The 270,641-nt window shown below is 54.9% G+C and overlaps 14 protein-coding genes across 20 annotated transcripts; 5 read left to right on the forward strand and 9 right to left on the reverse strand.

Moving 5' to 3' along the window:
- The first annotated feature begins 1,252 nt into the window (after positions 1 to 1,252).
- Positions 1,253 to 38,311, forward strand: cicb (capicua transcriptional repressor b). The gene is made up of 21 exons (XM_088905368.1): positions 1,253 to 1,461; positions 6,351 to 10,111; positions 23,388 to 23,537; positions 24,532 to 24,697; positions 24,939 to 25,050; positions 25,347 to 25,529; positions 25,800 to 25,941; positions 26,385 to 26,572; positions 26,949 to 27,096; positions 27,297 to 27,394; positions 30,489 to 31,575; positions 31,694 to 31,836; positions 31,962 to 32,122; positions 32,512 to 32,699; positions 33,029 to 33,400; positions 33,642 to 33,907; positions 34,326 to 34,483; positions 34,571 to 34,722; positions 34,813 to 34,968; positions 35,501 to 35,632; positions 36,410 to 38,311. The coding sequence occupies exons 2-21, from the start codon at positions 6,517 to 6,519 to the stop codon at positions 36,733 to 36,735; spliced, it is 7,923 nt and encodes a 2,640-aa protein (XP_088761494.1). The 5' UTR covers positions 1,253 to 1,461; positions 6,351 to 6,516; the 3' UTR covers positions 36,736 to 38,311.
- A 1,502-nt stretch (positions 38,312 to 39,813) lies between these two features.
- grik5 (glutamate receptor, ionotropic, kainate 5) lies at positions 39,814 to 65,213 on the reverse strand. The gene is made up of 20 exons (XM_088905378.1): positions 64,874 to 65,213; positions 54,038 to 54,197; positions 51,197 to 51,361; positions 50,869 to 50,966; positions 50,366 to 50,531; positions 49,737 to 49,915; positions 48,971 to 49,024; positions 48,478 to 48,639; positions 47,879 to 48,031; positions 47,276 to 47,380; positions 47,023 to 47,130; positions 46,709 to 46,912; positions 45,738 to 45,851; positions 44,994 to 45,103; positions 44,406 to 44,579; positions 43,357 to 43,522; positions 42,868 to 43,093; positions 42,462 to 42,590; positions 41,983 to 42,140; positions 39,814 to 41,015 (listed from the first exon to the last, which is right to left on the reverse strand). Exons 2-20 carry the CDS (start codon positions 54,144 to 54,146, stop codon positions 40,434 to 40,436), a joined length of 3,162 nt encoding a protein of 1,053 aa, XP_088761504.1. The 5' UTR covers positions 54,147 to 54,197; positions 64,874 to 65,213; the 3' UTR covers positions 39,814 to 40,433.
- Positions 65,214 to 66,228: 1,015 nt separating this feature from the next.
- On the reverse strand, positions 66,229 to 71,171 carry LOC148815027 (uncharacterized). Its single transcript, XM_088905806.1, has 3 exons — positions 71,111 to 71,171; positions 68,071 to 68,496; positions 66,229 to 66,467 (listed from the first exon to the last, which is right to left on the reverse strand). Exons 1-3 carry the CDS (start codon positions 71,169 to 71,171, stop codon positions 66,361 to 66,363), a joined length of 594 nt encoding a protein of 197 aa, XP_088761932.1. The 3' UTR covers positions 66,229 to 66,360.
- A 431-nt stretch (positions 71,172 to 71,602) lies between these two features.
- znf574 (zinc finger protein 574) lies at positions 71,603 to 81,852 on the reverse strand. 2 transcript variants are annotated; one of them, XM_088905380.1, is made up of 7 exons: positions 81,802 to 81,852; positions 80,201 to 80,373; positions 79,111 to 80,101; positions 78,457 to 79,027; positions 76,801 to 76,898; positions 76,323 to 76,723; positions 71,603 to 73,586 (listed from the first exon to the last, which is right to left on the reverse strand). In XM_088905380.1, the coding sequence occupies exons 2-7, from the start codon at positions 80,366 to 80,368 to the stop codon at positions 73,008 to 73,010; spliced, it is 2,808 nt and encodes a 935-aa protein (XP_088761506.1). In that variant the 5' UTR covers positions 80,369 to 80,373; positions 81,802 to 81,852; the 3' UTR covers positions 71,603 to 73,007. The 2 variants fall into 2 exon arrangements, with proteins under 2 accessions (XP_088761506.1, XP_088761505.1); XM_088905379.1 differs by lacking the exon at positions 76,801 to 76,898.
- Positions 81,853 to 82,723: 871 nt separating this feature from the next.
- gsk3ab (glycogen synthase kinase 3 alpha b) lies at positions 82,724 to 96,644 on the reverse strand. Of its 3 annotated transcripts, none has more exons than XM_088905393.1 (11): positions 96,567 to 96,644; positions 95,581 to 96,313; positions 92,975 to 93,162; positions 92,392 to 92,475; positions 92,017 to 92,127; positions 91,693 to 91,823; positions 90,651 to 90,855; positions 90,469 to 90,564; positions 89,228 to 89,414; positions 88,678 to 88,755; positions 82,724 to 86,224 (listed from the first exon to the last, which is right to left on the reverse strand). In XM_088905393.1, the coding sequence occupies exons 2-11, from the start codon at positions 95,753 to 95,755 to the stop codon at positions 86,148 to 86,150; spliced, it is 1,332 nt and encodes a 443-aa protein (XP_088761519.1). In that variant the 5' UTR covers positions 95,756 to 96,313; positions 96,567 to 96,644; the 3' UTR covers positions 82,724 to 86,147. The 3 variants fall into 3 exon arrangements, with proteins under 3 accessions (XP_088761519.1, XP_088761520.1, XP_088761518.1); XM_088905394.1 differs by having other exon boundaries at positions 82,724 to 86,221; positions 96,563 to 96,641; XM_088905392.1 differs by having other exon boundaries at positions 96,563 to 96,641.
- Positions 96,645 to 96,693: 49 nt separating this feature from the next.
- znf526 (zinc finger protein 526) lies at positions 96,694 to 104,219 on the forward strand. Its single transcript, XM_088905402.1, has 8 exons — positions 96,694 to 96,962; positions 97,856 to 98,354; positions 98,939 to 99,141; positions 99,505 to 99,600; positions 99,707 to 100,701; positions 100,896 to 101,019; positions 101,229 to 102,809; positions 103,092 to 104,219. Exons 2-8 carry the CDS (start codon positions 98,021 to 98,023, stop codon positions 103,245 to 103,247), a joined length of 3,489 nt encoding a protein of 1,162 aa, XP_088761528.1. The 5' UTR covers positions 96,694 to 96,962; positions 97,856 to 98,020; the 3' UTR covers positions 103,248 to 104,219.
- LOC148815031 (uncharacterized) lies at positions 104,102 to 113,679 on the reverse strand. Its single transcript, XM_088905807.1, has 7 exons — positions 113,663 to 113,679; positions 113,470 to 113,476; positions 112,442 to 112,973; positions 107,409 to 107,759; positions 106,356 to 106,604; positions 105,731 to 105,845; positions 104,102 to 105,298 (listed from the first exon to the last, which is right to left on the reverse strand). The coding sequence occupies exons 1-7, from the start codon at positions 113,677 to 113,679 to the stop codon at positions 105,271 to 105,273; spliced, it is 1,299 nt and encodes a 432-aa protein (XP_088761933.1). The 3' UTR covers positions 104,102 to 105,270.
- Positions 112,977 to 135,580, reverse strand: LOC148815032 (nectin-2). 2 transcript variants are annotated; one of them, XM_088905387.1, is made up of 9 exons: positions 135,106 to 135,580; positions 129,820 to 130,173; positions 129,435 to 129,728; positions 127,445 to 127,562; positions 126,828 to 126,976; positions 118,129 to 118,264; positions 116,728 to 116,785; positions 116,499 to 116,582; positions 112,977 to 116,059 (listed from the first exon to the last, which is right to left on the reverse strand). In XM_088905387.1, the coding sequence occupies exons 1-9, from the start codon at positions 135,167 to 135,169 to the stop codon at positions 115,913 to 115,915; spliced, it is 1,404 nt and encodes a 467-aa protein (XP_088761513.1). In that variant the 5' UTR covers positions 135,170 to 135,580; the 3' UTR covers positions 112,977 to 115,912. The 2 variants fall into 2 exon arrangements, with proteins under 2 accessions (XP_088761513.1, XP_088761512.1); XM_088905386.1 differs by lacking the exons at positions 112,977 to 116,059; positions 116,499 to 116,582; positions 116,728 to 116,785; positions 118,129 to 118,264 and adding an exon at positions 123,183 to 125,855.
- A 3,233-nt stretch (positions 135,581 to 138,813) lies between these two features.
- On the forward strand, positions 138,814 to 147,310 carry g6fl (g6f-like). Its single transcript, XM_088905403.1, has 11 exons — positions 138,814 to 138,980; positions 139,923 to 140,261; positions 140,539 to 140,805; positions 141,181 to 141,216; positions 141,715 to 142,038; positions 143,299 to 143,544; positions 144,690 to 144,815; positions 145,207 to 145,274; positions 145,351 to 145,398; positions 145,690 to 145,733; positions 147,079 to 147,310. Exons 1-11 carry the CDS (start codon positions 138,869 to 138,871, stop codon positions 147,098 to 147,100), a joined length of 1,632 nt encoding a protein of 543 aa, XP_088761529.1. The 5' UTR covers positions 138,814 to 138,868; the 3' UTR covers positions 147,101 to 147,310.
- Positions 147,311 to 149,419: 2,109 nt separating this feature from the next.
- Positions 149,420 to 153,348, reverse strand: LOC148815034 (zona pellucida sperm-binding protein 3-like). The gene is made up of 9 exons (XM_088905390.1): positions 151,209 to 153,348; positions 151,007 to 151,122; positions 150,825 to 150,931; positions 150,575 to 150,749; positions 150,380 to 150,497; positions 150,102 to 150,194; positions 149,944 to 150,043; positions 149,668 to 149,784; positions 149,420 to 149,625 (listed from the first exon to the last, which is right to left on the reverse strand). Exons 1-9 carry the CDS (start codon positions 151,764 to 151,766, stop codon positions 149,531 to 149,533), a joined length of 1,479 nt encoding a protein of 492 aa, XP_088761516.1. The 5' UTR covers positions 151,767 to 153,348; the 3' UTR covers positions 149,420 to 149,530.
- Positions 153,349 to 155,806: 2,458 nt separating this feature from the next.
- dyrk1b (dual specificity tyrosine phosphorylation regulated kinase 1B) lies at positions 155,807 to 201,096 on the forward strand. Of its 3 annotated transcripts, none has more exons than XM_088905383.1 (11): positions 155,807 to 155,905; positions 191,250 to 191,395; positions 192,398 to 192,517; positions 192,969 to 193,157; positions 193,699 to 193,846; positions 194,868 to 195,154; positions 195,720 to 195,866; positions 196,530 to 196,691; positions 199,195 to 199,498; positions 199,777 to 199,880; positions 200,414 to 201,096. In XM_088905383.1, exons 2-11 carry the CDS (start codon positions 191,333 to 191,335, stop codon positions 201,071 to 201,073), a joined length of 2,184 nt encoding a protein of 727 aa, XP_088761509.1. In that variant the 5' UTR covers positions 155,807 to 155,905; positions 191,250 to 191,332; the 3' UTR covers positions 201,074 to 201,096. The 3 variants fall into 3 exon arrangements, with proteins under 3 accessions (XP_088761509.1, XP_088761507.1, XP_088761508.1); XM_088905381.1 differs by lacking the exon at positions 155,807 to 155,905 and adding an exon at positions 173,980 to 174,670; XM_088905382.1 differs by lacking the exon at positions 155,807 to 155,905 and adding an exon at positions 173,980 to 174,670 and having other exon boundaries at positions 196,530 to 196,670.
- A 21-nt stretch (positions 201,097 to 201,117) lies between these two features.
- LOC148815036 (zona pellucida sperm-binding protein 3-like) lies at positions 201,118 to 210,183 on the forward strand. Its single transcript, XM_088905395.1, has 9 exons — positions 201,118 to 208,502; positions 208,589 to 208,704; positions 208,780 to 208,886; positions 208,964 to 209,138; positions 209,216 to 209,333; positions 209,519 to 209,619; positions 209,697 to 209,770; positions 209,930 to 210,046; positions 210,089 to 210,183. Exons 1-9 carry the CDS (start codon positions 207,945 to 207,947, stop codon positions 210,181 to 210,183), a joined length of 1,461 nt encoding a protein of 486 aa, XP_088761521.1. The 5' UTR covers positions 201,118 to 207,944.
- A 2,009-nt stretch (positions 210,184 to 212,192) lies between these two features.
- fbl (fibrillarin rRNA 2'-O-methyltransferase) lies at positions 212,193 to 218,708 on the reverse strand. Its single transcript, XM_088905401.1, has 9 exons — positions 218,580 to 218,708; positions 216,542 to 216,694; positions 215,699 to 215,845; positions 215,212 to 215,306; positions 214,668 to 214,838; positions 213,937 to 214,069; positions 213,698 to 213,810; positions 213,031 to 213,176; positions 212,193 to 212,930 (listed from the first exon to the last, which is right to left on the reverse strand). Exons 1-9 carry the CDS (start codon positions 218,587 to 218,589, stop codon positions 212,906 to 212,908), a joined length of 993 nt encoding a protein of 330 aa, XP_088761527.1. The 5' UTR covers positions 218,590 to 218,708; the 3' UTR covers positions 212,193 to 212,905.
- Positions 218,709 to 220,999: 2,291 nt separating this feature from the next.
- kcnj21 (potassium inwardly rectifying channel subfamily J member 21) lies at positions 221,000 to 233,434 on the reverse strand. The gene is made up of 4 exons (XM_088905391.1): positions 233,324 to 233,434; positions 228,897 to 229,108; positions 227,184 to 228,027; positions 221,000 to 222,046 (listed from the first exon to the last, which is right to left on the reverse strand). Exons 2-4 carry the CDS (start codon positions 228,984 to 228,986, stop codon positions 221,643 to 221,645), a joined length of 1,338 nt encoding a protein of 445 aa, XP_088761517.1. The 5' UTR covers positions 228,987 to 229,108; positions 233,324 to 233,434; the 3' UTR covers positions 221,000 to 221,642.
- Between the last annotated feature and the right edge of the window lie 37,207 nt (positions 233,435 to 270,641).

The raw sequence follows: 270,641 nt of genomic DNA on the forward strand, positions 1-270,641 counted from the left end.
AGTTCCTCCAGCCTGTGTGTGACACTCCCTTCAGACTAAAGAGACTCAGTTCCTCCAGTGTGGGATATTCTCTTCAGACTGAAGTGTAGGACAGTGTAGGAAACTTCCTTGAGCCCAGGAGTGTGTTTAGTCGCTGTTCTCGGCACTGAATCCAGCAAATACAGACAGAAAACAGAGAAACATTTGTACCAGACGCAGGAAAAGGCAGAAGAGAGTTTTTTCCTCCCGGTGTCGGTCTCTGCACAATTAACACAGGGTGAGACAAGTTTACTCCAGACACGCCCCTCCTGTGCAGCTGGTGGCAACACGCGTGATGACATCACCGCCGCACCTCTCCATTGGCCGAGACCCCTTTTGCCTCTCGTCCAATGGGAGGGCGACTTGGTGACGTCAGGCCCGAGCGCCTGGATCGCTACAGAGCGAGGGGGCGGGGCCAGGGTCTAAATACGTCATTGCTAGTGTGAACGGGGCTCCGTGATTGGACGGGAGTGGCGAGGTGAGGGACTGTTGCTGAGTGAAGGGACGTCAGGGAGCACTGGAGAGTTTAGTTAAAAACAAGGGCAGCAAATATGCAGAATGAGATACGAGGAGGGAGGAGACAGAGCGCACGGGTGGGGAGCATTTCTGAAAGTTGAGATCAAGAAATCACACCGGCGTTCCGTCTTCCGCCTACTACAAGACAGCGACAACACCACAACTTTTTCAGAAAATACTTTTGCTTTCAAGTTTCTTCGTCGCCCATCCCCTCCCCCCCCCACCAGTCCTATTGACTGTAGCCGGGGCTGTAGTGGAATGATCTAGTTCTGGGAAGTGCAGGGGTGACTTTGTAGTTTTCCAGGAAGGGCCAAGACCGTTACCGTGAAGGGAGTCGCCGCTGCGGTGGGACTACAACTCCCGTGGTGCACTGCGGCACGGAGGGCGAGCCCTGCTTCCTCCAATGTGGGAAACCTGCACAGCGCCCGGGGGGGCTGGCAGGGGGGCGCTGGCCGCTGCCATTGGCGGCCGAGTTTGTAATCCCGCCCCTCTTCCCGCCTACTCGCTGTTCCTAAGCCTTCGCGTCTTCTGATTGGGTACTGTAAACTTGAGGCCGAGGCCGTGATGAAGCTTGTTCCCGCCTTCGATTGGTCAGCCCCGCCTGTCAGTCACGGCGACTTCGCCAATGGAACCCTCCCTCCTGTCCCCTTCCGCCTCTCCCATTGGGTACTGTACCTGTCAGTGAATTCTGATTGGCTAGTCGGGCCAGCTGTTCGAGGTTCATTCACCATTTTGTGACTGTAGTGTAAAAAGGGACTCCAGATAGTTTTTTGGGGGGTTGGTCGGTCGGATGGTGTTATTTTCCGTGTTTGCCGACTTGTTTGTTTTGGAGGACCATGTTCCGCGGAGGGGAGCTGCGGTAGCGGCGCAGGGATGTGCGGAGCGGCCCCAGCCGTGCCTGCGGACGAGACGCGACTCTGCGAGTGTGTAAGTGCGGACTGGGGTGTCAGCCTGGCAGCGCGGGGAGACGGTCTTCCCCGCGCCCTGTGCGCGAGGAGTCTGGGGGGCCCGGGGGTCAGGGCAGCGGAGGTGTGTGTGTGTGTGTGTGTGTCCCGGGGGGGTCACTCCCACAGCCTGAACTTTCAAGTGCCGGGGTCGGGATATGCCCCGACAAGGTCTGTGCAGTTAGCGCCGTGTTTGCACGTCTTGACGTCTTTTGCGCCGAGTTGCACTAATAATCATCATCATCATCATCATAACAGTCATAATTACAACTTTCGCCTGTCCGCCAGCTCGCACCTCTGCGCCGAGGGTGTCGGGCGACAGCACGCAGCGCCCCGCACACGTCACTGGAAATAATAATAATCATTAATAATGTCCCTCTGCTGTCAGTTAGTGCATTTGTTATTCTGCAAAGACTGACGTGCTTGCGATAAGATGTCACAGCCGGTACTGACGAAACTACTACAGTACTACTACCCCGCTATTTCGACTACTACGTCCCAGCCTCGGTCCGGCGCGCCGAGTTTCCACTGTCTCACTGGGTCTCACGCGTGTCCCCTCGTTCACTCCGTGATTCAATCACACTGTCAGATCGTGTGTCATCTGATCCTGCGTCTGAGACGGCTCTCCGACCTCCGAGAATATTTACCGGCCTCACTGAGGGACAGTGTTTTCACACAGGCCTGTCACTGACACTGCTGGAGCTGTTCCTGCAGTTAATACTGCACTGATCACAGTACTGTCACTGACACTGACACTGCTGGAGCTGTTCCTGCAGTAAATACAGTTAATACTGCACTGATCACAGTACTGACACTGACACTGCTGGAGCTGTTCCTGCAGTTAATACTGCACTGGTCACAGTACTGTCACTGATACTGACACTGCTGGAGCTGTTCCTGCAGTACATACAGTTAATACTGCACTGATCACAGTACTGTCACTGACACTGACACTGCTGGAGCTGTTCCTGCAGTAAATACAGTTAATACTGCACTGATCACAGTACTGTCACTGACACTGACACTGCTGGAGCTGTTCCTGCAGTAAATACAGTTAATACTGCACTGATCACAGTACTGTCACTGACACTGACACTGCTGGAGCTGTTCCTGCAGTAAATTCAGTTAATACTGCACTGATCACAGTACTGTCACTGACACTGACACTGCTGGAGCTGTTCCTGCAGTAAATACAGTTAATACTGCACCGATCACAGTACTGACACTGACACTGCTGGAGCTGTTCCTGCAGTTAATACTGCACTGATCACAGTACTGTCACTGACACTGACACTGCTGGAGCTGTTCCTGCAGTAAATACAGTTAATACTGCACTGATCACAGTACTGTCACTGACACTGACACTGCTGGAGCTGTTCCTGCAGTAAATTCAGTTAATACTGCACTGATCACAGTACTGACACTGACACTGCTGGAGCTGTTCCTGCAGTAAATACAGTTAATACTGCACCGATCACAGTACTGACACTGACACTGCTGGAGCTGTTCCTGCAGTTAATACTGCACTGATCACAGTACTGTCACTGACACTGACACTGCTGGAGCTGTTCCTGCAGTAAATACAGTTAATACTGCACTGATCACAGTACTGACACTGACACTGCTGGAGCTGTTCCTGCAGTAAATACAGTTAATACTGCACTGATCACAGTACTGTCACTGACACTGACACTGCTGGAGCTGTTCCTGCAGTAAATACAGTTAATACTGCACCGATCACAGTACTGACACTGACACTGCTGGAGCTGTTCCTGCAGTTAATACTGCACTGATCACAGTACTGTCACTGACACTGACACTGCTGGAGCTGTTCCTGCAGTAAATACAGTTAATACTGCACCGATCACAGTACTGTCACTGACACTGACACTGCTGGAGCTGTTCCTGCAGTAAATACAGTTAATACTGCACCGATCACAGTACTGACACTGACACTGCTGGAGCTGTTCCTGCAGTTAATACTGCACTGATCACAGTACTGTCACTGACACTGACACTGCTGGAGCTGTTCCTGCAGTAAATACAGTTAATACTGCACTGGTCACAGTACTGACACTGACACTGCTGGAGCTGTTCCTGCAGTAAATACAGTTAATACTGCACTGATCACAGTACTGACATTGACACTGCTGGAGCTGTTCCTGCAGTAAATACAGTTAATACTGCACTGATCACAGTACTGACACTGACACTGCTGGAGCTGTTCCTGCAGTAAATACTGTTAATACTGCACTGGTCACAGTACTGACACTGCTGGAGCTGTTCCTGCAGTAAATACAGTTAATACTGCACTGGTCACAGTACTGTCACTGACACTGACACTGCTGGAGCTGTTCCTGCAGTAAATACAGTTAATACTGCACTGATGACAGTACTGACACTGACACTGCTGGAGCTGTTCCTGCAGTAAATACAGTTAATACTGCACTGATCACAGTACTGACACTGACACTGCTGGAGCTGTTCCTGCAGTAAATTCAGTTAATTCTGCACTGGTCACAGTACTGACACTGACACTGCTGGAGCTGTTCCTGCAGTAAATACAGTTAATACTGCACTGATCACAGTACTGACACTGACACTGCTGGAGCTGTTCCTGCAGTAAATACAGTTAATACTGCACTGATGACAGTACTGACACTGACACTGCTGGAGCTGTTCCTGCAGTACATACAGTTAATACTGCACTGATCACAGTACTGTCACTGACACTGCTGGAGCTGTTTCTGCAGTAAATACAGTTAATACTGCACTGGTCACAGTACTGACACTGACACTGCTGGAGCTGTTCCTGCAGTAAATTCAGTTAATACTGCACTGGTCACAGTACTGACACTGACACTGCTGGAGCTGTTCCTGCAGTAAATACAGTTAATACTGCACTGATCACAGTACTGACACTGACACTGCTGGAGCTGTTCCTGCAGTAAATACAGTTAATACTGCACTGATGACAGTACTGACACTGCTGGAGCTGTTCCTGCAGTACATACAGTTAATACTGCACTGATCACAGTACTGACACTGACACTGCTGGAGCTGTTCCTGCAGTAAATACAGTTAATACTGCACTGATCACAGTACTGACACTGACACTGCTGGAGCTGTTCCTGCAGTAAATACAGTAATACTGCACTGATCACAGTACTGACACTGACACTGCTGGACCTGTTCCTGCAGTAAATACAGTTAATACTGCACTGATCACAGTACTGACACTGCTGGAGCTGTTCCTGCAGTAAATACAGTTAATACTGCACTGGTCACAGTACTGACACTGACACTGCTGGAGCTGTTCCTGCAGTAAATTCAGTTAATACTGCACTGATCACAGTACTGACACTGACACTGCTGGAGCTGTTCCTGCAGTACATACAGTTAATACTGCACTGGTCACAGTACTGACACTGACACTGCTGGAGCTGTTCCTGCAGTAAATACTGTTAATACTGCACTGATCACAGTACTGACACTGACACTGACACTGCTGGAGCTGTTCCTGCAGTAAATACAGTTAATACTGCACTGATCACAGTACTGTCACTGACACTGCTGGAGCTGTTCCTGCAGTAAATACAGTTAATACTGCACTGATCACAGTACTGACACTGACACTGCTGGAGCTGTTCCTGCAGTAAATACAGTTAATACTGCACTGGTCACAGTACTGACACTGACACTGCTGGAGCTGTTCCTGTAGTACATACAGTTAATACTGCACTGGTCACAGTACTGACACTGACACTACTGGAGCTGTTCCTGCAGTAAATACAGTTAATACTGCACTGATCACAGTACTGACACTGCTGGAGCTGTTCCTGCAGTAAATACAGGACGTACATGTACACTACGGTGCAGTGAGATGGTAGAACTTGCTGTCTCACACTGACGTACTGATTGATGTAGTGGCTGTGTGTAAGTGGGTCAGGCAGTTTGTCAAGTCATGATCAGGGTAACCGGCACTGTCGTTGACCCAGTGGTGTCCGTTTGGTCCTGATTCAGTTGGAGAGTTGTGTGAGCGGATTTGGGATGAAGGAGGAGCTGATTCAGTTTTATCGAGACGGAGGACTGGAGGGTCGAGACGCAGGGGAAGGGAGAGGAGGAAACGAAACAGAGACCCAGGGCCAGGTACAGAGGGAGCAGAGAGGCGCTGAGCAGACAGCAGCACACAGGAAGTGATGTCGCCCTAACCGACAGGAAGTGTGGGCTGTTGTGCGATTGCCACGGCAGCAAAACAGTTAATCAGAAGAAGAAAGAAAAACCCCAGAGCTCAGTTGTCAAGTACAGAATTTCCCCGCCTCTCCGGAGAGCTGTGGACACGACACACACATTCATGGGCATGTACTCACAAACAGGCACACACACATAGACAGACAGATAAACACATCAGCACAGAAACATACCCACAGACACAGGAACATACACACACTGACACACAGATCTTGACAGTGATGTTCATAGAGAGGCTCAGATACAAATAAGGCCCCTTATAAACACAGGGTAAGTTCAAGAGCAAACTGTATTCAGAGAATTAACACATTAAAACCTGAGCACAGACTATAGAACTCTTTAAATATTAGTATATACATTCATATCTGTAACCCCGTCTCTACCTGTAACACTGACACAGGTCACAGTGAGACTGGGGCTCCTTTAAAGCTCTCTGCTTCAGACTGCAGGGAGATGAGTATCCTGAATCTATAAGGGCTGTGTCTCTACCTGCAACACTGACACAGGTCACAGTGAGACTGGGGCTCCTTTAAAGCTCTCTGTTTGTGTGGTGGTGTGTAGGGTCTCAGCCATGTTGACTGCTGGATATTAATGGCGTTAATTGTTCTCTCTCTCCTTCAGAGTCTGTAAATCCCCCACAAGGACGAGCAGGAGAGACGAGAGGGAAGCCTGAGGAGGACAAACGGGGAAAAAGGACAGATCACACAGAAACGGAAACACAAATGAGATAAGAAACCAGGAGGAGGGAGGAGAAGAGTTTTCTAACACCAGCGAGGCGTTGGAGGCGATGAAGAGGATGAAGACGCAGGGCGGCCGCTCTCCCCCCTCCACCCGGGCGAAAGGCGGGAAGAGACGGGCGGCGGCGACGGACGTGGAGCCCGAGAGGAGGGACAGGACGAGAGACGGCGGCGAGGGGCGGGCAGAGACGCCGTCGCCGCGGAGACAGGCGGGGGCGAGCCCCGCCCACTCCCAGGGAGAGCCAATGAGGAGGGGCGGGGGCGGAGTCCCGGAGGGGGAGGGGCCTCTGGGGGGACACAGAGACCGGGCCGGGGAGGAAGCAGAGCGGCCAGCCGGGGAGGGGGACTGTGGGAAGGAGGAGGGCGGGAGGCGGGCCGCGGACAGCACCGCCGGCGCGGCCCCCAGCGGCGCGCACAGCAACAGCACCCCTCCGGCCAGCCGCAAGACGGCCACCTTCAAGGCCAAGGTGCCCAAGAAGAAGTACACGTCCGAGCACTGCGCCGGCGCCCCCGCGCCCGCCGCCGCCCCCGCCAGCAGCGACCCGGACAGCAACAGCGGCGGCGACAACGGCGGCGAGGCCCCAGGGGCCCCGGGGCCTTCGGGGGGGCAGGAGAGGGAGGCGGGGCCCGAGGGAGAGCGAGCCGGGGAGGGCGAGGGCGCCCCCAGCTCCGTCCGCTCCTCCTCCACCGACACGGCCAGCGAGCACTCGGCCGACCTGGAGCTGGCGGAGGCGACGGCGGCCCCCGCGGCCCCCCGGGAGCCCCCGAGCAGGGCCCCCCCGCCCCCGCCGGCCCGGCGCCCCGAGGCCCTGCTGCAGGAGCTGGCCGGCCAGCGCGTGCTGGTGCGCGGGAGCGAGGAGGGGCGCCCCCGCTCCCCCCCCGGCGCCGGCCTCTTCCGGGCGGGGCTGGTGCAGCAGGCGTGCGGGCAGAGCCGCCTGCTGGAGGTGCAGGTGTTCGGCGAGAGGAGACCCCGCTTCTACCCCTTCCCGGACGGGGGGCCCCAGGCGGCGGCGGCGGGGGGCGGCGGCGGGGAGGCAGAGCTGATCCTGGACGCCCCGCCTCCGGGGGCCGCGCCGGTCGCCGTGGGAACCAGGGTGTGCGTGCCCCTGGGGGGCGGGGGCGGGGCCGCGGAGGAGGGGGCGCAGCTGTACCGGGAGGGGGTGGTGTCGCAGTTCGACCCGCACCCCGCCGTGTCCTTCCCCTACCGGGTCACCTTCCGCGGCGCGGGCGCAGGGCCGGCGGACGGCGCCGACGGCGCCAGGGCCGAGTCCGTCTGGGTGTCCCGGCAGAGCCTGCGGCTCCTGCTGCCCGCCTGGGACGGGCTGCAGCGCGCGGGCGCCGGGGGCGTGCCGGGGGCGCGGGCGCGGGCGCGGCAGGAGCGCGAGCGCCGCGAGGACATGGAGGTGGAGAAGGAGGTCTGCGCCCTGAGCAGCGGGCTGGCGCTGGGGGCCGCGCCGCGGGGCTACGGGCTGCCCTCCGCCGCCGGGCGCCCCCTGGTGAAGGCCGAGGGGCCCGTGCTGAGCCTGGGCGCCGGCGGCAGGCGGGCCGCGGCGCCGGAGGAGGACGTGGAGGTGACGCGCCTCAGCATGGCCGCCCCGCTGGCGCTGGGCGGGGGCAAGGCGCCGCCGCCGCCCCGGCCCCTCCTCTCCAAGCCCCCCGGGTACCACGCCGCGCCCGGCTTCGGCCCCGGCGGCACCCCGGCCCTGACCCCGCTGGCCAGCATGGGGCCCTCGCCCGTCCTCGCCCGCGCCTTCCCGGACCACGAGGCGCTGGGCGCGGCCCAGCAGCCCCTCTCGCACCCGCAGCACGCGCCGCCGCCGCCGCCGCCGCCCGCCTCCGCCCCCGGCCCCGCCCCCGGCCCAGGCCCCGCCCCCAGCCCCGCCCCCGGCGCTGGGAGTGGGCGGGCCGGGGGCGGCGGCGGCGGCGGCGGCGGCCTCCTCCCGCTGGACAAGCACGCGGGCGGCTCGGGCTCAACCTCCTCCTCCTCCTCCTCGCCGCGCTCGCGGACGCCCCTGACGGCGGCGCAGCAGAAGTACAAGAAGGGCGACGTGGTGTGCACGCCCAACGGCATCCGCAAGAAGTTCAACGGCAAGCAGTGGCGGCGGCTGTGCTCGCGGGACGGCTGCATGAAGGAGTCGCAGCGCCGCGGGTACTGCTCGCGCCACCTGTCCATGCGCACCAAGGAGATGGAGGGCGGCGGCGGCGCGGCGGACCGCGAGCGCGGCGGGGGCGGCGGCGGCAGCAGCTCGGGCACCGTCACGCCCTCGGACCTGGGCCGCGGCCGGATGAGCGCCGACTTCGAGTGGGACGAGACGTCGCGGGAGAGCAGCGAGGCCAGCTCGCGCGGGGAGTCGCGCCCCCGCCTGGTGCTGCCCTCGCCCGCCGCTGCCGCCGCCGCCGCCGGCGCCGCCCTGCTGGCGCAGGACCTGTCGCGCTTCGACTTCGACGAGTGCGAGGCCGCCACCATGCTGGTGTCCCTGGGCAGCTCGCGCTCCGGCACCCCCTCCTTCTCGCCCGTGTCCACGCAGTCGCCCTTCTCGCCCGCCCCCTCGCCCTCGCCCTCGCCGCTCTTCGGCTTCCGGCCTGCCAACTTCAGCCCCATCACCGCCTCGCCGGTGCTGCCCCCCCCACGCCGCCACCGGCACCAGAGCGGCACGGGGGCCGGCACCCCCAAGCTGGGCACCCCGCAGACGCCCGGCGAGCGCGAGCGGCACCCCTCGGGCATCCTGCCCTCCTTCCAGACCAGCCTGACCTTCACCGTGCCCATGAGCCCCAGCAAGAGGAAGCCGGAGGGCCACGGGCCGGGCTCGAACCCGGCCGCCTGCGGGCCGCCCACGCCCGGCTCCGGCTCCGCCGCCGGCCTGGAGTACCCCAAGAGCGAGGCCCTGGACCCTGCGGGGGGCGACCCGGCCACGTTCAGGGTGCTGTCGCCCCCCTCGGCGCTGGGCGGCGCCCCCCTGCCCTTCCCCCGGCCGCGGGGGGGGCCGCTCAGCCTGCCCCCGTCCTCCTCCTCCTCCTCCTCCACGCCCTCCTCCTCGCCGCCCCCGCTGCTGGTGTCGCCCGTGACCTCCGACCCCGTGGTGCGCAGGGTGGTGGCCGTGCCGCCCTCCGCCTCCCAGCAGGCCCTGCGCGACTCGCCGGTCATCGTGCGGAACCCCGAGGTGCCGCTGGCCAAGTTCACCGAGAAGCCGCTGGCGCTGGGCGGGGGGGGCCGGGGCGCGGGCAGGCCCGGCGGCGCCGGGGGTGGGCCCGCCGGACCGGGCCGCCCCAAGGACCCCACCAGCCAGGCTGGCAAGCCAGGCATCCAGGTGCCCGTGCCCATCAACGCGGCGGCGGCGGCGGCCAACGGCGCCATCCTGATCGCCCACAGCGCGCCCGGCTCCGCCATCGTCCTGGTCTCTTCCTCGCCCACCTACTCCTCCTCCTCTTCCTCGGCGGACTCTGGGCCCGCCGGCCCGCTGGGCTCGGCCACGGCCGCCTCCTCCGGCCAGGGCTCGCGGGACAGGGGGGGCGCCGCGTTCGGGGCGCCCCTGCAGCCGGTGCCCTGCCACCCCGCCCCCACCGCCCTGCTGCCCGTCATCGTGCCCGCAGAGGCGCCGCACCCCACGCCCCGCAGGGACATCGTCATGGGCCGGCCCGGCACCGGTGAGTCCTGCGGGGGTCCGGTTCTGGAGCTGTGTGACTCTGCAGTCTGGGGGGTTGTGTAGCCGTGTGTGACTCTGCAGTCTGGGGGGGGTTGTGTAGCTGTGTGTGTCTGCAGTCTGGGGCGTTGTATATGTGTGTGTGTCTGCAGTCTGGGGCGTTGTGTATGTGTGTGTGTGAGTCTACAGTCTGGGGGGTTGTATAGCTGTGTGTGTCTGCAGTCTGGAGTGATTGTATAGCTGTATGTGTGTCTGCAGTCTGGGGGCGTTGTGTAGTTGTGTATGTGTGTGTGTCTGCAGTCTGGGGGGTTGTGTATGTGTGTGTGTCTGCAGTCTGGGGGGTTGTGTATATGTGTGTGTCTGCAGTCTGGGGGGTTGTGTTTGTGTGTGTGAGTCTGCAGTCTGGGGAGCTGTGTAGCTGTGTGTGTGAGTCTGCAGTCTGGGGTGTTGTGTATGTGTGTGTGTGAGTCTGTAGTCTGGGGGGGTTGTGTAGCTCTGTGTGTGTTGTGCTCCAGTGTATCTGGAGGGGAGAGGAGGAGAGGGAGGCAGAGAGAGGGGAGGTGAGAGGGCAGGAGGGAGAGGAGGCAGGGAGAGGAGAGGAAGGACAGCAGTTAACAGATGGGCACAGTCACTTCTCCTGCCACTCACAGTGAGTCACCTTCCACACACAAAGCTCAGCTCAGCTCAGCTCAGCTCAGCTCAGCCCAGTCAGTCCAGCCTGGAGAGTCTCAGACAGCTCTGTCGGTGTCAGTGAGTCTGATTATAATCCCAGTGAATCACTAATCCAGCTCCCAGTCCAGTCAGTCCAGTCCAGCCTGGAGAGTCTCAGACTGCTCTGTCAGTGTCAGTGTGAGTCTGATTATAATCCCAGTGAATCACTAATCCAGCTCCCAGTCCAGTCAGTCCAGTCCAGCCTGGAGACTCTCAGACTGCTCTGTCGGTGTCAGTGAGTCTGATTATAATCCCAGTGAATCACTAATCCAGCTCCCAGTCCAGTCAGTCCAGTCCAGCCTGGAGACTCTCAGACTGCTCTGTCAGTGTCAGTGAGTCTGATTATAATCCCAGTGAATCACTAATCCAGCTCCCAGTCCAGTCAGTCCAGTCCAGCCTGGAGACTCTCAGACTGCTCTGTCAGTGTAGTGAAAGGAGAGATACAGCAGAAAGAGGGAGGAGATGTGACAGAACATTTTGCTTGTATAAAAGAAACTGCTGGTGTAGGAGGGAGTGTGAGAAAAAGAGAGGGAGGGAGAGAGTGCGTCATTCACTCTGAACTCCGGAAAGAGTGCGTGAGGCTTTGCTATTGTGTGACTGTAGTTTCCATGGCAATCCCACAAACACTCACGCACACACACACACGTGTGCACACACTTGCCGATACACCATTTTCGAAAGATTTATGTCTTTCTATATGCAGATTTGTGTCTATATCAGTGCATTTCTCTCTATCTGTGTCTCTACCTGTAACACTGACACAGGTCACAGTGAGACTGGGGCTCCTTTAAAGCTCTCTGCTCCAGACTGCAGGGAGATGAGTATCCTGACTCTATAAGGGCTGTGTCTCTCCCTGTAGCACTGACACAGGTCACAGTGAGACTGGGGCTCCTTTAAAGCTCTCTGCTCCAGACTGCAGGGAGATGAGTATCCTGACTCTATAAGGGCTGTGTCTCTACCTGTAACACTGACACAGATCACAGTGAGACTGGGGCTCCTTTAAAGCTCTCTGCTCCAGACTGCAGGGAGATGAGTATCCTGACTCTGTAAGGGCTGTGTCTCTACCTGTAACACTGACACAGGTCACAGTGAGACTGGGGCTCCTTTAAAGCTCTCTGCTCCAGACTGTGGGGAGATGAGTCTCCTGACTCTATAAGGGCTGTGTCTCTACCTGTAACACTGACACAGGTCACAGTGAGACTGGGGCTCCTTTAAAGCTCTCTGCTCCAGACTGCAGGGAGATGAGTATCCTGACTCTATAAGGGCTGTGTCTCTACCTGTAACACTGACACAGATCACAGTGAGACTGGGGCTCCTTTAAAGCTCTCTGCTCCAGACTGCAGGGAGATGAGTATCCTGACTCTGTAAGGGCTGTGTCTCTACCTGTAACACTGACACAGGTCACAGTGAGACTGGGGCTCCTTTAAAGCTCTCTGCTCCAGACTGTGGGGAGATGAGTCTCCTGACTCTATAAGGGCTGTGTCTCTACCTGTAACACTGACACAGGTCACAGTGAGACTGGGGCTCCTTTAAAGCTCTCTGCTCCAGACTGCAGGGAGATGAGTATCCTGACTCTATAAGGGCTGTGTCTCTACCTGTAACACTGAAACAGATCACAGTGAGACTGGGGCTCCTTTAAAGCTCTCTGCTCCAGACTGTGGGGAGATGAGTATCCTGACTCTATAAGGGCTGTGTCTCTACCTGTAACACTGGGCAGGCAGAGTAGTTCTGGGGGCAGGGTGTTGTATACGAGGTTTCAAGGCTCTGCACACGTCTCTCTCGTTCAGTCCACGCTGTGGGGGGGGTGTTCTTGTGGACGATGCTCAGAATATTCCTCCAGCTGCGTCTCTCGCTCTCTCGTCTCCCCCCCCCCACCACAGCATGAGGCTGAGCCGCAGGGCGTGAGCGCCCTCTGGTGGGGGCGTGTGCAAAGTATGTCTCCTCAGGGGTGACTTGAACCCGGGACAGCATCACCTGCACAAGCTGACAGCGAGGTAATAGGACTCTCAGGCCCAGCAGCTCTGCTAGCTTGTAGTGATCTGATCCCCAGATCCTCTGGGACACATGCAGACTGACTCACTAACACAGACTGACCGACTGACTCACTGACACAGACAGACAGACTGACTGACTGACACAGACTGACCGACTGACTCACTAACACAAACTGACCGACTGACTCACTGACACAGACAGACCGACTGACTCACTGACACAGACAGACTGACTGACTCACTGACACAGACACAGGCTGACAGTCCGACACAGACAGATGGACACTTTGTCACTCTGACACAGTCAGACAGACTAACAGTCTGACACATACAGATGGACAGACAGACATTGCAGCTTGACAGCGGGTGGCTATCTGTTGCTATAGTGACATGAGAGCCCTCTGTGACACAAGTGGTCACAGACTGGTGTTGCCATGGCAACAGTGAAGCATGAGGACAAGACATGAGTGGGTGGTGTTTTAATTAGACAGAAACAGAAAGAGAGAGACATGGGAGAGAGTGAGTAAGACAGAGAGGAGCCACAGAGAGAGAGGGGTTAATACAGACACACTGACTGGACACTCCAGTACATTAACACTGCACTGAGAGAGAGAGGGGTTAATACAGACACACTGACTGGACACTCCAGTACATTAACACTGCACTGAGAGAGAGAGGGGTTAATACAGACACACTGACTGGACACTCCAGTACATTAACACTGCACTGAGAGAGAGGGGTTAATACAGACACACTGACTGGACACTCCAGTACATTAACACTGCACTGAGAGAGAGGGGTTAATACAGACACACTGACTGGACACTCCAGTACATTAACACTGCACTGAGAGAGAGGGGTTAATACAGACACACTGACTGGACACTCCAGTACATTAACACTGCACTGAGAGAGAGAGGGGGGTTAATACAGACACACTGACTGGACACTCCAGTACATTAACACTGCACTGAGAGAGAGGGGTTAATACAGACACACTGACTGGACACTCCAGTACATTAACACTGCACTGAGAGAGAGAGGGGTTAATAAAGACACACTGACTGGACACTCCAGTACATTAACACCGCACTGAGAGAGAGAGGGGTTAATAAAGACACACTGACTGGACACTCCAGTACATTAACACCGCACTGAGAGAGAGAGGGGTTAATACAGACACACTGACTGGACACTCCAGTACATTAACACCGCACTGAGAGAGAGAGGGGTTAATACAGACACACTGACTGGACACTCCAGTACATTAACACTGCACTGAGAGAGAGAGGGGGGTTAATACAGACACACTGACTGGACACTCCAGTACATTAACACTGCACTGAGAGAGAGAGGGGTTAATACAGACACACTGACTGGACACTCCAGTACATTAACACTGCACTGAGAGAGAGAGGGGTTAATACAGACACACTGACTGGACACTCCAGTACATTAACACTGCACTGAGAGAGAGGGGTTAATACAGACACACTGACTGGACACTCCAGTACATTAACACTGCACTGAGAGAGAGAGGGGTTAATACAGACACACTGACTGGACACTCCAGTACATTAACACTGCACTGAGAGAGAGAGGGGTTAATACAGACACACTGACTGGACACTCCAGTACATTAACACTGCACTGAGAGAGAGAGGGGTTAATACAGACACACTGACTGGACACTCCAGTACATTAACACTGCACTGAGAGAGAGAGGGGTTAATACAGACACACTGACTGGACACTCCAGTACATTAACACTGCCCTGAGAGAGAGAGGGGTTAATACAGACACACTGACTGGACACTCCAGTACATTAACACTGCACTGAGAGAGAGAGGGGTTAATACAGACACACTGACTGGACACTCCAGTACATTAACACTGCACTGAGAGAGAGGGGTTAATACAGACACACTGACTGGACACTCCAGTAATTCTGTTTCTCCCTCAGTACTGTCTGTGTGTTCCAGGTGCCCTCTGGTGGTTGATGAGGTTGTGACAGTCTGTGAGGTAGAGAGCAGAAAGTGGGAGAGAGGAGGGGAGGAGCAGCAGACACTTGCACTGAGTAACAGGGAGTGTGTGTGTGGAGTGAGAGTGTGTGGAGTGAGAGTGAGAGTGTGTGGAGTGAGAGAGTGGGTGTGTGGAGTGAGAGTGTGTGTGTGTGTGTGTGGAGTGTGTGTTTGGAGTGTGTGTGTGGAGTGAGAGTGTGTGTGTGTGTGTGGAGTGTGTGTGTGTGGAGTGAGAGAGTGGGTGTGTGGAGTGAGAGTGCGTGTGTGTGGAGTGTGTGTGTGGAGTGAGAGTGTGTGTGTGTGTGGAGTGAGAGTGTGTGGAGTGAGAGGGTGTGGAGTGAGAGTGAGAGTGTGTGGAGTGAGAGTGTGTGGAGTGAGAGAGTGTGTGTGTGTGGAGTGAGAGTGTGTGGAGTGAGAGTGTGTGGAGTGTGTGTGTGTGGAGTGAGAGGGTGTGGAGTGAGAGTGAGAGTGTGTGGAGTGAGAGTGTGTGGAGTGAGAGAGTGTGTGTGTGGAATGAGAGAGTGTGTGGAGTGAGAGTGTGTGTGTGGAGTGAGAGTGTGTGGAGTGAGAGTGTGTGTGTGTGGAGTGAGAGTGTGTGGAGTGAGAGTGTGTGTGTGGAGTGAGAGAGTGTGTGGAGTGAGAGTGTGTGTGTGGAGTGAGAGTGTGTGTGGAGTGAGAGTGTGTGTGTGGAGTGAGAGTGTGTGTGTGGAGTGAGAGTGTGTGTGTGGAGTGAGTGTGTGTGGAGTGAGAGTGTGTGGAGTGAGAGTGTGTGTGTGGAGTGAGAGAGTGTGTGGAGTGAGAGAGTGTGTGGAGTGAGAGTGTGTGTGTGGAGTGAGAGTGTGTGGAGTGAGAGTGTGTGTGTGTGGAGTGAGAGTGGGTGTGTGGAGTGAGAGTGTGTGGAGTGAGAGTGTGTGTGTGGAGTGAGAGTGTGTGTGTGGAGTGAGAGTGTGTGTGGAGTGAGAGTGTGTGTGTGGAGTGAGAGAGTGTGTGGAGTGAGAGTGTGTGTGTGGAGTGAGAGTGTGTGTGGAGTGAGAGTGTGTGTGTGGAGTGAGAGAGTGTGTGGAGTGAGAGGGTGGGTGTGTGGAGTGAGAGTGTGTGTGTGTGTGGAGTGAGTGTGTGGAGTGAGAGTGTGTGTGTGTGGAGTGAGAGTGTGTGTGTGGAGTGAGAGTGTGTGTGTGGAGTGAGTGTGTGGAGTGAGAGTGTGTGTGTGTGGAGTGAGAGAGTGTGTGGAATGAGAGTGAGAGTGTCTATGCTTTCTTTTCTCTCCATGTCTCTCTCCCTGTCTGTCCCTGTCTGTCTCTGTCCCTGTCTGTCTCTTTTTCTTTTGTTCTTCTCTGCTCTGTTGCTTGGCCCTGCTCCCCAGCAGACGTCTCCACCCTTCCTTCCCACAGAATCCCCGTTTCCCACCCCCTGCTCTCTCTTTCCATGGAATGACTCTCCATCTATTTTTATTCTCTCCTTCCCCCTCCGCTGTGCCTCTCTGCGCTGTGTGTGGTCAGGACTTGTGGTGGGACAGTGGCTCAGGACAGACAGTCTGTGCAGTGTGTGGTCAGTTCTTGTGGTGGGACAGTGGCTCAGGACAGAGACAGTCTGTGCAGTGTGTGGTTAGTTCTTGTGGTGGGACAGTGGCTCAGGACAGAGACAGTCTGTGCAGTGTGTGGTCAGTACTTGTGGTGGGACAGTGGCTCAGGACAGAGACAGTCTGTGCAGTGTGTGGTCAGGACTTGTGGTGGGACAGTGGCTCAGGACAGAGACAGTCTGTGCAGTGTGTGGTCAGGACTTGTGGTGGGACAGTGGCTCAGGACAGAGACAGTCTGCGCTGTGTGTGGTCAGGACTTGTGGTGGGACAGTGGCTCAGGACAGAGACAGTCTGTGCAGTGTGTGGTCAGGACTTGTGGTGGGACAGTGGCTCAGGACAGAGACAGTCTGTGCAGTGTGTGGTCAGGACTTGTGGTGGGACAGTGGCTCAGGACAGAGACAGTCTGTGCAGTGTGTGGTCAGTTCTTGTGGTGGGACAGTGGCTCAGGACAGAGACACAGTCTGTGCAGTGTGTGGTCAGTTCTTGTGGTGGGACAGTGGCTCAGGATAGAGACAGTCTGTGCAGTGTGTGGTCAGTACTTGTGGCGGTCAGTGGCTCAGGACAGAGACAGTCTGTGCAGTGTGTGGTCAGTACTTGTGGTGGGACAGTGGCTCAGGACAGAGACTGACTGGACAGTCTGCGCTGTGTGTGGTCAGGACTTGTGGCGGGTCAGTGGCTCAGGGCAGACAGTCTGCGCTGTGTTTGGTCAGGACTTGTGGTGGGACAGTGCCTCAGGACAGAGACAGTCTGTGCAGTGTGTGGTCAGTACTTGTGGTGGGACAGTGGCTCAGGACAGAGACAGTCTGCGCTGTGTGTGGTCAGGACTTGTGGTGGGACAGTGGCTCAGGACAGAGACAGTCTGTGCAGTGTGTGGTCAGGACTTGTGGTGGGACAGTGGCTCAGGACAGAGACAGTCTGTGCAGTGTGTGGTCAGTTCTTGTGGTGGGACAGTGGCTCAGGACAGAGACACAGTCTGTGCAGTGTGTGGTCAGTTCTTGTGGTGGGACAGTGGCTCAGGACAGAGACAGTCTGTGCAGTGTGTGGTCAGTACTTGTGGCGGTCAGTGGCTCAGGACAGAGACAGTCTGTGCAGTGTGTGGTCAGTACTTGTGGTGGGACAGTGGCTCAGGACAGAGACTGACTGGACAGTCTGCGCTGTGTGTGGTCAGGACTTGTGGCGGGTCAGTGGCTCAGGGCAGACAGTCTGCGCTGTGTTTGGTCAGTACTTGTGGTGGGACAGTGGCTCAGGACAGACAGTCTGTGCAGTGTGTGGTCAGTTCTTGTGGTGGGACAGTGGCTCAGGACAGAGACAGTCTGTGCAGTGTGTGGTCAGTACTTGTGGTGGTCAGTGGCTCAGGGCAGACAGTCTGTGTAGTGTGTGGTCAGTACTTGTGGTGGGACAGTGGCTCAGGACAGAGACAGCCTGTGCAGTGTGTGGTCAGTACTTGTGGTGGGACAGTGGCTCAGGACAGAGACAGTCTGTGCAGTGTGTGGTCAGGACTTGTGGTGGGACAGTGGCTCAGGACAGAGACTGACTGGACAGTCTGCGCTGTGTGTGGTCAGGACTTGTGGTGGGACAGTGGCTCAGGACAGACAGTCTGTGCAGTATGTGGTCAGGTCTTGTGGTGGGACAGTGGCTCAGGACAGAGACAGTCTGTGCAGTGTGTGGTCAGTTCTTGTGGTGGGACAGTGGCTCAGCTCCCTGTGTGTGTGTGTGGTGTGAGTGGGCAGTGGGATGGTGTTGGTGAACAGACTGTGAGTGTGGGAGTGTGTGGGGACACTGTGTAACACGATGATACTGCATCATCCTGTGCTTCTGTACAAACTGGCTGACCGCTCAGCTGTCATATACTGCAGTATAATGTGACACACTGCAGTAAACTCTGGTATATCTTGTAGTACACTATAGAAAATTGTACTAAACTGTGGTATATACTGTATTAGACTGTAACACACTGTAGTAAACTGTAGTATATTCTGTAATACACTGTAACATACTGTAGTAAACTGTAGTATGTTCTGTAATACACTGTAACACACTGTAGTAAACTGTAGTATAAACTGTAGTATGTTCTGTAATACATAATACACTGTGGTAAACTGTAGTATAAACTAGTATATTCTGTAATACACTAAAAAGACACTGTGGTGAACTGTTTTATAAACTAGTACACTATAACTGTAGTAAACTGTGGTATATACTGTAATACACTATAACACATTATAGTTAACTGAGGTACTCTATTACACACTGTGGTAAACTGCAGTATATACTGTAGTACACTATAACACACTGTAGTAAACTGTGCTACTCTATTACACACTGTGGTAAACCGCAGTATAGACTGTAGTGTACTATAACACACTGTAGTAAACTGAGGTATATAATGTACCACACAATACTAAACCGCAGTATATACTGTAGTACATTAACACAGTGTGGTAAACGGAGGTATATACTGTATTAAACTGTGATAAGGTGATGATGTACTGTAGTGCATCGCTATAGTAGCAGCAGCAAGGTTCATATTCAAATTCAGAGGACTTTATTGGCATGGCCATGTTGAAACAACTAAGACAGTACCGGTGACAATACATGACTGGACATTAATTTACATTGATAACGCTGGTTTGAATGTAATACTGAATTCGCGCAGACTAGGACAGAGCAGCGCGGGTGTGTCGGACTGTGGTGCAGAGACGAGCAGCACGGGTTAAGAGTGTACGTGCGTGGTAGTGGAGCCCAGCCCAGTCTGCCCAGTCTGTGCGCAGCGTCTCCCTAGCGCAGGGCTGTTTTCATGTGGGGACAGCGCCGCCCCTGCCCCCAGCGGTCCTTCCCTGTACTGCACCCCCCCGCCTTGCGACTGGATGCCCCGCCTCTCCTGTCCCTGTCCCGGTCGCTATTGGGCCACGGCCTTGTCAGTCTCCCTTGTGTTGGGTGCCGTGAGGCCCAATAGGGAGCCGCGGGGTGGGTGGGATTAGGAGGATTAGGAGCGTTAGCCGCCCCTCCTTTTCCCGTTTCCTGGTCAGATTGTCGCCTTGCGGGCCAATGGCCGGGCGCTGGCTGTGATGTCACAATGGGGCCCAGTAACACGTCAGCCAATGAGCGAGCCACACCCTTGGAGCGCTGTCCGATTGATTTGCATATTCCGAACCCCTGTCAGATTCCAACCCCCCACCCCCCCCCGCTCCGGCTTCGACCAATAGAAGCCCCAGAACCGCGCAGAATGGGATTTGCATATGACTGACATTCCACAGCCCCGCTTGTCCAATCGGCGGCAGCGGCGGCGGGTGACGTCGCGTTAAGGGCGCGGCCGTGAGCCAATGGGAGAGCCGGGCTTGTGCAGCGAAGGACGGCGGGGGCGGGGCCGGGCGAGGCCGCTGCCTCTGACTCAGGGAGAGAGAAGGGGGGGGGTTACACCGGGGGAGCGAGAGAGAGAGAGAGACAAGGATCTGGGGGAAGAATCGAGTCGAGTGAATGATGTTGTGATACAACGACTTTTTACTACGAAGACGCGGCGAGGTCTCTGTGCCAGGAACTGGGGAGCCCAGCTTCGTCGTTCGCAGTACCTGGATTGTGCGCCTCCCCTGCTGCCGGCCGGGCCTGCGCGGAGCTGAGCCGAGCCGAGCCGTGACCGGAGGCGCGTCGCGGTGCCGTGTTCGGGTGGAGGGGTGGGCTGGAGCGGTCGGCGGTCCCGACAAGCCTCTGCTCCCGGGGGCGCTCTTCCCCGCCGGGAGGGGCGGCCGAGGAGGAGTCCGGCGGAGGGAGGGAGGGGGACGGGCCGGCGGGTCCGAGCCGAGCTGAGCTGCGGGTCCGAGCCGGTGGCGGAGGCGGCGTGTGTGTGTGTGCACGGCGAGAGGAGGGCGGGGGTGGCGTTTCAGTCCTGTCCCCGGGCGAGTAGCGCGGTGAGTCGGCTTCGGGGAGCAGGCATGTGCGGCCGCCGGTGAAGGCTCTGCGGCCGGGGGCGGGCTGCCCATGGGGGCTGCGGTCGCTGCTCCGTAGGCAGGCGGGGGTGCCGAGCGAGCGCGGTAGCCCCGGCTGGCTGTCGCCGGGAAGGTGTGCGTGTGTGTGTGTGTGTGCACGCACCTGGCCGGGCGCAGGTGAGAGGTGTGCACGCACCTGGCGTGCGGGTGCGAAGCGTGAGGGCAGCTGACCCCGGTGCTGGTACTGCTCCTCCTCCTCCTCCTCCTCCTCCTCTCTCGCAGGGGCCGGCGGCGGTCTGACGCTTTTCGGCCTCGACAGACTGTTTCTCCGGTGCCTGTGACGGCCCGGCTGCCAGGCTAGCTAGAGAGCAGCCCGGCACGCAGAGGGCCAGGGCGGCGCGCCAGCTTCAGGGCTCGGCCCTGCCCTGGGTCTCTCCCGGGCCCCGGTGTCGGGTTTCCGGCCTCTTCCGTCAGCGGAGGGGTCTGTCCGGGGACCCCCCCCCCCGGCCGGCGGCGGCAGCAGCAGATCGGACCCTTGTTTGGACGCGACACCTCCAACGTCGTCGGGGAAGTCGTGCATTGGCCCAGCGTGTGTGTGTGGGTGTGGGGGTGTCGGTGGGCCGAGAGTCTTGGTCCTGGTCGTGTGTCGTGCAACTAAATTTCAGAACTCGGAAAACCAAAGCAAAACAAAGAAACAAAAAAAAAAAGAAGAAGAAAACAACTTATCCTTTGTCAGGGGTCCAGGCTGGTTGTAAGGGAGGTAGTCGCAGTGTCGAGGTGCCAGGCTTGTACCCAAGTCAGCCTCTTTACCGTGTGCAGGACAGGTAGGCAGGGGACACCTGCCACTGGGCTTCGGAGCCCAGAGGAAGGCAGGCAGGCTCGCCTGAACCCGGTGCCGCTGCCTGTCGGACGCGGGAGGCGTCCGGCTCGTTTTGTGGAAGCAAGTCTGTTTCTTTGCTGTCAGAAATGAGCCCCTCTCTCTCTTTTTTTTTTTCCACGGGCATGCTAGCTCTGTGACGGCTGCTGGCATGAAAAAACGTCACTGAGGGCCCCATACGTTGCAGTAGATGCTGAAAGACTGTGTTAAAAATACCCCTCCCTCTTAATCAAATAGACCGCTCTTTTGCGGGTGTTTTACGAAATTGAGCCCTTGCGGACAAGGACGCTGGCGCGGGTGATCAAATCTTTAATAAAATACGATATTTCAATTGGGGTGCTTTAATTCCCCCCCCCTCGGGAAGGTTGTGCAGCCCATCGTTTCCGTAGTGTGCGGTCGGAGCGGGCCGGGGGATGCGCAGGCGCCGCCCGGTGCGCGGCAGCAGGCGAAGCCGGGGATGAGGCAGAGGCCTACTTAACCCCTCCCGCCCCGCTGCGCTCTGGAGATGTAAACAAACAGGGGAAAGGGGGAACAGACCCTGAAAACTACCCGGGGGTTGAGGCAGTGAGACCGGTAAGGTGGTCCCGGATTCGGCCCGACCACCGAGGCCGACGGCATCGTGCAGTTCATGGCGCATTTAATCCGTTTTTCGGTGCGGTGCGGAGGGTGATTGACGGTTACCTAACTGCGCAGAGGCCCCGCAGTGACGACACCCGCTCGGCTTTCAGGAAGAGCCAACACATGGCCTTTTGGAGACCCTGGGAGCACGGGCGCCAGGAAAAGTGGATTTCTCGGAGAAGGAAATGTTGTATTTTAAGAATGTCGACCGGCGTTTGAGCGACCAGAGAGCAGTGCATCGCCTGTTTCTTTTGCCCCTGAAACAGATGTAAACCTCCGTGGCGGATAGCTGAGCGGTTCATTGCGGGTCGATAGCCGAGGATCGGATGCTGATGATCAATACCCAATAACGTGTTCCGCCCAGGGACTATTTTCCTCCTCCTAAAGGGACGTCTTAACGTTCGTTCTTGTTGATCGCTAAACGAAAAAGGACTGTATATCGTTGGACGCTCAACAATGTTTTCATCAGAAAGCCCACCGTTTGTGTGGCAGGGCTTGAGTATGTTCGGTTAGTATGTTGTTTATTATGTCTGTTAAGACAGTTCCAGACTTGACTGTGAGCGGGGTTAGATATTAACTGTAAGACTCCACTGACCCCGATGGAATCTGCCTTTTCTGATGGTGCTGCTGTGTCCTGTGAATGTCTCTCCTGGTTGATGTGGTCCGGAAATTGTCTGTTTGTAAGATGTGTTTTGAAAGCAGCAGAATCCACTGTAAATATTTCGCCCCTTTACCGTGGAATAAAACAGTTGTGTTCACACCATCACCATAAGATCAATAAAAAATGAAGACCCTTCACATTAACACTCCATCATCATCATCATCAGAGCTGTAGAGTAACTGTAGAGACACTCAGTCCAGCTCATCTGAATCTTCACACTAACACTCCTTCATCATCATCAGAGCTGTAGAGTAACTGTAGAGACACTCAGTCCAGCTCATCTGTATCTGCACACTAACACTCCTTCATCATCATCAGTGCTGTAGAGTAACTGTAGAGACACTCAGTCCAGCTCATCTGTATCTTCACACTAACACTCCTTCATCATCATCAGAGCTGTAGGGTAACTGTAGAGACACTCAGTCCAGCTCATCTGTATCTTCACACTAACACTCCTTCATCATCATCAGAGCTGTAGAGTAACTGTAGAGACACTCAGTCCAGCTCATCTGTATCTTCACACTAACACTCCTTCATCTTCATCAGAGCTGTAGAGTCACTGTAAAGACACTCAGTCCAGCTCATCTGTATCTTCACACTAACACTCCTTCATCATCATCAGAGCTGTAGGGTAACTGTAGAGACACTCAGTCCAGCTCATCTGTATCTTCACATTAACACTCCATGACGATTGTATTAAAATGCCCATCGTTGTATACTGTAGTGTTCAGTCAGTGTGTCTGTATTAATCCCTCTCTCTCTCAGTGGAGTGTTAATGTACTGGAGTGTCCAGTCAGTGTGTCTGTATTAACCCCTCTCTCTCTCAGTGCAGTGTTAATGTACTGGAGTGTCCAGTCAGTCAATGTGCCTATTAACCCCTCTCTCTTTTTTGGCAGTGTGGACGAATGTGGAGCCCAGGTCAGTGCCTGTTTTTCCTTGGCACTCATTGGTCCCTTTCCTGGCTCCTAGCCAATCAGATTCTACTGTCCAGTCTTCCGAGGGCCAACAGCCTGTCAGTCATGCCCAACCAGCCAATCAGAGCAGAGGTGAGAGTGGACAGGATACATGGATCAGTGACTCAAACAGCAGCAGCTATTAGCGAGTGTGTTTTCACAACTAACTGTATTTTCTTCTGCATGGAGTGCAGTCTTAATGCTGCATCTGGCTTATAAAATTAATATTAACTCTCGATGTACTGTAGTGTCCAGTCAGTGTGTCTGTATTAACTCCTCTCTCTCTCAGTGCAGTGTTAATGTACTGGAGTGTCCAGTCAGTGTGTCTGTATTAACCCCTCTCTCTCAGTGCAGTGTTAATGTACTGGAGTGTCCAGTCAGTGTGTCTGTATTAACCCCTCTCTCTCAGTGCAGTGTTAATGTACTGGAGTGTCCAGTCAGTGTGTCTGTATTAACCCCTCTCTCTCAGTGCAGTGTTAATGTACTGGAGTGTCCAGTCAGTGTGTCTGTATTAACCCCTCTCTCTCTCAGTGCAGTGTTAATGTACTGGAGTGTCCAGTCAGTGTGTCTGTATTAACCCCTCTCTCTCTCAGTGCAGTGTTAATGTACTGGAGTGTCCAGTCAGTGTGTCTGTATTAACCCCTCTCTCTCAGTGCAGTGTTAATGTACTGGAGTGTCCAGTCAGTGTGTCTGTATTAACCCCTCTCTCTCTCAGTGCAGTGTTAATGTACTGGAGTGTCCAGTCAGTGTGTCTGTATTAACCCCTCTCTCTCTCTCAGTGCAGTGTTAATGTACTGGAGTGTCCAGTCAGTGTGTCTGTATTAACCCCTCTCTCTCTCAGTGCAGTGTTAATGTACTGGAGTGTCCAGTCAGTGTGTCTGTATTAACCCCTCTCTCTCTCAGTGCAGTGTTAATGTACTGGAGTGTCCAGTCAGTGTGTCTGTATTAACCCCTCTCTCTCTCAGTGCAGTGTTAATGTACTGGAGTGTCCAGTCAGTGTGTCTGTATTAACCCCTCTCTCTCTCAGTGCAGTGTTCATGTACTGGAGTGTCCAGTCAGTGTCTGTATTAACCCCTCTCTCTCTCAGACTCCCAGTGCAGTGTGGTGTCCATGAGTGATGGAGGTGTTGGCCCCCCTACGCTGGAAAGGGTGTCGCCCACTCGCCCTCCACCCCCAGCTGAGGACCCGCCTCCAGAGAGGGAGCCGGAGAGGGAGAGGGTGGACAGTGAGACGGAGAGTGACGTCGATGACCCGTGAGTCTCCGTTTGTGTCTCTGACCACAGAGAGACCAGCCCCTGTCCCCCCACCTGGACAGGATAGTTTCTTGAGCCTGCCTGCCTGGGGTCTGTTGTCACCCTGTGTCAATGGCAAGAGAGCGAGGCTCAGAGGGACGTCCCACAGTGACAGGAGCACCAGTGTGTGTTATTGTGTCCCAGGAGTAAATATAAACACCCTTCTCTCTCCCTGCTCTACCCCTCCTATCTCTCTCTGCAGTTTCTTTCCCAGTGTCGCCCCAGAACCCCCTCTGTCTGTGTCTCCGGTGAAGAGGCGCACCCAGTCTCTCAGCGCTCTGCCCAAGGACAGTGACAAGAGCAGCCCAGGCAAGGTGAGAGAGTGCGGGGTGCACCAGTCCAACACTGATGCCGTCCTCCCAGACTGACCCCCGTCCCTCAACTTTGACCTTGTCCCCCCAGACTGACCCCCTGTCCCCCACTAACTGACTGCCTGTTGTCCCCCTGAGAGTGACCACCCTCTGTCCCCCGCCCCCCCCCGAGATTGACCGCCTGCTGTCCCCCCCCCCCCCCCAAGACTGACCATCCCCGTCCCCCCGAGGCTGACCGCCCTGCTGTCCCCCTGTCCCCCCGAGGCTGACCGCCCTGCTGTCCCCCTGTCCCCCTGCAGCGGGAGAAGGACCACATCCGCCGGCCCATGAACGCCTTCATGATCTTCAGCAAGCGGCACCGCGCCCTGGTGCACCAGCGGCACCCCAACCAGGACAACCGCACGGTCAGCAAGATCCTGGGCGAGTGGTGGTACGCGCTGGGCCACAAGGAGAAGCAGAAGTACCACGACCTCGCCTTCCAGGTGGGACTGGGGGCGCGCCCTGGGATAAAGCACACCCCGAGACAGGGGACTGGGGCCGCGCCCCGAGACAGGGGACTGAGGGCGAACCCCGAGATAAAGCACACCCCGAGACAGGGGACGGAGGACGTACCCCATTACAGGGGACTCCCCAGGATTGGGGAATGCTGACGCGCCCAGAGACAGGGCACACCCCAAGACAGGGGACTGCGGAAGGGATCTTCGCCCCGAGATCTTGAAGGTAACGTCTGGTGTCCCCGCTCTGCCCCTCAGGTGAAGGAGGCGCACTTCAAGGCGCACCCCGACTGGAAGTGGTGCAACAAGGACAGGAAGAAGTCCAGCTCGGAGGGGAAGGGGGGTCTGGGGGGACCGGGGGGCAAGGAGCCCCGAGAGAGGAGCATGTCTGAGACCACAGGTGAGGGGGCAGTGGGGGCTGCTGGGGAGTGTGGGGGTGTGGGGGTGTGGTGTGGGAGGGGCTGCTGGGGAGTGGGTGTGGGAGGATGGGGTGTGGTGGGGAGTGGGTGTGGGGTTTGGAGAGGGGGTGGGGAGTGGGTGTGGGGTTTGGAGAGGGGGTGGGGAGTGGGTTTGGTCGGGGGTGTGGATATTTGGAGAGGGGGTGGGGTGTGGGTGTGGTCGGGGGTGTGGGGGTTTGGAGCGAGGGGCTGCTGGGGAGTGGGTGTGGTGTGGGGTTTGATGGAGAGTGGGTGTGGGGGTTTGGAGAGGTGGTGGGGAGTGGGTGTGGTGTGGGGGTTTGGAGCGAGGGGGTGTGGTGTGGGTGTGGTCAGGAGTCTGGGGGCTGGGGAGTGGGTGTGGTGTGGGTCAAGGGGCGTGGCTGACTCTGTTTCTGTCTCCTCACAGAGCCCCAGTCAGTGACTCTGGGGGCGGAGCTGAAGGCGGGGCATGGGGTGGTGGGCGGGGGCGAGAGGGTTGTGGGCGACGGCCCCCCCAGTCAGCTGACCCGCCCCCGGGCTTTCTCCCAGAGTGCTGTGCACAGCCTGGAGCAGAGGGAGAGGGGCAACACACAGGCCCTCCAGGAGCTGGCCCAGGTACAGTGTCATCTGTGTCCCCGTCCCTCCCACTGTGTCTCTCTGTGTGCTGGACAGCTGCCCTGTCCCTCCCACTGTGTCTCTCTCTCTGTGTGCTGGACAGCTGCCCTGTCCCTCCCACTGTGTCTCTCTCTCTGTGTGCTGGACAGCTGCCCTGTCCCTCCCACTGTGTCTCTCTCTCTCTGTGTGCTGGACAGCTGCCCTGTCCCTCCCACTGTGTCTCTCTCTCTCTGTGTGCTGGACAGCTGCCCTGTCCCTCCCACTGTGTGTCTCTCTGTGTGCTGGACAGCTGGCCCACCAGGGGGCGCTACGCCCAGTGTTTCCACAGGGGCCAGTCTCTCTGCTCTGTTACTCACGCCTCCCCCTCTCTCTCCAGATGTGTTCTGGGGGTGCGGGTCAGTTCCCGGGCTCGGGGCGCCCCCCTCGGCGTCGCTCTCTCTCCCAGCGGGGGGCGAGTGAGGAGATGACCAGTGACGAGGAGCGAATGGTCATCTGTGAGGAGGAAGGTGACGACGACGTCATCGGTGAGCCCGGGGAGCGGGGGGGGGTCGTTTCCCACGCGGCACCGGCCCGCAGGTCCGGCCCGGTTTCAGCCTGTAGACTGGGGGGGGGGCTTTCGTTAACCGACCCCAGAACCTCACCCAGCCCATTCCCAAAAGAGCCCAGCTCGTCCCACACTCCCACCCCCTCTGTGTCCCCTCACACCCCTGTCTCTCTCTCTCAGAGGACTCCTACCCTGGCAGCTCCATTGACCTGAAGTGTAAGGAGAGAGTGACCGACAGTGACAGCGAGCCTGGCTCCGGGGACGAGGGCGATGGCAAGGTCTGTGTGTCTCGAAGTAAACTGGTAAATGGTCTATATGGTCTGTGTGCAGTGGGCAGTGGGCTGGTGTGGTGTGTGTGTGTGTGTGGTCTGTGTGCAGTGGGCAGTGGGCAGTGGGCTGGTGTGGTGTGTGTGTGGTCTGTGTGCAGTGGGCAGTGGGCTGGTGTGTTGTGTGTGTGGGCTGTGGGCAGTGGGCAGTGGGCTGGTGTGGTGTGTGTGTGGTCTGTGGGCAGTGGGCAGTGGGCTGGTGTGTTGTGTGTGTGGTCTGTGTGCAGTGGGCTGGTGTGTTGTGTGTGTGGTCTGTGTGCAGTGGGCTGGTGTGTTGTGTGTGTGGTCTGTGTGCAGTGGGCTGGTGTGTTGTGTGTGTGGTCTGTGGGCAGTGGGCAGTGAGCTGGTGTGTTGTGTGTGTGGTCTGTGGGCAGTGGGCAGTGAGCTGGTGTGTTGTGTGTGTGTGGTCTGTGGGCAGTGGGCAGTGAGCTGGTGTGTTGTGTGTGTGGTCTGTGGGCAGTGGGCAGTGAGCTGGTGTGGTGTGTGTGTGGTCTGTGGGCAGTGGGCAGTGGGCTGGTGTGTTGTGTGTGTGGTCTGTGTGCAGTGGGCAGTGGGCTGGTGTGGTGTGTGTGTGGTCTGTGGGCAGTGGGCTGGTGTGTTGTGTGTGTGGTCTGTGTGCAGTGGGCTGGTGTGTTGTGTGTGTGGTCTGTGTGCAGTGGGCTGGTGTGGTGTGTGTGTGGTCTGTGTGCAGTGGGCAGTGAGCTGGTGTGGTGTGTGTGTGGTCTGTGGTCTGTGTGCAGTGGGCTGGTGTGTTGTGTGTGTGGTCTGTGTGCAGTGGGCAGTGAGCTGGTGTGTTGTGTGTGTGGTCTGTGGGCAGTGGGCAGTGAGCTGGTGTGGTGTGTGTGTGGTCTGTGGGCAGTGGGCAGTGAGCTGGTGTGGTGTGTGTGTGGTCTGTGGGCAGTGGGCAGTGAGCTGGTGTGGTGTGTGTGTGGTCTGTGGGCAGTGGGCAGTGAGCTGGTGTGTTGTGTGTGTGGTCTGTGGGCAGTGGGCAGTGGGCTGGTGTGTTGTGTGTGTGGTCTGTGGGCAGTGGGCAGTGAGCTGGTGTGTTGTGTGTGTGGTCTGTGGGCAGTGGGCAGTGAGCTGGTGTGGTGTGTGTGTGGTCTGTGTGCAGTGGGCAGTGGGCTGGTGTGTTGTGTGTGTGGTCTGTGTGCAGTGGGCTGGTGTGTTGTGTGTGTGGTCTGTGTGCAGTGAGCTGGTGTGGTGTGTGTGTGGTCTGTGGGCAGTGGGCAGTGGGCAGTGGGCTGGTGTGTTGTGTGTGTGGTCTGTGGGCAGTGGGCAGTGAGCTGGTGTGTTGTGTGTGTGGTCTGTGTGCAGTGAGCTGGTGTGTTGTGTGTGTGGTCTGTGGGCAGTGGGCAGTGAGCTGGTGTGGTGTGTGTGTGTGTGGTCTGTGGGCAGTGGGCAGTGAGCTGGTGTGGTGTGTGTGTGGTCTGTGGGCAGTGGGCAGTGAGCTGGTGTGGTGTGTGTGTGGTCTGTGGGCAGTGGGCAGTGAGCTGGTGTGTTGTGTGTGTGGTCTGGGCAGTGGGCAGTGGGCTGGTGTGGTGTGTGTGTGGTCTGTGGGCAGTGGGCAGTGAGCTGGTGTGTTGTGTGTGTGGTCTGTGGGCAGTGGGCAGTGAGCTGGTGTGGTGTGTGTGTGGTCTGTGGGCAGTGGGCAGTGAGCTGGTGTGGTGTGTGTGTGGTCTGTGGTCTGTGTGCAGTGGGCTGGTGTGGTGTGTGTGTGGTCTGTGGGCAGTGGGCAGTGAGCTGGTGTGGTGTGTGTGTGGTCTGTGGTCTGTGTGCAGTGGGCTGGTGTGTTGTGTGTGTGGTCTGTGTGCAGTGGGCTGGTGTGTTGTGTGTGTGGTCTGTGTGCAGTGAGCTGGTGTGGTGTGTGTGTGGTCTGTGGGCAGTGGGCAGTGAGCTGGTGTGTTGTGTGTGTGTGGTCTGTGGGCAGTGGGCAGTGAGCTGGTGTGTTGTGTGTGTGGTCTGTGGGCAGTGGGCAGTGAGCTGGTGTGTTGTGTGTGTGGTCTGTGGGCAGTGAGCTGGTGTGTTGTGTGTGTGGTCTGTGGGCAGTGGGCAGTGAGCTGGTGTGGTGTGTGTGTGGTCTGTGGGCAGTGGGCAGTGAGCTGGTGTGGTGTGTGTGTGGTCTGTGGGCAGTGGGCAGTGAGCTGGTGTGTTGTGTGTGTGGTCTGTGGGCAGTGGGCAGTGAGCTGGTGTGTTGTGTGTGTGGTCTGTGGGCAGTGGGCAGTGAGCTGGTGTGTTGTGTGTGTGGTCTGTGGGCAGTGGGCAGTGGGCTGGTGTGTTGTGTGTGTGGTCTGTGGGCAGTGGGCAGTGGGCTGGTGTGGTGTGTGTGTGGTCTGTGGGCAGTGGGCAGTGGGCTGGTGTGGTGTGTGTGTGGTCTGTGGGCAGTGGGCAGTGAGCTGGTGTGTTGTGTGTGTGGTCTGTGGGCAGTGGGCAGTGGGCTGGTGTGTTGTGTGTGTGGTCTGTGGGCAGTGGGCAGTGGGCTGGTGTGTGTGTGGTCTGTGGGCAGTGGGCAGTGGGCTGGTGTGGTGTGTGTGTGGTCTGTGTGCAGTGGGCTGGTGTGTTGTGTGTGTGGTCTGTGTGCAGTGGGCTGGTGTGTTGTGTGTGTGGTCTGTGGGCAGTGGGCAGTGAGCTGGTGTGTTGTGTGTGTGGTCTGTGGGCAGTGGGCAGTGAGCTGGTGTGTTGTGTGTGTGGTCTGGGCAGTGGGCAGTGGGCTGGTGTGGTGTGTGTGTGGTCTGTGGGCAGTGGGCAGTGAGCTGGTGTGTTGTGTGTGTGGTCTGTGGGCAGTGGGCAGTGAGCTGGTGTGTTGTGTGTTGTGTGTGTGGTGTGTGGTCTGTGGGCAGTGGGCAGTGAGCTGGTGTGGTGTGTGTGTGGTCTGTGGGCAGTGGGCAGTGGGCTGGTGTGGTGTGTGTGTGTGTGTGGTCTGTGTGCAGTGGGCAGTGGGCAGTGGGCTGGTGTGGTGTGTGTGTGGTCTGTGTGCAGTGGGCAGTGGGCTGGTGTGTTGTGTGTGTGGTCTGTGGGCTGTATTTGACCGTGCTCTGTCTCTCTCCAGCGCGTCTTCGCTCCGGTCATCTGCTCCTCCTCCTCGCCCTCCCCCTCCGTCTCTGTGGCTCGTGGCCTCGACAGCGCCCCCCACAGCACCGCGCCGGCCAGGCGCCTCGGGGAGGGCGGCGGCGCCGACAGGAAGAGGAAGAGGGGGGCGGAGAGCGGCGGGGGCGGGCCGATCTCGCTCGCCGTGTCGCTGGCCGGCCACTCGGTGATCGCCACCTCCGCCCCGGCCCTGCACCCCCAGACGCTGGCCAGCAGCGGCTCCGCGCCTTCCCCGCAGCTCCTGCTGCACCCCGGCCGAGCCCCCCGACTGCCCCAGCCCCACGCCGCCCCCGCCCCTGCGCCGGCGGCCCCCCCCAGCCAGCCCCTGGGCCTCACCCCCCTGCTGGGGCAGGGCGCGGTGCGGGTGGCGTCCACTGTGGTCACCAACGTGGTCAAGCCGGTGGTCAGCACGCCCGTGCCCATCGCCAGCAAGCCCGCCCAGCTCCGGGAGGGCGCGGCCTCCGCCAGTAGCCCGTTGCCCAATCCGCTGGCTCCGGACAAGAAGCAGCCGGTCCTGATTGGAGGAGGAGCGGGGGGCGGGGCCGGGCACTACTCCTCCTCCTCTCCCAGCCCTGCCATTGGAGGAGTGACCAACCTGGTCCTGGGGCACCCCTTCGCCAACGCCCTCCCGACTCAGCACACAGTCCAGCTCATCGCTCAGCAGCAGCAGACGCACTTACAGCCCCAGCCCTCTTCGAACCCGGGGCCCAGCACCAGCTCCAACGGGCCCCTGCCCCTGGGCCTGCTGCAGCCCCAGTTCATCCCCGCCCCGGCCTCTCTGGCCCCGCCCTGTGGCGGGAAGCCCATCACGCAGGTGCAGTACATCCTGCCCACACTCCCGGCGAGCTCCGCCCCCTCCACCAAGAGCCCCTCCCCCCAGCAGCAGCACCAGCCCCCCGGCATCCAGTTCACTCTGCCTGCGGCCCCGCCTTCTCACGCACACTCATCGCCGGCCAATGGGAAGACAGTGGGTGGGGCTGGAGCGGCCGGGTCGGGGCCAGGCCACGCCTCCAGTCCTGCAGTGGGTGTGGTCTCTCCTGGACCCAGAGGTGAGGGAGTGAGCAGCAGGGGGATGGGGGGAGGGTGCTGTCTGGGTGGATGGAGAGAGAGAAAGGGGTGGGAGAATGTGGAGTGCTTATCTCTAGAATATTCTCTCTCTGCCTCCAGTCCAGGCCCAGTCTCCGGTGTTGCAAGGGAAGATGCTGGTCCCCATGGCAACGGTGAGGTCAGCAGGCTCCGCCCAGCCCCAGACACTCCCACTGGTGGCCCCACCTCTTCCGGTGCAGAATGGCGCGCAAACAGGAAGCAAGGTACCCGGATGTCCCGTGACCTCTGACCTGCGCCGGGGCCCCTGGTCCTGCGGTGCTGGTCTGCTGGCTGTCCTGGAGGCCCGGTCCAGCGGCAGTAAGGCCCGTCTCGCTCGCTGTCCCCCCAGATTATCCAGATCGCGCCCATGCCCGTCGTTCAGCCCCAGCTCACCTCCGGAGGAGCGGTGCATCCTGGGAGCCCCTTCCCCGTCTCCATGGGCACGGCAGCGGTGATGGCGCCCGTCTCCGCCCCTTCCCAGACCGTGCTCCTGCCTCCCCCGGCAACCAGGTACACTGCCGCACCACACCAGCTACACAACCGCACAACAGCTACAGTCCCGGCTGTACAGCTACATTTGCAAACCCGTTGCACCCCTGCTCTCAGTGTTCCCCACACGCTGAGGCACAGCCCCACCTGGGGGACACAAGGGGAGCTTCAGGGAGGCCTGACTGGACAGTCCAAGTGGAGTGAGCCCACTCTCACACAGTGCTCACTGCCTCCTCCAGCACACTGTCCCTGGTCCTCTGGTAGTGCAGTGGACTCTAAATTTCTGGTGCAGAGAGAAGAGAGCCCCCTGCTGGTCCACAGCAGCACTGTTAACCACAGCCGTGACCTTCGATGTCAGCTCGTGCTGGCCAGTCTCTCCCTGCCTCCTCTCACTGTCTTTTCTCTCTCAGGATCACCTATGTTCAGTCGGCTCCCGGTGTCCCCGCCCCTCTCCCAATAGTCTCCACGACGACGGGCTCCTCCCCACAACAGGTCCCTCCTCCTCCTGGCTCCGCCTATGTCCAGTCACCCCTGGCAACACTGGGGTTCACCGCTATCGCCCCCTCTGGGCAGACGCTGTTACAGCCACTAATTACAGGTACGAAAGACGTGATGACTGAGGTAGGAAGGAGTGACTAAGAGAATGAGAGGAGTCTCTGCTCTGTCAGTGTGAGTCTGATTATAATCCCAGTGAGTCACTAATCCAGCTCCCAGTCCAGTCAGTCCAGTCCAGCCTGGAGACTCTCAGACTGCTCTGTCAGTGTCAGTGAGTCTGATTATAATCCCAGTGAATCACTAATCCAGCTCCCAGTCCAGTCAGTCCAGTCCAGCCTGGAGACTCTCAGACTGCTCTGTCAGTGTCAGTGCAAACAGAATTTTAACTCTCTCCTTCCCTCTGTATTTTGTATCTCTCTCATCCCTCTCCAGGTCAGCCCCCCTTACTCACCCCAGCTCAGTCTTCTAACTGCCCCCAGTTGCCCTCTCTATCTGGCCCCGGCTCAGGCGGGGCAGGAGGGCAGATAGTCACTGCGATCTACCCCAACCCTGGTGGTTCCCCAGCAACTGTCACTCTGGCGACGGGGGTGGTTTCCGTGACGACGGTGCCCCCCAGTGTGGTGTACACGGTCTCCAGCCCCTCCCCCCACTCCCCCCACATCCTGCCGAAGGCGCCCGGCCAGCAGACGCACGCCCTAGCCCAGGGGCTGGGCAAGACTGCCAGCGGCTCGACGGCGCCCCCCGCAGTGTCCACAGCATCCCTGCAGAGCTGCAGCCCCGGCCCCCCCCAGCCCTCCCACACAGGTGAGCCTGGTGATGTGTGTGAGTGCGCAGTTTTAAACGTGCGTGTGTGTGTGAGTGCGCATTTGTGTCCGTTTGCGTACAGGCGTGTGTGTGTGTGTGTATGTCTGCGTGCAAGAATGTGCACGTGTGTGTCTGTGCGTGAGTGTGCACGTGTATGAGTGGGTGTGTGTGGGTTTGTCTGTGTGTGTTGCAGGTCTGAGGGCTCCCCATGTCTCAGGCTGCAGTTTTGTGTTCTGCGCAGGCAGTGTGCCGGTCACCCCCAAGCCGCCCCCCGCGCCGGTGAGGACCCCTCAGAAGGTGAAGGCGGTGGTGGCCACCATCCCCGTGGGCAGCTTCGAGGGCGGCGGGCGCGGCGCGCGGGGCGAGCGGGCGGAGCCGGACAGGGGCGGCGACGCTGGCTCGCCCCCGCCCCCCCCGGCCGAGGATGGGCCCCCCGAGGATGGGCCGGGCGGCGCCGACGGGACCGGCTGGGGGAAGGACGGGCCAGCCGGGACTGCGCCGGGCCAGGTGAGGGCCTGCTGAGGCCATCGAGCTGAGAGCTGTCTGCCCCTCTGTCCTCTGTCTCCTCTCTCTCCGTCTCCCCTTCTCTTCTCTCTCTACTCCTCCCTCCTTCCCCTCTCTGGACAGCCAGCTCTGCCTGTGTCCAGTGTCAGTGTCCATCCTGTGGTCACTGAGCCTGTCCTCTCTGGACAGCCAGCTCTGCCTGTGTCCAGTGTGGGTGTCCAGGCTGTGGTCACTGAGCCTGTCCTCTCTGGACAGCCAGCTCTGCCTGTGTCCAGTGTGGGTGTCCAGGCTGTGGTCACTGAGCCTGTCCTCTATGGACAGCCAGGTCCACCTGTGTCCAGTGTCAGTGTCCAGGCTGTGGTCACGGAGTGTCCTGGTCACTGCGTCAGGCGGTTTCTCCTCACGGTCCCTCTCTCTGCAGGCTGGCCGGAGGGACTCCCGGCCCTCCTCCCCCCTGCACCTCCCCTCGGGGCCCGACCCCCCGCCGCCGCCCCCTCAGCCAGAGAAGGACGCCCCCCCAGCCAAGAAGGTGAAGGTGCGGCCCCCGCCCCTCAAGAAGACGTTCGACTCCGTGGACAAGTAAGTGGGCCGGATGGGGTCCCCCCCTCGGGCCCTGGTGCCGCGCGGCTGACCGGCTGACCGGCTGACCGGCTGTCCTCTCCTCAGGGTGCTGTCCGAGGTGTACTTCGAGGAGCGCTTTGCCGAGCTGCCCGAGTTCCGGCCCGAGGAGGTGCTGCCCTCCCCCACCCTGCAGAGCCTGGCCACCTCCCCCCGCGCCATCCTGGGCAGCTACCGCAAGAAGAGGAAGAACTCCACCGGTGAGCCGCCGGGACCGCTGGGGGCGCCCCGCGCCCCGCGCCCCGCGCCCTGCGCCCCGCGCCCCGCCTGACCCTCCGTCTCTCCCGCAGACCTGGACTCGTCCACCGAGGACCCGGTGTCCCCGAAGAGGAAGAGCCGGCGGAGATCCAGCTGCAGCTCCGAGCCCAACACGCCCAAGAGCGCCGCCAAGTGCGAGGGCGACATCTTCACCTTCGACCGGCCAGGTAACGTCACACCTGAGACAGGTAACTATGCACACCTGGGAGACAGCAACTGTACACACCTCAGACGGGTCACTGCAGACACACCTGGGAGACGGGTCGACAGGTCACTGGAGACACACCTGGGAGACAGGATGACAGGCAGCTGTACACACCTGGGAGACGGGTCGACAGGTCACTGCAGACACACCTGGGAGACAGGATGACAGGTCACTGCAGACACACCTGGGAGACGGGTCGACAGGTCACTGGAGACACACCTGGGAGACGGGTCGACAGGTCACTGGAGACACACCTGGGAGACGGGTCGACAGGTCACTGCAGACACACCTGGGAGACAGGATGACAGGTCACTGCAGACACACCTGGGAGACGGGTCGACAGGTCACTGCAGACACACCTGGGAGACAGGATGACAGGCAGCTGTACACACCTGGGAGACGGGTCAACAGGTCACTGCAGACACACCTGGGAGACGGGTCGACTGAACACAGACTGACACTTACACTGTTCCCAGTCTGTGTTTGTACTGATCTGTGCCATCTGTCTCACCCAGGGACAGACTCGGAGGACATCCTGGGAGAGCTGGAGTTCGACAAGGTGCCATACTCCTCTCTGCGTCGCACCCTGGACCAGCGCCGCGCCCTCGTCATGCAGCTCTTCCAAGAGCATGGCTTCTTCCCCTCTGGTACCTACCACACTCACTCCATCCTCTCAGTGCAGTGTTAATGTACTGGAGTGTCCAGTCAGTGTGTCTGTATTAACCCCTCTCTCTCTCAGTGCAGTGTTAATGTACTGGAGTGTCCAGTCAGTGTGTCTGTATTAACCCCTCTCTCTCTCAGTGCAGTGTTAATGTACTGGAGTGTCCAGTCAGTGTGTCTGCATTAACCCCTCTCTCTCTCAGTGCAGTGTTAATGTACTGGAGTGTCCAGTCAGTGTGTCTGTATTAACCCCTCTCTCTCTCAGTGCAGTGTTAATGTACTGGAGTGTCCAGTCAGTGTGTCTGTATTAACCCCTCTCTCTCAGTGCAGTGTTAATGTACTGGAGTGTCCAGTCAGTGTGTCTGTATTAACCCCTCTCTCTCTCAGTGCAGTGTTAATGTACTGGAGTGTCCAGTCAGTGTGTCTGTATGAACCCCTCTCTCTCTCAGTGCAGTGTTAATGTACTGGAGTGTCCAGTCAGTGTGTGTGTATTAACCCCTCTCTCTCAGTGCAGTGTTAATGTACTGGAGTGTCCAGTCAGTGTGTCTGTATTAACCCCTCTCTCTCTCAGTGCAGTGTTAATGTACTGGAGTGTCCAGTCAGTGTGTCTGTATTAACCCCTCTCTCTCTCAGTGCAGTGTTAATGTACTGGAGTGTCCAGTCAGTGTGTCTGTATTAACCCCTCTCTCTCAGTGCAGTGTTACTGTACTGGAGTGTCCAGTCAGTGTGTGTGTATTAACCCCTCTCTCTCTCTCTCTCTCCAGCTCAGGCCACAGCAGCCTTCCAGGCTCGTTACTCTGACATCTTCCCCACCAAGGTGTGTCTGCAGCTGAAGATTCGGGAGGTGCGCCAGAAGATCATGCAGACCGCTGCGCCCTCCGAGCAGACAGCAGGGGGCGCTCAGGGTCCCCTGGGGGCAGCGCAAGCGGACGCCGGCGTGGGCGGCGGCTTCCTGCTGGCGCCCGGCCCCTCCGGCGCCCCCGAGCCGGGTGCGGCTCCGGCGCCGCAGGGCCCGGACGCGGTCCAGGCCGAGGGGGACCCGGGCGCCCCGGAGCAGGCCGAGCCGGACGCCCCCGACTCTGCCAGATGAGCAGGAGAGGCTGACCGGCGGACCGCGACTCTGATGGACACGGCCACCCCCACACCCCAAAAGTGCTGCACTGCTGTGCGCCTCTCCAGCTGGAGCCCCCCCGTGTCCAGTGACCCCCCCTCTCTGGGGAGCCCCCAGTGTCCAGTAAAACCCATTCTCTGGGAATCCTCCAGCGACCACTGACCCTCTCTCCTGGGGTACCCCGTGACCCCTCTCTCCAGGGGTGATCCCCGGTGACCCCCAGCCCAGGAGGGGAGAGCCGCTGGGGCCGCAGCAGGGGCGAAGCACCAGGAAGGGGCAGAAACTGTTTCGTCTGTTACCCCAATCTTCCTCCGTGCTTGTTGGAGCCCCACCCCCTAGGAGAACACAGGGGCTCTCATCCCCCTCTTCCTCGCGCCCCCCCGGCCCCTGCGTCTGGGCGCCACGGGCGGGCGGCGTGCTCCCCCATTGGCCGAAGACGTCCAGCAGTTTCCCTGAGGGGCTGCTGCTGTCGGCTGAAAGCGAACTCCGTGGTTTCTGTCTGCGAGGACAGCTCTTCCTATTGGCTGCCCAGCACAGAGGGTGGGAGGGGGAGAGCGCCAGCTCTGGCTCTGCGATTGGCCAAGCTTCCCCGGGAGCCAGCCGCCGCTGCCGCCGCCTCGTGATTGGCTGGGACTGATGGCAGCCGGCTGACGGGTCTGGACTGCGGTTGGCTGGAACGAGCACTTCGTTCTGCTGTGATTGGCCAGCCGGGACGGAAGGCGGGCCGGAGGAGCAGGGTGTGGGCGGAGCCTGCCGCCTGATTGGGTGGAATCGAATGGTGTTGGTGGAACTCCAGCGGCCGGCTCCCTTTCTCATTGCTGTTGCTGTTCGTTTTAATGTAAGAACTCGAAGACTCAAGAGAAACAGAGCAAGAGACAGAGGCGGGGAGGGGCGATTTAACTCGTTTTTAATTCACTGAAGTCCGAAGCTCCAGGGCGGAGCGGAGTTTTAAATAACTTTCCAGGAGCAAACTTGATTTTAACGCGGAGTGGGCGAAAGGCTTGGTGGGACCTGCGGACCCCAGCTGTGGGTGTCCAGGTGCGAGACGGCCTGTCCCCTCTGTCCCGGAGACGCTGGGGTGCAGGGGGGGGTTGTCTGTCTGTCTCCCCTGGCGGAGGTCGGAGTGCCTGTGTTGTAGATAAATACTGTAGAGTCTGGAGACTCACTAATAATAACAATTAAGATAAAACAGCAAATACTCCTTTAAAGGAATAAACTGTAAAGTTAAATAAATATTAATATTAATACCGTTTTGTGTATTTTTTTTTTCTTTTTGGAGAGCAGCCGTTATAGGAAGCGCCCTGGCGTGCTGTCCGTGCTGCCAGGCCTGCAGGGGGCGGTGCCGAGTTGACTGGCCCTCGGCAGCTCTGGCGCCCCCCGGTGTCTCTCGCCAGTAAGCCCGGCGGGACCGAGGGCTGGGGCGGCGTGCGTTTGCTTGTGCTGTTGAAAGAGAGGGGCTCCTGTGTCGGTATCGGAGGCAGGAGGTCAGAGGCGTGTTGATCATGTGCAATATTTCTTACTGTAAAGACCTCTAATAAAGACCTGTTTAACACCACTGTCGTCTCCCTCTCCTGCTCGCTCCCTCTCTCTCCTGTCTGCGTGTCCCCTCGACCCCGTGAACCCCCCCCCCAGCATGCACCTCTCCGCACCACTGGGGCGCGGTCCTGCGCGTGACTTTGTTTTTGTGTTTGGAGGTGGGGCTTATGAAACTAAGAAACACTCAAGACAGGCACACTGCAGTACACAGAGACAGGTGAGACACCCACTGAGAGAGAGAGACCGGCACATTGCAGTACAGAGACAGGCGAGACAGACCCACTGAGAGAGAGAGACAGGCATACTGCAGTACAGAGACAGGCGAGACACAGACCCACTGAGAGAGAGAGAGACAGGCGACACAGACCCACTGAGAGAGACAGGCATACTGCAGTACAGAGACAGGCGAGACACAGACCCACTGAGAGAGAGAGACAGGCATACTGCAGTACAGAGACAGGCGAGACACAGACCCACTGAGAGAGAGAGACAGGCACACTGCAGTACACAGAGACAGGTGAGACAGACCCACTGAGAGAGAGACAGGCGAGACAGACCCACTGAGCGAGAGAGAGAAAGCACCTTAAACTGAATTGAGAGAGAGGTGAGACACAGACCCACTGAGAGAGACAGAGAGAGAGAGACAGGCACACTGGAGTACGGACAGTTGAGATGCAGACACTGAGAGAAACAGGCAGTCAATGCTGTGGCAGAAGCACTGTTGCATGTAGTTTGAAGTTTTTATTTCAAACGCAGAGTGTGTGTCTAGTTTAACTACCCCACCCCTGATCAACAGGCGCTTGAGGACAACAGCCATGAAAATAACAACGCCTGTCAACAGCAGTCTGCGTCTTCAGTTTAATAATCCGTTTGGCAAGAGAATAGAAATATGAAAAACGAGAAATAAAGAAGTTGAAAAAAATCTCTTTAAAGGACATCCATCCCTCTTCCTTTCATCATTCCGAAAATTCATTTTTAACAATAATAGGCATCATAACAATAATCAATCATTTAGATATTTATAGATATATATATTATTTTAAAATAAGGTTCTTGTTTAGAAAAAAAGTAGTTTGCTGCTGTTTCCAGTAGACTGGATGTGTATTCCTGTGTCCTAAACTGAGCTGGTCTCCACCCTCTCTCCTCTCCTGTCTCTCTCTCTCCCCTCTCCCTCTGTTCTCTCAGCCCTGTCTCTCTCTCTCTCCTCTCCTCCCCTCTCCCTCTGTTCTCTCAGCCCTGTCTCTCTCTCTCCCCCCCCCTCCCTCTGTTCTCTCAGCCCTGTCTCTCTCTCTCTCCCCTCTCCCTCTGTTCTCTCAGCCCTGTCTCTCTCTCTCTCCTCTCCTCCCCTCTCCCTCTGTTCTCTCAGCCCTGTCTCTCTCTCCCCCCCCCCCCCCCCCGTTCTCTCAGCCTCTCTCTCTCTCTCTCTCTCTCTCCCCCTCCTCTCCTCCCCTCTCCCTCTGTTCTCTCAGCCCTCTCTCTCTCTCTCCCCCCTCTCCCTCTGTTCTCTCAGCTCTCTCTCTCTCTCTCTCTCTCTCTCTCTCTCTCTCTCTCCTCCAGTGTCTCTCTCTCTCCTCTCTCTGTTCTCCTCGTTCATTCCTCCGTCCACTGGAGGAGAGACGCAGCTCTCACTGACAGTCCAACCACAGGGGCAGCGATATCCCTCCCTCATCCCAGCTTTACACAATTTATGGACAAATTTGAGAAAAAAAAACCCACTGTACACCCTTAGTCGCAAATTACTTGCTCCCCCACCACCCCAGAACCCCTTCCCAGCATTCTGCAGTCTCTGCGGTAGCAGGTGCCAATATTGCCGTGGCAACAGGACGACCCAAGACCTCTGGACCAGTCCCTGCAGAGTCTAGGGGGGCTCCTGCACCCCGCTAGCTCTCCGAGACGAGTCTCGGCGCTTCTTCAGGTCCTTCGGTAGCAAAACAGTGACGGGGGCAACAGAATCCCAGAAAGAAAGACAGGCCAAACGAAAGAAGAGGAGGAGGAGGAAAGGCAGAAAGCGACTGGTCGAGTGGCGCCGGCGCTGTGGCGGCAGGAAGGCGGTCTCCAGCCGTATGTACAGTCTGCTCGGCCCGCCGGGCCGGCGCCGCGAGTCTCTGCTCCGGGGGGCCGCGTGAGCGCCGGGCCCCGGCTCAGTCCTCGTCCCCCAGCAGGCTGCCAGCGGGCCCCGGGGGGGCGTGTCGGGGCGCCGGGCTGGCGCCCTCGCTGTCCGTGTTGTTGGAGGAGGAGGGGGGCGGCGGGGGCGGCGGCGGGGGGGGCACCAGCGCCAGGCGGGGCGGCGGGGGCGCGATGGAGCGGGTCGAGGAGGCGGCCGACGCCGGGCCCGGCCGCAGGCTCTGGATCCGCCGGCACTCCTGGCAGATGCGGATGTGGGCGCAGCTCCGGGGGGGGGCCGCGGGTGGGGCGGGCGCGGGGGCGGGGGGGGGCGTGGTGTTGGCCCCCAGCGGGTCCTCCAGCAGTCTCTGCGGCCCCGGGCCCATCTCCGCCGGGCCGCCCCCCCCGCCCGTCAGGGGCCCCGCCCCGCTGTACAGCTTGCCGTTGCTCAGACGCATCTCCCGCGCGAGGCGCAGGGGCCGCGGAGCCCCCAGGGACAGCCGGGCCCCGTAGCGGCCCACGCCCCCCACCCCCAGGGGGCGCCGCCGGCGGGATCGAGAGCTCTTCTTACAGGAGACAGCGTTCCGAAACTCCGACAGCATCTCCTGACACACCGAGACCTGGGAGAGAGAGAGAGAGAGGGGTTAATACAGACACACTGACTGGACACTCCAGTACATTAACACTGCACTGAGAGAGAGAGGGGTTAATACAGACACACTGACTGGACACTCCAGTACATTAACACTGCACTGAGAGAGAGAGGGGTTAATACAGACACACTGACTGGACACTCCAGTACATTAACACTGCACTGAGAGAGAGAGGGGTTAATACAGACACACTGACTGGACACTCCAGTACATTAACACTGCACTGAGAGAGAGAGGGGTTAATACAGACACCCTGACTGGACACTCCAGTACATTAACACTGCACTGAGAGAGAGAGGGGTTAATACAGACACACTGACTGGACACTCCAGTACATTAACACTGCACTGAGAGAGAGAGGGGTTAATACAGACACCCTGACTGGACACTCCAGTACATTAACACTGCACTGAGAGAGAGAGGGGTTAATACAGACACACTGACTGGACACTCCAGTACATTAACACTGCACTGAGAGAGAGGGGTTAATACAGACACACTGACTGGACACTCCAGTACATTAACACTGCACTGAGAGAGAGGGGTTAATACAGACACACTGACTGGACACTCCAGTACATTAACACCGCACTGAGAGAGAGAGGGGTTAATACAGACACACTGACTGGACACTCCAGTACATTAACACTGCACTGAGAGAGAGAGGGGTTAATACAGACACACTGACTGGACACTCCAGTACATTAACACTGCACTGAGAGAGAGAGGGGTTAATACAGACACCCTGACTGGACACTCCAGTACATGAACACTGCACTGAGAGAGAGAGGGGTTAATACACACACACTGACTGGACACTACAGTACATTAACACTGCACTGAGAGAGAGCACACAGACTGGCACAAACACAGATACGATGAAGAGTGCACAGACATGATGACAGAGTGGCGGCGCGCTGTCATAGCAACCTACTGGTGTATGTCTGTGTCTGTTGCTGTGGTGTCGTACCTCGTCAGTCTCAGCCGAGCGTCGCGTTGACCAGACAAACTCCATAATGGCGACAAAAACAGCGATGATGAGGCCGCAGATCAGCACCACAAAGATGCCTCCAATGTTCTCCATCCCCAGTCCTGAGGGTATAATAAACTATAAATATGTAACACTGTACACACTGCAGAATAATAGTGTATCACACTGACAGAGTACTTTACACACTGTACAATAATACTACATCAGACTGAGTACTGTACAGACTGTAGAATAATACTGTATCACACTGACAGAGTACTGTACACACTGCAGAATAATACTGTATCACACACTGTGTGAGTACTGTACACACTGTAGAATTATACTACATGACACTGACGGAGTACTGTACTCACTATAGAATAATACTGTATCGCACTGACAGAGTACTGTACCCACTGTAGAATAACACACACACTCACCTTTGGCCCGGTGATCCTCCTCCTTGGGACACTGCCCTCCCTCCCACCAGCGCCTCTTCAGGATTTCCAGCCTGTTGTTCTCCTGCAGCTGCAGGATGGCCAGAGTGATCTCATCCCGGAACGGAGAGCCTGGGAGAGAGGCACAGGTCAGACACAGGCTCTCTCGGAAAACCTGGGAGCACTGACACAGGGGCACTGTCCCCCAGACAGGGGAGACAGAGTGAACCCCAGAGGTACCTGTGTACAGATGTCTCTCTCTCCCCTCTCCTCTGTCCTGTCTCTCCCCTGTTTCTTGTCTCTCTCTCTCCTGTCTCTCCCCTGTCTCTCCTGTCTCTCCCTCTCTCTCCCTCTCTCTCCCCTGTCTCTCCCTCTCTCTCCCCTGTGTCTCCCCCGTGTCCCCTCTCACCCAGCGGCATGCCGATGCCGTAGCCCTTGGTGTCCAGCAGGCCCCCGATCTGCGTGAGGTTGCAGTTGAGGCGCCGATGGTACTCGTTCATGGTGCTCTCCAGCAGGAAGGCGTACTTGGAGTTGAGCACGCGGGCGATGCCCTCCTCCGTGCTCTTCACAAACACGCTGGGCTGCTTGGACAGCATGTAGTTCCACATGCGCTGGTACGTCTGGTAGCGCGAGTTCTGGAGAGGAGAAGGGAGAGAGACGGGGGGAGAGGAGGGAGAGAGGAGAGGGGGAGAGGGGAGTGGGGAGAGAGGAGAGAGGGTGGAGAGAGGAGGGAGGTGAGGAGGAGAGAGGAGAGTAGGGACAGAGAGGAACAGAGAGAGGAGAGTGTCAGCACACCCATTACAAAGCCTGACGTACCCCCACACTGCACTAAGCCTGGAAGAGAGGACTGAGGAAGACAGAGGAAGTTCAGACCAGACACCCCTCCACTGGACCGTACCATGAAGAAGGTCATGGTGCTCCCCCCATGGATGGTGCCGTACTCGATGTTGGTTTGGTCCGCTAGGTCGTCGGCCGACTCGATGGGCACCTCCATGCGCTGCACCGTGAGGAAGGCAGCCAGGTTCGCCGTGTAAGAGGAGATGATGATGAGTGTGAAGGCCCACCTGAGAGAGGGGTTACAGCACAGAGAGAGAGGGGTTAGAGGTCAGAGAGAGAGGGGTTACAACACAGAGAGAGAGGGGTTTAGAGGACAGAGAGAGGGGTTACAGCACAGAGAGCGAGGGGTTACAGCACAGAGAGAGAGGGGTTAGAGGACAGAGAGAGAGGGGTTACAGCACAGAGAGAGAGGGGTTAGAGGACAGAGAGAGAGGGGTTACAACACAGAGAGAGAGGGGTTAGAGGACAGAGAGAGAGGGGTTAAAGGTCACAGAGAGAGGGGTTAGAGGTCAGAGAGAGAGGGGTTAGAGGTCAGAGAGAGAGGGGTTACAACACAGAGAGAGAGGGGTTTAGAGGACAGAGAGAGGGGTTACAGCACAGAGAGCGAGGGGTTACAGCACAGAGAGAGAGGGGTTAGAGGACAGAGAGAGAGGGGTTACAGCACAGAGAGAGAGGGGTTAGAGGACAGAGAGAGAGGGGTTATAGCACACAGAGAGAGAGAGGGGTTAGAGGACAGAGAGAGAGGGGGGTTACAGCACAGAGAGAGAGGGATTAGAGGACAGAGAGAGAGGGGTTACAGCACAGAGAGAGAGGGATTAGAGGACAGAGAGAGAGGGGTTACAGCACAGAGAGAGGGGTTACAGCACAGAGAGAGAGGGGTTAGAGGACAGAGAGAGGGGTTACAGCACAGAGAGAGAGGGGTTAGAGGACAGAGAGAGAGGGGTTACAGCACAGAGAGAGAGGGATTAGAGGACAGAGAGAGAGGGGTTACAGCACAGAGAGAGAGGGGTTAGAGGACAGAGAGAGAGGGGTTATAGCACACAGAGAGAGAGAGGGGTTAGAGGACAGAGAGAGAGGGGTTGAAGGACAGAGGGACAGAGGCGCACTGACCAGACTCCACTGACACAGCGAGTGGACAGGGCCCTGGGCATGATCTCAGAGCCCTGCTGCATGAACCCGCCCACTGGGAACCACAGGCTGTTGCCCAGCGTGTACTGGTTCTCCAGCACGTCTCTCCTCTCCCGCAGACAGGGGTGCGGATTGTACCACTCGTAGGGGCTGAGCCTGGACACAGGGAGACACGGAGAGACTGGTACAGTCCACCAGCACACCACTGGCACAGAGGGGTACTCACAGCTGCTTTCAGACTGATGGGCATGTGTCACATAGACAGGTGTGTGTGCCAGTGAGACAGGAGTGTGTGCCAGTGAGACAGGTGTGTGTGACAGTGAGACAGGAGTGTGTGTCAGACAGACAGGTATGTGTGGATCAGTGAGACAGCTGTGTGTATGTGTGTCAGACAGACAGGTGTGTGTGTGGATCAGTGAGACAGCTGTGTGTGTGGATCAGTGAGACAGGTGTGTGTGTGTGTGTCAGTGAGACAGGTGTGTGTGTGTGTGGATCAGTGAGACAGACAGGTGTGTGTGTGTCAGTGAGACAGGTGTGTGTGTGTCTGGATCAGTGAGACAGGTGTGTTACCTGGCGGCCAGGAAGAGCACACAGCTGACAGCCAGGTACGCCAGCAGCATGAAGAGCCAGACCGCCGGAGAAAAGGGGTCGAGGAAGGAGAAGTATCCCGGTTTGCGGCCCTGCGGGGAGAGCAGGGTCACACTCGTCCCGGAGCACCCCGAGCCCTCGTCTGATCACCCCGATCACGTCCCTCAGAGTGCAGATACATCACTTCTCCCAGAACAACAACCCCCAGGTCCCAGTTCTCATTCAGACCTGCGGCCGCAGCCTTGCTCAGCAGCTGATTCTCTTCCTCACGTTTACGCCTAATGTTCGTTCGTTTTGTGTGTTTTTCTTTATATTGTCTGCTGCTGTATAACAAACTGCCCCTTGGGGATAATGAAGATTCTCTCAGGAGGTGACAATGGGGTCTGTTATGAGCTGCAATCTCTCCTGCCACCACTGGAGGGCAACATTCAGGTCTATCCTGAGCTGCAATCTCTCCTGCCACCACTGGAGGGCAACATACAGGTCTATCCTGAGCTGCAATCTCTTCTGCCACCACTGGAGGGCAACATTCAGGTCTATCCTGAGCTGCAATCTCTCCTGCCACTACTGGAGGGCAACATTCAGGTCTATCCTGAGCTGCAATCTCTCCTGCCACCACTGGAGGGCAACATTCAGGTCTATTTTGAGCTGCAAAACGTGGCTGGTATTAGATCTAATTTCCCTTCTCCACCCCCGCTCTCTTCCCCTCTCCCTGTCCCCCCTCACCAGGTGCACTCGGTACAGGATGCTGATCCCCAGGGTCATGAAGGGCTTGGAGAAGTCGATCACCTTCTCTCTCTCGGCAGTGATGGTGAAGCCGGCGACTGCCAGGTCTGCTTTCTAAGGGGGAGGGAGAGGAGGAGGAGAGAGAGAGGAAGAGGAGGAGAGAGAGGGAGAGGAGGAGGAGAGAGAGAGGAAGAGGAGGTGAGAGAGGGAGAGTACGAGAAGGAGAGGAAGAGTAGGAGAAGGAGAGGAAGAGGGAGAGGAGGAGAGAGAGAGGAAGAGGAGGAGTGGAAGAGGGTGAGAGAGGGAGAGGAGGAGGAGAGAGAGGAAGAGAGTGAGAGAGGGAGAGGAAGAGTAGGAGAAGGAGTGGAAAAGGGTGAGAGAGGGAGAGGAGGAGAGAGAGAGGAAGAGGAGGAGAGATGAGGTTACTGCTGCGCCTCTGTTCCACAGTCACACTGCTCTCCCTGACGGCCTCCCAGAGGCTTGACACTCCATTAATTAACACGCACTGTCTAATTAACCAGCGTGCTAATGACTGCCAATGGATTCCCGGCCGCCTCTCTGCAGACAGGGCTCTGTGCTGCAGCGACAGTGTGGTGAAGCAGCTCAGTGCCCTGGTGACGAGGTCAGCGTGTCCCGGCGCTGAGCACCAGCTCCTCACCACGTCCCCCGGTCTCAGGGCCCCGATAACGGGGTCCCCCACCCCAGTACTACAGCGCCCCTACAGCGAGTCCTGTTCGTGAGCTCCCGGACTGTTCTGAGCTCTGTCAACTGTAGAACGCAGAACAATTCATCATCATCATCATAATGCCTTTCCAACCCCTAGCACGCTTTACACAGTGATAAAGAAAAAGCACAGCGAAGAGTCAGGGTATTCGGACACAGAACCTGGTGAGAAGGAGTGTGGGTTAGACCAGTCGGGGGATCTCTCGTAGAGTCAGAGGAAGGGTTAACGAGGCCATCAGCCTGCTTACCCTGTTGATGAGCTCGCCCACCATGCCCGTCCAGGAGCCGTTGGGCTCAGGGGCGCCGTACAGACCGTCGTCCACCAGCTTGATGCTGTAGGAGAACTTGAGGATGTCGGCCAGCTCCTTCAGCATGTCCACGCAGAAGCCCTCGTACTGGTCATTGCCCGCGAACTCCTGGTAGTTCGTCTTCCGCATCACGTAGGGGTCCTCCTGCGCAGACACACAGTGGCGCGACACGGCGCCGTCACACATCGGCAGAGAGTGCAGCCTGACCTCACCAACATGGCGGCCCCCTGCCAACAGGCACACATTGCCCTTACCAGTATGGTGGTGACTGTGAGCGTCTTGTTGGCCAGGGTCTCAGACACGTTGATGTCCAGAGAGGTGGAGTTCATCACCAGGGTGTTGTTGGAGAACCAGATACCGATCTGAGAGACACATGGGGGAGGAAAGGGAGAGGCGTTTGTTCAGACAGACAGAGACAGGATTTTGGAGCCTTATCCTCTTTGAATCCAAAAATGCTTGACTTTTTAACCACCCCCACTTGGGCAAGACCCTTGACCCCAGGCTGACCTCTTTGTGACCCCTGCGGTGCTTCTCCAGGATGCGGAGAGTGTAGTTGATCCTCTGGCCTTTGCTGTTGAATTCCACCCGCCCTGTCAGTCCGTCGTACTCCACCTGGGAGGGCGAGATCGAGGCACGGAGGTCAGAGACAGGCAGGGAGACAGGCAGGGAGACAGGCAGGGAGACAGGCAGACAGAGAGACAGGTGCACAAACAGACAGGCAGAGAGACAGGCACACAGAGAGATATGTGCACAAACAGACAGGCAGAGAGACAGGCACACAGAGAGATAGGTGCACAAACAGACAGGCAGACAGACAGGCAGAGAGACAGGCACACAGAGAGATAGGTGCACAAACAGACAGGCAGAGAGACAGGCACACAGAGAGATAGGTGCACAAACAGACAGGCAGAGAGACAGGCAGACAGGTGCAGAAACATACAGGCATAGAGACAGGCAGACAAGCAAACAGAGAGACAGGTGGACAAACAGACAGGCAAACAGACAGAGAGACAGGTGGACAAACAGACAGGCACACAGACAGAGAGACAGTCAGGTAGAGAGACGGACACACCGAGAGACAGAGACACACGTGCACAGAGAGGTACTGACCATTCTCAGGTAGTTCATAAGGCTGGTGCCGTGTTGCCAGATATGGGAAGAGTTGCAGGAAAGAGGCTTGACCCCGATCTCCTGGCTGCGGTTCAGCTCTCTCACTGCGCTGACCACAACGTGAACTGCATCAAACATCAGGGCTGAGGACAGCTGAGAGAGAGAGAGGGGTTAATACAGACACACTGACTGGACACTCCAGTACATTAACACTGCACTGAGAGAGAGAGGGGTTAATACAGACACACTGACTGGACACTCCAGTACATTAACACTGCACTGAGAGAGAGAGGTTAATACAGACACACTGACTGGACACTCCAGTACATTAACACTACTGAGAGAGAGAGGGGTTAATACAGACACACTGACTGGACACTCCAGTACATTAACACTGCACTGAGAGAGAGAGGGGTTAATACAGACACACTGACTGGACACTCCAGTACATTAACAGTGCACTGAGAGAGAGGGGTTAACACAGACACACTGACTGGACACTACAGTACATTAACACTGCACTGAGAGAGAGAGGGGTTAATACAGACACACTGACTGGACACTCCAGTACATTAACACTGCACTGAGAGAGCTCTCACCGCTGGTCCTGGGTATGGGTTGAGATCACAGCTCTCTCTCCAAGAGAGGTTGAGGCTGCGAATGAACTCTAGATAGAAGGGATGGCTGGTGTTAAACATGGAGAATCCGACAATGTTGGATTGGTCATCCACCACGTCATCTAACCTGAGCAGAGGGAAATCCTGAGGGAAAGAGAGAGGGAGAATGAGAGTCACAGTGAGGGAGAGACATTGTTAGAGAGAGACACAGTGAGGGAGAGACACAGTGAGGGAGAGACATAGTGAGAGACAGTCACAGTGAGGGAGAGACAGTGAGAGACAGTCACAGTGAGGGACAAAAACAGTGAGGGAGAGTCACAGTGAGAGACTGAAACAGTGAGGGAGAGTCACAGTGAGGGACAGTCACAGTGAGGAAAAGAACTGTCTTAATTATCAAAGCTCTGGAAATACTGCTATTGCGATTCTTCCAAATAAAGAATTTGTGAAAGAGAATTTGTCCTGTGACGAGACTTACCATGGTTGTGAGGATGAACTTGTAGAATGCTGATGTCATCCCCAGCTCCGCTGCCTGGGGGAGAGAGAGAGAGAGAGTGAAGGAGTGAGAGATTCATGTGTTGCACGAGTCAGACAGGATCTGTGCTGTCGCAGAATTACTGTAGCTGCTCTGTCTTTGATGAGGAAGAATTGGAAGACAAGTTTATATTCCCATCCTTGCATTCCATTTTCTGGGTGTTTTATGATGTACTTCTGCTATTCTAGATGTATTAGAGCTTAATCCAGGTGCAGGAGTAGATAACCACCTGCTGCAGGAGACGCTAGTCTAGATGTATTAGAGCTTAATCCAGGTGCAGGAGTAGATAACCACCTGCTGCAGGAGACGCTAGTCTAGATGTATTAGAGCTTAATCCAGGTGCAGGAGTAGATAACCACCTGCTGCAGGAGACGCTAGTCTAGATGTATTAGATCTTATTCCAGGTGCAGGAGTAGATAACCACCTGCTGCAGGAGACGCTAGTCTAGATGTATTAGATCTTATTCCAGGTGCAGGAGTAGATAACCACCTGCTGCAGGAGACGCTAGTCTAGATGTATTAGAGCTTATTCCAGGTGCAGGAGTATATAACCACCTGCTGCAGGAGACGCTAGTCTAGATGTATTAGAGCTTATTCCAGGTGCAGGAGTAGATAACCACCTGCTGCAGGAGACGCTAGTCTAGATGTATTAGAGCTTATTCCAGGTGCAGGAGTATATAACCACCTGGTGCAGGAGATGTTGTCTTTACCTTCTTGAGGATGAGGTAGGAGATGGAGGCGTTGGCGTCGATGATGATGGTGGCCACTTTGTCATCCCGTATCTCCTTCAGCAGGGGGGTGGGGTCGTGGCTGTCATCCAGCATCCGGATCGACAGCGTATCCCGGGAGATGAGGAACTTCCGCACGAGCTCCTCCAGTCGCAGCAGGCCTGGGCGGGGCGAGACAGAGGCACAGGGACAGAGGGGTCAGGCAGGCGTGTCTCACAGAGAGAGAGGTCCCTGTTCTCCGCAGGGACGTGGACTGAGCGCTGGGGAACAACACCGACCTGCCCTCTCGCTCGCTGGCGGAGGAGAGGGAAGGGAAGAGGGATCAGAGACACCACAAGCTCAGAGTGAGTTCAGAGCGATCATGGTGTGCATGGTGAGTACTGGTGAGTACAGGGTGGGTTTGGGTACAGTGTGAGTAGAGTGTGTACAGTGTGTGGAGTAAGAGTAGAGAGTGGCTACAGTGTGAGTAGAGTGTGTACAGTGTGTGGAGTAAGAGTAGAGAGTGGCTACAGTATGAGCAGAGTGGGTACAGTGTGTGGAGTAAGAGTGGCGGCTGTGTGCAGTGTGAGTAGAGTGGGAGTAGATGATGTGTACAGTGCGTGGTCACTCACACTCTGCCTTGGCACAGATGAGGCTGGCAGAGGGGTAATTGAAGGACTGCAGGATGGCGCCGATGGCCAGACTCAGGTCCTCGTTGCTGGGATACAGACTGACCGAAGCAAAGCGCAGGTAGGGCAGCCTGGGCGTCTCCTCTGGACCGATCTTCACATGAGGGATCTGAGGGAGAGGACACAGTTATCACACAGAGACACACAGAGACACACAGACAGACACACAGACAGACACACAGAGACACACAGAGACACACAGACAGACACACAGGTAGACACACAGAGACACACAGAGACACACAGAGACACACAGACACACACAGACACACACAGATAGACACACAGACACACACAGAGACACACAGACAGACACACAGGCACACAGGCACAGAGACACAGACACACACAGAGACACACAGACAGACACACAGAGACACAGACAGACAGAGACAGGCACACAGGCACAGAGACACAGACACACACAGACAGACCCAGTCTCTTACCTCTTTCTCTCCGCAGATGTGACTCACAGTTGACCCAGAGGCTGGGCTGGACGCAGGGCCTAAAACTGAGACCACACCCTTCGGCAAGATCTGACACACTGAGAGAGGAGAAAGCAAGGAGAGAGAGGAGCAGAAAGAGGGGCGAAGAGAGGGGAGGGGAGAGGAGAAAAGAGAGGAGTGAGAGAGGGGTTTAGAGGGAGGAGGAGACAGAGAAGGATGTAGTGAGGTGAGAGAGAAGAGGAGAGGGGGAAGAGAAAGGAGGTCAGTACAGCCGCCGGTGACAGGCAGAGTGTACAGTGTGAACGAGCTGGGACTCAGGAACACCCACTGGTGTCGGTGGTCTCGTACTGGGAGTCCCTCGGCAGGTCGAAGATGTCCACCTCGACCCGGGCCTTCGCTGGCACCTCGCTCACACTGTTGATGTTCTCTCTGGCCAGAGCCAAGGCCAGGCGCTCCCCTCGGCCACACACCGACTGGTCATCAAGGATCGCAGCTGGACAGAGAGAGGGGTTAATACAGACACACTGACTGGACACTCCAGTACATTAACACTGCACTGAGAGAGAGGGGTTAATACAGACACACTGACTGGACACTACAGTACATTAACACTGCACTGAGAGAGAGAGGGGTTAATACACACACACTGACTGGACACTCCAGTACATTAACACTGCCCTGAGAGAGAGAGGGGTTAATACAGACACACTGACTGGACACTCCAGTACATTAACACTGCACTGAGAGAGAGAGGGGTTAATACAGACACACTGACTGGACACTCCAGTACATTAACACTGCACTGAGAGAGAGAGGGGTTAATACAGACACACTGACTGGACACTCCAGTACATTAACACTGCACTGAGAGAGAGAGGGGTTAATACAGACACACTGACTGGACACTCCAGTACATTAACACTGCACTGAGAGAGAGAGGGGTTAATACAGACACACTGACTGGACACTCCAGTACATTAACACTGCACTGAGAGAGAGAGGGGTTAATACAGACACACTGACTGGACACTCCAGTACATTAACACTGCACTGAGAGAGAGGGGTTAATACAGACACACTGACTGGACACTCCAGTACATTAACACTGCACTGAGAGAGAGAGGGGTTAATACAGACACACTGACTGGACACTCCAGTACATTAACACTGCACTGAGAGAGAGGGGTTAAATCAGACACACTGACTGGACACTCCAGTACATTAACACTGCACTGAGAGAGAGAGAGGGGTTAATACAGACACACTGACTGGACACTCCAGTACATTAACACTGCACTGAGAGAGAGGGGTTAATACAGACACACTGACTGGACACTCCAGTACATTAACACTGCACTGAGAGAGAGGGGTTAATACAGACACACTGACTGGACACTCCAGTACATTAACACTGCACTGAGAGAGAGAGGGGTTAATACAGACACACTGACTGGACACTCCAGTACATGAACACTGCCCTGAGAGAGAGAGGGGTTAATACAGACACACTGACTGGACACTCCAGTACATGAACACTGCACTGAGAGAGAGGGGTTAATACAGACACACTGACTGGACACTCCAGCACATTAACACTGCACTGAGAGAGAGAGGGGTTAATACAGACACACTGACTGGACACTCCAGTACATGAACACTGCACTGAGAGAGAGAGAGGGGTTAATACAGACACACTGACTGGACACTCCAGTACATGAACACTGCACTGAGAGACTGCAAGGAGAGGGAGGAGTAGTGAGAGTGTGTCATGTAGATGTGTGTGCTGGGTGTTGGCAGTAAACTGTGTTATTACCTCATTAGAGCTTTGTACATTAACGACTAATTTAATCAGAAAGAAGTGGTTGCGACACAGCTGCTCATATAAACAGTGTACAACCTTTTCCAGCACTGAAAACAATAATCGTATTAATATCAATATTCATTTTAGTGGTGGCAATAATAATGACAGTAGAATTAATTTGAAAATGAATTGTGCTGTTATTTTAAATGGGAGTGAAAGTTGAGAAAAAAGAGAGAGAGGAGAGGGGTGAAGTAAGAGGGAGGAGAGAGAGGAGAAGGAGGAGAGGATAGAGGGGAGAGAGGAGAGCGGGAGAGAGGGGAGAGGAGAGAGGGAAGAAGGAAGAGAGATGGGAGAGAGTAGAGAGGGGAAAGAGGAGGAGGAGGAGAGAGGGGAGAGAGGAGAGAGGGGAGAGGAGAGAGTAGAGAGGGGAGAGGAGAGGAGAGAGGGGAGAAAGGGGAGAGAGGGGAGAGAGGGGAGAGGGGAGAGGAGAAGGAGGAAAGAGGGGAGAGAGGAGAGAGGAGAAGGAGGAGAGAGGGGAGAGAGGAGAGGGGAGAGGGGAGAGAGGGGAGAGGGGAGAGAGGAGAGAGGAGAAGGAGGAGAGGAGAAGGAGGGGAGAGAGGAGAGGAGAAGGAGGAGAGGGGAGAGAGGAGAGAGGAGAAGGAGGAGAGAGGGGAGAGAGGAGAAGGAGGAAAGAGGAGAGAGAGGAGAAGGAGGAGAGAGGGGAGAGAGGGGAGAGAGGAGAGAGAGGAGAGAGGGGAGAGAGGAGAGAGAGGAGGGGAGAGGAGAAGGTGGAGATAGAGGAGAGAGGAGAAGGAGGAGGAGAGAGTAGTGCCAGAAGAGTAATAGAGGAGAGAGGAGGAGTCACAGAGGAGTAAAAAGGAGAGAATAGTGAGCGATAGAGGAGAAAGAGGTGTGAAGAGTGAGGAGTGACAGTACAGAAAGAGGAGTGATAGAGGAGAGAGGAGTGAAAGGGAGCAGACAGGAGTGACAGAAGAGATAGAGGAGTGACTGAGAGAGGGGAGACAGTGGAGAGAGGAGTGGTGGTAGAGAAAGAGGAGTGTTAAAGGAGAGGAGCGATAGAGGAGAAAGAGGAAGGGAGTGTGGGATAATTGTTCTGACTGTGGAAAGACTGTAATCAGTCATGACAAGAAAGCTCTTTGAATTGTATTGAACTGACTTGTGTGGGTCAGAGTCAGAGCTGTGTAGCTCTTGTACAGGTGTGTCAAGAGAGGACAGGATGCTACAGGCTGTATGACTGTGTAGCGGTTGTGTGTGGTTGTGTAGTGGTGTCATTCTCAGAGAGGACAGGATGCTTCAGGCTGTATGACTGTGTAGCGGTTGTGTGTGGTTGTGTAGTGTGCGACTCACCTATTCTCAGAGAGGACAGGACAGTAGCCTGGCTGTAACGGGGCTGGACCATGGTCAGCAACAGGAAGAGGAAGTGAATCGACAGCAGCAGTGCTGGCAGAGCCGGCATCTTCCACTGCTCCTCATGGAGAATGGTCGTCTGGAGGCCCTGCTCTGCCACCTGCAGGACAGGACAGGTCATTACTCTTTCCTGAACACAAGAAGAGACCCCAGGAATGGGAATATTCATCGGTCCTGAACGCTACACTAGGAGGCAGAAGCAGTAACTGTCACAGTTGTTTTTTGACAGGACGTCTGTGACTGTGTGACCCGCACGCTGACCTCTGACCTCTAAGACCTGGCCATTTAACCTTTGATCTCTGACCTCGCTCCAGCTCAGCTTAAGGGCTGCTGTGGCCACAAACAATATCAATATGGCCAAAGCAATTTCATAACAGTGTACGCGTGTACATAATTCTTTAGCATGTACAGAAAACTGCTCTCTCATCAATCTCTCAACGAAATGTTTCTACAGTCATAACACCATGTGGTACCTATGTGTGCCAGTGAATAGTGCTGTGTCTCAACAGTACACCATCACCATGTGTGTGTCTCAGTAGTACACTATCACCATGTGTGTCTCAGTAGTACACCATCACCATGTGTGTGTGTCTCAGTAGTACACCATCACCATGTGTGTCTCAGTAGTACACCATCACAGTGTGTGTGTGTCTCAGTAGTACACCATCACAGTGTCTCAGCAGTACACCATCATCGTGTGTATCTCAGTAGTACACCATCACCGTGTGTGTCTCAACAGTACACCAATACTGTGTGTCTCAGTAGTACACCATCACCGTGTGTATCTCAACAGTACACCATCACTGTGTGTCTCAGCAGTACACAATCACCGTGTCTCAGTAGTACACCATCACCATGTCTCAGTAGTACACCACCACTGTGTGTGTGTGTCTCAGTAGTACACCATCACAGTGTGTGTGTGTGTCTCAGTAGTACACCCACAGTGTGTGTGTCTCAGTAGTACACCATCACCGTGTGTGTGTGTCTCAGTAGTACACCCACAGTGTGTGTGTCTCAGTAGTACACCATCACAGTGTGTGTGTGTCTCAGTAGTACACCCACAGTGTGTGTGTCTCAGTAGTACACCATCACCGTGTGTGTGTGTCTCAGTAGTACACCATCACCGTGTGTGTGTGTCTCAGTAGTACACCCACAGTGTGTGTCGGTGTAGCAGTGTGCAGTATGTCTGGTGCTGGGTTTTGGCAGTGCTCATGGTGACCATGCAGAGAATCTGTACCACTGCAACTGTGAGAACGAAAGCCGTGAAATCGGAGATCTTAATTACCAACAGAGACCGAGAGACTCAGACAGAGGGAGAGAGACAGCCTGCAGCCCCAGGCAGTGAGTCAGAGAGACAGGGACGGGGAGAGAGAGAAAGGAGCTGCTGTATCTTTAACCTGGCTGTCAGCAACGAGTGTTAACACCATGTGAAATTCTCCCAAAGAAGAGGAGACAGAGAGAGACATTCCTTCAGAGTGCTGGAGGGGAGAGAACTGTGGTCTCTCACACCAGAGTGCTGTGTTACTGGGGTCACTGTGGTCTCTCGCACCGGAGTGCTGTGTTACTACCCTGGGGTCACTGTGGTCTGTCGCACCGAAGTGCTGTGTTACTACACTGGGGTCACTGTGGTCTGTCGCACCGAAGTGCTGTGTTACTACACTGGGGTCACTGCGGTCTCTCGCAACGGAGTGCTGTGTTACTACACTGGGGTCACTGTGGTCTCTCACACCGGAGTGCTGTGTTACTACACTGGGGTCACTGTGGTCTCTCACACCGAAGTGCTGTGTTACTACACTGGGGTCACTGCGGTCTCTCGCAACGGAGTGCTGTGTTACTACACTGGGGTCACTGTGGTCTCTCACACCGGAGTGCTGTGTTACTACACTGGGGTCACTGTGGTCTCTCACACCAAAGTGCTGTGTTACTACACTGGGGTCACTGTGGTCTGTCGCACCGTAGTGCTGTGTTACTACACTGGGGTCACTGTGGTCTGTCACACCGCACAATAACACACCGACACAGACCTCAATAACACATTGACACACACCACAATAACAAACTGCCACACACCACCATAACACACTGACACGCACCACAATAATTCACTGACACACACCACAATAATTCACTGACACACACCACAATAATTCACTGCCATGCACCACAATAAAACACTGACATGCACCACAACACCACACTGACACACACCACAATAATTCACTGACATGCACCACGATAACACACTGACACACACCACAATAATTCAGTGATATACACATTGACACAGACCACAATAACAAACTGACACACACCACAATTATTCACTGACATGCACCACAATAACACACTGACACACACCACAATAATTCACTGACATGCACCACAATAACACACTGACACACACCACAATAATTCACTGACACGCACCACAATAACACACTGACACACACAACATTAATTCACTGATATACACATTGACAGACTACAATAACACACTTAATACACTGACACACACAATAATTCACTGATATACACATTGACACAGACTACAATAACGCACTGACACACCACAATAATGCACTGACATGCACCACAATAACACACTGATACACACCACAATAATTCACTGATATACACATTGACACAGACTACAATAACGCACTGACACACCACAATAATTCACTGACACACACCACAATAATTCCCTGACACACACATCGACACAGACCACAATAACACACAGCAGAAAGACACACAGACCCATGAAAGACAGGCGGGCAGGGGCTGGTTTAATCTCTCCGTCCATCAGTCTGTGAATCTGTACAGCTCTGCACGTTTCTCTAAGGAGGCCAGTTGTTGTGCCAGACAAGCGAAGATCGGAATGACACTGTGTCAGAGACTCTCAGAGTCAGCTCTCTGAGATCTGCAGGGACACCAGGTCACAGCTCAGCAGTTCACACACAGAGTGACCCAGGACTGGTGCAGACATGGTGCGCAGTCCAGTGCAGTAACAGTGTGGTAAATCTCAGCACCGTCACAGTGCAGTGCAGTAACAGTGTGGTAAATCTCAGCACCGTCACAGTGCAGTGCAGTAACAGTGTGGTAAATCTCAGCACTGTCACAGTCCAGTGCAGTAACAGTGTGGTAAATCTCAGCACCGTCACAGTCCAGTGCAGTAACAGTGTGGTAAATCTCAGCACTGTCACAGTCCAGTGCAGTAACAGTGTGGTAAATCTCAGTGCTCTCGCAGTCCAGTGCAGTAACAGTGTGGTAAATCTCAGCACTGTCACAGTCCAGTGCAGTAACAGTGTGGTAAATCTCAGCACTGTCACAGTCCAGTGCAGTAACAGTGTGGTAAATCTCAGCACCGTCACAGTCCAGTGCAGTAACAGTGTGGTAAATCTCAGTGCTCTCGCAGTCCAGTGCAGTAACAGTGTGGTAAATCTCAGCACCGTCACAGTGCAGTGCAGTAACAGTGTGGTAAATCTCAGCACCGTCACAGTCCAGTGCAGTAACAGTGTGGTAAATCTCAGTGCTCTCGCAGTCCAGTGCAGTAACAGTGTGGTAAATCTCAGCACTGTCACAGTCCAGTGCAGTAACAGTGTGGTAAATCTCAGCACCGTCACAGTCCAGTGCAGTAACAGTGTGGTAAATCTCAGTGCTCTCACAGTCCAGTGCAGTAACAGTGTGGTAAATCTCAGCACTGTCACAGTGCAGTAACAGTGTGGTAAATCTCAGCACCGTCACAGTGCAGTAACAGTGTGGTAAATCTCAGTGCTCTCGCAGTCCAGTGCAGTAACAGTGTGGTAAATCTCAGCACCGTCACAGTCCAGTGCAGTAACAGTGTGGTAAATCTCAGTGCTCTCACAGTCCAGTGCAGTAACAGTGTGGTAAACCTCAGCACTGTCACAGTGCAGTGCAGTAACAGTGTGGTAAATCTCAGCACCGTCACAGTCCAGTGCAGTAACAGTGTGGTAAATCTCAGCACTGTCACAGTCCAGTGCAGTAACAGTGTGGTAAATCTCAGCACTGTCACAGTGCAGTGCAGTAACAGTGTGGTAAATCTCAGCACCGTCACAGTCCAGTGCAGTAACAGTGTGGTAAACCTCAGCACTGTCACAGTCCAGTGCAGTAACAGTGTGGTAAATCTCAGCACCGTCACAGTCCAGTGCAGTAACAGTGTGGTAAATCTCAGCACTGTCACAGTCCAGTGCAGTAACAGTGTGGTAAATCTCAGCACTGTCACAGTGCAGTGCAGTAACAGTGTGGTAAATCTCAGCACCGTCACAGTCCAGTGCAGTAACAGTGTGGTAAACCTCAGCACTGTCACAGTCCAGTGCAGTAACAGTGTGGTAAATCTCAGCACTGTCACAGTGCAGTAACAGTGTGGTAAATCTCAGCACCGTCACAGTGCAGTAACAGTGTGGTAAATCTCAGTGCTCTCGCAGTCCAGTGCAGTAACAGTGTGGTAAACCTCAGCACCGTCACAGTGCAGTGCAGTAACAGTGTGGTAAATCTCAGTGCTCTCGCAGTCCAGTGCAGTAACAGTGTGGTAAATCTCAGCACCGTCACAGTCCAGTGCAGTAACAGTGTGGTAAATCTCAGCACCGTCACAGTGCAGTGCAGTAACAGTGTGGTAAATCTCAGCACCGTCACAGTGCAGTGCAGTAACAGTGTGGTAAATCTCAGTGCTCTCGCAGTCCAGTGCAGTAACAGTGTGGTAAATCTCAGCGCTCTCACAGTGCAGTGCAGTAACAGTGTGGTAAATCTCAGCACTGTCACAGTCCAGTGCAGTAATAGTGTGGTAAATCTCAGCACTGTCACAGTGCAGTGCAGTAACAGTGTGGTAAATCTCAGCACTGTCACAGTCCAGTGCAGTAACAGTGTGGTAAATCTCAGCACCGTCACAGTCCAGTGCAGTAACAGTGTGGTAAATCTCAGCACTGTCACAGTCCAGTGCAGTAACAGTGTGGTAAATCTCAGCACCGTCACAGTCCAGTGCAGTAACAGTGTGGTAAATCTCAGTGCTCTCGCAGTCCAGTGCAGTAACAGTGTGGTAAATCTCAGCACCGTCACAGTGCAGTGCAGTAACAGTGTGGTAAATCTCAGTGCTCTCGCAGTCCAGTGCAGTAACAGTGTGGTAAATCTCAGCACTGTCACAGTCCAGTGCAGTAACAGTGTGGTAAATCTCAGCGCTCTCACAGTGCAGTGCAGTAACAGTGTGGTAAATCTCAGTGCTCTCGCAGTCCAGTGCAGTAACAGTGTGGTAAATCTCAGCACCGTCACAGTGCAGTGCAGTAACAGTGTGGTAAATCTCAGCACCGTCACAGTGCAGTGCAGTAACAGTGTGGTAAATCTCAGCACCGTCACAGTCCAGTGCAGTAACAGTGTGGTAAATCTCAGTGCTCTCGCAGTCCAGTGCAGTAACAGTGTGGTAAATCTCAGCACCGTCACAGTCCAGTGCAGTAACAGTGTGGTAAATCTCAGCACTGTCACAGTCCAGTGCAGTAACAGTGTGGTAAATCTCAGCACTGTCACAGTCCAGTGCAGTAACAGTGTGGTAAATCTCAGCACTGTCACAGTCCAGTGCAGTAACAGTGTGGTAAATCTCAGCACCGTCACAGTGCAGTGCAGTAACAGTGTGGTAAATCTCAGTGCTCTCGCAGTCCAGTGCAGTAACAGTGTGGTAAATCTCAGCACTGTCACAGTCCAGTGCAGTAACAGTGTGGTAAATCTCAGCGCTCTCACAGTGCAGTGCAGTAACAGTGTGGTAAATCTCAGTGCTCTCGCAGTCCAGTGCAGTAACAGTGTGGTAAATCTCAGCACCGTCACAGTGCAGTGCAGTAACAGTGTGGTAAATCTCAGCACCGTCACAGTCCAGTGCAGTAACAGTGTGGTAAATCTCAGTGCTCTCGCAGTCCAGTGCAGTAACAGTGTGGTAAATCTCAGCACCGTCACAGTCCAGTGCAGTAACAGTCTGGTAAATCTCAGCACTGTCACAGTCCAGTGCAGTAACAGTGTGGTAAATCTCAGCACTGTCACAGTCCAGTGCAGTAACAGTGTGGTAAATCTCAGCACTGTCACAGTCCAGTGCAGTAACAGTGTGGTAAATCTCAGCACCGTCACAGTGCAGTGCAGTAACAGTGTGGTAAATCTCAGCACCGTCACAGTGCAGTGCAGTAACAGTGTGGTAAATCTCAGCACTGTCACAGTCCAGTGCAGTAACAGTGTGGTAAATCTCAGCACTGTCACAGTCCAGTGCAGTAACAGTGTGGTAAATCTCAGCACTGTCACAGTCCAGTGCAGTAACAGTGTGGTAAACCTCAGCACTGTCACAGTCCAGTGCAGTAACAGTGTGGTAAATCTCAGCACTGTCACAGTCCAGTGCAGTAACAGTGTGGTAAATCTCAGCACCGTCACAGTGCAGTGCAGTAACAGTGTGGTAAATCTCAGTGCTCTCGCAGTCCAGTGCAGTAACAGTGTGGTAAATCTCAGCACTGTCACAGTGCAGTGCAGTAACAGTGTGGTAAATCTCAGCACTGTCACAGTCCAGTGCAGTAACAGTGTGGTAAATCTCAGTGCTCTCGCAGTCCAGTGCAGTAACAGTGTGGTAAACCTCAGCACTGTCACAGTGCAGTGCAGTAACAGTGTGGTAAATCTCAGTGCTCTCGCAGTCCAGTGCAGTAACAGTGTGGTAAACCTCAGCGCTCTCACAGTGCAGGTAACAGAGCCTGCACAGTGGATCTCTGTAGTTCTGTGGGCAGCAGGACAGCGGCTGTGTCTGTGTCTATGTCTGTGACCTGTACGGTTTTGTCTCTCGCTCTGCCCTGAAGCCTGCTGCCGTGGCAACAGGAGCAGGTCGGAGAGGGAGTGGCAGCGTCACACTGCCGGGCGCAGAGAGAGCGACATCGCCTCTCTGTGGAGGGAGGGTGTCAGCCACAGCCCCCTCCTCTGCAGGAGGCCCGTCTATTAATCTGCCCGGGAGCGGGGTGTCACAGGCCCCCGCACAATCAATACCCCACTGCCTGAATAATCATGAGAGCCACGGGGGGAGGGGGGGGCAGGAAGAGAGAGACAGGGGGAGAGAGCGGGAGAGAGACAGGAGAGAGAGAGAGACAGGGGTTAGAGAGAGACAGGAGAGAGAGAGAGACAGGGGTTAGAGAGAGACAGGGGAGAGAGAGAGACGGGAGAGAGACGGGAAGAGAGAGATACTGCAGAGAGAGAAGACTGGAAAGAGAGAGACAGGGGAGAGAGAGAGACATAGGAGAGAGAGACAGGAGAGAGAGAGATACTGCAGGGAGAGTAGAGACAGAAATGGAGACAGAGGTGCACTTCCTACTGCACTGTGACAGACACTCTGGGATTAGAGAGACATTCTTCCCCAAATTCAGAAATCTAATCCCAGAGTTCCCTCACCTGCCAGAATCACAACAGGTCCCAATCCTACTGGGAGAGGGAGGAGGAACTCAGTTGAACTGGCAGCCCAGTGTGTGATCTCCTGTCCCAGCCTGTGGAACAGTGAGTCTGTCTCCCAGTAATGCTCAATATGTTTACAGTATATGTAAATATTTTATGATATGTCTTTGTTGTAAATGTCTGTGGATTTTATTTTATTTTATGTTAATTTTATTATTTTTTCTTGCTTTTCTTTCTTGGGACAGGGAATAAGGGAGGCGATCTGGCCAGCAAGGAGAGGAGAAAACAGGGATGGAGGCCGAGTGGAAAGCAGTCCCGAGGAGAGACAGACAGGCCCACAGCACGGCGTCTTATAAATATAGAGAGAGGAGCAGGTAGAGCCAAGAGAGGGAGAGGGAGTGGGAGAGAGGGCGTGGGAGGCAGAGAGCTCTATATTTAAATCCTGGTGCTCCAGCCTGAGTGATTGCGTGGTTTAGAACAGACTGCCTGCTCTACAGGAGGCTCCATGTACTGACACGCTACCAACACGCTACCAACACGGATCCGACACGCCAACATCACACTACTATTCACGCCTCCAACGCACTACTGACATGCTGCCCACACACTACTAACACACCACCAGCACTCTACTAACATGCCCCTGGCGCGCTCCTGACACGCTACCAACACACTACTGACTCACTGCCAACATGGTCCTGCCACACCAACATCACACCACTAACACGAAACACTGGCAACACTACCAACACGGCACTGGCCAACTGTTAGTGAAGACATACGTGACCGTGTATTTACATCTGAGACCAGGGGGAACAACTTTACACTAAGGGTGGCTGAAGTATGGAACAAGCTACAAGGCCATTCTGTTGAAGTTCATACTCTGGCTTCTTTCAAGGGCTGGCTGTTGGAGATCCTCAGATCAAATAGCTTATCACTTCCAAACAGGCTGCACTCTCCTGACACACAAGCTACACACTACTGTCACAGTACCTACACACTCCTGACACGCTATAGGACTGTAACACCTGGAGCGGATCAGACTGCTGCGCACTGGGAGTCTGACTGACAGCCCTGTCACACCTGGAGTGGATCAGACTGCTGAACACTGGGAGTCTGACTGACAGCCCTGTAACACCTGGAGCGGATCAGACTGCTGTACACTGGGAGTCTGACTGACAGCCCTGTAACACCTGGAGCGGATCAGACTGCTGCGCACTGGGAGTCTGACTGACAGCCCTGTCACACCTGGAGTGGATCAGACTGCTGAACACTGGGAGTCTGACTGACAGCCCTGTAACTGCTTTGCACAGCAGTCTGACCCACTCCAGGTGTTACAGTGCTGTCAGTCAGACTCCCAGTGTACAGCAGTCTGATCCACTCCAGGTGTTACAGTGCTGTCAGTCAGACTCCCAGTGTACAGCAGTCTGATCCACTCCAGGTGTGACAGGGCTGTCAGTCAGACTCCCAGTGTTCAGCAGTCTGATCCGCTCCAGGTGTGACAGGGCTGTCAGTCAGAGACTGCTGTCAGCAAGACTTCACTGAAACACACCAGGACAGCCTAGACCAGATGTGGACCCACTATCGTATAATAAAGAGTGAAACAACATGTTAGAAGATACAGTTAAAATGAAGAATCGAAACCAAGGGCTGGTGCGTCGAAGCTGTACGATTCTTTGGCATGACCTTTAGCTCAGGAGATCGTGTGCAACTTTGCTCACCAAGGTTACAAACGAGACATGGCTGCCCTGGAGTCCCTCCAGGGAGGAGCGGCCCGGTGCATGCTGGGGGCTAGGCTAGGGAGCTGAATGCTTTCAGTCTTGAACACAGAAAACTGCGGTGAAAAGGATTCAAATAGTCAAAATCCTCAAAATCCTCGACAAAGTCAAACCGGCAGCTTTCTCCAGGATCGACAGTGAGCCACGAACCAGAGGACACAAGTGGAAACCATAGGGGCGTGCGTTTAAAACTGAGAACAGGAGACACTTCCTACACAAAGGGCTGTGGGAGCGTGGAACAAGCTGCCCAGCCATGTTGTTGGAGACCATAACCTGACTGCTTTCAATAATCAGCTGGATGACACCCTGGGATCAATTAACTACTAATTACCAAATGGTTAAGATGTGCCAAAAGGCCTCTTGTTGTAACTTTTCCCTTGTTCTCCAATACATACTTACACACAAATACTCACACACGTAATTTACGCACACACTGATATAAACCTGCCTACAGTGACAGAGAAACTACTTCAAACACACGTGCTCATGTGCTCACTAACAGTAACTCACACAGTATGTTACACTCTTACCCTGATTTACACACACTCATACACTGAAAAACACTAACACACACTGATCCACAGACACTGCTACACTTTTACACTAGTTCAAGCACACTCATTTACTGATACACAAACACTGCAACATTCTTACACTGATTCACACACACTGCTACACCCTGAGACTGATTCACGCACATACTGTACACTCATACACACCAACACACACTGCTACACCCTGAAACTGATTCACGCACATACTGTACACTCATACACACCAACACACACTGCTACACTCTTACCCTGATACACACACGCTGCTACACTCTCACCCTGATTCACACACACTGCTACACTCTCACCCTGAAACACACACGCTGCTACACTCTCACCCTGATACACACACATACTGTACACTGATACACACTAACACACACTGCTACACTCTCATCCTGATACACAAACACTGCTACACCCTGACACTGATTCACACACATACTGTTCACTAACACACACTGACTAACAACACTGCTACACCCTGACACTGATTCACACACACACTGTTCACTAACACACACTAACAACACTGCTACACCCTGACACTGATTCACACACATACTGGTCACTAACACACACTGACTAACAACACTGCTACACCCTGACACTGATTCACACACACACTGTTCACTAACACACACTGACTAACAACACTGCTACACCCTGACACTGATTCACACACATACTGTTCACTAACACACACTAACAACACTGCTACACCCTGACACTGATTCACACACACACTGTTCACTAACACACACTGACTAACAACACTGCTACACCCTGACACTGATTCACACACACACTGTCCACTAACACACACTGACTAACAACACTGCTACACCCTGACACTGATTCACACACACACTGTCCACTAACACACACTGACTAACAACACTGCTACACAGACCGATGCACGCACTCCCTGACACAAAGACACAGATACACAGACCAATACAGACAGACTCGCACTCACACTCGCACACTGGTACACACACGCAGCCCCGGAGAACAGCTCTACTCACAGAATGAAACGATGATGCTACCAACTGTCCGTGGTTTCCCCTGGAATCAGCGCTGCTGCAGCCCGGAAAGCACGGAGTATCCAGCCAGAGATCCGAGGAATATCCCAGCAGGCAGGAGGTGGAAGGGGCCGTTGTGTTGCACGGATTGGGATGGGGAAGGCAGGCGAGTGGGGGCAGGGAACCAGGCTGGCTTAGTCCACAGGAGAATCCGTCAATCCCAGCCTGACCTCCCCTGAAACACCCCCGGCGCCCGGAATGCCGGTCTCGTTGTGGCTTTGTTTTGGGAAAAGCCCGGACAAGAAGACGGAAGGAGTCCCACAAGCCCCGGAGGAGGCGGGGAACAGCGAAACTCTCAGACGCAGCCCCCCGACGCCGGAGAGAGAGAGAGAGAGGGAGAGGAGACCCGCGCTGCGGCTCGGCAGGGCTCGGCTCGGCCGGGCTCGGCTCGGCGGACAGGTCCCTCCCCACGTCGCGGACGCGGACGCGGTCGGCGGAGAGGACGAGGAGGAGATCGGGCTGTGCCGGTCCTCCACCTCCCCCCGCCCACCCCCCCCACCCCAAAAAGCTGAAAAGAAGGCCTTCTCTCTCCCTCGCCCCCCCTCTCTCCCTGCGTGACGCGCGAAGCAGCCTCCCTCGGCCCCCCCTCTCGCTCGGAGCGGCTCTCCGCGAGGTGCTCACAGGCCGGAGCCCAGCGGCGCGGCGGCCCGAGTTAGCAGCACAGGCGCTGGCGCCGGCGCCGGCCCAGGGCCCGCGGCTCGGGTTCGGGGTCCCCCCGCCTCTCTGCCGAACCCCAGCCTCCCGCGGCTCCCATCCCCCCCCCCCTCCCCCCTCCCTGGCTCTGCCTCCCCTGAGCCGCCGCCCCCCTCCCCGCTGCTACCGCCGGGCACGAAGACCCCCTTCTGCCTGTCCGCGCCCCCAGTCACCCCCGGGCGTCGCCGCGGAAACCGCAGGCTCACAGGCCCCTGGCCAGCAACCACCTCCGGCTGCTCTGGGGCGCCCCCTGCTGGTCCCGGGAGACTTGGCGGGAAGAACCACAGCTCTGGCTTCCTTGGCCGAGACCGATCCCAAAAGATCTCAGCTGGACTCGGAGGGGACAACCCCAGGGGAAGGAGGACAGGACCAATCCACACACAGAGGAAAGGAGGTGATGTGAGACAATCCCCAAGTCAAACCCGCTGAAAAACTGGGATAGACCACTCCTGCAAATAAATCCGCAACAGAAATCCGCAGGTTTTCCAAAATCCCATTTCCAGGTTTCTCTGAGGCTCTGGAGGTGTCCACATGGACAAAAATGAATGATCGTTTATTCCCCAGCAGAAGGTCCACAGGCTGTAGATGTTTTTTTTTTTATTTTTTTTATCCAGTTTGGAAAAATCCGCAATAGAGGATTTGGGAACCCCGGGGGCTGCTGGGAATCCCAGCCCACTCTGGGACAGCAGGCAGAGAGAATGATTTGGGAAGTCCGGGGAGTCTGCCTGGCTGTGTTTTTATCCCGATGTTCCAGGGAACATTGCAGCCCATTTCGGAAAGCATGAATCCCCCAGGAAGACTAATCCGAGTGGCAGCTGTGTGTCCAGTGGGGGAGTGCGGCTGCCTGCAGCGATCCCGGGAAAACAGAAAACAGGGAGAGAAGACGGGATTGTGAAAGACAGGAATATCACAACAGCTCAGCTGTGTCACTCCTGCACCCCCTCCTCTCTTCCTCACTCCTGCACCCCCTCCTCTCTTCCTCACTCCTGCACCCCCTCCTCTGTGCCTCACTCCTGTCTGCCTCACTCCTGCACCCCCTCCTCTCTGCCTCACTCCTGTCTGCCTCACTCCTGCACCCCCTCCTCTCTGCCTCACTCCTGCACCCCCTCCTCTCTGCCTCACTCCTGTCTGCCTCACTTCTGCACCCCCTCCTCTCTGACTCACTCCTGTCTGCCTCACTCCTGCACCCCCTCTTCTCTGCCTCACTCCTGTACCCCCTCCTCTGTGCCTCACTCCTGTCTGCCTCACTCCTGCACCCCCTCCTCTCTGACTCACTCCTGTCTGCCTCACTCCTGCACCCCCTCTTCTCTGCCTCACTCCTGTACCCCCTCCTCTGTGCCTCACTCCTGTCTGCCTCACTCCTGCACCCCCTCCTCTGTGCCTCACTCCTGTCTGCCTCACTCCTGCACCCTCTCCTCTCTGCCTCACTCCTGCACCCCCTCCTCTCTCCCTCACTCCTGTCTGCCTCACTCCTGCACCCCCTCCTCTCTGCCTCACTCCTGTCTGCCTCACTCCTGCACCCCCTCCTCTCTGCCTCACTCCTGTCTGCCTCACTCCTCCACCCCCTCCTCTCTGCCTCACTCCTGTCTGCCTCACTCCTGCACCCCCTCCTCTCTGACTCACTCCTGTCTGCCTCACTCCTGCACCCCCTCCTCTCTGACTCACTCCTGCAGGGACAGAGCCTCTGTCTGTGCTGAGAAATCACTGATTTGCCATCACGTCCTCTTCCCTCTCAGCCTGTGCCAGGGGCACCCCAGTGCCAGTGCAGATCTGGGGTCACCCCGTGTCCCGTACACCCCAGCGCCAGTGCAGATCTGGGGTCACCCCGTGTCCCGTACACCCCAGTGTCAGTGCAGATCTGGGGTCACCCTGTGTCCTGCACACCCCAGCTCCAGTGTGCAGATTTGGGGTCACCCTGTGTCCGGTACACCCCAGCGCCAGTGTGCACATCTGGGGTCACCCTGTGTCCCCTACACCCCAGCTCCAGTGTGCAGGACAGGTGGCACTGACACACACACACACACACACACTCACACTCTCTCTCTCAGACAGGCCCACTGTCTCAGAGGCTCCCCTCCGTTTGCTCTTGAGCACCTGAGCAGCCCAGAGACCCCGGGCCAGGGTTCCAGAGGCACGGTCCCCCTCTGTCCGCAGCTCCCAGCGGCGCGCGGGGATGGAGGCCGAGGCGGGAGAGGCAGAGGGAGAGGGTGGGGGAGGGGGGAGCGGGGCCGCCGAGCCAGAGTCGTTCGCGAGCAGCGGGGACGGGGGACAGGGGGGACAGGGGGGACGCCCCGGCACAGGGGAGAGGAGAGGGGCACAGCCCACGCCACACAGGACACGCCACACGCCACACAGGACACGCCACACGAGAGCCGCCGGCCGGCCGCCCGCAGCTCCGCACCAGCGGCGGTGGGAACAAAGGCGAGCAGGTGGCGGGGAGAACTCACCCATCCGCAGCAGCGCAGCTCCTTCCTCGGGAGTCCGCCGGAGCGCCCCTGCGCCTCCCAGCCAGCTCCTCTCTCTCCCTCTATTGTCCCGGCCCTCTCCTCCGGCCCCTCCGCGGAGGAGCAGTTTGTCCAGAACACGCAGCTGCTCGGCAGCGGACCCTCCCGACGCGCTGCCAGACGCACACGCGCGCGCGCGCCCCCCTCTGCCGCCGACGCAGGCGAATAAAATCCTCAGGAAGATGGCAGGGCGGCCGAGCGCTGGCGAGGACTGCGGCCGGCCCCGGGCGGCTCCGGCGTCGGCGCTGCCAGGAGAGAGCGACAGGAACACACAGCCTGAGCCCCAGCTGCTCCCCGGCAGTGAGACGGGGTCTGTGACTCCAGAGCCGCGCAGCGCAGCGCTCGCTACAGCCACACAGCCATCCCTCTCTGCTCACCTCTCTGCGCTCACCAATCACACCGCCCCCTCCCCCCCGCTCCTCTCAAAGACAGAAATCACCCCCACACACACAGCAAGAGCCACTGCGCTCAGACAACCTGCCATTTACCCTTTCACACACACACGTACCCCTTCACACACACACTTCCACACACACATGTACCCCTTCACACACACACACCCTTACCCCTTCACACACACACTTTCACACACACGTACCCCTTCACACACACACTTTCACACACACCCTTACCCCTTCACACACACACAAACCCTTTCACACACACACTAACCCCTTCACACACACACTTTCACACACACACGTACCCCTTCACACACACACTTTCACACACACCCTTACCCCTTCACACACACACAAACCCTTTCACACACACACTAACCCCTTCACACACACACTTATCCCTTCACACACACACACAAACCCTTTCACACACACACTAACCCCTTCACACACACACTTACCCCTTCACACACACACACAAACCCTTTCACACACACTAACCCCTTCACACACACTTTCACACACACACATACCCCTTCACACACACACTTTCACACACACACACAAACCCTTTCACACACACACGTACCCCTTCACACACATTCACACACACACAAAAACCCTTTCACACACACATTAACCCCTTCACACACACACTAACCCTTTCACACTAACCTCTTCACACACACATTAACCCCTTTACACACATTAACCCCTTCACACACACACTCTTTCACACTAACCCCTTCACACACACACTAAACCTTTCACACACACACTTACCCCTTCACACACACACTAAACCTTTCACACACACACTTACCCCTTCACACACACTAACTCTTTCACACTAACCCCTTCACACACACACTAACCCTTTCACACACAAACTCTTTCACACTAACCTCTTCACACACACACAAATCCCACACACTTTCACACACACACTAACCCCTTCACACACACAAAAACCCCTTCAATCACACACATCCTTTCACACACACACTTTCACACAAACCCTTCACACACCCACTCTTTCACACACAAACCTTTCATACACACACTAACCCTTTCACACAGACATACTTTCACACACACATTCATATACAAACTAACCATTTCATGTACTTTTCACACTCACACTGACAAAATCACTGACATATCCAATGATACACAGATTCATACTGACACACATCACTGACACACAGATTCATACTGATTCACACTCCAACATAAACTGAAAGGCAAAAATAGATGTTTGTTTATGTATCTGGCTGTCTCTCTGTGTCTATCTCACTGTCTGACTCTATGCATGTGACTATATCTGTCCAGAGCTCTCTGATGTCTCTTTGCACAACTTCGTTCATCTATCTACTCTGATGTCAGGCTCAGTCCTCAGCACTGTTCTTGACTCGTCTATCTACCCTGATGTCACGCTCTGTCCTCAGCACCACTCTTGACTCGTCTATCTACCCGGATGTCAGGCTCAGTCCTCAGCACCGCTCTTGACTCGTCTATCTACCCTGATATCGGGCTCAGTCCTCAGCACCGCTCTTGACTCGTCTATCTACCCTGATGTCAGGCTCAGTCCTCAGCACTGCTCTTGACTCGTCTATCTACCCTAATGTCAGGCTCAGTCCTCAGCACTGCTCTTGACTCGTCTATCTACCCTGATGTCAGGCTCAGTCCTCAGCACTGCTCTTGACTCGTCTATCTACCCTAATGTCAGGCTCAGTCCTAAGCACTGCTCTTGACTCGTCTATCTACCCTAATGTCAGGCTCAGTCCTCAGCACTGCTCTTGACTCGTCTATCTACCCGGATGTCAGGCTCAGTCCCCAGCACTGCTCTTGACTCGTCTATCTACCCTAATGTCAGGCTCAGTCTTCAGCACCGCTCTTGACTCGTCTATCTACCTGGATGTCAGGCTCAGTCCTCAGCACTGCTCTTGACTCGTCTATCTACCCTGATATCGGGCTCAGTCCTCAGCACTGCTCTTGACTCGTCTATCTACCCTGATGTCAGGCTCAGTCCTCAGCACTGCTCTTCAGTGTACACCCTCTGTGAACGGGCTGGGTTCTCTGTTTCTATGGTGCTGTACTGCCCCCTGACCCCCCTCTCAGGCACACAAGCTGCCTCTCTCGCTCAGTTCTTACGCACTCTGTGAACTGGAGCTCTTCACAACCCCCAAAATAATCTCACTCTCCCTCCATCAGGGAACAACACGCAGAAACATGGAGGACCAGCGACAGGCTGGAAAAGCACACGCACGCACCTGCGCGTGCACACACACACACTCACATGCGCACGCTCACACACAGGCGCGCATGCACACACACTCACATGCGCACACACACTCAGATGCGCGAACGCACACACGCACACACACACACACACACACACACACACAAGCAGAGCATACAGATCTGTCCACGCCAACACACCTCTGGGTCTCACGCGTATCTGTCCTGACAGTTTTAATCAGCGAGGCCGTTATCGATGACCTTCATTAAAAAAAACAGGATTTTGTTGGACCAATTTTATTGATCTTCCTCGCAGTGGACGTACGCCCACCCCCACAGACCCATCCTCCTGCCTTTGTCTGGTGCTTGTTCAGAGGCTCCCTGTGTGTGGTCTGTGTTCATGACGGGGAGAGGGGTGTAAAGGCACTGAGAAAGAGAGAGAGAGAATTGACATTCTCCCCCAGTGCTGAGCTCTGCTTGTGGAATAATGATGAGGCACTCAGTATTCCAGTCGCACACACCGGCACTATCAATGAGCGAGAGAGAGAGGGATGGAGAAGAGCAACTACAGGGAGAGAGGAGGAGGGGGCAGGAGAGAGCGCTGGAGAACAAGCAGAGGGCCAGTGGAGGAGAGGGAGGAGGGCACAGCATCAGCTCACAGGAGCAGACCCAAACCCAGCCTCCCGGCCGCCCCCTCCCCCTCTCTGCCCTCCGGCGAGGACAGCGGTGATAAAGGACCGGTCCCTCTCTCCCCTCCCCCGAGCAGCCTCTGCACCACCCCCCCCCCCCGAGCCTGGCTAACGTGGCACTAAGCCTGCGTGTCAACAGCACTGGCACTCCAGGAGAGCCCCCTCGCTCGCTCGCTCAGCTGAACCTGCCGATCCCCGAGTCTCCCAGGGAGCGGGCCGGACACGCTCGCTCGCCGCGCACAGAGCCGCTTCCTGTGCGCGGGACTGAGCACACTTCCTGCTGGGCTCCGCAGGTGGCTCCGTGTCCTCTGCGGTGACTTTGACAGAGTCAGTCAGCTGTCTTCCCCTCCGTTCATCACTACAGAGATTAAGTCCCCCTGCCTTGACTGTGCGACCCCTGGCAGATATTAAACATCACAGCTCTGCTCTACTGAGTGCAGTGTCTACAAACATGTTCACCCTCTCACACGCTGAGCCCCTGTCTGCAGACACATTCACCCTCTCACACGCTGAGCCCCTGTCTGCAGACACGTTCACCCTCTCACATGCTGAGCCCCTGTCTGCAGACACGTTCACCCTCTCACACGCTGAGCTCCAGTCTGGAGACACGTTCACCCTCTCACACGCTGAGCTCCAGTCTGGAGACATGTTCACCCTCTCACACGCTGAGCTCCAGGCTGCAGACACACTCACCCTCTCACACGCTGAGCCCCAGTCTGCAGACACACTCACCCTCTCACACACTCACCCTCTAAAACAGGTGGACAGGTACACTGTGCATGTTCACAGTTTTTTAGTCTCTACTCACAAGCACAGGTGCTCACACCTGAAAACACACACCTGTACATCAACACAATACTCACACACCTGCATCACAAACACCTTTACAGTTTTTGGTTTTCATAGAATACTGGAAAAATCTGAGCTGATTTATTTCGCTCAGTTCATGTTTCCAGGAATGGCAACTGAACACCTGCTCTGGCCAAAACATGGAGCTGTTTATTGGTAGACAAACAATACAATTGGAAATGAATCTGTTGATTATGGTCATGTCCAGTAAACTGAGCCAAGGAATCTTCCACTGGAGCATGAGCTCCTCTCCCTCAACCTGTTTACTCCCGTCACCCTCTCTCTCACACATCACCCCACCCCATCTCCTCCCTCCTCCTCACTCTCCCTCCCTGTCTCCTCTCTTTCTTCCTGTGTCCTCTCTCCATCACCCACTCTCTCCCTATCTCCTCTCTTAAATTCACCTTACCTCTCCTTGTTTCCTCTCTCTCCATGTGCTTCTCCTGTCTCTCTCCCTGTCTCTTTTCCCTGTGCGTCTCCTCTCGCTATCCACATCTCCTCTTCCTGTGCATCTCCTCTCGCAATCCACATCTCCTCTTCCTGTGCGTCTCCTCTCTCTTCCTGTGTGTCTCCTCTCGCTATCCCCCATCTCCTCTTCCTGTGCGTCTCCCTCTCCCTCTCCCTCTCCCTGGGCATCTCCTCCCTCTCTCCGTGTACGTCTCCCTCTCCCTCTCTCTCTCGCCCTGGGCATCTCCTCCCTCTACACAGTCTCTTCGATGACGTACTCGATGTTGTGCTGCATGATGGGAAGCAGGCCCGCGCCCTGCCCCTCCACGGAGGAGCTGTCCGGCAGGGAGGGCTGGAGGAAGACCAGGGGGGCCGGAGCAGGCGGGACACAGGGGGCCGCCCCCTCCCCTGCGGGCATGCCGCTGCTCTCCAGGGCAGGGGGGGCGGCCTGGACCAGCAGGATGGTGCGCACGGCCGCCTCTCCCTCCGGGCCGGGAGCACCCGTGGGCGCCGGCTCCCTCGCCCGGGGCCTGGCGGCTCTCCGGGGGCCGCGCTCGGCGGCCGCGCCGCCCCCCGGCCCCCCCGTGTCCGCGCCGCGGGCGTGCGTCTTGCGGTGCTTGCCCAGGTTGGACAGGGAGCGGAAGGCGCGGGAGCAGACGGGGCAGGAGTAGGGCTTCTCGCCGCTGTGCGTGCGGGCGTGCTCCGCCAGCCGCGCCGCCAGGACGAAGGACTTGCCGCAGAGCGAGCAGGCGAACGGCCGGGTCCCGCTGTGCAGCCTCTCGTGGTCTCGCAGGTGGGGGATCTGTCTGAAGCGCTTCCCACACTGAGAGCACTGAGAGAGAGAGAGAGAGAGAGAGGGGTTAATACAGACACACTGACTGGACACTCCAGTACATTAACACTGCACTGAGAGAGAGAGGGGTTAATACAGACACACTGACTGGACACTCCAGTACATTAACACTGCACTGAGAGAGAGAGGGGTTAATACAGACACACTGACTGGACACTCCAGTACATTAACACTGCACTGAGAGAGAGAGGGGTTAATACAGACACACTGACTGGACACTCCAGTACATTAACACTGCACTGAGAGAGAGGGGTTCATACAGACACACTGACTGGACACTCCAGTACATTAACACTGCACTGAGAGAGAGAGGGGTTAATACAGACACACTGACTGGACACTCCAGTACATTAACACTGTACTGAGAGAGAGAGGGGTTAATACAGACACACTGACTGGACACTCCAGTACATTAACACTGCACTGAGAGAGAGGGGTTAATACAGACACACTGACTGGACACTCCAGTACATTAACACTGCACTGAGAGAGAGAGGGGTTAATACAGACACACTGACTGGACACTCCAGTACATTAACACTGCACTGAGAGAGAGGGGTTAATACAGACACACTGACTGGACACTCCAGTACATTAACACTGCACTGAGAGAGAGAGGGGTTAATACAGACACACTGACTGGACACTCCAGTACATTAACACTGCACTGAGAGAGAGGGGTTAATACAGACACACTGACTGGACACTCCAGTACATTAACACTGCACTGAGAGAGAGAGGGGTTAATACAGACACACTGACTGGACACTCCAGTACATTAACACTGCACTGAGAGAGAGGGGTTAATACAGACACACTGACTGGACACTCCAGTACATTAACACTGCACTGAGAGAGAGAGGGGTTAATACAGACACACTGACTGGACACTCCAGTACATTAACACTGCACTGAGAGAGAGAGGGGTTAATACAGACACACTGACTGGACACTCCAGTACATTAACACTGCACTGAGAGAGAGAGGGGTTAATACAGACACACTGACTGGACACTCCAGTACATTAACACTGCACTGAGAGAGAGAGGGGTTAATACAGACACACTGACTGGACACTCCAGTACATTAACACTGCACTGAGAGAGAGAGGGGTTAATACAGACACACTGACTGGACACTCCAGTACATTAACACTGCACTGAGAGAGAGAGGGGTTAATACAGACACACTGACTGGACACTCCAGTACATTAACACTGCACTGAGAGAGAGGGGTTAATACAGACACACTGACTGGACACTCCAGTACATTAACACTGCACTGAGAGAGAGAGGGGTTCATACAGACACACTGACTGGACACTCCAGTACATTAACACTGCACTGAGAGAGAGGGGTTAATACAGACACACTGACTGGACACTCCAGTACATTAACACTGCACTGAGAGAGAGAGGGGTTAATACAGACACACTGACTGGACACTCCAGTACATTAACACTGCACTGAGAGAGAGGGGTTAATACAGACACACTGACTGGACACTCCAGTACATTAACACTGCACTGAGAGAGAGAGGGGTTAATACAGACACACTGACTGGACACTCCAGTACATTAACACTGCACTGAGAGAGAGGGGTTAATACAGACACACTGACTGGACACTCCAGTACATTAACACTGCACTGAGAGAGAGAGGGGTTAATACAGACACACTGACTGGACACTCCAGTACATTAACACTGCACTGAGAGAGAGGGGGGTTAATACAGACACACTGACTGGACACTCCAGTACATTAACACTGCACTGAGAGAGAGGGGTTAATACAGACACACTGACTGGACACTCCAGTACATTAACACTGCACTGAGAGAGAGGGGTTAATACAGACACACTGACTGGACACTCCAGTACATTAACACTGCACTGAGAGAGAGAGGGGTTAATACAGACACACTGACTGGACACTCCAGTACATTAACACTGCACTGAGAGAGAGAGGGGTTAATACAGACACACTGACTGGACACTCCAGTACATTAACACTGCACTGAGAGAGAGAGGGGTTAATACAGACACACTGACTGGACACTCCAGTACATTAACACTGCACTGAGAGAGAGGGGTTAATACAGACACACTGACTGGACACTCCAGTACATGAACACTGCACTGAGAGAGAGAGGGGTTAATCCAGACACACTGACTGGACACTCCAGTACATTAACACTGCACTGAGAGAGAGAGAGGGGTTAATACAGACACACTGACTGGACACTCCAGTACATTAACACTGCACTGAGAGAGAGAGGGGTTAATACAGACACACTGACTGGACACTCCAGTACACTAACACTGCACTGAGAGAGAGAGGGGTTAATACAGACACACTGACTGGACACTCCAGTACATTAACACTGCACTGAGAGAGAGAGGGGTTCATACAGACACACTGACTGGACACTCCAGTACATTAACACTGCACTGAGAGAGAGGGGTTAATACAGACACACTGACTGGACACTCCAGTACATTAACACTGCACTGAGAGAGAGAGAGGGGTTAATACAGACACACTGACTGGACACTCCAGTACATTAACACTGCACTGAGAGAGAGAGGGGTTAATACAGACACACTGACTGGACACTCCAGTACATTAACACTGCACTGAGAGAGAGAGGGGTTAATACAGACACACTGACTGGACACTCCAGTACATTAACACTGCACTGAGAGAGAGGGGTCACCTGGTAGGGCCTCTCTCCGGTGTGGATGCGCAGGTGCACGCTCAGCGAGGACGCGGTGGTGAAGTCCTTGCCGCAGTGCTCGCAGTGGAAGGGGCGTTGGGGCGCGGGGCCGTGGGTGTGCAGGTGGTGCTCCAGCGCCCCCTGCGTGGCGAAGCGGCGCCGGCAGGGCGGGCGCGGGCAGCGCAGGGAGGGCAGGCCGGCGTGCGACAGCTGGTGCAGCTCCAGCCGCTCCTGGGAGGCGCAGCGGTGGCTGCAGAACGGGCACTTCAGCGCCGCCGCCGCCCGGCCCTTGACCGCCCCGCTGCCCTCCCGCGCCCGCCGGCAGCGCGCCGTGTGGCCGTCCAGGGACGACTGCGTGACGAACAGGGCGTCGCAGTGCGGGCAGGAGAGGGGCGTCCGGTCTAGGAGCGAGAGAGAGGGTCAATACGGGCCCGTCTGGGCCGCGCGCGGGCGCCGGGCGCCACCCCGTCCCGCTCACCCTGGTGCGCCAGCATGTGCAGCTGCAGGTGCTTCCTCCGCAGGAACGACTGGTCACACAGCTGGCAGGGAAACGGGTACTGGCCAGTGTGCGAGTGCCTGGGACACAGCAAGAGACACTCGTCAGGTGGGGCAGGTGTGTGTTACCTGTGACACTCCAGGTGCGAGTGCATCTCTCCTGTGTGTGTGGACAGGTGTGACAGTCCAGGTGCGAGTGTGTCCCTCCCGTGTGTGTGGACAGGTGTGACAGTCCAGGTGCGAGTGCATCTCTCCCGTGTGTGTGGACAGGTGTGACAGTCCAGGTGCGAGTGTGTCCCTCCCGTGTGTGTGGACAGGTGTGACAGTCCAGGTGCGAGTGCATCTCTCCCGTGTGTGTGGACAGGTGTGACAGTCCAGGCGCGAGTGCATCTCTCCTGTGTGTGTGGACAGGTGTGACAGTCCAGGTGCGAGTGTGTCCCTCCCGTGCATGTGGACAGGTGTGACAGTCCAGGTGCGAGTGCATCTCTCCCGTGTGTGTGGACAGGTGTGACAGTCCAGGTGCGAGTGCATCTCTCCCGTGTGTGTGGACAGGTGTGACAGTCCAGGTGTGAGCGCGTCTCTCCCGTGTGTGTGGACAGGTGTGACAGTCCAGGTGCGAGTGTGTCCCTCCCGTGTGTGTGGACAGGTGTGAGTGTGTCCCTCCCGTGCGTGTGGACAGGTGTGACAGTCCAGGTGCGAGTGCATCTCTCCCGTGTGTGTGGACAGGTGTGACACTCCAGGCGCGAGTGCATCTCTCCTGTGTGTGTGGACAGGTGTGACAGTCCAGGTGCGAGTGTGTCCCTCCCGTGCGTGTGGACAGGTGTGACAGTCCAGGTGCGAGTGCATCTCTCCCGTGTGTGTGGACAGGTGTGACAGTCCAGGTGCGAGTGCATCTCTCCCGTGTGTGTGGACAGGTGTGACAGTCCAGGTGTGAGCGCGTCTCTCCCGTGTGTGTGGACAGGTGTGACAGTCCAGGTGCGAGTGTGTCCCTCCCGTGTGTGTGGACAGGTGTGAGTGTGTCCCTCCCGTGCGTGTGGACAGGTGTGACAGTCCAGGTGCGAGTGCATCTCTCCTGTGTGTGTGGACAGGTGTGACAGTCCAGGTGCGAGTGCATCTCTCCCGTGTGTGTGGACAGGTGTGACAGTCCAGGTGCGAGTGCATCTCTCCTGTGTGTGTGGACAGGTGTGACAGTCCAGGTGTGAGCGCGTCTCTCCCGTGTGTGTGGACAGGTGTGACAGTCCAGGTGCGAGTGTGTCCCTCCCGTGTGTGTGGACAGGTGTGAGTGTGTCCCTCCCGTGCGTGTGGACAGGTGTGACAGTCCAGGTGCGAGTGCATCTCTCCCGTGTGTGTGGACAGGTGTGACAGTCCAGGTGCGAGTGTGTCCCTCCCGTGTGTGTGGACAGATGTGACAGTCCAGGTGTGAGCGCGTCTCTCCCGTGTGTGTGGACAGGTGTGACAGTCCAGGTGCGAGTGTGTCCCTCCCGTGTGTGTGGACAGGTGTGAGTGTGTCCCTCCCGTGCGTGTTGACAGGTGTGACAGTCCAGGTGCGAGTGCATCTCTCCCGTGTGTGTGGACAGGTGTGACAGTCCAGGTGCGAGTGTGTCCCCCCCGTGTGTGTGGACAGGTGTGGCAGTGTTACCTGTGTATCAGCAGGCAGGTCTGAGTCTTGAAGGCTGCCGGGCAGTCGGCGCAGGAGTAGGGCAGCAGGGAGTCCTCCTGCGCCGGCCCCGCCTCCCCGCCCTCGCCGCGCTCCTGCGCCGCGCGGCGCGCGTCCGCGATGGCGTGGGCGATGCGGTGCTGCTTGAGCGTGCCGGACTGCGTGAAGCGCTTGCCGCAGCGCTGGCAGCCATAGGGCTTGTGGCCGCTGTGCGTCAGGCGGTGGCGCGACAGGTTGCTCTGGCAGGAGAAGGCCTTGCCGCAGGTCTCGCAGGGGAACAGGCGCTCGCCCGTGTGGCTGAAGACGTGCGTGCGCAGGTGGCAGCGGCGCCGGAAGCCCCGGCCGCAGTGCGGGCACACGTGCGCCGGCGCGGGGGCGGCCCGCGGGGCCAGGGCGGGCGGCGGGTCCCCCCGGGGCGAGCCCGGCGGCGCCCGCTTCCTCCTCAGGAGCCGCGGCGGGTGGCGGCGCGCCCGCCTCCTCTCGGCGTCGCCCCCCGCCGGCGCCGTGGCCTCCTCCGGCGCGAGGGCGCTCTCTCCCGCCTCCTCCACCGGCGCTGGGGAAGAACGACGGTTTAGGGGCGATGCGGCCGGCGACTCTCTCCCGCCACCAGGACAGCCCGAGCGGTCAGCGAGTTACCTCTCCGCGCCGCCTCCGGGGAGCCCTGCTGCTCGCTGGGCACCAGGTACAGAACCCCTCCGGACCCTCCCAGGGCCTGGCCCTCGATCACCAGCAGGGGGCCCTGGTCTTCCTCCTGTGCGGCCCGGCCCGGCTGCTCCTCTCCCTCGCGCTGCCCCTGCCCCTGCCCCTGCCCCGCACCCCCCGCCGGCCCGCGGCCGCCCGCCCGGTGCTCCCTGCGGTGGTACAGGAACTTCGTGGTGCTCATGAACGTCTGGCCGCAGACGGCGCAGGTGTGCAGCGCCCCCTGCAGGCCGTGCTGGTCTCTGCGGTGGGAGGCCAGCGCCGGCTCGGACCCGAAGCCCGACCCGCAGTCCACGCACAGGAAGCTCTGCCCGGGACGCCCGCCCGCGCTGCGAGACTCCGGCCGGGCCTCCGGCTCCGCGGGCTCGGGGCACACGCGGGTCTGCTGGCCGCCCTGGGGGAGGGTGCCCTGGTTCTGCTCCAGAGCGGCGTGGGGCTGGGCCGGGCCAGCGCCGGGCGCTGCCTCCCCCTCCACCTCCCCGGCGCGAGTCAGGTAGGAGTGGTCTCGGCTCACCAGCGCCACCGTGTGGTCGGCCCTCCCCCTGCCCCCCTCTCCCTCCTGCCCCTGCCCCGGGCCGGGCCCGCAGCCCTGCTTGCGGTGGTGCTGCCACATGCTCAGGGATTCCAGCGGCACCTTGCACTCCCCGCACTGGTACCGGATAAGCGGACCAGAACTGTTCGCGCCGCTGGGCTGGGCCCGGCTCCGGGACGCTGGGTTCTGCCTCTCTGCGTCCCGCCTGGGCTGGGCCTGCAGGCTCGGGTGGACCTGATGATCCGGTGGGGGGGCTTGGGCGGGGCTGTGCTGCTGGGCCGGGCCGGGGGCGGGCGGCTCCGGGTTCTGGCTGGGCTGGCCGCAGGCGCTGTGCTGCTGGTGCCAGAGCAGCTCGTCCAGCGTGGCGGCCAGCAGCCCGCAGGGACACTGGTACAGCTGGGCAGAGAGAGCGGGACAGCAGAGGTCAGAGGTCAGAGGTCAGAGGTCATGCAGCTGCTTCTCCCTCCTCCTCCCCTCCCCCACAGCCTGCAATACCTCAGTCACCATCCCAGGGGGCGCCGCGCCGCTGGCCGCCTCCTCCTCCCCGCTGTCATCAGGATGTGATGTCAGCTGGTGGGACAGCACCTCCTCGAGGGAGGAGTAGAGCTGATAGCAGCGGAAACACATGTAGAGGGAGGAGCCATCACTCTCCGCACTGTCCATCCCCACTGAAACAGAGAGAGGGGTTAATACAGACACACTGACTGGACACTCCAGTACATTAACACTGCACTGAGAGAGAGAGGGGTTAATACAGACACACTGACTGGACACTCCAGTACATTAACACTGCACTGAGAGAGAGAGGGGTTAATACAGACACACTGACTGGACACTCCAGTACATTAACACTGCACTGAGAGAGAGAGGGGTTAATACACACACACTGACTGGACACTCCAGTACATTAACACTGCACTGAGAGAGAGAGGGGTTCATACAGACACACTGACTGGACACTCCAGTACATTAACACTGCACTGAGAGAGAGGGGTTAATACAGACACACTGACTGGACACTCCAGTACATTAACACTGCACTGAGAGAGAGAGGGGTTAATACACACACACTGACTGGACACTCCAGTACATTAACACTGCACTGAGAGAGAGAGAGGGGTTAATACAGACACACTGACTGGACACTCCAGTACATTAACACTGCACTGAGAGAGAGAGGGGTTAATACACACACACTGACTGGACACTCCAGTACATTAACACTGCACTGAGAGAGAGAGGGGTTACTGACTGGACACTCCAGTACAGTACAGTAGTGGTGGTGATAGCTCTCTCTTGGCAGACTGGGCCTCGATGACCTGAATCTGACAGTATGAGGTGAAAAACAGGACAGGTGGAGAGTCCATCAGCTCTGGCTGCAGAGAGACTCTCTGCACCCCCCCTACTCCACCCCAGCACTCCGGGCTGTAGGACAGAGGCAGCAGATCCCACTGGAAAGAGCCACGTCTTTACCCAAAGAGTGGTAGGTGTCTGGAATAACCTACCCAGCCACATTGTTAAGGCAGATTATAATGTGGCTAGCTTCATAACCATAATAAATCTCACCGTGCACGGTGCGTACTACACTTTCCTTCACATTTACCACCAGTAATGCAGAAACAGGACAGATCGTGATGGGGCTCTGAGGGTCTCACCCGTGCTAGAGGCGCCCCCTGCTGGACGCAAGCTTCACAAACGCGGACTGACAGCACTGAACAACAGGTCTCCTGGTACTAATCTTACAGCGAGTCACGGGCGTTGTACTGGTATGTGCGAACGGTACATACACTGTCACCAATATAAGAATACTTCATAAAAACTGTAATTAAATAATAACCAGAACTGTGTGCCGAAGACGGTTCGGGCGGTGGGCGATATCCCAGCAGGCGAGGCGGAACCAGTCTATCTCGGCCGCAAGGAGCTCGATGGTGTATCAGGGCCTCCGGTACCCCGCCCGGGACTCCGGCTTCAGACATCCGCCGCCCCGACGACGCTGAAAATCCGACCCCGCTTGATGGAGGTAACAGACCCCCACTTCTCGCACGTTGTTTTAATGTAAAACCCAAAAAAAACACCCCAAAACACGCTCAACTTACCTCCTCAGAATCTCTCTCCTTTCGAGGTATTCAGGCACGTCTCAGTGACGCCTTCGCTCATTGGCTGCCTGTTCCCGGCAGAAGGGACCAATAGGGACATCGCTGTAGCAGGAGCATAGGGGCTTTGCAGATGACGTCATCCACAGCCGTTGGCACACTGGTTTCCGCCATTAAGGAGCTGAACGGAAAGTCTGCCACGGCGCAGGCGCAGGACTTCCATAGACGCTGTCTGCGCAAATTACCCAAACGACAGACCTGCGCTGCACCATAGAGAGCTGACGGTCCCGAGTCATCTCCTGTGTTTGGAGCGCCCCAGATCAGCGTCTAGCAAACTGATGTTTTACCATGATATTCATATCTCCATATCCACTGTATAACTCCTATACATCTGCCCTGGCACAACAGACTGTTCAGGCACTGTGGGCTCAGAATTGCCCTCTGCAGTAGTATTGCAGTAGTATTACTGTGTCAGTCTGTGACAGACACTCATTTGCGATAAAATCAGAGACTGAGAAATATCTACAAATAATGTCACAATGAAAGCCTACAACCTTTCAGAAATTGGTGATACAATGGAGAACTGTGAACCTGCTGAATTGTACTCCTCATTTAATAGCAATTGTAAAGTCACTGCTCCCAGCTGGACAGTCCTGGTAACAGACACTCCCACCTGGACAAGCCTGGTGTCAGACACTCAAGTAATTAATAGTCCAGGGCTGTGATCCTCTCGATGGAGTCAGTGCTGTGGTCACCAGCACTCATCCCACCACAGAGTCCCAGGAAACATGGGAGCACAGTCATCACACAGCTTGGGGGCGACAGCGACACAGTGACCTGGTGCACCAGCATTAACACGCAGGGCTAAGAACAGCAGGCACGATTCAGGACAACAGACACAGCACTGGACTGAAAGGAGCCGAGACAGTTTCATGACTTTATTAACGAGAGTTTAATTATTTTAGACCAACAGATTGAACAGAACTCTCCCTCCCTCCCTCCCTCGCTCGCTCTCCATCTCTGCCCCCCCCCCCCCCCCCCGGCACAGCTCCACTACCAGAAGTGACCACAGGAAATTAAAAACCACAGTACAGACACGCGGACAAACAAAAGCACATTTCAAATTCCGGCTTCATTTTGACCAGGAACCCGGTGTTAAAGAGTTATTGTCCACTGTGAGGAACATACTGCAGCACTAACACTGATTAAGACTCCCAGTGCACAGCAGTCTGATCTGCTCCAGGTGATACAGGGCTCTTGTATCAGAATCTCAACCAGGGGCTGCAGATTTCAAGCTGTTTGCTTATTGGGAGTCAGTCTGCGTGATGTGGGGGTCTGAAGAATATCGACCGCAGCCGTGGTTCTGTCAGCACAGCGTGCACGAGAGTGGCGGGGGTGGGAGTCTTTAAAATAAGACCACGTGACTGTGGGACACTGCCCTCCTCGAACCAGGGTTGTCCAACAGAGTCCGGTGGGGCCCCCGGCACAGAGGACCGTCCCTTCCGGAGCCGGGATGCCGCAGGTCTCCAAGTGAAACGCACCTCTCGCCGAGAATCCCCCTGGAGCTGTCCGGTGGGGGAAGGAGGGAGAGAGGGAGAGAGAGAGAGAAAGAAAGAAAGAGAGAGAGAAAGAGAGAGAGCCGCAACCTCACAGTCTGTACAGGGAGCCGCAGGAAGAAACACCGCAACAACAACGACAACCGAAGTATTTCTAACCACAACAAAAACGAGGAAGGCGGAAGTGGGTATTTACAGCGCTCGCCGGGAGGAGGGGGGCAGGGGGCCTGTGCGGCGCAGGCCAGGGGCTCTCAGCATCACGGCCTCTTCCTCCCCGAAGGAAGCAGGCAGCACAGCTGGGAGAAGAGATCCGTCCGCCTCCGGGCAGGAGCGGGCCCGACGAGGGGGCGGGGGGCCGCACTCCCGCCCCGGCCTCTCTCTCTCCCCGACAGCAGGACCTCGCTCCGCGCACGCACGCACGCACGCACGCACGAGGCGACGGGCTCCAGCCGGAGCGTGGAGGGGTGGGGGGGCGCCTGAGGACGGGAGAGAGAAAGTGCGACTCTGCCGATCCCCTGGAATCGCCAAGCCTGTTCTCAACCCCGGGACATTCATGGAGGAAAGGGGGCCCCCCCCCCGTCCCCAATCGGCCTACTGTCACAACTCGGGTCGCCCCTGATCAAAAGCAAGCTCCCCTGCTCGTTGTCCCTTCCACACCACACCAGGAGCAAGGGATCTGGAGGGGGGGAGGGGGGTGACCTGACCCAGGCTCCCGCTCCAAAGCTGTCTGATCCACTCACAGTGTTACCAGCTGCTAGGCTCCGGCAGACTGCACCCTTATGTACGCAGAAAAGGAAAACTTGGCCCTGTTTCGTACTCGCACAGAGCGATACCTGCTCATCTAGCGATCTAGAAATACCCAGCCTTTTCAGTGAGGCTCCTAGCAGCTGGCGAGACATGGATCAGCTGGCGTGTATGCGCAGGGTGACCAGGCGACACGGAGCGGATCAGACTGCTGTGCCCTGGGAGTCCGAATGGCAGCACTGCAAAACCTGGAGTGGATCAGACTGCTGTGCACCGGGAGTGCGAATGGCAGCACTGCACAAAACGTGGAGCGGATCAGACTGCTGTGCAAAGGGAGTGTGTTCTGTACCTCTGACACCCCAAACATTTCTTTCATCTGCTCCACTCTTGCTACATGTGAAGACGCCCATCTACTGTTAAAAAGCTGCTTCTTTTAATAATATTTTAGCCTTGGCCCACTGTCTGAGTCGGGGCTCACTCCACTCCCAGGTTCTGGAGCTGACGCAGCAGAATCTGGAACGTATCTCAGATTTAAAAGGTCCCTCCTGAAATATTAAGACTTTGTCTCGAGATGAGAGCGCGCTTGAGGAAATTTAGCAGCAGGCTGCTCTTCCACCAAACAGCCACAAGAGGCCACTCAAGCTACAGAACGCAGGCAGAGAGGAATTGGAAAATAAAAATTTCAATGCAACAAAATTTAGAGAAATGCACAAATTCTTCCCTGTTAAAATGTGAAGAATTAAAAACAAGCAAAAAAAGAAAAACTCCGATATTTAGATGAACTTTTTAATTTAATAAAAATATAAAACCACAGCCCTTCGTAGTTTACAACCAGATTAAATTCACTTGTTCAGCCTCGACTTGAAAGGTTCATTTTTAAAAGGACGATGGAAATAAGAGAGCTAAAAAGGAACCGAACAGAAAAAATCTGAAATGCGTTTGAACTGTGATGCCCGAGTCGATTAGACCAAATACCAATGCACAGAGCTGTCAGACTCCCAGTGCACAGCAGTCTGATCCGCTCCAGGTGTGACAGTGCTGTCAGACTCCCAGTGCACAGCAGTCTGACCTGTCCCAGGGCTCATCGGCTCCAAGCTCTGGTACAAACTGTACTGATGAAGACAGGAAAGCAAAGTCTCGTCTTAGTTTCACATCCCCACAGTCTGTCTACGCTGTTGAGCGACTCAACAGAGACACTGACCGGAGTCCCCCCCAGCACAAGAGCTTGCAGGCTGTAAAACCTGGGGGTGGACCAGACTGCTGTGCACTGGGAGCTCGACACCAGCTGTGGGTGTCTTCTGGGTTTCCAAACCAGCAAAAACAAAAATGCCTTTTCTCCCCGGTTATAAAAAAAAATAAAATAAAATAAAAAAAGAAATCAACCCCTAATCTAAATATTAAAATAAATAGCTGTGTTTATAAAAAGAAATTAAAAAAATAATAAAATAAATTGTAGAAGATAAAGACAACCCGCCTATTTCTCAGTCTGGCAGCAACCTATATCGCCATCATCGCTATTACTATCAGCACATTATTACCGTTGATGTTATTACTCCAATTATTGTCAGAAGCACCCCGACACTGACAGAGCACCCTGAGCCTCCGCAGGCTAGACCGGACTCACTCCACGGCGGTATCTACCAACACAGCAAAACCAGGACTGGATCAGTGTGCTGTGCAATGGGAGCCCGATGAGAATCTCAGCTGGAAGCGAATGTTACTGACCAATGTAGCACGCGGTCAGGTCAGTCCAGTCCAGTCAAAACCTGGGGCGGCTCGGACTGCTCCGTCAGTGTCAGTGCAGATAAAGCTGGATCCTAGGCCTCTATTCTAACAATAAAAACTAATGTCAAATGTTAACATTAAGAGCACTAGAGATGTATTTCTGGATTCTGAGCTTGTGAATGGCGATTGCAGTCGGCAGGGACCGAGTGTGCCTCTAAGAGTTTTTCATGGTGCCTCCTACTGCCAGAGCCAGGGAGGGGGGGGGGGGGGGGGGTCGTGACGGACAGATGGGACACAGTGACGGACAGATGGGTGGACGGGGGTTCAGGTGCTGTTGTTGAGAGGTCCTGGTGCCGAGCTGGTCTGACCCGCACTGCTGTCTGACACCACACTGCCCTCTGCTGGAGAGATACAGAGACCGCACTTAGATACAGACAGCTCTTACAGAGGTAGGTGACACCTGTCACACTGTACACAGGCTCCCTACCTGACTACCTGTCACGCCTGCACTCAGGCTCCCTACCTGACTACCTGCCTGTCACACCTGCACACAGGCTCCCTACCTGCCTACCTGCCTGTCACACCTGCACACAGGCTCCCTACCTGCCTACCTGCCTGTCACACCTGTACACAGGCTCCCTACCTGACTACCTGCCTGTCACACCTGTACACAGGCTCCCTACCTGCCTGCCTGTCACACCTGCACACAGGCTCCCTACCTGACTACCTGCCTGTCACACCTGCACACAGGCTCCCTACCTGACTACCTGCCTGTCACACCTGCACACAGGCTCCCTACCTGCCTACCTGCCTGTCACACCTGTACACAGGCTCCCTACCTGACTACCTGCCTGTCACACCTGTACACAGGCTCCCTACCTGACTACCTGTCACGCCTGCACACAGGCTCCCTACCTGACTACCTGCCTGTCACACCTGCACACAGGCTCCCTACCTGACTACCTGCCTGTCACAACTGCACACAGGCTCCCTACCTGACTACCTGTCACGCCTGCACACAGGCTCCCTACCTGACTACCTGCCTGTCACACCTGCACACAGGCTCCCTACCTGACTACCTGCCTGTCACACCTGTACACAGGCTCCCTACCTGACTACCTGTCACGCCTGCACACAGGCTCCCTACCTGCCTACCTGCCTGTCACACCTGCACACAGGCTCCCTACCTGACTACCTGCCTGTCACAACTGCACACAGGCTCCCTACCTGACTACCTGCCTGTCACACCTGCACACAGGCTCCCTACCTGCCTGCCACACCTGCACACAGGCTCCCTACCTGCCTACCTGCCTGTCACACCTGCACACAGGCTCCCTACCTGCCTACCTGCCTGCCACACCTGCACACAGGCTCCCTACCTGCCTACCTGCCTGTCACACCTGCACACAGGCTCCCTACCTGCCTACCTGCCTGTCACACCTGTACACAGGCTCCCTACCTGACTACCTGCCTGTCACACCTGTACACAGGCTCCCTACCTGACTACCTGCCTGTCACACCTGCACACAGGCTCCCTACCTGACTACCTGCCTGTCACACCTGCACACAGGCTCCCTACCTGCCTACCTGCCTGTCACACCTGTACACAGGCTCCCTACCTGACTACCTGTCACGCCTGCACACAGGCTCCCTACCTGACTACCTGCCTGTCACACCTGCACACAGGCTCCCTACCTGACTACCTGCCTGTCACACCTGCACACAGGCTCCCTACCTGCCTACCTGCCTGTCACACCTGTACACAGGCTCCCTACCTGACTACCTGCCTGTCACACCTGTACACAGGCTCCCTACCTGACTACCTGTCACGCCTGCACACAGGCTCCCTACCTGACTACCTGCCTGTCACACCTGCACACAGGCTCCCTACCTGACTACCTGCCTGTCACACCTGTACACAGGCTCCCTACCTGACTACCTGTCACGCCTGCACACAGGCTCCCTACCTGACTACCTGCCTGTCACACCTGCACACAGGCTCCCTACCTGACTACCTGCCTGTCACGCCTGCACACAGGCTCCCTACCTGCCTACCTGCCTGTCACACCTGCACACAGGCTCCCTACCTGACTACCTGCCTGTCACAACTGCACACAGGCTCCCTACCTGACTACCTGCCTGTCACACCTGCACACAGGCTCCCTACCTGCCTGCCACACCTGCACACAGGCTCCCTACCTGCCTACCTGCCTGTCACACCTGCACACAGGCTCCCTACCTGCCTACCTGCCTGCCACACCTGCACACAGGCTCCCTACCTGCCTACCTGCCTGTCACACCTGCACACAGGCTCCCTACCTGCCTACCTGCCTGTCACACCTGTACACAGGCTCCCTACCTGACTACCTGCCTGTCACACCTGTACACAGGCTCCCTACCTGACTACCTGCCTGTCACACCTGCACACAGGCTCCCTACCTGACTACCTGCCTGTCACACCTGCACACAGGCTCCCTACCTGCCTACCTGCCTGTCACACCTGCACACAGGCTCCCTACCTGCCTACCTGCCTGTCACACCTGCACACAGGCTCCCTACCTGACTACCTGCCTGTCACACCTGCACACAGGCTCCCTACCTGACTACCTGCCTGTCACACCTGTACACAGGCTCCCTACCTGACTACCTGCCTGTCACACCTGTACACAGGCTCCCTACCTGACTACCTGCCTGTCACACCTGTACACAGGCTCCCTACCTGACTACCTGCCTGTCACACCTGCACACAGGCTCCCTACCTGACTACCTGCCTGTCACACCTGTACACAGGTTCCCTACCTGACCACCTCCCTAACTGGCACCGACAGACAGATACTGACATTTGGAAACGTACCGTGTGAAGTGGGCGTGTTTTGTGTGCGAGCATGTGGAGGAATGAGTGTGGAGTTCAACTGCGGTTGGATTGACAACTCTGAGAGAAAGAAAGAGAGAAACAGGTTAAAACTCTAGTGAGACTGGACAGACAACAGGGACAGGGAGAGAGAGAGACAGGTGTACACTCCAGTGAGACTGGACAGACAACAGGGACAGGGAGAGAGAGAGACAGGTGTACACTCCAGTGAGACTGGACAGACAACAGGGACAGGGAGAGAGAGAGACAGGTGTACACTCCAGTGAGACTGGACAGACAACAGGGCCAGAGAGAGAGAGAGACAGGTGTACACTCCAGTGAGACTGGACAGACAACAGGGCCAGAGAGAGAGACAGGTGTACACTCCAGTGAGACTGGACAGACAACAGGGCCAGAGAGAGAGACAGGTATACACTCCAGTGAGACTGGACAGACAACAGGGATAAAGAGAGAGATGGGTGAACACGACACTGAGCACTGAGGTCATACAGAGAGAGGACAGACAGGACAGATGAGCTTTAATCAGACTGACCGACGGGGCTGAAGTTGAACAGATGGGGCAGCTCGCGACCATTGGGCAGTCGTGTTGAAGATTCACGTAGCTCATCGAAGAACGCATGAGCACACGCCTCCAGCGGGGACAGCCGCGTCACTGGCGTGTACTCCAGCAGCCGAGAGCACAGAGCAATAGCTTCAGGGGGGGTACGGGGCTTAAAAACCTGAGAGAGAGAGGGGTTAATACAGACACATTGACTGGACACTCCAGTACATTAACACTGCACTGAGAGAGAGAGGGGTTCATACAGACACACTGACTGGACACTCCAGTACATTAACACTGCACTGAGAAAGAGGGGTTAATACAGACACACTGACTGGACACTCCAGTACATTAACACTGCACTGAGAGAGAGGGGTTAATACAGACACACTGACTGGACACTCCAGTACATTAACACTGCACTGAGAGAGAGAGGGGTTAATACAGACACACTGACTGGACACTCCAGTACATTAACACTGCACTGAGAGAGAGAGGGGTTAATACAGACACACTGACTGGACACTCCAGTACATTAACACTGCACTGAGAGAGAGAGGGGTTAATACAGACACACTGACTGGACACTCCAGTACATTAACACTGCACTGAGAGAGAGGGGTTAATACAGACACACTGACTGGACACTCCAGTACATTAACACTGCACTGAGAGAGAGAGGGGTTAATACAGACACACTGACTGGACACTCCAGTACATTAACACTGCACTGAGAGAGAGGGGGGTTAATACAGACACACTGACTGGACACTCCAGTACATTAACACTGCACTGAGAGAGAGGGGTTAATACAGACACACTGACTGGACACTCCAGTACATTAACACTGCACTGAGAGAGAGAGGGGTTAATACAGACACACTGACTGGACACTCCAGTACATTAACACTGCACTGAGAGAGAGAGGGGTTAATACAGACACACTGACTGAACACTCCAGTACATTAACACTGCACTGAGAGAGAGAGGGGTTCATACAGACACACTGACTGGACACTCCAGTACATTAACACCGCACTGAGAGAGAGAGGGGTTAATACAGACACACTGACTGGACACTCCAGTACATTAACACTGCACTGAGAGAGAGAGGGGTTAATACACACACACTGACTGGACACTCCAGTACATTAACACTGCACTGAGAGAGAGGGGTTAATACAGACACTGACTGGACGCTCCAGTACATTAACAGGAGAAGGGGTCCGTACCTTTGTCCAGGGGTGAGCTTTGATCTGTGGGAATTTGAACTCTGTATAGTTGGGGTTCATCTCCCTGATCTGTTCCCGTGTGGGGGTCCCCAGAACCTGAGAGCGAAGGGGAAAAAAGACGTCGTCAGACCCCGCCAGAGGGGCAGAGCCCCCGACCGGCCCCGGGCGCCCCCTGCCCTGACCTTGATGATCTCCACCAGCTGGTCCACGCCGCTGTCCCCGGGGAAGATGGGCTGCCCCAGCAGCAGCTCCGCCAGCACGCAGCCGGCCGACCAGATGTCGATGTTGGAGGTGTAGTCGGTGGCGCCGAAGATGAGCTCCGGGGCGCGGTAATACCGGGAGCAGATGTAGGAGACATTGGGCTCACCACGGACAAGCTGCTTCGCACTGAGACCGAGAGAGCGAGACAGGAGAGGGTCAGCGCCCGGGGGAGTGAGACAGGGACCGGGAGAGCGAGACAGGAGAGGGTCAGCGCCCGGAGGAGTGAGACAGAGACCGAGAGAGTGAGACAGGAGAGGGTCAGATACTGGGAGAGTGAGACAGGAGAGGGTCAGCGCCCGGAGGAGTGAGACAGGAGAGGGTCAGCGCCCGGAGGAGTGAGACAGGAGAGGGTCAGACACTGGGAGAGTGAGACAGGAGAGGGTCAGCGCCCGGAGGAGTGAGACAGGAGAGGGTCAGACACTGGGAGAGTGAGACAGGAGAGGGTCAGCGACCGGAAGAGTGAGACAGGAGAGGGTCAGACACTGGGAGAGTGAGACAGGAGAGGGTCAGCGACCGGAGGAGTGAGACAGGAGACGGTCAGACACTGGGAGAGTGAGACAGGGGAGGGTCAGTGCCCGGAGGAGTGAGACAGGAGAGGGTCAGACACTGGGAGAGTGAGACAGGAGAGGGTCAGCGCCCGGGGGAGTGAGACAGGAGAGGGTCAGACACTGGGAGAGTGAGACAGGAGAGGGTCAGCGACCGGAGGAGTGAGACAGGAGACGGTCAGACACTGGGAGAGTGAGACAGGGGAGGGTCAGTGCCCGGAGGAGTGAGACAGGAGAGGGTCAGCGCCCGGGGGAGCGAGACAGGAGAGACATCAGAGCGCAGAGGGGCAGGATCTAGTAAGAATCAGAAAGGTAGTGAGATAATAAAGCCAACATGACGGTCAGCTACAGTCCAGGTCCTGGAACTGGACAAAGACGGCTGACCACGAGCTGACGACAGAGACCCCCGCTCCCCTACCTGCCGAAGTCGCAGAGCTTGAGGACAGCCGTGTCGGGGTCGACCAGCAGGTTCTGGGGCTTGATGTCCCTGTGACACACGCCCTGGGAATGGATATAGGCCAGGCTGCGGAACAGCTGGTACATGTACACCTGCAACACGGCCAAGGGCAGAGGTCAGGCACAGCGAAGACGGACGTCTCGGCTGCTATACCACAGCGCACAAACGCCGCCAACCGACTCTGCCCACCGAGAGACGGACACACACCGAGGAAGAGCAGCAAACCAGTGAAGAGGAGAGAGAGAGAGAGAGAGAGAGAGAGAGAGAGAGAGGGGGGGAGCTCACCTTGACGTACAGGATGGGGATGGTCTGCTTGGCCTTGTGAAAGTGCCGCGCCACCCTGTACACTGTCTCAGGAACATAGTCCAGAACCAGGTTCAGGTACACCTCATCCTTCTGAGAGTGAGAGAGAGAGAGAGAGAGGGGTTAATACAGACACACTGACTGGACACTCCAGTACATTAACACTGCACTGAGAGAGAGAGGGGTTAATACAGACACACTGACTGGACACTCCAGTACATTAACACTGCACTGAGAGAGAGAGGGGTTAATACAGACACACTGACTGGACACTCCAGTACATTAACACTGCACTGAGAGAGAGAGAGGGGTTAATACAGACACACTGACAGCGGTGGTGTGTGACAAGGACGGTACCTTCTCTCCGCTGGAGTAGAAGAAGTAGCGCAGACGCACAATGTTGCAGTGATCCAGCTTCCTCATGATCTGTAGCTCCCGATTCTGAGAGCGAGAGGGACAGTGTTACCATGGCAACACACTACTGTTGTACCAGCTCTGTACTCATACTGGTGTGTGACGTACAATACAGTCCTATAGTGGTGTTCCACTGGTGTGTTATGTACAATACAGTACTACACTGGAGTTCGACTGGTGTGTGACGTACAATACAGTCCTATACTGGTGTTCGACTGGTGTGTGATGTACAATACAGTCCTACACTGGAGTTCCACTGGTGTGTGACGTACAATACAGTCCTACACTGTAGTTCCACTGGTGTGTGACGTACAATACAGTACTACACTGGAGTTACCCTGGTCTATGATGTGTAATACAGTACTACACTGGAGTTACGCTATACTGTGACGTACAATACAGTACTATACTAGAGTTACGCTATACTGTGACGTACAATACAGTACTATACTAGAGTTACACTATTCTGTGACGTACAATACAGTACTACACTGGAGCAGGTAAACAGGTCTGGAGTCTTGAGTACCTTGAACCTCTTGTCCTGTAGCACTTTCTTGATGGCCACCATCTCAGCGCTGTCCAGCAGCCGGGCCTGGTACACCACACCGAACGACCCATTGCCAATCACCTTGATGTCCGTGTACGACACTTCCTGAGGGCGGTCCGGCCCCTGGCCGGGTGTGGCCACTACCGTTGTCACTTTGCTGCTGTCCCCTGGGAAACAAACAGCCCCGGACATCAGTTCCTACATCGGACTATTCTTCGTGAAGTGGTGTAACTTCCCAGATGACTCCTGGTAAGGAAATACCCTCAAAACATATTCCCACCTCAGTCTATAATTATTTTATGTACCTTCTTTCCTGACAAACACATGCTGAAACAGCAGATCCTACGGTTTTCTGTAATACTGTGACCTTCCCTCTGTGCCCTGAGAAACAGCTCCTCAAGCACACACACAGCTCTGCGCCTTCGCAGCCGATGTGCTGATATACATCACATTCACAGAACACAGCCTCAGTGTTTCATGCATTCTGCTCTGGATACGGCTGTCAGACACATAGAGAAATTCTTATAATAATACGACTGGAATCGTAAAGCCCAGGGCTGATGGACAGTGGGTATATATTGAGGTTCAGAGACATCTTGTACTGTACTAACAGATCCGAATAACTCAAAAGTTCTGATTCACCATCATCAGCTCAGGTGTGGGAAAAAAATTACAACATCTCTCCCGCTCACTCCGCCTCATCAACCTGAGGTGACGGACACACCTTCTAAAAACCTCCATTCGTCATCAGGTCAGTACATTCAAAGTGTCAAGACTGCACTTTAGACTCAGTCCAGCTCATCACACTATAGTATCTTCACACTAACACTCCTTCATCATCATCAGAGCTGTAGAGTAACTGTAGAGACACTCAGTCCAGCTCATCTGTATCTTCACATTAACACTCCTTCATCATCATCAGAGCTGTAGAGTAACTGTAAAGACACTCACTCCAGCTCATCTGTATCTTCACACTAACACTCCTTCATCATCATCAGAGCTGTAGAGTAACTGTAGAGACACTCAGTCCAGCTCATCTGTATCTTCACACTAACACTCCTTCATCATCAGAGCTGTAGAGTAACTGTAGAGACACTCAGTCCAGCTCATCTGTATCTTCACACTGACACTCCTTCATCATCATCAGAGCTATAGAGTAACTGTAGAGACACTCAGTCCAGCTCATCTGTATCTTCACACTGACACTCCTTCATCATCATCAGAGCTGTAGAGTAACTGTAGAGACACTCAGTCCAGCTCATCTGTATCTTCACACTGACACTCCTTCATCATCATCAGAGCTGTAGAGTAACTGTAGAGACACTCAGTCCAGCTCATCTGTATCTTCACACTAACACTCCTTCATCATCAGAGCTGTAGAGTAACTGTAGAGACACTCAGTCCAGCTTATCTGTATCTTCACACTAACACTCCTTCATCATCATCAGAGCTGTAGAGTAACTGTAGAGATACTCAGTCCAGCTCATCTGTATCTTCACACTAACACTCCTTCATCATCATCAGAGCTGTAGAGTCACTGTAGAGACACTCAGTCCAGCTCATCTGTATCTGCACACTAACACTCCTTCATCATCATCAGAGCTGTAGAGTCACTGTAGAGACACTCAGTCCAGCTCCTCTGTATCTTCACACTAACACTCCTTCATCATCATCAGAGCTGTAGAGTCACTGTAGAGACACTCAGTCCAGCTCCTCTGTATCTTCACACTAACACTCCTTCATCATCATCAGAGCTGTAGAGTCACTGTAGAGACACTCAGTCCAGCTCATCTGTATCTTCACACTAACACTCCTTCATCATCATCAGAGCTGTAGAGTAACTGTAGAGACACTCAGTCCAGCTCATCTGTATCTTCACACTAACACTCCGAAAGCGAGATTCAGATCAATCACTTGACTGCTGTTCTGAAAGAGCACCCAGACCGACGCATCCACAACGATCTTCGTCCCAGGATCGACACAATGCGCGGAGGGACTGAATCGCTCCTCTGAAGTATTTAAAACCCTGAGGGCTTCCGTCACAGAGCGACATCACCCAGGACGTGGATCCTGACCCCAGAGCAGCCAGTGACAGGTAGCATGTGCAGGGGCTGCTTCTGATGTCCGACTGCGGCCACAGGTACCGTCTCCCCCCCCCGCCCTCAACAAGAGCACCTGGGCTCGGACCGGAACAGCCGAAACACGCCGGTGCCTGTGTGGTGCATCAGAGCCGCGGCTGGCCCGGGTCTTTCGCCCCTGTCAGATCCGCCCCGGTCCCCCCCACCCCAGCTAGCCGGCGAATAGTCTCAGGCAGCCGGCAGACCCAGCCCCAGCCCACCCCAGCCGGCCTCAGCCCCAATCCCAGCCTGCCCCCGACTCTCCCGGCTCGCCCTGCTCCCCTGCCTTCGCCCGAGGCCTCTTCCCGTCTCCTCCCGGGATCCGGTCTTTCCCTCACCGCCGCAGCCGAGCCCCCACACCCCCGCCGCGTCCGCCCGCCAGACACCCCCGTCAGCCTCGGCCCTCGGCCCCGACGCCGACGCCGAGTAGAGAGAGAGAGAGAGAGAGGGACGGCGGCTCTAACTCACTGCCCAGCTTCAGGTTTCCGAAACCGGCGGAGCCCGACCCCGAGGCCTGCGAAGCCCCGGACTTTCCTGCGGCGTTCACCCCGGCAGCGCCCGATCCGGCAGCGCCTGAGCCGGCTCCAGGTGCCCCCGGCGGCTCGGCGAACGAGCTGGTCCTGGGCCGCCCGCTGCCGCTCATGTCTTTGTGTGAGGGTGTCGGGGCAGGGGAGGTCGGGGTTCGCTGGATGGGGCCAGGCGGGCGGCGGGTGTCCTTATTTTCTTTTTGTCTTTAAAAATCCTCCACAGAGAGAGACAGCATTTAAACCGTTTCGCCGAGCGCCGCACTGCTCGCTCTCTCTCTCTCCCCCCCGTCTCTGTCTGGGCTACTACAGATCTGACGCAGGGCGACGCACCGGCTGGCCGCTTTGCCTCCTGGGAAATGGAGTTCCTCGGCAGGGCACCGCCGCCCGACTGCAGCGCCGGTCCTGGCCAGAAGAACTACAACGTCCAGGCACCCGTTTCCTTGCTCGGACGGAGCCCGAGCTCGGCTCGGATTTGAATACAAAAGGAAATATCAGCAGGGTTGGGGAGGAGGGGAGAAGCGTTTGAGGACTACAGATACCAGACATCCGAGGAGCTACCTTTGTTGTTTGTTTGTTTTTTACCCAAAGGTATCTTTCATTTTCGTGTGGAGAAATAAGCTGCAGAAATCGCACTCCTCTGTCGACACAGATGAATCATGGGAAAACGAGTTCTCCTTTGAAAATAAATAAAAATGAAAATGTCAATCAGACTGCGTGTAGTTACATTTCTGTGTTTCTTAGATATAATGCTCTGCATAGAGTTTGAAACTTTCCTTCAGAAATGTCTTTATTTTAGTCTCAACACAGAACTTTCTGATCTTTTATTGAATTTTCTTGCTCTTTCTGTATTAAACCCGTTCGATCCTTCGGGGAGGCTGTTTTTGTTGATTCCCCCCTCCCCTTTCCCTCTCTTTCCTCCTCACCCACTTTTATGAGCTGTCCCGCTTGGCTTGTTGTCGCTTCCTTGACTTTTTCAGCGGCTCCATGGCGGCGGCGGCCCCGAGCCCGCCCCCCGGCCGTGACGTCACCCGCAAGCCCCTTATCCGCCCCGCAGGGGCCCCGCTCCCGGAGAGTGGCGGCCGGCCCGTCCAATCAGCGTCCTCTCCTGCGTCACACGGCCGGGGAGCGGGGCGGGCGGCTGGCGAGACGCGAGGGAGCAGGACGCGGCAAATGTCGGGTTCCTGGGATCCGGGGTGTGTTTATTTCGGGTTTTCGACACCGCCCGGAGGAGACGGGCCAGCACCGGGTCGTCGCGACCGAGGAAGAGCCCCCGAGCCGCCCCGCCGGGAGCGCAGGAGGCCGGACCCAGCGACGGGCGCTGAGGTAAGATGGAGGGACCGGGGGAGGAGGGAAGGCTCGGTCTGGCCTGGCCGCCGCAGAGCTGCGGGGAAAAAGGAGAGCGCCGCCTCACGACGGACAGGCTCCGGGGTCCACCGCGGCCGGCCCGCAGAGCCGAGCCTGCAGGATCCCGGAGAGCGCCGCCAGCGGCGAGCGGCCGGCACTGCTGCTGGCGGAGAGGCGGCTGAGCCGGGGAGCAGCAGCCGGGACCCGGAGCGCCGTGTGTCACACACGTGTGTGGACCTGCGCTGCCGGGTCCGGTGCAGACGGCTCTGTCAGCGTCAGGGTGTGGAAGCCCTGTTAATCACTAGTCCAGCTCCCAGTCCAGTCAGTCCAGTCCAGTCCAGCCTGGAGACTCTCAGACTGCTCTGTCAGTGTCAGTGTGAGTCTGATTATAATCCCAGTGAATCACTAATCCAGCTCCCAGTCCAGTCAGTCCAGTCCAGCCTGGAGACTCTCAGACTGCTCTGTCAGTGTCAGTCTGATTATAATCCCAGTGAATCACTAATCCAGCTCCCAGTCCAGTCAGTCCAGTCCAGCCTGGAGACTCTCAGACTGCTCTGTCAGTGTCAGTGGAGTCTGATTATAATCCCAGTGAAGAACTAATCCAGCTCCCAGTCCAGTCAGTCCAGTCCAGCCTGGAGACTCTCAGACTGCTCTGTCAGTGTCAGTCTGATTATAATCCCAGTTCATAACTAATCCAGCTCCCAGTCCGGTCAGTCCAGTCCAGCCTGGAGACTCTCAGACTGCTCTGTCAGTGTCAGTGGCTGTTTTAGAGAGTCTCGTTAATATTATTAACATCAGTACTGATATTAATATTGATGCAGAGAGTCTCTATTAACGGGACAAGTGATTCTACCTGTGATTTGTCCTCCCAGGTTTGTAGTTGCGTTGAATTCCTAAGAAGACAGGGAGAAGCAGTGGAGGAAGAAAGGAGGCACAGGGGTTGAAGTGAAGAGCACGGAGAGGGCGCAGCTCCTCCTCCTCCTCCTCCTCCTCTCTGGCTGCACACCGACGGAAACTCGCCCCCCGCCCGCGCCGCCATGTCCGACCAGCAGGGAGAGCCGGAGCCCCCCTCGCTGTACATCCAGCACCAGTACATGTGCAGCGAGTGTGCCCAGCTCTTCAACACGCTGGAGGAGGTGCTGCTGCACCAGCAGAGCCACACGGGGCCGGACGGAGAGGGAGCCGAGGACGGGGGGCCCGACGGAGCCCGGGGGGCCGCCTCTGACCCCCAGCTGTCCCTCGCCGGGCTGGGGGGGCTCCCCGAGAGCCAGTACCAGTGTCTGGAGTGCGGGGCGGTGCTGAGCACCCCAGAAGAGCTGCTCCTGCACCAGGAGCTACACCTCCGGGAGGGAGGGGTAGAGACGGAGCAGGGTGAGAGAGGCTGAGGGTGGATTTGTGAGTTCGTGTGTGAGTACAGGGTCCCAGTACGGTGTGTCAATACAGTGTGTGAGTACAGTGTGCTCTGCTGTCTCAGTGCAGTGTGTCGGAACAGCGTGCTGGGACTGTGCTGTGTGTGCGTGTGCGTGTGCGTGTGCGTGTGTGTCAGTACAGCGTGCTGGGACGGTGCTGTGTGTGTCAGTACAGCGTGCTGGGACGGTGCTGTGTGTGTGTGTGTGTCAGTACAGCGTGCTGGGACTGTGCTGTGTGTGTGTGTGTGTGTGTCAGTACAGCGTGCTGGGATGGTGCTGTGTGTGTGTGTGTGTCAGTACAGCGTGCTGGGACTGTGCTGTGTGTGTGTGTGTGTGTCAGTACAGCGTGCTGGGATGGTGCTGTGTGTGTGTGTGTGTGTGTCAGTACAGCGTGCTGGGACGGTGCTGTGTGTGTGTGTGTGTGTGTCAGTACAGCGTGCTGGGACGGTGCTGTGTGTGTGTGTGTGTGTGTGTGTGTGTGTCAGTACAGCGTGCTGGGACGGTGCTGTGTGTGGCGCTCTGACTGTGACCTGTTCTTGTTCTCAGGGCTCTGCCAGGTGGTGGAGTCTGGCAGTGTTGGGACCCCAGTGCACACAGCTCTGCCGCTAGCTGGGCAGATACAGTACCAGTGTCTGGAGTGTCAGGCGCTTTTCGACTCACCCGAGGTGTGGCTGGCGCACAGACAGATGCACAGCAAGACAGCCGGACAGATGGATGCACGCACAGAGTCCAGAGACAGTGAGTCAGCTGTCTGTCTGCTGCATGACAGTGTGTCTGTATTAACCCCTCTCTCTCTCAGTGCAGTGTTAATGTACTGGAGTGTCCAGTCAGTGTGTCTGTATTAACCCCTCTCTCTCTCAGTGCAGTGTTAATGTACTGGAGTGTCCAGTCAGTGTGTCTGTATTAACCCCTCTCTCACTCAGTGCAGTGTTAATGTACTGGAGTGTCCAGTCAGTGTGTCTGTATTAACCCCTCTCTCTCTCAGTGCAGTGTTCATGTACTGGAGTGTCCAGTCAGTGTGTCTGTATTAACCCCCCTCTCTCTCTCAGTGCAGTGTTGATGTCCTGGAGTGTCCAGTCAGTCCAGCATGTGCCTCTTGCTTTGTCTTTCAGGAGCTGTTGTTGCAGACAGACGGCTCGCTCGGTCCATTCGTCAGTGTTCAGAACCTGGTCCTGAGTGAGCAGCGAGCTGGCGAGATTCTGGCTCAGGTACTGTTGGTCCCCTTTCCGTCCCGTGCAGATGGAGCGTCGGATGTTTTCTCACTCTCCTGTCCCGTCCCTCTGTCTCCCTCTCCCCCCCCGCTCCCTGTGTTAGGTGTTGGCGGCCCAGCAGCAGCAGCAGCAGCAGGACGCGGCCTCCTCCCTCCCCACCGGCCGGGGCGCCACACTTCCCGGCGTCACCTCCCTCTCCGGCGGCGCCGCTGGCACCGCCACGCTCCGGCTGCAGCTCTGCACGGCCCAGGCTCTGGCCGACGGGACGCCCCTCCCCCCTGCCCCCCGCCGGGGCAGGTTGGCCCCCCTGTTGCCCAGCTGCCCCCCCAGGGAGCTCCACGGCAACGGCCTCCTCGCCCACGTGGCGCCTCACGGCGGCGGCGGCCGCACGGCTGCCCACCCCCCCTTCCCGGAGCACTGCTACCAGCGAGCCCAGGCGACGGGTGGGGTGCCCCCCGGAGGGCAGAAGGCGCAAGGGGGGGTGAAGGGGAGGGAGGGGGACAGTGCGGGGGCGGGGCAGGACGAGGACGGGGCGGGGGAGGTGGTGATATTCCACCCGTACGAGTGCTCCGAGTGCGCATTGCTCTTCCAGACGCCGGAGGACTTCCTGCAGCACCAGGGGGAGCACTTCCTGGGGCAAGAGAAGGAGAGTGGGGAGGGTGTGATGGAGGCGGCAGGAGGAGGAGGAGGAGGGGGTGAGGAGGAGGAGGAGGAGGAGGAGGGGGAAGAGGGAGAAAGAGGAAGAGTCAAGGGACCTGCGTTCCTGGACAGGCCCGGCCCCGTCTCGGTATCCCACCGCCGACACCAGTGCGCCCCTGGCCTCCCCCTGCCCCGGAGCCGCAGCCCCGCGGCTGCCGGCCCCGCCCCCGTCCCGCTGCAGTGCGAGGAGTGCCGGCGCACCTTCACCTCGGCCAACCGGCTGTCCGCGCACCGGCGCGTGCACGAGCACGGCACCCACGAGTGCCCGGAGTGCCGCAAGCTGTTCAAGAAGGCGTCGTCGCTGGAGACGCACCTGCGCGCCCACTCCGGCGAGGCGCGGTACCTCTGTCTCGACTGCGGCCTGGGCTTCGCCACGGAGATGACCCTGATCATGCACAGGTGCTGCCCAGAAGCGCGAGAGAGAGAGAGCGAATGAGCGAGAGAGAGAGAGAGAAAGAATGAACGAGAGAGAGAGAGAGCGCGAATGAGCGAGAGAGAGAGAGTGAGAGAGAGAGCCGTACTCCTTCGCCGGCCGAAAAACGCTGATCTCCCTCCTGCTTCCTCCCTCCCGGTCCCCTTCCCTCTCTCCGCAGGAAGTCCCACACAGCTGAGCCCCTCCACCGCTGCCAGTACTGCGCCAAAACCTTCACCAACATGACCAAGTTCCTGTACCACCGCCGCACGCACAGCGCCCGCCCCGGCATCCCCGTCTCCATGGTAACGGTGGCTCTGTTCTCTCCCTGACGCGCCACGAAAGTGTCCCGTCTTCCGCTCGGTCGCGTCGCCCCGGGATACCCCCCCGTTGCAGAGCCTTGATTTACTCCGTCTCCTGTGCGTCCAGCTCCGCAGTCGGTGTGTTTCCGTAGCTGCCTGTCCCCCGCCCTGCCCTGCCCCGCTCACCCGCGCTTTGCCCTTTCCTCCTGTAGGTGGCGCTGTCTCCCCGGAAGCCGCTGGCCCTCCTGGGCGCGCAGCCCGTGTCGCAGCCGGAGTGCGAGGCGGTACAGCCGGTCCCCGCGCTTCAGACGGGAAGCGACCTGCCGGACGGCGCCCTCTGCCTGAGCGGAGGGGGTACTGCGGCGGCCCCGGCGGGAGACTCCAGGGGGGCGGACGGAGGAGAGAGCGAGGCGGGAGGGGAGGCAGAGCCGGGCAACGGGAGAGGAGGAGAGGACGGGAGCAGGGCGTCGCTGCCGGAGGAACACCAGGCCCGGGACAGGGCCGCTCCCGCAGTTCCTGACGCCGGGAACGCCGCGGCCGACTCCGTGGCGAACGGGGTGAGGGCGGAGCCGCCCGCCCGCGACCGGCCGTTCCCCTGCCCCTCGTGCCCCAAGTCCTTCCCCACGCAGATCCGGCTGGTGCGCCACCGCCGCACGGTGCACGTGCTGGAGCGCCGCTTCAAGTGCGGCGTGTGCGGCAAGCCCTTCAAGAAGCAGGTGCACGTGCGCAACCACCTGCGCACGCACACGGGCGAGCGCCCCTTCCAGTGCAGCGACTGCGGCAAGACCTTCTCCTCGCTGGCCAACCTGTCGCGCCACGGCCTCACGCACTCCGGCCTGCGGCCCTACCGCTGCGACGTCTGCCTCAAGGCCTTCTCGCAGTCCTCGAACCTGCGCCAGCACCGCCTGCTGCACGCCAGCCCCGCGCCCTTCCCCTGCCCCGACTGCCCCGCCGCCTTCGTGCGCCCGGCCAAGCTGGCGGCCCACCGCTACGCCCAGCACGCCGGCGCCCCCCCGCCCTACCCCTGCGCCCGCTGCCCCTCGGGCTTCCTGCGCAAGCGCCAGCTGGACCGGCACCAGCAGGAGGCGCACGGCGCGGCGGGGGACCCCGGCGCCTCGCTTCCCGCCGCCGAGCCCTCCCGGCCCGGCCCCGACCCGGCACCCTCCGCCGCGGGGCTGCGGCCCGGCCTGGACTGCTCCGTCTGCGGCAAGCGGCTCAACTCCGCGGCCAACCTGCGGCTGCACGAGCTGGGCTGCCCGGCGCCGCCCGCCCCCCGGCGCGGCCACCAGTGCGCCGTGTGCGGCAAGCTCTTCGTGTCGTCCTCGGGGCTGGCGCTGCACCAGCGCGTGCACACGGGCGAGCGGCCCTTCCCCTGCCCGCACTGCGGCAAGCGCTTCCGCCAGAACACCCACCTGCGCGAGCACCTGCGCACGCACTCTGGCGAGCGCCCCTTCCGCTGCGAGCTCTGCCACAAGGGCTTCGTGCAGTCCATGCACCTGGCCGAGCACCGGCGCACGCACACCGGCGAGCGCCCGCACGCCTGCCCGCTCTGCGGCAAGGCCTTCAAGACCTTCTCCAACCTGCGCAGCCACCGCAAGACCCACGCGCGCAGGGCCGCCGCGGGCGGGGGCGGGGGGGGCGCCCCGGGGGCCGAGGGTGCCAGCGCCATCGTGGTGAGCGGCCCTGCCGCCGCCGACAGCGGTGTGGTGGAGCTGTCGGCCGCCGCTCCTGCCCTCCGCCAGCAGAGGGAGACTCAGGCTGCTGCCCCGCCGCAGGTCATCCAGCTGCAGCAGGTAACTCCAGAGAGAGACAGACAGACAGACCGGGGCGTGGGGCCTGGTGGTAACTCCAGCCAGCGGGAGAGAGACCGCGTCGGGGGGGGCGTGGGGGTAATGAATTAATTTAACAACTGAGATTTAATAACTAATCTGAGAAACTGGGCCTGCAGTTCCCCTTTCATTACTGTTGTACCGCTGTGACCCTCCATGTGCTGTAGTCGTAGCTGAGCGAGAGGGAGCACGACTGCAACATTAATTGGATTTCTCTCTCTTTGTTGCTCTGTCCCTCACTCCCAGACGCAAGGGACGCCCACCATCATGTGCACGGAGTTCGGAGACACAATCGCCATCATCGAGACGGGCGACAGCGGCCTGCCCATAGCCGAAGCCATCGAGATCTACCAGACGGCCATCGAGAATGGGCTGGGCCTGGACAACATCACCCTCCTGTGAGAGAGGCAGACTGGGACAGCGGCCTGGACAACATCACCCTCCTGTGAGAGAGGCAGACTGGGACAGCGGCCTGGACAACATCACCCTCCTGTGAGAGAGGCAGACTGGGACAGCGGCCTGGACAACATCACCCTCCTGTGAGAGAGGCAGACTGGGACTGTGGCCTGGACAACACGCTCCTGTGAGAGAGGCAGACTGGGACAGCAGCCTGGACAACATCACCCTCCTGTGAGAGAGGCAGACTGGGACAGCAGCCTGGACAACATCACCCTCCTGTGAGAGAGGCAGACTGGGACAGCGGCCTGGACAGCATCACCCTCCTGTGAGAGAGGCAGACTGGGACAGCGGCCTGGACAACACCCTCCTGTGAGAGAGGCAGACTGGGACTGTGGCCTGGACAACACGCTCCTGTGAGAGAGGCAGACTGGGACAGCAGCCTGGACAACATCACCCTCCTGTGAGAGAGGCAGACTGGGACTGAGGGCTGGGCCTGTGGCCTGGGGGTGGACAACATCACCCTCCTGTGAGAGAGGCAGACTGGGACTGTGGCCTGGACAACACGCTCCTGTGAGAGAGGCAGACTGGGACTGTGGCCTGGACAACATCACCCTCCTGTGAGAGAGGCAGACTGGGACTGAGGGCTGGGCCTGTGGCCTGGGGGTGGACAACATCACGCTCCTGTGAGAGAGGCAGACTGGGACTGAGGGCTGCTGTGGTAATAGACATATGGAGACAGAGGGAGACACACTGATGCAGAGAGAAAGCCAAACGAGCTCGTTTCATCAACAGCTGTGTCTTCTAATTGCTGTGTACAATGTTTATATCGTTCATTGTAATTATTATTAATACTATTACCATTTGTAAATGTTAATTTTTTATTTTGTGGCTTCCTGATGACACTGTAATTAAAATTCTTGCTGTTTTTTTTTTGTCATTGTAAATAAACAGGACGTGCCCGTCACAGTTTGATACAGCTTTGTTTCTCTCCTGTTTTACTGAGTCTGAATGTTGGCATCCTTAGTGTTAAAAGGTGCGCTGATGGTATCTGATCATCAGAGGGCAGCAGTATTCTGATTAGGTGCAGTAACTGGTGCTGAGCAACAGAGCGCAGCAGTATTCTGACTAGGTGCAGTAACTGGTCCTGAGCAACAGAGGGCAGCAGTATTCTGACTAGGTGCAGTAACTGGTCCTGAGCAACAGAGGGCAGCAGTATTGTGACTAGGTGCAGTAACTGGTCCTGAGCAACAGAGGGCAGCAGTATTGTGACTAGGTGCAGTAACTGGTCCTGAGCAACAGAGGGCAGCAGTATTCTGACTAGGTGCAGTAACTGATCCTGAGCAACAGAGGGCAGCAGTATTCTGACTAGGTGCAGTAACTGATCCTGAGCAACAGAGGGCAGCAGTATGAGGGTTAGGTGCAGTAACTGGTCCTGAGCAACAGAGGGCAGCAGTATGATGGTTAGGTGCAGTGATGAGTTTTTGAGTGGGTGTTGACCAACAGGGGAGGCGATTTTATAAACACAGTGACCGGCAGTTGATGCTCTTTCACGGACAGAATCCACAACCAGGCTGGTAAAGGCCTTGTTGGTCTTGTAACGCTAAAGGAACAGGTAAAGGTTTATTCCTTACTGAAAAGAGATTAAAAGACCTGAAGAGGGCTCCACACACCTGAAACGTCTCTTTCCAGCGTGGAATAAACTTTACTTGTTCCTATGCATGCTGACGCAGCTCCCTACTTGAACTACTTCTAACACTGGAGTTGAGGCCAGACATAATTAAACAAAGTGTCTATTTTCTGAGCTTGGCAGTATTACACATTATTAAATGAAAACGTGATAAAAAGTCCATGTTTCCTGGCTTCCTGCACTGTCCACCTGTTCCGGTGGATCTGGTGGTGATGACCGGGGTCACCTGTCCTGAGAGGGTCCGAGCTGCTCCGCCTGTCCGCTGGGTCGGAGACCGAGCTCCACACGCCCCTGTTCCTGCTCACTGCAGCTGTGATCCCAGGGCGAGATCCCTCAGATTTAGCTCCGAGCCCGAGCCATGCACTGCCTGAGAAAACAGCAGGACAGAGGACACAACCAGACTCACACTAGGCCTAGCAAGGGACTGGGGCAGGGCAGGGCACAGAATCACACTGAGAGACGGGGCAGAGGACAGAGGACAGAGGGGCAGACAAAGGACACAACCAGACTCACACTGAGAGACGGGGCAGAGGACAGACAGAGGGGAAGAGGACAGAGGGGCAGGCAAAGGACACAACCAGACTCACACTACGACTAGAGAGGGACTGGGGCAGGGCAGGACACAGAATCACACTGAGAGACAGGGGCAGAGGACAGAGGGACAGACAGAAGACAGAGGGGATAGACAGATGGACAAAGGGACAGACAGAGAGGCAGGTGTAATACACTGGGGCTGTTTGTCAAGACGGAGTATGCCTGGCTGCAGACAGCTCCTCGCCCGGGGCACCAGGATTCTTACCTGCAAATTACAACAGCCAGAACAGTCGCACAGCCCAGGGCCAGAGCCAGCCCTGCCCCCAGCCATGGGAACCCCCTCTTCCCAGTCTTCCCAGTCTGGCCAGTGCACTGGGAGCCTGTGACAGTGAAGAAAGAGCACTGCTGACTCTGGAGCGACAGAGCTGCAGTCCGGACTACTGCTTCTCTCCACACAGATTAGCACTGCTACTGCATGACTGCACAGACCTTAACAACCCCTGAGAGGGGGACACCCCTCAGCCCCCCCTGAGAGAGAGGGACACCCCTCAGCCCCCCCTGAGAGAGAGAGAGAGGGACACCCCTCAGCCCCCCTGTGAGAGAGAGAGGGACACCCCTCAGCCTCCTGTGAGAGCGGGGGACACCCCTCAGCCTCCTGTGAGAGGGAGGGACATCCCTCAGCCTCCTGTGAGAGCGGGGGAGACCCCTCAGCCCCCTGTGAGAGGGAGGGACACCCCTCAGCCTCCTGTGAGAGCGGGGGAGACCCCTCAGCCCCCTGTGAGAGAGAGAGGGACACCCCTCAGCCCCCTGGAAGAGTGGGGGAGACCCCTCAGCCCCTGGTGAGAGAGAGGGACACCCCTCAGCCCCCTGGGAGAGTGGGGGACACTCACCCTGCGCGGTGTAGTTGGCCGTCGCCTCCCCCAGCTCGTTGTGCACCTGGCAGGTGAAGTGCCCGCACAGCGGCGCCAGGCCCGCGGGCGCCAGGGAGCGCCCGTCCGCAGACAGCCGGTACCGGCCCGGGGACACAGGCACCCCGGCCTGCAACCACTGGAAGACAGGAGAGGTGCCGCGCCCCACTGCGCAGAGCAGGGCGGGGGGGCTGCCTGCAGCCAGGGAGACGGACACGCTGGAGATGAGCTCTGTGGAGAGAGGGGGGCTGTCACTGTCCCACACTGAGCAAGAGCACTGCACCCCGGGCTGGAGCAGAGAGAGTGTGTGTGTGTGAGAGAGAGAGAGAGAGAGAGTGTGTGAGTGTGTGTGTGTGTGTGTGTGTGAGAGAGAGAGAGAGAGTGTGTGAGAGTGTGTGTGCGTGAATGAGTGTGAGTGTGTGTGAGAGAGTGTGTGTGTCAGTGAGAGCGTATGAGTGAATGAGAGTGTGTGTGTGTGTGTCAGTGTGTCAGTGAGAGTGTGTGTGTGTGTGTGAGAGTGTGTGTGTGTGTCAGTGTGTGTGTATGTGAGAGTGTGTGTGTGTCAGTGAGAGTGAATGAGAGTGTGAGAGTGTGTGTGTGTGTCAGTGAGAGTGTGAAGTGTGCATGTTCTCTCTGTGGCTGTGGAGTTTTCTCCAGGATCGTCCCCAGGGCAATGTGCCGCTACGAGAGGTCAGTGGGTCGCTCGCTGTGTGCCCGATGGTACCGCCACTCCATCACGGACCTGTCCTGTCGGAGGAGTGCGTCACGAGTCACTGCGATAACCGCAGATCACCAGGGTTGTCACTTTCAGTTCACACTGCTGGATGGGAAGACTGCTTCACATCTTCACACCTCCCCTCTAAACTCCTTCCGGCAGATTTGTTCCCAGATCTTTTTTCTTCCTGCTCTGTGTGTCAGTGACTTTGTGTCAGAGTGTGTCCGTGTGTGACAGTGTGTGTCAGTGTGCGCTGGTGTCAGTTGGAGGCTGTGAGGGTCATTGGGTGTGGATTAGCCACAGTGACCAGTCTCTCTTACCGTACTCACTCACTGTGGCCTGCGCCGAGCTCTCTGTCCCATCCTCTGCGGTGACGAAGATGCCGTACAGCCCACTATCAGCTGCACTGAAGTTCCTCAGCCACAGGGTGGCGCCGCTGTCAGTCAGCCCAACACGCTCACTGAACGTCTTCAGGTTCTCCGTGGGCCGCCGGAAGAGCTTGGCGATCTGGAGCAGGGAGTCTCCGGGGTGCCCGCGCTCCCAGGACACCATGTACACGGATTCTGAGGGCTCGGTGTCAATCTGAGCCTTCAGAACCAGGTCCTGACCCGGGATCACATTCTGGAACTGGGATTTCAGCTGGACTGAAAGGGACTGAATATGGACAAGCACTGGAGACAGGAGAGAGATGGAGGAGAGAGGGGTGTGAAGAGGAGAGAGAGGGGATAGAGGGAGGAGAGTGTGGAGAGAGAGAATGAGAGAGAGGAGAGAGGGGGGTGAGTCCTCAGACACCTCAGGTCTCCTAGTAACCTCCCTCACTCAAATAGCAGGATCTCCTAGCAACCTCCCTCATTCACATAACAGGGTCCCCTAGCAACCCCATTCACTCGAATAGCAGGGTCTCCTAGCAACCCACCCTCACTCATATAGCAGGGTCTCCTGGCAACCTCCCTCATTCACAAATTAGGGTCTCCTAGCAACCCCGCTGATTCGCATAGCTGGGTCTCCTAGCAACCTCCCTCATTCAGAAAGCAGGGACTTTTAGAAACCCCTCTAACTCTTCATGGAGGACAACCAGATCCCTGAGCAGCACGAACTGCTTAGCAAATGCAGCCAAACTGGGCGCCCAGCTGACTGCATGTAACTGAAGGAGCACCTAAGAGAGCAGGGAGACTCACGCAGGCAGAGCTGGGTCAGGGAGAAGATCCCTGCTGGACTCCTCAGAGCCATGAGTGGCCTCACGCAGGCTGCCTGCACACAGCCGGAGGGGCACTGAGAGACAGGACACACAGCAGCTTAGACAGACATCAGACACTGCTGACCCCAGCACCGAGACACCCCGATCCCCACCACACCTCACTCCCTCCCTCTCACCCGGCACCGAGACACCCCGATCCCCACCACACCTCACTCCCTCCCTCTCACCCGGCACCGAGACACCCCGATCCCCACCACACCTCACTCCCTCCCTCTCACCCCAGCACCGAGACACCCCGATCCCCACCACACCTCACTCCCTCCCTCTCACCCGGCACTGAGACACCCCGATGCCCACCACACCTCACTCACCCAGCACCGAGACACCCTGATCCCCACCACACCTCACTCACCCGGCACCGAGACACCCCGATCCCCACCACACCTCACTCCCTCCCTCTCACCCCAGCACCGAGACACCCCGATCCCCACCACACCTCACTCCCTCCCTCTCACCCGGCACCGAGACACCCCGATCCCCACCACACCTCACTCACCCGGCACCGAGACACCCCGATCCCCACCACACCTCACTCCCTCCCTCTCACCCGGCACCGAGACACCCCGATCCCCACCACACCTCACTCCCTCCCTCTCACCCGGCACCGAGACACCCCGATCCCCACCACACCTCACTCCCTCCCTCTCACCCGGCACCGAGACACCCCGATCCCCACCACACCTCACTCCCTCCCTCTCACCCGGCACCGAGACACCCCGATCCCCACCACACCTCACTCCCTCCCTCTCACCCGGCACCGAGACACCCCGATCCCCACCACACCTCACTCCCTCCCTCTCACCCGGCACCGAGACACCCCGATCCCCACCACACCTCACTCCCTCCCTCTCACCCGGCACCGAGACACCCCGATCCCCACCACACCTCACTCCCTCCCTCTCACCCGGCACTGAGACACTGACTACATGAATTCGGAGTCAGCCTGGATGCAGGCGTCATGTTAATAAGCTCCTAATCGCCGATTTGAGAAGAGAAAGCGACGGAGACTCACTGCCGTGTCCCCAGCGTGGCCTGTCGGACCTGTGTGTGGAGTGAGCTCAGCAGGAGAGGCTTGTGTCGAAGCTGCACTCGACTGCACTGTCCTCCCTGTCTCCTGGGACTGCGGCCAATACAGGAAGGGCCAGGACTCTTCCTTCCCTGGAATTTCCCACAGCTAAAATGTCCAAGACTTCCAAGCTCTTTACTTTTAGAGTAATTACAGCAGCTCATCAAAAAATGTTGTAAAACCACACTAAAAAATGCTGCTTAGACCAGATTCCTGACAACAATGCTGTGGAAATCTCTCTTCCTCTCGGTCCAACCCTGCTCGCACTCTTTCTGTTTCTCTTTCTCTGTTTCTCTGCTCTCTTTGCACAGGAAAGCTGCTGGCTCACTGTTCGGGAGTGAATGTCTCTGGGCGACTGTCTGCACTGCACAGTAAGAGTGAGACACTCTTGGTCCCTCTTGTCATTGCTCTGCGTGACAGTGAGATGCTCCTTTGTCTGCTCGGCGGGAGTGAAAGGTTCCTCGTGTTGTCGCTCTGCTTGCCAGGTCTGATAGGTTCCTCTTGTCGTCGCTCTGCTTGCTGGGTCTGACAGGTTCCTCGTGTTGTCGCTCTGCTAGCTGAGTCTGACAGAGTCCTTGTTTTGTTGCTCTTCTCGTCGAGTCTGACAGGTTCCTCATTTCGTCACTCTGCTTGTCGGGTCTGACAGGTTCCTCGTGTCGTCGCTCTTCTCGCTGAGTCTGATAGAGTCCTTGTGTTGTTGCTCTTCTCGTCGGGTCTGACAGGTTCCTCATTTCGTCCCTCTGCTTGTCGGGTCTGATAGGTTCCTCGTGTAGTCGCTCTGCTCGCTGAGTCTGACAGGTTCCTCATGTTGTCGCTCTGCTCGCTGGGTCTGACAGGGTCCTCGTGTCGTCACTCTGTTCGCCGGGTCTGATAGGTTCCTCATGTCGTCGCTCTGCTCGCTGAGTCTGACAGGTTCCTCATGTTGTCACTCTGCTCACTGGGTCTGACAGAGTCCTCATGTCGTCGCTCTGCTTGCCGGGTCTGATAGGTTCCTCGTGTCGTCGCTCTGCTTGCCAGGTCTGATAGGTTCCTCATGTCGTCACTCTGCTCGCTGAGTCTGACAGGTTCCTCATGTTGTCACTCTGCTCACTGGGTCTGACAGGTTCCTCATTTCGTCACTCTGCTTGTCAGGTCTGATAGGTTCCTTGTGGTGTCACTCTGCTCGCTGAGTCTGACAGAGTCCTTGTGTCGTTGCTCTGCTCGCTGGGTTTGACAGGCTCCTTGTGTCGTTGCTCTTCTCGTCGGGTCTGACAGGTTCCTCATTTCGTCACTCTGCTTGTCGGGTCTGATAGGTTCCTTGTGTTGTCGCTCTGCTCGCTGGGTCTGACAGGGTCCTCGTGTCGTCACTCTGCTCGCCGGGTCTGACAGGTTCCTCATGTCGTCACTGTGCTTGCCGGGTCTGATAGGTTCCTTGTGTTGTCGCTCTGCTCGCTGGGTCTGACAGGGTCCTCGTGTCGTCACTCTGCTCGCCGGGTCTGACAGGTTCCTCATGTCGTCGCTGTGCTTGCCGGGTCTGATAGGTTCCTCGTGTCGTCGCTCTGCTCGCTGGGTTTGACAGGCTCCTCATGTCGTTGCTCTTCTCGTCAGGTCTGACACGTTCCTCATTTCGTCACGCTGCTTGTTGGGTCTGACAGGGTCCTTGTGTCGGTGCTCAGCCTGAGCTGCTCGTCCTGTTCATCAGGAAACACACCTAGCTGGTGCAGCTGCCTGAGGCACGTGAGGGAGTAACATGACAGGAGTGATCAGAGCTCTAAACTCAGCCCAGACACACAGTCACCCCTCTGGGACACACGAAGGAGCAGGGAATGAAACTCCTACCCCCACTTGTCACTGTGGCTTTGCCCAGCTCAGTCCAGTCCAGTGAGAAAAGGCACGCTACCTTGAAGAGACTTTGGGAGAGACGTACTGGGCATCTCTCTTCACGCTAAAGCCACAATTTCTGAACATCTTCCCTCACCTCCTCATTTCTGACATTGAACTGGCAGGCCTGCCTGCTTCCTGCCTATACCCAGAACGCACCCAGCTGTTGACGCCTCACAGCCATTCACCTAGAACAGCATGGTGACAGCAGCAGGACGGCACGTCTCTGCAGATGTGTACACGCATTTACACACTACTGTCCACTTGATGTCAATATTAAAGCGACTGCAGTGTGCTGACCTGTGTTTTGTCTCGTGTGACTGCGGTGAGCAGTACTGTAGTTTTTCCAGTGTGGCCTGATGATCATTGTGTGTCCTTCTGCTTGAAGAGTTGTCTCTGTATGTAGATGACAGCAGACGCATTTCATCTGCACTGGACTACGGGTGAGACTGGAGTGTCCAGTCAGTGTGTCTGTATTAACCCCTCTCTCTCTCAGTGCAGTGTTCATGTACTGGAGTGTCCAGTCAGTGTGTCTGTATTAACCCCTCTCTCTCTCTCTCAGTGCAGTGTTAATGTACTGGAGTGTCCAGTCAGTGTGTCTGTATTAACCCCTCTCTCTCTCTCTCAGTGCAGTGTTAATGTACTGGAGTGTCCAGTCAGTGTGTCTCTATTAACCCCTCTCTCTCTCAGTGCAGGTTCCTGTCTGAGGTCAGTGGTAATAGAAGGGATTGTTACTGCATTATGATTTTACTCTTTTGCTCATTCTTCACTTCCTCATGTTCCTGGCAGAGTCAGCTTCTGGCTGCAGGAGGAATACGGATCTCTCTGTCCTGGAGATGTTACAGGGGGGGGATGAGTCACGTTGTTAGTCGAATGTTAAGCAACATATCTGCTTCATGACTGGTTGTTAAACCCGACAGTTTAGTTAACATCGTGTCTCCTCCAAGCTAATGGAGCCTGACGTGAAGCTTGCTTGTCCCTAACAACAAACACGAGCGTGACTTTAATTGTATCTGTTGTTAATTAAAGGCTGACGGAAAGAATTCTCCTTGACAGCGCGTCAGCCCTGGCGATGTCCCACCGCCAGGAAAGGCGCCTTGCTCTGACAGCTGCACCGAAGCCGGGCTCTGTCCTGGGGAGACTGCAAGGCGAGAAGCACCAGGACCCACCTGGCGCGGGCCTGGGGTGCCCCTCAGTCTGTCCGACCCCCCCCAACTCTGACCCTATACCGGCATCGGCGCTGGCTTCCAGCTCAGGGACGGCGGACAGGACCGGCCACCCAGGAAATGGGTCGTTCTGAGGCGATCCAGGAGCTGGTGCGGATCCTGGAAGAGGGATATCGGGAAGAGGGCAGGGTGATCCTCCGCCGTTGCGGATGGATCGGGAGAAACGGCCGCTCCACCCCGGGTCGTCAACGAGGAAGTGACCTCTGAAACCGCACTGGGGGCAAGGGGGCTGCTCCAGGGAGACCAGTCCACTTGACCCATAGGTGCCGTACAGACTCCGGCGCCGGATGCTTTTCTGCGGACTGCCTGCCAGGGCTGGGGCGCAGGGGCTGCAGGCTGCTGGCCGGGGGGCTGAGCCCAGCTCCGGGATCTTTTTGTCCAGGAGTGACAAGACTCCGGTCTCACTCCCACACTCTTCCTCTCTCTCCTCTTCCCAGCGGGCTCCCGGCTCCCCAGGTGAAGGAATGACAGAACACTAGTGTTGCAATTTTATTTCTTAAAAAACAGCAGAAGCAAATATATAGATTTCATTCCAAAAAAATCATACACAGTCAAAACTACAGCATATATAATAAAATGAGTTAAAACAGTGATTGTCGAATGCAGAAACAAATACTCTCCTTTTAGCCAGAGTCTATGTAGTGTCAGAGGACAGAGTGCATAATAATGCAGACCAATCAAAGCCTGGCCACCATCACACTACAGCCCCGTGCACAGAACAGTCTCATCACACCATTGCACTACAGCCCCGTGCACAGAACAGTCTCATCACACCATCACACTACAGCCCCGTGCACAGAACAGGCTCATCACACCATCGCACTACAGCCCCGTGCACAGAACAGGCTCATCACACCATCGCACTACAGCCCCGTGCACAGAACAGTCTCATCACACCATCGCACTACAGCCCCGTGCACAGAATAGTCTCATCACAGTACAGCCCCGTGCACAGAACAGTCCGATCTCACTATCACACTAGAGTCCAGTGCACAGAACAGTCACAGAACAGTGTTATGCAGAAGCTGTAGTAGTCAGCAGGAAAATCTCCTGCCGACTTTTCCCTAGAAAAAAAATTCCCTTTTAAACTTCTCAGAAGAAACAGGATTTGTTGACCAGGAAAAGTTCGTCATGCAAATCCACCAAGAGCAGAGTTAAAAATACCACATCGGCAGTCGCATTGTTTCAGTGCTGCGCTAGTGTTAGAGATTCAGTGGAACAGGAAATTCAGTGTTTAACAGCCCTGAAAAACAAGAGAGTACGTATGTCCCTGTGCCAGCTGTGCCCAGTGTCCTCCACGCTCCCTGTGCCCTATCCCCCACCCACCCAGTGTACAGAAAAGGTGCCCTGTGACCTGTTTCCTGTGCCCCCTTATCCCTGTACCTTGTTTCCTGTGACCCCATTCTCTGCGTTCCTTGAGCCCTGTGAGCTCTGTGCCCTGTTTCCCCTGTGCTCTGCGAGCTCTGAGCCCTATTTCCCCTGTGCCCTGCGAGCTCTGTGCCATGCGAGCTCTGAGCCCTGTTTCCCCTCTGCCCAGCAAGCTCTGAGCCCTGTTTCCCCTGTGCCCTGCGAGCTCTGTGCCATGCGAGCTCTGAGCCCTGTTTCCCCTCTGCCCAGCAAGCTCTGAGCCCTGTTTCCCCTGTGCCCAGCGAGCTCTGAGCCCTGTTTTCCCTGTGCCCAGCGAGCATTGTGCCCTGCGAGCTCTGTGCCCTGTTTCCCCTGTGCCCAGCGAGCTCTGAGCCCTGTTTTCCCTGTGCCCAGCGAGCATTGTGCCCTGCGAGCTCTGTGCCCTGTTTCCCCTGTGCCCAGCGAGCTCTGAGCCCTGTTTTCCCTGTGCCCAGCGAGCATTGTGCCCTGCGAGCTCTGTGCCCTGTTTCCCCTGTGCCCAGCGAGCTCTGAGCCCTGTTTCCCCTGTGCCCAGCGAGCATTGTGCCCTGAGAGCTCTGTGCCCTGTTTCCCCTGTGCCCAGCGAGCTCTGAGCCCTGTTTTCCCTGTGCCCAGCGAGCATTGTGCCCTGCGAGCTCTGTGCCCTGTTTCCCCTGTGCCCAGCGAGCTCTGAGCCCTGTTTCCCCTGTGCCCAGCGAGCATTGTGCCCTGCGAGCTCTGTGCCCTGTTTCCCCTGTGCCCAGCGAGCTCTGAGCCCTGTTTTCCCTGTGCCCAGCGAGCATTGTGCCCTGCGAGCTCTGTGCCCTGTTTCCCCTGTGCCCAGCGAGCTCTGAGCCCTGTTTCCCCTGTGCCCTGCGAGCTCTGTGCCATGCGAGCTCTGAGCCCTGTTTCCCCTGTGCCCAGCGAGCTCTGAGCCCTGTTTTCCCTGTGCCCAGCGAGCTCTGAGCCCTGTTTTCCCTGTGCCCAGCGAGCATTGTGCCCTGCGAGCTCTGTGCCCTGTTTCCCCTGTGCCCAGCGAGCTCTGAGCCCTGTTTCCCCTGTGCCCAGCGAGCATTGTGCCCTGCGAGCTCTGTGCCCTGTTTCCCCTGTGCCCAGCGAGCTCTGAGCCCTGTTTCCCCTGTGCCCAGCGAGCATTGTGCCCTGAGAGCTCTGAGCCCTGTTTCCCCTGTGCCCAGCGAGCTCTGAGCCCTGTTTCCCCTGTGCCCAGCGAGCATTGTGCCCTGCGAGCTCTGTGCCCTGTTTCCCCTGTGCCCAGCGAGCTCTGAGCCCTGTTTCCCCTGTGCCCAGCGAGCATTGTGCCCTGCGAGCTCTGTGCCCTGTTTCCCCTGTGCCCAGCGAGCTCTGAGCCCTGTTTCCCCTGTGCCCAGCGAGCATTGTGCCCTGAGAGCTCTGTGCCCTGTTCCCCCTGTGCCCTGCGAGCTCTGTGCCCTGTTTCCCCTGTGCCCTGTGAGCTCTGTGCCCCGTCCCTGCTTGGAGCTGGGCTTTGTTACTGGACGTCCTCACACGCTGAGCAGGTACATCTGGTGTACTCTTGCTCTTGGAAGCCATTCCGGCGCCCCCTACAGACAGCAGGGCCAGAGGCCCACGAGCTCCGCGGGGCTGAGACAGGACACCAGGACACAGGCCACCCCCAGAGAATCGACACGCAGCCCCTCCCAGAGGACACTCCATCGACACGCTGCTCGCCCCTTGGCCTGCAGGTGTGGGGGAACACAGGACCCCTGCCCGAGGGGCGCTGGGGCCAGGATACAGGGGTTCACCCTGACAGAGAGACTTCGTGGGGGTACAGGGGTTCACTCTGACAGAGAGACTGATGTGGGGTTACAGGGGTTCACCCTGACAGAGAGATGGATGTGGGGGTACAAGGGTTCACCCTGACAGAGAGATGGATGTGGGGGTACAGGGGTTCCACCTGACAGAAAGACGATGAAAGTGGGGATACAGGGGTTGACCCTGACACAGAAACGGAGGTGTGGGGGTGCAGCAGCTGCCCGGTCCTCGATGCCTGTGGGCACTGGGGCAGTGGCTCTACACGTACACCGCGGGCGACATGACGAAGCCGTGCTCCAGCTGGGGCTCCGGGGCATCTGGATCCGGGATGAGGTGAGTGTCACCATGGGCCAGGCTCTCCTCCAGGGGGTGCAAGCGCTCCTCTTCGTTGTACACATCGAGGTCCTGCAACGACAGAGGCCTGTCAATTCAGAGATCAATCTAGAGGCAATCTCGAGGGAGACCTGTACTGGCTACACTGTGCACACTGGAGACACTGGGCCCTCTGAGCACACTGGAGACACTGTGCACACTGGAGACACTGGGCCCTCTGAGCACACTGGAGACACTGTGCACACTGGAGACACTGGGCCCTCTGAGCACACTGGAGACACTGAGCACAGTGGAGACACTGGGCACACTGGAGACACTGGGCTCTCTGAGGACACTGGAGACACTGGGCACACTGAGTACTGTGGGCACACTGACTACACTGGACACACTGATAAAACTGGGCACACTGGGTATACTGGCTACACTGGGCTACGTGCCAGAAGTGCACAGTGTGACAGTACAGAGTAACAGTGCAGTGCGTCAGTCCAATCTGCAGAAGAGCCGGTCTTACAGTAACAGGTTCTGCGCTGCGTTCAGAGTAGATCCTGTCCCATGGCTGCTGGCTCTCAGTCATAGGGTTGAGGCTCTTGTGAAGCTGAGAAGAAACAGAGAGGACTTGTTGAGAGCAGTGCAGTGATTACTTCATCTCCTCTGCCCCATTCGGAGTGCAGCGATGTGAACTCAGCTGTTACACCCGGAAGAAGGGGATACTTCTCAAAGCAAGCAGACCGGAAACTCACCTCCTCAGTGGAGCCTCCTTTCTTCTTGGGAGGAGGGGGCTTGTGTGTAGGGGGAGCACTGAGACAGAGAGAGAGAGATGGGGGTTATTTTCTTCAGCAGTGTTGCCCCTGTATCTCCTGAGTTCATTCCAGCTGCCCTTTTGCAAGTTTAAGTGTCTGGAAGCTTTTGAATTGGACTATTTGGTCTTTCCTGCAATTCTTTCAGATCTCAGGCAGCAGATCAGGGTTGGAAAGCAGACAGGTTCAGATCTCAGGCAGCAGATCGGGGTTGGAAAGCAGGCAGGCTCAGATCTCAGGCAGCAGATCGGGGTTGGAAAGCAGGCAGGCTCAGATCAGGGTTGGAAAGCAGGCAGGCTCAGATCGGGGTTGGAAAGCAGACAGGTTCAGATCTCAGGCAGCAGATCGGGGTTGGAAAGCAGGCAGGCTCAGATCTCAGGCAGCAGATCGGGGTTGGAAAGCAGGCAGGTTCAGATCTCAGGCAGCAGATCGGGGTTGGAAAGCAGGCAGGTTCAGATCTCAGGCAGCAGATCGGGGTTGGAAAGCAGGCAGGCTCAGATCTCAGGCAGCAGATCGGGGTTGGAAAGCAGGCAGGCTCAGATCAGGGTTGGAAAGCAGGCAGGCTCAGATCGGGGTTGGAAAGCAGACAGGTTCAGATCTCAGGCAGCAGATCGGGGGTGGAAAGCAGGCAGGCTCAGATCTCAGGCAGCAGATCGGGGTTGGAAAGCAGGCAGGTTCAGATCTCAGGCAGCAGATCGGGGTTGGAAAGCAGGCAGGTTCAGATCTCAGGCAGCAGATCGGGGTTGGAAAGCAGGCAGGTTCAGATCTCAGGCAGCAGATCGGGGTTGGAAAGCAGGCAGGCTCAGATCAGGGTTGGAAAGCAGGCAGGCTCAGATCGGGGTTGGAAAGCAGGCAGGTTCAGATCTCAGGCAGCAGATCGGGGTTGGAAAGCAGGCAGGTTCAGATCTCAGGCAGCAGATCGGGGTTGGAAAGCAGGCAGGCTCAGATCTCAGGCAGCAGATCGGGGTTGGAAAGCAGGCAGATTCAGATCTCAGGCAGCAGATCCGGGTTGGAAATGAGGCGGATTCAGACTGAGAAGGCTGATCATGGGAGCATGTGAGTGTCGTTCCCCCCCCATTTCTGCGAGAACTAAAGAACTAAGAAAACCTGTTTTGGTTTTTTAGGAAACTGGAAGAGTAACAATATTGCAACAAGCTACTGGGCAAATTAAGGGGTCCGTAAAAATCCGGGACACAGGACTGGGAAACACTGAGCTGGACAGATACCTGTGTCTTTACAGAGGCTGTCAAACCCAGAGACAGACAGACAGGCAGGCAGGCAGTAAGAGACACAGACAGCCAGTAAGAGACACAGACAGGAAGGGTGGGAAACAGGCAGGCGTACTCTCCACACTCCTTGCTGAGCCGCTGACGCCGGACCACCGTGATGACGGTCCCGATGACGGCCAGGACCAAGATGACCCCAATAATCCCCCCAATGATGCTGCCAGTGGCCGGGCCCTTCATGCGGAGAGGGGTCCCTGAGAGAGAGAGAGGGTGGGGGGGTTAATTCAGACCTGCGGCCGTCTCGCAGCAGAATCAACACAGCTTCCACAGCGCTGATGCCCACTCCCTGGCCTGGCACTCGTCTCCGCAGACACAGTCCTGGAGCAGTACCGTGCCTTTGGACTGTGGGAGGACACCCACGTGAACAGGGGGGAGAACATGCAAACTCCTCACAGACAGCACCCCAGGTTCAGGTCCGGAACTGAACCCAGGGCCCCCGACGCTGCAGGGGAGCAACGCTCACCCCTGGGCCACCATAACACCCCAGGTGAAGAACAGGGAGTGCCACAACAAATTCATTCGATCCCAGCCTGCAGTTCCTCAAGTGGACCACAGGGGAGGCGCTCTGGACACACGTCTTCACTCATTGCAGCCGCTGGGACGGACCTGAGCCCTGACGAGGCCCGGCAGCGAGGTCATCGCCGCTCCCTGCTCTCCTCCGGGGGGCGCCTCTCTCGCAGGCACGCACCTGGCAGGGGACAGTGACCTCCGCCGGACCCGGTACAGCCCCGCCGTGTGACGGCCCGACGGACGGCCAGCCCTGCACCGGAACCCGAGCTCGGAGCGCAGCGAGGGGCTCTGCCATGGCGCCGCGCCTCCCCCCCCCCCCAGCTGCACCAGAACGGCAGGGATAAATAATTGAGACGGATGGGCGGCGCAGGGCGAGAGCGAGCAGGCCGGCGGCCGCCGAGCCGTCTTCCACCTTATTAATAAATAAATGAAATTGTGCTCTCACAGCCCCCAGCGGCGCGGGCAGGCAGGACAGTGCACAGGGGTCCTTCTAAGGGTCTTGTTGAGGGAGGAGGAGCTTCGACAGCCACTGACACACACACACTAGCACACACACTGACACACACACACTGATACACACTGAGTCACTGACACACACACACACACTGAGATTCACACTGCAATCACACACACATCAGTGTGAACTGAATAGCTCTCAGTTTTAACATTATTTCTGATACAAACTGTTATATCTGACAGTATAGAGAAGAGGTCCTGACCTCACTGCAGTAGAGAGGCCAGGTCCTGACCTCACTGCAGTCGAGGGGACAGGTCCTGACCTCACTGCAGTCGAGGGGACAGGTCCTGACCTCACTGCAGTTTTGGGAATGTGGCTCTGGCTCCAGTGGGTCTAGTGACTTGTAGCGACAATGGGGACAGTCAGCAGGATTAGTAATAAATCCACTCGGCTCTGGAGGCCTGGACACACGGAGAGCTGCTGTCGCCAGGAGCACTCAGGCGCTTGGGAAGGTCTGTGAGCTCCGGGAGGAGAAGCGTTCTCTTGTCAGATGACATTTCCGATCTTCACCCGTCCTTCACTGCTCCCCTCCCCCTCTCTGCCTCCCTCCACACAGCCAGGAAAACCACTCGCACCAGAGAGAAAGAGAGGCAGGGGAGACAGACAGTCAGGGAGAGAGGGGGAGACCCTGGGGTCCCTGGACGGTCAGAGATTCTCTCCCGCCCTTGGCACAGCGATACTGGGAATGCGTACCCTGCTAGCGGCGTCCCTGTGCCATGAGCTCCGTGCACACTGTGCTCCCCGTGCTGTGACCGTGAGCGGCGTCACGCCACGCGGTGCTGCCGTGCTGCGTGTGCTGACTGCGGTCAGCGATGAGGCCCCCGCTCCCTGAGCTGGACGGCGGGGGCCGTGTGCTCGCTGCCAGCAGGAATTAAAACACGGGCAGCTGCCTGAGCCACAGTGACAGCAGACAGACTCGCCACGTCCACCAGCGCGCCAGCCTGGACAGCGTAGCTCCTATTACTCATAACAGGACTGGACCTGAACCACTGGACCAGCTGTCCTCCTGGTCTAACAGGACTGGACCTGAACCACTGGACCAGCTGTCCTCCTGGTCTAACAGGACTGGACCTGAACCACTGGACCGGCTGTCCTCCTGGTGTAACAGGACTGGACCTGAACCACTGGACCGGCTGTCCTCCTGGTCTAACAGGACTGGACCTGAACCACTGGACCAGCTGTCCTCCTAGTCTAACAAGACTGGACCTGAACCACTGGACCAGCTGTCCTCCTGGTCTAACAGGACTGGACCTGAACCAGAAGTGGGCTAAAGAGTTCCCTGCAGCCCTTTGAAGTCAGATATTTTTCACAACGAAGTTTCAAACATCTGCCCATGAACAGGACGGTGCGAGACAAACCCAGCTCATGCCGACCTGTGAATTCAGGAAGGAAATGCCAAGATGTCACACGTGCCCTCCTCCCTCGCCACGCTCTCTCTCGGAAAACCATTCCTGCCGCCTTGTCTCCGCGGTCTCACCCCGTCAAAGGCATTAGTCTCACAGCTGGCCGCCTGACATCTCAGCTGCAGCCGGGGAAAACACACTGTCTGCATCATCGCTGCAAAATGGCCTGTCAGAGTCTGTTACTGTTGATCACGCTGCATCTGCAGCTGCACCACAGGGGTGATGTGCAAAACTGTCATCAGTCAGGGGGAAGCAGCCGAGTACAGTACAGCACAGAGCAGTTAATTTTAGCACAGTGCAGTCTGGTGTGGCATTGCATTATTGTAGCACAGTGCAGAACAACATACAGCACAGGTGTAGCACAGTGCAGTACTGTATAAGCCCAGCATAGGACAACATACAGCACAGGTGTAGCACAGTGCTGTACTGTATAAGCCCAGCATAGGACAACATACAGCACAGGTGTAGCACAGTGCAGTACTGTATAAGCCCAGCACAGGACAACATACAGCACAGGTGTAGCACAGTGCAGTACAGCATACAGCCCAGCATAGGACAACATACAGCACAGGTGTAGCACAGTGCAGTACTGTATAAGCCCAGCACAGGACAACATACAGCACAGGTGTAGCACAGTGCAGTACAGCATACAGCCCAGCATAGGACAACATACAGCACAGGTGTAGCACAGTGCAGTACTGTATAAGCCCAGCACAGGACAACATACAGCACAGGTGTAGCACAGTGCAGTACAGCATCCAGCCCAGCACAGAATGCTATGGACTACAATACACTATACAGTAGAGCACACATGACTAATGTGATTGAGATGTGCATTTTAACACGTCAGTTAAAAGCTTTGCAGTGAGTCTAGCTTCCTGCCTGACGTCCTGAAGCTTCATCAGCACACAACAACCTGTCTCTCCAGACTGCATTCCTGCATTGTCATGCACGCAGTCACACCCTGAAACCTGACACACAGGAATGGCAAACAGCTAATCGAAACTCACCCTCTCCCTCCCTCCCTGTTTACTCAGCAGGAAGTGTGTCAGAAACCAAAAGCACAGGTTGGGCCCGTCGCACTACACACCGAGCACCGAGAGAGAGGGAGGGAGAGGGGAGGACACAGGAAGATTCAGCAGCGAGCCTGGAGGAGGACGAGGTACACAGAGGCCTCAGTGGGTCTGTTTCTCCCGGCGCCTCTGGCCGCTCAGCTGTTGAATTTTTGGAACCAGACCCTAAATCTCCTCCTGCTGTTCATCTGCATCTCCATCTCCCTCCCCCACGCTCTGCTGTGTCTGCTCAGGAATGAGTCAGGGAAACAGGTCAAGTGGCAAGGAGCCTGCCTGCAGCTGTACCTGTCTGACAGAGAGACCAGCCTGAGCTTCATTACAGCACGCTGCACTCCAGCTGAGCACACACACACACCCACACACCTGAGCACGTGCACTCCCCGCCCCCCACGCACCTGAGCACGTACACACATACCCCTGCACCTGAGCATGCACACACACATTCCCACACACCTGAGCACGCACACACACACACACACCCACCCACACTGGACCTGAACCACTGGACTGGCTGTCCTTCTGGTGTAACAGGACTGGACCTGAACCACTGGACTGACTGTCCTACAATGTGTCCCTAAACACACATACAATGTGATCAGGAAAAACGATCTAGAATTGATTTTGCTTTGGCCAGACTGACTCTGCTGAAGTGGGGAAGGTCAGACACTGGGGAAGGACCTGGATGGAGCAGCAGGAGAGACAGAGCCTGGACGGAGCAGCAGCAGGAGAGACACAGAGCCGGGATGGAGCAGCAGCAGGAGAGACACAGAGCCGGGATGGAGCACAGGAGAGCTCTGGCGCCAGGCGCGAGACGAGGGGAGTCAGTGAAGGGTGAATTCAACACCAGGCGAGTGGGAATCCGCCAACAGCCGCGCAGTCGCGCAGAACATCGCATCAAAATCACTTCCGGGTCACGGGGCTGCTCTTCCGAATCAGAACAGCGCAGGAGCCCGGCTCCGGTCCCACAGACCAGTCGCTCTCACTCTCGCTCGGCCCCCCAGCTTCGACGGGACAGCGGGCACCGCGAAGGGGACCGGGCCTCCCCGCCACGGTACTGCAGAAGCTCCCGAGCCAGAGGCTGACCTCTGGTCCCGTGCAGACGGCCCGTTTAAAACCGCCCCACACGCACGGAGACGGAAAGGGGAAGAGAGAGGCAAGAGAGGAAGAGCAGCGAAGCCTCAGGGCCCCCAGGACCAAGTCACGCCGCCGGCTGCTCACGGGCAGTGTAACCGTATCCCTCCACACCCAGCAGCAGAAGTAACCGGACCTACTTCCACCCGAGCGAGGAGACTCGAGGACACCGAGCGGCCCAGCGGAGCTCCCGAAGAAAACGCCCCAGTCTTCCGACTCGGGAAAGACTCTGAACCCTTTTCAATCGGCTGAAACGCGCTCAGATGGACCATCGCTAAAAAAAAACAAAACAAAAAAATGTCCCCACGTTTCCAGAGAGGAACAAGAGGGCGCCGGGCAGCAGCTAGTCAGCAACCCGAGAGCAACCGCCACCCCTCCCCCCCGTGTCCCCCCCACCTCCCTTCCCACGTCACCCAGGCCGGATCCAGCCTCGTCTCCCCGCAACCCCCCCCCCCCCGAAACACACCAGACTCGTCTAAAAATCACAAAAACTTTAATGACAAGAAGAAAAGAAAGTGAGGAGACAGAGCAGGACAGCGGTGCAGGCTGTCCTGAGATGTTACCACAACACCCGAGCCAGGAGCACAATCGCTCCTCTATGGCTCCGAGGTCAGAAGTCAACCGCAGTAAGACACAAAAATCTCCACCTATAAAGCAACCAGCAGCAGATAACTCCCGTTTCAGCTGGCAGTGTAAAACTTTCAAAGCCTCTGTCCACACGATTTGAAAGCGACACAATTTCTCTGGCACGCTCAGTGCTTGCTCGGGAATCGACATGGGGCAGCAGCCAGCAGGTGATGGGGCCGTGACATTAGCGCAAAACCTTTTCTTCCTGCGACTGTGGGACTGATCACCGCAAACTACCGGGCTGTACTGGGACTGGGGACTGTTTCAGTCTCGACTGTCCCTGACCGGGCTGTACTGGGACTGGGGGGACTGTTTCAGTCTCGACTGTCCCTGACCGGGCTGGACCGGGACTGTGGGGACTGTCTCAGTCTCGACTGTCCCTGACCGGGCTGGACCGGGACTGTGGGGACTGTTTCAGTCTCCACTGTCCCTGACCGGGCTGGACTGGGACTCCGGGGACTGTCTCAGTCTCCGTTATCTATACAGCAGACGCAGTCAGCCAGCAAATCCAAGTCAGCAAATTCCTCTCCCCCCAGAGTAGAGATAAGGGAGAGAGAGGAGAGCAGGGCAGAGCAATGAGTTGGGGAGAACAACTGGGGTGACAGTTTTCCATTGTTAGGTTCATTGATCTCTTTGCTTTCCCTATGGAGCACATTTGAAAAACCAGTTTGTAAAGTTCATTCAGTTTCTAAGAAAGCTGACCGCTTCCTCTGGAGTGTGCGCAGCTCTCCAGGGAGCAGAATAAAATAATCTTGTGCAGAACCTCACAGCCTCACTCCAGTGCTGCAGGCTGGAGCTCTTCCCTGCCAGACAGAACAGGTCTCCAGTGCACTACCTGAAGCAGCAGCATTCTTCAAATACACCTCCTGATAAATATAAAATCTCATGAAGCTTTTTATATAAAAATCTTAATCTCACATTTGAAGAAATGTATCACCTTTTAATTACAGCAAATAAAAAACATCCATTAGGAAACAGCAAAATCTTGTTGTCACAGAACATTAAATTAAATTAAAATTAGTTAAGAACAAACACTTGTTTTTGTCAGTAGTGGTCAGTACTGTGGTAATAGTAGTGTGGTGCGATTAGTATCGTGGTACTGGTACTGTGGTGTGACATCATGACAGAACCAGCCACTGTTGTGATATGTACAGAGCACTCTGACATCATGACAGAACCAGCCAGTGTTGTGATATGTTCAGAGCGGTCTGACATCATGACAGAACCAGCCAGTGTTGTGATATGTTCAGAGCGGTCTGACATCATGACAGAACCAGCCAGTGTTGTGATATGTTCAGAGCGGTCTGACATCATGACAGAACCAGCCACTGTTGTGATATGTTCAGAGCGGTCTGACATCATGACAGAACCAGCCACTGTTGTGATACGAGAGTGGTCTGACCTCACAACACTGGCTGCTCTGACTAACAGGAAGATGTACAAGATCCCTTTCCCTGATCCATGACTGAAGTGGCACATGCAGCGTATAAAATATTCACTCGGAACTGTGACAACACGAAGGTCACAGCTGTATATACAATATCCCCACCCCCAACACAAGAGACAGCGCTCTGCAGGAACTGCAGGCTGCTCCTCGGCCTGGCCCACAGGGGGCGCAGGGGGACCCTCCCCTGAGCACCCTGCTTCAGGCAGTGCAGGTGTGGGGTTGTCAGGAGGAGGGCTGTGGCGCTGGTCCTCTTTCTCTCGCTCTCTCTCAAAACCGTTGAAATAAGTCTAAAAATCAGGGCCGAGTCCGCAGGCTGGCAAGACCGCTTCCGTCCGGAGCCGACGGTCAGCCGAGAGGGTCCGCGATGACTCCCCCGGCGGCGGGATGCCTTCGCCTGACAAGGACGCTGCTTCCCTGTCCGCCTCTCCTTCATATCTACCGTCTGTTCGTCCGGCCCGGTCCGCACCCCACCCCCCCTACCCCCCGTCCCAGTCCCAGTCCGCCCCCCCCCCCCCGCCCCCTACACGTAGACGGCCGTCCGGGAGATGACCGAGCCGTCCCTCTGGGACTCCATGTCGTCGTCGTCGTCCAGGTAGCCGCCGCCCCCGCCGTAGCCGCCCTCGTCGCCCGCGCGGCGGAGCTGCAGCACGGGCTGGCTCTCCTCGAAGCGGTCGTAGCTCTCGTCCTCGTCCTCGCCCAGCCCGTCGAACTTCCTCTTCTCGCCCTCGTCCATCTCGCCGCCCAGCAGGATGTCCTGGGCCGTGGGGGCGACGGCGACGGTGGCGCCGCCCTGCTGGAGGATGTTGGACTTCTCCGTCACCGTGTCGGAGCCGTCCTCGCGGTAGGTGTAGATGGGGGCGCCGTTGTTGTTGTCGCCGCCACCGCCGCCCTTCTTCCCGCCGAACACCCGCTTCTTGATGTCGTACGCGCCCTGGTTGCCGCCGCGGTAGGCGCCCTCGTGCCGCCGGTGGCGCGTGTACAGCACGGCCACCAGAGCGCCGAGCAGCAGGAGGGCCAGGAGGGTCCCGATGACGGCGCCAGCCACCACGCCAGCTGGGGTGCCGGCTTCCCGGGCCTCTGCAGGGGCACGGGGGGGGGTGGGAGAGAAAGAGGGGGAAGGTTGGTTGGGTTCGGCGGACCAATCAACGCGCCCAGACATCTCTCTCCCAGCGCCAGCGCAGGCGAGGGCCTGTGGGCTCAAGCCCCCTTCCGCCCCCCCCCCACACCCCCCCCAGGCAAGATGCTGCACTGTGTGCTGCTGGGGTCGTGGGAGAGAGGCTCATGACTGTCGGAGAGCAGGCTGACGAGAGGCTCTAGCTGCTGCTATCTTAGTCCCCACGAAAAAACTGGGGTTCGGTTGGGGGGGTTGTCTCCCCACTTAGACATGGGACACGGTGTCTTCTTGCTTCACACCGGGAAGTTCTGGCCACTGAGCTGAAGAGAAGCCAGCAAGACTCTCAGCCAGACCCGGGCCTGTGCCCCCAGTGATGATCTCTGGACAGGCGTCGGCACCAGTGACCGCAGGAGCAGCAGGCCCACCAGCAGGCCAGGGGACCCCGATTCTGGGGACAGAGGGAGGCTCCGTGCGACCACACTACCGCGACGCCGCGCCCCAGAGGTACCATGTGACCACCCTACCGCAACGCCGCGCCCCAGAGGCACCGTTTGACCACCCTACCGCGACGCCGTGCCCCGGAGGCACCATACTGCCATAGTACAGCTAGAGGCACTACACTGAAACAGTGCAGCGACACAGCTCTTTTAACCACACGTGCACGAGAACAGCCCACCCACAAGAGCACAGCCCAGCGCTGCAGACACCTGAGGGAGAGAGGACGACACTGCGACAATCCAGCCTGGAGAGGGAGGGAGTCAGGCTCGGCCCTGACCACACCACCACCAAGATATCGTGTGCACGTGCGAATGCTTTTATGTTAAATTTGCAGCAGCATTTCTTCTTATAAACACTCTCTAGTCTGGAAACAGCTGTACCTCAGCCCTACGCGAGCAGTGACCTCGTACAGCACACCGTGGGAGTAGAGTACTGACCTCTCACGATCACGCTGATCTGCTCCTGAGTAGCACCCAGCCGGTTGTTCACCTCGCAGACGAAGGTGGAGTTCACAGCTTCGTCCACTTTCAGGACCGTCAGCTTGTGATGAGAGATGACCACGTTCTCTGGCATCTGTCCTGATAGACTGTAAGAAAGCGGGAGGTTAATACAGACACACTGACTGGACACTCCAGTACATTAACACTGCACTGAGAGAGAGAGGGGTTAATACAGACACACTGACTGGACACTCCAGTACATTAACACTGCACTGAGAGAGAGGGGTTAATACAGACACACTGACTGGACACTCCAGTACATGAACACTGCACTGAGAGAGAGAGGGGTTAATACAGACACACTGACTGGACACTCCAGTACATTAACACTGCACTGAGAGAGAGAGGGGTTAATACAGACACACTGACTGGACACTCCAGTATATAAAAAGTAAAATTAGAACCAAATTAACATGTATAACAATTAACTAAATGACTAATTTATGGAGAACACATTCAGCAACAACAGGTCAGGCTGCCCTTCGATATGACATGCCTAGAGCTCTTGACAATACTACAGCAAGAATACTGTGACACACGCAAAGCAAACTCACAGTTTCCAGGTGACGTTGGTAGGCATGGGGTTGCCTATAGCTTCACACACCAAGGTAGCTTCAGTGCGGCCTATGTACCAGTTGTTGTCATACCCAAAAATCTTCACCTGTGGAGGGTCTGTGGGAGAGGGGGGATGATTATTAAAGACCACCAACACTGCAGTTAAAATGTCTCTCAAAACTGTCACTGTCCATTAACACAACTCGTCATATGAAAGTGCCTGCAGTTGTCTGGGCTGTAGGGGATGCTTGCTATAATGAGTGTGTCACACAGGGTCAGACAGTGCTGTAGTGGGGGTGATGCCCAGTGGGGGCTGTACTGTGTGTCACTCAGGGTCAGACAGTGCTGTAGTGGGGGTGATGCCCACTGGGGGCTATACTGTGCGTCACTCAGGGTCAGACAGTGCTGTAGTGGGGGTGATGCCCAGTGGGGGCTATACTGTGCGTCACTCAGGGTCAGACAGTGCTGTAGTGGGGGTGATGCCCAGTGGGGGCTGTACTGTGCGTCACTCAGGGTCAGACAGTGCTGTAGTGGGGGTGATGCCCAGTGGGGGCTGTACTGTGTGTCACTCAGGGTCAGACAGTGCTGTAGTGGGGGTGATGCCCAGTGGGGGCTGTACTGTGTCTCACTCAGGGTCAGACAGTGCTGTAGTGGGGGTGATGCCCAGTGGGGGCTGTACTGTGTGTCACACAGGGTCAGACAGTGCTGTAGTGGGGGTGATGCCCACTGGGGGCTATACTGTGTGTCACTCAGGGTCAGACAGTGCTGTAGTGGGGGTGATGCCCAGTGGGGGCTGTACTGTGTGTCACTCAGGGTCAGACAGTGCTGTAGTGGGGGTGATGCCCAGTGGGGGCTGTACTGTGTCTCACTCAGGGTCAGACAGTGCTGTAGTGGGGGTGATGCCCAGTGGGGGCTGTACTGTGTGTCACTCAGGGTCAGACAGTGCTGTAGTGGGGGTGATGCCCAGTGGGGGCTGTACTGTGTCTCACTCAGGGTCAGACAGTGCTGTAGTGGGGGTGATGCCCACTGGGGGCTATACTGTGTGTCACTCAGGGTCAGACAGTGCTGTAGTGGGGGTGATGCCCAGTGGGGGCTGTACTGTGTCTCACTCAGGGTCAGACAGTGCTGTAGTGGGGGTGATGCCCAGTGGGGGCTGTACTGTGTGTCACACAGGGTCAGACAGTGCTGTAGTGGGGGTGATGCCCACTGGGGGCTATACTGTGTGTCACTCAGGGTCAGACAGTGCTGTAGTGGGGGTGATGCCCAGTGGGGGCTGTACTGTGTCTCACTCAGGGTCAGACAGTGCTGTAGTGGGGGTGATGCCCACTGGGGGCTGTACTGTGTCTCACTCAGGGTCAGACAGTGCTGTAGTGGGGGTGATGCCCAGTGGGGGCTGTACTGTGCGTCACTCAGGGTCAGACAGTGCTGTAGTGGGGGTGATGCCCAGTGGGGGCTGTACTGTGTGTCACTCAGGGTCAGACAGTGCTGTAGTGGGGGTGATGCCCAGTGGGGGCTGTACTGTGTCTCACTCAGGGTCAGACAGTGCTGTAGTGGGGGTGATGCCCAGTGGTGGCTGTACTGTGTCTCACTCAGGGTCAGACAGTGCTGTAGTGGGGGTGATGCCCACTGGGGGCTGTACTGTGTGTCACTCAGGGTCAGACAGTGCTGTAGTGGGGGTGATGCCCAGTGGTGGCTGTACTGTGTCTCACTCAGGGTCAGACAGTGCTGTAGTGGGGGTGATGCCCAGTGGGGGCTGTACTGTGTCTCACTCAGGGTCAGACAGTGCTGTAGTGGGGGTGATGCCCAGTGGTGGCTGTACTGTGTCTCACTCAGGGTCAGACAGTGCTGTAGTGGGGGTGATGCCCAGTGGGGGCTGTACTGTGTCTCACTCAGGGTCAGACAGTGCTGTAGTGGGGGTGATGCCCAATGGGGGCTGTACTGTGTGTCACACAAGGTCAGACGGTGTCACAGAGCTGGTCAGTCCCTTACATTCGATAAACAGTTTGAGAGGGAATCTCGCCGGGATCTTCAGGGTCTTGTGCTTCACCACACAGCTGATGTCTTTGCCATTGTCCTCGCTGGTGGGGGCGAGCAGGTACTCGCTGGTCACGGTCACGGTGCCGTCCGGGTTCTGCGTGGGCACAGCGGTCCAGTTCCCCTGGGCCGCCGTCTCCCAGGACACATTGGCCGCCGGCCGGCCGCCGGCCGCCACGCAGCGCGCCGCAGCAACGGGGGCGCCCCCAGCCGGGACCGTGATGATGTTGGCGGAGCTCCGAGGCTTGACTGCAAGAGACGTGGGCGAGAAGGTCAGGTCAGAGGTTAGAGGTCAGAGGCCGAAGGCCAGCCAGCGCAACGCGTCAGGATGTGTGCTTACCCAGCACGAAGAGGTTGGTGGTGCCCTGATCGTTGCCGCTGGGGTAGGTGGCATACTCGCAGATGTACTTCCCCTCGTCACCCAGGACCAGTGCCTTGATGCGGATGGAGGGGTTCTCCAGGGAGGAGTTGATGAAGCTGATGCGCCCCTTGAGCGGCGAGCTGGGGTAGCTGGCGCCAAAGTTCGGGTGGAAGACGGCGATGTTTTCCTTCTGCCCGTTCACTGGCTCCCATATCCACGACACCTGCGTCAGCTTGGCCTCCCCATCCTGAACAAACTGGCAGCGCAGCGTGACGTCTTGACCCGGGTACGCGAGGACCTCCGGCTCCACCTTCACGTGCTGGCACCCCACCACTGAGACAAAGAGACAGAGAGGGGTCAATACAGACACTGACTGGACACTCCAGGACATGAACACTGCACTGAGAGAGAGAGGGGTCAATACAGACACTGACTGGACACTCCAGGACATTAACACTGCACTGAGAGAGAGAGGGGTTAATACAGACACACTGACTGGACACTCCAGGACATTAACACTGCACTGAGAGAGAGGGGTTAACACAGACACACTGACTGGACACTCCAGTACATGAACACTGCACTGACAGAGAGAGAGGGGTTAATACAGACACACTGACTGGACACTCCAGTACATTAACACTGCACTGAGAGAGAGGGGTTAATACAGACACTGACTGGACACTCCAGTACATTAACACTGCACTGACAGAGAGAGAGGGGTTAATACAGACACACTGACTGACTCTCCCTGAAAGGTTCACACTGGATGCTGCACTAATGTGAGTGACACTACTGACCTCCTTAGCAGCCCAGCCTGTCAAACAAGCTGAATTAATGGCCCATGGCTGCCATCAGCGCAGAGGTGGACAGAGAAAGGAAGCTGAGCAAGAGACAGACAAGCAGACGCACCTCAGCACAACAGCGCCAGGCCCTGTGATCACTCAACCCAACTGAGCCTCAGCAAAACAGCGCCAGGCCCGGTGATCACTCAACCCAACTGAGCCTCAGCAAAACAGCGCCGGGCCCTGTGATCGCTCAACCTGACTGAGCCTCAGCACAACAGCGCCGGGCCCTGTGATCGCTCAACCTGACTGAGCCTCAGCACAACAGCACCGGCCCTGTGATCGCTCAACCCGACTGAGCCTCAGCACAACAGCACCGGCCCTGTGATCGCTCAACCTGACTGAGCCTCAGCACAACAGCACCGGGCCCTGTGATCGCTCATCCTGACTGAGCCTCAGCACAACAGCACCGGCCCTGTGATCGCTCAACCTGACTGAGCCTCAGCACAACAGCGTCGGGCCCTGTGATCGCTCAACCTGACTGAGCCTCAGCACAACAGCGTCGGGCCCTGTGATCGCTCAACCTGACTGAGCCTCAGCACAACAGCGCCGGGCCCTGTGATCGCTCAACCTGACTGAGCCTCAGCACAACAGCACCGGCCCTGTGATCGCTCAACCTGACTGAGCCTCAGCACAACAGCACCGGCCCTGTGATCGCTCATCCTGACTGAGCCTCAGCACAACAGCGCCAGGCCCTGTGATCGCTCATCCTGACTGAGCCTCAGCACAACAGCGCCGGGCCCTGTGATCGCTCAGGGTGAACACAGGTGAGAAACAGGGGAGATTTACAGATGAGCTGCCGGAGGTGGAGAAAAATCATTCTACAGAGGAAGGGATGTGGGGGGGGGGGGGACAGAGAGACAAGTAAGAAAGTAAGATGGATGAGCCGGCGACACGCAGAGCAGAGAGGCAAACACGAACACGTCAGAATCTCTCAGACTCCAACACGCCAGCGGACAGGACATCACAATCACAGCACTGCGAGGGAGGGAGGGAGGGAGAGGAAAGGAGAGCGAGAAGAGAGGAGAACAGAGAGAAAAAGGCATAGGGCAGGAAGAGATGCGCAGGCACACAGTACCACAGGCTCACTGGAAGAGCTCGTTAACAAGTTCAGAACCCAGCTGAGCACGACTGCACCTGAATGGGCTTCCTGTGGTCAGAACCGCCCTCCCTCCCTCCCTCCCATCACCCACCGCCGGCCAACGACAGCGCCGCAGGGAGTGAGGGACGAGCGGATCATTTCACCTGACAGGAGCAGGCTGGGAGAGAGGGGGACACACGGACCCCTGCCAACACAGCTGGCACAGTCCGTCATCGAGATCCAGGCACTTATCCAGGCTCAACACGATTAGCAGCAGCAGAAATAAACACCAGACAAGCCCACTAAACGCTGCCAAGTTCACAACTGGGCGGCGACCGTCACCCTCGTCCCTGAAGGAATCAAAACGGGAGCCAGACTCCCCCCTGCCAGCCACTCTTCCTCCCGAAGAAGGAACCAGGAGGAAACTAAAGGACACAGCTCATCCGTATCTTCACACTAACACTCCTTCATCATCATCATCAGAGCTGTAGAGTAACTGTAGAGACACTCAGTCCAGCTCATCTGTATCTTCACACTAACACTCCTTCATCATCATCAGAGCTGTAGAGTAACTGTAGAGACACTCAGTCCAGCTCCTCTGTACCTTTACCTGCTCCGACAGAGAGGGAACCCTCAGTCCTATCAGCATCACCTGAGTTTGATTAGCTCTGCCTGAAGCGCTGAGAGAGGGAGCCGAGTCTCTGCTCAGACTGCGGATCAAGTCACAGCTGTCATCAACCTGGCCCAAAACATCTTCATAAAAATCAGCTGACAAACACCCCCCCCCCCCACACACACACACACACTCTCTCTGCCTGGAGGTGCGAGTCAGGCGGTGTATATCCACGTCACTCAATCTTTCCTTGAGGACGAAGTGGGGCACTGCAGACAGACGGAGACAGCAGGGAGATACCGACACCGAGCACATAAATAATCCAGAGAAGATGAAAGCACTTCAGCGTCACAGGGGGAGCGAGGGAGCCAGAGAGGAGGAAAAGTCCCCGGCGCCACATGATGTCATTTTTATCAGCAGTTCCCAAGGCGACGGCTTGTGTAAACGCTGCGTTAAAGTACTCATCGTCGCATTGCGCGCCGTCTCGTTTACAGATGCTCCTTGCCCGCAGCGCTACAACCCTACGAACCATACAAGTGGTCCTGAATCTTTTAAAAAGCCGTGTCGGCGCGGTTCGCCTCCTGCGGCGATGATCCAGCACGAACGTGAGACTGTGTGCCTCCAGCACGGAGCAGCAGGAGGGCAGCAGCAGATCGGGGCTGAGAGAGGGGCGAGATCTGCTTCCTGCAACAGCAGCAGATCGGGGCTGAGGGCTGAGACAGGGGCGAGATCTGCGTCTGCAACAGCAGCAGCAGATCGGGGCTGAGGGCTGAGACGGGGCGAGATCTGCGTCTGCAACAGCAGCAGCAGCAGCAGCAGATCGGGGCTGAGGGCTGAGACGGGGCGAGATCTGCGTCTGCAACAGCAGCAGCAGCAGCAGCAGCAGATCGGGGCTGAGGGCTGAGACGGGGCGAGATCTGCGTCTGCAACAGCAGCAGCAGCAGCAGCAGCAGCAGATCGGGGCTGAGGGCTGAGACAGGGGCGAGATCTGCATCTGCAACAGCAGCAGCAGCAGCAGCAGCAGCAGATCGGGGCTGAGGGCTGAGACAGGGGCGAGATCTGCGTCCCAACAGTGGAAGCACAGCTGCGGTGAACTGCAGCAGCTGGAAATGCCCAGTCACGCGCCGAGAGGATGAGGATGGGGGGGGTGGGGGGGGGGGGCGTGAAGGCACAGCAACAGAGGGGAGAACGAGAGCGAGGTACCAGCTCCAGGGACCACAGCAATGGCTCCAGCTCTGCGTTGCCATACGTGGTGAAGGAATGGAGAGGGAGACTCCCCTGGGGTCACGAAGTCACGCCGCCGAGAAGAGCGGCTCCCTCTGGGCCTCGGGGTGTCTGCCCCCCTCTGCGCCCCTCCGGGGGGGGGGCAGACAGGGAGAGGGTGCGAGAGAAGGCACAGGAGACAGAGTGAAAGTGAAACCGCGACACTGTTGTGACACTGACTCACGGTCAGGCCGGCTGACTCACTCCTGGGGGAAGTGAGGGAGACGATCCCGCCCCACAGCCAGGCCCAGCCCGCGCGGGGCGGGGCGATTCTGGAGCTGTAAATTCCCAACAGCCCTCGAACCCAGGTCCTTAAAAAATCCCAGCCGCCTGGGATCTCACTTCGCTTCAAACCCCACCCACTGCTCTTAGGACGCCCCCCCCCCAGCAAGCCCAGAGTCTCTGGCACAAACCCACCCACGGGTTCTGGGTTTGGAAAGCCGTTGCCGTGGCAACCGCCTTAAGCAGTCTCCCCCCTGAGCTGCGCAAGATGAACTGTGGGGAACCCCCCCCAACCGATCCAGCTCCTCTTCAATCACAGACCCCCTCCCCCAACTGGCCCTTCGGCCCCCCCCACCATTCCGGACTGGACAGGACCCGTCTCCCGGCTCGGGCACACAGGATGAGCCCTCTCCGCACGCCAGCCCATCGCCGGGCAGACACACACACACACACTCGCACCAGGGCCAGTCCACCCAGAGCTGGCACTGGTACACCACTGGTACCGACACAGGCACACCACTGGTACTGGCACAGAGCTGGCACACCACTGATACTGGCACAGAGCTGGCACTGGTACACCACTGGTACTGACACAGGCACACCACTGATACTGGCACAGAGCTGGCACTGATACTGGCACACCACTGATACTGGCAGAAAGCTGGCACTGGTACACCACCAGTACTGACACAGGCACACCACTGATACAGATACTGACACAGAGCTGGCACACCACTGATACTGGCACTGATACTGGCACACCACTGATACTGGTACTGGCACAGCACAGACATGACTAACGTAAGACCAAAGTTTGCAAATAAGGGGCTGTTTGCCCCACTAACACTCTACAAATCACTCCCACTGCTGACAAGCCCACCCCGCTCCGTCACCGAACCCACTCCCACGGCTCGCCCCCCGGCTCCCCCCCTCCGTGTGCGAGCCCAGCCCCCGCCGAGCGGACGTCATCGCACCTGTGCCGGAGCCACACCTAGGGCAACATGGCGGCCCGAAACTCGGGAGGCACGGGGGGGGGGGGCGGTGTTCAGGGCCGCGCAGGGAAAACTCCAATAACAGGTAGCTGGAAGAGTGTACGTCTCCGCCATTTTAAGAGCACAGAAAGCCCAGAAGCGCACCTCCGCCGAGCCCAGCGCCAGGAAGAGTTTCGGCGGGCGGGCGAAACTCCAGGCGAGACAAACCCGCCGCGCACCGAGCCCGGGGGCGGACTTTGGGCCTCGTACCTTGGACAAGCAGCAGGCTGACCAGCGCGGCCAGCGCGCCCTCCCTGGACGGCGGTCTCGCCATGGCGCCGGGGCGGTCCGGTCCGGCTCGGCTCGGCTCCGAGAGCAGCGGGCTCCAAACTCCGGGAGCGGCACGGCGAGACGGGGACAGCCGAACAGAAACTTCCTGCTGAAGAAGCGGCCGGAACACAAAGAGCTCCCGACGCTTCGCTTCCCGGCGCCGAGCTGGCTGTGCGGCTCCCCGGCGTCTCGAGGCTCCGCTCTGCTCGCTCTCTCTCGTTCTCCTCGCGTGCTCCGCCTCGCGCCCTGCTCCCTGCTCCCTGCTCCCGGGGGGTGGACGCGCGTGCGGGAAGGCTGTGAGGCTGTGGCGCTCGCGAGGCTCGCTCCGTGCCGCGCGGTCTGGACTCTGGCGGAGGGACGCGCCCGCCGCCGCCTGGCCAGCGCCGGGGAGGGGCGGGGGCGGTGACGTCGCGGCCGCGTCACGGGCCCGGGCCCGGCAGCTCCCAGGGAAATTTGGGAACTTCCCCCCGCACCTCGCGCGGTGGCACGAAGGTCTTTTTTTTTGTTGTTGTTGTTATTTTAAATGACTGTTATGAAACGGCACGAACCCGAACCAGGACCCCGGTCCGACGCACACTCACGTGGAGCAGCGCCTAGAGAGCAGGGTTGTTTTCGGCCGGTGGGGGGGAGCCTTGAGCCCGCCCACCCACACACACGACATGCAGACTCCACGCAGCAGGTGCCCAGGCCGGCGTCAGGTAGTGAACTGGCTTCTCTCCTGGCGGCTCCGTGAGGTTCCCCTTGTGAGAGCCGTGGTCACTGTGTGCGACAGGAGGGACACTGTCACCGCGGAGTCAGAGTCTGGCCTCTGATCTTCATGACTGTGGCAGTGGGCTCGCTCTCACACTGTCCCCCTCACTGTCCGGTGTCCAGGAGACTCCAGCCCGGACTGTCCACACTGTCCTTCTCACTGTCCGGTGCCCAGTTGACTCCAGCCTGGACTGTCCCCCTCACTGTCCAGTGTCCAGGAGACTCCAGCCTAGACTGTCCACACTGTCCCCCTCATTGTCCGGTGTCCAGGAGACTCCAGCCTGGACTGTCCCCCTCACTGTCCAGTGTCCAGGAGACTCCAGCCTGCACTGTCCCCCTCACTGTCCGGTGCCCAGGAGACTCCAGCTTGGACTGTCCACACTGTCCCCCTCACTGTCCAGTGTCCAGGAGACTCCAGCCTGGACTGTCCACACTGTCCCTCTCACTGTCCGGTGCCCAGTTGACTCCAGCCTGGACTGTCCCCCTCACTGTCCAGTGTCCAGGAGACTCCAGCCTGGACTGTCCCCCTCACTGTCCGGTGCCCAGTTGACTCCAGCCTGGCCTGTCCCCCTCACTGTCCAGTGTCCAGCAGGTTTCTGCCTGGACTGTCTGGACCGCCGGTTCAAGCGGAGACGCGCAGCCGGATGACGCCTCTCCGGGCTGAATCGAAAGCGATACCGAACCGTCCCTCCCGGCCAGGAACCGGCGGGGCTTTCCGCGCGCGAGAGGAATCCCGCAAGCTTCCCAAGGGCTGGCCCCCGCGTGCCGCCCTCTCTCCCGGGGACACGGGGAAATTCACACGCGGCGCAGATCCCGAGAAACGGCGACCCCCCCGACACCCCGATACCCCCATACCCCGCCGCCCACGGACAGCCCGCCGGCAGTGTGTCCCATTCCTGGGCGTCTAATTCAGAACAAGACAGACATAGACACGGCTTCATAATACTAATACTACTACTACTAACAACAATACTTCAGCTTCATAATACTGATACTACTACTAATAACAGTACTTCAGCTTCATAATACTGATACTACTACTAATAACAATACTTCGGCTTCATAATACTAATACTAATAATATCAGTAATTTAGCTTCATACTACTACTACTACTACTACTACTACTAATACTTCAGCTTCATACTACTACTAACAACAATACTTCAGCTTCATAATACTTATACTAATAATAATTATCCAGCTTCATAATACTAATACTAATAATAACCATTATTCAGCTTACTAATTAATACTAATACCACTAATAATAATAATTCCTCACACTTACACAGCACTTTTCTGGACACTCCACTCAAAGCGCTTTACATTATTATTATTATTATTACTATTACCACCTTCTGGTTCCGCTGGTCTGATGTGAGGAGGTGCTGACGCGCGCTGTCGCCGGCAGGGGTCACCCTGGAGGGTCTCCGTGCGTGACCCGGGCGCCCGTTGCCAGGCGACGGGAAAACACCGCGAGGCCCGTCAGGGACATTGCGTATTAGACAGTGCGTGGGTGACACCTGGTGGCCAGTACACGCCACTGCGGCCCCGGCCACGCCTGAGGCGGCCAGGACAGGGGAGAGAGGAGGAATCGGGGACCGTACTCCCGGGACAGCAGAGAGGGAGATGTCTGGAGAGAGCTAGGGAGCTCCTCCAACTGCCTGAGGCTTAAGGGCTCAGCCTGTACACCCCGTACATCGAGGGGCTCTGTGACACCAGGGGAAAGACCCCTCTGAGGGGCTCTGTGACACCAGGGGAAAGACTCGTCTGAGGGGCTCTGTGACGGGCAGGGGAAACGGGCAGGATGCAGGGCGTTGGGTGAGATAAGATGCCCAGGGCTCGTTTCCGTCACAGCAGAGTGAGAGAGCAAATGCAGTTCAGACATGACGAGGTTCAGCGAGCTGAAGCTTAAAGCATTTTATACCAATACAGAGCTGTCTCACTGCCCAGTGACCCCAGCTGGCCAGGGGGTCTTGTCTCACTGCCCAGTGACCCCAGCTGGCCAGAGGGTCCTGTCAAACTGCCCAGTGACCCCAGCTGCCCAGTGACCCCAGCTGGCCAGAGGGTCCTGCCTCACTGCCCAGTGACCCCAGCTGGCCAGGGGGTCTTGTCTCACTGCCCAGTGACCCCAGATGGCCAGAGGGTCCTGTCAAACTGTCCAGTGACCCCAGCTGCCCAGTGACCCCAGCTGGCCAGAGGGTCCTGCCTCACTGCCCAGTGACCCCAGCTGCCCAGTGACCCCAGCTGGCCAGGGGGTCCTGTTAAACTGCCCAGTGACCCCAGCTGGCCAGGGTGACCTGTCTCAGTGCCCAGTGACCCCAGCTGGCCAGGGTGACCTGTCTCTCTGCCCTGACAGAAATTTGACAGAGCCCACACAGGACACGTCCACATGGGGTTAGAGTCCCCAGATACCCCCAGATGCACTGAAATGATCCCACAGTTTGCTGTGTTACGGAATGCAGGAAAAGGAGCTGAGCTGCTCTCACAGTTTGGGAAATTATCCTCAAAGTTCGCAGTATTATAAAATGATCTGCTCTGTTCCCGAATATTCTGGAATCGTCAAAAACATCACCAGTACTGTAAAATGATCTCACCTGCTCCCTTATGTTCCCCATTGCCTACTTGGAGATATCCTTACCCGCTTCCAAAACCTACTCATTACCTCTCACAGTCCAGGGATGATCCGGGACGACTCGAGCTGCGCCCACACACACACACACGTGCTCCGGCAGTGTCCCCGCGCGCCCGTGGGCAGGGCAGGGCGGTGCTGGCGTTATCGGGGCTCCCAGACGGACAGCCGTCCGGCAGGAGGAAGCAGGAAGGACGATCTGTACCCACAGGAGGCCGGCGGACATGGAGTTATTCCGGGAGGAGGAGAGGGAGGGAGGCTCTATGGGCAGTGTCGGTCCCGGGCTGCACGCAGGACGAGCTGAGCACCCTGAGCCCTGATGGACGTCCACTGTCCGGCCCCCCGCGGCCCCGGTCCATCCATCCTCGCCTCTCTCCCTCTGGCCGTGGCCTGTGCTCTTCAGCTGCTCGGCGGCCCCGTCGCTGGGAAAGGTAGAGGCTCTCTCCGCTCAGCAGACGGGCAGGGTGCTGTTGACAGCACATTGTGTTGTTGTGCTGTTGTACAGGGGTATTCACGTTGTGGTATACAGCGTGTTGCCGTGCTGTTGTACAGTGTTTTCGAGCAGTGTGCTGTGTGTGTCACTGTGCTGTGTGTCACTGTGCTGCCGTACAGTGTGCTGTTGTGTTGTTGTACAATGCTTTCTAGCACTGTGCTGTTGTGCAGGATTGTGTTGTGCTGTTGTACAGGGTGTCACTATGCTGTTGTATAGGGTGTTGTTGTGCTGTTGTATAGTATGTCTCTGTGCTGTTGTGCAGGAGTTTGTTGTGCTGTTGTAAAGGGTTTTGCCATGCTGTTGTACAGTGTGCTGTTGTGTTGTTGTACAATGTTTTCTAGCACTGAGCTGAGGGTCACTGAGCTGAGGGTCACTGCGCTGAGAGTCAGTGAGCTGAGGGTCACTGCGCTGAGGGTCACTGCGCTGAGGGTCACTGAGCTGAGAGTCAGTGAGCTGAGGGTCACTGAGCTGAGGGTCACTGCGCTGAGGGTCACTGTGCTGTGTGTCATCGAGCTGAGGGTCCCTGCGCTGAGGGTCACTGCGCTGAGGGTCACTGCGCTGAGGGTCCCTGCGCTGAGGGTCACTGTGCTGTGTGTCATCGAGCTGAGGGTCCCTGCGCTGAGGGTCCCTGCGCTGAGGGTCACTGAGCTGAGGGTCACTGAGCTGAGGGTCACTGCGCTGTGTCAGTGAGCTGCTGTCACTGTGCTGTGTGTCATTAAGCTGAGGGTCACTGCACTGAGGGTCACTGTGCTGTGTGTCAGTGAGCTGAGGGTCACTGCGCTGAGGGTCACTGTGCTGTGTGTCATTGAGCTGAGAGTCACTGTGCTGAGGGTCACTGCGCTGAGGGTCACTGAGCTGCTGTCACTGTGCTTGTCTTCAGGCTCGGACTGGGACAACAGTGTGGTGGGCCAGGCTGGTGCCCTGGTGACCTTGCCCTGCTCCGACCAGCTGGGCAACAGGACCGTGCACTGGCACTGGCAGCCCGCGGGCTGGGACTCCTGGAGCCTGGTGCTGTCAGCCAATCACAAGCAGGAGTTCTGGGGCGGGGCGCAGAAGCTGGAGCAGCGTCTGGCCGACCCGACCTTCCCGAGCTCCGGAGACCTGTCCCTGGCGTTCAGGGCCAGGGAGCAGGACAGCGGACAGTACCTGTGTGAGGTGGACACAAAGGAGGGGGAAATGAAACCGAAATGGCACATAGTTCTCCTGGTCATTCTGACAGGTGACTGTCTCACTGTGCGTCTGTCCCGCCGGTCAGTTTGACAGGCGACCGTCTCTCTGTGCGTCTGTCCCCCTGTGCGTCTGTCCCTCCAGTCAGTCTGACAGGCGACTGTCCCCCTGTGTGTCTGTCCCACAGGTCAGTCTGACAGGCGACCGTCTCCCTGTATGTCTGTCCCCCCGGTCAGTCCGATCGTTGACCGTCTCCCTGTGAATGGTGAAGTTTCCCTCTTGCTCCTGACGTGTTGACCCCTGACCCCTCTCTCTGCTCCCTGTCCCAGTGTCCGTCGGTCCCCCCAGCCCTGTGCCCACGGGCGGGACGGCGCGCCTGCTGGCCCGAGTGTCCGCGGAGGACTGGCGGGGGGGCGTGTCCTGGTTTTCCCCCCAGGGGGTCCCCCTGCCCAGGGAGACCCTCCCCTCGGGGGGGGTCCTGTCCAAGGTGCCCCGCTTCGGCCCGGCGGACCAGGGCAACTACACGTGCCAGGTTCTGCCCCAGGGCCCGTGTGGACGGCCCCGGTTTCTCTTCAGCCACACCGTCGTCCTGAGAGGTGAGGGGGGGAGCAGCCAGAGAGGGGGGGGGGGTGGGGGACCCCAAAACGCCCAGTAAAACGTGCAGATTTCCTGTCGGAAGGCGTGGAATTGAAGCAGGAGCCGATGGCGTGGGACCTCCCTCGGTCTCGCTGCTCCAGGGGCAGTACAAGCCGGGACCCCCAGGCTCACTCCTGCTCTGACGTCCCGAGGTTTCAGATGAGTTGGGGTGAGCTGGGGTCTTTCCCACGGTGCCCCGATCACCTCCAGGATCACCCCAAAGACAAGACAGGGGGCTACGCGGGGGGCAGTGGTGGGGTGAAGGAACCTGTCGATGACGTTGTCGCATCCGTCCATTAAGACCTCTGACCCCTCTCTGTCTGCTCTTCTTTCAGACAGCACACAAGCCCCCTTCGCCAATGTCTCTCACGGTGAGTGGATCCTTTCTCTCTCAGCACAACACCTCCCTCTGTCTCCGGCTGTCATATTGTTCTCGATCTGGACTGGAGTGTCCAGTCAGTGTGTCTGTATTAACCCCTCTCTCTCTCAGTGCAGTGTTAATGTACTGGAGTGTCCAGTCAGTGTGTCTGTATGAACCCCTCTCTCTCTCTCAGTGCAGTGTTAATGTACTGGAGTGTCCAGTCAGTGTGTCTGTATTAACCCCTCTCTCTCTCTCAGTGCAGTGTTAATGTACTGGAGTGTCCAGTCAGTGTGTCTGTATTAACCCCTCTCTCTCAGTGCAGTGTTAATGTACTGGAGTGTCCAGTCAGGGTGTCTGTATTAACCCCTCTCTCTCTCAGTGCAGTGTTAATGTACTGGAGTGTCCAGTCAGTGTGTCTGTATTAACCCCTCTCTCTCTCAGTGCAGTGTTAATGTACTGGAGTGTCCAGTCAGTGTGTCTGTATTAAGCCCTGTATTACCTCTCTCAGGTCTCTCCCAGTCCCTGGTAAGCTCCTCTCTCTCTCCCCTCTCCCTGCCCTGTCTCTGGAGCCCGGGGGCGGATTACTTCCAGCTGCGCTGGCGTCTCCCGGACTCTCGGAAGACCCAGCTGGTCTTCCTGTTCGACCGCTGGCGGCAGAGCACGGAGAACAGGAGGCCGGCGCGCCTGCGCCTGGCCCACCCCGACCCCTTCCGGAGCGGCAACTACTCCTTCCTCTTGACCCCCAAGCCAGGAGACGCTGGCCAGTACACATGTGAGGTGTTCCTGGACGAGTCGGCCTACCAGAAGAGCCTGACCCTCACCGTGGTTCACGGTATGTAGCAATCCGAGACGCGCCGCCACCAGCAGCAGCTGTGGCAGGACGCTTCCAACCAGCGCCACTAGAGGGCGCCCACGTTCTCTAACCTGGGGTGAAGGTTCGCTGGTTGCCCATCCTGCCCGACGGAGGCGGTTGTACTGTGTGCCGTTCGTCTGTTCGGAAGCTGAGCTGGGCGCAGAGCCCTGTTTGAAGTGGGAAAGCCGTTTGCTCTGGAACCCCAGGAGCCCGGGTCCAGCGGTCCGAGTAGTCGCCACGACCGGAGACTCCCTTGGGTGCCGTGGCTGGCCACCGCGCCTTCCTGTGCCTGGTCGTGCCGCGGAGAACCTCGCGCCCGACGTGGGACTCGAACCCGCTACCCTGAGCCCATGGGGCTCATGCTCTGCCAACAGAGCTCGTCGGGGCCTCGGTACAGCAGGTTTATTCCAGGCTGAAAAGAGAAGCAGAGGAACAGAACGTTTCGGCTGGGGAGCTTCTTCTTCAGGCATTTTCAGCCTGGAATAAACCTGTACTTGTTCCTTTGCATCCCCCCACATGCTGACGCAGCTCCCTACTTCAGCTACCTCTCTACTATCAGCCTCCTGATTGAGCACAACCTTAGTATGGGCACAACTTAGATAAGAGAAGATCTCTTCACTGGCCATATACAGTTTCTTGCATTAGGAATTTGTCTTTTCGCAGACCCCAGCTTGCTCTCCATGAGACACACAGACAGGGAGAGAAGCTGGGGGTCAGAGTGCAGGGTCAGCCATTTATACAGCGCCCCTGGGGCAGCTGGGGTTAAGGGCCTTGCTCAGGGGCCCAACGGAGTAGGATTCCTCTGCCGGCCGCAGGATGCAAACCGGCAACCCTCCAGCCACAGGCGCAGATCCTGAGCCGCAGAGCCAGCGCCCCACCCGCCTGCCTGCTCAGGGGGGACTGCAGCCTTACACAACCCCTCCTGGTGTCGTTTCTAAAGGGACAGTAGGAATTTCAAGAGTCACGGTAGCGGAGCTTAGCGCACTTATCTGGAAGGCTGCACCTGCATGAGAGCAACACTTCGAAGAAAAAACAATATCGTGAGTTGGGGAGAGAAAGGGAACTGACCAGAAGCAGAGGGGTGTAGGGCCTGCGGATGTCCATCCTAGAGAGGGAGGCAGTATGAGCCCTCATTAAGAGAGGATGTGGAAACAGTTTGATCAGAGAGCTACTTAGAGGATCCACAGGAACTGGACTCGGAGGCCACCTTGTGACACAAGTGTTCCCTCTGCCCCCCAGTGTCGGGCCAGCCCTCTGGCCAGGTCCTGCTTCTGTCCTGCCTGTACAAGGAGCGCCCCCCCGTGCGCCGGGCCTACTGGACCTCCCAGAGCTCCCCGCTGAACGGCAGCTCCACCGCCCCGGGCCAGGTCAGCACCGAGGTCCCGCGGCACCGGCCGGGCAACTACAGCTGCCGCCTCGAGCTGAAGGACGGCCGGACACACGCCGCCGTGTACGGGCTGCCGCCGCCACCGCCGCCCCCCACTGGTGAGCGCGCCGAACTACGCCGCGCCGCCGCGCCGCCCGACCCCAGCCCGGGCCTCCTCGGCGAGAGGTTATTTTCCGTCCTCTCTCGGGTCACCGGGGCTGTCGTGCAGCGCCCCAGCGCCGTCCCACAGCCCACAGAGACGCAGGCTAGGGGCCGCAGGTATCGCCTTGCGCGCTGCAGTTTTGAAAACGGACAGATGGGGGACGACAGTGCAGCTCTTTTGGAAGCTCTGCGTTCCTGAGGACGGGGAATATGCTACCGGGTCTTCGTCTCTTCTCTGTTACGTGCACGAAGAGCAGAGCCAGAGGTCTCACAGCGCTGAAGGAGTCTGTTGCTCGGGGCATTCTCACTGGGGAGGGCTCTCTGCACAAAAAGCTTGGCTGACGTTACTCCCAGCTTCCAGGGAAACTACTTTTTCCTGGCGCCTCCCAGTGGAGAAGCACGAGCCAGCGCGCTCTGGGACGGCCCTCGTGTGCGTGCTGGAAGCTGTCCGAGTGCGGCCGGCAGGGAGGAGTACTGGGTGAAAACCACTGTAGGCTGTTAGTGCACCGTCACTGCAGCGCTGAGCCACAGGCAGGCTGAGGGGCACGGAGCCCAGGGAGGAGACAGGCAGGCTGGCAGGACTGTGAGGAAGCAGGGCTTCCCAGAGAGCCAGCTGGGGTGAGGCTAGGGTGAGAGCTGTAGGACCAGCTGGGGTGAGTCTAGGGTGAGAGCTGTAGGACCAGCTGGGGTGAGAGCTGGGGTGAGGCTAGGGTGAGACACAAACACACACACTCACACCAGACCCAGATATTCCAGAAGCCATTTAGCCACCAGCATGTCTTTGGACTGTGGGAGGAAACTGGAGCCCCCAGAGGAAACCCATGTGTAAGGCGAGAACATGCAAACTCCACCCATACAGTTCCCCAGAGCAGAGAGGCAAATCCTGACTACTGTGCCGCCACACTACCTGCTACACTAGTGTAGTGCCTTGTAACCATCCACCTACAGCTCCTTCATGAGAGCTGCCCCCTGCTGGTGAATCAGCCTACTGCACCTCTGGCTACAGGACAACACAACACATGCAAGTGGGCGAGGAAACGTCTCTCTCTGGCAGAGGGACTGTGTGAATCCTGCTCAGACAGTCCCTCTCTTCGTCTGTCAGGAGACTCCAGCCTGTCTTCGTCCTCCGTCTTCCCAGCCCTCGCCGTTTCTGGGATCCTCTCCCTGTTGTTGGCCTTGGCTGCCGCCATGGTGCTGTGGAAAAGAGGAATCTGTCAACAGCACACTGGTGAGCCTCCATTTCTATCTGTCTGTGTGTCTGTGTGAACCCCTCTCTCTCAGTGCAGTGTTAATGTACTGGAGTGTCCAGTCAGTGTGTCTGTATGAACCCCCCTCTCTCTCAGTGCAGTGTTAATGTACTGGAGTGTCCAGTCAGTGTGTCTGTATTAACCCCTCTCTCTCAGTGCAGTGTTAATGTACTGGAGTGTCCAGTCAGTGTGTCTGTATTAACCCCTCTCTCTCTCTCAGTGCAGTGTTAATGTACTGGAGTGTCCAGTCAGTGTGTCTGTATTAACCCCTCTCTCTCTCAGTGCAGTGTTAGTGTACTGGAGTGTCCAGTCAGGGTGTCTGTTCTGTGGATTATTAACACTCAAGCTGCTCTGTCTCTCTGTCTCTCTAAGCGAGGGAAGAGCCTCCTTGTGCTGCGGAGGGGGAGAACCTGTATGAGAACCCAGATGACCTGAGGAAGGTAACTCTGCCTCTGTGGCTCCTCTCCCTGCAGGAAGAGCTGAGCCTGTACTCACCCCCTCTCTCTCTCTCTGTAGGATGGGGACCAGCGTGGGGAGTTTGTTCTTCCAACTGCGGTGTACATGGTGAGTCTCCTTGACCCACACAGGCACCCCTGCAGCCACACAAACACTCCTGCAGAGACAAAAACACACACAGGCACACACTAACACACAAACACTCCTGCAGAGACACAAACACACACACTAACACACAAACACTCCTGCAGACACACACTAATGCATGAACACTCCCGCAGGCACACAAACACTCCCGCAGGCACACAAACACACACACAAGAGGCTCACACTGGACAGGCGGTGCAGGCCTCGAGAGGACGCTGACCCCTCCCTCTGTGCGTCTGCTCTTCCCTGCAGGAGCTGAGGCCGGATGACCAGGATGTGTACAAGGAGCTGGAAAGGTACCAGCGAGCAGCGCTGCGCGGCCTCACGCGATCCCCAGCGCTCCTGCACTTCCCTCGCTCTCCCATCCCCCCCCCCCACCTGCTCCGGTCCGCTCCGTGACTCCCGGCTGCAGAGTTCCGTCTCATCTCCCCCGTGACGCCTGAACTCCAGTTCTCCGTCTTCACGGGGGCGAGAGGCGGCACTGGTAACGTGCCGGTCAGACCCTCTGCCTCCAGCTCGGGCGCCCCCCTCTGGCGCCTTGAGGGCCAATGTCTCCAGCACAGAGCCTAGAACACAAGTTCCTCACACCACACCCTGTCAGGGGGCTGTGATACCCGTCAGCACAGTGTCTCAGCCTCTTCCTCCCTCACAGTGCTCTTCAGCCTCAATCAATCAGCGAGATTCACTCCACCCGCTGTCCCGCTAAAGCCTGATCTACATTGCAGGATCCCAGGCTACCACACATAACACAGTACAAGTGCATCTAAAGAGACTGTGCAACTAGTTGATGATTCAGGGCTTCAGTGTTGTGAACAGAGTAGCTAGGACTGACTTACTGACTGACTGTGCAGGCGTATTCAAGGATTGGAAGATCAATTTGATTGGAAATAAAGGCAGAAAAGCTTAAAACCCCCAGCAACAAACAGTTCTCCCCCCGAGCTCTGGGAAGCACTCCTGCCTCCTCAACAGCTAACTGCAGTGTCTCAGACAAGGCACATCTGTGTTCTGCTCTTTTGACTTGGTCTACCCTGTGTTTTTGTTCAGCACCACATTTTGTTCTCTTCAATGTATTAATTCTTCTGGTTGTTTAATTGACTGGACACACTATCGCTGTTTATTACGTACTATTGTGTAATGTAATGTCTGCACTGTGTGGTGTTGTCTGTCCTACTGTTGCGTCAGCTGTACTGTGCATGTCCTGAGAAGAATGGAGCAACCTCCTCCACTCCTCTACTCTCTGCCCTCTGTCATTGCAGTGTACCACACCTTCAGTGTGCGGTATCCACTGTGACTATTCTGTATTACGCTATCACAATGCTCTCAGTCATTGCAGTATCCCACTGTGACTATTCTGGATCACGCTATCGCAGCATACCACACCTTCAGTGGGCGGTATCCCACTGTGACTATCCTGGATCACGCTATCACAGTGTACCACACCTTCAGTGGGCGGTATCCCACTGTGACTATTCTGTATTACGCTATCGCAGTGTACCACACTTTCAGTGGGCGGTATCCCACTGTGACTATTCTGTATTACACTATCGCAGTGCTGTGCTTTAATCACTATGTCATAATGATACTAGTATGTACCACAATGACACTATACTGTATAACATTATTCAACAATTTGTTTTTCAGATATGAAGAATGTCATCAGTGACACAAAGGCCGAGTTTGAAAAAGGACCACCTTAGGTCCACCTGACTATAAATATAATGTGATTGTGTTTTATTTATAGAAAGACCAATGCAGAAGGACAGATTCTGACAAAGTGACAGCTATTAAAATGGTACCTCCTCCACGCTGGGGTATATTGTGGGTCTGCTGTATTGATCTTGTACATGAATTCTCCAATAAACACACCAAGAAATATCCTTTCTGCTGCAGTCTGTTCGGAATATCTTTCCAACTTGAGTTGAAAACGAGAAAGGTTCGGGTGTTAAGAAATTAAACTGTGAATTTAAGCAAATTTTGAAATATAATGCAAAATATCACCCTCCCCTCACCAGAAAATCACTTATTCCTGGTAAGAGTGAAACCGAGACTACCATGCTTCGCAAGATGAGAACATCCTGGACAGGATTTTAGTCTCAGAACATACAACAGGCTCAAAGATTCCTGAAGGTCAGAGGAACGAGGAGCAGCCAAAAACCTGGGGAGGACTTGCGAACTCCACCCAGATGGCACCCAGAATGGAAATGTAAGAGTGGTTTTGAAACATGAAAAAGTAGGATAACTGTCTTATCCTACACTGCCACCCTCTGTTCAGTTACTGCAATTGCACATAGAAGTTAATATTCTGTGGCCAAAACCATCACTCATCTCATGAGGCTTTAAATAAAATTTTAAAATCACTTATACATGGTCTTATTGTATATACATCTTACTGTACTGACTGTTTTTATATAGAAGTTATACATGTAAATTATGTTTACATAGCCTTGAAAATGCTCTGAATTACAAGGCACTATAAGAGTTTTTGCCCTTTACATTTTTACCACATTTTCAACAATTTATCATTTTGCACTCCTGAAGAAACACCTTTGCTGTACAGTAGATGTATATAAGAAGTTAAACTGGAAATACTAGAGAGTGCACATAGGAGAGCAGAACAGAATGTGATGGAGCAGGCCTAAGGCAGGAACTGAACAGATTGATAGTGGAGCTGCTCTTGGTGCCCCACCTGTAAGTGAGGTGGCGCTGGTTAGAAGCCAGCAAGTCAACTTTTGACACTACAGCAGATCACAGGACACCTGCTGGCTGAGGTGAATTTCACCCAGCCAGCAGACCGGATCAAGAGCAGGGGCTGAAAGAAGAAACCCAGTGCCAAACTGGACACCAGGGAGAGTAGCACCTGGAAACTTAAGAGCAGTAGGACGCCTGCTGACTGATCCCGAGGCAGGACACCAGACAGACCCAGGGCTGAGAAGGCAACAGGCACCGAGAGAAAGAAGCTCGGGGACAACCTGGAGGCTGATGATAGGGCCTGAAGAAAGCAGAGTTACAAGCTGTAGGACACCTGCTGATTGTGGCAGTAGGACACCACAAAGTCCCAGGGCCAAGAAACTAGCAGCAGGGGCGATGAAGGAAGAAGGTATGAGACTAGAAAAACCAGGAGTGGGTTTGCACAGAATCAATATAGAAACAGACCAAGGAAAAAGATCCTGGGGCTCACAGGAATGTCTTCCAAGTCACATTACCAAATGCAGAAGCACAACTATCCTTTAACCAAGAGAGTAAAAGGTTTAACTGACAGGCCATGATTGTTCCGACATTGGCCACACTCATCCAGATTACCATGGTTTTACGGGGTAATCAGGAGGAGCATGAAGCTGGTTGTTTAAAAAAAAAACCAACAAGCAGCTCTAATCTTGAGCAAGGTGGGCAACTGGGAAAGGAGACCAGATAAGGCTGAAAAGCAGCATATTGAACACCTTTCAGGTCCAAAGGCAACACAAGCCAGAGATTCCTGGCCAAGATTAAAAACCCCTACAGCAACAAGAGTTATACTACAGTCCACACAGAGGGATTACATTAAATGTCTTGATTGACAAAAAAAAAGAATGAACTACAAATTAACAGCTCAAATGGATTTAACTACAACTGTTCACATTCCTCCTGACCCATCACTGCAAGGATGTAAGCTCAGCAGAGCTCCAGCCACAAACCAAGAGAAGTGGCAGAGGGTTAATAAGCCAGGTTCTTTTCACTTCAGTAAGTACATGCATGTTAACAGGAAGATACACCATGGTCCAACTAGCCTTTAAACCAGCCCCAGAAGTGCCTGCACTACCAACAGTGCTTGGGGCAGCTACAAACAGACACTGCCTACTTTCGAGGATTCTCAATCCCTGTGCTGTAATCAAACTGCCCAGACAACCTTCTTGCATGAGCAACTTAAGCACTTAGATCACATGGAAAAAAAAAAATGAAGGGCAACAACTGAAAGATTCTTCATATTTTTTATTGATCTGTTGCCATTACAAGGGGAGTGGAGGCAGGAGAGTCACAAGGGCCAGGCTGGAGCCTTCATTCAGGCACCTGGGGAGGAAGAAGGAGAACAATCCAGCCACACTGCAGGACACCACCCCTACAGGAGCTCCTCCTGCCAGACCCTACCTCTCCGCCCGCCATAACCTCCAAACTCCTCTGCTCCCTCCACATCCCCACTGGTGCTCCCAGCATCTTGTCCTGCAGTATCACTGTATCCTGGAGCCCCGTCAGCACCTTCACTGGAGCCCTGAGGGTCTCCCTCCTCATCCTCAGTCCAGTCACCTTCCACACCCAGAGGACCCTCTACTGGTGCCACAGCCACCCGACTGCTGGTCACCCGGCTCCTGGTACCTGTGGACAAGCAGCACCCAGCAGTGAGGGACCTGCTACAGCTGGAGACCCACAGGGATGCTACTCATCTAAACAGCCCCTTTGCCCAGGATGGGATCATTCCTCACAGTTGTCTCTTGGGCAGAGATGTATCCACAAGGGACAGAGAACCAGACCCACCTTCATTCCGGCTGCCAGCACACCTGGACTCACAGCAGGCACAGACCTCATGGTCACCATACAGCTCCTCCCACCTGGAGGAGAGGAGGACAGGTGAGGCCTCCACCTGGCATGTCCCAGAGCACCCTCAGCAGGCTCCTTGCAGAAGTACCTCTTACCTCCCTGTTGTAGGTGCAGGACTTGGTCCCTGGGGTTGCTTTAGCAGGAGCCACAGCCATGACACAGTGCATGTACAGCTCAGTCACTTCATGGTGCAAGAGGGAAGGTCACAGCATTCAGGGATCAAGGCCAACACAGCCACAGAGAAGGACCTTCTGCCAGCAGTGAAGTCAAGCTGGCAGCTCTAGGCACTACAGCCGCCACAGTCTGGTTCACATCTAGATCATGGAAGGAAAAGCAGACCGTGGATCAGTAGAGCAGGAAGGCTGAGCAGCACCTTCCTGGACAGCTTCTTCTGGAAGAGGAAGGCATCAATCGTGAAGCGGAGCACATCCTTCTGCTTGGAGGGGACAAACCTGGACAGGCAGCCGTCTGCCTTGCTGTCCACCATGCACCTGGGGACAAGGACAAGGATGAACCCCTGCAGGCTCTCAGGGCTCCTGCCCACCTCCCCTCCCAGAAGGGGCCGTACCCCAAGTTGTCAATCACAGGGAAACGGGGCTGGGAGTGCTGCTCTGGTTTCTCCGTCACGTAACACGAGTGGACGTACAACCTCTGCTCCGCTGTGGCAAAGTAGGCAGTGGCCTGGAAGTACATGGGCTGACCCAGGAAGTACTCGTCCTTGGGAGAGAGCCGGACCCAGCGGGCTGGAAAGAGGCAGCATTACACCTGCACACAGCGCCCCCTGCAGGCAGGAGGAGCCACTCGCTGAAGGAGCTTACAGTTGGTGGTGAGCAGGACAAAGCTGTGCTTGTTCTTCAGGTCCTTGAAGAAGGTCCTTCTCCTGGCCCAGGTGGGGACGTAGCCCACCTTGTAGGAGTAGTGGAACCTGCAGGACAGAGGGCATGAGGGGCTTCTGGACACGTCCCCAGCGGCTCCTCAGCTGCAGCAGAGCCCTGCCTACCTGTTGTAGGAGCACTTGACCGGCACAGAGAAGGGAATGAAGCGATGCACAGGCGCACTGGAGGAGGGCGGGGCGTAGCCCAGAGTGTTGGAGTACACCAGGCGGCCCTGGACAACCTGCAGGGTCACCGAGGAAGGGATATTCCCAGGAAAGGCAGCCCCCACACTAGCCCTACACTGCCTGTAGACGAAGCCCCGCTTACCGATCGCTCGGTGCCGCACTCGTGAAGCCCGTAGATGAAGTAGAAGGAGCTGCGTGTGGTTCGGCTGACGCTGCAGTTGCCCAAGGTCACCTCCGATGGCCGACAGCTGAAGCCGAACAGGAGCCGACTGACCCTCACGTACATCCTGCTGGAGTCGCACCACACGGCCACTCCTCGGGTGCCCCCGATGGGCGGGCGAGCCGGCTGCCGCCCTCGCTGGGGAGGGAACAGGACGCTCTTGATGTCGGCGGGTAAGGGCCGGCTGCCGGCTTCGGGCTTCATCTTCTCCTTGGCGAAGTAGGGCGTGTGCGCGTCTCTGGACACGGGGAGGCGGCGGTAGTCGGGAGCCGAGGACTGCGAGTCGTTCTCGCTCGCAGACAGGTCTTCGGAGGGCGCATCTGCGAGGCTCAAGTCCTCCGACTGGGCTGCGTCTTCGGGAGCCGGGAAGTCGGCCTGGAGCGCTAATTCCCCGGAGTCCCAGCCAGCCGGCCCGGCGGAGATCAGTGCGGGGAGCCCGGCCCCTGCGCACAGGTACAGCACGAAGAGAAACGAGCGCATCGCAAGCAATTGTTCAAGCTAGTATTTTCCTTTCGATGTTAAGAGTTATGTTTTTGTTGCGAGAGAAGGGGGGGAAAAAGACCTAGACTGCTTCTGAGTCAGGAAGCATAAGATTTGCGTTCGCTGTCTTGCTTTTTATACTGCGACAGGTGACAGCAGCTCCCAATGACCACAGCGCCTTCGAAATCACAAGTGAAGAATTCCACGCAATTCGCACGTGTAACACGTGGCTCTCCAACATCGCTGTTTCCTTTTTTTTATGTGTTTGGTATGATTTCCGAATTACGTATGTAAATCATGTCAGAAAGTCTGATTCGACTGTTAACCCTTTGTTATTCAGCGGTTTGGGATTTTTGTACATTTTTAATAACCAGAAAATGTGAATAAAGTACATTTTATTTTTTACTCACGGTGAATTGTCATTTTTTTCTTTCATCTTTTCCCACGCTTTACGTGCCCAATTATTTTTTTTTTTTTTGTTGCTGTAGAAAGTTTTCGCCCACTTTTTTTTTAAGCGATAAACGTCAGTTTTAACGGCACAGAGCTATGTGCAGGGTGAAATATGCATACCCGGAGCATCACACTTTAAATCATTAATACGAATAACTTTGCATTTTGCAATCGTGGGGTAGAAGATGATGGATGTTCTCAGCCGAGACGGGGCCTCTTCAGTCGCAGGTGGCCGGTTTTGGTTTTAAATCCTGATTCAGACTCCACTACTGAGGTGGTGCGCAAAGTACTTGGCTCAGCTTGAGGCTGAAGCGCGCAGTCGTGGGAAATGCACGCAAATTCAAGCCGCTCTGGGCAATTGCGTCGGTCAAAACACTGTATACAGACATTGCAGAGACGGGAGGATGACGAGGATTGCCTGACAGGCACGCACGACAGGAGGAAGAGAGGTGTACCAGATCAGTCGCACACGACAAGTAAAATGACTCTGGTTGGCAGGAGGGGGGGAAAAGCGCGTTTTGGGGTTTTAAAAGCGCGTTATTTGGTTTTAATTCACCTCAGCGGCGTTTTCAAACAAGCGAGTAGCATTTCACGCCCTGGAGCTCGACGACTACATTGCAGTTGGTAGTCAAGAGAGGAGAGCGCGTACAGTGTCACCATCGTCGTCGTCCCCCCCCCCCTTAAGAGGAGGAATCCTTTAAGGTCCTGGATTTTTAAATCTAGCGACCTAGTTTCATATGCGATCTCTTGACGATACCGGCAAGCACAAGCGCAGGCTTTAAGGGGGACTCGGTGGGCAAGAAAAAAAAAAGAAGAAGAAAAAGCCTTTGCTAAGAGCAGCGGACTCTTTCAAACTTTACTGCGCCATTTTATGACGACGATCGCGCTTCGGAGTTCACGGGGAAAAGGGGTCGTTTCAGTAAGGGGGGGGGTTGCTTCGAAACGGGCAACCACAACTTTCTACCCAAGCCTGGGGGGGGACTGAACCGCCGTTTCAAGCCGGCGTGACGCAGTTAAACCCCGCACATTCTTAATCTTAGGCTAATCGTTAACGTTTCGCCCCGTCCGCCGCCGCCGCCGCCATCTTTGCGCCGGGGGAACGAGCAAGGGGGAGGCGCACGCGCGCCCCCCCCCCCCCCCCACCCGGGGCGGGAAATTCAAACCGCCAACGAACTTCTCGGTTCGGGGTTGAACCGCAACGGACAAACTCCGGCTTCTGCGAGTGAACAGACCCGCCGCGTCTCACCTCGCTGTTATGTTTTACACGAAGACGAGTCAAACTTAGAATTTCCCCCGCTTTTATTTAAGCAACGCAGGTCTGAGGGACCGGGGTGTCGCATGCTACCCAATGAAAACAAATCTTGAAATCACTGGGGTTAAACCATTTAACCACTTGTATTTTTTGAATTCAAATACAGAAAAGGCCTCGCATTGTGATACATGATTTTATTGAACAGATTTACGGAATGGCCTCAGACACTGTCAAAATATCAGGGAAGACGTGTAGACGGGTAATTATTTTATATGATCACAGTAAATAATCAAAATAGACCGAAGAAGAAAGAATTTGTTTCTTTAAAATATCAGCATAAAAGACTAGTTTCAGTTAGTTTTCAAAGTTAGTAGTTTCATCTTGTTTCACGCATTTTCAAACAACTGCCATGTGTCTCCAATTAGGACACCCCAAATAAATATGACAATTCAAAAACGTCACTGATTGTAAGAATACCATATTGGAGTTCAAATAAATACAAATACAAAATGTTCTGGTGTCCATTCGTATCTTTTAATTTAGCATTTTAGCACACATTCAGTCGTCTAACTTAAAACGTCTCGTTTTGGAAAAAGTACATGCTGTCGCAAAACAAGACAAAAACCATACATCCTAGCTTAAATATGACCACCGTTTTTTTAAACGTTTCTCCGAGAGAAACGTTTGCAGCTAAGCGTCGCGATGGTGGGTTATAAAAACTAATATATTTTACAAAAAATATATATTTGATTTTTTTTTCTGTCGAAAGGGAGGGATCATTTTTGCGACGCCAAGCCACCGGGTTCGATAACACGGCTTTAAATAGGGAGCAGAAACAGAAACTCTGAGGAAAACAGAGGACAGAGGGCATGGGGCTGCGTCTCAAAACCCTTTGGTGTGGATAATCATGTAAAGAAAACGGCACGTCTCACGTTTTCATGTTTGGAAACGATTTCAAATGACATGTGAGCTAAAGCACCCGAGCGCCTGCGATGCCATCGGTTATGTACTCTTATCTTGATGCATGCATACGCACTGTTTTAGGTCTGTATAACACTGTAAAGTTTTCCTTTCTGTGATTTTCTGTGGGGCTGATAGCGGTACTCCGGGGAGAACCCACCCGACCTCCGGGTCGGAATCGCACCCCGGACCGGACCCCTGGACTGCGCCGCCCTGCGGTAGCTCACTCATTGTTATAGAAATGTTCCGTTTGAAGTACAGCAGCCTCACGTATTACTGGTTTACTTTTGTTTAGGACTTCGGCCGCCCCTAGAGTTGCGTCTCTTTATTTTATTGACGGAGACGGAGCCGCAGAGAGATGAGAGGCTGGAGGTGACAGCAGCGCAGCCCCGCCCCGCCGCCCCAGCGTGTTTCGGCGGCCATTTTGTTTTGGGGAAGCGGACGGAGGGGAGGGGAGGGGAGGGGAGGGGGGGCGCGCGCTTACTCCGCCTCCTTTTTTTAAAATCTAACGGCTGGAGCGCGCGCCAGAGCCACCAGCCCGCTAGAGCGGTCGGGAGCGTCTGGAAGAGCGGGAGAGGGGAGGGGGGGGGAAGACTGTGGGATTAGAATTGAGAATGGGAAAAGGGGGGGTCGCCAGTTCCGGAGAGCGTACCTCGCGATAGCAGTGCGACAGCCTCCTTTTTTCCTGCCTTTTTTTTTTTACTTCCGATCATCGATATCGCCCCCCTCTACGCCGTGCCCCGCTTGATCACCGGATCACCGGGGGAGGAGGCGTTTAGGAAGACAGGAAAAGGGGGGAGCAAGCGGTGGCGGAGGGAAGAAAGAGCCCCGGGAGTGAGGGAGAGAAGGAAGAAAATAAAAGAGGGAGAATCCGCGCGTACGCGTTTGCGTGCCCCGCCTGCGTGCGCGCTCACGCTCGCTCTCGGCGGTGCGCCTCCCCTCCGAGCTACCTGTGCGCCGCGTGAGGCTTTCGCGCTCAACCCCCCCCACTTCTCTCGCCCGCACGAGTCGCGTGCTGCCCCACACCTCTGCACTCTCGCCCGCCCCCCCTGGACTGGTTGTTTTGTTTCGGGGGGGGGGGGTGGGGTGCGCGCTCAACGTCACCGAACCCCGTTTTTCTGGCGTGTGTGTGTGTGCGCGCCTGTGAGTGTGAGGGGGGGGAGGTGGGTATAGTTACAGTAGCGGGGAGAGAGAGAGAGAGAGGACCGCAGAAGCCGTTTATTTCACTAAAAACTCACACAACTCCCCTGGAAGTGGTGGTGTTTTTGGGGAGGGGGGAGGGAGGCCTGTCGGTGGGTGGCGGTTAGGTTGCAGGGGGTGGCGGTTGGTGTGTGTGTGTGTGTCGAGGGGGGGCGGGGGGGGTGAGGAGGATATTTTTTTTTTTGCCGGCATCAGAACCCGCCCGGTGCTGGTGGCGGCGAGGAGGGACCGGCGATGGTTGCTGCTCCGGGAAGGCCGAACCGAACCGCTGCCTGAGGTAAGACCAGCCTCCTTTCTCAGCGCCTCTGGACGCGATACCGGGGACGTGCAGCCCGGTCGTTGCCGTGGTGGTGGTGTTGGGTTTTTTGGGCCGGGAGAAAGGGGGGCGGATTTTTTTCCCGAAATCGTGCCTCTGGTACGCGGGGCAGAAGTGAGCGGCGCTCCCGCCCTCGAACACCCCCCTCCTGCCCCCCCCCGAGGGGGGCGCGGGCTCTGCTAAGCAACACGAGAGACGCCGCGGCCGGTCCGCAGCGCCAGCCGGGTCTGGGCCGGGGGCCGCGGGCCGCGGGCCGGCGGGCAGGCAGAGACAGTGGCAGAGAAAGGAAGGTTTTGGGCAGGGGAGAGAGAGGGGTTGGCCGGCCGGCTGCATGGTTCTGGGGGGGGGAAGCCCGGCGCCGGGGACCCGGACAGCCGGCCTGGGCTCCCGGTCAGAGAGAGGGGAGACCGGTGTGTGACAGAGCACAGAGGCCGGGAGAGGGGATCCCGGGCGGCGAAGGAACACATTTTCTCGTTTTGTTCTCCCTCCTTACACTGACCTGATCAGATTCCCACCCCAGTGCCCCCCTCAGCCTCGCCCCCGAACCCCTCCGGTCTCCGGCCGGCGGGTCCGTGGAGGACGATGCGCGCCGGTACTGGTGCAGTCGAGCCAGCCCGGGTGAGACCCCGCTGTCGCACTGCCTGCTGCTGCTCAGCCGCGTCATTCTCATTCTCGGCGTGCAGCCCCTGCGGTGGCCGCAGCCCGGGCTGGGAGCGAGTACCGGCCGCTAGTCCGCTCTGCAGCCGGCGGACCGCGTTTCCACAGGGGCTGGGGAGCAGTGCTGTAGCAACGCCACGCATTCGTGGGGAAATCGTGTTTTTTGTCCTCCCTCTGTAACGAATACGTGTGGGGAGTGTTCTCCGTGGCCTAAGTCGTGGTTCAGCGGTGCCCGGGCTTCAGGGAGAGTCTCTTACGCCCGCAATCCGCTGGAAATGCAGACTTTTTTCCATTTTCACTCGGCTGCTTCCTTGTGAGGCTTTCCTCTTCCAAGGAGAAGCCCCTGTCCGTGCTGTCTGGGGAAGCTGCCCTCCAGCCCGGAGGTCTGGCCCCGCGCTGCTGTGCTGTAGAAGTGTGTCTCTGTCAAACTCCTGTCCCAGGCGCTGGGCGGTGCAGGGTGCTGGGAATTGAATCCCGAATTCAAGGTAGATCCGATTTTCCTCCCAGCACGGCCGCCCTGAGACTTTCCCGAGACTTGTATCCGGGTCAGGGTGGCGGGGGAGCAAGGCAGGGAATCACACACTCTCACAGAAACCAGTGGACCTCCCAGCACGTCTTTGGACTTGGAACCCCACATGGACACGGCGAACATGCAGACTCCACACGCACAGCACCGCAGGCTCCAGAACTGTACCCCGGGCTCTAGAGCTGCTAACCAGTGCGCCACCCCCTAAAACCAGACTGCTGTTGTCTGATAAGAGCACTGAGGTCACCCTAAGGTTGTCCCTCACAGGGCTGTGTTTACATGAATGAGTGAAGTGCGAGGTGTCAGTCTTGGAAAGGCAGAGATTTTTTTTTGCATTTGAGAAGAAGGGGTACAGGGGTCATACACATCCGGAATGGAGCCCAGGGCCCCGGAAGTGCTAACTGCTGAGCTGCTGCGCCCCATGATCCAGGCCTCCAGTCTTAGCTCTTGTTGCGCCTCTGTGCAGCACGTGTGTTGTGAGTCTCTCCACGCTGGGAGTGAGCAGAGTCGGCTGCTGTTCGGAGTCGGGTTTGTCTGTCTGTCCTCCGCAGGGGAGTCGTGCTCTATAGAGCCGCTTGGCCCAGGACCTTTTCTGGCCAGGCGAGAGCCGGCTGGCTGTGTGAGAGCCAGTCGAGCTGGAGGGCATCTTCAGTCGAGAGGTAGACGTGTGGCTTTGGACTGTGTGTGTGTGTGTGTGTGTGTGTGTGTGTGAGAGAGAGGGCTGTCGTTGTCAGCGGGACTTTAGTGGCTGTTGTAGGTCCTGGGCCTGGAGGTCCAAGAAGCAGAATTGGTCCAGTTCAGCCCAGTCCTGAGCGGATTTGAACCCGACCCTCAGGTACATTGTCGTCCTTATGTTTGACTTCACTTTGGCCTTGTTAAAAGAAGACGCGCTTGGTTTGCTTGGAGTGTCCCTGAGTGGTGTTCTCCGTGTGGGACGTCCCGATCCTCAGCAGGGGTTGGGATTCGGATGGTATTCCTGTCCCAGTGTTGGCCTGGGGGGATCTCTGTGCAGGAACTGAGGAGATGTGTGACCACTGCAAGGGTGAAGAGCCCTGCTCTCTTAGACTGACCTTCTTCCTGCAAGGGTATACCCGGGACAAAACACTTAGCACAAAACGGAGCAGGCCCGTAGACACCTGGTTCTGGTAGCAGGGCCCTGAGTGTCCTGCTGTGCCCTGTGCCCAAGGTCATACAGACGGCTAATTTTTCATAACACCTGTTGTAGAAGCTTGACAGTTGCATTGTTTTGTGGGGGGAGGGGGCTCTGACACGGGTCCGCTGCCTGCTGGTTTTTGGTGCAGATGGATTTCCAGGGGCGCACTGTTAGTGTGGCGTCCTGAGGGATCTGCTGTCCTGGCACATGAGGACAAAAGATCAGCCCACCTGGCCCGTCAGATTGTTAATGGATCCTAGGATGTCATCCAGTCGTTTCAGGAAAGAAACTAGGGTATCGGCTTCGGCAACATGCCTGGGCAGCTTGTTCCATGCTTCCACCACACTCTGTGTACAGTAGTGCCTCCAGTCTGGGGTTTTCCCACATCCACATCTGGCAGTTCCACATCGTTCCTCCCTGTGCCTTTTGGTTTGTGCTTCATAGCGTGTAACTCTCCGTGGGTGCTGCACAGCTGCGTGGGGAATCCTGCTTGCAGCTGGCCCGGGCTCGAACCCGCGCACCCTGGATCACAGAGCTCAGCCTGCAGCAAGGCCAGCCTTGCCAGGTCGGGCTGCAGGTGAGCCCTCCAGGGACGTGTTTTAGAGAAGCACTGTTGACCGTTTTGGGGAGCCCTTGGCCTGCGGGGATGTGGGAGGGGGTAGTGCTCACTCATGACTGAGATTTTTACTTCCACTCCCCCTGAGGCGGGGGACAGAAATAAGTGCTACACAGGCTCTGGTGCAGAGAGGTCGTTGGTGTAAAAACAGTTTTCCCAAACCACTCAGTTTGTCATCCATAATTTTGAGGTATTGTGCAGGTCAGGACAAACTGCTAAGTCTGACTAAGTGACTAATGCTGCTGTGGTGCTGTCTTTCTCTCTTGCTGTGTGACTGCTGTGCTCTGACAGTGGGACTCTGTGCTTGCTCTCTCTCTCTGGGCTCTGATAGTGGGACTCTGTGCTGTCTCTCTCTCTCTGTGTGATTTGCTGTGTACAGGTTTTGCTTACAGGCTTCATCAGAGCGGCTGCTCTCCTTGGTCCTGTACAGCACTGGCAACGGAGCCGCTGAAAATGTAGCACCCAGAGAGATGGTCTGGAGTACTGGGTTGCTGAATGCTTAAAGGGATTCCTCCTTTGTGTCTTCATCAAGACTTCAGCAAAATCTATTGGGCATTGGTGGGAAGTACACTGCCAGTCCAGTCAGGTGTGTGTCAGTGTGTGAATTCAGGGGGAGTGTGAGAGGAGAGGGACAGCAGTGTCTCCAGTGCAGTCAGGGGTGTGTCAGTGTGTGAATTCAGGGGGAGTGTGAGAGGAGAGGGACAGCAGTGTCTCCAGTCCAGTCAGGGGTGTCTCGGGGTTTGTGCTGGTGAGCTCAGGGCTGAAGGGTTGAATTTAGGTGATGGTAGGTGTCAGACGGACGGTGTTTGCAAACAAGCAGCAGTGACAGAGCTCTTTTCGCCACCTCTCCCCGTCTCCGATCCAGTGTGTTCTGCTCCAGGGTGTGGGTGATTCAAGCCCGATCTGAAACCCTGGCTCCAGCTCCCTGTGGAGGCAGGGAGACGATGAATTAGCAACATAGAAGTTCTGCTTTTTTTTTTCACAGGAGACCAAAAAAATCCCCGAAGTGGGGAATTTAGCTCAAGTTTTTAGTCATTGCCAAGGTGAGGAGAGCTGTGCTGTAATTGTTGAAGAGGTGCCACAGGGAAAACGTTTAAACCATACAGCGTTCGTTACTTCTCTTCTGACTTCAGATAAAGTCCAGTTGAAATTATTGGTTTCATTCTTTTGGTGGGGGGGACGGTTTCCAGGTTGCTGTCTCGGACAACACTGTCCCTTGTGCTTCTCTCTTGATGGAGTTCTAACCTTGAACTGGCTGTGACCTAATTTCCTAAAACTTCTGAAGTTGAGATTCTCTTTTTATCTCCCTGATAAGTTCAAAGAAGCCCTTTAAGGGAGTTGCAGCCATCTTTTGATAATTTAACTTTAAGGAGTAAGTCAAGAGGTGTCAAGAAAGGTTTTCGAGACCCCTTTTTGGGAGACTTTATGGAAAAACAGTGTCTGAGGCTGCTAAATCTAGGGTCATTCATGGTATGACGTGTAGTTTGAGCTCAGCAGGCCTGAAAGAAGCTGTTTTATTTGCTTTTGTGAATTTGGTCACTGATTTCAGGAGCACAGACCTGAGTATTGCTGTAAATGCTGAGGAAGCATGATGCTTGTTTTCTGTACTGAGAGTGGGTACCAGCGGCAGAGGACACCAAGGGGATGGGCGACCGCATTCCTGACAGCCCTGGGGGAAGACGCCCCGGCCACGCTGGCTGGCTGGAGCGCGCGCCTGGCCACACTGTGTTAAATCAAGGTGCGAACCGATGGCGTGGTAAGCGTGTGAGAGGCCATTATACACATGGTGTACACCTGAGCCTGGGGAGACCTGCTGGGGTTTGGGTGCGATGGGGAGAAAGCTTGTTGTGCGTTTTTTTCTTTTTCTGCCTTCTCCTTCGGTTTTCTGTCAGGTTCCAAATGTCTTCCAGGGGTAGTCTTTCCCAGGGTGCGGCCTGGCGCTGAGAGAGCGAGTGTCCTGACCCTGCGATCGGGCCTCGGGCAGTCAGGGCCTGCGGGCTGCTTACCTGCAGTAACGTCCTCACTCTCTGCCAGAGGAAGTCGCCAGGGGGAGGGTCTGACTCCCTGGCAGGAGGAGAGGGAGCCCCCTTCTTTCTGCCTGTTCGGTATCGCAGACGGCACTCGCTCTGCCTTCTGCTGAGGGCCGGGATACGTCAATCTGTGCGGAGGATTGTGGGAGAAGTTCAAGTTCAGTCATTAGGTGGTGTTTGAGGGGGTCCTGGGCAGGAGGGGGTGGGGGTACAGGAAGTCCAGGTCCACCTTGGTTGGAGGGGCTCTGTGGAGGCAACGTCTTTAGCCTGGAATTAACCCGAAGGGGCACTCCTCTGCAGCTTTTTTTTTACGTTTACGGGGGTCTTCTGGGTAATGGGGGTCTTTGTCATGTCCCAAAGGGGGCGCCACGGCCTCAGCGCTTCAGCAAGTTGAGGGGGGAAGGCAGGCAGCCGGGTCTGGAAATGACTAGAACCTGCTCTTCCGGCCTGTCCACCGGCCGATAGGCCGGGCTGGAGCAGCTCGGTGGTGGGGCCAGTTCGCTGTGTGGCCACTAGGGGGCCGAGCAGCCAGACTGCTTCCCTGCTGATCGCTGTAAAGTCAGGTTTTAAATGTGTTTCAAAGGCAAGGCCATAAAACCAGGGTTGTGCGTGAGAGATGTGTAAGCATAAAGCGCAGTCATTGTGATGGTGTCTCTTATTGGGGTATCTGATGTGCAACTGCATACTTTTCAGCCTAAGTTTTTTTAAGAACATAAATTACATGTGAGCCATTAGGTCCTTATGGCTGGTTTAGTTTTAGTAGTCCATTGATCCCATGATCTCCTCCAGCTCTTTCTTGACTCACGCCGGATCTGTAGTATTTCTGCCCCTGCGTTTGGAAGCAGGTTTTACCAAGGGTCTGAAACTTGAATTTCTCCCTTGGTGTTTTTCTGCGTTGCACCCGGTGTTAAGTGAAAACCCTCCGTCACCTTGCCCTTGGGTGTGAATGAGCTGCAGCGAGGAGGTTCAGTAGCTTAAGGACTGCAGCCTCCCTGTGGAGGATCCCAGGGAATCTGCTCTGGCAGATCCAGCTGGACACGATCCCCAGTTTTATTACTTTCCAGAGCCAAGCGAGATGGATGGATCTGTCCCACACCCCCAGCTGCTTGTGTAAAGACTTGCCTCCTGGGGTCGCAGGCCTGATGGTACCTGCTCTTCTAGTCTGTGAGTTTGTGAAGTGTTAAGTACTGTGTGTTATGTCATGGACGGTCTCTACCAGCAGAGGGGTGGGTTCCCCCTGTCCCGGGTCAGTCGCTGTTTGGGGCTGGGATATCACCATATTCTGGGGCCTTTTCTCTTCCTGGTGTCAGGCAGGGTCTCCTCTGTGACTCTGCAGTCAGTCACACAGATTCCACTAAAGGGGAAATTTCCCCAGTTACACATGAGTGGATTTTAAGGGTGTTTCTTCCAGTGCCTATGTTAAGAGGTTATGACTCTCTGTCGCATAAGGTGTTGTTGTGGCAGTCTGGCCTCACTCTGCAGGTGTACATAGTCAGGAAATCGAGACCTGCCTGTTCTCTTTCCCTCATCCAACATGATGGACACTTGTTCCACACAGGAGAGGAGGGAGCGCTGGGGTGACACTCGGAGCGGATGCTGCTTGTGCACACCTGCTCTGGCTCTGGGATGAGAGAGAGAGGCTCGTGAGCGTCCCGCTTGTGAGTTGGGGAGTTATGGTCGCATGGGACTCTAGCTTATTAGCGGTGCCGGAGCAACACTGACAGTAATTCCTCACCCCCTCTGCTCACGTGAGGCGCCAGGGACTGTGCAGTACGTCTCTCTGGGAGACAGAGCCTCAGATAAAAAGGCACTGTGGGAGCAGAGAGCAGGGAGAAAGGCCTTTCAGAGCTCCTTGTTCTTCGAAGCGCCTCTGCATTGTGGTTTTACCCTGATTGTGCCACAGGGCTGAGAGTCTCGGGTTCGAATGGCGAAGCTCAGGCTTGCCTTGTGATGTCCCATGTGATCCGGGGCGGATGCAGGGACCGGAGCAGTCTGCCCTGGAGAGCCAGCTGCGTGGTACAGCCCGGCCTCCTCCGGCTCTGGCTGTTTAATTGAAGCCATTCAGATCCTAAAGCAGCTAATTACACCCATTAAGACTGGAGTGGATTAGCTTTCTCTTGCCAGCACCGCTGATCTCAGGGCCGTGGGCGTTTGCAGGCATGTATCTGTTAGTGTGGCATCCCACTTCGGTATCTGGAGGAACTGAGTCTCTTTAGTCTGAAGGGAGGGTCCTGCACTAACAGGCTGGAGGAACTGAGTCTCTTTAGTCTGAAGGGAGGGTCCTGACAGGCTGAAGGAACTGAGTCTCTTTAGTATGAAGGGAGCGTCCCACACTGACAGGCTGGGGGAACTGAGTCTCTTTAGTATGAAGGGAGCGTCCCACACTGACAGGCTGGAGGAACTGAGTTTCTTCTCTAGAATAGAGAAGAACCTGAGAGAACTTGACCCAAGTATTCAAAACTGCTACAAGTCACTCACATAGTTAACCCAGCAGATTTCTTCAGAATCAACAGAGGAAAATGAACTAGAGGGCACGCCTGTAACTTTATAGAAATTAATGAAATCTTTCAACAGGAGGCACTTATTTACACAAAGGGTGGTAGGAGTGTAGAACAAGCTATCCAGCAGTGTTGTTTGATCCGACAGCATTTTTCCAATCCTTAGATCAATTAACAGCCCAACAGGCTGGAGTTTGCAGCTCACCTTCTCTGCACACAGGATGGCCAATTTGTTCTTCTGATCCAGTGCAAAGCCTTCTTTGACCTTTTATCCATGGCTCTGACTGCCCAAGCAAATATCAATAAACTGGTCGACAGTACTGGCGATTTCATCTGTAGCTGTTTACACAGGCAGAGTCATACACAAGGCTCTTTGCCACCTTGCAAAAGGTGTTCTTACTTTTTTTCAACTTTCCCAAACTGTGGCCCGAGTTAAATGAAGGCCCCAGGACTGCACCCTCCTTGCCAAGACCTCGTGTTCCTACCCAATCTGCAGTACCAGTGTCTTTGAGCTGGTTGGTGGCTATTTTCATTTCATCCGGGTCTGTTTTTAAGGGGTGGTGTAAAAACAGAACTTCTCCAAATCTCAGCTGTCACATGCTTTAAACGTCGGCAGGTTTCTAGTGACTTGTGGGAAAATTTTGCTGTGTGACCAAGAACAATTTACAACAGAGAACACCTGGGAAGCTGCATTATTGAAGTTTCCCTGTTCTTACCTTGCAGTGATACTGTAAATGTCATGTGGTTTAAATCATTTACTGCAGTTCTGAAACCATCTCAGACTTTCAGGATGAAGTTATTTGATTTTCTAAGCAGTTTATTGGATGATTTGTCAGAGCAGCGTCGATGGCTCTTGAAAGAGTAATTGGGCAGGTGCGTTGGAGGGGTGTGGTTACATCTGTACCGAATCTGGGGGTCGATCCCTGTGAGGGGTCTGCTTGGTACAGCCTCTGCAGTGGGGGGGTGGGGGTCAGGAGACGGTGAAGGGGCCCCGGGGCCACATTGCAGGCGGTCTCACCCGCTGGTCCTGCCGGTGTCGGCGTCCGTGCTGCCGGGGTGCTCCACAGGCTGGGCCTGGGCAGCCGTGTCCGCCAGCACACGCGTGAGCAGGATGGCATGATCTCCGCGTGAACTCCCCCTGACCCTCTGGGTCCCGTCCGCGTGAGCCTGCGCTGGGAAAAATCCAAACATGGGTCCAGCAGTAAATAATACATGAGTGCGCATCCAATACAGTGGCTGCTAACGCATTTGTTCTTCTCCGGGGAGTTCCCCCGAGGCGCAGATATCCTTGTGGTTCTCCCGCACCTCCCAAGCAGAGCCCGCCCTCCCTTTCATTCCGGGTCTCGGATCCTGGGGGGAGAAGGGCTGGAATTCTTCATGGCTCCTGCCGATGTGGTTCGCGCCGCCACGAATTGAGCACTTTTTTTTTTGACTCATGCTTATGAAGTCCTGGTTGATCCTACAGAAAAACAAATGTCGCGTCCCAGTGAAGCATTACAAAGTGCGCCTTCGTGGAACCCTGCCCTGCACACCGGGATTTAGAATGTCAGAGGTCAGGCAAACTTTGATTTACAAAATTAAGAGACGGACAGATTTGCATTGTGATGTTGTCTTGCTTCTGTAGTAGTAAAAAATGTTAAAATTTCCAGGCAATTTGGCCCTTTGGGACCCTTTGCAAAATGGCAGCTTTTCTATAGTTCTACAGTTCCCTAACAACTGCACATAAAAGCAATTAAAAAACCTGGCTTACAAGTCTTGTAATTTTATTATGCATCTGATGTACAAGAAAACCTGTCACATCACATACAGTCTACATAGTTAATACATCATCCTTGTCTTTTTATGGATCACAGGTTGGTTTTGTATTCAAGGACAACTTTCTCATCTGTTTGAGAGGTGGTTGTGCTTTTGTGGTTTCCATAAGCTCCAACAGCATGGCTGAGTTGCTGTTTCCATACTCCCACAACTCTTTGTATAAAGTGGTGCCTGGATTTCATTCTGCCGTTTCTGGAAAGAAGCCAGGGTATCGGCTTCATCACCATGGCTGTGCAGCTTGTTCCATGCTCAGAATTTGTTTTAAATACTTAAAACTATTATTATTTTTTAAATCAGCCCTCTTGGGTTTGTTGATCATGGGGCTGTGGTTTTATCGTTCGACTGGAGCAGCCTTGAACATCAGCCAGTCCCCGCCTTTCCAGACGGCTCTTGTTCGGACCTGCCCAGCCTATTTCTGGGTGAAACTCCACCCTCCGAGCTGAACTTGAGTCCCCTGCGCTCGGAGGGGTCTTGGCTGGAGCGAGCGACTCCCAGTGGCCCCTGGCCTGTTTGCCGCCTGCCTGCATCGGCTTCGCACTTGAGAGAAGGTGTGAAATCTGCCCCACTGCGCAAACAGCAGGTCTGGCTGAGCAGTGGAGGATCCAGGTGGATCTGAAGCCCAACCCTCAGCACGCTGTCCCATGTGCTTGTTTGGAATAATTCCTCACACTGACACTGCACCCTGAGCGCTGTACGGGTCAGGGGGATCCCCTCCACCACCGGCAGTGTGTACCCCCCTGCCTGGATGATACGCTAGCTCTCAGTGGGGGGGGAGAGCTGAGTGATTGAGCCAGTTCAGAGACGGGGGTTAGTAGGAGCCTGTGAGCAGATCTCTGCAACATGGATGGCCGTCCTCTGATCACCCTGGCGCCCTGCTCTGCACCGAAGCCCGCTGGCCTTCCTGAGCAGGCCGGGTGTGGCTGACGGGCTGAGAGCAGGTCTGAGGTAACCGCAGGTCCCGCAGTGCTGCCTGGAGCTGCGGCGGGCTGGGCCTGCGTGTGGGCGATACAGGCGTCGCGCACTCCGCGCGTCTGCGTGCCTCTCGCCTCGCTTTCCTGCTGAGGATCCCGATCACACTTTGACCTGGAGCCTCAGGGTGTAAAATGTCCGTTTCCGCCACGCTGAGGGCTGCAGGAGCGCAGAGGAGGGGGAGAGGGGTCACGGCTGCGAGAAGGCCTGGGCCCCTCGGTCCGGCTCCGCTCTCTAGCCTTATTTAGCTGTCAAGCGAGCGGGCCGGCTGCCAGCGGAGCTGCTGGCTGTGAGCGCCCTGGTATATATTTGGATTTTCTGCCTGTAGATAAGGCTGTTGGAAAATATAGCAGGGGGCAGCCCGAGCGACGTTTGCGGATTATTTTACTTTATTTTCTCCTCGGAGGAAAAAGGAAAGGAGTGAAAAAGTGAGGGAGAGGGAAGAGGAGAAGGAGGGGGGGGGGTTGTGGTGAGAAAGCATTACTTTTATTCTTATTCTTAACCTCTTGTAACTGGGGTGGGGGGACGAATGAAAAGGAGAGCCCGACCTCCTCCCTGCGGCGCAGCTCTTCCAGCTCCTGAGTAACAGGAACAGGGCTGGTTCGCTTTATCTTCCCTGCGCATCATGTTTACCTAGCAACACGCATCACCCGCTGCTGGCCCTCCCATTGGTCATTTCAAACCGCGGCCTCGGCCAATGGGGCGCCTGTTGCCATGGTGCAGTGTGTGTTGCCGGGTGGAATTTGCTGCAGGCACGTGAGTCCGGGAATCTTTTTTTTTTGGGGGGGGGGGGGGGGGTGTTGCTTGCTTTTAATCTCTTGTCTGGGAGCTTGCAAACGTGATTTACTGGAACCGAGTCACACTCGCTCCCGAGAAACCAGCACCACCGTGTGCTCAAGCAGGTCGCGCTGCCCACGACAGAGGGGAGGAACGGGGAAGAAAAAGAGAGAGAAGCAGGTCGGGACAGTCCGCGCACTGGGCCGGCCTGCGGTGGAGTGGCGGAGCCGGGCTCCCCTCCGGGGCGGGCCGCACGGGCCCCGCGGCGCAGCCGGTACAGAGTTAAAAAGGTGCTGCCCTAGATTACAGAGCCGAGTTAAAATAGGTCTCTCTCTCGGTGCTTGAGCGAACTGAGTGCAGATACAGACACATGACCCGCTGTCTCATTTTTAAAAGCGGATTGGTGGCGTATTATGTGTCGTATAGATTTAACAGCCCTGCCCCCTCCTAGAACCGAAAAAATGGAGCTGGCCGCGAACTGAGAGATGCCAAGATCTCCCCGTGGCTTAAGAGCTTCAAGTTCAACGCGTTGTGAGCTAAGGGCAAGACCGGCAGAGCTACCGAGAGGGACTTCAAAACAAGGAAAGAGCAGCAGACCCTTTGACTCGGTGTATCCCGACGACGCACAGTCACCAGGGGAGCCCCTGGCCAGCCCGTTCCCGCTCGGTTCGGTTCGGGTCGGGTCAGGGGGGGGCTTGTCCCCTGGTGGGCTTCTGATGTTGTTTAAAATCAGCGGCCGGAGAGACGCAGCGCTCATGCCCGGGCATCTGAAGGGCTTCTCAAACCCCTTCAGGAGCAGCAGGTTAAAGGTGCGGGAGCGGAGACGAGCCTCCCGCGCGCCCGGCTCGCCCTTTGACCCACATTACGCCAGAGGAATTCGCCCCTCGCGCTAACCAGATAAAGCGCGTGCGGGGGGGCAGTCGGCTCCGCGCGCTGTAATGCTATTACGCAAGTTTTAGGCAAATCAATGGGGGGGGGGTATACCAGGCGCCGCTGCATGACGACATTAATTCAGTCAGCAGCTAGAGATAGGATTGACCAGAAGCGCGGTGTTTATCTTTGAGGGGGGGATGAATGCGGATTTATCCAGGTTTGGCGGAGTTAATCCCATCCCACTCGGCCTTTCCGGACCCTCAGGAGCTCCACGACCCCCCGAGAAATTTAACAAGAAGGTTGAACCGAGCAGGTCGACAGGTGGCCCTTCAAGTACATGTGCGGCGACGCCGGCGCCCTCCTGGTTTAAACGTTAACCCCCCCCCCTCTCCACGCTCCAGGAGAAGACGCGCTTGCGAGTTACTCACTCCGGGAAAGGTCGCCTTCTAGTTGCGTTTTAGCTGTATGTGTCCACAAAACAAACCCCTTTGGCTGGGGAAACACTGAACTTCAAGCAGACCGGCAGCTGCAGACTTGACACTCGTGGTGCCCGAGACAAAATCAGCGTTTTTCGGTCGCAAGACATTAGCTGGGGGTGCACAGCGCGCAAGCCCCCCGCAGGCCTTCAGCAGAGCGCAGTATAGCGTGTTCAAGGGTGTCTTATTTTATTTCCGCGCTTCTGCCTTCCCTCTTGAAGAGTGCGGGCAGTCCAGTTGCCGTCCCCGACCGCCTCTTATTGCACAGTGCGGTCAGGGTAAGGGTTATTCTAGCGAGCAGGCACGTGTCGTTTATTTGAAAGCGAGCAAGGTGTTGTCTGGCTTCCAAGGGTCACAGAGCTCTTAATTTACTCGCGAAATACACAGCTCGTTCACGGGGTGCAGCTTGAGCCCTTGTGGGTGGGATAGCGGCTCTGTGAAACTGCCCTGCGCCACTGTTGCCATCGTGTCCTTTTTCGTCCACATGATTAAACATTCGTTCATATGCTGATGCAACTCGGGGGATTTTATGGATTTTATGAATTTATTATCCAACACACAAGTTGGTTTGCGACGTCGGATTCTGGTTTAAAAAGGCGCTGCCCCCTTTTAAAAAAAAAAATGAGTCACTGTTCAGTCTCTTCCCTTTTTGTGCGCGGTGTCACCCATCCCCCCCCTTCCTTCGTCTCCTGGCTCTGGGTTAGGATGCGACCCCCCATCGTCGCTATCAGCAGCTACCTGAACCGTAGCTCCCATTTCCGCGAGCACGTCACTCCCTCCAGCAACACAGCGTTCAGGGAGCGTCGAGGCGGGTCTCTTCTCCCCTTCCCCCCGCCCACTTTCTCTGCGACCAATCCTGGCCGCCGCCGCCAGTGCGTCTGACCAATAGACAGGAAGTTGCCGTGGCGTCGGGTAGCAACAGCCTCGGGGACGCGCAAGACGGGTGGGTGGTTTGCTGTGTCTATGAAGTGACGGAGCCGCGCGTCAAGGTGGGAGGGGAGGCAGGAAGCCGGACGCGCGCTTTAGCACAGAAAGTTAATATTATTTTATTATTTTGTAGGACATTCGCTGCCAGGGTATGCGTGCTCCCAAAAGCAGCCGATTGAAAAAAGTTTACTTTCTTTTAACTTTAACACTGCGTTCCATGCTGTTAGTCCATCAAATGCTGTATTATTAAGAGCTTGATTTACTTCTATAAGGCTATACCGACCCGCTTCTGGGGAAAAAAAGAGAAATTTAGTTTATTTGGAAGAACTAAGAAAGGTCTTCGAAAACTAGTATGTGTGAAAGGAACACACCTTTTGCCTTGGAAAGAGATATTGAGATATACTGAGGGCTTAAATGATCAAGTCGAGTTATATTTTTTCTGACATAAAAATAATGCAAGATGGAGAAGTAGGAGCCATGTGTTTATTTACATGCTTCATAGTAACAGTACGTTGTTTTGGCTCAAACTCTAGCTACGTGAAGCTTTTTATTTTAAAGTTGCTCATCACATCCTCTTTCAGCGCTCTGACGAGCACTCGTTTGTTATGAAATGCAGGAACTGGCACCTATTCTTGTAAAGCAGAGCCCCGAGACATTTACTGAGATACCCAGTGACTGGAGTATCCCCACAATTCCTTCAGTTTATCAAAGTCAATCTTAATAGAAGCAATAGGGTGAAGAACCACTGTTCCTGTATGCCCATCCTGCTTCATATTATGGACTTGTCGGCATTTCATTACAATTTTCCAAAATTATGTTGAAAGAGGGCAGCACGGTGTCGGGGGGTCAGCAGTGCTGGGGCCCTGGGTTCAGTTCTGGACCCGGCGGGCTGTCTGTGTGGAGTCTGCATGTTCTCATCTTTGCGTGGGTTCTCTCTGGGTGCTCCCACGGCCCGGAGGCATGCTGGTGGGTTAATCGTGTCTAATTGTTTGTGCGTCTGCCCTGCGATGGCCTGGCGTCCCGACCAGGGCGTGTCCTGCCTTGCGCTCGCTGGGATAGGCGCCGGGACCCTGAAATGGAAGACGCCGTTGGAAACGGTTTGGATATAGGAAGACAGAGAGGACCTGACGGCTGAAGGCTTTCCTGAAGGATAGTGTTGTACGCCCTCTTGTCCAGCAGAGAGGACAATTGACCAGAACAGCGTTCTGCTCTCAATCCTGCTGGGAAACGGGATTCATTCCCACACATCCTTATCCCCTGTCCCGAGCTCGCCGGAAGGAAAACCTGCTCAGAGGAGAGGGATGGGTCTGGGCTGCGGAGCGCGCTGTGCAGCTGCTCCAGCTCTTTGTGCTGCCTGGGCAGGCCTTGCAAGCAGTGTGGGTGTGGGGTTCCTAATGTTTTGGCCATGGAGGACAGACTGCAGTTAGAGAACTGGCTTTCAGGCCTTGCTTTTAACTATACGTCCTAACATTCGGATTGCCGAGAACACAATGATGGGGCATTATAGACGCCCAGCATGTCTTTTCCTTAGCTGGTTTCAGCCCAGTGTTTCCCGTTTTGTATCCTGCTCCTGCGTGCAACTCCCTGCACCTGTCTGCCTTCGGTGTCATCCGTCGGGGCTTGGCACAGTCGAGACTGAATCTCTTTGGGATTTCCTTTGTGGCTTCTGCAGTGTTTTGCTGATCCTGCTCTTTTTGTTGGTCTGAATTGGGAAGAGCAGTGGTCCTAGTATGGATCCCTGTGGCACTCCATTAACTGCATCACTCCAATGTGGGCTTTTATCCCTTGCGTGTACAGATTCAGAAGTGATTAAACTTGAACGCATACTCCCTGCCATTTAAGAATTCCTCTTTTAATGTGTTCTTCTGAACATCCATAGTATTGGAGCATAGGCTGTTTGTAGCCACTATTGTAGCTGCTTGTTCAGCTTTAAAAATTCTTTGAACGAGACCTGCTGCCCGTTAATTGTTCACTGTGCCGTAGACTCCTACTGCCATAGACACCCACCACAAATAAGACTCATTGCCCTGTAGGTATTTGTTTTGTGACGGAAACTACACCAGCAATTTTATGCTCATTTGGCCTTAACTGTTGTAAGATGTTCGTTAAATAACTTTCCTTGCAGCTGGGTGTTTCACTGAGATGTGCCTCTCCATGCCGGTGAGCCCTCGTTACCGTTCATTGTAATGAGGAATGGTACCTCGTACAGTGCCTGTGGCACTCAGATGCGTTTAAAGGAGCTAAAGCGTGTGTAACAACGCCAGGCACAAAGCACAGGAGGCACAAACACTCCTGCTGGCTTCACCCATGGCCCTCAGAGCAGTGCGCAACACTGAATGGCTTCCCCTTCCAAAGAGGTCCGTCAGCACCCCTGATGGTGTGCTGGGGTGTCGTGTTCCCAGGTCCCGTAGGACGCTCTAAACCTGACACGCGCAGACGAGGCAGCTTCTTGCATGGGTCAAGACCCTTAGACTCCTGGGACACTTGACCTTGAAACTGGGGTGTCTTTTGAGGGGGGTGATTGGGTGCTGCCGTTGGGAGGCAGGACTCGGGCAGTGGTGGAAGGTGGAGAGCTGGCTGGGCTGTGCTCCGAATTCAAACCTGCAATTTTGCATGATGATGCAGCTTTGCAGCCTAAATACCTAAATACCAGCACAGGACAAACGTTAGTTCGGTACAGGTTCCCGGATTGGTTAAGTGCTCTGTACTTCAGGCCCCCTTGTCAGTGACTGTAGTCTAAGCATCTGCTAAATTATTAATTCTTGGATGTAGTTTTCGTGACTTCGCGCATCTTTGCTGTCACCTTACAGCAGTTTTCCCTTCACTTTTACTGTCCTCATTTTTTCGATCATCAATCTTTAAATGTCATGCGGGAGTCCGGGACAGAGGATATTGAAAATATTGTTCTAAAACGCAAGCAGTCTTAGTCAATGAGAAAAACAAAAAGTCTTTGCTGCTTCAAGGATACTTAATGCTGTATCGGGGTCCGTTTCTGCTACTGCGGTGGTGGGGGGGCGCTTCAGTGGACGCGCACAGTGTTAGGGCACGGGGCCGCGCGTCGGCGGCGCGCCTTGGTAGTTGTCCTCCGTGTCTATATATATCTACCGGGTTACTATAAATGGAGAGGAGCGGCTTGGAGGCGCATCTATCCCAGAAAAGGGGGAAGGGGCTGGGAAGGTTTACTTTTAAAACCGGGAAGCTGTTGAATCGGGCGGAAAGACAGCGGTGTATCTTCGCGTTTTGGACCCCAGCGTCGATCGCAGCGTTGTGTGCCCGCGACACGTGAGGCGCGTTTAATTATTTATAACCCGGAGCCGCTCCGCCAACCCCCCTCCCCCCCCGCCGAGCGGCGCCTGTTGGAAAGGTCCTGCGCTCAGGGTGTGGATGCGGAGCCGGGCAGAGCGACTCCAACCCGGGGAGGAAAAAAGCGGCGAATATGAGCTAAAGGCGGCGGGGAAAACGTCTCCCGGAGAAAACCGCTGAGCGAGAGCGAAGGAGGCCGAGAAGAGCGCGGGAGGGCCGCGGCCAGGCGGAGCAGAGGCGCCGAGGGACGCCGGGGCCGAGGCGCAGGCAGGCCGGAGCCACTGCGGAGCGGGTCCGGGGCGCGGTGGGGGGGAGGGCGAGGCTTGCAAAAGAGGCAAAAAAAACCACCTCCAGCTTTCCCTGCCCCTCCGTGCCTCCCGTCCCGCATTTCTGGAATCCTTTTTTTTTTTGTGTGCGTGTGTGGTCGGGATCGGGAATCGACCGGACCGAGCGAGAAAGGGAGGGTCCGGCCGGCGGATGTGCGCGGCCGAGCCGGAGAGAGCCTCTCGGAGGGAGCGGGACCTGTGAACACGGGCTCGGAGGCGGCGAGGGATGCGCTCCTCCCCGCCCGCCTGCGAGCGTCTCTCCAGCGGCTCTGCCCCCGTGAGGCGCGGCGGGGCTTAGGCTCTGCTCGCTCAGCCAGACACCCCCTCTCCAGCCTGACCCGCGGGACTCCCGGGAGGGGAGGACCTGTTCACGTCGAAACTTTCTGTTGTTGTTGCTGTTGTTGTTGCGCAAGACTCCCAGAAGACGCGGTGCGAGAGGCGCTCTGGGCGCTTCGCGTCGTTCCGTTCCTGTTGTTCGCTTGTTGTTTTTCCTGGGGGACTGTGCCGGCGACACGGGCTCCTCTTCTGCCCTCCGGCGCCTGAAATCTGCCCCCCGGAACGGATCGACCCCAGGGTCAGACCCGCTCCCAGGACCCCGACAGACCCCGAGGTCAGCGCCGGACATCTGCGACTTCCCCCCGCTAGCAACCCCCCCCCCGAGCCGGGGGTGTCCTGGACTGGCCTGGGCTTGCCTGGGGGGCAGCCGTGGACAGACCTGACCGCACCCCCCACCCCTCCTGCGGAACCTGTTTCTGAGAACCGGCGTCCAGGAAGCGCCGCTCGCCGCCCGGGACTCCGAGCCTTCCGCTCCGAAGAGTGGCGAGCAGCCCCTCCCCCCACCGCCTCCATTTTTCCGTCGTTCCCGGGATACCTGCGCCCCAGAGCGGGCTATTTTTAGCGAGAGGCATGGGGTACAGGCGGCGGGGTGGGAAAGCGAGGAGACCCTAGCCCCACGCCGCTCCGATCGCCGGCGCTCTCGGCCTGCGAGCCCTGTCCTCCGCGGCGCCTCTCCATGCCTCCAGTGCCTGCGCGTCCCCGCTGGAGCAGCAGTCCGCCCGCCGGCACGACCCCGGCCGCGTGTGGGCGTCCGTCAGAACGTGAGCAAAGCGCGTTTTCACCAAATAGTCCTGTCCAGAGAGCTATCTTGACACATAGGGTATAAATAGAGTGGAAATATATATTTTTATTTTGTATATCTCGACAGAAGCGTTGCCTAAACAGAACTCATTGCCTTAGAAGACGCGCGGATTCGTCCAAACTTTTCCCTGCTCGGGGGATTTTATTTTCAGGTGCCTTTCTGTCTCTGTCCCGGTGTGGCCACCGCGGGAGGAGCGTCAGCCTTTCGCCAGAAGTAAAGGAAGCTAAAACTCTTGCTCTTGAACAACAACAACAAAAAAACGCTTTTTTTGTGCTTTTTCCTCCGTTGTCAACGCCGCTGGATGTAGCAGATCGCCGCATCCTCTTCAGACTGTTTCCGGGATTGTATCGTTTGTGTTTCGAGGGAGGATTATTGTTATTATCGCCATCGTACAGTTTTTCTCCCCCCTCCCCTCACACCTCCCCCCGAATTGTACTTCTGTTTCCGATTGCGGTCGCGCCAGTTCTCCATCGGGGTCCCGCGGTGACGGAAAGGCGATTCCGATGGTGATCACGTCGGCCGTGGACGAGAAGCCCCAGCCCTCAGCGAGAATGGTCGCCAGCGTGCAAGCCGACTGGATGAACAGCCAGGAGCCGGGCAGATACCTGCCGCAACCGCACCTGCTCAGCAAGGCCTCCCGAAGTCAGTATCCGAGCCGATCCGGGGGTGTGATTTCTAGTCGGGAAATGGCAGGGGCTGGCTGGAAGGCTGCCTCCAGTGGGGTTGGAAATCTGAAAACTGCCCCGTAGATGAGGTCAGTCCTGTCATTGGACTGGCTAGAAATTCAGTGGTGGAACTGAGGGCTCTGCTGGGACCAGAGCCAGCAGGTGTGGGGGACCCTGGGGTCTTCCCCTGCTCCATTGAAGTGGTTGCACTGGGTCAGGGGTGCTTTCCCAGCTAGTGTGCTGTCCTCTTGCAGAGCGCGCAGGTGGGGAGATGAGCTGATCTGGCGTTCCTGGCCTTGTCTCTCTCTCTCCAAGAATTTGATCTTTTCCTTCCCTTTACGCAAGCAGGGAAGCCCAGTGTGTGTGTGGGGCTCTGGTGGGGACCGGTCGTGATGGTAGCCTTTGCCTTCCGTGTTGGAATATAGCCGCTGTACGCAGACACCCTCTCGGTTTCCTTAGCCTGCCTTCGCGGAGAAGCCTGTCGGGTCAGCTGGCGTGGGTGGATCTTCAGAGGCCACAGTCTGTGTTTTAAAATTTGCTGCTCTTCCACCAGAGGAGCCAGGTGTGTCGGAGTCCTGTAGCAGTGGGGGCGTGACCATTCTGAGCAGCAGGTCCCTGGCTCCGGAGAGAACTGGGGTTAAAGGTCGATGGCCTCTGTGGGATGGCATGCCGTTTCTTCTTCCGGGTTACATAGTGACCAGGAAAAAAATAGCGTGGTGGGGGGGGAGCAAATACGTGTTGCACAAGGCACTGAAGCCCGCTGCTGTCTAGATGATTTTGGCATTTCCTGCTTCAGGATTTGGCTTCTGTTGCTGGATCAGGTGGGGGAGTGTGTCTTTGTGTTAGCGGGTCTTGGATTTCTCTCCCAGCGGCCAGTGTCTTGAGTGTAACATTGCTGGGACACAGCGATCGGCCCCTCGGAGGGGTCAGAATGACCTCCAAGCCACCAGTTTCAAACATGCAAGCATTGAGACAGCTCGTGGAGCAAGCAGATGCTCTGCTTTCATCGTAGTTGGCTTAGACAACTTGATCAGGAGCAGCTCACAGATTCGTACGTGTTGGGGGGGGTGAACTGGTAACTGCGCTGAGCACAGGACCTTGGACTGACTTCTGTCCGATTTAGCCAGGATTGCAGCTTGGAAGAAAAGTTCATTTTTGGGGTTATGTTGTTGAACTGGGGGGGGGGGTATAAATGAGGCAGCTGTACTGCGTGCAGAAATGACCTCCTTTTAGGGTTTGCTTCCAGAGATCTTGCCTTAGCGTTGGTTTTCTCGGGTGAAAAGCCCCAGGCCTGGTAAGGTCAGCTGCGATCTGTCCATGTCCTGAGCTCTGGCTCCACGTCCACAGGCAGTGATGGATTCTAGAACTCCAGCTGCGGTCTCCTGCCCCCCCAGGGCCCGCCAGAGGAGACCTGCGGTGACTCCTGGGGGAGTGAGAGAGTCCTTGGCTGTGGTCAGGCTGCACCTGTACTGTGCTTTCGGAGGCGGTCCCTAGATGCTGTCCGGTGTGGTTCTGCCAGCAGTGGTTAGCAGTGCGGACTGGAGCTGGGTGCAGAGTGGGCTCAGTTCGAGTTGAGTCGGGGGGCGTGGTCTGGCAGGGGTCTTGGATTGGGAGAGGAGACGAGGAATGCTGGGTATGGTCTCCCATTGTCCTGGGTGCTCAGGATACAAAGTTATTCTGAGAATTCAGGCTGATCTTGACTAATCCCTATAATTCCTTTTGCTACCTCAGGGTTTAGGGTGCCTGCACTCTGCCTGCTTGTCAATGAAGGTCTTGGGATTTTCATTCGTCTTTAATTATTGCAAATTCCGGTTCAGGTTGAATTTAAGTGATGTTTCATTTCAGTCTGAATTTATTTAGCTCTCCCAGTGGAACAGACAATGTTGCTTATCTTCTCTGGGTGTGTGGTTAGCGGAAGTCGGGTGTCAGTGAGCTACAGTGGCTGTGCCTTCTCTTCTGTCCCTCTGCCAATGTTGTTCTAGGCTGAGACTGGTCCTGGCTGTCTGGCAGTGCTGTCTGGCCTCTGAAAAGGTGAGCTGGCACGCCAGTGATCGGAGAGCGCTTTGGCGGAGCTGTCCATCGCTGGCTTGTCTGGCATCGCAGAAGGGTCTGTGCAGGGAGCCAGCCAGTGCCGAGAGCAGGGCTTCGTAGACAGTGACGTGGCCCCAGTGCACAGCTGCTGTTCATAGTTCAGCTTAACATCCTAAATGCCCACAGACTCCAGCTTGGCGTGAGGGGTGGATTGAAGCCGCTGGCTCTGAGGGAATCATTGGGCAGGAGAGGGACGGAGTCTTGTCCAGGCTTACATGCCTGCATAAGACTTTCACGCCTGTAAGGTGGAGGGACAGCTGCCTGTGGGTGACCTGCCCCATCAGCACCATACCTTCACGATGGCCCTGTTCTGCTTGGTAATCTAACTGTAGACCTATCCTGCTCTGTAAGCGCGAGAGTGTGTGTGTGTGTGTGTGTGTGGTCCCTGAGCCAGCTGTCTCGCTGGTAGGGTCAGGGAGACGCCTTCAGGCTGGGAGCGCTCTACAGTGTGACATGCCCAGCCGGGCTGTGTGGCAGCGGGGGGCACCGTGTGGTCTCCGGAGTGAAACTCGGGGGCTGCAGACCCTCTGAGCTTCTCTGTGCGCTTGGCTCGCCTCTGCTTTCCTTACTGGCTCCGGTGTCGGTTTCGTGAACTCGCTCAGGCACTGGGCTGGTTGGTGTGGGCAGCACCTCTTCCCCAACTGCATCTAGTGGGCGCTGGAGCCTGTGGCAGAGTCCCTGGCACTGCATGAAAGCCCGGAGGAGTCCAGCAGGTTTCCAATCCTAAAACCAGATGGGCTTATACCCCCCCTACAGTCTCCACTTCAGCTGAACCTCCTTTTTGGTTTGCAGTATTCATTCAGGTTGAGATCCTTATAAAATGGGGGGGGGGGGTTGCTCCTGAGCCTCCAGAGCTCCCCATGAGGGTCCTGTGACCTCAAGCCTCCGGTGACAGGAGAGCCGGGGCCTTGCTGGATGGCACTTCCTTCCTGCGACATTCCGTCTTCTCCGGACAGCTACCCGGGCTTCTGCTGCTCAGATTCATGGAGTGCCTCTGTGGTCAGACCTTCGTTAGCCTGCTCTTTCACCCCAGACAGGGGCTGTGAGAGGGGATTGCTGGTGCTCGGATTCGTTTTGTCTTGTGTTCTGCAGTTCCTGCTGATGAAACGTTGGCTCAGTGGTGTAGTGTCCGGGGGGCTAGTGCACGAGGCAGGCTGCGGTGCCCCAGGGGTTAAGGGGGAGTCTCTGGTTCTGGTCCAGCCTGCCCCGTGAGCCCTTAGTGCTTTTTCTGGATCCCCAAAAGCAGCTCTTGATGGACCTGCTCTGATCTTGGCTGTAGGTCTGGGATCTGCATGCTTTTATTTGCTTGTGGATGGAGGGCTTCCTCCTTGTCAGCCTGGCAAAGCCTCTCCAGGAAGTGATGGAAGCTGGGAGCGCTTGTTGTGGGGGTGGGGTGGCAGCAGTCGGCCCCCGGATTCAGAGGCTGGGCTGCAAGGAGATGGGAGCTGGTGCTTTCTGGCTCGGGGCTCCACTGGCCGGGCCGCGCCAGTCGTCTCGCGATGAGACCGGGACAGAGAGCGCCGATGGCTGTGGGAAGTGGGAAGTACCTGTTCGCCGCAGCAAAACCAGCTCCCCTCCTCTGCGCATTGATGGCTCCACGTGGGGCATGAGGCCGGCACCTGATGGCAGGGCCCGCCTGCGGCCTGCGCAGCTGTGGCAGCCCTGGCAGCCATGGCAGCTGGTGCTGCGCAGTCCTGCGGTCGCTCCCGGTTGCAGGACCTCCAGGCAGGCAAATGGCCGGGATGCTGGAGGCGTCTGTCTCCTGTCCTCTTTAACGGGACAGGAGCTGTGATCGTCCCAGGCTCTCCCTTTTCACCTGGCGTCCTCTTTAAGTTTTCCGTAAGGTGGGCAGCAGCCGAGGTCGGTTCGGAAGCCGGGCTGGTCCGTGTGAAGGAGCGAAGCTGGGAAAGCCCTCCCGCAGTGTGGAGGCGCAGACGAAAGCCGGGTGACCCAGGAGGTCAGTCAGAATGGGCCTCCAGCAGGAAGATGACTCTTCGTACTCAAAGGTCCTGGGCCACGCCGACGTGTTCGGTTTCGAAGTTGGCCGGTGACGATTTGATGACATTGTAGCTTAGTGCATCTCTTTTCATCTTCGGCGTTCGGCATTACCCCTCGGAATTGATCCGGTTTTACACCACCATTTAGTTCATCAGGAAAGTGAGGTTCGTCTGGGAACCTCCGTATTCGTTGCCGTGACATTGTCCCTTCTGCACGGGTATCCCCAGCTTTCTGCTGCTCACATTCCCAGAGTGCTTCTGTGGTCAGATCTGTGTCAGACTGTGCTGTCACCCCAGATGGGGCTGTGAGAGGTGATTGCTTGTGCTCTGTTTCTTTTAGTCTTGTGTTCTGCAGGTTCTGCTCATAGTTTGTTAGACTAGTGGTGTTCCTTCGTTTGTTTTAAAACGCGATTCTAAATGTCCTGTGTTTTACGTCGTAATTCCGTTGTGGGCACTACCCCCCCCACGGTTGGCTGGAGCCATTTAAATCAAACGCAGGACTGGTGGCGTTCCTTTACATAAAGGGTGGTGGGAGCGTGGAACAGGTTACCCAGCCATGATGTTGAAGTCAGGATTGACTTCTTTTGAGAAACAGCTGAATGAGATCCTGGGATCTGTGACTTGACTTGGCCTTTATAATGCCAGCCTGCTGTCTTGGTTTACCCTTCACAAAAATACACCAAAATGCGATTTAGTCTGCACTGGCAGGTCCTTGGGTTTTTCAGGGGACGTCCTGCTGGTGTCTCTGAGATTGAGCTCTGCCCTGCTGGCCCCCTGAGTTAACAGCATCTGTGCCGGTCTCGACCAGAGTTCTACAAAAGTTGCAATACAGCGTTTTCTGTTTCTTCCGAATTAACTTAATTCGCTTCTGTTCTTCGGGGTTTGGGCTCGGTAACCATCCCATTTCTGGGTGGTGGTTTCTTGCCCTTAAAGATGTTTTGGGAGAAGTCTGTCCTCTGACATTTTAATCTAAAAGGCATTTGCTTGAGGTGGTGTGGACCTACAGTGCATTAAGATAAGACCTGCTGTCTAAGCCCTAAATAGGATTGTGTGAGGTGCTCAGCAGGGCTCTGAAGGAGGTTTTCTTGAAGGTGAATGAGCAGTCAGCCTGACACTGCCCCCGCAGCGTCCTGAGTGGAACACTGTGGACTGGCATTGTCTCCTGGCAGCTCACGTTGTCCTGCCAGGGACAGGGGAGTCTGTCCTGTCTTGGGCAGACCTTCTGCCTGGATTCACACAGCCCTGGTGCTATTTAGCAGCCCTGACATCATATTTTTTTGCGCCCTGTGGCCAGTTGTCTCAGCCTCTCTTTGCCGAAACTGTTCATCTGCTCTCAGTCTCCATCTGCGTCTGTTGTTGCTGGCAAACCGACCCACGTGTCTGTCTGTCTGTCTCCATTCTGATTTAGCTGTGTCCGAGGGTAGCCGCATCTGTCTTTGCCCGTCTAACATTACAGCCTGCTCCGTTTATTGGTGGTATTGCTGTCCGGCTGACATCTCGGGATATTTTTCTCTTTCTCTAATCTATCTTTATGGCTTTGCAGCTGTCTGTTTACCCAGATCAGGGGAGACTTTGCAGCTCTTTGGCTGCACATCTTTCTGGTTTCAGAGCTCTCTGGTTGTCTCTGGGCTGCCTGTCTGGCTGCTGTCGCTTGTGAATAACTGTCTGATGGACAGTGTGGTCGGTGTGTGTACATGCACATGAAACAGATTCAGTGGGCTGCCTGTCTGTTTCTCTCGGAGGTATTCTAGTTTAAACTTAAAGCCTGGACCCTGCTTTCTTCTATCAGTAAACCAAGTTGTTGACTCATTGTTGCTTGCTGGGACCCCTGTGACCCTGAATTGGAAGAAGATGGATGGCTGGGACTCTGACCAGCTCGTTTATGAAGTTGTTTCTCCCTTCCTTAGATCTAAACCGCAGCCCCTTCAATGTGTTCGACCCTGGTGTGGAATGATACCAGATCGCTCTGTGTTCTGCAGAGGTCCGCTTGCTTACTTTCCTTACACCCGAGGGAGCAGGTGTGTGGAGCCCTGACACTTGTGCAACAGGGTGAGCTCCAGGAAGCTCTTGCTCCATGCTGGAGTGCGACACACTGCTGCCGTGTGTGAATTCACCTGGTGCACAGTGGGTGCGCCCCCAGCTGGAACAGGCCTTGGGGGATTGTGCTTGATCAGGCCACTCCCTGAGATTTGAGGCCACTTTCAGAGCTTGCCTTCGCTGTCTGTCTGCATCCCGGAGCTGAGTTCTTGATCATCTCAACACCAGGACCAACAGAGGCTTTACTGTTCAGACTGCTTTTAATGGGCCATTTCATGCTGCCTCTTCATAGGAGCATCAAAATCTGAATCTTCCGTTTGTTATACAGTGTATCTGAAGTCTGCCATCTCTGTGTGCTTTGCTGTACAAAACCACAGTTTATAGGTCAGTACCCCACTGTGCTGCAGATCGAGTAGAGAGGTGAGAGGTTGCCTTAGTGAAATGAGGGGGTGATCTAGGAAGGCTAGATTGTGTGAGTCCCGAGTGGACACTGGGGTTAACAGTTAAGGACACAGTTAAAGATCTGGGATCTTCATTGACCAAGAAGTCAGGACCTTGGTTTACCTCTGCTTTGATCAACAGCAGCTCCTACAGAAAAGTCGCCATACTGCAGGGTTCTTTGTTTTCAGGGTGTTTGTGCACCCACATCGCTTGTAGCTACAACAACTGTTTTTCCTGCATTTGTCCCGTCTCGACAGTGACATGACCAGGCCCTGCCTTGCTTTGCTTCCGCATTCCGAGTGGAGTACATGGTGCCCAGTGCTGCCTTGACTCATTAGAATAAAAGAGTCAAGTCACCCACAGAGTGTAGAGGAACGGCATGTGCATGGAGTTACCCAGAATGTGCAGGTAGCTTATTATTTAGATTCAGGGGCACCATTGCCATATTGACCCTCGAATGGAAGCAGGAGGATTTCAAATTCAATTTGAAACTTGGTGGGAAGCCATTGCTGGGGCTCTAGCACAGGAGTGATGTGATCACATGACCTTGTCCTGATTCCAGCTGCAAAGTTCAGTGCAGTTTTTTAAAGACTGCTTCAAGTAAGAATGTCAGAAAGGTTAGTGGTAGGATGAGATCATTAATCTTGCCTGTTTTGTAGTAGATAATATAAGTAGGGTCCTAATTTAGTCTCCTTATTAGAACATTTAAGCAACCAAGAGACTGGCTGGATTGTTATCCAGCTGACGATGGGCCACAAGGACTGGGACTGGGAATCCCACCTTTACAGGGCTTGACATGAGTGTGCTAAGCTGCAGCGTCCTCAAGTTAAGGAGGACACTTCAAGGGCATAGAAACTGATTGGAGCTTAAGCCACAGGAATTCCTGCCTTGATTGAAGCAGTCGTCTGTCCCTGAGCTGCTTCAGGTATAGAGTGTGGCTCTAGATTATTTCGTTCACTTGCACGTAGGATTTCTCCTGAGCAAGAATAAGGAGAAGCTGTAGGTGCAGAACGCTGGCCTTTTCCTCTTGGAGCAGAAGGCCACACTAATACCGTATGCAGGTGCCACTATCCCTTTTACTTCATTGAACTTGACCCGACATGAAGAGCCCTTCACCACGGATCTCGTCCTAACGTGCAAGACGAAGCAGCAGATTGAGAGGGCTTGATCTTGAGTTTGGCCTTCAGGGTTTCGGTTTCCATGTGCAGCACTTCGGAGCTGAATTCCGAACCATAGCAGCTGAGATTATGGCGCCTCTTTCGGTTTGCAATACTGTAACTCCATTGCATCATTTTCTTAGCTTGCCTCTTTTCACACCTGCAGTGTAAGTCTCGAGGGGTATACCCTGTGTGATGTACAAAGCCAGGCACCTGCTGGCTGTTCATCCACGGCACTGCCGGAGGACCCCCCAAAAATCAGATACCGTTCTGCCAACAGATGACAGATGAGCCTGTCCTTGATCAGACCAGGGGGAGTCCTGGGGCACTCGGAGCAGGGCTACCACTGCCACAGTGGGGGTGTGTGGAACGAGAAGCAGCTGGGAGTCTCTGCTCCTGATCTATCGGCTGGAATGGACAGGCAGGGACAGGGGGGGCGGGGGAGTCACTGGGAGGAGGTGATGGAGACAGACTGGACGGGTGGTTAGAGCAGCGGTGCTGTGTGGTGAGTGAGGGAGGGGGTGGCGGTGGGGTAAGGGGGACCAGGCGCCGGCAGGAGTAGCACCTCGATGAGAGGAAGAGAAGGTGGGGCACAGACTAGCACACACAGCCGAGGGGGGGGCAGCGTGCGGACCAGTGCATTGGATTGGATCAGAGAGAGGCGGGAGAGTGTGGACTGGCGGGTCGGATTGGATCGGAGAGCGGCGGGAGAGTGCGAAGCGGATTGGATCGGAGAGAGGCGGGCGAGCGCGGACTGGCGGGGCGGGGCGGATTGGATCGGAGAGAGGCGGGAGAGCGCTGGTCGGATTGGATCGGAGGGAGGCGGGCGAGCGCGGACTGGCGGGGCGGGGCGGATTGGATCGGAGAGAGGCGGGAGAGCGCTGGTCGGATTGGATCGGAGAGAGGCGGGTGAGCGCGGACTGGCGGGGCGGGGCGGATTGGATCGGAGAGAGGCGGGAGAGTGTGGACTGGGGGTTTGGATTGGATCAGAGAGAGGCGGGAGAGTGCGGACTGGCGGTTCAGATTGGATCGGAGAGAGGCGGGAGAGCGCTGGTCGGATTGGATCGGAGAGAGGCGGGCGAGCGCGGACTGGCGGGGCGGATTGGATCGGAGAGAGGCGGGAGAGCGCTGGTCGGATTGGATCGGAGAGAGGCGGGCGAGCGCGGACTGGCGGGGCGGGGCGGATTGGATCGGAGAGAGGCGGGAGAGTGTGGACTGGGGGTTTGGATTGGATCAGAGAGAGGCGGGAGAGTGCGGACTGGGGGGTTGGATTGGATCAGAGAGAGGCGGGAGAGCGCGGACTGGGGGGTTGGATTGGATCGGAGAGAGGCGGGAGAGCGCGGACGGGTAGGCAGGATGGGAGAAACGAGGGGGCAGAGGGAGAGACCATGTGGTTGTCAGTGGGTTTGGGAGAGAGACGGTGTGGCCTAGTTATCTCCAAGTACAAGTGGAGGGACAGCCGTTGTGGTAGACAGAGAGGGTGGCAGCGTGGGCGCTTGCAGAAACCACAGTTGGGGCTCCCTGCTTTCTTCGTGTGGCCTGTTATCAGGGGATAAAAAAGCTCTGTGCGTGTCTCTGACGTCAGTGTTGCTGTGTGGTGAAACTCAGACCCAGATGGCCTTTATTAATAGCCAGAGTCTGACTCAGCTTCGAGAGGCAGTCTGAAGTTCAGTCCAGGAGAGGGGGCTGATGGGTTTTTTGTATGCATTTTTTTTTAAATCCATAGACAAACAGTGGCCTCAACCAGCCTCTTCTTATGTAGCAGGTGGTCTGTTTTTTCTCAGACAAGCTACTCCTGGCTTTGGCGTCTCTGCCGGAGCCAGGCACTGAGGTTCCCATTATATCCTCTGAGTACCAGAGCATCTGGGCAGAACTCCAGTACCTAAGGGTGGCCCCCTCTTGTGTCCTCTTGCCCCTGGTTCCAGTACTGGCGTGTGCGTTTGGCACTTGGGGTCCAGGGGCAAGATCGCCTCGGAGATCCGATGGGCTCGGGGTACAGGCTGGCCGTTCCCGACGTGTTCCAGCCCTCGAGAGCGGCGGGGTCCCCTGATGTTTTTAATTTGCGGAAGAGATCCGGTCAGCGGAATCGGGAGTCGCCACACCAGGTGGAGCTCGTGTGGCAGTGCCCACATGCGCGCCGCACCGCTGGGGACCCGCTTGTTAAGCGGGCGTTTCTGTGAAGTGCTGCCCGCTGGTGGCCGGGGCTGGGTGTTCCTCCCACGTTAGTGTCGCGTCGCTTGAGAGCCCTTCACCTTCCCTCGCTGGACACTGCCGCGGATCGCCAGCTTTCGGAGCCTCTCCAGGCCTGCGTGCGTTTCACGGCCGCTTTGATTGACGACGCTGGTTCTTGATCCGATTTCTAATGGGGTGACTGTTCTTCTGTGTTTAGTGCCAAGAAGAAACCTTCGGCTCACTCTGTGCTGAAGGGCGAGTTGTGCGGTTCAGGCTTCAGTCACAAGTTGTTGGTATTTGACTGTTGGTGCTTTGTGTGGTTGTTTTGGGGCTTTATTATCTGTAGAAGAGCAGGACTGGGCTCCCCTTTTAAATCGGATCCACGTTGTGAACGTATGTGCGCGCCTGTTCCTGGGCTGTGCAGCGTGTAGCTGTGGCAGTCCCCCTGTGAGGCGTTGTGACAGAGTACAGGCCTGTAACTGTGACGCCAAGCCCTCACTAGGACGTTCCTCTGGTTAGGGAAATGCTGGACTTGATAGGAGCGTTCCTGTGTGCAGATTTGATTTGATTTGTTCCTGATGTTTGCTGTGTGGTTCTTTGTCCGCTTGCTTGCCGTTTTCTTCAGGCGGGGACAAGATTCTGCTCAGGAGAATGTAAACGGGGGGGCAGGGGGCTCTTACGTGGCGCACGGGCCCAGACCGTACTCCCTCTTCTTTATCCTTTGCTTTCTTGCTGGGCCTGCGAGCAGACATGGCCACCAGCGTTAAGCAGCAGTGCAAATCCAATACCGGCAGGGGCACTGCTGCTTCGGTCGGTAACTTATTATTTTACATCTGAATGGCGCATTTAAGAAGGACTTGCAGAGATGAAGGAATGGCCTGGTTTCCTCTGCTGCTGCCCAGTCTCTGACCGCAGGACAGTGCTTCACATCTAGAGGGACTGAGCACAAGCAGGCTCACTGACTCTCTCCACACGACCCCTGCAGAGCCACACCAGGAGCCTGGACTGGGCCAGCCTGAAGCCTGCCGAGAAACCAGGCCAGTGCCGGAATAGCTGCACCGAAGTAGGTCAAGTATGACTTCAGCGTCGGAGAGAGGGCACGCGCTCCTCTCTCTGACTGTACATGGGATCAAAGCTGGAAGAGTGCGCTTGCCCTTGAAGAGAGATGGCCATCATCTGTCCAACCACGTCCGCCCTGCCCTGCCCACCATCTTAGCTTGGCACAGGGAGCAAAACACGCCTTCGAGCGATCTGTCCTTAACATCTGCGCCAGGGTGGACTTGTCCTTCTTTGTCCTTTGCCCCACCTCTCGTGCCCCAGAGTAGTGTAGTTCAGTGTAGATGGGCACCTTGGCGCCCTGCCATGCTGAATTGTGCCCACCCCTGCTCCCTGCCAGTGGTCGCTCATGACTTCCCTTACTTGCTTTGCCTTGAATTCCCCCGGTTGTGCTGCACAGGGTTTTTTGGGCAAGACTAGAAGCCGATGGAGCTCCTGCTTAAGAGGATTTAAATAAAAAACCTTGACTTAATACCTTGCAATTATATCCTGCCTTTCATCCCAAAGGATCCCCAAGCCTTTGGCCTAAAGGAGGGAGCTTGCCCACCGCAGTGATGAGGGCCAGCTCTCCTGCTCCAGCCAGAGTGAGCAGTTGCTTCGCCTGTGTGATTCGGGGTGAAATTAACTGGGAGACCAACTCCCAGTTGTGCCACTCCAGAGAGGAATTTAGCCAGGACTTCAGGGATCTTTCAGGACCAAGAAATCATCTCCGTTATGAAGGATTGCCAGTCCTGCAGCACGGTGCTCCCACTCGCCAGCACCCCGGGGCACTGCAGTGCAGATATTGAGGGCAGAGCGCCACCTCCTGGTCCGCCCTCACCCCTGCCAGGATCTCTCTTGTCCGGGTATTCCCAGGCCCAGCTTTGCCGACTGTTCTGATCGGGGCCGGTAGCTTCGCACCCGTCTCCTCGTGGCTCTGACCGGCCCGGATCCTTCAAACCAGCAAATCTCTCCCCCCGGCTGTCGCCCGCCGCCTGGCCTGAGCGCGGGAAGGAAGGGCAGCTCAGCGGGGGGCGCTGGTGGGATGGACGGAGACCACTGACCGCTCGCAGGGCCTGACGCAGACAGCCTTGTGGCGTCCCGCAGTGACCTCTTGGGCGTAGAGAATTGGAAAAGTGCTGATGGACTCAGAATAAAAAGTGGGGGAATCCTCTTCTATTCACCTCCTCCTTAGTTAAATTCACTTGTCATTTAGTTTAGTTTACACAGAAGGGGCTCGTGGGCTCTTCAGAGGCTCTTTATTGCCGTTTCACCACATCGGGCAGCGACGTGGCGCCTGACACCAGTGACATTTCCCCTCTGCTGACTAGTTGAAGTGTTCTGGGGTGTCCACAGGTCAGAAGAGCTGAGCACAGTGACGTCGATGCCCCAGTTCAGAGCTCGAGAGAGAGCCTCCCTCTTTTACACTCGGGGTGTCGTTCTGAGCGAGTCTCCCCAGGCCTGGCTGCAGCAGTGCCCGAGCGCTGAGTGGGGCTCCTCTTGCTAACCCTGGTGCGGATGATCTCGGGCTGCCCTGAGAACCGCTGTGGGAGTGGAGGGGGAGCCGCAGGGCTTCAGTCCAAGTGCTCCGGTGCCGGTTCTCCGCTCCAGGGCTTGCAGGAGTTAAAGGTCCCCTGACTGGTCCCGCTCAGGAATTCAGACCTGGGCTGGAATGCAAACGGGGATCAGGCTCTCCAGGGCTGCGGCACACGTTCGGCCTCGGGGGGGCGGCCCAGCTGTGTCCATCACTTACCCGTCCCACCCCAGAGAGGCTCCTGCCCTCCTGTGACCCAGACTCTCCGGCCCCGGTGTCTGCGACAGCCCCCCCCTCCCCGTCGCGTCAACAGCCGAGCTTCGTCGAGCCCTGCAGCTGTGTTTCTCCTTCGGCCCCGGGCCCCGAGTTCGAATTCTGAATTCAATCGCTTACTTGCTTGCGGTACGGAGCATTTCTTGTCGCCGTGTTTCTAAGCAGTGATGGGGGGAGCTGGTGAGACCATGATCCCCTGCCCTTCACTAACTGTGGAAGAGCTTCAGATTCTAACGTGACCAATAGAGGTCAGATTCACAAAGTCATCAGTTCAAGCCGTCTGCGTTGTTTCTGTATAAAGCAACATTACTTCTGTATCCCCCAACTTTTTAAATTGAAGTCCCGTGTCCAGTGATATGTATTCTTTTTCAAACCCGGCCCTCCCCAGGACCTCTGTGAAGTTTACTGAGCCCCGATGTTCAGAGTACTGCTGCAGGCTCCTGGTGAATTCAGGAGGCACTGTTTGGGCCTGCTGCAGTAGGTGTCCGTGCTGTTTTCTCAGAGTGAGGAAAGAGCTGCTCGTGCTGGTGAGCTCACACTCTGTATTGAAGAGTCCCGCTCTGTGAGACAGCAGTGGGTGTTGATGAGCCAGGGGGCGGTGGTCGTGCATACAGCGGCTTTCAAAAGCTCAGATAACTGAGGTTTTATTTTGCTCTGCTTTCTGAAAGGAAGTCATGTGGGGGAATTGTTTCAGTGGTGCACAGGCTGCAGCTCTAGTGGCATCTGTTAGTAGTAGGCACTTCTTGTTTTTGTCTGTGCGGCGTGATGAAACCCCAGGAGCACCCGAAGCGCTGATACCTTCACGTCCTCAGAGTCCGCTGGCCAGCCGCAGCTCGGTCTCGGGGTGCGGGGGCGTGGCGAGCCGCGATGGCGCGAGTTGGTGGCGGGACCTGCAGCAGCCTGACTCCAGCCGCGTGCCGGAGCTGGCTGGGCCCTGAAGCTCATAAATGGACACCAATTGCCTGCATTGTGCGTCCCTCCAGCTAGAATGCAGGAAGTGTGACCAGCTGCGGCCTGAGCTCTTGCTTGTTTTACCCTAACAGGGAATGGAGAGGAGCCGGCGGAGGGCCTTGGGAGAGGTGGGGGGAGGGGGGGTGTCTTTGCCCCTCAGCTGTCAGTCCTGACACCCTCCCCCCCCTCCTATCCCACCTCCACGGCCGGGTGGAGCCCCGGCTGTTGCCATGGCGACGCTGTGAGTGATGGCAGGCAGCTGTGTTTAGTCAGCTGTGAGCAGCAGCAGCAGGCGCGGGGAGCAGAGCATTGTGGGAAGGGCTTGCTGAGACAGCACAAGCAAGGTTTATTTATAGAGGCTTCCCTGTCCGGCCCTTGGATACCAACGACCAATGGAGTGACGGAGGGATACAGGGGCTCTGCCAATTAGGAAGTTAGTGGGGGGGAAGGGCTGGACCAAGGAGGTCCCCCTTCTTTCGTCCCTTAAAGGGGCAGGCGGTCATTTTTCTGTTCCTGTGGGAAGATCCTTGATTGCAGTGGCATGCGTGAGCTGTCGTGATTTTTTTTCTCCCCTGTTGGCACCTGTGTTCCTGCAGCTGTCCGCAGTGATCCCTGCTGAGCTCACACAGGAGGGCTCTTCCTGGGATGGAGGCTGGGATGTGTACCTCTGGATTCAAACCCCATGGGTGTTTTAGAGGTTGGGATCGATGCAGGGCAAAGTAGAACTCGCAGTGACGAATGTGAGCTCTCGCAGCTTTACAGAGAAAAGCAAGTGCTAGAACAGAGTCCCCCGCTGTGGTGCTGTAATTGCTCAGGACCTTGCAGGCCCAGGCTGTAGGCTGGCGTCAATCAGGAGGCAGGCTGCGGTACCTTGTGGGTGTGGGTGAGGTGTTCGGACATGACTGCGGGTCTGGTGTTCTGCAGGAGGTCACGGCAGGCTGCTGTGCTGAATCGGGTGTGGCTGGGGCTGGTGTTGCAGGTGTTGTTTCTCCTCAAGGCTGGGAAGGCTGGAGTCTTGCGAAGGGTCAGTTTCACACCCTGGAAGGTGCGCAGTGTTAAGTGTTTTTTTGTTTCAGTGACCCGTTGACTCTACAACCCAAAAAAACAGTAGAAAGGAACATAAAACACAGTTGATGAGGATGTGGGGGGGATTTAGGCTTGCATCAGGGATCCTGATATCGGAATGTGTTCCTTGACCAGATGCCACGGAGTCACTTGTAGACTTTTGTGTTTTCTTTTAAGGTAAATGAGCACAGGAAAGTCTTGATTATTGAAATGTATCAGTTTTTCTCAGAAGAAGCAGCTTTGTAGATTTTTGGTCCTGTTAATAATCATTTATATTCTGCTCATCTGCTGTGTGGTTTTTCCTAAGTTCAGTTGAAGTGCCTCAGTTGAAATGACATTCATGCTGCAGTTTTGTGATGTTAAAACTACGGCTGACGCTGGCAATCCATCCCAGGACGTGTGTTTATACTGTGACCTGTTAGATCTCTCAGCTGCATTGTGAAGACGATACTGTGCGTCTCTTTGTGCAAGCCCCCACACTCCATTTCCTGTCCTGGAGTTCAGAGGGGGTTTCAGCAAACTGAAATTGTGAAAACTCTTCAGGTTCTGTGTGCCTTCTGCAAGAAGTGGCAGTCCTGGTTGTGTCTGAGGGTACCAGGGCCTGTGTTTACTACAGTATCTTTATTATCTGTGTTATTCTGTATCTTTAGTACAGAATGATACTGACAGTGTGGTATTCAGCACAGTATACCCGTCTGTCCCCAGTTTGGTGTTCAGCACAGTACACCTGTGAGTCCCCAGTGTGCTGTTCGGCACAGTATATTAATCAGTTCAGTCTAATCCAGTGCCTTTTGTAAATACTTTGTGTTGATTTTGAAGCTGCTGGGATGGAGCTGCTCATTCCCAAGCCATGAGTATTGACTGGTTTCGAACAGCGGACTGTGCAGCACTGATTTCCTTCCCCCTCGTATTCTCATCCGACTGTCGGATTTGACAAAGATCAGGCGCTGGAGATGTAAGACAAGGCACAATCAAGAGAATCGTTTCCTCTCCCATGACCATCAGAGCTTTTAATTAGGCAAATTAGGATCACTTCAGCTTTTCAGAGTAAATTTGGAACCTAGCCCAGTTTAATTCAAAAATCCACTTTCTCTCTCTCTGTCTGGATTAGTGCATACAGTTTCAGTATAATTTAGTGTTACGCTTGTTAGTGTCTTTATTGTATTAACCCTCTCTCTCTCTCTCTCTCTCTCTCTCTCTCTCTCTCTCTCTCAGTGCAGTGTTCATGTACTGGAGTGTCCAGTCAGTGTGTCTGTATTAACCCCTCTCTCTCAGTGCAGTGTTAATGTACTGGAGTGTCCAGTCAGTGTGTCTGTATTAACCCCTCTCTCTCAGTGCAGTGTTAATGTGCTGTAGCTGTAGTGCAAGGCGATTATGAAGGAAGTAGGAACACACACAATCTGTATTGCGTGGCTGATTCTGAGGTGAATGAAGTTAAAAGGATGTGGCTGTTTATATGTATTCTTATGTGTCTTCATTACTGCGGTTTAGGCAAGCAGTAAAATAAACTGCCTGGTTATGGATCCAAAAAAGTTGTGTATTTAAGCAAAATCTTGCTCAGAGTTTCTAATACATTTCTAAGATCTTAAGAACATTGTTCAGTTTTAGCCAAATTCCACAAAATGGGGTGAAAGGGTATCTGGTCACTTTCGGGAATTCCCAGCTTCAGGATTAGAAAGTGACACAAGGATCATAACTAAAAACTGAATGGGGATTAATGAACTTAAATGCCACTTAGCTTGTCCTGCTGTCCCGTCGGAGGGTGTCTGTGGTAACACTGTCTCTCCCTGTCTCCCGTCCCAGGCGGAAACAGCTCAGGATGCAAGCCCACGTCCTCCTCCCTCTGCCTGCCTGCCACCCTGGGCTTCTCCCCCGCTGAGCCAACCATGTCCAGCCAGCACAGCCACCCCACCTTCAGCAACATCCACTCCATGGCCGAGCAGCAGCAGGTATGGCCCCCCTCCTCCGCCCTTCCAGCTCCTCCGGAGCGACAGAGGACGCCTCTGCTCTGGGAACAGCACTGGGAGGCCAAAAATCACTTACACGTTATTCCAGTCATTAACGGGGCTTATTCCCAAAGGGCTCTGCAAGGATCACTGTAGGAGGATGTTGAGACTTGGGTGTGTGCTTTATAGTAGTCCGAGTTACCTAGCCAGGAGAGTTCAGCTGTTTTACAGTGAGAGCACGTGTGGGTGCTGTATGATCCGAATCTGATGGATTGTGTGCGCAGCAACATGGGATCGCAAAGATGTGTGGTGCAAGACAGGAGCTGATGTCTGGGCAGGTAACTCTCCCAGTCCTGTTTGAGACACTGAGAGCACCGTGCCGAATGGGCTTTTCCTTCAAGGGGACCTGAATGCCAGTGGCTCTTTATAGTTGGTCATTGAGCAGCAGACACGCCCACGGAGGGGCGTGGCATTGTCGGGCACGCCCTTGGATGGGGGTGTGGCTCTTCATTGGGCACGCCCCATGGTCTTGTTTTCCTCCTGCTGAGATCCCGTTGGTTAGGTTACAGGCAGCACACCTGAATGAGAGCAGTCCCGGAACTGGTACAGAGCGGAAACCAATTATAAACCCCATTGGATGTTTTAAGAGCTCAAATCAGTCTAAAGCAAAAACTGGAAGTGACTGTTTGCTTTTAGCTATGGCTGGAAAGTGGCACATAGCCAGCACGGTCATCCCTCCACCACATCAGATTAGCGGTACAAGGTTTGTGTGAGCGTGTGTGTAATCAAGAGAGTTTTTGTGTGACCTCAGGTTAGCCCATACACTAGGTTGACCTGTTCTGATGGTATATGAATGAGTGCTTTCTTGAATTGTGCACTTGGAGGAGAGATCTGAGGTGTGCTGTGTGGCGTGAGAGGCACAAGGAGCTGAGGCATGTTGGTGCAGTTAGAGGAGACCCCCCCACCCCTCTGATGCCCCCCATGCGTTTCCCCCTGCTGGGACAGGTGCTGTCAGACATGACCATACTGCAGAGGAGGATCCCGCCGAGCTTTCGAGACCCAGCCACCGCCCCGCTCCGGAAACTCTCCGTCGATCTCATCAAGACCTACAAGCACATCAATGAGGCGAGTCCCCACCGGATCGTTTCTGTCGCTCGAGAGCTCCTGAGCGAGCAGGCAGCGCGTGAGCCTGGAGCTCTGCAGCCTGCATGTCGCGGATCTGGGCCTGGGCTGTGTGGCCACAAGGTGGCGCTCAACAGTACTATACTAGTGCAGTTTTCCAGGTGTCCGCAGTGACATCAGAGAGGTGTGCCCCGTCTCCACTCCTCTGTCTTAATACAGAGGTGATGAATGGAGTGGGTTCTGGTGCTCCTCTTCTCCATATACCACTGATCACGCCACGTGGGGCTTCACTGATTCTTATTTTCTATAGCACGAGTGCAGCTTGTCCAGTAAAAGCCCAGGCAGTGGATCGCTTGGTTTACAGCAGTTTGATTTCAGTCTTGCTAAGTTAGTGTGGTGGTGTGTCAGCTGCGGCTTGACCCCTGACCCCTGACCCCTGACCTTGCCCGCGCAGGTGTACTACACTAAGAAGAAGCGGCGCGCCCAGCAGGTGCCCCCCGAGGACTCCAGCACCAAGAAGGAGCGGAAGGTCTACAACGACGGCTACGACGACGACAACTACGACTACATCGTCAAGAACGGCGAGAAGTGGCTGGACCGCTACGAGATCGACTCGCTCATCGGGAAGGGCTCCTTCGGACAGGTCAGGGACGCGCCGGGGCTGATGGGAGGGCACGATTAAGAATATCGCGCTGTCCACCTCCTTCCCTTACATCACAGGTGTAGAAATGGGTGGGAGGAGGTACGGTCATGATCCCAGTCTTATACTTGGGGGTGTTAAAAATGCAGCGTGCTTGTTTTTCATGTCCCTCAGTGTGATAGGAGCTCCCATCGTTTAATGCCTTGTGCACCGCGAGGTCAGCTTGAACAGGCTGTCGCACAGTCCTCCAGGGGTTTGAAAGGGCAAGTGATGACCAGTAATCTGCGCTGTCCCTGTAGTGATCTGGCCGGTACGCAGACGGGCACAAAATTGCGGGGCTAGGGATGTTCCCACTGGCGCAGTGCAGGGCACAGGGCTCAAGCCCAGCACTGTCCTGTTATCCTTGCAGGGTGTACTTCAGCTGAGGCTGAGAGGAGGTCGCGCACTCACAACCCTCTTCTTCCGACTTCTCGCGGGGGCGAGGGGCGGGCGCCGGGCTCTCTGCCAAGGTGCCTTGGTCAGCAGCGCTTCTGCTGTTTTTCAGGTGGTGAAGGCCTACGACCACCACGAACAAGAGTGGGTGGCCATCAAGATCATCAAAAACAAGAAAGCCTTCCTGAACCAGGCCCAAATCGAGCTGCGCCTGCTTGAGCTCATGAACAAACACGACACGGAGATGAAGTACTACATAGGTAAGGGCCCTGGGGACTGGGCATCGCCAGACGGGCCCTGCAGCAGCGATTCACGCTGCCACAGCTTGGGGTACAGCAGTCCAGCGGACTGGCAGAGAGGCCGACACTGGCGTAGTGCAGGGAACAGGGGTCAAGCAAAGTGGCACAGACAGAGCTGCAGTTAGGCGGACCTGTCCTGTAATGATCAGTCCCACTGGCACAGCGAAGGAGAGTGTGCTCAGGGAGCTACAGCTGGCCCCACCGTTTTGCTGTTTTCCATCATGCCTGACAGATCAACACATAAAATCACATCATCACCTGTGGCATTAAAATCTCTCAAATTACTACTTGGTGTCAGTAGTAGCTCAGTGCTCGTCCAACAGCCGTAGTCGCTTGACTGCGTCAGGGTCAGTCACAGTCTTGCAGGCCGAGTCATACCAGAAGCGCACTGCATCAAGACACAAGTGGCGCAGCGGCTGTTGCGCTGGAGCCCGGGGTAGTCGTGTCCCGGCCAGCGGCCCTGTGCAAGGCTAGACAGACCTGGCCGCCCTGCTCACATTCTCAAGCCGGTTTAAATTAAGTAAGCTATTTGAACTCCTGGCTAGGACGCAAATAGAAATATAATATTAGAAAAAAATGCTGCATCTTTTCCAGCATCCTACATAAGGTGGTATACACCAGCATGAAGTCAAATGCATTCACTCTGACCTAGAACGTTAGCAAGATAGAGGAGTATTTTGAAATGTTGAAGTAATCTGGGAGTATCTGTCTTGTGTAATGACATCCAAAAATTAAACACTTCTGTGCATCATCTAGTTCTTTTCCTTTAATGTGGCAGTGGCACTGTTTTTTTATTGTCTCGTAAACGTCTGCGAGCCGACGTTACAGGCCTGTACCCGGGTGTGGTTTGTCATAAAGTTCGCAGCAGGAAGACATGCCCGCCATCCCAGATTGTGGAAGTGTTGATCTGAAAGCTGCCCCCGAGGGTCAGAAGGTTGGCGAATGCTCTCTCTCTTTCTCTCTCTCCCCCCGCGCCCCGCAGTCCACCTGAAGAGGCACTTCATGTTCCGCAACCACCTCTGCCTGGTGTTCGAGCTGCTCTCCTACAACCTGTACGACCTGCTGCGCAACACCAACTTCCGCGGCGTGTCCCTCAACCTCACGCGCAAGTTCGCCCAGCAGCTGTGCACCGCGCTGCTCTTCCTGGCCACGCCCGAGCTCAGCATCATCCACTGCGACCTCAAGCCCGAGAACATCCTGCTGTGCAACCCCAAGCGCAGCGCCATCAAGATCGTGGACTTCGGCAGCTCCTGCCAGCTGGGCCAGCGGGTGAGCCGGGGGCTTAGTGCCACCTAGTGGAGGGGCTGGATTGGCCACGGGGGGGGTCACATTGCGGCCTCACAGCGCTGGGGCCCTGGGTTCGGTTTGTCTATATGGAGTTTGCATGGTCTCCCTGCGTTCAAGTGGGGCCCTGGTGTCTGTGTGAGTGTATTTCCTGCGGTGGACTTGTCCCATCCGGGGTGTATCCTGCCTTGATCCCAGTGCTTCTCGGGATAGGCTTCAGTCCTCCGTGACCCTGAATTGGATGAAGAGGAGATTTAAAGTGAAAGGGATAGTCTGTAGCATTTTCTGGGCATGGAGACAGTGGCACAGATGTGCTTCCAATTTGAATTGCCATATTTTTTGTATTCAAACATTTTTCATGCATCTCAAAGTGCCGTATCCGGATTCTCTGTTCACTCATAGTGCACGGTCACTCACACCATCCCAGCAGCTTGTTGAAGAGAAATTGAAACAGATTCAGATCTTCAGTGGGTGGGATTAGTTCCTGGGGACATCTTGTGTCTGGCTGGCTGACCTCTCCTCTCTCTCTCCCCCCCTTTCTTCCGTTCAGATCTATCAGTACATCCAGAGCAGGTTCTACCGCTCTCCGGAGGTGCTGCTGGGAATGCCCTATGACCTGGCCATCGACATGTGGTCTCTGGGCTGCATCCTGGTGGAGATGCACACAGGAGAACCCCTGTTCAGCGGCTCCAACGAGGTAGAGATTGCGTTGTATCTTCTGATACAAAAACTGGGGTGGGGAGATCTGTATCCAAATATTCACCTTTCCTTTTTTTAATCCAAAATCCTGTTTCCCACCTCCCTGCCCTCCCCTACATGTGTTAGAATATAACTTGGCTACTTACACAGTGTGATGGAGGGGACCAGAAAGAGACGCTAGACCTGTATAACCCCCCCCGTAGGCTCTGATCACGAGCTGCGGACCAGTCAGCCTTCACGGCGTGACGTGGAATCAGACCGTCTTCGATACACCCTTCAGCACAGGCAGTCTCTTCTGGCGAGCTGCTCCAGCCTCTGACAGCTGCATCTTTCCTCTGTTGAATGTTTGGCTGATTTTCTTTACCTGGGCACCAAGCTGACGTTTGTTCAGGATGGAGGTTATGCATTGGTTTCGTTGGTCTCTTATCCTTGATCCTGTAAGGGTATGCATTGATTTGTCTAGCTGTGCACAAACAAAATCATTGGCTCGATGCCTTCGTTGTGTCTGATTTGAGAAGTGTTATCCTGCAGTAGTGCAGTACCCGTTAACTGGTTACCGGAGGCCCCCTCCAGAGCACTCATCACTCAAGTGGCCAGCAAGGGGAGTTTCATTCATTAGACTCCAGGCCTGACTGGCTTCCTCTTCTTGACACCCTCGCAGGTGGATCAGATGAATAAAATTGTGGAGGTGCTGGGGGTCCCCCCAAACCACATGCTCGACCAGGCCCCCAAAGCCCGGAAGTACTTCGACAAGCTTTCCGACGGCCTATGGACCGTCAAGAAGAATAAGGACATTAAGAAGGTACTTTACCCGTCGCCCTCCGTGAGTAATCTTCCGAAGGCCTTTTCTTCTCACCCTCACCCTCACCCTCACCCTCGCCCCCATCCCATCGCCGCGCCGCGCCCGCGCTCGGGGAGAGATGGAGTCGGCGGTTGGCAGTGCCACTGCCCCGTCAAGCACGCACGCACGCCCAGACGTCTGTCGCCCGGTGCCCAGCGCAGGCCCTCGCGGTCGGAGCTGACGGACCCGGTACCAGGAGCTGCTTGACTCCGACCTGCCACGTGTGTCACTGGACAGACGGGGCTGATCAGTGACCATATCTGCTCTGCTCTGTGTGGATTGAAACTCAATTCCCAGTGGATCCCGTGTCCACTGGCTTCTGTTCCTCAATGAGCTACTTAACTGTAATACTCTTAACTGGGCTCGGAGGTGTTTTATAGATGATGAAGTGAGTATCTCATGAACCCAACTGTAAAAGACCTCCAGAGAAATCCCGTATATGTGAGAGTTGGGAAATAATTGGGCGAATTGGTTAATTGACCACACACGCTGGGACACAGCGCAGACATGCTGGGGCATGGCTGCGGAGACGGTGTGTTTTTACAGGGAGAGCCCGACTCGAATCTCTCTCGCCTGTGCGCGGGCGCTCTGTCACTGTGGCACCTCTGTCCTGCTAGCTGTTGCTGTGTACGCCTCCATGCCCTGGCAGTGTGTTCCTGTCAGCGTGGTCAGCGAGTCCCAGGAGAGCCGTGAGGCTGCGGCTTCCAGAAACGTGCCCAGCGCCTGGTTCTGCCGTCTGGCCCATGAGTTCCTTCGCACACTCCCTGTCTGTCCAGTGTCTGCACTCAGAAAGCTTTAGTGTTCTGGGGATCCCCTTCACCACCACCAGTGTGTACCCCCACCTGGATGATGCGCCAGTCCGCTCCCCACACACCAGCTCTCAGAGTGATGAAGCCAGTTCAGAGATGGGGATTATTAGGAGGCTATAATTGGTAAAGGCCAGGGGGAAAAATTGGCCAGGACACCAGGGTGACACCCCTACTCTTTTCAAGAAACGCCCTGAGATTTTTAATGACCACAGAGAGTCAGGACCTTGGTTTTACATCTCATCTGAAGGACGGCGCCTGTTTTACAGTATAGTGTCCCCGTCACTATACTGGGGCATTAGGACCCACCCGGACCGCAGGGTGAGCGCCCCCTGCTGGCCCCACTAACACCTCTTCCAGCAGCAGCCTTAGTTTCCCAGGAGTCTCCCCTCCAGGCACTGGCCTGACTCGCGCCTGCGGTGCGCTGCAGGGCGATCCAGCTGCTGGCCTTCCGACAGTACGAGGAGCGGCCCGGCGGCGGAGAGTTAAGCTGCTCGGCAGCGGGGGCGGGCTGTGCCAGCGAGCTCCGGCGGCTGGGGAGAGTGGTCTGCGTTTCCTGCAGCGGGGCGGGGGAGTGGGTGATGTAACAGGAAGGGTCATGCCCAGTATGAGCCGGGCGCTCCAGCTCCAGCGGCCTAATTCCGCTTTGTGGAAAGTAGATTAGAAAGGGGAAAGCTCGGTCAGGCGGCTCTTACGGGCGGCCTCTGAACCCCCGCGCGGTGAGCCCAGGGAGGGCCTTCCTGTCCGCTCCCCTGGTGGTCAAGAGCAGCGCGCTGCCGCGGGGAAAAGAGATGCAGAGGAGCAGCCCCTGTCCTGGTGGCTGGTGATCCGGCAGGTTTTCTAGGGATCAGTGGCTTTAGATCTTTACAGCAGGCTTGGATTGGTTCACTTCAGAAATTAGTATAGTTCAGTGCTTAGAAGTCTTGAATTTTCCTGGCTCTGGAACAAGAGAAAATACTTGGGACCTTTTATATTCTTAAAAAATGAAGGCCATTTTGATATTGAAGATTTAGACTGCAACTTGAGAACCCCAGAGTTAAAGGAGTGATTTCAGTCAGTCATGTAGAACAGGGACAGAGACGGGGCCCGGGCAGTAAGATTTTAGGGAGGCTTGGATTTGTGTTGTCCAGTAGTGTGAAGCCAACATCACCTCCATGCCTCATTGTGGTCTGTCTCCCATGTGCTGTGCTGTGCTGTGCATCGTGGATTGCTTGATGTAAAATAAGTGGAATCTTTTTACTTACTAGAGCTCCGCTTTTCCTAAATCGTTTTTCCTTCTTTCAGCTTTGAAGCTCCTGATTGTAGGGAGCCCTGCAGTATTTAATGTTGGCCGCCCTGATGCAGAATGCAACTGCAATTGGGAAAACGCAGAGCGCTTCCGTGCCCTTTAGATCCGTGCATGGCCTGATGCAGACGGTCGTGCTCACCTGATGTTTAAGACATGGGCGCTGGAGAAAATGCTTAATCGAAATGGGACAAAGTCTGTATTTATTTGGGGAGGGGTGGGAATTTCTTGGATACTGCGGAGCCTAGCAGGTTTAGGTGGTGGTGGGGAATCTGGGCGCTTGCCTGCCGAAATCACCAGGATGCTGAGTTGGGAGACGGCAGGGCATGATGCGCTGTCTGTGGGTCTGCCACTGAGCCTCTTGGCCTCCCCCCCCCCCCCGTGTGCCCTGCAGGAGTACAAGCCCCCCGCCACGCGGCGGCTGCACGAGATCCTGGGGGTGGAGACGGGGGGCCCCGGGGGCCGGCGCGCGGGCGAGCAGGGCCACGCCCCCTGCGACTACCTGAAGTTCAAGGACCTGATCCTGCGCATGCTGGACTACGACCCCAAGACCCGCATCACGCCCTTCTACGCCCTGCAGCACAACTTCTTCAAGAAGACCACGGACGAGGGCACCAACACGAGCAGCAGCACCTCCACGAGCCCGGCCATGGACCACAGCCACTCCACCAGCACCACCAGCTCCGTCTCCAGCTCAGGTGGGAGTGCGCCCCCTAGGGGCTCCCCGCTACTCTGATTACCCTTTGACGCCTAACTTAGGACGACCGTTAGGCTGTCATCGTTGTCGGCTCCTAAGAAGCTGCAGCTCATTTTAAAAACCGGATGAGAAACCTCTGGGGAGCCCCAGTTCAGTCTCTTCAGATTGTAGGGGAACGCAGTGGTTTTGAGTGCTGTTTTCTCACAGTAGTAGCAATGTCCTCTTGATCTTTTCCGACTGTCCGACGGGGACCTTACTCACTGCCTTCGTTCTTTCCAGGTGGATCTAGCGGATCTTCCAACGACAACCGGAACTACCGGTACAGCAACCGATACTACAACAGCGCTGTGACTCACACGGACTACGAGATGCAGAGTCCACAGGTAGGAGCGCAACCAGTGCCCGGCACGTCCAGAACGGGTTTTCAGGGCATCCAGTCGGGAGTTTTCCCCGAAATCGAGGAAGGAAGGTTGTACTTGTAAGTGTGAAAGCTGCATTGTACAGCGTCCTGGCAAAATCTGTTGGTCTGTGTGAAGATCTGTGTTTAATGTGAGCTGCACATTGGGCACTGAAGCACAACACACACCCCTGGACAGAGCCAGTACCTGCCAGAGGGTGTAGTGTGATGTGTGCTGTTCGAACGGCGCGTAGTGTTGGATCGGTGAGCGGGCCATAAGCTGTGGAGCCAAACGGAACCGCTCCCTAGTGCCAGGTTTTTCAACGCGCAGTTGTCCGAACAGGCCGACAGGACAGCGTAGCCGCTGGGGCACAGATCTGCAGTCTCCTAGGAGGAAGTCTCAGAGCGCAGGACCACGGCGAGCCTCCTGCTTGCTCCAAGGCTTTCACTGGGCTGCCCCCTCAGTGTGGCAGACGCCAGCCTGACCCCGACCCTGACCTCCTCCTCTCTCCCCCTCAGGCTCCTCAGCAGCAGATGCGCCTGTGGCCGGGAGGTGAGGGCCCCCTGTCCAACAGCGACCCCTACCCCCAGCTGCTCCTGCACAAGCCCTCCGCCACGCAGCAGTCCCGCCACTACCTCGGCGGCGGCGGCGGCGGGATGCTGGAGCCCCACCACCCGCACCCCATCTACGGGCACCACGGCAACAGCCGGCAGCTCCGCCAGCAGCAGCAGCAGCAGCAGCAGCAGATCCCGGCAGCCTCGCCGCAGCAGCAGCTCCCAGACGCCATCGAGCTCAGCCTGACGCACCACCACCACCTGGCCCCGTCTTCCATGCACCACGGGCCCCCCCTCCCGGACTCCAGCCAGTACGGCTCCTCCAACCTGCACCTGGGCCTCTCCGCCTTCCGGACTAGGACAGTCATGGCCCCCCCGAACCCCCAGGACAGCATGGTCGCCGCCTCGGGGCTCGGCTACCCCCCCTACCCCGGCAGCGCTGGCGGCGGCGGCAGCAACAACAACAACCCCCCCCAGGCCGGAGGGGGGGGCGGCCTGTTGACGGGACCCCCCCGGGGAGGAGCGGGGGGCACGGGCGTGGGCCGGCCCGACTCGGAGGAGATGGCGATGATGGGGGTCTGCGGGACCGGAGGACCCCCTCAGAGCACAGCGGCGAGCTCTTGATGAATCTTGAACAAACTCCAAAAGCCATACGATTTTAAACACACACACACACACACACACACACACCGCCGCACCGTGCGGACAGACCGGAGAGCTGGACGGACGATCTTGTTGTGCATGGGGGGGCGGGGCGGGGCAGGACCGGGGGTCCGGATCGTTTCTTTTCTTTGGGTGTTTTGGAGGGGGGGAGAGGCCGGCTGGAGGAGACTGGGCGGGAGAAGGGGTTTTAGTTCTCTTACGATTTTTATTTTAACTTTGGTTTTGGCGCCGGGCGACTTCAGGGCGCGGCGTGTCGGGACGGCGCAGGCCGGGGCGCCGCAGACCGCCGGGCTGTTTGGTTTTGTTTCTGAAGTCTAGGTGTTTAATTGTAAATTATTAATTTATTAATAATCACTACATGAGGGCATGACCTGAGTGTACGAAAAGGAGGAGAAATTGCAGTGGGTTTTTGTTTTTTTTATTGTTCTTATTTTTCGGAGGGGCACCTACAACAAAGGAAGCCAGAATTTTCTTCCTCCCCTTGTTTTAGCGTTTTATTTTCTTTCTCCGGACTTCTCGCTGCCCGCTGGCTTGTTTCCAGCAGAACGGCTGTCCAGGGGAGGCCGCCGCGCGCCACTGTGCAGGGGGTAGAAACTTGGGCCCGGAGAAACACCCAGCTGCTCCCTCCAGACAGGACAGGGCCGCCAGCGCCGGGACGAAGACGGACGCGGATCGGACAAACTCGGGATGCATCAAGCCAAATCTCGCTCACTCTTCCTCTCCCCCTCTCCCCGTCTGTGCTCGGTTGGGGTGGCTTCCGAAGTTCGCTGACCCCCTCTCCATCACCCCCTTTCTCCAGGCGACGCGCCCCCCAGAATCGCTTCCTCTCTTTCGTCCCCCCCCACCCCCCAGCGCTCGGCAAGCGTTGCCACTTCCCATCTGGGAAAAGAGAAATATCGGGGGGGGGGGGGAGGGGGGAACGACGACAAAACCACCCCCACACCCTCTTCGTTTCTTTCTAGGCTGCTAACTCCACTCTCAACCGTGTCCGGATTGCTGCTAAACAAAACAGACAAATAAATAAAAGAGATAAACTTTTTAACCCTCCTGCTTCAGAAGAAAAAAGAACCACTGCATCTCATGTATTTATTACTATTTAACAAAAAAAAATGGAAAAAAGCCTGTTGTGCCTGTTGTTTTTTTTAAAGGGAGGGGGTGGGGAGTGATGGTGCAGAAGAGCAGGTCTTCGTTTCCTCTGCTCTGGCTCATCCTGGCAGCAGCCAGCCTCCGGTCGCTGAGCGGTCCGGTCCGCTCCGTGTCGGGCGTCGGAAGGGTCGCGGGGGGCTGCTGTATGTGAGCAGGAACCCCTAGTGCGCTTGCCGTGGGCCCGCAGGCCCCACTGACCCTGCTCCCTACAAGAGGCAACGTGGGTGGTTGGGCTTCTTTCAATTAACGAGTTTGGGTGAAACGGAAACCGCCAGTCCGGACGCACAGGGCAGAGGAAGGGGTCGAGAGTCGATGCTCTTCGTTTCTCGTCTTGAGCAGAAGGATGTTCCTGTAAGCAGTGTGTTGATGCTCTGCCTGTGGTAGAAACGTGTTTTATTGCTGGAAGGGTGAAATGGGGTTTTGTTGAAGCTGGGTTCACAGTTCACTGTGCCCGGGGTACTGGGACGCCGCCAGTGATGCTCCTCGGGATCCTCCACTCCTCCAGATGTGCCTGTGAGCCGAGAGACAACTGGAGAACGCTCGGTGTCCAGCTGCCCAAGTCTGCATTGTCTCAATGAAAGTCAGTGTTACAGAGTGATCCTGCACACAGCTGTTTATATTTTTTTTGACATCTCATCATTTGTAAATGGGGTATTGGTTTATATTTACACCAGTGCAGTGATGGGGGGGAAGAAGGTGTTTCCCCAGTTTTTCCCCTTCAGCAGGGCTGGGCAGTCCTGCTCCTAGAGGGCCAGTGTGCCTGTGGGTGTTGACTCTAACTCACCTCTTCATCTAACTTAGTTCACAATTGGCTGAACGGGACATTACCTATCCCAGTCTACACTTTCATCTTAATTTTGTCTCCTGTGCAGTCCCACCCTTGTGTGTTGCTGTGCACAGCTAGTTTATCACCCCATCTGCGTGTTTTCTGTGGTGGCACGAGGACAGAGCGTTGTAGTTGCGTTTTTGTGTCCCTTGAGCGAAATGGGTCACAACTTAAAATGGATCCTAACTAATCTGTCCCTCAATTTGTAAATCCTCACCAGTGTTGTTAATGCACATTCTCAGCTCTTCGTTTTGGTTCTGCAGCCTTTGATGCTTGTCTTTGATCCTCCCCTAGAGTCGCTCAGTGGTGTGCCTTCACTCGGACCTTAGGAGGCAGGATTCTAGGAGGACTGATGTTTCTAACCAGATCCTTGTGTCGCTCAGCCTGTGGTTTATCTCTGGGGGTGCAGCCCTAGGTGAGCTGAGGGACCCTGCCTTGCTGGTGACCCCTTCTGCCTCCCTTCTGGTGCCCATCTGCCACAGGGTTGGCTGGAGCCCCCTGACATCACTGTGGCCCCAGGTCCACAGCCCTTGGCTCACACGTGCCACCGCGCCCCCGCTTCAGTGCGTTTGGGTGTCTTCAAAAACCCCAAATCTCAAGCTTCTGACACGAGAGAGATATATACCAGCAGTGCCAGTAGATGGTGGATAATCCAGGTCACCGTGTTGGGGACCAGTGGATCAGGGACTGCAGCAGGCCGTCCGTGTGGCCTGACAGTCCTAACTCCCGGCCTCCTTCAGCGCAGGGTGTCCCAGCCCACTGACCGGGCTTGGTTCAACTCCTGAACGACAGTCGGGTTCAGTCTGAAGGCGTTTGAACGCGGGGGCTCTGGGCTGGCGTAAGTAATTTGAAGTCTACCAACTCTACCAAAACATGTTTGCTCCCTTGCCTTCTGTTTTCTAACCACTTCTTCCAGTTCAGGGTCACATGGGAGTGGGAGTCCAGGCAAGCCACGGGCACAGGGCGGGGTACACCCTGGATGGGGTGCCAATTCATCCAGGGCAGACACGCACTCTCACACTCAGCAGACGCCTATGAACCTACCAGTGCAGCTCTGGACTATGGAAGGAAACTGGAGCACCTGGCTGACAACATGCAAGCTCCACACAGACAGCACCCCAGGTCCAGAACTCAACCCAGGATCCCAGAGCTGCTACCCTCGGCACCGACATACTGGCCCCTAAAATTGGACTGCTGCTGTCTAGAGCACTGAGCTCACCTGAATGTCTTCACAAATGAGTGAAGTGCGAGGGGGCGGGTGCCTGGAGAACTGGAGAGGGTTTTTGTAGAACATTTCCTGCGTGTACTCTCACGGCTGCTGGGCACTCGCGGGACAGGCTAGGGGCTAAAACCGGCTCTTCCCCTCTGGAAGGTCGGGAAGCGATCTGCTGGGCCAGATCGGAGAATCGCGGCCGGGAGCGCAGGTATTCTAGCAACGGGAAAGAAACTGTTCACTGGGAGCTGAACTGCTCACCACATGTGCACAAATAACCTGTTGCCCAGCACAACTGGAGGAAATCCTGTAAGCACGCAGTTACCCATAAAAGCTGAGGCTGAGTTTCCTGTGCAGTTAGGAACAAGCGCAGGAAGTACTGCTGTCTCGTCCCGAATGTGGACAGTGATCCCCAGCCCACTCATTTGGGGACTGTGAGGCTCCTCAGTGACTAAAAATGACCATGTGCATTACTAGTGTAGCCCTGCTCCTGGAGATCACCATCTCCCGCCTCCTGCTCCTGCAGAGCTCCTCATCCCAGGCTCGCTGATTTCACAGTTCTGTTCTGGGCCTCGGATGAAATATGGCATATCGATCAATGCCCTAACCAGCTTCTGAATTTCAGAACTGCCCTCGTCCAAGAAGCACGACTCCTTGGCACAGAGCTCGCCGCTCGCTGTGGGTGTATCTGACGCCCTCACTCCCCCCAGTGTCAGTTCATCACGAACGGATCAGCTCGGAGGAGCTGCCTGGGGAGAACTGAGGGTCAGGGAGCTGTGGAGAAGCTGCGTGCCCAAAGTGAAGAACTGTAACCGTGATGTCAGGGGGTCTGTGATACCCAGGAGTTACGAACACGTCTAAACAAGCGGATATGTTAGTTATCCATTTGTACTGGAGATTCAATGCTCGTTTGGAACAAAAACTAAAACATCCACCCATTTTCTAACCCCTTCTTCCAATCCGGGACCGCAGGGGTGCTGGAGCCTGTCCTGGCAAGCAGTGGGCACATGGTGGGGTACAGCCTGGACAGGACACCAACCCATCACAGGGCAGCTACAGACACGCTCGCACTCGAGCCACTCTTCCCAGCACGTGAACATGCAGACTCCGCACAGACAGCACCCGGGCGTTGAACCCAGGCCCCCAGCGATGTGAGGCAGGAATGCTGACCCCCCTGCACCGCTGTGCCACCCAAGCCCAAAACACTGCCTGGTCATCAGGCCTGGAGCTGGTGTCAAGGTCAGGTCATGCCTGCTGGCGCTCCACTGGCTCCGTCCAGCAGGTGTGAGCCCCAGCTGTAACAGCGAGGAAAGGGCATGTCGAAAAAAATGGCTAAACCCGAGAAAAACAGACGCGACCGAAGCCTCAAACATTTTATCGACCAGACATAGTGGTTTGTCTGTATGTTTACAGCCGGCCTTCCTCTCGCGTGTATCAGGAGTGGGTACACACTGATGGTAGTGGAGGGGAGCCCCATTACCTGTAAAGCGCTTTGAGTGGAGTGTCCAGAAAAGCGCTATATAAGTGTAAGCGATTATTATTATTATTATTATTATTATTATCATCTCCCTGAATATGCAGGCGCCGGCTGACGGAGCGGAGTCTGTCGAAACCCGCGTCGGGTTAAGCGCCTTTCAAATGACGCTTTTCCCGTCAACTCCCAACAATTTTCCTGAGGGCAGGCCACCCTTTCCACGGTCAACGCGATTTAAAATTCTTTTGAGAGTATTTTTTTTTTTTTACTGTGAGAAAAAAAACGGTGATCTCCGCAATCAACTTCTTCCCCCGTCTGCTGAGGTTTCGCCTCTCGCAGGATCGAGCGCAGAGCCGGCCCCAGCTCCAGCCGGATGATACACGGCAAATAGACACGCCGCGCTGCCCGTCACTGAAGACACAAATACATATTGTTGGAATAAATTACCGCTTTTGGAAGGAAATTGATAACGCCGTTTAATTATCTTTTTTTCCTTTTTAAAACATTCATAGAAGCCACGGCAGGTGGTTCACGCTCCAGCCGACGGAAGAGCCTCCTCGGTGAAAACGCTCCGGGCTGCAGCAGGGCGTGTCTGGCGACCCCTAGTGGTTGTTCGCGGAACGTCTGAAGCTGCGCCGCCTTCTCCGGCGGACGAGGAGAGGAGACCCCTGCCCCTGCTCCGGACCGGACAGGGAGAACGGGCCTGCACGGGCACTACAATCCGCTTGGGTGGAGCAGAAAACAGAACGCTAATAAAAAAAATCCCACGAAAGTCGAGGCGACGGGGAAAGGGTTTTTTGGACGCGTCGGGCAGTGCGATCTGGCGGGCGCGGCGCTAGAAAGCTTTCTTTTTCGCGACAGTAAAATCAGAGGGAGTCTGCCACAGGTGGGGGGTGGGGGGGCGGTAGATGAATGACGAGACAAAGGCTGAGCTCGATTAGCGGGATGAGATTCTCCTTGGGGAGAAATTACAGCCGCTCAAGGCTCCCGGACCTCCTGCGCGCTCAGGACCTGACCGCGGGGAAAGAGCCCCGGTCTCGCCGGGGGTTCAGGGGTGCAACTGAGCGCTCGGGACCGGCTAGTGTCGGGGTTCCCGGGCTCTGGGGTGTGGGAGCCCTTCACCTTAACAAGCCACGTGGCTAATGTAATGAAGGCTGCGACATCCCCACTTTTCCGGGACGCTGGGAATTCGCGCGGCTGCGGGTTCCTCCCGGTGAACTGAAGAGAGAGAACCCGCACGTCCGGCAGGCTTCTCCCGCTGGGACACCTCCATCGATTCCCCTCTCCGCAATGGCGTGCTTGCAAACTGCATTACTGTGAACGGAAACAGAGCCGCACTGCAGGATGACACCTTGAACGCAAACTGTTATTGAAATCCATCAGCTTAAAGAAGCCAGAAGCCATTGGTTTTACAGTTAAGTCTCAGTTTAGCAAACAGGACGCCGCTCTTGGTTTTGAAGTCTCTCCCTTGAGAGAAAACTAATCGCAATGAGAGAAACAGATCGCAATGTGTGCGACTCTGCAGGACGCAGTGAGGAAGAGCTTAAGAGTCCTAAAAACCTACCCGAATCCCTATAACACACGTTCTCGAAGAAAAAAACGCCAAAATAATGTCTGAGTTGTTGTCTTAGCCAACCCAAAAATGAAACTAAACATAATTCGATTTTAAAGTTGAGGGGTTTCCTTTAAAAGACAGATACCGTATTTTCAAGACAACCCTTCTTTCTCTGCTCTCAGGTATTCCCTCAGCTTCAAGGATATCAACCTGTTCCATCGCATCCCGATCTAAATATCTATACAAGACAATACCTGATGAAAGTTTGAATCAAAAATAACAAAATACTGAAAAGTAAAGAACATCGTTTAATCTCTTTCTACACAAAAATGAACCTAGTATTTTATAAAGTCGTCTGCCTATACAAGTCATGACAAAGCATTTTAGACTGGTTAACGAAGGCGATGAGAAGGAGTTAACAATATCGCTTAATTGATTGCGTTGATTGAGCGGTAGTGTGACCAGGTGTGGGGTAGCAGGTCCTGCCAGTATAAAAACCAAGTCACCGCGTTCACACTTCATGCTCTCTGGCTTGAACACAGCCTGGTGGTTTACTGGTCTTACTCCTGTAGCAGCTCAGCGGGACACAGCCAGTTACCAAGGGAAGTTAATTTAGCGATGCGCTCGTTTCTCTTCGTGCTGTGCCTGTGCGCAGGGGCCGGGCTCCCCGCACTGATCTCCGCCGGGCCGGCTGGCTGGGACTCCGGGGAATTAGCGCTCCAGGCCGACTTCCCGGCTCCCGAAGATGCAGCCCAGTCGGAGGACTTGAGCCTCGCAGATGCGCCCTCCGAAGACCTGTCTGCGAGCGAGAACGACTCGCAGTCCTCGGCTCCCGACTACCGCCGCCTCCCCGTGTCCAGAGACGCGCACACGCCCTACTTCGCCAAGGAGAAGATGAAGCCCGAAGCCGGCAGCCGGCCCTTACCCGCCGACATCAAGAGCGTCCTGTTCCCTCCCCAGCGAGGGCGGCAGCCGGCTCGCCCGCCCATCGGGGGCACCCGAGGAGTGGCCGTGTGGTGCGACTCCAGCAGGATGTACGTGAGGGTCAGTCGGCTCCTGTTCGGCTTCAGCTGTCGGCCATCGGAGGTGACCTTGGGCAACTGCAGCGTCAGCCGAACCACACGCAGCTCCTTCTACTTCATCTACGGGCTTCACGAGTGCGGCACCGAGCGATCGGTAAGCGGGGCTTCGTCTACAGGCAGTGTAGGGCTAGTGTGGGGGCTGCCTTTCCTGGGAATATCCCTTCCTCGGTGACCCTGCAGGTTGTCCAGGGCCGCCTGGTGTACTCCAACACTCTGGGCTACGCCCCGCCCTCCTCCAGTGCGCCTGTGCATCGCTTCATTCCCTTCTCTGTGCCGGTCAAGTGCTCCTACAACAGGTAGGCAGGGCTCTGCTGCAGCTGAGGAGCCGCTGGGGACGTGTCCAGAAGCCCCTCATGCCCTCTGTCCTGCAGGTTCCACTACTCCTACAAGGTGGGCTACGTCCCCACCTGGGCCAGGAGAAGGACCTTCTTCAAGGACCTGAAGAACAAGCACAGCTTTGTCCTGCTCACCACCAACTGTAAGCTCCTTCAGCGAGTGGCTCCTCCTGCCTGCAGGGGGCGCTGTGTGCAGGTGTAATGCTGCCTCTCTTTCCAGCCCGCTGGGTCCGGCTCTCTCCCAAGGACGAGTACTTCCTGGGTCAGCCCATGTACTTCCAGGCCACTGCCTACTTTGCCACAGCGGAGCAGAGGCTGTACGTCCACTCGTGTTACGTGACGGAGAAACCAGAGCAGCACTCCCAGCCCCGTTTCCCTGTGATTGACAACTTGGGGTACGGCCCCTTCTGGGAGGGGAGGTGGGCAGGAGCCCTGAGAGCCTGCAGGGGTTCATCCTTGTCCTTGTCCCCAGGTGCATGGTGGACAGCAAGGCAGACGGCTGCCTGTCCAGGTTTGTCCCCTCCAAGCAGAAGGATGTGCTCCGCTTCACGATTGATGCCTTCCTCTTCCAGAAGAAGCCGTCCAGGAAGGTGCTGCTCAGCCTTCCTGCTCTACTGATCCACGGTCTGCTTTTCCTTCCATGATCTAGATGTGAACCAGACTGTGGCGGCTGTAGTGCCTAGAGCTGCCAGCTTGACTTCACTGCTGGCAGAAGGTCCTTCTCTGTGGCTGTGTTGGCCTTGATCCCTGAATGCTGTGACCTTCCCTCTTGCAGCATGAAGTGACTGAGCTGTACATGCACTGTGTCATGGCTGTGGCTCCTGCTAAAGCAACCCCAGGGACCAAGTCCTGCACCTACAACAGGGAGGCTAAGAGGTACTTCTGCAAGGAGCCTGCTGAGGGTGCTCTGGGACATGCCAGGTGGAGGCCTCACCTGTCCTCCTCTCCTCCAGGTGGGAGGAGCTGTATGGTGACCATGAGGTCTGTGCCTGCTGTGAGTCCAGGTGTGCTGGCAGCCGGAATGAAGGTGGGTCTGGTTCTCTGTCCCTTGTGGATACATCTCTGCCCAAGAGACAACTGTGAGGAATGATCCCATCCTGGGCAAAGGGGCTGTTGAGATGAGTAGCATCCCTGTGGGTCTCCAGCTGTAGCAGGTCCCTCACTGCTGGGTGCTGCTTGTCCACAGGTACCAGGAGCCGGGTGACCAGCAGTCGGGTGGCTGTGGCACCAGTAGAGGGTCCTCTGGGTGTGGAAGGTGACTGGACTGAGGATGAGGAGGGAGACCCTCAGGGCTCCGGTGAAGGTGCTGATGGGGCTCCAGGATACAGTGATACTGCAGGACAAGATGCTGGGAGCACCAGTGGGGATGTGGAGGGAGCAGAGGAGTTTGGAGGTTATGGCGGGCGGAGAGGTAGGGTCTGGCAGGAGGAGCTCCTGTAGGGGTGGTGTCCTGCAGTGTGGCTGGATTGTTCTCCTTCTTCCTCCCCAGGTGCCTGAATGAAGGCTCCAGCCTGGCCCTTGTGACTCTCCTGCCTCCACTCCCCTTGTAATGGCAACGGATGAATAAAAGTGGGAAAAACTCCTTTGGTTGTTCTTTTCTTTCAACTGTATTATGTCCTACTGCCTTAATTGTTCTAAAACGTACTTTTGTGTATAGCTCTGTTATCTTCTTGAATTATTGTTTTCCTGTGTTTTAGGTTAATAGTAGCCCTCAATAGGGCTGTTCTCCTAATAACAGATGCAGTGTTAGCTTATCTAGAAGGTTGTGTAAAGGGTCAATGTACAATTCCTAAAATGCATCCTTTCCTCAGATCAATTAATTCTTAAATTATAGCATGCAATTTCTTTACATTTCTGGTAAGACTGAATCCACAGCCCCAGACTCCCAGCAGGTTCTACGGATCAGCACTGACATGTTTCATTGTCTAGATCACTTGCAGAGGTAGATTTTTCTACTTTAATTCACAGAACAAACCAATGACCTCCAACTGTCTCCACACCTCTCCTACATTTGGACACTACTACTGCCTTCCTGTTCAATTTTTGAAGGTTGTCTACAGGGAGTTTTGAATTGGTCTTTGACTTAAAACCTGCTGTGAGGGTTATCATTAGGCCTTGGTGTGTTTTGAGTGCAGGGAGAGTACCCCCTAGCATGGAGATCAAAGATTAATTTAAATAATTGCAGATTATATACTTACAGGACAGCTGTTTCTAATGCAAAGGCTGTGTCCACTCGTGTTAATTGATGGAGAAACCACAGCAGCACTCCCAGCTCCTGTCCAGGTTTGTCCCCTCCAAGCAGAAGGATGTGCTCCGCTTCACGATTGATGCCTTCCTCTTCCAGAAGAAGCCGTCCAGGAAGGTACTGCCCTCTCAATGGCTGCTCAGCCTTCCTGTTCTACTGAACCGCAGTCAGCTCTTGCTTCAATGATGCTCTTGGAGCTGAAGGTCCAGTTGACCATCTCTGATCTTGCAACTAACCAAACTGGTTGCTGTAGTCCCTAGAGCTTTATTGCGATGTTCATCAGATCAAGAAGGGTGTATAGTATGTACCACCCTCGGACACTATAGAGCTACTGGCCCCAATCTAGACTTATTGCTCAAAAAATAAGCACAAGGGTCCTTTGTAGATTCCATTTTGAAAGGCTCATTTTTTTGTCTCCTGCTGTAGATTAAATGAATTACTGAGCCTCTGGAATTTGTTGACTATTTGAATCTCGGTACATGTATTTCACACAGATGAGGGTGTTCTGCACATCCTGACCCTTTGTTAACTAGTAATAAAATCAATGTGGGGGATCTCATCTAGCTTTTGCTTGCACGACAGGGGAGGGCAGATTTAAGTTTACAATCCTGGAGTTGAGACTCTGATGTGGCGCTAGCCGACCGTGGCTGGGATCCCTCCTGTGGCGGCACACGATTGGCTGAGCGCTGCCCAGGGGAGGTTGCTCCTTCAGCAACCCCCCATGACCTCCCAGGAGGCTGTAGGTGGGCGGTGCTGTCAGTGAAAGACACGACTCTCCTCCAATCAGCTACGCACCCCCTGGAGAGGGGGGCGGATCACGGGAACCTGCACTCAGTGCCTTGTGCTGTGTCCCTGGTTATTCCAGCAAAAACTTCTCCATCAAGAAATAAAATAAATCCCATGGAATGGCTTTAGTCCCAGCTCATAGCACCCCTTTACTGGAGATTGCCTTGTTGAAGCCATGAAAAAAAGAATGAAACACGACTGGCACAGACACTGGCATGTTTGTCAGGTTTCTTTTGTGCACTCTTGGCTTTGACAGGCCAAGAGCAGACTAGCTAGTGGCAGCGATGCACAATTAAAAGTTTCACTGATGTACAACCGGTAATTCAGAAGAGTCAGTCTACTGGAAACCTGTTGAAAGACAGTCAGGATAAAGTAATAAAAGACATTGAAGCCCCCCCCCCAATAACCAACATCAAAATGCTTACTTCAGTCATTTTAATAAAAAAAGCAATATTGTTACAGCTTTGTGATGATGTCTTAACCAGCCAAGTCACAGCAGTAGCAGAGCAGGAGGCACTTTTAAAACCCCCACACAGTCCCACTTCCCTGCCCCTGAAACCACTGTGAGACGGGTACAACACGCCATTCACAAAACATACACAACACAGGACATAGGCTGCCCACTGCCTGAGCAGACGCTCCACAGCATCACCCAGCATGCGACTACTTGTCAAGAAAAAACCCAAAATGACATTTTCGCACTTTTCCATAGATGTAATTCATCTGCGTACAAAACTACAAACAAAAAGAAAGAGGTGTGGTGGGGGAAAGGGGGTGGGGTGGAAGAAAGATCTGGGGGGGTAACGTTTCCAGGCACGTCTTCCGGTGAAACATTCACAACCAGAATCCAGATCCAGGGTTTCTCCGCCCCGCCACCAGTCCGGATCAAAACAGTTCACGAGTTCGGGCGCCTTCTCCCCTTTCGGAACGGACAGGAAGCAATTGAACAAGCAGGGAGGTCAGGGAAGGGGCAGACAGCGCAGTTCACTCCGTGGCCAGTGAGAGGCGCTGTCACTGCTGCCAACCCCGCCTGAGAGGCTACACTGGCAGCTGTTTTTTAAGGTGGTGGAGAAGGGGAAAGGGGAGGTGCCAGTGCCTCGTGCCAGCTGAGAGTTCCACTCCAGCACAAGCTTATTTCTTCTGCTTTGGGGGTGGTCTGAAAAAACAAAAAGAGAGACGGAACCGGATGTCAGTAACGATACAGCTCTGAACGGATCGCAAAGCGACCGCGAGCGGGCCGGACGAGCGCAGCCCACCTGTAGACGCCCACGACGACGGCGTGGTCCCTCTCGTACGGCTCCAGCGTCAGCTGCTCCTGCGGCTTCATGTTCTCCTGGGTCATCTTCTTCACCTCCGAGGCGAAGACCGCCTCCGGCGCCGCCGTGGAGTCGATGCAGTTCGCCTGCGGGGGAGGAGGGAGAGCGCACCGAGGATGTGACGGCGCACTGCCACCTACGCCTCCCCCCAGCCCCCGCGCCGCAGAAACAAAGAAAGGACCCACCACAGAGCACAGCCCTCTTGCATGTAGTCCGCGGGGGCTCACAACTCGAACCCGTGACCCTTCTGCAGCTACGACAGCTAGGGCACGCCCGCAGTCGAGCGTGCCGGCGTGAGAGAGGAACAGCAGTACCGCCAGCTGCCCACTCCACCTGTGGCTCTATCGGAGTTACAGCCCGCCCCCCTCTCTTGAACACCGAACTATACAATCAAGAAGGAAGCAGGTCCATAACGCCTTCCCTGGAAGTCCCCGCATTTGTATGGAGCGGACTGCTCCTCCCAGTGATTCGTCCTGCATCCAGCTGGCAGCTGCGCGTCACAACCCCACCTGTCTAGCCTTTGGACCCCCCCGTCCCCTAGGATCACTCGTCTTTATCCGAGTTTATCCTCCCGCCCCCTTCCCACAAGCCCACGCCGATGAAGCACCTTGATGGAGATGACGAAGTGGCCGCCGTTCTTCAGGAAGTTGTGCGCGTTCAGGGCCACGATACGCGTCTGATCAGGCTGGGCCACGTCGGCGAAGATCACGTCCACCATGCCTGCTCACGGGGGGGAGAGACCGCGGGGGGGGGTCAGGAAGGGCCCGGGGCCACCTCTAAGCTAAGCGCCGTGCGACGCGAGACCAGAGATGAAGACCGTCACCCCGAGCTGCGAGCGTCTCTTACCCACGAGCATCCTGTACTTGTGTGGGTGGCGGGCGTCCTCGATGATGGGGATGATGTTGGTCCTCTTCTTGGCCACGCTGAGCAGGTCTCTTCCAGAGCGGTGAGAGAACTCCACAGCATAGACCAGCCCCTCCTGCGCAAAGGGGGGTGGGGGTGTTTATTCAAGGGGGTGCCCCAGAGACGGTAGGTGAGAGGCTTAAAACAACAGCCCCACTCCTTCACTTTTGTTTCCGGGTGTAAGACTTCCTTTCCCCAAAAAAACTGAAGACTGCTCAGAATAGGCATGCAACAAAAGAACGCCCACTTAAAAGAAAATCAGTATGATGAGCTGTAAGCACAGGTTACAAACCATATTAGAAAGGGCTAAGAGAACAATGGAATACTGCGAAGGCGTCAAGCTTTTTTCAGGAACGGGGAAGATGTAAATGCTCGGACTGGGGATAAGGTCATCTGTGGAGTGCCACAGAATTAGGAACACTGCTCTGCCTGGTTCACATCAATTGTCTTGTTCCTCATACAGTTAGCACACCAGTCAAGGTTGCAGATGACAAACGAAGAGGGTTAAATACCACTCCTTTACACAAAGGCTTGTGGGAGCATGGAACGTGCTGCCCAGCCATCTTGCGGAGCTGGATTGCTGGCTAGCTGGATAGGCTGAAACGGTTAAGTGGCCCACTCTCATTTGTAACCGCTCCTGTGGCAAAGATAAGCCAGTATCTGGCGTCACTGACCGGTCCGACGATGTCCGAGACGTGGGAGACGGTGGTGCCCGAGGCCGCGCCCAGGTACATGACTTTGGCCCCGGGTCGGATGTGAATCTGGTCCACGCCTCCCAGGATGGCGGCCGCCAGCTTCGAGCGGAAGGGGTTCCAGGCCCTGTACTCGATCTTCGTCTCACCCTCCTGCGAAGAAAACCCCAACAGGCCATGAGGATCCAGCCACCAGTCCCACCAGCCCAGGGCCCAGAGCGGGGCTGCCCAGTCACCACCCCGGGCTCCTGCTGCAGACCCGTCTTCATCAACAACACCTGAGGGCGCAACTCTGGGCAGCGCCCGGGCGACCACAGACGGGGGCGCGGCCGGGGTGGACGGCGCCCGGGCAACCACAGACGGGGGCGGGGCCGGGCCGGACGGCGCCCGGGCAACCACAGACGGGGGCGGGGCCGGGCCGGACGGCGCCCGGGCAACCACAGACGGGGGCGGGGCCGGGGTGGACGGCGCCCGGGCAACCACAGACGGGGGCGGGGCCGGGCCGGACGGCGCCCGGGCGACCTACCTCCACATTGATCCTCTTCTCCCCGTAGACGGACTCCCCCACCACCATGTTCTTCGTCACCAGGGCGTCCTCCTTCCCGCGGCAGATGAACACGCCTGCGGGGCACAGGAGCCAACGAACCCATCAATATGCCTTCAGACGGCGGGAGGAAACTCCATGCAGACGGCCCCCCCAGGACTGAACCCAGGGCCCCGGCGCTGCGTGCACATACAAGTCCATCTTCTACACGACGTATTCATCCGTGCACGACCTGGCTGGGCTGCTAAGAAGCACTGGGCGGTTCGTTGAGAAGTTAGCAGGCCGCAGGACTTACTGTGTTTTAATCGTATACCTCAAAGACATTGCGATCGCTGGCAGACGCACTTCAGATCACTAGAGCTGGCTTGTTCACTGGCAGTGCTAACTGCTGTCCACCATGCTGCCCAGCCTGAAATCCAGCTGCTGTCATTTCGCAGTGAGCGGCGCCACCGGTTCGGGGAGACCCTACCTTCGTGTCTGTGGGGCTCCACCGTCACCTTCTTGCCGCCCCGGAAGCCGCCGCCGCCGCGGCCCCCTCTTCCTCCTCGGCCCCGAGGGGTGCCCCCGCGGCCCCCCCGGAACCCCCCCTCGCCGCCGGGAGACCTGAACCCCCCACCTGCCGAGAGAAAACCCAGTGAGACCTCCGGCGGCGCTCGGGCCGAACCGCCAGAACACCGCACCCGCCGGCTCCCGCCCCGGAGGAGCCCGGCACGCCCCGATTCCCGGAGCCCGGCGTCCGGCTCCTCCCCCCACCCGACAGCCCCGCGAATTTATTTCCTTTCCCACTTCCCTGCTCGAACCTCTTCTCTTGCCCCCCCGACCTTCCTGCCCGGGGCGTCCTTCACCAACGCCAGCCCCTGGTTGACCAGACAGAGCTCGTTCGCCCTCCGGCTCGGTCTGGGCCGCTCTCGGAATCAATCAGCTTAACGAAGGGCTCGGTGGGAACAACAGACCAGGAGACGCCCGGTCCGAGAACCACTGTTGCCGAGGATGCTGGGACACGGAAACTACAAACTGACAACCAACCGAAAGGCCTTTCTGGGGGTCCCAGAGAAACGTCCTGCCTAAACCACACTATTCCCGTCAGAGGCCCGTGTTGCAGGTCTCTTTAAAAACGTCCCGGGGCAGCCACTGGGGCGCGTCAGGGAGGCATGTTACTGCAGCACCAACTATCTCACCACCCCCAGTGGCCTCTTCATCGCCCTGACCTCTGCAGAGTCCCCGTCCTTGTGATCCTGGAGGGGACGAGCCCCCCGCTAACTGGACACTCGAGCGGTGTGCCCACCCCCCCCCCCGGGGCAGAGACACTTACCTCGGCCGCCTCTGAAGCCGCCACGCCCCCTGCCACCGCCTCGGTCCCCGAACCCGCCTCGTCCGCGGCCTCCGAACCCTCCTCCTCCTCGGTCTCCGAATCCTCCTCCTCCTCGGTCTCCGAATCCTCCCCTCCCGCCTCTCGGACTGAAGCCTGCCAGGAGAGAACCACAGGAGAGGGGGTTACTCGCCCCATCGTAGAGCTGCTGTCGCTGGCTGGGCGGGTCCGCCCGAGAGAACCACACAGCGCAGGGCCTGTCCAAGTGTGTCCGCAGGGCTGTCCAGTCAGTGCGTCTGCAGGGCCGGTCAGTGCGTCCGCAGGGCTGTCCAGTCCTGCTCCTGGAGGGCCGTTCAGTGCGTCCGCAGGGCTGTCCAGTCCAGTCCTGGAGGGCCGGTCAGTGCGTCCGCAGGGCCGGTCAGTGCGTCCGCAGGGCTGTCCAGTCCTGCTCCTAGAGGGCCGGTCAGTGCGTCCGCAGGGCTGTCCAGTCCTGCTCCTACGATGTAGGAAACGCACTGCAACACCAAAGTGTGCAGCTGCACAAGTCCTCCCCCCCCCCCCACAAACCACACTGCAGGACGGCAGCTTCTCCTGTCTCACTAACTTGTCTTCTAGACACAGGACCAGATCGCCCAGACCGCCGACACGCTCCTTGACTGGACACTGTAATGGTCTGCAAAGCGCGAGTTCAAACCGGCGAGTTCCAATAGGCCTCCGGACTCAACGGCTGACTCGCACAGGCTGCGGGTCCGAGTCCCAGGTAGAGACAGTGCAGCTGCGGTCCTGTGCGGGTGCTGCACCCCGACTAAACCGGCACACGTGCGCCTCGCCCGCGACAGACACGCCAGTGTCAACATCACCGTCGGCAGCTGCGAAACATGAACCACGCGGGGCCAACGAACCCGACATGAAAGGGCATTTAAAAAGCGAGAACCGGACGCTTTTCTTTACACGGAGGGAGGTAGGGGTGTGGAACAAGCCGCCGAGCCACGTCGCTGAAGCCGATTAAAAGCAGCTGAAGAAGGTCCTGGGTTCAATTAGCTGTTAAGCCGACGGACTAGAGGGGCTCCTCTCACTTCCCATTACTTACTTTTCAACTGCGAGACACTGACCCGAGGCCGGGAGAGGTCATTTTTAGAATCTGTACTCCTCTCCGATCCCTAATCGATCACAATTAGCGCTATAAGACGCTTTTCGTTTCACAGACTTTGGAACATCGCTAGGAAGCGTACGTTTAAATCGGACGTTTTTCTAAAAGTTCGAGCATGCAAGGAATCGGTCTGTGCGCTCTCATAAGGACCCCACGTCTCCCCACACCAAGCACATGGCCGCGGCACTGAAAACGATCCCCTCGCACGAAAACGGCCATCGCAATCGTTGTGTTGTTGTTGTTTTTTTTGCATTTCGCTTCGCTTAACGCCAAAAGACACCCGCTTCCTTCCGAAATTCACGCCAGAACTCAAATCACGAGCAGGAGAGAGCTACAGGGCCGACAGCAATCCAAGCCGAAACATCAGTTAACGCTGGATCCAAACTGAGGGACGAACTAGTCCAGCACGCTGCGCCCAATAAAAATACATTAACTAGCGTCCCAGCTGCTCACGGCAACAGGAACATCGGGGAACTGTTGAAATTCCGTCTAAATCGTGCTCGCCGCGTCAAGTAATCGCCTGGAAGTGACTAAAATGTGCCTAAAACAGATCCTAAACCTCCGGCGTGCGCAGGCCACGACCCCCCCGTCCGCCACCGAGACACTCTCCTCTTCTGCACCAACCAGCTTGGTTTAACTTCGAAATGCGACTTAAGAAAATAGGAGCCTCCGAACAAGACAGACACCAAACTCGGACCGGGTGGTCTTTACGGCGCTTGAAGACATTTTTGCCTTTTCTTATCACGTTTTGTTTTCGGAGGGTGATTCGTCTCCGGCCCCGGTGAGACTCGGGGGACAGGAGCGGCGGAGCTCCGTGTTTGTAACCTCCCGGGTCGCTTTTTTTTTTGTTTTTTCGCTTTTAACGCGTCGGGGGATCGCGGATCTGCCTACCTGGCTTCATGTTCGCGTCTCGGGATGTATCGCTGCAACGACCTGGGCGCAGAAATCGGATGAGTTGTGCCGCCGCTCCGCTCTCCGTCCTCCGCACTCGGGCGCTCGCTGTCTCTCTCTCTCTCTCCTGCTCACACGTGCTGCGTCCGCACCACATGGGCCGGCGGCGGAAGTGCCTGCCCGCGCGCGCGAGCGCTTCCTCTCGCCGGCGCCGCCCACAGCGCCCCCTACCTCGGAGGACAGACACTGCAGGCCGCTCCACACCTCGGGTCCCCCACGAATATTAGCCTTCGAAACCTGTACTCGGGCCATTGAAACGTGCTTCAACCTGTTTTTTGTTCCGTGCACCTAAGGCATCTTGTTGTAGCTGGGACTTATTCAGTCTTACTCTAGCTGAAGCTTACACGTAAACCTATTACGCTTTACCTTTTAAAAAAGTTCCATGATGGATTTCAAATGAGACTTTGTGCTGTGCGAAATTACTGTGGCGCCTCAAAGATCTGGGCAAGCTCAGTGAGTCCTAACTAAATAGGGTCTTGCTCAGTGGGATAGGTTTATAAAGTGTTAAATGTCTTACTCCTACTTTTTTTACAATTTCGAAATGGTTACTTCTTGTGCATCGTTATCAGTTTCTTTATGATGGCAATGTGATTGTAAAAGTATTCTCCCATGATGTTTTAGGTGTTTTGAAATGCAGTTGGGTCGCCCTCTAGTGGACGGCGGGGGGAAGGGTGGCTCAGAACTGCTAATTTTTACAGTTCGACTAGACTGATCTTTTAAAGTTCTCTCGAAGAACATTAAAAACATTTAAACAGTGATACGAACGAGAGCAGTGAGGGACACCGAGCTTCTTCAAGGCAGCTAGAACAAGGCGATCGCAGCACGGAGGAACCCATTTTCAGTAATAATACTTTTATTTACAGACCTGATTAATAGAATTGTGCTTGAGTTTTGTTGGATAACACTTAAAATACAGCACTACAACAATAATAATAATAATAATAATAATAATAATAATAAAACGCTCCATGAATCTGTTAGAAAATACACTGCTTTATGACAATGTAATATGGCACAGCAGTAATAAGTTTTATGTTTGCTGAAGTCCCATCATGGATTGGGGTTACTGTAGGTCTAGTGGCACAAAGAGTAGATTCTGCTAAAGAGGTGACAGATGTTTAGCCCTGTCCAGTACAAACATGAGGCACAGGCTGCCTGAACATGACACGATCCTTCTCAGGGCCTCCTAAAACAGGCCCGCTCGATCCTGCAGTCCAGACCCGTCTCCAGGGTTCAAACGATCGCGGACGAAGGCTTCCAGGAACAGGCTCTCCCGCGCAGCAGCTTGCCTGCTCGGGCCGCGACAAGGTCGATTGCAGAGCCAGGGGTGCTCCCTGAAAGTCAACCGGTCAACGAGGATTTCAGCCAGAGTGACCGTCAGAGGACGGGGGCTGACCAAGGCGGTCTCTTCGCTTTCGGCTTTCATCCAAAAAACGGAGGCGCTAGAGGGTTCGGTTACTTGCGCTGCATGGCACAAGTGCATCAGGGGCACACAGCCCAGCGTGGAGGTCTTGAACCAGCAACCCCCTGGTGTAAAGCTTTATATATTATAGCCGCTGTATCAGCTCACCCGATAGATGTGTTGATAGCGTCTTCGGAGAAAAGGGGCGATGATCTGTGGTGCTGTGTAAGCAGTCAGTGGCACTTATGGCCATGGAGTTGTATTGGCAGAGCTTAACAGAAACAAATGACCAATAAGCAAGGTGGCACTTTTAGCTGGGATAAGAAGCTATTGTATAGAGATTGTGTCAGAAAGAAAAAACATATCTAGCGATCCACCACTGAATAGTTGATGCACTTGTTTCTATCACAATCCCTTCATCACACAGTCTTGCAACTGAATCATTAACCATAACTATAAGCAGCCAGCCTGGTTTTTCATTCATTGACACTGCAGATGTGGGAGGACTTCATCTCTTTCTGAAGTCTCTGGTGGAGGCACAGTGAAAGACAGCAATTTTCAGGAGGCTCTCTCCTTTACGATGAAGCACGCACATGTCTGTGTTGGCTTCCAAATTCTGCTTCCACTCACCGTTCAGCTGAATCCCTTGACAGATGTTTCACAGCAGGTCTTCTGGTTAGCGGTCCATCTGAGCTCTCTTGTGACTTAATTGGATCAGTTATATGCATAAGGATTGAACAGATGTGCTTTCAGCATATGTTTATTCCTGCTAAAATAGCAGCTATCAGAAGTGAACCAGCTGTTCCTTTGTGATTCAAGTATTCAATTCGGAATTGCCAAATGTTTTTCTTTTGTCTTTGGACACATCACAAGCTCCATAGTGCCTTACAGGAGAGTCAGTGCTGATTGGAGCACTTTGCTTGCTGATATCACTGCGAACCCACAGGAGTTTGATGAATTTTGGTGATAGGATTGGCTGAAGTGCTGACCAATCAGGATCGAGATTCCCCAAGCAGAGGTACGCGATTGGCTGAGACATTACTGACCGTGGTCCGCCCAGAGCTCGGAGTCCCGCAGGAGCCTGCAGGCGAAAGGGCATCTGTAACAGAAACGCCAGCCATCTGCTGGAGTCAGTGGGGCAGGAGACCAGACGCAGTGATGTCACCTGGCTCTGGCTGCAAACCCTTTGGCTGAAGGCCTGAGATATGCATGCTTTTGACTTGATAAATGATCCGTGAACAAAAAAGCACCGAGAACGTGAAAAAAATTGCACAAAGATGTAGACGCCAAATCTGTTGAGCTTTTCCGAGATTTCGATACAGATCTCTCTTTGAAGTGGGATCCCCTTTGCAGAGGAGGATATACCATCCGACGGACTTCCGGGAGCTGGGCATGGGCACGGACAGGAATGGATTTTGCGAAAGGGGGAACGTGCGTCACGTTCAAACCTTAAGGCAAAGGAGAAATAAAACAAGGACACAGTCGTCTCAGAAGCAGGTTCTGCAGCTGCTGTAGTACCTGCAGTGTGGTTCTGCTTTGCGGAAAGTGGCATCTGGGGGCTTATTTTATTTTTTGCTGGGGGAGGGGGCATGGGGGGGGGGTCACTCTCCATTCTCCATTTTGTTGACATCCCCATTGGTGACATTTTGCGCCTCCCCTCTACCCTCCTCCAAGTCCCTCCTGAACACCTCCTCCTCCTCTCCTCCGCCTCCCTCTTCCTCCTCCCCGGCCCTCGTCCCCGGTCCCTCCGGCGGCTCCGTGTCCCTGCCCGGCCCCGTGGCCAGCTTGGGGGGGTCGGCCGGGGGCAGGGGGATGGCCTCCCCTTTCTTGGCCAGCTCCGCCAGCTCCTTGGCCGAGCAGGAGGGGGTGGGGGTGTCGTAGGTGTTGTGGAAGGTGTCGTAGTCCACCTCGTAGAAGCCCTCCTCCAGGGTCAGCACCGGCATGAAGCGCTGACCCCACATGACCTCCGAGTCCAGGTAGGAGCTGCGCGCCTGGCACGTCATCCCTGCCGGCAGAACGAGCGAGAGGTCAAAGGTCAGAGGTGGGGGCAGGGGCAAAGGTCAAGGGTCAGCACCCAATAGTTCTACCCTGCTGCAAATGCACCGGAACACTGTTCAATCCCTCTGAGCAGCAAGAGGAGGGCACGTGACATCGGCTTGGTTTGAGATGCTTCCTGAGCCTCGAGACATCCTGAGGACAAATCGCTCGGTTTAACCATTTACCCTGACGAACCACTGATGTCTCTCCAAAACCGAGCTACCAGGAAGTATCAGATTAACGACCGGCAGCCAAATTAACATGCCGAGTCCAGTGGCCTGCCTCTTGCTTCTAACCATATTGTTTTCTTAAGTGCTAACAGACTCCATGAAGGGCTGCTAAAAAAATAAAGTAATACTGTTGAATGTTATATGGAATTAGCATATTTAAGTGGACCTACATGACAGGTTTTAGCAGTAAGGGTTGAGTTCCAGTTTTATGTTGGGTGGTCGAGTTTTGATAATCTTTTCAATCAGGTAACTTTCAATTAAGGAGAATGGAAACGTTTTGCTTAAACAGTCAGTGTTTCACGTCTTAGTTAAGGTATTCTATTGAATTAATCAAAGACACAGGGTTCCAGTTCTCCTTTCACAAACCATACAGAGGCCTCCATACATACAGCAGCGTATGCATGAACATAATGAGCAGGCCATGACAGAAATGTGGTTTTAGCACAGTGACTGTGAATACGTGTCTCGTAATCCTTGATTAACGCTGAGAACACAGCTTGTAGCTGCTCTGCCTGTATGGGTGATGTGAGTACTGGGGATGACAGGCGTTGACATGCAATTACTTTGATTCCAAATTAACAGGAATGCAATTTCCCAGGAGCTTTAAACCCTGTGAAGATGATCTGACCCTCAAGGCAGACCTGCTGTCAGAGCGCAGAGCACCTCCCAACATCTCCCTCGTGCGGTGATGTCTACCCCCCCTGCGCTGACAGGAAAGGGCATTTGACTGTTTCTTGTGAACCTGATTTCTATTCATGGAGGAGTGTTTCTTTTCACCTCTGTGTTTCTGCAAATCATTTCCACGAGATATTAACCAAAGCAAAGAGAAAAGTAAGACCGTTGAATGTGATCTGGAATGAGCATATTTAAATGGCCCTAAATGTCAGTTTCTTAGAAGTAATGTTTGAAATCCAGTGTTACGTTGGGTCGTTCAATTTCTGTGTCTCTGCTTGGGCCACTTTGAAAGGATTATTCAAGTGTCAGGTGGAAGGAAGGAAGCCGGTGACACCTGCGGGCTTCAGAGTGCTGTGCGACTGTAATATGTGTCCCCCACCTCTCACTTCAAGCAGTCTCTGCAGCTGCTGTGGAAGGCCTGGAGAGACTGACTGCTCAGGATGATATCAGCCGCTCCAGCCCACTGGCAGTTGCCCCCTGCAACCTGAATGTTCCGAGACCACCACTCCATAGAGCAAAGGAGCAAGAGGTTCAATCGACAGGCGGCACAAGTCAGAGATGGTTCGAGTCGGCCTTGGAGCCCAAAACAACAACAGCCGAGAAGGAGCACTCCAAAACTCCACCGAACAGGAGGCTTCATGCAATATCCTGCCATGATTGATTGTTGAGATGCCCCTTTAAGACGTGCAACAGTTTGGATTCTAACACTGCAACATCAGTCACTTTAACGACCCCTTAAGGACGACCCACTGGGAGGGGTGCGCAGGGCTCTAATTAGAAGCAGCTTTGTGGCTTCGTGTTCAGATCGTGTAATGAGCAGCCGAACTGATGGGCTGGCAGCAAGCCCTCCAGAGCTAATGCAATTCGGTGTTATGGACAGGAAGAACATGTCCGATCAGCCAGATCTATTATCCACTCATGTCCCTGGAGTTGTCTGGCTACCGCATCAGATCAATACTATCAGTTTTCTGGTATTAGAAACATGCCGCACAGGGATTAGGGGTTGGATAGCACTCATGCCTGCTGGCAATTTAATTATTTATCTTCCCCTGCTAGAACACCCCGCTTCATAAGCCCAGCTCAGAGCCCATAGAGCAGATATTTACAGAGCGCATTGTGCCTTCTGGGCCCACAAGCTTGGGGAATTCTCCCTGGTCACGATGTTTGTCCCCATCTTAACAGGGGATCGTCGGGACTTGTCATTCACTAAGTATTTTTGTTTCCAAACATCCCTTAGACCTAATGAGACCCGAAGGTTAGAAAACAAGGCGTGGTTGAATATGATTAGGAATTGGGATTTTTTTAAAGAATTCGGCCTGAGTTTCTTAAAGAATTGGAGAGGTTCTCATCCAATGCAAAGGCGTAACACTGGAATCTGAACCTTGGTCCTCTGAAACACCCCATACAGACTGTATGGTAACTACACGCACTGTACTACAATTCAGCACGTGTAGTACTGTAGTAACTACACGTACTGTACTACAATTCAGTACAGGTAGTACTGTAGTAACTACACGCACTGTACTACAATTCAGTACAGGTAGTACTGTAGTAACTACACGCACTGTACTACAATTCAGCACGTGTAGTACTGTAGTAACTACACGCACTGTACTACAATTCAGTACAGGTAGTACTGTAGTAACTACACGCACTGTACTACAATTCAGTATGGGTAGTACTGTAGTAACTACACGCACTGTACTACAATTCAGCACGTGTAGTACTGTAGTAACTACACGCACTGTACTACAATTCAGTACAGGTAGTACTGTAGTAACTACATGCACTGTACTACAATTCAGTATGGGTAGTACTAGATCTGGAAAGATCCTGGTGCTTCGGAGACGACAGCAGCCGCTGTGCTGTTCTGGTCAGCGGTCACGATCTCCGCACGGGTCCTGCGTGGCTCTCCTCAGACCCGTCTCCTGTCTGCCGACTTCCTGTCAGCTCAGCGCGGGATGCGACGGGGATTTGGAGGGGAAAGCCTGTCAGCCGCAGACGGGGATGAGTCCCTGAACGCTTTCCAAGCTGGAGTAGCGTTGAACTGCATCCTCCCCAGCCACGTCCTGTCAGTCATTGTGAGCTGCTGTGCTGTGGGGCTCTTCACACTGCGAATCATGTGTCGGCGTGTCATAGCATGACAGCAGTGGGTGCAGGGCAGTTTCTTGGGGGGGGGGGTATTTTTACTTTAAGCGGCACAGAATGACCAGTTTTCCTATCGAGGTCAGGTGTGTTTTTTCTCACTGGAGAGAGGAAGTTCAAGGTGAAGGGTAAAAAAGTCTTTCTCTTTTGCTGGCAGCACAACACCAGCTGCGACATTTCGGTATCTTCTGCTGATAAGACTAGGGGCCTGCAGACACAAAGAATGCTTGTTTTGAGAATCCCAAAGAATTAGTTTGTGTAGAAGGCCAATTATAACTACCTGCTTGAAGAAAACACTGATATAGCTCAGTTACGTAGACATCTTCCGATTAAAGCAGAAGTTTGCTTAACCAATAGAAAATAATTAAGACTGATTTTTTTTCTTCTTTTTGAGACTTAAGCTCTTATTATTCCTTATCAGGGAAGCGTATACAAGGTCAGCTGTAACTTTTCTTGTTGGAACCACCTTCCTAATGGCAAGGAGCGTGCTCCCTTTATATACAATTAACTCCTCTAATGCTCAGCACAAGGGTCTCCAGTGGATTATTACTCGACAGAGGAAGAAGGCCCCGTCCCGATCAACCGCACACAGACTCCTTTTTTAATTAGCTTCTGCTCGTTAGCTCTGCCTGCCCACTCTGTGATCAGCTGGACACTGCCACCCCCTATTGAAGTCTCGGAGTTCAGGACCAAAAGAGGATAGATATATAAACATCCCAGTATATGTCAGCCAAGGAATACTGTTCCTGTATTTAACTGAGGGTGAAAAGGAAACAGAACAAACCTTCTTAAAGACCAGAAAAATCATCTTTGCCCAGCAGAATAAATTGCCTCTCATACGGACACACATTTAGCACAGCATTTAATTTTACTTCTTGCAAAAACTGCAAAGCGATGGAAAGCAAATTGCATGGCAGAAATGCATAATGAAGTATCATACCTTTCACAACCCCCACACAAGGGTTTCACCTGCTTTTCGAGTGAAATCTAGAATATGTAGCATCTAGATTTTGTTTCTCTCTTCATCGGGATACAAACAGCTGGAGTATAAAAGCTCTGTAAATGCGAACTAAGCTTAGATCACACAGAAAGCTGGTGACAGCCATTCCGCCTGACTGTCAGTTTTGATACCATTGCAATCTGTGATAAGCTTCCCTTCTGGAGATCAGAAGGGATGTCAAAACTACATCTGTACTTTTTTGATATCTTCAGATCTTCTTGTTGCTTTCCTTAAACCCAGTTATCCACCCTTCCCCAATCTCAGAGAGGAAAGAGAAGTAATCATCTTGATAAAGAGACAAAAAAAATCCTATTTCGATATCTGGGATTGAGGATCAATGGCCGTTTTTCCAACGTTCAAATCCCCAGCAGACTGCGAGCTGAGGTCATCTCTATCTGCCTGCTGTGTGCTCATAGGCAGCTAGAAATTACCTCATAATTCACACTGAGCTTCATTTACGTTTTCCAGTCACATCCCTGTTAATGCCTCTCCTTGGAATTGCCCATTGTTATCGCAATGAGCCCCCCTCCAGTCTTGCAACCAAAAGGCCGTGCTCTCTTGTGCTGCAGTGGGAGAGCAGCTCGAGGCTGGTGTGCTGCTGCAGTGAATGAGCTCATGTGTTGTATAGGCTGCACAAGGCTAATCTGTCAGCAGTATTGCCCCTTTGTAACCAGATCTCACTAGCCAAGCAGTGGGAGACCTCTAAAAACTTCTGGCTGCAATTGCACATGGTTTGGTGGACCAGTAGGTGGCGCTCTTTCCTATAGCTTAGTGTGCCCACAGGACGCACAGTGTTTTAGGAGGTCTTGTTAAACTTTGGCCCAGACTACTTGACCATAAAGAGACTCTACGGGCCTTTTCATGAGAGCAGGGGATCAGAGGTTCTTGTTGAGATCATTTTTATTTGTTGAATTTTGCATTAGGGTGGCACAGTGGCACAGGGGTTAGCATTGCGGGCCCCGGGTTCGATTCTAGCCCTGGGCTGCTCTCTGTGTGTGGCGTTTGTATGCTCCCTCCGGGCTCGTGTGGGTTTTCCCCCGGGCGGCTTCGCTTACCGGTGGCCTCCACCATGCCCTCCAGGATGACCACGATCTCGAACTCCTCCTTGGCCAGCTGGGCCTGGGAGATCTCCCAGAAGGGGCTGTGCTCGTTGAACTCGTGGGAGATGATGAGGGGCGAGACCAGGAAGAGGCGGTCGTCGCCCGTGTCGAAGCCCACGTTGATGTCCGTCTGGTTGAGGGGGATGAACTCCCCTTCCTTGGTCTGCTTGGACTTGATGAGCTTGGCCCGGATGGAGGCCTCCACGATGTGGGAGTTGCGCAGGTCCCCCACGCGGAACATCAGGCACAGCCGGCCGTCCCGCAGAGAGATGACAGCCTTGTGGGAGAACATGAGGGTCTCAGCCCGCTTCTTGGGCTGCGAGATCTTCACGAACATGCAGCCCACCATGAAGGCGTTGACGATGGAGCCCAGGATGGCCTGCACCAGGAGCAGGACGATGCCCTCGGGGCACTTGTCCGTGATGACCCTGTAGCCGTAGCCGATGGTGGTCTCGGTCTCGATGGAGAAGAGGAAGGCCGAGACGAAGCCGTTGAGGTTGTTGACGCAGGGGGTCCAGTCGCGGTCCTCGGCGTGCTCCAGGTCCCCCCGGACGTAGGCGATGAGCCACCAGATGAAGCCGAAGAAGATCCAGGTGGTGGTGTAGACCATGGTGAAGACCAGCAGGTTGAAGCGCCACTTCAGGTCCACCAGGGTGGTGAAGATGTCGCTCAGGTAGCGGTACGTCTCGCGCACGTTGCCGTGGTGCACGTTGCACTTCCCGTCCTTCTCCACGTAGCGCTGGCGCCGCTTCCTGCCCGGCTCCCCGGCGCCCACCACCAGCGTGCGGTCCGTGGGCACCTGAAACGACGACGGTGGCCGTTAGTGACGCGGCGTCTCTGTCGGCGAAGGGCACCTACCAACTCACAGCTGGCAGCCCACTGGAGCCCAGCAGGTGTGAGCCTGGTCAGGACCTGGTCAGTACCTGGAGACCTCCTGGGAAAAACTAAGGCTGCTGCTGGAAGAGGTGTTAGTGGGGCCAGCAGGGGGCCGCTCACCCTGTGGTCTGTGTGGGTCCTAATGCCCCAGTATAGTGACGGGGACACTACACTGTAAACAGGTGCTGTCCTTCGGATGAGACGTAAAACCGAGGTCCTGACTCTCTGTGGTCATTAAAAAATCCAAAAATTCCAAAAATCCCAAAGATTTTAACTCAAAAAGAGTAGGGGTGTAACCCCGTGTTCTGGCCAAATTTCCCATTGGCCTTTACCAATCATGGCCTCCTAATAATCCCCCTCTCTGAACTGGCTTCATCACTCTGCTCTCCTCCCCACTGAGAGCTGGTGTGTGGGGAGCGGACTGGTGCATCATCCAGGTGGGGGTACACACTGGTGGTGGTGGAGGGGATCCCCATTACCTGTGAAGAGCTTTGGGTGGAGTGTCCAGAAAAGTGCTATATAAGTGTAAGCAATTATTATTACTAGTTTTCTTTCTGCTCCGGGTTTGCACTGCACTGAGAGAGCAGATTGTGAGCCAAGATCTGAGAAATTCCTGATCGCAACACTTCTCTGAGCTGGCTGACAGCAGTCTTAGTGGGGTGGGTTTGAGACAGTATTAGTTTGGCAGAAAAGCCCCCTACTGGTCAAGTGGAGTTAAGTACAGTAAAAAGTGGAAAAGATGGGGAGAGGGTGGTACTGGAAGACAATGTGAATATTAAAAGGAGGTACCACCTTGTCCTTGGGGGCGTCCCAGCGCTGTTTGGGCAAATTGTTGCCCTGGTTTTCCACATCTTGCCCCATGCGGCCTTTATAGCTGCTCATCTCCTAGGAGCCTGGGGCCACAGTTTCCTGCCTGTGCCCCCAGAAGAGCACCCCGGACTGGGCGACAGACTACTAGGGCTGGGGGATTGAGGGAGGGGGGGACAGGGAGACAGGCCGGCCAGCTGTAAGAGAGGAAAAACAGTATCAGACAGTGTAATAAAAGCAAACCAGTTCTTTAACCAGATCATTTACTGTTAAAAAGAGTGAAACACGATGCTGAACCGTTTTCACTTCCTTTCCTTTCTTGCTTGGATACAAAGCTCATTCTGCATAAACTCCAGCGAGTCTGCCAAAACTACGCTAAAGAAAAATAAGACTCTGATGTAGTCTCGGAAGGACTTAACAGCTTGGAACGTTTCCAATCGCTAACGGTGAATGGTGCTCAGATCTTACTCTGTGAAAAGACGCTTTTACAGTCTTGCCCTTTTTAAATTAAATTGCTGGAAACTCTCTTCCGTTCTGCAAAGTTACCTTCAGTTTTAAAAGAGTCGTCTCGGAAACTGATGTTTATTTCCTCTAGTTAAACTTGATGCATAAAAGCCGTGATGCTGAAGCCTCAAAAAAAAAAGAGAAAAAGAAAAGGTATTTGCAGTCCTGGTCCTGCAGGACCCTGAATCTGCTAGGTTCTGTCCTACTGAGCCCTTAATCACCTGCAATCATCAGTGTCTGCACTGGATCTGCTTGCCTGTTAAAGGCCTTGGTTTCAAAAAGACCCTAGCTCCAGCACATCGAACTTTATGCAGTCTGTACTCCATCCATTTTCTAACTGCAGGGGAGCCTTAGCTTATCCCAGCAAGCAACAGGCGCAAGGTGTGGGACACACCCTGGGCGGGACGCCAGTCCATCATAAGGCAGACACGCAGAAACACGGGTCAGTTTTCCCAGAGGCCAGCCAATGAACCCATCAGCATTACTGTGGACTGTGGGGAACACAAGAGCGTCTGGAGAAACCCATGCAAGCTTGGGGAGAACATGCAAACTCCACACAGACAGCACCTCGGGCTGGGAAGTTGACCCCAGGGCCCCAGTCCCACGAGGCCACAGTGCCACCGTGATGCCCCAGTCACTTCTTAACTTGCTAATTAGGAATTTCTCCTCCTTATTTCTCTCTAGCTCTGAACAGCTGTTAGCCCCTGACCAGTTTATGATGATCAGACACAGGTATGAGACACACCCACGCTGGGTCATATCCCAGCTCAGACACCTGAATAAGGGCAACTCTGAAAATCACCAGTTAATGCAGGGTAGAGATCAATTCAATATCGGAGTTCCAGTGTTCCCTCCAATTCTTAATGGCCTGTGTGCGCAAAACTTTTTCCCCAGTGACAAAAACTCGTGCGCACTAAACTGTAAACCTGAAATTATTTTTTGTTAATATAGTCATCCTCGTAGAAGCACAGAGATCCGAAAGACCGGGACAGCGATTCGACGAGCCCGGTCATAGAGACTGAGTGTCGAGCGAGCAGGAGCAGCGAGGTACGAGACTACAAGAGCACAGATATCGATGATCGAGAAGCAGTAATAACGCACACAGCCAGGTTGGGCCTCTCGCAGCCAGTCTCATGTGGTCGATTTAGCATTTTTCATTTGACGACCGTCTTTGTTTTATTATCATCATATTTCATTGGGGAATTGAATTTTTAATGCGCGCTGCTCCACGTCCTGTGTGCGCTGGTGTCATGACCCGTGTGCGCGCACACACACACACTGCCCAGTTCACTTTCCCGGAGCTGAAAGCAATTTTTATTTATGTATTTGAAAATCGAATTCAGTCAGCCTGGAATGGGCGAAGCGGTTGCAGCAGAACCCGGAAGACACGTCGCTCCTTCAGGACCGGAGCTGAGCACCGCTTGCCGGCTCTGGGGACGGAGCGGTCGCTATTCCGAGAGAGAGATATATGCGATACTTTTCACCTACTGAAAAACGTCAACACGGCTGTCAGGCGTCGTTGCAAAGCCGTAATGAATTAGCGGGGAGGGGAGGTGGAGGAGTGAGAATGAGGCAAACGGGCCTGATGTGTCTCAACACCCCCCCCAACCAAATTTAATTTAATAGGCCCACGCTCTTAGAAACAATAAAACGCGCCGATAGCTCTTATAACGTTATCGGCGCTAATAGATCTGGTTTACTGTAAAACGAGGACCCGAGGTATTAATATCGCTAATTACCAACTCGTCACATTTTTTTCACAAAGGCCTTTTTCTGAGCCTACGCGGCATTTCTGAGCTGCTGGGAGACGGCTGCCTTCTTTTGTGCTTCGTTTTTTTGATTAACTTGTCTAATTAGCTTCATATTTCCCAGCCCCGCTTCGCCTCATTACTAAAGGACGGACTAATAACAACCTCCGCCTCTCCCCCTTTTCCTTCCGTAGAGACCTTGAAGGACTCTTTCCTCAGCTCCTCGCACTGCTCTATCAAGACGGTTAACCGGCCTCTGCCCCGCCAAAAGAAAAAAGTTGAAGCGATATGACTCTACAGAACATATTAATACAGCAAATTAGGAGCTTGTGAAGGAGACCCCCCCCCCCCTCCGGCAAAACGCAATTTCTTGTCGATTTTAATAGAGAAGTGAAGGCAAGTCGTCTGTTACAGAGGACGGCGAAAATTGAGGTACAGTGATAGAGTACCGTCCATTATTTTTATCATCAGCGGCATTTCTAATGCATTATACCCGTTTGTAGCTGGAGGACGGGCGACTCCGTTTTACACCGAACTCCGACCCGCCGTTCACTCACCGAAGTGTGAAATCTGCCCTTTAAATCTCTATTCACTCATTTCCATTTCTTCAGACCATGAACACTGCGCCTCCGCTGTTTTTAGTTACAGCAGCAAACGCGGGGGAAACAGTGCAATTTAGCATTTAAGACAGGGGCTAGACGGAGTGGTTTTGCAATCAACACCACTGTATTATTATAACGGTATTGCCACCGCAATGGGTCAAGAATTGTGTTTGAACAGCCAGGTGTGCGCTTTCAGCACACTTCTCTCAAGAGTGTGTTCGGCAGGGGGCGCCATACTCCTGGAGAACCTGGAGAATTTCTTTGGCCTTGAGCCGTTAATGACCTGATTGAGCTCGTAATTTGTTTAGTTCGACAGTAAGACGCTGAGGAGTTAAAGGGCTCTAGAAAGGGTATCGGAGCGTGTTAATCCGGCGACACGGCCTTGTGTGCTGCCCAATCAACCGGAATCGCGTTTCCCAACCGCGCGGGGGAGGGAAAAGCATCAGTCTCCTGACGTCCAAAAAAAAAAAGTCTCCTGACGTCCGGGGCAGTGCCGCTTTCTCGCCTCGTCTTCTGACCCTGAAGGTCACAGGGCCTCACCTTGATCAATATCCGGATCAAACTCAGATACGCCCTAGAGATAGAACGTCAGACAGGCGGAGGACACCGCAGTTCCAAAGATCTGTCTTGATTCTCTCGTCTCCTCTCCTGGAAAGACACACGAACTGTGTCGGACAGCTTTGTTTTTCTCATGAAGCGAGAAAATATCCATCCGATCTCTCGTCCTCTTGTCTTTGAGATTTATTTATATATACACTACATAATATATAATGATATTCTTCGTTATGGATTATAAATAAATACATGTTTTAATATTATTACACAACAGTAACTGTATTAAGTAGTATTATTAATTATAGTGATAGACCTGAGATGATTTATATGTTTTAGATTAATCAGTTAAGAGTTTCCGCAGGACACACTTCAGCTAATGGCTCATGGACACACCTAATGGCCGCATCAGTCACTGTTGTAAACGCTGGGAAGATCATCTGCCTTCTGTGCGACGATACATTTTAAACTGTTAAACCGTCATTGAGTGGGACGTACAGCTTCGGGCGCTGCAGAAATCCCACAGGCCAGAAGCTTTAATTTAACCCATCACTCAGGCCGCTACCAAGAAAAAAAAAACATGATACGAGTTTCTTGCTCGTCGAATCAGTTTTACGTTACCCCCTAGGCGAGACGCAGGCCTGTGGATTTTCAATTCATTTGCCGACGGAAAAAACAAATAACAAACCAGAAAGAGCTAAACGTAAAAAAACAACAACTGTGAAGGAGCCTGGGTTTGGAAGAACAGGTCATCATTTAACTTTCTTACTTATTTTTACCGGAGCGACAACAGTTCGTTGGGATTCGTGAGCTTTCCTGGTATAGAAGCTAGAACAATTTGCGCTCGAAACCGTTTTTATGACGAAAGTGCACCGTCTCACAACAACTTGTCGGGACGCAAATGGTGCCGATGACTATAAATAGCAGGTATTTCCGTTCGACTGCCCGTTCTTGAGCGCTCGACGCCCGATTCTTCCCGAGATCGCTCGGCGTCTGTTCGCGTTACCTCTCGCTCGGCTGCCCCCGCCTGCCGTCGCTCAGGGTGGTCCGATCGAGTGTGTTTTCTTTCCGCCCTCAATGCAAAGCGCTTTCGGAGACCTGCGGCTCCAGCCTCGGGCGAGGAGGCGAGGAGGCGAGACCCCCCCCCCCGTCACTTCGGATCACCTGCTACACCGCATCTCGTCGACGCCGAAAGACGGAGACGTGCCTGCAGGGCCGCGGACATCAGGACTGGAGACTGGTCATGCAGGACCGGGAGGGGAATTCTGTCCCGTCAGTGGACTAGCACAAGCGATCCCATCCCGACTGATGGTTTCACTCCCAGAACAGGCGCCGGTTCTGATAACGGGTGGCAAAACGAAGGAGTCAAAACCCATTCTCTGAATTGCCTGTCTGTACTGTAGCGGGGTCCCCCTTAATTCCCCTCTGCACAGGCGGCGGTGTAACAAGAGAGGCAGGGGACTGGAACTGCGGCTCAGGAAACGGGGTGGAAGGCAGCAAAGCGGGGAGAGGGCGCGCAGCTTGGGGGTGTGGCGCGAGAAAAGGGAAAGGAGACCCCTAGTTACAGAGGAGGGTGAAAAGGGGGATTGAGTCTGCAGTACTGAAGGCTTCAGGGTCAGGTGTCTATACAGGGGCAGCCCGCGTCCGGAACGTCTTTCTGTCTTGGCCAATCATCAAATTCACGATCCTCCTCAGTGGTCCCACTAGGTGACGGTGCCATTGATCTGCTTTCTAGGGCTTCCACTGACCTCTGCTATGCTCTTTGTTCAAAGGAAGACGTACCCAGCCATATCACCCTGCCACTCCCAGCTGGCAGCCCACTGGAGCTCAGCAGGCGAGAGCCTGGCCCGTACCTGGATGGGAGACCTCCTAGGAAAGCTCAGGTTGCTGCTGGAAGAGGTGTTAGTGGGGTCAGCAGGGGGGGTGCTCACCCTGCGATCTGTGTGGGTCCTAATTCCCCTGTATAGTGATGGCGAGTCTATACTGTAAAAAAAAACCACACTGTCCTTCGGATCAGATGTAAAACCTCTCACCAGACAGAGCTCATATGCAAGTCAAAAAGATGAGCAGAAATTTACGCTTGAAGTTTGAGGCCTTTTTAGAGTCATTTTGCAAGAGTTCTGCATTTTGAGAGTTAGGGGTTGTGTTGGGGAAAGGGTGTGGAAGTGAAGTATGTGGGATTTCCTGCAGCGCTAGACTGACCTTTGTGCCAGCAGCCTAAACTTGGCGATTGGGCTGACCTAGAACTGCAGATTGAGAGGAAAGGTGGAGAGGGGAAGGATATCGGTGTTGCGCAGGCCTCTGATGCCCAGTGAGGGCCACACAGAACACATCTGGACAATCTGAGTCATTTCCAACACACTGTCTGTTCGGCAGCTCTGCCAAAACATCTGCTTTCCTCTTTTGGACCGAGCCCCGAAAAGAGATTCCGTACAAAATGCTTTGGCTTTCCTCCTGTCAATATACTGTAGCTCCTGCAGTTCAAAATCCCTGCTCCGATAACTGGCACTAAAGGTGATTACTTCGGTCTTGATGACGTCGATGTGATTGGGGACGGATCCGTGGCTTTTGATGGCGTGCTCCGCACAGCGGCACAGATGATGTAAGACCGAAACACTAAACGGCGCCCAGCTATACCCAGACTTAATCTTTCCTCCACATGCTTCTCTGAAATCTAATAACCACAACGAAGATTAAGACTCTCGCCTCCTCCCTCTCCCCTCTCTGACTCCCCCCGTCTCGGTCTCCGTGTCTGCTGTAAGTCAGATTGCCGGATGCATAATTCATGCCCGGCTTGCGAGAGAGGCCGCAGGCCCTGATCAAGGAGGGAAATTGCTGTTCTGACTGGCGTTTCGGTTCAGTCCGCGGTCAATGTGCTCCATCTTCACCTTTCCAGCACCGGCACTTCTTGGGGGAATTGGGGAAGGCCTCGGACAGGCCGTGCGGATCTTACCCCAGGACAAAGTAGGATCCGAGAGAAGGAGAGATCAGGGATAAAAATCTTTGGGACAAAGCACACAGGGAGAAAAAACAGGCTGTAAAGGAGAGGACTTCGAGCTGCACAGGGACAGCCCTGCTTCCGGAAGCAGAGGACGAGCTGTGACGAGGACAGGCCGGTCAGCGTCTCGAGACGACGATCGCGGAAATCTCCCGATCCGCGAAGGGCAGAGCAAAGCCGATCCCCTGCGTTGGAGAGGGCCGAGCGGGAGCTGTGTCCGCCGCTGGGACTGGGAGGAGGGATGACTCTCCTTCTCGGGAGGTTTATCAGGGACCACCGCTCTGTAGCGTTGGAGAACTCTTTCCACTTCCCCTTAAAAGACCACCGGGAGTCCGTCTCCGAAGCTAAAATATGCTCGGTGTATGTTTCTCAAAGCGATGAAACTAGAACAGTCCAGAAATACTGTTCTGTTATCTCTCACGCCTGAGATTGGCAGCATTCCGGGATCACACTCATCTTCCTCTTCCCTGTTTGCCAAAGATAACTTCTTTTAACACAATCGGTTACTTCGTTTCACAGTGCGGGTTCCTATACAACACCAGTGCAGAGTTGCATAGTAGCCCTTCTGTCCAGCATTCAAACCAGTGCTGTATGTCCACCTTATACTGTGAATTACTGCAGCGTCAGCAGAGAAAGTATGTACAAAGTTCACAAAATCCCTCTCAACAGTGTGGTGCTTTTGCACCAGAGACCCCAGGATTGTCTTGCTTTGACTGAGGCCTGCTATGATTCTAACACACCTCCACTTCAGGTGTGGGGGGCCAGCAAACCAGCCAGCAAGGATTCCCAAACAGGTAATCTATGATCCAGATGTCCCAAGGTCACTAGCTGGCAGAGATGTCCTGGGATAACCCAGGGCACCTGGGATTCAAAATCCTGACACAGTGAAGCTGTAGTCCAACAGAGTAGGATTCCTCTGCCGGCTGCGGGATACGAACTGGCAACCTCCCAGCCACAGGCGCAGATCCTGAGCCACAGAGCCACCGCTCCGCTTATGCCTGACACTTCAGTCCAGATGAGAAAGGCCGGAACAGTGGAAGAAGACTAAAGCCATACAAAGGCACAAAAGACATGCAAAATATCTAAATGTGTTATGTGATAAGGAAAACACTGCTCTGAGGTATAGGAGGCAAAATAACTCAATTGAGGACTCAGATATCACCATAAAAGCTTTATGAAGTGTAATCACCTCTTTATATAACTCCATTAGGGAGACTCTGTAATTCTCTCTTTTCGGTTTTTCAAAAAGCCCTTTAATTAACGGGCTTGGAACTCTCTATATATTAAAAACAACACACAGCCCAAATGGGCCCACTTACTGCAGCGTGAGTCAGTCAAGTGGCTCGATTAAAAGCCCATTGCAGCGAATGGAAAGCCGTTCAGCAGATGAGGCTGCCTCAGAGCAGACCACTCCAACCTGTAGTGAGCGATGCACAGCTTTCCAGTGTACTGCAGGCAAGCACTCTGACTAAGAGAGCTTATCAGAACAGCCTACCTCTTGCACGCCAAAGGGAAAAGAAATGGACTAGGGCTATTTTTAAACTCCCATGGCATCTGGGGCTCGATTATGCTCCCCTGTAGTTCCGATTCTCCTATATTTCTGCCCGTGCATAAAGGTGGCCCCCGTGGATATTTAAAGAACAAGGACTCCTCTCCCAGGCTGGCGAAATTGGAGTTTTCTCACCCTGGCCACCTCAATTTCTAGAACTAGTCGGACTCACTTCTGACTAACTGGCCCTGGTATGAGTTTGCATGTCTGTGTCTCTGTCTAACCTGCGATGGACTGGCACCCTGTCCAGGGTGTACCCTGCCCTGTGCCTATTGCCCTCTATTGCTGCCCTAGAGCCGAGATCCTATATTGGAAGGAGCATTATAAAAATGGATGGATAGTCAATCAGTGAGCTCTGGGTTATTCCTGTTATGTAACGGCACACTCCACCTCCACCCCCATCACCCCCACTGTGAATCGGGCGCAGGTGTTGCAGTGCAGCGCTGCAGGGTGTGATCTAGAATTAAGCAGCCAGGTGAAGCATGAATTCACAGTAAAACCACAGCTGAAATAAAGCCACTGATGACTAGATTAAGGCATGAACGTGGCAGTATGCACGTCAACTGTTTTTACTGTATCGTACAAGGTGCCCTGTTTATATCTGACATTAATACTTAACGTATCTGAGCAAAGTTGGAGCTTCACCTCAGTTTATTTTTTGTCTTTTAAAGGTCAATCCTACAATGATGAATGATGGGTCATTACAATGTGCCAACCCTGATTAAACGTGTTGAACTCTACATGAAGTAAGGAAGTGTTGTTCCTGCTCAGAGAGCTTACAGACAGGGACTATGATGCCCGAGATTTTCCATGACTTGTAACGTGCTTAGGACATAATAAAAGCACCCTTGTTTTATTACACAAATAAGGGTAGTTACTACACTCACTGCAATATCCAGAAAGCCCACTGATGGACTGACTGCTTCTCTAAAAGCAGCCTGAACTGCTGTATGTGAGGGGATTTGGGAACTATTTCATGGAAATAGGAATGGACTGCACAGTTACTTATACCCTTTTTCAACAGGCTGCACATCTGAGGGTTAGGGAGGGTCACAAGTCACAAGTCAGCCATAGTTTACCTGCTAAGGAGAGAGTCAATTTGTTTGAGACAGTGGGGGAAGGGGGGTAATATAGTGGCCAGTAGGGGGCTTTTCGATTTGATCATCTTTAAATACAGATTATGAGGGTCGTTAATGGGGTATAAGGAAACAACTGTTTATTTTGTTACAGTTTTAAAGCTCCCCTCTGTGAAGAATGAAGAGTTTTAAAGAGCATCTCATAAGCCTACAGAAGGGAATGGAGTCACACTCTGCTACACTGTAGCTCGTAAATGAGGCAGGTAGAGTCTGCCAGCTCTCATTGTCTCCTGGAAGAGCGTGCATCCCTGGTGTGTAATTACCACCAGCAGCCGAAGGGTTTCCGACAGAACGCTGCTCAGGGAACAGGCACAGAGCACGAGGCCAGCAGCCAGTGTGGGAAGTCTCTGAGCCCTCCTGTGATGCGTGTAGACATGATGTCGAAGCATGTAATGTTCTGCTGTTCAAGTCTCATTGAAAACATCATCTCAACAGAAGCACATGCTGCGATTAGGATCGTGCTCTTAATGCAGGGAGGTTAACACAGGGGGCAGGGAATGGATGCTTTTAGCCAGGGAATGGATGTTTTAGGTGTTAGCACAAGGGCTAAAATACCTGCTCTTGTAAAAAAGAAAAATGAATGGTTTTCTGGGATCCTTATTGCCTGAGATATGAAAGATACTTCAGCAGTAAGCGTATCTGTAGCAAAGCAGTACCCTTTTCAGAACAGTGCTGACAGTTCAGAACATAGTTTTTAGATATGATGATGCAACCGGTGATCAAATGAATACAGGACTGAGCGAGTAGGTCTGTGACAGGAATTCAGAACTGGCATTTTTATTCTAAAAGCAGCCTTTTCTTGCTTTTCTGTGCCTACTGTAGAATCCTTGGAATTTAATGAAGCTGTCTCTACTCTTCTTGAATCGGCCACTCGTGAGATATACAGAAACATATGGAGGTTGATTCCACAATGAACCTCATACCAGCAGGTAGACAATCGATGTAAAATATTAATGACTCTTAAAGCGTCCTGGGCGCTGCCGTTTGCGCTCACCGGCACGTTTAAGGCGGCGTTGTGCAACAGGGCTCCTGTCGACAGGTAGGAGTTAAAAAGAATCTCTCTCTCTCTCTCTGCGCCGTTATTGCCTCTCAATAGACATAATGCAGCGAGCCTGGAGAGCTCATCTCGCCACGGCTCTGAAGCCGCATCTGTGCTATTCTTTACTGTGAGAGTGCGGCTTCTCCGCTCCCCGCTCCCCGCTCCCCGCCGCAGCCCGGCCGCCTCTGCTCAGTGTGCTCCGGCGGTCAAGTGGCCGAGATAATGGAACACGCGTGCCCTGCTCGCTCACTCCGTTACGCGCCTGTCGCTTGCTAAGCTTTGGCGTTAAAAATACACCCGACCACGCGGAAGGGCACGCCAGTCTTTTCCCAATTACGTCCCCTACTGACGGTTCGTCAATCACCTGAGCCCCCCCCTCCCCCCCTTCCGTGAGAACACTGAATTTTCCCGGGGACTTTGTTCTGTCCCGCGGTATGGCGTTTCCTCTCCGAGAAGTCCTTTAAACATACAGTTAATACCACCAACGCTAACAAACGGAACAGGAATACCGCCCACATTCACCTACACTCCCTGTCGGGTTTCTAAAGGTCCTACATACGTTTTCTAACTGTCAATTCGGAGTCACGGGGCGGGGCGGAGCCTATCCCGCCAAGCAACGGGCGCAAGGCACAACACGCCCTGGACGGGACGCCAGTCTGTCGCAAAGCGGATACACACACAATTACCCACCAGGCGCAGATTTACCAAACGCCAGTTATCCTATTATAAAGTTGGTGTATTGCAGGGGGGAAACCCACACAAACTCAGTGAGAGCATACAAACTCCACACAGACATCACCCCAGGTCTGTCCTTGAACCTAGAGCCCCGGCGCTGCGAAGCAGCAATGCCATCCAGTTTAATTATATTCATTGTGTTTTAGCGTATGTGACAGTGTGATACCTTATTATTTTGCACGTACTAACAAAGCAATACATCCTATTCATACACACACAAAGTGTAAACTGTCCAGAAAATGAATATATTTATATAAAATCAAGAAAAAAAAATGGTTTCACCGGCGTTTGTACCTACAGCACACAATCGGTGTTGAAAAGCATTGGACGACGTGTTGTTCTCTTCATACAAAACCGGTCATGCTAGAATTCAGCCGGACGATCGTGTCTCTGATACGAGAGAGAAAGGACTTTCCTCAGGATCTCGGAGTCCGGAGACCGTCAGGTCAGACGCAGAACTACAATTAAGCCGCCGAAGTTGAATGCCTTGCGGAGGAAGCTCAGACTATTTTCTCGAGAATGACCGCAAGAAAGATAAGAACTTAAAATTCAGCACTTTCACAAGATCGGTGTCATTGATAACACCTCTCGAGTCCTCCGGTCGGGAAAGACAAGTAAAATAATGTCGTCTTACAGAATGAACGTACAGGGAATTCGCGGAGGTCTACACGTTAATTATTCTCGGCTTCAAAGGTTAGATCTGTTTCTGCCGTGTCCGGGGATTTGGGCACGCAGGGTAGGAGGTTAGAGAGGAGACACATTCAGCTAAAAACCGGAGGTGTTCATTAGAGATACCAGCAGGCAAGCTGAGAAACTACTGGGCTTTGATCAGGAAGAAAGACTGGTTACCAAGGAGAAAAGACCGTGCGGTCCGTCTAGCCCCGTTTAATAGTTAGTAGCTAACTGATCCGGGATCTCTTTCAGCTGTTTCTGCAAAGAAACCAGGGTACCGGCATCACAAATGGGGCGGGGCAGCTTGTTCCACACTCCCACACCCCTTCGGGTAATGTAGCGCCCCCCCCCCCGTTCCCTGTTCTCGGTTTTTAAACACACTTCCGGGTAGTCTCCCCATAGAAACTGCGTGTGTGTGTTCTCGGATATCAAAGTAACCAGCTCCTCAGCCCCCCACACGGATTAAAACGGTCCTGGGTTCTGAAACACGAATAAGTCCACAACTACCTAAGAAAGTGTACGTGTGGGATTGTCGTGATAAAAAAATAAACACCCCCACTGTACAGTAAAGCCCATTTCAAGTGCAGGCTCTTGCATACGGAGGGGCGAAACGTACTGATTATGCTGTCTATTCATTTTATAACCAGTTCTTCCAATCCTGGGTCGCGGGGAAGCTGGGCCCTGCACAACGCAGGGGCTGCGGACAGACGCAAACACACATGCACACCAGGTACCAACTTTTTCAATAAGCCAACCGGGGTCCCTCTAGACGGTGGGAGGAGACCAGGGCACCGGGAGGAAACCCACACGAACGGGGGGGGGGGGGGGGGAACATGCAAACTCCACACAGACAGCACCCTAGGTCAAGAATCGAACGCAGGATCCCAGCGCCGCGAGGTGGAACCGTGCCGGCCCGCGCTGAACATCTGTCGCACCTCCGTAAACAGAGATGCGCTGTGATTAAAAAAACAACAACAACAACAACAACCACAACAACTGCATGTTCAGTTTTGGCTCCTTCGGTTCAACGATTGCAAAACCAACCTACCGTTCGCAAAACCTGAATTGTATCGCCTACCGCCATGCCTAAGAGAGTCTTCATCGTACCAAGAAGGCAGCGCTCTGTCAAGTGGATTTCAAACTAGAGGCGCCGCCACGCCTCAGGGACTTCAGCACCTCGGACAGCGCCAGGCAGGGCGTTGACTTCGCCACTCGAGACTGTCTTCGCAAACCCGCCTCATTCTGGACAGTACGAGTTAAGAGAAAACGAAACAGGCCGACACACAGTAATTGTGTGAAGGACGCGTCTGTTTTGGGAATGCCGACAGGACACTAGGAAGCTCGGGTGACGAACGCGCGTGGGGAGACGAGGGCTGCGGACGTCTCGCGGCTCCCAGCATGGTCTGCGGAGTAAAACCGTCGCTCACAGCGATCGATTCCTGACAAAGTGCTAACACCTCCACGGCAGCAAAACTCACCCCGACATCTCCCTCGGGCACGTACAGTATGGGCTCAGAGACAGGCGCACCCGTTTGGAGGTCGGATGTAATTCTTGTACGGCAGCGAGACTGCCACTTTCTCGGTGCGAACGCCCATAGTTTCCACACATGCATTTTCCAGGCTTTTTTCTTACTCTGGGAATTCCGGAAAACACGATGTGTGGCTCCGACACTACCCGAGACCTTCAATTATCAACCCCCACAATAGATCTATCTCTTCATCTTTACTCCTACTGAAAGGTGTAAGGACGCGATGACGTGCTAATTGCGCACTAATTCACATATTCAGACTTCTAAGACATTATCCATAGACCTCCCCTTAGATAATTCACCTTTCGGGCTCGTCCTGTATTCTGCATACATTCCTATAGCGCTCGTCGCTCGTTCCTAAACCTTCTCCGTGCTCATTCTCGAAGAACGACAACTTAACTCCAGAAAAGCAGCTCTTTATCGGTCTCTGTCGACTGTGTGGTGTTTGTGTCCCACAGACCAAAGGTCAGTGTGGTTAGCGGCTGGGCGAGAGCACCTGTCCTTCTCGTTGTTCCTTGGTGTTTCTGACACCCTTCTTGGCGTCCCCGGGTTGAATTCGTGCGTACTGGGTGCCGCCTGGTGAAGTGGGAGAAGGAGACTGAGACTGGGAGACGAGAGCGAAAAGCAGTCACGGGTCTTCACTCGCCCCGCTCGCCATCTACGTCATCTACCTTTCAAAACTGGGTAGAAACTGGGCAGGGGTGAATGCAGAGAATGACCCCCCCACCCCCAGGATGAAAAGAATGAACACAAGAATGATCGCGCGTTCGTCGTCTGCGTCAGTAAGTTTTCACAAAGCGCGGAGGCGCTTAAAGTCTTCTTAAAGTCGGCCCGCACGAGGAAGTCGAAGTCGAAGTCGAAGTCGAAGTCGCAAGCTGAAGCCCTGCCGACGAGCGAAGCGCGAGCCGGAGAGCCCTGTTCGGTTTCGCCGTCTGGGGTTCCTCGCGCTGCCAATAACGCCCCAATAACGGAGGGACAGCTGAAGACCGGGCTGTCGGTCTCCTTGTCGTGCCCCCTGTCGGCTGCGGGTACGAATCCGAAGCCGTGGCGAAAGGTGTCCTGCAGCGGGGCGAATTCTCTCGGCACACGCGTCGCGTCCTCGCTCGACCATACAGCCGACACAGCGCGTTTCCCCGGGCCGACGTGACACGGATATGTGTGTTTGCTGTACGCAACGCCATCTGTTTCCTGCCGGTTAATATTGAACCGTCGGTTCTGGTACGTATTGGCGAGAAGTTTCCTTCTCGTGAACGGTCAGGAGATTCAGCCACTTCTGTGCGACCCGATCTCAAGAGAAAGCGGCTCATCTCGACCGCGCGAAGTGTCTTTTACTAGTGTTGGCAAAATGTAGGTTAACACTGGTAACACTGGTACTGGTCTTGGTACGAGTGCACCAGCTTTTGCTTGGGCACCTGTTTGGGGAGCTTCTGTGTCCAACAGAGCCCTCGCAGACTCCCAGTGACTGCGTGGACCAGACGATAGGGCCGGCAGATGCTTTAGATCAGTCCGCCAGTCCTGCTGATCTCCCGAACATCGCGAAGGGATAATTATGAACTGCGACTTGCTTACCTACTCTCGGCGACCTTGCGATACCCTCCCGCAGGGACAGATCTGACGCGTGAGGCGTCTCGCAAACCTCTGTCTCGTCGTCTTCTCCCGGAGAGGCGGATTAAAAGCGGGGGGCTCTGACCCGGAGGGATTTGACATTGAAGAAATGATTCCACATGGGCGGCTTGAGTTTAAAGCGCGTTGGCGCTCGTCAGGCAAAGAAAAAAACATCGTCTTCAAACGACAACACGGCTTGCATCCCTGAAGTTGTGTTCTGAGAAACTAATTTCACTACGACTTCTGCGCGCAAAACTACTAGTAAGGTTCTTTTTTTTTTCTCTAATAGCCAAATGGAAAAAAAAGTCTCTGGTAACTTCGAGGCGTTTGAAGCAAGCAAAGCCCCGCGGTAGTTTCGCTGTTTGAAGAGGTTTGAAGAGGTTTCTCTATCGCTGAGGCAAAGGTCCCCGGAGCTCGCCTCCTCGCCGTCCTCGCCGTCAAGCCGCGGTCAAATTCCGAGGCGACGCCACCCCCCTAGCAAACCCCCCCCGGCTCCTCTCGTCTGCTGTTAGAGACGCGGAAAGCCACAAGGAGCCAGGAGTAACCCAATAGCAAAGAGTACAATCTCAGCCGGGGCGTGTTGTCTTGGGCGTGAGGGCGAGAGGAGAGCGGGGCGGCGGCGGCGGTCCGCGGTCGCTGCGCTGCGCTGAAGTACTTCGCCTCCCGTCTCTGTCCGCCGCTCTGCTCCGGCGCACCGCGCTCGCAAGAGAGAGAGAAAGAGAAAGAGAGAGAGAACAGCGGGTCCCAGCAACGACGCGCGATTCTCTCAGCCCCCGTCGCTGAAACGAAGCAGTCTCTATCGCCTCTCAGCGTCACCTCGTCGTCAATGTGTTTGTTTTCCTCGGGGTCGTCTCCTTTATTCGCTGTGCCGCGTCGACTGTACATTACTGTACGTGCTCGCAGGCGGCTGCCTTCGGGCTGTCTGGCGCTCCTCGGAGTCCCTCCTGTGTCCCCAGCAGTAACTCCCTGCCCCCCCCCCCGGTGCTGCCACGGCTGAAGCCCATAGAGTACCGCGCCTCCGGGAGCTCTCTGTGAAGGACCTGCAGCGCAGCTCTGCGGTACCTCCGCGAACAAGCTGTGTATCGCCGGGGCTCCGAGGTTACGACCCAATTCTCCCTAGCAACTCCGGCCACAGACAGCCCTTTCCCGTTTCTGTTACACACGTACCATCCCACATTCGTGCCTACACGGCCAGGGTGCAGAGTCCTAAACTTGATGCGTTTAACTAGACTAAAAAAAAAACATTCGCACGGAGGGATAACGTTACATTAGCGCATCAGGAGAGGTGAAGTGCTGGAGGAGGCGTCGTTAACGATAATGGATTGCTTGTTTGAAAAGGTCATTGGTGCCTGATGTCAATCCGGCCCGCTGTGGTCCGGACATGAGCCCTCCTGCCTTGCTGCTATCGGATGGTACTTTGTGGGGCCGACGATAAGAGAAGGCATAGCTTTACCTGCGGGAGTCAAGGCGTTTCAGACACGGTCTTCATTCTGAATAGCTGTGTAAGCTGCTGCCCCATCAATTTCCCTACGGGATTAATAAAGTATTATCTCTCTGTCTAAATCGAATACAGCCCTACAGTCGGACTGCTGCACTGCTTTACGCAAACATCCTACCTCTCAGTAGATGGCGCTGTTCCCTTTGCACCAAAATGCCCAGGGATTTTTAGTGACCACAGAGAGTCAGGACCTCGGTTTTATGTCTTCTCTGAATGACGGGACCTTTTTTTACAGTATAGTGTCCCTGTTACTACACTGGGGCGTTAGGACCCACACAGGCAGCAGGGTGAGCGCCCCCTGCTGGCCCCACTAACACGTCTTACAGTACCAACCTCAGCTTTCCCAGGAGTCTCCCCATTCAGGTACTGGCCAGGCTCACGCCTGCTGGGCTCCAGTCTCCAAACCAGGGATCCGATTCGGTGGTGATTAAAGATCCCGTTGCACTGTTAACTGTGCCATCAGCTTGCTAGCAATGCCTGGCCTCCCTAAAGCCCAACGTTAACTCAGCGGGTGGGTAAATTGTCTCCTCTCTGCCCAGTCCGATATGTACGGGAACCGCTGGCGCAGAATGACGGCCTCAGTTCAGTGGAGAATGAACTGGGGGTGAAAGGCGCTATATAAATGCAATGCCTTATTATTAGATAGGGATTCCAATGTCACCATTCATCCTATTGTCAGTATGGGACCAACGCTTCTACAATCTCAAACGTTCTGCACTCTTGAGCTAAAGACAAATTCATCGCCCCTCTGGAGTGTCTTCCTACGGGCTTGTGGGATACCGGGCACGACTCCCAGCGGTGTTAAACGGCGTCACGCTTATCCATTGCAGGTGGACAGAACCGGGGCTCCGCCGGGCTCAGTTACTGACGCTCGCTGCATCAATCCTATCTAATCCCCCGGCCATATTTCTTCTCTTCACGGTTGCGGTTGGAATCAAGGCTGGATTAAATAAAACCCATTTATAACTGCAAATTGCAGCTCCGTTGTCGGATGCGTTGAATTTAGATTTAGACCGGGGCCGTGTGGTCGGTGTGTGTGTGTGAGAGGTGGATAGGAAATAACGGGGCGGCACAACGGCCGCCAGGAAGTCATTTAAACGAATGAGCTATATACGGTAGATGAAAACACCTTTTGTGTTATCATGCGGTTAAGAGCCTGGGCAAAAGAAAGTGCCGAGGACCTTGATAACAATACAATAGATGATAATTCACCGCCTCAGCACACAAGCCGAGAGAGAGAGAGAGATATAAATGAAAAAAAAAAACACGTTTGCGTCGCTCGCCTCTGCCTGCGTCGTCCTGCCGAGGCCTGGTGGTGCTCAAGGTCTTCCTGTCTGGCTCTCGTCATGAGAATGAGCATAATCGGCACAGTATAAAGACATAAAAAGAGGCTTTTGCTTCAGTTATCGGCCTTCAGGGCCGTCAGGAGGCGAGCACGCGTGCTCTCTCACCTGGGGGGGCACCAGCAAAGGAATCACGAGAACTGGACCGCGACCCCGGACGTCAGACTGTCGGAGCAGCACACAGAGAGGAGAGGGCACACTGGCCTTTGTGACTGGGCGCGCCGGTAGCTCCCCGTTTGTCTTCACGGTGGTTCCGAACGCCTGACAGGCGTGTGTCGCTGTCACGTGTGCTGAGCAGCCCCGGAGCTGGAGCAGGGTGCGACGCCAAGTCGCGGGCCCAAACCGCAAACACAAGATGACAGTTGATGATCCCCCCCCCCACCACCACCCCACCTCTCCCTCTTCGCTCAAAAGATCTATCGAGCAAACGCGTCTCCGATCAAGGGTATCGAAAAGTGTTTTTTTGACCTGCGACTTCGCCCGCAAGTGCACGTGTTGAGAGACGTTGCCCCGTCGCCGTTAACAGCGACGCCTTGTGTCGGACCCGCGCATTACTGGAAATTGCCACTGGAGAAGCTCGGTTGCCCTCTGAATGGATTCCGAACCACTGAAAAATCATTGAATCCTTTTTTTTTACTAATTTGCTGACGGGTTTTTAGCCGGCCAGCCGGGTACTGGAAGTTATTTTCCTAGTATTTGTAACTTTCAGCACAAACGGCATTATACCGTGACATTGACGTGTTCAGGAAATTCGTATCTGGCTGCTCTGAGGTACAGTAATGCACAAACTGGTCCCGGAAAGCTTTTTGGAGCGGTTGAGTAGCAGAGGAAAAAAATTAATACAATTTGGCTCCAGCGAGTTGTATCTCGAAGCGCTTTACAACGTGTTTAGCTTCTTCTGGGCCCGGCTGGGTTAACAGCGGCGGGGCGACGGTTCTATGGAAAACACGAGGCTGACACAAACGCATACAGCGTGGTGTCGCCCTGGCGCCCTGACAACCCGGCTGTGCAACTCAAGACTGAGGGCTGCACCGATTTCGTCAGCTCTCCCTGTACCCACAATGACTGTACTCCAACACCACTACATACACGACAACTGAATGGAAGCCGAAATTGTACTTAAAACTGGATTAGTTACTTTTGCACTGTTTTTGTCCTGTTGTATTCTCTCTCTGTTTGCGTATTTGCACAGTTTTGATGATCTGTTACGTTATTACGCTGTTGTTGTTGTTGTTATTGTGTTACTGCCTATTGTCTTATCTTCTGTTCTATGTATATACTGCACCTGAGTGACTAATGAGAAACACTTTTCACTATACTATGCACCTGTGTAAGTATAATGACAGATAACGTTGAATTGAATTAAGGCGCTGCTGGTTTAAAAAGACTCCCGCACCCTGCTGGACTGTGGCTCTTCCGGGTTCGAACAGGGAAACCCTCTTCCGCCAAGACGCGTCTGTCAACAAGGCTGCACGGGAACGGCGTTTGATGTCGTGTGCCACAGCACGTCGCGACAGAAGGGAGCCTAAAAGCCTAAATTGCTGCGTTTTCGCTCTTTTAACTGGCAGGTCTTCGCCGCACACAGGAGGGCCTTCTTCGGCCAGACTGCCGTGTCAGACAACCCGCCACCCCCAGCCCTCTTCATCAGAGCGGCCCCTTTTGAGCCGAGTCTATCGATTATCGGGCGCCGGCCTTGTTCAGACTACCGTTTCTAATTAAACTCGCGGGGGCTCCGCCGCCTCCATAATTCATGAGAGACGCGTGGCGCGGAATACCGCCGCATTAAGCTCGAACAGAAAAATCATTAGCGTGTCAAATCTGCGCGCCGCTTTCCGATGATGAATATTTCATAGTTGAGTTATTTGCACAAAGGGGGGAGCTCGCCAAAAGACTCTGACTGCTGGAGAGGAAAATGAGCTAGAGCTTCCATAAGATCGCAAATAAGATTACTAACGACCGGAGCGGGGAACGTATGACTTTTTAAAACACAATCATGCCGAAGGTCGGTTTCAGGTGCACCCCCCCCCCCCACCCCTAAGCTTCTGCTTGTGTCCTCTCTGGTCCCGTTTTTCGTGATCGATTCTGAGGGCGGGCCTAGGCTTTGGGGATTAATAAAAGGCAAGCCTGTGCATTTCTGAATCCTCGCTGGACACTTTAATAAACCATCCAATTCATTAACGCGCTTCACGGTGGACAGGCGGATATCCCTGCTGCCTGACCGTGCCTGTGTCCGAGATGGGTGTCCAATCTAGGCGCTCCTTCTGTGTGAAGCCTGTAAGTTCCTCACCCCCCCCCCCTCCCTGCACTTCATAGACGTTGTGTGCACTTTTACTGGTGTCTCCAATTGTCCTTCATTGGACTGGCTTTCCCCTCAGAGCGGAGGCCAGTTCTGAGGCTCCCTGAATCTCCGTACTGTCCTGAGCGCCTACTGAAAATGGACCCCTTCATATGTTTATATACAGCAGGCCTTCATAGCGAACTGTGAATTTCAATTCCCAAGGCATATTATGGGTAAAGAAACCCTCAATCTGCGTTTTCGGCCACATTACACTGATTTTTACTCTTGTGAAGGTCCTTGCACTCTTTACAATGGGCATATTTTGCACAATAGGCGATGAAGACGGCGTGAAACTGGAGAATTATTCGGAACCTAGCAGGCAAATCGACGAATGACGTCAAAACGCCGCCCAGGCATTGGCGCTTACCTCACCGCTTACCTCACCCGGGAGCGCACAGAGCGTTGTGTGCATTGCGAGTGCACGCCGTCCTGCGAGTGCTTAAAGAGGAGCAAGATTAATGCCCGTAATTACACACGGGAAACAAATAATACCTTATTACATTTCTCCCGTAGGAGCTGTCCGCGTTTATAATCGCGGCGGCTCACACGGGAGGCGGCGGCTACGCATTTGTTGCGTGGCTGTGAGGTTTCCAGATGATCTCCGTCCCTGGCGCCGTCATTAATATTTGATGTCCCACCTGAAGCGAAATGCAATGGGGGATATGGGCAGCATATGGAAGCTAGCATACCGGCCGCGGATTTCATAAATTGTTGATGATATTTCTTACATGAGACACCCAGCCGCCGAGAGCGGCAAACCTCTTTTTTTATCCCCCCTCCTCGGGCGACGAGAGCGAGTCACACTTTTCACAACGCGCGCGAAAAGTAGTGGAAAAAAAGCCGTGTGTCCTTCTGCGCGCCGTACGCCGAACGGACTGTCGCGCAGAGTCCTTCGGCGGCGGACAGGGCGGATTATGCGACCCTGGCGTTTGATTGCACACGCGAAAGGTCCAGGCAGTGAGTTTGTGGTGCGGCAATTCTGATCGATCCTGGGCGATCCGTGCAATGCCAGGATTGGGACCTGTCTGTCGTTGAAGTTGGGATCCCACTGTCTCGGGTCACGGTTGGGACGGGCCGTCTGGACCCAGGCGGAGGGAACATAAAAAGATGAGTGTGTCACGGAACCGGGACAGAAGTCATCGCGTTTTGAGGTGAATAAAGTGATGTAACACCTGCTGAACGTCAGGAGTCCTGTTAGACTACAGGCTGCGGAATATACAGTCTTGAACCTCGATTGAAAAAAACAAATAAATGCACCTGTCTATGAGCAAACAAACCAGCCCCCTCCTCCGTGGAAGAGCCTGGTGGTATTCTGAGCGCGCTGTGTGGAGATGTTAAAGGCGCAGACAGACTGGAAGTCGGAGCTGTTGTCCACCTGGCCGGAGTTCAGTCACTCCTCGCCCCCCCCTCCCCACAGTCCAACGCGCGCGCGTGTGTGTGTGTGTGTGAGTTGATGTGCGGCGTCGGATCCAATACTCGCCTGTTCCACAATTCCCCAGAAAAAAAAGAGAGAGAGCCACAGGCTCCCCGTGGATCATAATGATCGTAATTGCCAACAAAGCACCATCTCCAACGGCGTCGCTCGGCTATCATGCATGAATGCAAACAGTCCCGCCATTGTTCTGTCTGCGCTCTGTTCCGGCCGGAAACGGCGCACAACTCTGTTGTCTTCAGAGTGATAGCCGGGACGGGGGTCTGGAAATGTTACTGTACCACAGCGCTGCGCCCTTGTCCGCTTTTGCTTTTGGAAAAATCTCCCAACCGCCCGAACGAGGTGGGATTTCACAAGCCCGGGATTCTTGAGTCCCGGAATTCCCGAGAGGGCAGGAGAGGGAATGGGGAAGAGGCCACTCAGATTGACGTAGGCAGTGACTTTCAGGAATTTGAATACCTGAGCTGTTTTTTTTTCCTTTTCTTCCATCCATGTAATGTCTAACTGCTTCACCCAGCTCAGGGCCGCGGGGAGGGTGTGTCCCAGCCGGCAGGAGACGCCCTGGACGGGGCACCAGTCCGTTAGGGGGAGCAAACGGACACGGATGCTCACTCTCACACCAGGAGCCGATGAACCTTGCAGCGTGTCCTTGCTTGCTCTGGCAGCACTAACATGGGAACGGTACCAACATGTCTTTGGGGCTGTGGGAGGAAACTGGAGCAGCTCTCTTCTCATTTCAAGAAAAGAAAATGGGGGAATGGTCTCTCTGCGTGTTGAATGAGCAGTTGGCCCCCAACAAGCACGACGGAAAGCTCCTGTATGTCTTCCCCGTCTGATGAAATTTCGAACAGCAGGGGTGCTTGGTTTACATGGGATCAAAGAGCAGAATAACAGGAGCTGCAATTTGGGAGCGTAATTCTTCTGGGGCCAATGAAGTTTCTGTGTTATGCAACTGTGATTTTATTTATTTATTCATTCATTTGTTTTTTTTTCTTTCCTTGTGTCTCAATCTCTTCGATGCAAGAGGCAGCCCATTAGGATGGTTATCACATCTTTCATCTGATGCTTCCTGGCCCCCTGGGAGACCCCTCTTCCCAGCCAGGAAAATACAATTTCCTTTTCAAAGTGTGGTGTGTGTGCATGAAAGAGAGAGAGGGTGTGTGTGTGTGTGTGTGAGAGAAAGAGAGTCTACATGTTTCTGTACCTTTCTGCGTTAGATTGTGTGTCTATATGTTTGTGTACCTGGGTGTAAGAGCGTCTCCATGGTTGTGCGCCTGCGTGAGAGAGACTGTGTCTAACAATGGGTTTTTCAACTGCACAAGGTCGTTTCAATGGTACTTCTGTTAAATAGAATTGCCATACTCAGATTAACCCTTTCCTGCTCATCTAAGACAGCTCTGTTATTGGCATGTTGAAGTGCAGCTATGATCAGCTTCCCATAGGTGGACTTTAACAGTAATCGTGAGAAGTTGTATTATTGCAATCCATTCTTTTCTGACACTGGACACGTCTTCAAAGCACCCTCTCCATGCTGTGCTGTGCTGTTTCATCTGAGGTGCGTCGAGGGCAAATGTGGAATCTGGGGACAATTACCAGCCAAGGGCTGTCAAAGGGCTCCCTCTGGTGTCTGTTGTCGGTACTGCATCTTCGGCTCCTTTAAAGATCGCATTTGGCGCTGGTGCGTACGACACAGATATTGAAAGCTCAAGAATTGCCTTCGGACAGCTTATTTTCCATAGGCCTGGAAAACTAGGGTACTCTTCCTCTGAAAGTCTCCAAAGCATGACCATCCGCACAAACTCTGCGGTAGCGATCGGAACCCGCAGGCTATACCTGAAGCACGTCTCAGGGACGGGAGGCACCCAGAGGGACAATTTGATTTACATTTGACTAACCTGGACAGGGCGTCACTGGAGAACCAGCCGAAACCCCACGAAAAACGTCAGTCCCCAGATCGGACCCGAGGAGCAAAAGAGCTAAAAGCCAGCAACGTGAACCGCCGCGCGTGGGTTTTGATCCGCACGTTAAGGCGTTAAACACAGCGTGACAACCGCATATCAGCGCGGGTGGGCTGAGAGAGGCAGCGCACCAGCTTCAAAGGTTAATGAATGGAGCACTAAACCCTCTGTGATATTTACTGTCTGCCCAGCATGTCGCCAAGGAATTGTGAGCAAATTCCGTCGAAAGGGCACAAGAACAGGCTCTGTGCCTGCCTGCGCTCCGACAGGATGAGCCCCCTGATATAATATGGTCTCTTTTACTCTGCAGATCCCCACGGCCACTCGTGGAGCCGTGCGGTGTTCGTACGAAAGCAGCCATCACGCTGACAGTGCGGCGCCCTCAGACGCACGTATTCAGACTGCAAAAGTCAAAACCTCTTTTTCGCTTTGCGGTCAGGTAGCAATAATAATAATAATAAAATAAACTATTTTATATAGCGCCTTTCATGTGCCTCAGGTCATGTGCATTCGTGATCATGAAATTAATATGAATGATAAGTACATTTAAATAACATATACGCCTCTTTCTTAGTGGGGGGGGTAATCCCAGTCCAACATTTGATTATAACAAATTAGAACGTTATGGGGACGTTCTGACGTTCTCTTTAAGACAATTTCAGCGTACAAGTCAGCATTCGGCTGAACGTCTCTTTCCGAGGCACTAATGTCATGAAACCTGCGACCCATTGAGCTCAGCTCGCTCCTCATGCAGCCATTTAAAACGCGCCAGGAGTTCCTGTGCGCTCTTGGGGTGTTCCGACTTCAGTTTGTTTCTCCAGCTTGTAAAATGCCGCTCTGTTAAAGATTTACTGGAAAGATGGAGATTGACTTGGCCAGCCTAACATTCGGCCCTCTGCGGGTGACGCTGTCTGTATGTGTCTTGTGCCATTGCAATGGTTCCGGTTGACACGTTACCCCCAAAAAAGTATGGAAGCATTTCTTCCACATAGAGGTTGGAGTAGGGAGTGGTGTCAGCATGCGTAGGCCGCAAAGGAACAGGTCCAGGTTCAATTCCACGCTGAAAGGAAAAGAAAGGAGACGCACCCTTTGACTGTGGAGCAGACAGAACGTTTCCCCATGACCTGTGAAGCGCTTTGAGTGGAGTGTCCAGAAAAGAGTTATACAAGTGTAGGGAGTTATTCATCATTATTAGTTGATCTTTGTAGTTATGAATAAATTCTGACTTTCCAGCAATTGCTGCTAATTAGAGGTTTACATTTTGCAGAACTGCCTTCGTAATACCACTATCTCCATCTGCTTTGACCTGCGGATTTTGAAGTGTTCATTCTTGCACGCTGGAGAGTTGAGGATTTCAGTCGCCTTAGGCTCTTCATTAACAGTGCTGATAAACATCTTCACTCGACGATCTTCGTTATGTTTCAGATTGTGGATTTTGATATGCTAATATCTGCGCCGTGGCTCTCATTGAGTTTTCCCATTTCTTTCCATTTTTAAAACCGCTCTTCTCTCACAGAAAGCTCGGCGCCGTTTGTTTTGCTTTTGTTTTCGACTGCAAACGGCGAAGTCAAAGGAAGACAGACTGACAGGATGTTCGAGGCTCTTTGGTGAGCCTAATTACCCAACAACAAACACCTGACCAACAAGAGACACCTGTCAGCCACTTGTCCCATTCTCCAGAATGACACTGTCCCACACGATTGCTTTCTTTCATTGACCAGGGAGGTCAAACTAAAACGACTTTGTGAAAAATACAATAATTATGCGCTGTTAAGCAGAAGTGTTACTTTGCACGAGAAATGATTATTGTGACATGAGTTCATGGCGAAAGTCTTCACCGTTCCAGCACTCAAGATAGACGCTGGTGTTCTACGTCTCCAGCTTTTTAAAATGACCAGGGGTTTTGGAGGTGTTTGACGCTTGGCGCGTTGGGTTAATCGTTCCACCGCGATCTCATGAAATCCAAACACACTTCGCTCTTATATCCGTTTCTGTGCCGTTTCCTGTCCCTCGCGTCAGGATATAAATCCCCTCTCCGGCTTTGACAAAACGGAGCTTTACACTTTGTGCTGCAGTCTCACTACGATTCGCCCCACGACGGCTTTAAGAATGGTGTTTAGAAGGATAGGAAGTCCCTACTAGACAGGAAGAATTCAATCTCTAAATCGATTTTGAAAGGGAAAACTTGCTCTCGGTCCATAGAAATCGACTATCGCAGTAGATTAAGGTTGTTCACCACAGTTTCAGGGCGGTCGCTTGAGGTTAAGGACTAATCTGTGTGTGTGTGTTGTCGTCAAGGTAACGTCACCGAAAAACGCCTGTTCTGCACGCCAGCTGTAGAACAGCTGTCTGAGGGGTGTCTGTCTGTACCCCTCCACTGAAACGCCTCTGTCATGCCGAATATGACAACGCGAAAGGTCTGCGCTCCGGTCCCCTCTTCCTCAGCTCTGGAATAACGAGTTACTGCTGCAGATCAAGTTCTGTTTCGGTAAAACATGGGTTTTCTCAGCACCGACCCATCGATCAAACCCAACGCAACTTCAGACGCGACGGAATACACAAATGCACGATGAAATCGGTTTAGTTCGCCGCCGGCAGCCGATGACGAGGAGGGCAAAACATGAAGGAAATGAGTTGAGCTATAATTGCAATTATTTCGGACGCCGCCGAGTCGAAAGCTGTGATTACGCTCAGTCACATTAGCCTTGTCGCAGCAAATTGACTCTTTACATATTGCTCAGGGGAAAAAAGGAAAGAAAGACCGAAACAAAAACCCGTTATGTGCAGCGGACAAATGACTAAATCTATCGAACAACCGAGGCTTGAAAACAGAAACTCTCTCTCTCTCTCGATCTCTATTAATCTGAGACGTCCTCAGATATATTTATTGTATTTTTTTTCCTAAGCTAACCAGACAGCAGCATGTTTTCATTTCGACATTGTTGCACATAGCGTTTCCTGATCGTCTCCTCTCGCAGCCCAGGGTGTAAGCTATTATTTCTAGATTATATATCATGATGCAATTTTTCTTCTCCAATTTATTACAGTCAATGCGGCGGACAGAACATTTTTTTTCTGGAGTAACGAGGCAGATAAACAACTCGATAACAGCAACGCTCTTTGTCTTTGCCGACCCCATAGCTTTTATGGTCTTAATTATTATTTGTGCGTGTGATCGATGAGACATCATCTGCAACAAACTAAAGATTTTTTTTTAAATGCAGCAACATTTGGTAAAAAAAAAACAACCCACAAACCCTGCAAGATGTCCCAAAGCCCAGTGAAACAACGGTCAAATCAGAGTAAAGTTGAGTAAGAGTGAAATTAAGAGCCCGAGAGTGTTCTTATGGTTAAACTGCTTTGTCTAGTCTCTATCCTACAGTAAAATCTTGAAGGTTTAGAAATGGTTTTAGAAGCTTTCTTGGTCGCCGATCACTTGAAAAGGGTTTTGGAAAAAAAAGGTCCATCTTTAGGACTCCCTCCCCCAAAATGTGTCATTTAACAGAGGTGGGATGTGTCTTATACAGCACAGCGGTGAGGTATGAGGGTTCTGCCTCTCACAGCTCGTAGGACAACCGCTCTGGCTTGGGGTACGTTCTGTATGGAGTTTGCATGTCCCCCATTCAACTTTCCACCGTCCCAACATGTTGGCTGGGTTAACGAGTCTGTTGGTTGTGTTGTACAAGTGTGTGTCCCATGATGGATAGAAGTCCCGTCCTGGGCGTGTCGTGCCTTGCACCTGCTGTCATAGTTTGCAGGCTCTTCCTGTGTCTGTGTGGGTGAGACTGCCTGGACGTGCTCGTTTTTGTTTATATACAGTCTTTAAACATAGCGTCTCAAAGCACTTAGGAAAAAAGCCAACAAGGAGAAGAGGCAACACAATGAGCTCAATTAAAAACAATTTAGTATGCAGACGAAGAACCCCATCAAGTAAAAGCCCTTCTGAAGAAGGAGGTTTTGATTTGAAAGCACTCAGGGACGGCGACTCTCTGATATCCTCGCGCACAGAATGCCAGAGCTCTGTGGGCGTCACAGGAGAAATAGAATTAATTCATGCGCATTTTTGAGATTCAGGTATTTTGTTTCTAAGGCAGTGGTTTGTTATAACCAGTCGAGTTCTCCAGCCCTCTTTCTGTGTGAGAGCTTTGGAGGAGGGGGGGCTGCAGGTCAGGGGGGTCGGAGAGCAGGGCCAGGGGTGTGATTTTCCGTGGGCCACAGGCCGCTGGGCTGTGCGTTTCTGGATTTCACTGTGCGGGTGGAGTCGGTTGCCAAGAAGGGCACTCAGGAAGACAGAGCCCCGCTCCTTCCACATGACAATACTCCTGTAACTGCCGCTCAAAGCCAGATAAATGCACGTTTGTCATTCTCCTGTTTGTTTTGGCAGGCTGAGACTCTCTCAGCCCCTCTCGCCGCATGAATTATTCAGTGCTGTCGCTCTCCGTCAGCTACTCCAGCTCTCCGGCTGTCCCCCCGTGCTGCGCTAACGCCATGTATCACGCTGGCATCTTGAAATTAAAAGCCTCTTTCAAGCAATTAGCAAGCGCCACGCACACCGAACGAGAAGGCACCCAGTGACACACAACAAGACAGCGCCTTGTAGCTTTCGGCTTCGCTGAATCTAGACGACACTCTGTCTCGCTGCATCCTCAGGATCTGCAGGCTTGTGGTTAGAACTGAGACCCGTGAAAGATCCGCACTCACCGGCCACAATATTAGGAACCTCTGGCCAAACGGCGAAAATCGTGTCTCTCGGAGGCAGGAGGTGTGTGCTTGGCTTGAGCATCATGAGTTTTAAGATCATTTAAGGACATTTTGGGGTTACCTTCCCCGCCCAGATCTCGATCCTATTAAAAAACAAGCTGTTCAATGCCACGCATTGTAACTCTTCATCACAGCCTCAGATGATCGCAGTACCATTGGAATGGGGATGGGAGTAGACTGGACATACTTCCAGACCAGCAATAAGCTGCATGAGAACTGTAGCACAAGAATGGCATCACCAACAGCTGACAGGTCCAAGCCTAGACCACGACACCACGACCTCTCACACTGGCAGCTGGCCTCGCAGTCCTGGGCAGCTCCTATCCATCTCGGAGCACTTGAGTCCTCTGCAGCAATACTGGAGATCAGGATAAGGTGTCTAACTAGCCCACATGGTCCTCATTAAGGTCTAATCGACATTGACCCTTACTGCCTCTCTCGTCCCCGTGCTTCTGACATGCGAGCGGTGTCACTAATTTCATCCTCATCATCATCACAACCACCACACCACCAACATCACAACCACCGTCATCATCATTGAATCACCATCTCCATCATCATCAAAAGCCTCCAGGATCATCAGTCACTGACAGCTGGATATTTTTCTGTGGTTGGAGACATACGGAGCCCCTCTGAAGCTTCGACCCCAGCACCCCCGATTTTCACAGCTTTCCCTGTCTGACCCCCTCCGGGCTGTACTGTGGTTTCACACTGTGTGCATCAGGTCTCCCCTGTCTCTGCATGCCTTGTCATGATTGCACTGTGTTTTTACCACATAGAACGACACTGGTGGATGATCCTCAGATCAATAACGTCACTGAACAACCAAACAAGCAAGTCTTTTTTTCCAGAATAAAACACAAAAAGAGATGTTTTGAGCTCAAAGTGCAATAAAGAAGGAGACACACAGTTGAGAGTACTGTATATGGCTGGAATTACAAATAACACTGACTTGACTCCTTAAACAGCTCGGCAGTTCAAGTGAGCTGCCACTTTTTCTACAGAACATGTTTGCTTACACTTGTTCAAGAGATTGCCTGTTGCTGCCCATCTGGAAGTCAGAACTGCAGATCTGAGGAGGTCTGTTATAAGGACAGAGATGTCTGGACAGGCCAGGGAGAGTCAGACAGCCTTTCTCAATCAGTGTGTGTGTGAGGCCACAGTTCAAGGCAAAAGTGTCGTGTGCAGAATCGGAGATCTCCGTTAAACGCATTAATATTTAACAGGCCCTTCGGCTGTTCTGCTGTTCCCCTGTTCTGAGTCAAAAACCCAAGCTCATGCATTTTCGAGCCTGGCAGGGCATGCACCTTTTCCTTAAAGAAACACACACCAGTAACTGCTACTCACCACCACTGACCTGCGCTTCTAAACACTTACATTTCCAAATTTCTCCGGCACCTGTTGGCTGTGTTATAGAAACGAGATGGGAAAGAAGCAGTCTATGAAACGTTTGTGATCCCACATAATTGTCTGTCTAGTCCTTTCTGGAGAAATAATAGAAATGGCCAACAGAATATTAGGATATACAGTCTGTATTTTTCACAGCCCGTGACATCAGAATCAATGCCTGACACCTTTAACTGTACTGTACTAAAAAGCCCTGAAGTTAACAAAAGCCATTGGGTCTGGTCTGTGTTAAAATAGTGCAATTAATATGCAGATTAACATACATGTTGCATTCTGTTCCCTTTTTTACATTGGTGCAACCTTTAAGGAACATCCTAGAGATTTTTCTTTTTTGTTATCAAAGCAGATGATGCATACAGAATAAATTCCTGCTTATCTCCGCCCGGCACAAACAAACAGACCAAAAAAAAAATACTTCAGTTCCTCGCGCTACCGAGAAACATCGCCAAGCAGGAAACGGAATGTAAATGAGTTGATCATCGCTGATTCACAACCATGAACGAAGGGCACTAAATGCTGAGATAACAACAGGGATTGCATCTGTAAATATCAACCAACAGAGTTAAAAAGGCAAATGTCTGGGCAGCAGCAGGCTGTCAGGCATAGAAAAGTAATCTGGTGTTCCAGCATCTACAGTACATCTTTAAAGTGTTGCAAGATGATTGATGAGCCTCAACGTTCCTGAGGAGTTTCTTACTGATGCTCGTGCATTAGACTTCTTTTCCATAAGCAAAGCAGGAGCGGAGAACAGGGGCTAGTTTGCTACCTCCTTAAAGATCCTGAGGCATCCGGCGTTCTGAACCAGATCCACTGCTTTGGATGAGACGGATCGCTCATATGGGACGTGCCATTCTCTAACAACGCTACCCTGTGCCCGTCTCCAAGAATTGTCCTTGGTTATGTCATGTCCATGTGAATGTCCCGTCATCTGTTATGTCATTTGTCATATGAGGAAAACACGCGAGCAAGCATTTCATTGTGCTCAGCTGCATACAACAATTAACTTGAACTTGAGTGACAGAAGGATAGAGATGCTGCTAAAGCAATCCGCATCTAGTTTCTCCCTCTGTTGAAAGGACGCTGCGGAGGAGTGGAAAAGCAGGCATCACACCCTCAAGTACATTTGCTTTGATACCTTTGTAGGGATCGCAAAACTGTCCGGTCGGAGCCAGGAGGATTTATTGAAGCATTCTTAAGGAAATTGCAGAAGAAAAAGACTTTCAGACAAACTGTTGCCAAGCCCAAGCACCACCCGCTCCGAGCTAGTCCCTTAACACAGCAAACACGGTTCTAGATGCGAACGAGTGGGTTCTAAACGTTCACCAATCACCTCCAAAGCCATAACCATCCCATTTACAATGCCAGCATACTTACAAGAGGGGTCCCTTGGGATTCCTCTACCGGCAGCGGGCTGCTACTGCACTCCCTTCGCATACCGGCCCTCTCGCATCACCCGTCCGTGAGGAGCTGCTGTGTTCAAATTAAAGCTCGTTCTCCGCAGCTTTCCCTGTCTGACCCCCTGTCTGAGGGTAATACTTGTGGGCGCGGGCATACACGCACACACAACCCCCCGAGGAACCTGAGAGAGAAACGCGGCGGAAACAAAACCTTTAAATGAAACCGAGCCCGGCCTGGACTGCACGTGGAACTTGCCCTCTAGATGTAGAGACAGATGGCAGTCGCCGTAAAGGGCCTCCTTAAACGGGTGGAAATCGCTTCCTTCCTTTCCTTGACAGTCTCCTCGCACGCCGCGCCCCCTGCCTGCCCCCCGGAACGTGACGAGGAGAGTAATTATCCTGCGCGCCCGCCGCGGCAAGGGTCGTGTAAATGTCACGGTTAAAATGTCACATTAGAAGACGAGAGGGCTCGTCTGCTCGTGTTATCGCCGGTGCTAAACCGCTCCGGCGATCAAAGTCACAGATTAAGGGCCGCATCTTGAGAAAACAAAACAAAAACAGAAAAAGGGGGGCGCTCGTTTCTCCCGATTTCTCCGGCTGCGGCAAAGGGCAAAGGGTGTCTCTCGCTGGAAGATCACTCGTGGCCAAGTGGGGGTCCTTCATCAATCACGATGATCGCCCGAGGCCGGGAAGGTCATGTTGTGCCCATGCCTTCTCCCGCAGTCCAAGACGGATCATTTCGCAGCGAAATCTCCGCTTCTCCCCCCGGGCTGAAGCACAGTCGTGTGGTGTCTCGCCATGTCCGAGAAGAAGTACCACGTAAAACGACGTCGTCGGTTATGACGAGGCAGTAAGTCATCTCGTAATTAGTCTGACATAAATACGAGCTACCAACGATCATCTGAGTGTATGGACAACATCGGTGTTACGTTGTGCAACGCAGCACCAACAAGCTACAAAGAGCTCAACTGGAACTGGGCTTAGTGTTCGTGCCGCTGTCCGGCTTTGTAGAAGGTGAACGGACTGACCTTCCGCTGGAGTTCATTCGATGATGAAATGCTACGATTCGGACCTCACGTAAACATTACAACCATGAGGGCACCCGCCGTTCCCCTTTAACACGAAAGCGTGCACCGTGCAATCCAACCCACCGCTTTTCAACTCAACAAGTCGTAGAATGGTACCGTGGGTATCGTATCAGGCAGAAGCGCTATCGCACAAGGTAATAACTCGTAATAACGAGACAGGAGAGAGTCGGAGGGGAATATCGGGGCGGAGAGCTTAAATGAGAGTGAGGAAGTGGGAGGAGTAACCCTGGATGGAGATGAAGGTCACGAAGCTGTCCACGCGTGGCTCGCTCGATATTAAACTCGGACCAGGCTCAGCGGAGCGCCTCCGGGATACCCCGGAGCTAGACCCCCCCCCCCCCCCGCAGCTCATGATGCTACTGGAGTACCTGAAGTGACCAAGCCGGCTGTTCAATAAAATAAACACACGAACACTAATTAAACAGTAAAGTAAAGTGCGATTTGAAAAACGAAAAAAAAAACAACAACCCCGTGAGTACCCACTTTCTCTTTGAAGTGTAATTCCACAGTGGGTGGGGATATTGAACTGAAAACGTGAAAGAAGTAGGACGGAGTTTAGAGAAAGAGGAAGTTTGTTTCCAGCACAAACAGGGCATTTCTGTTTAGCAAATGCAGACAGTAGAGCTATGCCTGACTGGCCTCTGGAATTCCCCATCTACACAGTTACAGGCACAAGAGTCCACACGTGTTGACCTTTGACCTCACCCAGACTCCATTTGACTCATTAATTTGCTCCGGGATTTAGACCAGAGCTGTGCATTCCAGGTCCCGTGAGACTCCATTCCGGCTCAGCTCTTAACAAGCTAAATGCCCTCTTTGCTGGTCCAGTCTGACAGCTTCTCCCAGCACTGCGTTAGAGAGACTAGAGGAACCTGCAGACACACTGACCAGTCCTCCAGGACCAGGACCGGGAAATTAAGCCCAAAGAAACCTTTTGGCAGAATAAGCCCAGGCGGTCTACTCAAAGAAGAGGATAAAAATAAAAAGGCAAAGGAAAAAAAGTCCTTTTCTTCTTCTTACCGGAACGCACGCAGATGGCGACCTGGCTAAGACCGACGGACGAGGAGTCCATCGGAGTTGTTTTTCACAGCGGGAATCATCGCGGTTCGTCACAGGTATTTAGGTTACGGCCTCAAAAGAGCGACGACTGGAAGGCGTCCGTATCTGCCGACTCCATCAATCGGTCACGAGACCGCGATTCCCCACGGCCAATCAGAACCAGTTAACCAGATCAACACAGCTGCCGCTGATCAGACACGAGCACCTCTTCATTTTCCGATCCCTCGGCAATCTGATGAGCGCTTTCCCGCAACACTGATTTCGGATCCCGTCTTCTGGCGAAGTACACCCAGTTTTCTCTCTTTTCTGCCAGCTCCAAGACTCACAGCAGTCGTCAGGCACATAGGGTCAATCTTGCAATCTTGGCTATGTGCCGTATTCAGTTCAATTCAATGTATTTTTATACAGCGCCTTGCACAACAAGGTTGCCCCAAGGCGCTTAACAAAGCGAGGGACCGTGCATGTTGTGACACGCGTGCGGCCCGGGTCTGCGGACCACAGCCAGCGACACCTCCCAGTCCTCAGACCAGCCACTGTGCCGCTATCGGCGAGGGCCGCCAGCGCTCAGAATTCACAGCACTCGGGGCACACGTCACTGCGTCAGAACTGCAGGAGCGACGACGCCGCTTCCAGCCTGGACGGAGACCGGGATGGGTCTGGGATGGGCTGAGATCGCTCAGGTCGGGCTCTCCTGGCTCTTGCCTTGTCCCAGGACGCCCCTAGAGGAGCTGCACCCCCAATACCCAGCTCAGCTCAAAGTGGAGCTGACTCCACTGATCCGGAGCTGATCCGGCTTTTTTTTCCGGATCCCCTCTGTCCTGACAAGTCTCCCCTTGGGACTCTGAGCTGAGGCACAGAGATAAAACTGGCGATTGCAAACACAAAATAACACGAGACTCGGTAGCATTATTTAAAAAAAAATCCTGGGAGGACATGTTCCTGAGTCACTGCATCCACTAACTTTTGATGTTCTGTAGCTGGCAGATCCGAGTGGCTTCTTCTGCGTTTGGCTGCATTTGGATTTTGGCTTCCCGATGTGTTTTTCCAGCAACAGCGTTTCATCTGTTAGCTTTGGGAATCCTTATTATGCCCCGATTGGCTTCTGTTGAGCTGGAAAATCACTCAGAGAAGCGAGCAGTCCAAAGCAGAAAATCCAGCACCGCAACTGAAGTCATCATTTAGATCCCTGCCAGCAGCACATTCACCAATTCTGCACCCAGCACTGGCTATTGTAAACCTCTTGTTTATATAGAGTCTGGTTGTAGATTACGGTCGTTTCTGTTCTCCTCTCTGGAAGGTTCTGGCTATAAGTCTAATTTACTCCCAGATCACTTGTTGAACTGCCAAAGAGCAGCTGGACATATACAGGATGGAGTAAAAGAATCTACTAGCACCTGGGTGAGATCCAGCTCTCTTTGAACTTGTCCCTTGTACAGAATGCAAGAACAGAACATTTGCAAAATTTGTGAAATGCGCATTTGGCCTATCCAGTGCCTTGGTTGTGTAGTTAGTTGCTAACTGATCCAAAGAGCCAGCCGTTTCTTGAAAGAGGCCACGGTGTTGGCATCGCTCCATACTCCCACCACCCTTTGTGTAAAGGAGGGCCCATTTTCCCAGAAGCCAGTTGACCTACCAGCATGTCTTTGAACTGTGGGAGGAAACAGGAGCACCAGGAGAAAACCCCCCAAAACCGGAGCCTCCTGCTCAGTGACCTTCGAACCCCTGCCAGCTGCCAGTATAGAGAAGAGCATGAAAAGATAAGGTAGACTTTCAAGCTTCTTCCGTGAACAGGAGATTATGCAATCGCTCAGGGTAAAAAGCAAATTAGAAGCCCCCACAGTCATACACAGTGGCTCAAAGTGCACTGCCACCTACAGTAGAGGGCAGAAAGAATATTAAGCATCAAGCATTGACTTCATTGTGCTAAGGGTTCGATTACTTACCAGAGTCTTGAGCAGTCTGAGTTCCTGTTGTCAGAGCCCGTTAGATTCTCTGGACACAAAAGGGTTTTGGAAGGGCTTAACTGTCTCTGGCAGGAAACACGGGGGGGGGGTTGAGTGGAAATAATCCCATTAAAGAGCGCTGCTGGACGAAAGAGAATTCAATTCCCCTTCTCCGTCCTTTCTTTTGGCTCTTGAAGGGCCTGTCAGAAGGAAGAGCAGGGTGAACCCAAGGACACACGACAGCTGCCCTTGTATAACAGCCGGGAAAAACGCAATTAACAGAACCAGCGAGGGCAGCAGCTCAGAGGCCTACAGATACGGGAGAGAAACTAAAGAATTACTGAGCCAATTAAGCAACGGGAGGGGGGGGGGGGAAGGGAAGGCTGTTCCCAGAATATTCCCAGTGGGATGTCCTCTCCTATTGGTTTCAATACTGGCCAGCTCGCTATAGTCTGCAAAAGGCAGTCAGAACCTCATTTTAAGGAGCCATAGGGCTGCAGCCAAAGTCAGACGTGGCTTCTTGAGCTTCTGGGCCCAGGGATGAGGGGTGAGCGCCTCCTACTGGTCCACCTCGGCTACTGCTGAGATCAGGCTGGTGGAACGGGGTCCCTTGACCCCTGGCCCCGTCTTTACAAGAACAGATGTACGTCAGCTGGGTCAGGGGCCCTCTGTTGTGGTTTTTAAAGATTTACCTCCCGGCAGCTTTCTCGGAGGGAGACTGGGGGGGGTGACGACTGGTGCACGTTCCCCCCCCCCCCTTCACATCAACTGCTCCCATCTCTGCAGATGGAAAGCAAGGAAAGAAGGGTTTTTTTTAGGAGGTCTCTGCTGCGTCTATCCTGTTCTTAGTTGGCTGTGCTGTCAGGCTCTCAGCCTGGATCAGCTTGCTCTTCCTCGGCATTGCAGCACCCTCCTCCTCCTCCCACGTGGGGGGGAATGGGTTCTTTTGTTGGCTACATTCGCTGCCGGCTGGCTGCTACGGCAACCCGCGGTGCACCCACGACACTGTGGTTGTACCGTTGTGGTTGTATCATTACATGACGCTGGGCACCATGACGCAGATGCCCGTGGAGAAGACTGATGTTCATCTGGGAAAAATTCACCCGTGCTGGCTGCAATCCGAGTAGCGTGCCAGTGAGATGAACAGACTGCAGTCAGGCCAGCGGATGGGCTGCCTAATGAGTGTCCGGTGAGTATTTCTTGCTTCAGGAGGAACTCCGTCTTTTTGTAATGCAAAACAGTTTCACACGACGTACCGGCGCTGCAAAAATTAAAGAGCACATCATACAGGCCTCCTGCATTTTCAGTGGGTCTCTTTTGATGATTTTAAGGCAGGGGCGCACTACAAGCGGAGTTCTGGCTTTGTCTGCTCTTAATTACTCATCCAGCTCTCCCGCAGATAGCAGGATGAAGGGAGTTATCTTTTTCTTTGCTCTTGTTTTTTTTTTATTAATTCGAAGAAGTGTACTTAACTGCCAAACTGCAGCGAGGTTCTCATCGTGTGGAACTAATGAAGCATCAGGGGACATTCCCTATTCTGTCAACACACACACTCAGCCAAACACGAGCCCTGCTGACGGCCGCACCACCAGCACTCTTCCCTGCACAGGTTCCAGCTCCAAACGGAAGATGCTCTTTTTCTTTTCTCCCTCTTTTGTTTGTTTTTGCATCTCATCCAAAGCAACGACCTCAAATCAGAGGGTGTAATGGTACCCAATGACTCAATACAGATGCAGATGAGAAGTAACATTCTGTGCAGGTCAGGAATCAATTGCAGGACTCACTCACACACACACACACACACACACACACACACACACACACACACACACACACACACACACAGACAGACAGACAGACAGACAGACAGACAGACAGACAGACAGACATTTGCATCACTTTATTGGCCCTATACAATTTCTTGTTTGAGGAATTTGTCTTTTCGCAGACCCCAGCTTGCTCTCCATGAGACACACAGACAGGGAGAGAAGCTGGGGGTCAGAGCGCAGGGCCAGCCATTTATACAGCGCCCCTGGAGCAGCTGGGGTTAAGGGCCTTGCTCAGGGGCCCAACGGGGTAGGATTCCTCTGCCGGCCGCGGGATACGAACCGGCAACCTTCCAGGCTGGATGAGACAGAGCTGGCAACAGTACGTTTGGTATCCTGAATTCCTGATCCACAACAATAACTTTTGCTTAGACATTAGAAGTGCGCGATGCTTAGAAATAAAAATAGCAATAACTGCTCACAGCATGACTGATTCTTGCTTTTTGACAGATATGAACAAATAAATCATGTGATGGCTCTAAACCGCTTTGTTCTCTGTTTATGCCTTTCTGTGCATTTCTGCTTCATGCAGCTTGTTAACACCTGAAATGGTTCTGTCTGCTGTGCCCAGGGAATTTATTTAGGACAAAGGCAATACGTGCTTTAATCTCATACTCTAGTTACAGTTTCAGCTCTGGCCAGCGTGCCCAACATCAACAGCATCTTATAAAGACGAGAGCCATCGTTTCCTCTCACTGCGGCGCCAGGGAGAATGTTGATACTTTATTAAAGCTGTCGAACCGAGGGATAAAGTCTGCATTAGCCGATGGTGTAAGGAGCTTTGCGGGATCGTTTAAAAAGGCTGTAAAGCCAGGCAGTGAATCCTAGAGGAGGATCCTGGAACTGAAAGAAAAAAAGTAAGACAAAAACCAGGAGATGCCAGCAGCCTTGGCCTGCAAAACGCTCTGTGGGCACTACTGAGAATGGAAGAAAAGATGCTCTTCTGGAAAAAAAGAATGAATGATCGATTGCAACAGAAGGCAGGGAAATACCCATTTAAGCGAGGGAACTAAACCCAAACACGTGTCATTCCAAGCTAGCCAAACTGGCCAGGGGCATGACCCTTTCTTTAAGGTTTTTGGTCCCCTCAGCCTAGAGATCACCGGGTTCAAATCCGGGCTATGCCACCGGCCCACCAAGACTAGGAGCTCGACTCGAAAATGAGTCCAATATTCCGCCACAGACCTAAGAAAGGAGTCGTGAATGCCAACAGCACCAACAAAATAAAACAAAGAAAAGCAAGAGGAAATATTAGCGATGAACCCGGATTTGAAACAAGTGGACCACTGACCGTGTCAAAACAGGACTTCAACATTTCCGCAAAGACATTATTATTCTTTCCAACCAGTCCTTTAATTCCGTCAGTGATCTTCATCAGAAGAGGTAACTAAGTGATCAAAGGCTCATTAAATCAATAAAAAAGGCATGGAAGTTAATGAAGTGGTTTGTGCTCTGCGATGCAATTAAGAGGTCCTGCTGTCCATGTCGTCCCATCGGTAGCTTCTGACTCATGCGATTCACCCTCTCATTTTTATACTGTAGTGTTAGTCATTTTAGGTGGGCATGTTTTGTGCATCTTAGAGTAGAATAGCTCTCAGAGGGAAGGTGTTCAGACGTTTGAGAATTTCAGAGTACAAGGTGCATTTCTGACACTGACAACCTGTTCCATAACAGAACCCTGCTGGAAGCGCAAAGTCATGCAGCAGCTTGCCATGCCTGAGAGATCAGAGCAGCTCGGTAACGCAAAGATTCAAATGCCAACAATCAGCATATCGTGGATCAATTATACTTGCCTGACGATCAAGGAAGGCATTCTTAATGAGAGCAATGACAGACACTTGTCAGGTAGCTTTAATGACAGCTATGGCTGGCCACCCATCAACACAATCTCTTCACTGCCATCGTCTTTTTCCCGTTTTAACTCCCAGCCTGCTCCAGGTGAAGGGGAGAACGAGGAACCTCAAAAGGTTGCCTGACTCGCCAGCCCTTCTCAAACCTCGCTGTCCTCGCTGGCACTCTCACAGAGCAGGAGAGCTAATCATCCAGCATCCGCTGAAGAAGAACCTGTTCACTGAAGCTCCTGTCCCCACCCCCACCCCAGCCCATAAATAATCGAGTCAATGAATCAGACTCCACTTCCTCTGAAAATAAAAGGCATTCCCACGGGGACAACATGAGAAAATGGGGAAGAGTAAACCTGCCAGATCCAATTGGATTTACTGTTCCAGGCACAAGAGATCTGGGCTAATGTAAGGAGAAGCCCGTACTTTGACTGTGTGTCATGTATAGTGCAGTGAGAGCTGCTGCCTGTTCTCCAGATGAAAGCACATCACAGCAGTGCTTGTAAAGAGGTGGCCTGTCTGGACTCCTGTGTCTATTCAGGATGTGCTCGTTATACTAGCTGGAAGCCTGGTCTTCTTGGGATCCCGTCGGAGCGCATGTGTAACGAATACGCCCCTGCGTCGTATAACGGGGATCTCAGCTGCCCGGGTTGGGGGAGGTCTCCTTTAGCTCAGCCGGCGAGACCCCCGTTGCGTGACGCCGGAGACCCGGGTTCGGGCCCAGGCAGGGAGGGACGAACTGGCAGGGCAGGAGTGGCAAGAGCTGAAACGCCCAGAACCGTTACACGTGCCAGCACTTGAGCGGGTGACGCCTTGTGAGCAAAGCTGGCAGGCCAGTAGGTGGCGCTCTTTTCTCCTTCGAGACCAGCCAAGCCCAAGCCCAAGAATGGCAACAGTGGGCACGGTGCCGTGGGCAGTACTGTCTTTTGAAGCCGATATTAAATAAACGTCCCTGATTCTTTGGTGTTACGAAACGCGGCGTTACTTTAAAGAGCCCACATCCATGCGACAGTCTGATGATTTATGGGTTACTGAGCACCGTCAAGCGAACCGTCTGCGCGTTACAGCTGCCTCACAGAGTGTAAATGAATTACCACAGGTGAAAAACATAGGTGAACTAAATGCAGTGAGCTGCAGAGGCAGTCATTAGAAGAATATGACCCAGCTCCCTGCAGAGCTGCTGTGTGCAGCACCACAAAGACGTTTTATATATATATACCTCGTATTCATACTAACTCTTGGGTCTGAGGGCAGATTTGGGTTCGGGGCTAGATTTAGGATTGGAGCTCCTGGGATTCAGATGAGACTGAGGTTGGAGAGGCACAGGGTTCAGGTTAGGAGTGCTCCACTAATGACTTAGATGCCCCCAGGATGGTCCTGCAGTACTTTCTGACACCAGGATGGACCGTCTAAAGCAGATCTTGATAGAATAGTCTTAATAGACGGTCGGAATGACGCCATTAATTTTTTAACAGCATATAGCTCTCCTAGTTGTCGAGTTTTTCTGGTGCTACTTTTCCTGAGTCATGGAGAGAGAATCTACTGTATCGCCGTCTTATTATTATTATTATTTCCAGCGCGGTCTGGCCCTACCGCGCCGACAAACCCCATTTGAAAAATATCACCATCCATCTGATATTTTTACGCGTTTGACTCGAGAGCGCGAGTATACACGAATGAAAAATGACTCGGACGTGTTCTGAAGAGAAACAGGCCGCGACAGCCTTTTAAGAGCTCATCCATAAGCTTGTCTGTGTAGGCTGTCAACGGCACAAGCACCGATCGCACAATGAATTATGTGAGATTTTTTCCTTTTGTCGAGAGTCCTGCCTGGGCTTCAGGGGCGAGTGTGAAACGCGCTTTGTTAAGGAGGATGGAAGAAAATGATGTTCTATTAAGTCCATTTCAGGCTTCTGAATTAAAAAAAATGGCAAAAACTAATTAAGACTGGGGCGAAAATCTTTTCAATTATCTTTTTTTTGTTCCTGTTGAATCCCAGCTGACAGAGAGGAGATTTGGTTTTGAAAAGCCTCAAAACGTCAGGGTAAAGAACGTATTGTCATGCTTCCCAGTGCTTAGCTAGCAGACTATTAAAACGGGTTCAGAGCACTTAAACGTGAGATGTTGCCCACTCTTTTTGAAATAATGACATGTTTTGTCTTAACCAGAGGAATGAAGTATTGTTTACCGTTTTGAAGCGTAAAACACATTCAATGTTGGCATATTTTTTTTTACCTACAATTGCAGGTGAATTATATATATATTCAGGTGGGTAGCTGCAAAGGAACAAGTAATGGGTTTATTCCATGCTGAAAAAAAGAAGAAAGAGAACACAACGTTTCGGCCGTGGAGCCTTCTTCAGGTGTGTATATATACATATATATATATGCTGGGTTGTTTGTTGTGAGATTTGTACCGCATCCGCAAACATTCTTAGGATGTCAGAATAACACGTTCTCGCAAGGATTTTACAACACAAGGGTGCAGTTTGGTCGCGTCGAAAAGCTTTTAGAAGATGTTATTTGGGAATATTTGAGGCATATAAGTGTAATTAATACGTTTGTAGTAAAACCGCGAAGAGGGGTAAGGTTTACTATGGGTTAACTGACAAAAGCCCTGCACGTTACTGTGGAAGCCCACATTGTTTGATGAAAGCAAGCTGAGTTTAGCACTTGGTGTTATCTGTTACCTGAAGTAAGACCTCCATTTAAGTAAAAGTAAGCCGAATTACCATATGCAATTTAATTGAACTGCTCTTCGTTAATGCAAAAATGAAATAAGATGAGCACCGACACCCCAGAGAACTCTTTTGCAGACGGTTTGCGGTTTCCGTCTGAAATAATTAAAAAAAAAACCCATCAAGTCTGATCACTGGCTTTGAAATGCCGGAGCCCCTAGGAGCCGGTAGGGTGACGGAAATTGAAAACGAATCTGAATCATTTTCTCTCACTTTGAAAACGCGGACTCGAAATTGTCTCCACACCCGATAGCAGCGGAAAGCTTCCTGAAATTTTTCTTTTTCTTTTTTTGCTTCCTGAATGTTTTCCCCAGGAAGGTCAGCTACAAATGACGGGTAGGCTTCTACGGGGAAACGGGACATTTCTATAGACGCCTGCAGGCTGTTCTCGTAAAGGGTGGTCCTACAGCAGTATCTCCATGCATTTTCAAAA

The sequence above is a fragment of the Atractosteus spatula genome, chromosome 25 (genome assembly GCF_055471065.1).
Source record: "Atractosteus spatula isolate fAtrSpa1 chromosome 25, fAtrSpa1.hap1, whole genome shotgun sequence".
NCBI lineage: Eukaryota > Metazoa > Chordata > Actinopteri > Semionotiformes > Lepisosteidae > Atractosteus > Atractosteus spatula.

Coding starts and splice junctions, on each gene's coding strand:
- cicb (XM_088905368.1), top strand. CDS start 6,517: ATGAAGAGGATGAAGACGCAGGGCGGCCGCTCTCCCCCCTCCACCCGG. Junction 10,112..23,387: donor CATGGGCCGGCCCGGCACCG/GTGAGTCCTGCG, acceptor CTTTTTTGGCAG/TGTGGACGAATGTGGAGCCC. Junction 34,484..34,570: donor ACGTTCGACTCCGTGGACAA/GTAAGTGGGCCG, acceptor TCCTCTCCTCAG/GGTGCTGTCCGAGGTGTACT.
- grik5 (XM_088905378.1), bottom strand. CDS start 54,146: ATGCCGGCTCTGCCAGCACTGCTGCTGTCGATTCACTTCCTCTTCCTG. Junction 51,362..54,037: donor CCTGTCCTCTCTGAGAATAG/GTGAGTCGCACA, acceptor CTCTCTGTCCAG/CTGCGATCCTTGATGACCAG. Junction 45,104..45,737: donor TCCTGTACCGAGTGCACCTG/GTGAGGGGGGAC, acceptor CTCTCCCCGCAG/GGCCGCAAACCGGGATACTT.
- LOC148815027 (XM_088905806.1), bottom strand. CDS start 71,171: ATGAACACAGACCACACACAGGGAGCCTCTGAACAAGCACCAGACAAA. Junction 68,497..71,110: donor AGACAAAGGCAGGAGGATGG/GTCTGTGGGGGT, acceptor AGAGGTGAGCAG/AGAGGGATGGCTGTGTGGCT. Junction 66,468..68,070: donor AGCTGCGCTGCTGCGGATGG/GTGAGTTCTCCC, acceptor GGATCGCTGCAG/GCAGCCGCACTCCCCCACTG.
- znf574 (XM_088905379.1), bottom strand. CDS start 80,368: ATGGACAGTGCGGAGAGTGATGGCTCCTCCCTCTACATGTGTTTCCGC. Junction 79,028..79,110: donor CCCGGAGGCGGCGCGGAGAG/GTAACTCGCTGA, acceptor GTTCTTCCCCAG/CGCCGGTGGAGGAGGCGGGA. Junction 73,587..76,322: donor CCGGAGAGAGGCCCTACCAG/GTGACCCCTCTC, acceptor TCTCTCTCTCAG/TGCTCTCAGTGTGGGAAGCG.
- gsk3ab (XM_088905393.1), bottom strand. CDS start 95,755: ATGAGCGGCAGCGGGCGGCCCAGGACCAGCTCGTTCGCCGAGCCGCCG. Junction 93,163..95,580: donor CGGAAACCTGAAGCTGGGCA/GTGAGTTAGAGC, acceptor TTTGTTTCCCAG/GGGACAGCAGCAAAGTGACA. Junction 92,128..92,391: donor TCTACTCCAGCGGAGAGAAG/GTACCGTCCTTG, acceptor TCTCACTCTCAG/AAGGATGAGGTGTACCTGAA.
- znf526 (XM_088905402.1), top strand. CDS start 98,021: ATGTCCGACCAGCAGGGAGAGCCGGAGCCCCCCTCGCTGTACATCCAG. Junction 99,142..99,504: donor CCAGAGACAGTGAGTCAGCT/GTCTGTCTGCTG, acceptor TTTGTCTTTCAG/GAGCTGTTGTTGCAGACAGA. Junction 102,810..103,091: donor AGGTCATCCAGCTGCAGCAG/GTAACTCCAGAG, acceptor CCTCACTCCCAG/ACGCAAGGGACGCCCACCAT.
- LOC148815031 (XM_088905807.1), bottom strand. Junction 106,605..107,408: donor GGCCACAGTGAGTGAGTACG/GTAAGAGAGACT, acceptor CTCTCTCCACAG/AGCTCATCTCCAGCGTGTCC. Junction 105,299..105,730: donor CTGGCTGTTGTAATTTGCAG/GTAAGAATCCTG, acceptor CTGTTTTCTCAG/GCAGTGCATGGCTCGGGCTC.
- LOC148815032 (XM_088905386.1), bottom strand. CDS start 135,169: ATGGCGAGACCGCCGTCCAGGGAGGGCGCGCTGGCCGCGCTGGTCAGC. Junction 130,174..135,105: donor CAGCCTGCTGCTTGTCCAAG/GTACGAGGCCCA, acceptor TCTTTGTCTCAG/TGGTGGGGTGCCAGCACGTG. Junction 125,856..126,827: donor GATCAGCGTGATCGTGAGAG/GTCAGTACTCTA, acceptor GTGCCCCTGCAG/AGGCCCGGGAAGCCGGCACC.
- g6fl (XM_088905403.1), top strand. CDS start 138,869: ATGGACGTCCACTGTCCGGCCCCCCGCGGCCCCGGTCCATCCATCCTC. Junction 142,039..143,298: donor GACCCTCACCGTGGTTCACG/GTATGTAGCAAT, acceptor TCTGCCCCCCAG/TGTCGGGCCAGCCCTCTGGC. Junction 145,734..147,078: donor GTGTACAAGGAGCTGGAAAG/GTACCAGCGAGC, acceptor TTTGTTTTTCAG/ATATGAAGAATGTCATCAGT.
- LOC148815034 (XM_088905390.1), bottom strand. CDS start 151,766: ATGCGCTCGTTTCTCTTCGTGCTGTACCTGTGCGCAGGGGCCGGGCTC. Junction 151,123..151,208: donor AGTGCGGCACCGAGCGATCG/GTAAGCGGGGCT, acceptor GTGACCCTGCAG/GTTGTCCAGGGCCGCCTGGT. Junction 150,498..150,574: donor CCTGTGATTGACAACTTGGG/GTACGGCCCCTT, acceptor CCTTGTCCCCAG/GTGCATGGTGGACAGCAAGG.
- dyrk1b (XM_088905381.1), top strand. CDS start 174,532: ATGGTGATCACGTCGGCCGTGGACGAGAAGCCCCAGCCCTCAGCGAGA. Junction 192,518..192,968: donor CCTACAAGCACATCAATGAG/GCGAGTCCCCAC, acceptor TTGCCCGCGCAG/GTGTACTACACTAAGAAGAA. Junction 199,881..200,413: donor ACGAGATGCAGAGTCCACAG/GTAGGAGCGCAA, acceptor TCTCCCCCTCAG/GCTCCTCAGCAGCAGATGCG.
- LOC148815036 (XM_088905395.1), top strand. CDS start 207,945: ATGCGCTCGTTTCTCTTCGTGCTGTGCCTGTGCGCAGGGGCCGGGCTC. Junction 208,887..208,963: donor TGTCCTGCTCACCACCAACT/GTAAGCTCCTTC, acceptor CTCTCTTTCCAG/CCCGCTGGGTCCGGCTCTCT. Junction 209,139..209,215: donor CCTGTGATTGACAACTTGGG/GTACGGCCCCTT, acceptor CCTTGTCCCCAG/GTGCATGGTGGACAGCAAGG.
- fbl (XM_088905401.1), bottom strand. Junction 214,839..215,211: donor AGAAGAGGATCAATGTGGAG/GTAGGTCGCCCG, acceptor TTTTCTTCGCAG/GAGGGTGAGACGAAGATCGA. Junction 213,811..213,936: donor CAAGTACAGGATGCTCGTGG/GTAAGAGACGCT, acceptor CCCCGTGAGCAG/GCATGGTGGACGTGATCTTC.
- kcnj21 (XM_088905391.1), bottom strand. CDS start 228,986: ATGAGCAGCTATAAAGGCCGCATGGGGCAAGATGTGGAAAACCAGGGC. Junction 228,028..228,896: donor GGGACGCCCCCAAGGACAAG/GTGGTACCTCCT, acceptor TCGTCGTTTCAG/GTGCCCACGGACCGCACGCT. Junction 222,047..227,183: donor GGGCATGGTGGAGGCCACCG/GTAAGCGAAGCC, acceptor TTCTGCCGGCAG/GGATGACGTGCCAGGCGCGC.